Here is a 238,309-nt window from a genome sequence, read left to right as displayed (position 1 = left end):
GCCAAAACATCCACCATGCGGCTTCTGTGTATCGAGCCTTTGCGATAGTTAGATTTACCATTACGAGACTGCTGATATTCATAAAGGTTCAATCCCAACGTGCACCTGTCAGTTGGCAGCTCTATATTGGTATGTTAGTCTGTATATTGTCTTGCTTTCATTTCAGATTATTTATTATCTGTATAAATGTCAGTAAAAGAATTGTTCCTGTCTACAATGGTGAAAACGCCACACATGAATCCGCCATCATGATGCATGTCATCCAAAGATTTGATTATCTTGATGCCACTATGTGGAGCATTTACAGCTGAAGTTCACCTCACTATGACAGATGGAAGAAGAAAAACTAGCCTGCAATTAAAATGTCCTCTTCATATCATCATGCATATGAAAAGATTGTTTGGCCTTCCCAACTTGGGATTGGCTCGCTCCGTAAACTGCACCACAGCTGCAGCTTTACTCTTCTTTTGCATACTCACTCGATGGTTAATGGAAATGTTCTGTGTGTGCATGTCTGAAGAGTGCAGTCGTCTTTATCGTCACAGTGACTGAAGCATGGTGAGCCACTTCCTCAGGATGTTTTGGGTCGCTGTTGACTTCCTTAACTCTCTTATAATTACAATTTTCTTTTTGAAGAACGCAGCAGATAAATAAAAGGAGATAATTATTTAATACACAATGAAAGGTCTGTCAGCTGAAGTCAAATCCAATGGGTTCTTGGAAGTTTGAAGCACACTTTGATGATTGCTGTCAAGCTATAATCATTTGGCTTTTTAGACTCAATAAGCTAAACGCTCCATGACATTCAAATGAAAATCTATGAAATGAAAATGATCAAACAGCTCAATAAATTAAACTTCTAATTTCTAAAATAGCTAAAAGTGCAAAAAAAAAAAGAGAGGGGTGACTGTGTGAAGAAAAGAGTCAAAATTATCAAAATTGGTAAAAACTCTAAAATGTTTTTAAAAATAGGCAAAACTGCTAAAAAAAATAAATAAAATGGATACAAATGTAAAAAAATCTTAACGATTCCAAATTGTGCCAATGAAACTTACAACAGCTGATATGACAACGCTTTAAGACTTTAGGTGCTGTAGTCTTTTTTTTTTTTTTTTTTTTTTTTGAATAACCACGTTTTGCAGGTCCAGACAAAGAAGTAAAGGGTTTTTAACAATATTATGTATATATGTTTCTTTCGATACATGTTGAAAAGCGGAATAGAAAACCCACTAAAAGACGTGGTTCCCCCTTCGCCCCGTGCCCAGCGCCCCCCGCCATGTCTCCGCCCCTGCAGGCCCCGCCCACTCAGCCCGCCGGGCTGGAGTCTCTCTCTCTCTCTCTCTCTCTCTCTCTCTCTCTCTCTCTCTCTCTCTCTCTCTCTCTCTCTCTCTCTCTCTCTCTCTCTCTCTCTCTCTCTCTCTCTCTCTCTCTCACTCTCTCTCTCTCTCTCACTCTCTCACTCACTCACCGGAGGTAAACAAGCCACTCTCCACTCCTCTTCCGCTCCGGGCAGCACCTGAACCGCAGCAGCCGGAGGCTTCGAGGAGGTAGACCGGCGGTAATGCGAGCCGTCACGCAGGTTTCCAGGGTTATGGAGGAGCTCTGCGGGGAGGATTCGGACTGTGTCGGAGCGGAGCGCGGCTGCAGCCTTTAAAGAAAAAAAAAAAACAACCGCAGCCCGACGGCGGAAGCGTCTCCACCGAAGACACCCGGGCAGCGTCCACCCATTCCCATCAGCCTGCACATCAGCCTGCAACGTGGAGCGAGAGGAAGACACCGCCGAGGAGTGTGTGGCTCTTCAGCGAACCGGTGAGAAACGAGTTTATTCAAAGAAACAAGTTGGAGAGAAGCGGCGGAGGGGAGTTAGCTCGGTTAGCTTAGCAACACGCTTTCTCCCCCCCGATACATTGAGTTTTTATTGTTTACATGAATTACTCTCACTTCTTCACGAGAGAGGACCTAACGAGTCTCTTAAAATATATATATATATATATATTTTTTTTTTATCCGTGACTGTAACTAAAATAACTGCAGCATCAAGGGCGTGATAGCTTTCGTTAGCTCAACTTGGTAAACGGATCCTGCTAACTTACTCTAAATATACATGCAGCTTTTAAAGGTGCACTAATGTTACAGATCATCTAACCTCAACATGCTTTTTACTCTTAAACCCGACTCGGGTCATTTTGTTTGTTTGAGTGAAAGCGACGTGTGAGAAAGTTGGGAGACGTTACAAGTGATATTTGAACGTTTCCTGTGTGTTAACCTGTATTTATAATAGCAATTTGTCACAAAATACCCGATTTAATGATTAACCTTTAGTGCTTTTTTCACCATTTGAACGAAAAGCATTTTAAAACTACTTACGAAGGACTTTTTATAACTTAACCCATCATTCATCTAATGTTTCATTTTAATCTGAAATGTAATAAATAGCTGTTGTTTTCTGATATAGGTGTAATGTATATAGTATTTGTTAAGACATGAACACCACATTGTGTGGCTTCTTTACTTTGGCAAACTTTTCCCAGTTTGTGCACCAAACTGATGCATTTAACTTAAAGAAATATGAGGAAAACATTGTTTGCACAAAAGCTATTGCGAGTGACAATACCTGTTTTTGGATCTACTGTTTAGGCCGCGGGGGTAAACAATTCATAGGCATTCACTTCAGAATTGTGTGTCATTTTAGTGATTTTTACACAATCCTTTCAAGATATTTGATGGTATTATGGGCATTAAGCTTTAAAGCCTTAATAGAAATGTCCTTCAATGACACCAGATTGTTAAAGTATTCAGTTATGACAAGTCAAAATAATGTGTTTCATTCATTTAATCCTCATCATAAAAGTCCAAATAATTATTGTGGATATGAATATATGCACTGCTTTATAATGTTGAATTAAGTAAACTATGCATTAGGAGGGTGAGATATGTTCCAAGTTGATCCTTATCGAGGTCAGTGTTTGTGGAGACAAATCATTTTGTCAAAGTTATTTATGATGGTTAAACTTGGACCTTTTAACTCTCCTGTCAAACTCCAGATCAAATTACTGGTTTGAAAGTTTGCTGACTGGTATGCCGAGTGAATTAGTAGACGTTTCACAAAGTTAGAACTAAGCTCTGCCTCTTGCTTGTTTTGGGTTTGCGATTTTTAACCGAAGAGAAATATTTTAAGGATTTAGTTTAAAAACAGGATATGTGATGAGAGAAAGTAATACCTTGGTTTCTTGGGTTTTCCATAACTGTATTTCGCAGAGTATGTGACGGATCAAACCAATACATGTATTTTGGCTTTACGCGGTGTTTTCATGATAGTTACTCAGTAAACTATCAAAAAGGATTTAATGATGACCGAAAAGTTGACTGGATTAAAATAGTTTAATATTTGAGGTGAACCATGGCACCGGCCGTCCTTGAGCGTGTCTCACTCTGCGACGTAGAACCGCCGATTTCCAGCCGAGACCAAAGATATCGCCGCGATTGTCATGTTTCATCCGGGACGGCCGGAAATCGCACCGTGCGTAGTCGGCATAAGGCCGACGGTAGCTAACCGAATGAACTTCGTTTAACATTTCCACTCCAAACCTCATGCTCGGTAGGAATAAGTCCTGCAGCAAAGACAAATGTAGTGTTAAGCTGTTTCACCGGGTTAGTTCGCAGTTCTCCGATCGCTGGAAGGTGCACTTGTACAGACTGTGATCCAGCACAATGGCGCAACAAGTTTTTGTTCACAGCCTGAAACTAAGACTGCATTGAAAAGGTTACCGACTGTATGTAATGGTGGAGCTCTGAATTAGTCGCTACCTATACTCAGATTAAAACGTCTCAAGCAAAACAGAACATTTTTGCCTTTGCAGCATGTTCTTGTTTTTGTTCAACATTAGACTGAGCCCCCCCCTTTTTTTTTTTTTTTTTTTTTTTTACTATCTCAGATGCTCAAATGCACGTGTCGGGGGGGGGGTTGTTTTCAGCCACGTCATCTCTCTTCGCCGTGGTTACTTTGGAAGGTAAAATACCTATTTGCACAAACTAGGAGGACGAGTGTTGTGTTTGCACAGTCAGAGGCCGAAGGAGCCCAGACAAAATGTCAGAACACCACAGGAATGAAACGTCAGTGTTTCTTCTACATTCATTTAGGAGTAGCGGGCCGCCATTCCTAAATCCCCCACCGCCACTCCTTTAAATTGCTCTCTCTCTTTTTTTTTTTTTCTTTGTTTGATGCAAATACACCACCGACGCAAGTCTCCACCTTCACAGCAGAGTCCTGCGCCGGTCCAGGTTCTCGTGAGCTCGTCCTCCAATAGCGGGGGTCGGGGTGCTCGGTGGGACAGTATTTCGGCTGCTTAAGCCAGTTTAAGTAGCGGCAGATCCATTTCAGCGCCACAGTTTAACTGACCGTCCATCATGTGGCCGTGCACTGAGAGATTTTAACTGTTAACACGCTAATGAGCAGACAGCCTCTCCCTCAGCACGGTGCTGCAGCGAAGTTTACTTCACTCAAACCTAAGGCCCGTGGGCCAAAACCGGGCGCCAACGGCTCCAGTCCGGCCCCACAAACCACCAAGCAAGTGGTTATATAGGATTTATAGGAGGAGGCTTTTTAAATTTTTTTATTTTTTTTTTAACATTTCTCTGTATATTGCAACAGAATGTTTCATTAAAATTGACTTTATGTTACTTTATGAGATTGTAGTTATTTTTCAGTATCAATTGTTTGATCTTGCAAAAGTATAGACAATTTCCTTCACGTACACGGTGACGTGTAAATTCAAAGGTTATTATCACAATATTTTATCAGTTTAGCCCGCTCAAGATAAAAGTGGACTGTATGTGGCCCCAGAAGGTAATTATAATTTAGTATTTATTTTGTATACACCTACTGTATATATATCTATATCTTTAAATAGGTTCAGTTATGCCATTTTACAATAAGTATGTTTCTTCCATAACATATTTGATGTTTGGTTCCTTCAATATAAACTGGTCCTACAATTTATCACATGTGCATTAGAATGTATCATTTAAGGTCAATTTTCTTTCTATTGACCAGCACTGGTTGCTGCCCAAAGATACAGATAACTTTTTGCGTTCTTCCCTTTAATTAAAATGTTCTTGAAGTTACTATGCCGCCTTTTGATATTATTATGTCTGTGGTATTCTGATGTATGGGCGTAAATCTCCTGTCGAAGAGTTAGTGATTTATATGAGGGTAGTGCTACTTTGTGAATGTGATTCATTATGAATAATGGACTGGAGAGCTGTTTATGAGACCACTGTTAAAGCCATGTGCTCTGGAGAAGGCCGCAGAGCAATCCACGCACAATAAAAGGTTCATAATGTCTCCGACGGGAGAGCAGAAGTTTTTTTTTTAAGTGTGATGTTTTTAACACGACATCTAAAAGCATTGTCGGATACTCTGCATTGGCTCGTCCACATTCTCGCTACTTAAACTGTCAATTTCATGAAGTTTAACTACGTTCCAAATGCACGAGGCTGCATGGGCGAATGCTTCAGGTGTCTGAGTGTTTTCACAGTCCAATGTCTGAGTTATTGTGTTTACATTACCGCTCCATAAAAATGTTTAATGTCTTGTAGCAGACGTTGGGAGTTTTCATGCACGAGCAGTGTTCGGAGGAAAGTGTAACGTCGCAAGCTTCGACACTAACCTGTCCTATTATTACTATTATCAGATTATTAATGCAGATACAACTATTTTGTTGTACTCACTACTCACTACTTTGTGTGCTGGCTTTTTTATCACATCTGCAGAGCTGCTGGGTTCTTCTAAATTCTTGTTTATTGGAAGAGGAGCTCCTCATTTGTCCCGAACACTCCTTGAACAATCCTTTTCATCTGTCCATCTTCAATAATTCTTTATCCAATAGGGTTGCACAATGTTTTCTCGTTTAAAAAAAATAAAAAAAAGCAACACCATTGGGAGTTACTGGACAGGGAACTTTTTTGTTGTTTTTTTTTTAAACATTTTTGCTCCTCTCTCTATTTCTGTGTAAACAAAGGAAACACAACTGAAACAGAACTGCACATTGAGATCTTGGCAAACACACCTTCTGTACATGTAGTAAAAGACACCGGAGGACTCCTGAGTGTTTGCGCTGCTCACTAGTTTCAGTTAAAGTGTGTTTCTCCAACAGACAAACAAAAGCTTTCTTTTAAGAGGCGGTCGCGTTCACATTTCAGAGCATCTTCCTCCGACACACCAATGTAACTTAAGAGGAATTCGACCGAGGAGAACTGTGCTGATAATGCACTGCAATGCTGATGATAACGCAGTAATAATACAGTGTAAAACAGTGTGCCCTTTATTTATAACAGCCCAAATTGAGAGAATAAAAGTTTTTTAAGTAGTATTTTCACAAAAATTTAATTTCTTATCTAAGATACTAACGATCTGATTCATAGTGTTCTTCAGCAGCCCTCCATAGGACGCACCGCCCATGCTTAAAAAGCCTTTCTTTTCTTCCCGTGTTCTATTTCTACATGTCTAAATGCTCTCTACCTTCCAGCAGGCCTCATCACACGTCCCATGTGAATGTCCTATAATTGTAAACATGCTGAAACAGAAAGCAGTCATGCTGTTGACATTCTTGAAGTTCCTCATATTCATGTGTTAATTTCCCTCTTCCTTCCTCTCACAACTGTCTTCAGCTCCTCTGGCCTTCTGCCAGCGGCATGTTGAAGCAAAAACATTCCTGTGACGGACAGGCTTCATTCCCTCTCCCCTCCCAAAAGGAGTTCACTGTGGGTTGTGGGAATGTTTGTCCGCAGTGGCCGTTTGAAAGGAAGTTGAAGTCGCTGCGATTGCCCAGTCGAGGGAGCGCTGTTATTTTCATTGTGTTTATCTGGTGATAATCGGCATTAGTAATCGGAGGGATCAGTCATGAATCATAGCTCGTCAGATGCTGTTTGTTATTCTGTGGTCTGTTCTCATTGTATTGTGTTTATGTAAATCAAAGCCCATATTAGGAGCAGACAGGAGACTGTGGCATATTCATTTGAATAAATGTCAGTTTTGTCTCCTTATGGCGGAGAGCTACGGCACTCGGCTGCATCAGACTCGCTCAATAATTGTCTTTAAAAGGCCTTCTTTTTACCACCAGGTGCCATGAGCAGCGAGCTCAACGTCCCCATGGGCTCCCCGGCCCCCGGCGTCTCCGAGCGAGCCCCGGACGGCAGCGGGATGGACTACAGGGACTGGGTGCGACGCAGTTACCTGGAGCTGGTGAGCTCCAACCACCACTCGGCGCAGGCGCTGTCCTGGCGGAAGCTCTACCTGAGTCGAGCTAAGCTGAAGGCCTCCAGCAGGACCTCAGCGCTGCTCTCCGGCTTTGCAATGGTGAGTTGTGGTTTTTCTCTCCCCCCAGGAAATTGATGGTTTCTGTTCATTTTAGTGACAGCACACGCTCACGGCGATATGCAGGTCGGTTGAGGCAGGAAATGATTAGAAAGTTCCTGTTGATTCGTTTCACTTGTCCTTGTCCTTGTACTCTACAGCAGTAACGATTACAAGACAATCGATCAAACACAAATTCCTTTGTTGAAAACAAAATGTGTTTTCCCAATAAATTCTATATCATGATTGCTTTAAACCTGTGTTGTTGAGTTGCAGTGATGGAAGGAAAAGAAGAAAAAAAAAGGTTCGAAATTCCTCGATCAGTCGAGAGTATTTTCATCCTCGCACAGTCTGCGGAAAGTCACAGACTACCTCCTCTTTGTTTACAACTAGTAAATCAATTTAAACAAGAACGTTGGCACATCAGAGCTCCGTTTTGAGAAATCAGGTTTATTAAACTCCGCCTGACCAGGAAGACTTCATCAAGTTTGATCTCTGAGCTTAGTGAAGCCGTCGCACTGTAAACCCGTGCGGCCCTAACCCTAACCCTAACCCTAACCCTAACCCTAACCCTAACCCTAACCCTAACCCTAACCCTAACCCTAACCCTAACCCTAACCCTAACCCTAACCCTAACCCTAACCCTAACCCTTACCCTTCTAAATCTTTCTGTCCCAGGTTGCCATGGTGGAGGTGCAGCTGGAGGTGAAGTTCAATTACCCCCCCGTGCTCCTCATCGCCTTCAGCGTGTGCACCACGGTGCTGGTGGCCGTGCACCTCTTCGCCCTGCTGATCAGCACCTGCATCCTGCCCAACGTGGAGGCCGTCAGCAACATCCACAACCTCAACTCGGTCAGCGAGTCCCCCCACGAGCGCATGCACTACTACATCGAGCTGGCCTGGGGCTTCTCCACGGCCCTGGGCATCCTGCTCTTCCTGGCGGAGGTGGTGCTCCTCTGCTGGATGAAGTTCCTGCCCGTGGACGCTGGCAGGGTCGCCGCCACCACGGTCCCCACCACCACCGTGCCGCAGAACATTGGCTTTCAGGCGGCGCTGGCCTCGACCATCATCATGGTCCCGGTGGGGGTGATCTTTGTGCTCTTCACCATTCACTTCTATCGCTCTCTGGTGCGCCACAAGACGGAGCGCCACCACGAGGAGATCGAAGAGCTGCACAAGATAAAGGTGCAGCTGGACGGCCATGAGAGAGGCCTCCAGATTGTGTAACAGCCCAACGGCAGCTTTAACAAACAAGACAAAAAGAACTTTCTTCGCCACATATTTATCAAACCCTCTTGCTTTGACATTCGCTGTAGATATTAGTCGACGGCGCGCCCTGTGGAGCAGCGAGCTTTCGGTTTAAAGCTCGTCTCTTCACAGTTCAAACAACCAACATGACAGACTGCTAATTTATTCAAACAGCTGTGCTATTTGTGCCGTGGCTCTGTCCCAAGTTTTCAATCTTTAATCTGTGTTGGTCAAGGATACTGTTAAAAGTTTACAGAATTAAAAAAAAAAAAAAGGGCTATTTTATTTTTTTTTGTACAGTTTTTTGATTTGTCTGCGTTTTCACGGTCAGTTTGGGTGCTCACAGTGATTCCTCTTTCAATACAGGGCCAGGATGGCAAAAATCAACACATTGACTGAAGTTAATTTAGGAACTGTTTCATGTTCCCTCGTTTGTGACTGGCAGGCAAATTTTGTACGATTTCTTGTTCGATTGGTGGGTAGAGCGTGTTTATTCTCAAAATACAGTAACATGATCTCTGTAAGCCGGTGAGGTACACCCGGAACACAACAACAGAAAATACATACTCTCAGCTAATTTACTGTCAGCGATTCACCGCAAAAGCATGATTTATGCCCGCGTGAGAAAGTTAAAGTATCGAGGATTCCCACAGAGTTCGTCCACAGAAAGGAAACCAGTTTGAAATGTAATGGGGGGGCGCCTCGCTTCTTTCGCGTTTTGGGAACAAAAGGTGCCAAAGTACATATTATTCCACATGCTGCACTCGACTGAAGCGTCTGTCAGCCAAAAAAAACACACAAAAAAACAACGATCCACTGCAGTAGGATTTTCAGACGATTAAACCAAAGGATGTTTTTTTTTTTTTTTTTTTTTTTTTTTTTCTCTTTTCTTACATCTTACATTCTGATTGGATGAAACGCCTCTGAACCCTGTTCCTCGTGCACGAATTAACCAGCACAGGTTTCACTGTTGACACTCAACCTGCCCTCCTGTCGGGGCTTCTCCATGTTTTACTTGAGGAGAGTCGAGAATTTGCGTCGGCGGCTCGACGTGGTGCCCTTCGTCCGGTGTTTCCCCGCTTGTGTCGCGCAGCAGTTAAAAAGGCTTCAGCAAAGAAAATGTCGCATCCGATGGTTAAAAAAAAAACGACACTGAGTTTGACATTGTTGTTGTTTTTTGCATCTTCAAAAAAGAAAAAAAAAAGAAAAAGACACACAAAAGCCTCAAATGTTTTTACATTTCCCGGGTCACTTTTTTTAATACAAAGAACCATGAAGCCTGTGTGAGAGGTGTCAAAGCAGTCCACTCTGCAAATCACTGCTGCTCAAATATACCCGTGTCAACTATTGTCCAAATGTTCTGCCTTTGGTCAACTGTTACTTTTTTTGCAAGACGTCATAAAATATGAAACGTGTTTTGCTTCGGCGCGACAAACCGGTCGAGTGGTCTGATGGAGAAAAAGCCGGTAATGAACCTCTGTGCTAATGTTGGTCGCGCAGAGGTGGCATGTGTTTGGAATGGGGGGGGGGGGGGGGGGGGGGGGACGTGTTTTAGAAGTGTGTTTATGGGTGAAATATACCGACATGTTATCACATTCCAAAAGAGGTGACTGACCAAAGTGTTCAGATATTTCCTGTTATTTTCTTTTCTTTTGCAGAAACAAAAAAAAAATTAAAAATTTTAAGACAAAAGTGCTCTTTTGTTGTGCAGCGAGTGAGCGACTGCTGGGTTGTTGTCCGAAAATGTCTTTTCTGTGTTTCCTGTGTGGGAATGAATGATTCTGAGGAATCTCAAAGCCCAGATAAGGAGTGGAGTGGTCACTCCAATGTTATTTGTGTTGGTTAAAGATGGGGGGGGGGGGAAAGGACACATTAAGTTGAATAAATGTCATTTTATTCACTTCTGGCTGACTTTTCTTTTCTTCTTTCTTTATTTTTTTCTTTATTTATTTTTTTCCAAAACAAAAATGTGAGGAATAAAACTAAAAATGACTTAAATATTTCACTTTCTTCCCAATAAACATGTCATTGTTTCAATAGGTTTGGGTGTTTCCATTTAGTGTCTTATATTGCGATGAAGACACAAAAGCCTCGCTTGGTTGGATTTTATAGAATTACAGCTCGACTTAATAAACAAATTTGACCACAACACTAACTCATTTCAAAACAAAAGGAACGGATGGTTGACTGTCGCTTCATTTCGGTCGAGCCCAAAAACTAACCACAGACTGCACTCAGAAGCAGGTAAGACAAACAGGAAGTTTACGTTTCGAGAAGTTTTTGGCTTTATCCAACATAGCGGACTTTTCAACGGTGTTTTCAGTTCAAGTCCTCCGCAGATGCTGTCCTACACATAAAAGTCGTGTTGGCGAAGATCCCATTTACATATTTAGGCAATTTTTTGACTCCTTTCCAGCTTAGAAGTATATAAACTGATGCCAACAGATTCCTCGTCTGAGAGTTAAAGAAATAAAAGTGAAACATAGTTTCATCATCACATGTTAACATAACTTAATGATATAATTATTTACAGTTGTTTGTGAGAATGATAGGGGCAGCTAAATATACATAATGCTGCTGAGAGAAGTAAGGTTTATTCATACTGTATTATTCAAACTTATAAAAGAGTGCTAAAGGCATCCCAGGGTTTGGTAGATAAAGCTTTTTTGATTTAAAAAAAAAAGAAGAAAGAAAGAAAACCGTCATGAAGCCATTTAAAAAAAAAAGCGTATTAAACCAGCTATATGATATAACACAAATGCATTATGAAGTGTATTATCTAGCTTTTCCAAAAGTGTTCAGCGTTGCCCCCTGGTGGTCAGAGGACGTATGATAGGTACAGTTGTTAGTACTTCTCCATCCATTTGGTTTTCTAGGCTATTTCGCTTCGATATAAAAGTATAGACCGTGCGTTGAGAGTGATGAGAGTCGTGCAGCACAATGTGCTGGGGCCATAACCCAGAGTTCCATGGTTTGAAATGATTCTCTGATAGGATTTTTAACCTTTCACATAGTAGCATTCCTCTTTTCACAAAGCAGACAGCATCAATGCAGAATTCTCTCTGCTCATAATTCAGATTCAATTCAGATTCAAATCTGAATTATGAATTATGTCTTCATCATCCTCTCTTTTGTTTTTCAGAAATTGGCCACTGCAGATGTGCTTACCGGGAACAGCATCAATTTTCCCTCCTATTGAAACTGTTGTGCGGCGCTGACCCTTGACAACAGCAGGGAAGCTTTTCAGTGAAGGACCACATGTCAGATCCAGATAAACCCCCAATGAGAAAACTCTGGAACAGGCACCTCAGGTTTTTGTCTAGACGACCCAAGACTACTAATTAACAAGGGATTGTGGGTTCGTGTCCTGTGTGCAGTGTTTGGGTTTACCCACAAAACGACATTACTGTTGCTTTATAAAACACAGTTCAGTATCTGAGAATAATAACATGGATAATGTCGGCCAGATTAATTCTCATAATCCAGTTTCATGATGGTTCATGATGAAAGTCTCAGTCTGCCTGCCTTGACACATTTCACATAATGCGCTTGTTCCATATTATCCTCATGACTTTTCTCAGGAAGTTCTTGATCATTCTCTCTTCCACAATAAAAGACTGTGGAAATCACCAATACTTTATTTAAATTCTACAACTGTAAAGCATCATTGTTAGGATTTGGGAGATAATCTCCATTGGCCTGATGGTGAAAGGCCAGTGGTTTTACTTGTTAAAATCACAATTCAGTTTCTGAGGGGAATTGAGGTGCTGTTTACTATTCTGGATAAAGGGAAGTAGCCAGAGGATACGGGTACATTCTTTAACTATACCTCTGCCTTTCTTTTGTTTTCCCGTATTCAGTATTTGTATGGCTGTGCTGTTTATATACGTCTTTATATTTTCATTATATGTTGTGAGGGACACAGCAGAGTGGCGCAGCGGAAGCGTGCTGGGCCCATAACCCAGAGGTCGATGGATCGAAACCATCCTCTGCTAGAAAACTTTTGATTCATAACTTCAACATCGTGGCTTTCCCGCTTCAATTAAAAGGACTGTACTAATTCAGCGATCACAGTTGTTTACGTGACTTAACATGTGATTTATTGGGCAAAAGCATACTCTACTAAGTTATTATCTTGTAATAGAGCTGATGTTATACCCACCCTGACTCAGGCTCAATCAAAGGAGCAAAAACATCTGGCGGAAACACTTAAAGCTCATGGCGACCTCTGGTAGACTTTTTGAAAAACAACAGCACACTACAATTTGCTATATGTCACAGACTTCGTGGAAGTGGATGAAAAATATTCGTTGATTTCACATTTTCAGGCCCCAGTGGCCTAATGGATAAGGCACTGGCCTCCTAAGCCAGGGATTGTGGGTTCAAGTCCCATCTGGGGTGTAATTTCTTTAGTAATATACATGCCCTAATCTTCACCAATCTGACAAAAAAAATATTCAGTTACTTAGCAGTTAATGAATTTTATGCTGTATGCTGTCTAAACACTCCCTCCTCCATGGATGTGAGCATTAGAGACCTGTTCAGCCACTCATTGTCATTTTATTTTTGCTATTTTTGAGTTTGGATGTTCTCCCTGACATGAGCTTCATTGAAGTGGATGAAAAATGTTCATCAATTTCACATTTTCAGGCCCCAGTGGCCTAATGGATAAGGCACTGGCCTCCTAAGCCAGGGATTGTGGGTTCAAGTCCCATCTGGGGTGTAATTCCTTTAGATGCCTGCTTCAATCTTCAGGAGTCTTAGAAAATCAGAAATCAGTCACTGAGAGAATCAAGATCAATGATGTCAGTAATATTCCCATTTGCAATTCTGCAGCATCTTTCAGATGAATGACTGGCAGGAAGAATTCCATTGGACACAATCATCAAAACATTTCCACATGGAACAGTTTGATCAGTGCAGCATTTACACTTTTACCCTGATTGAGCAGTCGTGCGATATTTACCTTTAATGGGCTTAACAAAGAGTTTGAACAGGCTCTACAACCACATATACAGGACTGGTTAGTGTGAATAAATCCTATCAAATTGGCTGTACATGCAATTATCAATCATCACTGACCATTGCTTCCAAATCTTTGTGACCCTGAATGTGATAAAGTGCCATGTCTGGTTTCAAGATGAACTTGGTATTTCTTGAATATGTGAGCCTCCTCTCTTTCAGTCTGTATGCAAATGGCATTAGAATTTGCTATATATCACAGACTTTTAACATGCGCTGCTTCAAAAATGCATCTCAAAATGATTTTGTTTCCTAGAAATATTGGTGGTCATGATCCAGGAAGTCTTTCCTTCGAGAAAAGTAGTAGTAGTTCGAGGTCAGGGCCTTTCTTAGTGGAGTTTGGATGTTCTCCCTGACATGAGCTTTATTGAAATGGATGAAATTGTTTCATCAATTTCTTATTTTCAAGCCCCAGTGGCCTAATGGATAAGGCACTGGCCTCCTAAGCCAGGGATTGTGGGTTCAACTCCCATCTGGGGTATAATTCCTTTAGTAATATAATCCTAGTAATAAAAGTCCTAATCTTCACCAATCTGACAAAAACTATATTCAGTTACTGAGCAGTTAAAGATCAGTGATTTCATCAATATTTACAGATATACAGAAATTGCACACATACAATAAAACAATACTTCGGTCACTGCTATTTCAGCCTCATAGAGGACAATCAAGCACAAGAGCAAAAACATCTGGAGGAAGAACTTAAAGCTTGTGGCTACCTCTGCTGGATTTTTAGGAAAACGACAGCACACTCCAGATGGGATAACAACACAGTGGGTGAAGAGGAAAGGCAAGACGAATGTAATAATACCAATGCAATTCCATATAGGTCACAAACATTTACTATGCACTGCTTCAAAAATGCTTCTCAGTTAAACATTTTGATGCTTGATGGATGTACTCAAAAAATTTTATTTCTGAAGAGATTTGTGGGAAAAAAATGACAAAACTTTAGGTCTATAATAAAGACAGATTTAGCTTTTTCTCATGTCAGTAACCTAACCACACCAAGCCCCAGTGGCCTAATGGATAAGGCACTGACCTCCTAAGCCAGGGATTGTGGGTTCCACTCCCATCTGGGGTGTAATACTGTTACCTCTTCACCAATCTGACAAAAACTGTATTCAGTTACTGAGCACTTAAAGATCATCAAAATGCACACAACCAATAAAACAATGCTTCTGTCACTGCTATTTCAACCTCATGGAGGACAATCTTATGTGCACAGAGTTTAAAATTTGCCACTGATTGAGCAGTCATGGGATATTCTGTTCGAGCAGGTATAACAGGTTCTCCAACAGGGGTGAGAATTCCTGTTCTTGGCCCTGGTCTTATGAACAGTCCTGGTATTGGACTGTTCATAAGACCAGGGCCAAGAACAGGAATTCATATCCCTTTTTATGAATGCTGTCTAAACACTCCCTCCTCCATGGATGTGAGCAATATAGACCTGTTCGGCCAGTCATTCCTATTTTATTTCTGACTTGACACAGCAGAGTGGCGCAGCGGAAGCGTGCTGGGCCCATAACCCAGAGGTCGATGGATCGAAACCATCCTCTGCTAGAAAGCTTTTAATTCATAACTTCAACATCGTGGCTTTCTCGCTTCTATAAAAAGGACTGTACTAATGCAGTGATCACAGTTGTTTACATGACTTAACATGTGATCATCAATTTCATATTTTCAAGCCCCAGTGGCCTAATGGATAAGGCACTGGCCTCCTAAGCCAGGGATTGTGGGTTCAAGTCCCATCTGGGGTGTAATTCCTTTAGATGCCTGCTTCAATCTTCAGGAGTCATAGAAAATCTGAAATCAGTCACTGAGAGAATCAAGATCAATGATGTCAGTAATATTCACAGTTGCAATTCAGTAGCATCTTTCAGATAAATGACTGGCAGGAAGAATTCCATTGGACACAATCATCTAAACATTTCTACATGGAACAGTTTGATCAGTGCAGCATTTACACTTTTACCCTGATTCAGCAGTCGTGGGATATTTACTTTTAATGGGCTTAACAAAGAGTTTGAACAGGCTCTACAACCACATATACAGGACTGGTTAGTGTGAATAAATCCTATCAAATTGGCTGTACATGCAATTATCAATCATCACTGACCATAGCTTCCAAATCTTTGTGACCCTGAATTTGATAAAGTGCCATGTCTGGTTTCAAGATGAACTTGGTATTTCTTGAATATGTGAGCCTCCTCTCTTTCAGTCTGTATGCAAATGGCATTAGAATTTGCTATATATCACAGACTTTTAACATGCGCTCCTTCAAAAATGCATCTCAAAATGATTTTGTTTCCCAGAAATATTGGTGGTCATGATCCAGGAAGTCTTTCCTTCGAGAAAAGTAGTAGTAGTTCGAGGTCAGGGCCTTTCTTAGTGGAGTTTGGATGTTCTCCCTGACATGAGCTTTATTGAAATGGATGAAAATGTTTCATCAATTTCTTATTTTCAAGCCCCAGTGGCCTAATGGATAAGGCACTGGCCTCCATCTGGGGTGCAATTCCTTTAGTAATATAATCCTAGTAATAAAAGTCCTAATCGTCACCATTCTGACAAAAACTATATACAGAAATTGCACACATACAATAAAACAATGCTTCTGTCACTGCTATTTCAGCCTCATAGAGGACAATCTTATGTGCACAGGGTTTAAAACTTGCCACTGATTGAGCAGTCATGGGACATTCTGTTCGAGCAGGTATAACAGGTTCTCCAACAGGGGTGGGAATTCCTGTTCTTGGCCCTGGTCTTATGAACAGTCCTGGTCTTGGACTGTTCATATCCCTTATTATGTATGCTGTCTAAACACTCCCTCCTCCAAGGATATGACCAATAGAGTACAAGTAGTAGCCAGTGGCCACAGCAGAGTGGCGCAGCGGAAGCGTGCTGGGCCCATAACCCAGAGGTCGATGGATCGAAACCATCCTCTGCTAGAAAGCTTTTGATTCATAACTTCAACATAGTGGCTTTCCCGCTTCTATTAAAAGGACTGTACTAATTCAGCGATCACAGTTGTTTTACGTGACTTAACATGTGATTGATTGGGCAAAAGCAGACTCTCTGCAAGTTATTATCTTGTAACAGAGCTGATGTTATACCCACCCTGACTCAGGCTCAATCAAAGGAGCAAAAACATCTGGAGGAAGCACTTAAAGCTTATGGCGACCTCTGGTAGACTTTTAGAAAAACAACAGAAACTCTCCATTGTACACATACAAAACGATGCAACAAAACAACACTTAATGTTAATTGTTCTGAATGACACCAGCATGTGATGTTTACTGAAGGGCTGTGTGTTTCTGGGCTGTGCTGTTGTTTTCCTAAAAACCACAAGATCCACTGAGAGCATGTTTTTGCCCAATCAATTACGTCAAGTCATATTTACTAGAAGTGGGAAAACCACATTGTTGAAATTATATAGCTAAAGTTTATAGCAAATTTTAAACTCTGTCCTCTATGAGGCTGAAATAACAGTGGCAGAAGTGTTGTTTTATTGTATGTGTGTAATTTCTGTATATCTGTATATCTGTAAATATTGATGAAATCACTGATCTTTAACTGCTGAGTAACTGAATATAGTTTTTGTCAGATTGGAGTCATATTACTAAAGGAATTACACCCCAGATGGGACTTGAACCCACAATCCCTGGCTTAGGAGGCCAGTGCCTTATCCATTAGGCCACTGGGGCTTGAAAACCCAAAATTGATGAAAGTGTTTCATCCACTTCAACAAAGCTCATGTCAGGTAGAACATCCAAACTCCACTAAGAAAGGCGCTGACCTCGAACTACAACTACTTTTCTGTACGAAAAGACTTCCTGGATCATGACCACCAATATTTCCAGGAAACAAAATCATTTTGAGATGCATTTTTGAAGCAGCGCATGTTAAGAGTCTGTGACATATAGCAAATTCTAATGTTGTCACGCCAGTTTTCTCTTTCCTCCTCACAAACTGTGCTGGAGTGTGCTGTTGTTTTTCTAAAAGTCTACCAGAGGTCGCCATGAGCTTTAAGTGTTTCCTCCAGGTGTTTTTGTTCCTTTGATTGAGCCTGAGTCAGGGTAGGTAAAACATCAGCTCTATTACAAGTTATAACTTAGTAGAGTATGCTTTTGCACAGTCAATCACATGTTAAGTCATGTAAACAACTGTGATCACTGCATTAGTACAGTCCTTTTAATTGAAGCGGGAAAGCCACGATGTTGAAGTTATGAATCAAAAGCTTTCTAGCAGAGGATGGTTTCGATCCATCGACCTCTGGGTTATGGGCCCAGCACGCTTCCGCTGCGCCACTCTGCTGTGTCTAGTCAAACATAAAATAGGAATGACTGGCCAAACAGGTCTATATTGCTCACATCCATGGAGGAGGGAGTGTTTAGACAGCATTCATAAAAAGGGATATGAACAGTCCAATACCTGGTATTGGACTGTTCATAAGACCAGGGCCAAGAACAGGAATTCCCACCCATGTTGGAGAACCTGTTATATCCTGTTATCTCGAACAGAATATCCCATGACTGCTCAATCAGTGGCAAATTTTAAACTCTGTGCACATAAGATTGCTCTCTATGAGGCTGAAATAGTAGTGACAGAAGCATTGTTTTGTTGGTTGTGTGCATATTGATGAAATCACTGATCTTTAAGTGCTCAGTAACTGAATCAGATTGGTGAAGAGGTCAAGGTATTACACCCCAGATGGGAGTCGAACCCACAATCCCTGGCTTAGGAGGCCAGTGCCTTATCCATTAGGCCACTGGGGCTTGCCTTTCCTCTTCACCCACTGTGTTGTTATCCCATCTGGAGTGTGCTGTCGTTTTCCTAAAAATCCAGCAGAGGTAGCCACAAGCTTTAAGTTCTTCCTCCAGATGTTTTTGCTCTTGTGCTTGAGACTGAGTAGGGGGTGAAAGTAATCACAGTTGTGTTAAAAGCTTGTTTCTAAAGATAATAATGCTTAGAAAGTATGCTTCTGACTGATCAGTTTCATGGTAAGTCATATAAACGACTGTGATTGCTACATGAGTACAATCCTTTTTAGTGGGAATGTCACTATGTTGAAGTTATCAAGTAAAAGCTGCAAGCAGAGGATGATTTCAATCTATCATCCTCTGGGTTATGGGCCCAGCACGCTTCCACTGCACCACTACAGTTTTAACTGACAGTCACTGCTTTATCAGGCCAGATCTTTATCCCTTTGTATCCATGGTGGAGGGAGTGTTCATACTGTACATACAAAGGGACATGAACAGCACAGACATGGGAATGCTGAACAGGGTAGAGCGGTATAGAGGATGGATGGACCGACGGATGGACTGCATAGGTATAAAGGTGACTTTGTTTGACTGGCTGTCTCTCTGTGTTTACCTTGTGATGGAGTGATGAGCCCTCCAGAGTGTACACTGCCTTCTCTCATTGTTAACTGTGATCAGCTCCAGATCTTTGTGACCCTGAATTTGACAGTGCTGCTTAAACCAGGCCTTTAGCTCAAAGGCTCCACGCTCTGTTGAACTGTGTGAAATGGCTTTGTTAGTATTACTTTGACATGTCCCATAGGCCTTATGGATAAGACACTGGCGTCCAAGCTGGGGAACACTCGTCCTTCAAAGGGGATGAAGGGGGAAAAATAAAAATTGACAAAAGAGGAAAAAAATAAGCATGAGATGGGGTCCTTGGTGGTATTCGAACCCCTGGATCTTTAAGAATATTTGAAATCTAATCAAATCAAATTGTATTTCTATAGCACTTTTCATACAGTTTTTGTAGCACAAAGTGCTTCACATACTTTAAAAAGAGAAATAACACACACACGCACACACACGCACACACACTTTCATCTGTTTATTGTGAATTAACTTTTGTTAAAACCAAGACTGGTTTATGGACCACACAGTATTGATCATTTCAAAGGTTTTATTGAAATTTAGAAACATGGCAAGAGTGAATTATTTACAAAGACGGTGTGTGCAACAGAAAGATTGAAGTTTTCCATGATGGGTGGGGGAGGCATTCAGCTGTACTATATCCAAAGTGTAGGTTTTAATGAGCAGTCCAGCTCCACGAGAAAAATGTTAACAGACATCTGAGCATTAAACACATCTGTGTGCGTGTTTGTTTATGTTAGGGTTCATGCTTGGGGTTTTCCGTCCCTTCTGTCGGGAGGCGTTGTGGGGAGTATCCAGCGATAGCAGTTTGAAAAGCTGAGGCTCTTGTCCACCGCACAGCTGGTACAGTAAACAATGCCCAGAGCCAACATCACTACAAGGAAGACGCAGAGAGGAACAAGCAGGGCCACGAGTAGCCAGCTCTTGTCGTGCTTCTTTTTGCCTGCAGTCGATCCATCTCCTTCCCCTGGCGTCTCCTCCGTACTGTCCAACTTGCTCTCCCCTGCCTCCCTTGCCCCAGAATGTGACCCATGAGAGCTCTTTCCCCCAACCCCACCACTAGCTTCTCTACCACCAGACTTAGCTTCAGCCTCATTATCAATTTCATTGCCTGTGCTGTGCTTTTGTGTTGGGGATGGGGTCGTGTGATATCGTCTTGGCGATAAGACATCCCACTGGTTAAGATCATTGTCTGACCTGTGAGACATCTCAGGGGAAATTCCTTCAGGGGCGACGGTCAGCCAATCAACGTCAAAGTTAGTGTCGGCCTCAAAGTTTGGATCAGGGGTGAAAGACGAAGACCAAGGAACATCGTTGTTTGGGTCAAAGTCAGGTATATATGCAGAGTCGCTGGTGTAAGGAGTCAAAGTGGAGTATTCTTCATCATCAGGAGAAGGCTGGCAGGTGAGTCCGTCGGACTGCAGGTCGAAGCCGTTGTCACAGTAACATTGGTACCCTCCCATATAGTTGAGACACTGCTGCTGGCAGGGCGACTCCCCCACACACTCGTCCACATCCACGCACTGTCCTCCGCTCCCCAGCTCATAGCCGGTGCTGCACAGGCATGTGAAAGATCCCACCGTGTTCTCACAAGTGCCTTCACAGCTGCCTTCATCCAAGCACTCATCAATGTCCACGCACTCGCCCTCATCATCTGGCTGGTACCCTGAGTGGCAGGTGCAGTGGAAGGTTCCAGGGATGTTGGTGCAAAGTTGTGGACATGGTTGCTGTCGACATTCATCCACATCGGAGCATTTACGGCCATCTGGGCCCATTTGGTAGCCCGGGGGGCATGTGCAGCGGATGCCCCGAGTTGTCTCCATGCAATTGTACTCACAGCCCATCTCCACACAGACCTCCTTGATCTGTGGTTCCTCAGTGGGACTGGCAGCATCGGAGGATAGCGGTTGATCGGTCTGGCTTAAGGGATCGGGCTTACAGCTGTACCCATCCTCATCTATCATGAAGCCCTCAGAGCAGTAACAGTAGTAATCAGTGTCTGTGTTCTGGCAGAACTGCTCACATCCATGATCCCCATTACACCAGTCCTGGTTCTGTGTTGCAGAACTGGATGAACAGAGAGGGGCATCCCTGGACCAGCCCACCGTATTGTCATCTCTCTCCATGCACAGAACCGTCTGCTCAGTGGAAGTTTCTGGGTCTGAAGTGTCTGTGGAACATGGCATAGTAGCAACAGACCCGTAGGGCACATGAGTCAGCTGGGTGCTGACGAGGTGAAATGGGGTACTGTAAACAGCCGGGCCGTTCCCCTCATCCCCCAGAGGCGAACACATTCCTTTGTAGTTGTACTGGCAAACATATCCATCCAAAGGCACAGCACACGAGCCGTCAACCCACCGGAAATTGTCTTTGCTCTCACGACCACTCTCGGAAGTGTGGACTGTCATGGCCACGCAGCGGGGAGCGGCACATGTTCCTGGGGTCTCTTCGCGGAGCCAGTTAGTGAACTGACCATCCTGGTCGCCTGTTAAGCAAACAAAACAATAAGTGAAGGCACACATTTATTTTCTTAGTTCAATTTTCTTAAAGAATTCTTTTTGAAGCTGAGATAACACAGCTACATTGTCAATGTGGTATACTCTTTCTAACGTTATTCTAATGGATATATGATTGATGGGGTTTACTGGTGCTGCTGTTGGTTGAGATTACCACTAGGAGTCACTAAAGTCAGAAATATCTGAAACCAATACACATGAGCTGTAAAATGCCAATTGTTTTTTTGTGGCAGCTCCACCAGGTGTCCTGTCTCTAGTCTCCATTGATGGGGTGAGGTTCATCTCCCTCACAAAATGTAGCAACTACTTCACAAATGGTCTCCAGCTGTAGATCTGCATGAAATGTGTTTACGGTCTCTTAAAAATGCTACAGCTGTACTTACTCCTATATATACGCACAGGAAAAAAGAAACCTTTTTTTTCTTGTGCTGCATCATTTGGGTTGATGTGTATAAGCTGTGTGAATGAGCATAAACTACCTTCAATTAGTTCTGCAGTAAGTTCACTGTATTTCCTGCTGGGATTATCCAACGAATCCAAAGAATTTTTTGAGTTTATTCTTTCTGAAATAATAAATACAGGTAACTTAGACGCCCACTTACATCCACACTTTCTACAGTGGAAGACGAATCATCACTTAGAAAAATATGAAACAATTATGTCTGTATGGCTATTCAGCATTATGGATAAGAGAGGCTAACTAACAACAGGAAGTTAGTAAGACTAATATTTTCAATGATATTGGAGAAGATCCAATAAGCACTATCCATCTGGTGGAGTGTGAGTGACATATGTATAGCAACCAAATCAGAATTAGGGGTAGCAATATGGTCGAAATGGAATTGAACTTTCCATGCAGCAATGCCACTGTAAAACAAAGTTTATGTGATGACCATCAAGCTCTGAAGCTGGACACCACAGTGAGAGAAGTCAGGGTGTAGGATTACAGTTTAACACCATAATCTGATAATGTAGTGTGATGTCTTTTTGGAGAGTGTCGACTATTACTATAACTTCATACAATTTTGCTGGTGACTTATTAGAAGTGGATATGAATTGTGTCTGTAAGGATTATGGTCAATCACAAAAAAAACAAAAAAACATGAAAGAGGTGAGACCTGTGACCCAGACGAATCCTCTGAGGGGCCTGGTGGATGAACACTGCCGTGGAGGTCTGTGCAGTCCGATCCACAGTCGAAGCCTGAACCTGGACCCCTGTGCCTCAGTGGCCCACAGCAGCTCGTGGACCACACCCGCTGCTTCCAGGGTGTGCATTGTTGCCAGGGTCCCACCTCGCTCCCGGCAGCTCCGCCCCGCTTCCCTGAAGCTTCTCTTCTGGAGGAAAACGGCGTAGCATCCGTCCTGGTGGCAGATCGCGTCTTTCTCCTCCAGCTGAGCTCTGCCTGCCTCCTGGTCTCCGTCTGTCTCCCTCAGCCTCTGGCCTCGGCTTCCAGGAGCCAGACAGACAGCCAGCAGCCAGAGGATGCACAAGAGACTCATACTGCTGCTGCAGCTGTTGCTACTGCTCCTGTTTTCAACTTTTTCATCCTCCACTTAAACTGCAGCTTGCGACTCGGCCAACATTCAAATGAGTATCCAAACCTAGTGGTCAAAATAAATTACCTAATAACAGATCAATGTTTCTTTTACTAAACCTGTTTCAAATTGAGAATATTCTATTGTTTCAAATGATGTTTTTAAATAAATAACTTTGTCTCAATTATCTCTCCCTCAATTTGAGCTAAGCTGAATTCAGAACTGACATCTGTGTACTTCACTTTACCTCTAATTAGCCAAAGTCCTCAGACAAAAAGCCCTGCTGTGCAGAGTAGATCAAACTCCATTCAAACTGTCAGTCCTGCTGCCACAGTAAAGCCGATTTTAACAGAGCCTACCCTATATAAAACTGAAGCCAGTGAAGTCTCCCCGGAGAGTCCTGTACAGTCCAAAATACAGTCCAGTGAGGTACCAATAGAGTCCGGATCCAAAAAGGGTCTACGCTTCAATTGAAGTCCAGAAAAGTGGAATAAAGTCCATTAATGCATTTGAAAAAAACAAACAAAAAAAAATAGATCAGGGGCAGAATCCCTGCATTGTTTCTAATCCTGCTGTGGATTTCTTGCCTCTGCAAAGTTGGCTTTCTGACTGAATCTCAGAATGAGAGAAAGATGGGGGAGGGTGAAAAGGGGGGAGTCTACGTAGAGGAAAAAGAATTGTGTGTTTTTGGGAGAGGGGGCTGGTGAAGTGTGTGAGTGTATAAGGGAAGGCTGGAGGGGTTGACGGGCTGGGGGGTTTGAGGGGGGGGGGGGGGGGGGGTTAGGAGAATTGAAAACCCTAAGAGAGTTATGAAAACCATACGGCACCATTCTGTCCCCCATCTCGCCCATGGCTTTAGACACACAAATGCACTTCCATGCACACGCACACACACACACACACACACACACACACACACACACACACACACACACACACACACACACACACACACACACACACACACACACACACACACACACACACACACACACACACACACACACACACACACTCATGCACACGCAACCTTTACAGTAAGTCGTGCATGCTGCATAGCATCCACAGGAGTGGAAAGTGTTTGTCAGCTTTGCGAGATGCAGAGATTGTCTCCCCCTTCTTTTCTTCTCCCTTTTCTTCTCCGTCTCCTCCACATCTGCCTTTCTAATGATCTCTCCAAATCTATCCGCCTTTCGTTGCTTTTCTTTCTCTTAATCTGTTTCTTTGTCGTCTTTTTTAGCTCTATCCTAGTTCCTCTTTTTCTCCACCAGTCATATTATTTTTTGTCGCTTGTCGGTTCTTCTACCAAGGCCGTGCAGCTGGACGTTTTTACAGTCCAATGGAAAGGTCTTGAGTATGGAATACCTGTTGGCCCGTTGCACATTCTGTGTGTATGTCTGCGTTAAGTTTGCTCTCACGCTGTTATTAAATAGCTTCTTATGGACACAGATGTTTAAGTGTAGGAGTAAGTGGTCTGCAGTGTGTGTGTGTGTGAGTGTGTGTGTGTGTGTGTGTGTGTGTGTGTGTGTGTGTGTGTGTGTGTGTGTGTGTGTGTGTGTGTGTGTGTGTGTGTGGCTACCACTCGAGGGCATCTGGAGAAGAGGAAACAGGAAATGCCAGATGTGCATCAGCCTGACCTTTCGGTAACTGGGGAGCGGCAGTAACTGGGGGGGTACCTCCACTGCCGCCACACGATCCTCCACATCCACACGTGTGGCGCAAAGTCAAAAGCTGAGTTCGATTTTTCCAAAGAAAATTTTTTTTTTTTTATTTATTATCCATATGTTTATGCAGCGAGCAAAACCCAATGAAAATCAAATAAAACCAATGGCTTGTGATTTTGAAGAATGGAATCCTGAATGGAAAGCTGTCGATTTAAATGTGCTTTTGAGGACAAATGACTGATTCCGGCAGCAAAAATAGCCTGCCACGCACAAATAACTGCCGCACAATTTAACCTCACATAAAAGTCGATCTCATTTTAGTCAGCGTGATCTGCCACAACACAACTGTGCAAGCTTTATGTCATCATTATGGTCTGCAGTGTTCCTCCAAGTCTGGTGTGGAAGGGCTGTTTAATGCAAATTCAAAAATGACAGAATGATTTCACCCGCTGTAGCTTTTTTAACAAAGGATGATGACATGGAAAAGTCGCGCTGTTCCCATGTGCAGCTGTATCAGTTATTAGCCAGTCGCTGTGCGTCTGGGCCGGCGTGCTCTCTCCACAGCGGATGAGTCGCCTGCCTGTGGTGTGTTGGTCTTGGCAGAAAACATATATACAATCTCACTGTTCAGCAGTCTTTTACAGTTATGTAACAATAATTGAAACGAGACTGGAGCAAACATCAAACCTCAGCATCCTAGAGAACCTAAAGAGCCTTTTGGTCTTGCCCCCTCCCCTCCTCCTGCTTTTTCTTTCTTCCTTCTCCTCCTCCTCCTCCACATCCCTCATCCCATCTTTCTCTGCTTTTCTTGGATTACCCCATTCTCAGCTCTTTCCCTTCCCCTATTATTCTTTCGTCCCCTTGTCCCTCCTCTCCTTTCTCACGTCCTCCCGTTCTCCACCCTTACCTGATCTTCTTCTCACTACTTCTGTCCCACTCTTTCCTTTAAGCTTCATGTGTTTTTTTTTTTTTTGTTTGTTTTTTTTACTTTCAAATCAGCAATCTTTTCCCCAGAACCCCCTTCTTTTTTAACCCAATCCTCCCACTCTTGGTCTGTTTATTCTATCCTTTGGCCCGGCTGGCTCCTCCTCCCGCTCAGACTGCCACGCCCCAAGAGACACATTCCTGAAGTGTAATTGATAAAACAGACAAAACCAATTCTTTCCATTCTCCTGCACCCCAATTCCCCCCGTTCACATGAATCTACATACAATACATCCAGACTGCTGCATCTCTCAGCCCTAAGACCTCTAATGGGACTCGCAGACCTCTTCACTGCAGCCTCCTCGGTCACGGCCTACTTTCTCCTTCCTCGACTCCTAGCCCCTTGCCACATGTCCTTTCTGGCTGCGATACATTCTCTTCTTGCTTCCAAGCAGCTGAACTCTACCTTCCACTTCAGCCTCTAAGTCTGTTTTTAGCAACCCAATAGCTTGTTCTTGATTCGATGTTCTCTGGTGACTATTTAACTCTTAACACAGCACTCACGGAAACACTTGGAAATCGAGAATGTCAAACTCAGCTGTGATTGAAACAGAATGTATGGCTTTTATGTGATTAAACACACTCATGATCCATGCACATAGAATAGCATATCTCGAAAAGAATTAAACTGGCTGAAATGACATCAAATCCTAATTTTCAGGAATCAAAATTCCCTACATTGAATATATTACAGACTATATGGCTGAGTAAAAGATTGACTAAAGACTACTGAGTTCTACTGTTTCAACACATGACATGTCAATGGGCCAAACCAACCTAAATAAGAAGACTTACACTTGCTCCAGTCAAGTTTTCCATGGGTGTCATATAGCTATAATTATTAGTTTGGCAGAAACAGGAGAAATCCAGAAGTTATCTAATATGGTCACTTGCCCCAAAAAACATAAAATCTGAACAAATTATGCTTTATTTACCTTTTTTTTTTTTTATTGAGGAAACATGTGATATGAATTACTTTTTTTTACCAGACAGGGAGTCTGTCAAACATTACTTTTGTTTGTATTCAGTCTTCCTCACAAAATAAAGGAGGATCAGATGGAAAAGTTATTAAAATTCATACTGTGGTGAAAATGAATGTCTGCGCCGAATCATACTGCTAACCACCCGAGCATTGTTTTCATTCAACATCAAAAAATGTGAACTTTTAGACGGCGTTGACATAAAAGTGTAACTTCAGCCAAACTCAGTATGTGACACACACAGCAGAACCTCAGCCAATCTATTCAGGAGTTAAGGAGGTATTTCGATGAGTAAGTGAAAATATGCAGGGGGATAACCATGGAGAGAGAGAACAGCAACTTCAGGGCTTTTTCTTTTTTTTTTTATCATCTAAGGTACAAAAAAGTCTTAACAAAAACCCACACTTCGAGCAACGAAGGGTCATTACAAGTATTTTCTCATACGATAGCGAATACAAAGCGTTTTAATGAAATTAACCGACAATAACCAATGCTTACTGACGTTCTTAAACAAATATTACAAGCTGCACTGTTGGCACTAATGCAAAACTGTTGGCAAAAAATGTGCAACTGGTTCAAATAATGAAAGTAATAAAGCTGTTAGTACTGACGTCTCTGTGAGTTTGATGTTCGGCTGAAGGAATCACGTGTTTAGAGAAGCATCCGGATTTTGCCATCAAAGTCTGCAGAGAGACATTATTGCATTATCTTTCTGATGAGTTCAAGAGAAAAAAAAAACAGTCGATGCATTTTTAGTTGCAAAGAAACCAAACAAAAACAGCTGCAAATTAGAGGCCTTTTGGTTTTTTTTTTAACACGTTACACCAGGAAACCCTTGACATGTTGGCATTTTACTTGTCTTTGTGCATTTAACATTTTTTAGGTTTAGTGTAAAAACCATTCAATGAAATTTCCTTTAGTTGCATGTTGTTGCTATAAAACAAAAGGGGAAACATGTATAGATTATTGTGCCATCATTTCACAGGGTGGACACGTAGTATTTGGCCCCTGAAGAGAAATAAGTTTGACACCCGTGCTGTAGATTGAGTCACACGGTGCTGACAGCCTGACGGCTCAGCTAACGTGTTAAAGCAGCAACTATGTGGTCACACTAAAAACGACAGCCGAACTAAGAGAGAATATCAAAAGCAACACACAACTTAGTTCTCATTTAGTTTTTTTGCTATAGTAAATTGTAAAGTAACGCCACTACATTTTTAAGTGGAACAAAGTAAACATTACTGATTACTGACTGCTATTTTCCAGTTAAGGGAGCTAAAGTGAGTTCATTGCCTGCTTATGTGCAGGAAGGGGGAAAGTGACCGTGGAGCTAATGGGCAGCTGTAATACTGCTCATCCTCTAAATAAAGCAAAAAAAAAAATATCATCTTGGCACTTTTACTCAAAAATAATCTGTATGGACAGGCTTGACAGAGACTCCAACTGGAATATGAAACTAGATGAGCTCATCCGATGACACAGACTTAGGGTTTTACACTTACTTTGGTAAAAACTGAAGATGTGTTTTCTTTTGTTTTTTGTTTTTTTTAAAATAGAAAATATTTTCCCGATTGTCCAAATCCACTTTATTCCAGGAGCATGTTGTTTTAAGTTGTTTTTAACTCTATAGTGGATGACTCTGACCTCTGCTGTCACTACCACTACTACATTAACCCCAGCCGCTCCACTGGCCAGCAGAGCAGCATGTGGTTGTATATGACTGTGTGCGTTTCTTTCAGGCGTGACAGAAAAAGAGAGCGGCTCTATGAATGAAAGGTATGCGTGGACATATTTTGACATTGAAGCATTGCATGGTGCACCATGCTGTTATTGTGTAGATGTTATTACATGCAGCATATTGGCAATCATCGTGTTGATTACTTTTTTAATGTTATGTTACTATGCAACATGGAAAGTATATAGAAAATAAGAAGTGACCCCTCTGGTATAGTGATTTATAGCTAAAACTCAAGCATAGGTCAACCCTTCCTGTAATTGCCTGTAAAACAAATAGAGGGAATTTAAAGTCCGTGGATTAAGACTGAACTTGTCAACTGAGGGGAAACTGCGTTATTATTGTTATTTCCTCTCGCATTGTGTCAGGCCGGAGCAGACTCAAACCATCCAGGCTTACTGAAGCGTTTGCATCCTATCGGAGACAGCGGGACACGTCAGCTGTTCCTTTTTCCCAACCGTCGGTGTCCTCGGTCTCACACACGCACGGACGCACACACTGAAGCAATTAGCAGAAGCCTTGTGGTTGAAGAATGGACGGTCGGCATTCCTGGTGATTTCTTTGGAGGAAAAAGATGATACTTTTATCCATTTCTCCCTGAAAAGCCCCATGTGTTTCATCTTTCCCGGCAGACACCGATGCCGTCCTTCCACACCCAAACCGTCAACAAATCTCGACCACAAACATCTGAGCAAGCCGGGGTCGCAATCCAGTTGTTAAATCCAGAGGGCATAAACGCTTGCCAGACGAAGTCTTCAGTTACTGACCCCATCAGCGAAAAATGTTAGGAGGGTTTTAGTGGTGGCTGTAAAATAGTTGGGCGCGCTCCATCACAGCTCCGTGTCAAGATAGCCGATTGCTTGGTGGCATTAGTTGAGCTCTATTAAACAAGACAACGGGTTACTAAGCCGAGTCTTTTCAGCCATGTCCGGCTTCCTTTATGCTCAGTTTGACTTGTGTTCACACCTGGGAAAAGCCCAGTACAAACACAGACCACTACCATTACCCAGTGGAAAGAGATCTTTGGATAAGCACGAGTATAGTTTGGAAAATCTAATAAGTTCTTTCATTTACTTACCCCAAAACTAGATAGTGCACTCGTTTGTCTGTCTGAAAAACGCAGTCTGGTTTAGAGAGACAGCAATGAAAGTAACGGGACAACCAGGCTCAGGTGACAGTGATGCATGTGTTATCAAGTAGCACATAAAGAATCACACATGTATAAACAAACCTTAGACCAACACAGTCGAGGTTTAAAAACTGCTGAGAAGCAGGAAGAGCGAGTGGAGAAAAGTGGGAGAGGATAATTCCCGACAGATTATTCCTTTGCCAGAGGTTAGGCTCAGCTTTTCCGCAGACACAGCCATGTATGTGCACACACAGACATGCACTGACACGTTACTCTTCTTTTTGTAGTTTCTTTTAAGTTGCAGTCATCTTTCTCTGAAGATAGACCCGTTTATGTGTGTGTGTGTGTGTGTGTATCTGTTCGTAATGGTAAAGGCATTAACAGTGAGCAGAAGGGATGACGACGCCTCACACAAGGGGGACAGTCACAGGACACAAAGGTTCAACACAGCGACAGAGACAGGCCGGCGTCTGATGTGTCAGACCTTTAAGATAAACCAACTGGCCTGATTTATTTTAGTAGCATCTTCTCATCTCTGCTTTGTAACACATTCTTACATCCCTCATGTGACCTGGACTCAGGTTTCACTGCATGCCCGAAAGCACAAAAAAAAAAACATTTCTGAAAATAAAAGCAGTTAAACTATAAACTGTCTGACTCAGCATCTGCAAAAGAAGGTGAATTGCTCCCAAAAGGTAAAGCTAAATCTTTCTCCAGACTTGTTGTGGGTGAAAAAGTCCAAACACAACTCCCCCCCCCCGCCCTCACTTTTATTCGCCGGTCTTCCAGTCAAACTCCCAGCAGTGAAGTATTGGGCTCCAACACACTGTCTCATTAGGCAGTGACTAAAGGTTGCCAAAACTTGTTACATTCTAGCACTTCTCCAGAAAAACAACACATTAGTAGCACATCCAGTCGCGCCTTGCCTAAACTGCTGTCAACCCTGATCCTGCGCAGTGATGTCACTGGAAAGATCCCAAGTGTGACTGAGTTGAGATGTATGATAGTAGAGTGGAGCTGGAGCACGATGACAAATCAGCAGTTGAGCCTTAAATAAATAAAGATGAGGAAAAATAGCCTCTTTAATCCTGTTAAAAGTAACCTTTTCCAGAATATAACAGTGCTCAGCAGAAGATAGATTCTTGTTTGACATCAGCGATGACTTGGTATGGTAAATACAGCGGGTATTATATTGTTACGCACGAGCATTTCAGTTATAGAAATCAGATGTAGTCAGTGAGTCAAAGCAGATATTATTTCATTGAGATGGAACATCACAGGGATATGCCTCCATTATAAGCTATTTGCTCTTCAATAAACAGTAAACAGACAATTAGCGGATGGATGCCAGGAAGAGCTTCATTGATTAAAATCACATTTTGCTTTGTTTGAGATAAAATAGAGCTGAGAGGATTGCAACGTTCTGGACTTAGATTCGCCATATTAACAACTTTATATAACTGATGATGAGGCGGACTGACGTTTTGATATTCGCCTTTAACCCGTTAAATGTACTATGCACTCATAATCTGTTCACTCTACATTATAATGAGTGATCGCACATTCAGAGCAATCAGGTTTTGCCCCTCAAACATGAGGTTTTTCTTGTATTTACTTCAATGTGTGCGAACACAAACTGGCAAATTCCACCTTTGGGAAGTGAGTTCTTCACCTGGGGTTTTAAACAGGAACAGGAAGTACATTAATACGTTTATTGTACTTTCCTGTTCCTGTTCAAAGCTGATGATTTCACTTAGAGGACATTTCTGAATGTTTTTTTCAGTTAAACACTAAAAATAAATATTACAAATACACGAAAACAAACACATTAACTGAACTAAACAAGACTTTTATGTATGCATAGAATCTACATATTAAAGAGTGATTTCAGTGGTTTGCTTGATTTAAAAAAAAAAAACAAAAAAAAAAAAAAACATTTTTCTATATATAAATAGAGGGAGTGAGGGTTGAATTTATTGAAATTCTTAAAAAAAATATGATAAGATTCTAGTTTTAGTCCTGACTTGACTGTAACTGAGGTGAATTTGCTTTACCTTCACTACTTTGAGGGCGTAAACACGGTTTTTGTCAGTAACTCATTGGGCTGTCCCATAAATCTTAATTGTCCGACATGACCTTTCACCTCTCAACCATTTCCATGCACCCTAAATAACCTCCTCTCCTCTCCCTCTGCTCTGCTATTCCACATTTTCAATTTCCCAGGGGGGGGACGCAAACCTTTTCCTCATGCTCTCCTTCTACCTTCCCTTTTTATTCTTTTATTTTTTTCCCCCCTCTTCTTTCCTGTTGGCATTGCTCTTGGTTGTTGCTTCAGCTTTCAGAATATCCTTTCCCCTGCCTCTCTCCTCTCTGGTTTCTTTTGTATATGTTTTGGCAATGATGTGTGTCTCTCCTTCGGGGTAAATGTCCTTTTCTATGGCTCTGTCTCCTCCATTGCCATTCACTTTCACTCATTCATTCCAACAGGTCATCAGCTTTTCTCAGTTGCAGACACACACACACACACACACACACACACACACACACACACACACACACACACACACACACACACACACACACACACACACACACACACACACACACACACACACACACACACACACACACACACACACACACACACACACCTCTTTCTCCGTCTCAGCCAGGGAAAGTGGTACTGGTGTTAAGTTTCAATACAGTAGGAAATATTTTCGACCCTGCAGGAAATGTCTAAACTGCCAGAACCATTCGCTTCTCACGCTCACCAACCCACACACAGCTATGCATTCACAGACACTATGAAGATGTATATATTTTTTAAGATTTAAAAGTGTCAAAGTATAATCCAGGCTTTGCAAGACTTAAACGTGAGGGTGTGAGTGTATTTTATTTCATTTAATTTAACATACAGATGCTGGGGGAAGAGCAAGGCTGCAGATGGGACTGGCACCATAAAAGAAGGGGTCCGTCAGCGGGAAGAGCAGCACCAGGAACATCAGAGCGCCCAGCAAATACAAAGGAAGCAGAAGTGAATGTTGGGGGTGTTGCAGGGCAGCGCTGATGTCAGGTAGGCCCTGACTATTACAAAAGGAATGGCACAACACCGGACCCACCACGTGACCTTCAGCGGAACAAATCACAGATTTCATGAGGCGTGTAAAGAGGCGAGTATGTTGGAAAGTGCAGACCGAGTGCTTCGCTCATCTCACCTGTTCGCATGAATATGAAGGAAGCAAAAGCACCAAACACCGTTGTGTAAAGGAACTGCATTCCTGAAATTAAAGCAGCAACAAAAACAAATGAAATCTGGTGCAAATGTGTGAGTGAATGAATAAAATCACAGCTGTGTGTTTTTTTTGTTGTTGTTTTTTTTACCAAGCCCGGTCAGGAAAACATACAAGAATCAAGCTTTACAATCAGGATATGATTTGCATTGAATACACATTCTTATTCATTGAGACTTGTTCTTCTCAACACCAATGCTCCTTCTCTTGCCCTTTATTGACCGCACTGATTGGCCAAATATGTTGGACAAAAGACTGGACACAGGCTTTACAGGTCGCATGTCACTCAAAGGGTGAATACAGAAAGACAAGCATCGAGAAACCAAATCCAACCAAACCTGCTGTGAACTGATTCATGGATCATTTCACTCTGTGGCCTCATTCAGCTTTTTTTTTTCTACACCAATATAGTTAAACAGACTTTAAAGAAACTGACCTGATACCAGGAGGATGATGTGCATGCTATCCTTGCCAAGGCGCCGCTGCTCTATGATATGGTGAAAATGAGCTGGAAAAACAAAGGAAAGCAGCATTGAACTGCAAGGAAATACCAGAAAACCACCAAAGATCACTGTTAAACAATAATGCAGCTTTAATGTTGACCGTGAAACCGTTGTAAACACAGCTGCTTGCAGGTTCCAGTTATCTTCTGGTGAGGAATTGTTGCAGCCATACCTACACCAAACAGCAGTGGAGCTGTAAAGATGGCAGCTGTGGGTCCAGTGCAGGGCACCAGCATGGGCAGCATGGCTCCTCTGAACACCAGCTCCTCTGTCAGTGGCGCCACCACCTGGTTTCTGAGCCACACTGCATCTCTCACACATAACCTCCACGACCCAACATCTGGGAAAATACACCTCATGACAACATTATACGGAGGCACACATGACACACACATGTGAAACTGTCGTACCGCGTTTCATTCAGCGTAACATTGAAGTGATGAAGAGAGAAACACACCCAGCGCTGACTTCAGCTCTCCAGTGACGCCATCAGGATTGTCCATGGCCGAGTGAACCAGGGGTCCAAAATAAAAAACCTGATGCATGGAATAAAATTAGTTGTTTAAAACACCCAGTGGAAGTAAATAAAAAAAAAAGCAACAACATTGAATTTAAAAACCTGGAACCTCTATGGCGATTACTTTGTGTGTGGTGGATCCCACTGCTGAATTGAATGGAAACTGGAAAGCCTCACTGTGGCGAAGTGAGAATTGAAATTGAATCTCAGAAAAGTCAGACCTGACTTGAAGCAGCACTTTGAAGATGCTGTAAGAGGGAAATGGGACCTACAGCGTGGTCCTTCCTGGAGCTCCTGAAAAGCTGCTTGGTTCTGATTATTTTCATTTCTGCCCACATTAATACAAATAAATGATTCCTGGGTGTTCATGTGACTGGATTAATAAAAATTTTTCCTTTCCTTCAGAGCCATGTGTGTCCTCAGCTAAGTACTGTGAAATCATCCATAGAATAAGATTGCTTTTTTTTTCTTGTGGTTGTCTGCCCTTTAATTTCATGTTATCAGACATCTCGGGCTAATGTAATGATGCAAAGAAACATTACTTAATCAACTTCATTTCAAGGATAATTTTGAGTTGCCTGACTTACCACTGTTAGCAACAACGGCAGTATGAGTGCAGGAATCAAACCTTTCACACGAACGCCCATCAACTCCAACACAGACACATCAACCTGGAAATAATGTGTTTGTATACTTAGAAATGAGTGTGACCGTAGAAATGTCCTTTCACTTGTAAGGTCAGAGGTCATATTTTGAGTGAGACATTGACTGCAATCTTATCTTGATATGTGACAACATATGAGTCGTACTACTACCGACAAATGATAAGAATACAAATACAAATAAGAATAGACTTTTGCACGCTTTCTGCAATAACATCTCCTCACCTTGATTTCAGCCCAGTGTGTCCACATCTTTACCACTGCAGGTGACAGAGCAGCGACCAACAGCACACTGACACAGCGGCGCTTTATCACACTGGGATGGTCCCTACACACACACACACACACACACACACACACACACACAGGTCTACATGGCAGCCTTGCAGCACTGCCTGGAGAATGCAGAACGATTGTATACCTTGGTAAGTTTCCGTTCCAGATGTACAAACTTCCGACATAGAAACAAGCCAGCAGAAAACAGCTCAGCACACACACCCAACACCTTGCGTGGGTGTGCTCTCCCTGCATTGTAATGCCACGCAGAGATGAGGGTTTGCAAGTAACGGCGAAAGACTCAGGAGGTTGCTCAGGTGAGAGAGAGCTGTAAAAGCTGCACAGGTTCATGCATTGGACTGCCTCGACACTGCCTGTCAGTTGAGATTAGCAGATCTCAGAGGAGTGAAGATCTGTGCTGCAGGAGAAAGCTGATTAGCACTAATACTCTACTACAAGCCAGCCTGAATGGTCACTTTTATACACAGCACACCGTTAGCGTATACATCTGATGCATGTTTGTCATCTGAACTAGTTATGCAGAGCATAATGTTTTCTAATTTCTAAAGTATATTGGTTTGTTGTAAACTTTGGAAGCGTGATCTATAAGTAGTGACATTTGAATTTCAGTGTGTTTGTGTTTTAATACTATAGTTGAAAAGACGTGAATAACAGTTGAAGAGATAAATCGGAGAGTTGTTTGGGAAATTAAACAAAAGACGTTCCCTGACCGGGAATCGAACCCGGGCCGCGGCGGTGAGAGCGCCGAATCCTAACCACTAGACCACCAGGGACATGTACGATTGTGTACGTGGCGCAACTAAATGACGTCACAATTTCAATGTTCAGACAAGTAGTGCACTCGAAATCATTTTCATCTTAATGGACAAAATATTTGTCTGGAAATGTATTTCATTATAATTAACCATAATAATTTATATCAAATTAATGTAGTTAAAGTGTGTTGAGAATCTTGCAACGATATATTTGTTATTTTAATTTTAAGTCTTAAAGGTCCATTCATTTAAACTGATAGAAAGGCATTAAAGACAATTACATTTTCAATTTGTGAAAAGACGTTCCCTGACCGGGAATCGAACCCGGGCCGCGGCGGTGAGAGCGCCGAATCCTAACCACTAGACCACCAGGGAGAGATAACATGTGAAAAGGAACACTACACTCTGACGTCACCCTTCCATTCAAATTCTACACACACATACACACATACACACATACACATACACTTATTGTATCAAAACAATTACATCTTCATACAAGCAAACGTTTCATGGCGCCATAATGTTTTCCTTGTTGTACTTTAACAGAGAAGTAGGCCCAGAAAAACCCAGAGGACAGTGAGAATCATTTGCTCCCTATAACATCGATCATAGATACTATATGCAATTCTTAATTAACAGCCTGGTAGCCAGGTAGTTTTGAAAATGGCAGTATTGGTCTTCTTCCTCCATGCCTGTAAGGAAGCGGGTATGTGCATAGGTAAAAGGATGCAAAAAGAATCAGCTTTTTCTTGACACTGGCTCAAGTTGAGCAGGTAGGATATGTGCGGCAACAATTCCAACCAACAATTCCTCTTATGTGACGGGTCCCTGCATCTTTCCAGGCAAGGAAACACTATTTCCACTGGTGGATTTACAGAAACCTTGTCTGTGTTAACAACGCAACAAAAAGCCAGTCAGTCGTGTATTTGTTGACAACTGCATCCGTCATGTCATTGAAGAAGACTCATGTTTCAGTTTATTTGGAGACGAGCGCGTGTGTGCAAACTTCTGCAGACTAAGCAAAACGAGTGAGTGGAAATGGAGCCACTAGAAAATAAGGACATGCACACACAACCACATAGGCACATGAATTTCTCTCAGAGTTAAAGATTTTGATCAGAGAAGACGGACGGTATTGTGACTTTGTGATAGTGGAAATGGCAATGCTTTTCTACGTTTGCAGTTTGTGACCTGGTGGAAAGCATTCACAATGATCAAATCATAATATAACACAACTTAGAATAGAACTGAGGTGAAAAATTCCACTTTGAATTTGTCTCAGTGGCACATTCTTTGTGTTCATGAGTGGAATGAGTTTAACAATGGTCTGTAAACAGAAAAGAAAAGCAAAGCACATAAAAGGTGTAATTAGGTCTCTAAAAAGCTTCACCAAGTGGGACAGGTCTTTACTGGTAACGTCTGTAGAGACTGTGTGCATTTCTTCTTTGGTGTCAGACCGAGGTTTACCGTAAAGTATGTGCACATACTCCAACACATTAGAGTATATACAACATGCTGTTCACTGAGGAAGAGCAGATGTTCCCTGACTGGGAATTGAACCCGGGCCGCAGAGGGAAAGTTGGACATCTTCGAGGACAGAGGTCAAACTTGCTCCAACATTTCAACCAATTGTGACGCTCCGTCCAACATTTCCAACATTTAACCAATCAGGAAGCGGCAATGTTGGCGCTGAGCAGGTGGGCGTGGTCTAACTTTTTTTTTCATGAATCTGGATGAATAAAGTTCTATCCAATCTAATTTTATATTTTTGAAAAAAAAAATAATAATAACAAGAGGAAATTGAACTTTGGCCAGGGAAGTGAAAGTGTGGAGTCGTCGCCACTGGACCAAGAAGATCAAATTCATCATTTGAAAACAAATGTTATTCTGTCTGGATACACGTGATATTTCTTTTCTCAAAAACATGCGGAGTCCAGTCCTTGACGAACGTAAGCAACCAATGTTTATTCGTCTTCCTCACATTCATCAAGATCACCTCATAAATACAGGCAGCCACCTCAGGTAGACAGTGTGTGACAGTTCCACCGCAGGGATGCGAGGCAGAGTACCGCGAGAGCGTCAAAAAACAGAAATGAGAAAACGTTTACGTCTCTGTGACTCTGGGGCATGACCGTCAACATCCACACAGACCGTGGCACGTTCAAGTCATCAGGGTTTAACTTTCAATCAACACTTGAGTAAGTTCGAGGATGCTTTTAGGGCCTCATTGAAATGTGTGGCTGTTTTCTTTTTTTTAACACAAAACCTGCTCTAACGGCACAGAGGGGTTTGAGTCCAGCTCATGGCATTGTATTCCTATATCTGATATGTCTTGACTTGTTAATAATAAATCTTTTTTCAGGGTGCAAACAATTCCAATAATAAACCACCATGACCTATTCACTATAAAAAAAGTTAGAAGGCACGCTTTGGCTTTAACTGTGAGAGACTCACATCGTGATACTGGAGCTTTATCTACCTCCCACTGCAGAAAAACAAAAAGAGGACTAAAACCAGTGTTTGAATACTGAATAATCTCCCATAAGGCACAAACACACAAAATACTAAATGTGCAATAGGTATACAACAAACCTGACACGTTCAAATAAATAATAACAATAATAATAAGGCAACACAATTAAAATATTACTAATATATTAAGACAGACTGAAAATAATAACAACACACCTTGCAGCCATACTCAGTGCTCTCTGGAAAAACAAAGGCTCTTAAAAAAAATTGAGGTCCTGAAAGCTTTTTTTTTTTTTTTTTTTTTTTTTTTTTAAATAATATTTTCACTGCAGCACGCATTTGTCTTTATTGCTGTATTTCCTTCTCCTCATCTCCAGACCTCGCTCCAGACGCTCGTCCTCCTCCAGCGCACTGAAAACACACATACACATTATGACAAAACAGCCCAGAACCATCAGATGTGTAACAATTCATTGCAAACGAATAAGGAAAGTGAAAGCGACTGTTTGGTAACTTAATTTCACCTGATTTCAATAAATCTAAAAGACATATAATATGAATTATTGAGGACTTGAAGATTGATAAAATCATAACTTAGTCAGTCTAATATCTTATAAAGCCACTATCAAGTTGAAAATGAAGTGTTTTAAGTGCATTTTTATGGTTAAATCAACCGAACACGCCCGCGCACACTCACACTCTCTCCTTGGCGTCGATGTCTCTGATGATCTCGTCCCTCTGGTTGACCAGAGACACCAGCTCTTGGAGGAGCAGCTGCTCCCTCTGCTGCTGAGTGGACGACTTCTGCCAGTCTACAGGAAAAACAACACAACTTTTATTAAGGCTGAACAACTGGGTTCATTTAGAGGCATTCATAAAGTTTGTGATCCATTTGGGCTCATTGGTGGGAAGCTGATTTTCTCAGTGGGTCACATGACAAACTCACAATGCGAGATGAGCCATGAAGTGACTTCAGCTCTGATCGGTTTAATTATACCACTTCATAAATGCAAGTCTCATGTTTTACTTCAAGTACTTGAGTAATTGAGCAGTATAATCTACATTCATCTTCTCATCTTTCCTATAAACCAACAGGATTCAGCTTTATTATTATGAGCTTAAGCACTGCACGCATCATGGACAGTGACTTTTATGTGATTCATTATTCCTCATTGACCTCCTGCGGGTCAGTCAGAGGTCACTATAGGGAGACATGTGGCACATGTAAAAAATACCCTGTTCTGCCTTAGCTCCACTTTTACCAGGTAAAATATCAATAAGCACTTTTATTTTGGCATTTCAGTCTTTGCGTCATCAAATTCTAACTTCAAACTATAACTTCACTTACCTTCTATCGCCATCATGACTCGTAGTTCTCTGGTCAGAAGGTCAAATCTCCTCTCCAGATCTTGCTCCTCTTGTCTGTGGACACAGAGAATAATCAGGTAACCCCCCCCCAACCAAAGTGTGAAGTGCAGTGTGGGTTTTGTGTTCAGGAGTGGGAGAGTTTACAGGAGCTCCAGGTTGTCCTGTCTGCGAATCAGAGCGTTCTTCTTGTTCACCAGGGTGAACCACTCCTGTATCAGCCGTTCCTCTTCATCCCGGTCACTCCCTGGGTGAACAGGAGGACAAGACAGTCTGCGCACAGCTCAAAATAAAATAATAAAAACAACATATATTGCACAGATTATGGTCGCGACCCTGAACAGGATAAGCGGTATAAGATATGGATGTTTGAGTGTGGAAGCAGCTGACACACAGTAATCTCAGTTGTTGATCCACGCTAAAAGGAATTGGAGATATCCTATGACTACACAAGTAACGGCCATTTAAAATGAAGCGACTTTAGTTTTATGGTTTTCAGATGGAATGTATGAAAGAAGAGTCACGCGCCCATCTGAGTACTCCATTGTGCCAGTGCCCATATTTGAGTCTTTTCTCTTGTTGGGATAGAATACGAACCAATAAAAACCAAATGACGATTACAAAACACATCGTTTTTCTGAAAATAACACATTCTTGGCAGCACACTATTACCCAGCACTGTTTAGGATGTGAAAGGCAAACCGTGAAGACATCCAGTGAAGACTTCTAAAACATTTTTTTGAGATTATTTTTGACATGTAAATTTTAAAACATTATGCAATTTGTGCTAAGATGATAAAAAAGATTTTTTTTGTATTTATACCGACATTAAAATGTTCTAAAATCAAAAAACTTAAGTCCCGAAATAGCTTTTAACAACACCCAAAGGTAAACAGACTTAATTTTAAAGTATTTTAATGAGCGCCTCATAAAAGTTTCACTTTGTTTAGTTGAAATTCTGCACGGCGGCACGCACAATCACAAACCTGCGTGCTGTGCATGACTCACCTGTTTCCATGAGGCTCCGCAGTCGTCGCTCTACCACCGCGGCTCTGCTGTCGATGTGTTTCTGCTCCGTCTCCAGAGCTGCCAGCTCACTCAGCACGTACTGGCTGGTGTCCTGCAGACACTGACCACAGCCCCCATCGCACGGACACATAAATCCAAACACATCCAACCACCATGCATGAGCATACACAATAACAGGCATCCACACAGTGAGGAGGAGGAGGAGGAGGAGGAGGAAGGAGGAAGGAAGGGGGAAGGAGATCAAAAGAAAAGAGTCGGACAGCAATGAGGGAAGGGGAAACAAGAAGACAAGCAGAGGAAGAAGGTCAAAAGATTAGAGAAATGCCAAAAAGAACGAGATAGTATTTGATCTCTTGGAAAGAATTGGTAATATTGATTGACATGTATATCATTTATTGCGAGAGTTGAAGTGGCAGAGAAAAGAAGCGGCGATGAGAGACTCGGACACCGACCATCGTTTCCTCGTCCAGTTTAGGTTGAACATCAGCGACAGTCTGTGACTCTGCAAACAATGAACACACGGGACAAATCAAGCCAGAGAAGTGACAAAGAGGGCGAATTAAGACGAGTTACAAATATCCGACATGTAATTCTTAAGGAGCTTTTCCGTATCTACCTCTTTTGTTTTCTGTCATAGTAGAAGTCATTGCGTCTTCATCCTAGGAAAGATTGACATAGCTCTTGTAAAGGACTCGCTGAAGGTTAAGCAAAGGTGAGTGCAGGAAGTGTTTCTCTTGAAAGTAATTTATAGATTATTGTGTTAACACTGTTTGTGCAGCTGCAGCAAAGAAGAAGAACTCTTTTTTTTTTTTACCTGAGCAGAACCAGATTTGACCGTCTTGGTAGCCGACCTTGGAGGCGGGACTGGAGTTATAGACTCATCAACTAAAACCAGATGAGGAGTATTATTATAAAAAAATACAACAACAACAACTAAGTTTTAAAGGAGAGAAAATGAGTCATTGTGGGTGAGAAAAAGAGCAAACGATTATCTAAGATCGTCACAATTAGTCTTACTTTCACAGAGAGTTCTATAGTCATGTTAAGATTTTCTCACCCATGTAAGGAAGCTGAGGGGGGTTTTCAGAGGATTTGTATTGGAATGAAACACATTAAGGCTGCATAAGGTGAGAAATATTTACATTCTTTTGAAAATCACATTACCCGTGCACTGAGACCATGTTATTGGTCTATCAGCATCAGATATGAGTCGGGCCGTGCAAAATCGTTTTCGGCGCACACATCTGGTATCTTTAGACGCTCTGGGGGAATCTACTAAATCCGTACCTGAGGTGTCGTGAACTTGGCTTTATGGCGTGTTTATCTGTGCTTAGAGCTGAAATTCTGCTACTTCAGATTCCCGATTGCCCCCGAGGCCCATTAAAGTTTAACTTCCCCTTTTCAATTCTCCTGACTTTACTCTGTTTTGTTGTTATTTAACATTTCTCTCTGCTTCAGTTTGTCTGTTTGTTTTTTTCAGGTGAATGTAGTTAATTACCAAATGGGATTTGTAACTTTTATAGGCACGAGTTTGTTATCATGAGGAGATTAAAATGTGCAAAACCCTAAATTAAATCAGCATCATTCTTTAATAGACAGACAAAGTAAAACCCATTGGCATTGAATAAATAGAATAAAAGTGGGTGGAAAGTTAATCTGGACGAAGAAATAGGGACTATACCTTTAACTGGTCGCTTGGTTCTCGGTGGCGGTACGACTAAAGTGCTGCTTCCTCCTTCTTCCAGACTCACTCCTTCGTTCAGCCGGGCAATGCAGAAAGCCGCAGCATCAGCGTCGTTGGGAGCGGGGCCGGAGAGAGCCAGGCCGTAACTGGACTGACTGCTGTTGTGCTCTATCTGCAGCACGCTCAGCTCCTGGTTGGTGAAGTGCGAGTGGATCTGGCTGAGGTAGGTCATGACTATGAGCCGGTCAGGGACAGACAGCAGGACCATGTCGGAGGGCTCCAACAGGCGAGAGATTCCCAGGGCCTCAAAACCGTCGAATGCCTTGAAGAAAACAGAAAATAAACAGTAAATGGAGAAAAAAAAAAAAAAAAAAAAAGCATCTTGATTTCTTGTGTGCCATTTCATAAATGTGTTATAATGTACAAAATGCAATATTTCCAGATTCTTCTGCTCATAACATTACCTAAAGAATAAACTCACACTTAACATTTGCTTCAGACCACATAGTAAAATCTTGTTGAATGATGGATATGGACTATTTTACATTTTATTGTATCTGCACAACACCTATTAGATTCATTTTCTAGAGAAGTTTAAAGTTTTGTATTTTTTATGAAATTGGTATTTTATCCTCCTTCTGTTTATTTTATCTGATTTCCTTTCTTTCCATAATGTTGTAAAACAAAAGACTGCTTCTCCACTGCACCTTTTTATTGTTGAGCTTGATGTCGTGAGGCTCCAGCTTGTCAAACGCGCTGGAGAACACAAAAAAGAGAGAAAAATACAGAACTTGCCTTGTAATTTACACTAAAACTGAATAGCGTACATACTAAGCTGATATCATCTTAACGTGCAACATACATCTAAAATATTCTCACACGTTATCAAGGAAAACAGATCAAGTACATTTTTTCTGGATGGAAATGGTGCAGGATGGCACAGAAAGCCAGGCCGTTCCTCCAGGAGGTGCTGAAGTTTGTGACCCTCACTCCTCTGTACTTGTTGGTAATGGCCTGGCACCACTGGAGCAGCGACTGGCTGGAGTTCACCAGATCCTGAGCGAGGAGGAGAGAGGAAAGTGTGTTTGCATTAATTATTGGCTGAGTTATTTAAAAAAAAAAAAAAAAAAAAAAAAAGCGTGTGGAAGTTCATGTCCGTTTCTGTATCTTTACCTCCCTTGTGCTGTCCTTCCCGTCAGCCTCCTCCCGGACCGCGTGAAGGGCAGCTGGAGTTTCTTCTTCGGTTAGGGTAGGGAGTCGAGATGACTTTGTCTCACACTGATAAGGAGACATGGATGTGTTTTCAGGCTCACTTGATGGTGTCTTCTTTCCGTCGTCGGAGACCGATGTCGGCTGGCGTTTTTGCCTGAGAGAAGACGAGAATAAAGACGGAAACACAAGTTGGCAAAACGAGCTTATAAAGCGACCTGCTATCAACAAAAAAAATGCGAGCTGTGTTCCAAGCAAGCGGCATGCAGGCTTTGTTACATGACAGCGGTGAGCAGGCACATCTCGCCGAAGGGTTGACGTTAGAGGGCACGAGAGAAAAAAAAACATACAGCTTTGAGTCACACGGCGTGAACTGCTCCAAACACAGGTCTACGCTGTTTGGCTGAGTCCTGCAACAAACGGTGCTCAGACACTCGCATCTACAGGGCAGCACCCCTGCAGCCACTCATGTGGCAGCGCACTCACACAGACAAATACCAGAGCTGCTTTGTTTGGAGGGAGTTCAACACAAGCCTCGTGTCGGCCAAGGAAAGTCAAAGTTAAATCTCAAACATGAGACAGTGTTTGAACACTGGGCTTTCCAAGCCAGCAGGACGAACACTGAAACATTCCAGCTGTGGAGAGAAACAAGGCCTTTCTGTTGCCTTCGTGCACGCTTGATCTTTTTCTCGTGGAGAGAAAACTCGGGATTTGGCTGCGTTTTATCCGACTCTCCCAGTCCTACTAAAGCTTCATACGCTAAAACAGGCAATATTAGAACGTCATATCCTTTTGATCATAATAGGAAATTGAGTAAATATTGCCGAAATCATTCAAATGGAAGCAATGTCATGCTGAAGAGGCTAAGATGTCGCTTTGGTTCCTGATTTAAAAGTCTCTCAACAGCTTTGAGTTGTGACCAGCAAACACTCTGACTGAGCGTGTCTCCTGATGACGTCGAGAGAAAAATACAATTCCACTCAAATGCCATACACCAAGTTTATAGAATAAACTCACACATTTGAGAGAAACTGAAAACTTGGCGCATGTTGAAAGTCCGCGAAATATCCCTTTAATATGCGCATAAGTTTTGAGTTTTACATCTGCGGCTCTGCATTTCACACTCCCAAACAAATGCAAGGAATCAGTTGCGTATCATCACAGAGAGCAGCTCCGGGGGCTCGGCCTACGCTGACTTACACATCCTCCACTCTCCGAGTCTCCTCCGTCTCACTGAGCGATATTTCCTGGAAGGCATCGAAGGAGGCAACAACAGAGTGCTTATCATGATCAGTAGGATCAGGTGGGACGTCTGATTGCCTGCGTGACTCTGCGACATCACTGTCGATGTCACCAGGGACTGGAACCAGCCGCCTCATGCCACGGGGAGCAGAGTCAGGGGATGCATCGCCTGACATCCCTCGGATTTTAGCCAACAGGAACCGTTCTTCTTCTTCAAGCTTCTTGTCCTTGGAGAGACTTTTCGTGTCTTTTCCAGCCTGCGTTTCGAGACTTGCTTCTGAATGCGTGGCTGTTTGGTTCTCATCGTGTACTTTAGTGTCTGTGTGTGTCTTGGTGTGTTCTGAGTCCGACTCCATGCTGCTGCTGTTTGTGTTCGTAGGAAGAGGCCAAGGCACCACCGACGACTCGGCTGCTACCTCCAGGCTGCAGCCAGCCACTGCGTCGTCTCTTTGTCCTTCCTTTGACTGTTTTTGTGGCTCATTGTGTTGGAGTGCAGATTCCGTCTGCATTGTGTGACTAAATGCTTCCTTCGGCTGAGAAACCATGGGAGGTTTATGATGTGGACTGTCTGTCTGATTGGTTAAGGCTTGGGGACGTTCAGGTTTGATGGTCTGAATAACAGCCGTGCTCTGGGATGGAGTTTGCTCACTGAAAGGGGGTAAATGGGGCTTCTGGGCTACAGCAGGGGACAGATCACCTGGGCTGAACACAGAAAAGGAAGATTCAGGACTAAATGTACAAACCAATGAGTTTTGACAAAAGTGATTCACTCCATGCCGTGTATTCCTCAGTCGTCATACGTTCATTCATCTCAAGCAGCCAGAGCTCCATTTTATTAAGGTCACACAGGGCAGAGGAACAATTAAGCTCAAATGTTGTGTCGTAATCAGCGTGGTGCAAGAGTCTGGCTTCAAATGCTCAGCTAATTTCACAGCTGCGTTGCTGCCGTGACATCTGAGTTGATCGGACACTATTTCTCCCATGACACCCCGAGTGAATCTGGAACAGAGGTCTGGCGATGTGAGACTGCACTACAAACTACAGAGACGAGCCGCAAGAAACACATTGTTCAAAAAAATCTAATAAAATGCTGACTTAAGTAATGCACAAATGTCAGATACCAAACCTATCTATTCATTAATAAGCCTTGGCATGCGACTTTGCGACAACGACAGCTAAATGTGCATGCCAACATTGCGTACATATTTTCCGTGCAGGACGACCGCGATAACTTCGAAGAAAGTGATCCACTGTTTTTATTTCCACTTCTACCATGTCTAGGAGTTAAACACACATTGAGTAAAGCACTTTACGTTGTTAATTTATCATTGTGCTACATGCAAAATCATTTTGAGACTGAAAAAGCCATTTTCAAGAAGACTTTAGTTGGAAATACCATAACTTTAACTTTATTATTGATGTTCATTTTGGTAATGGTAATTGAATTGTGTAAGTGTGAATCTACATATGAAAGGAAAGTTACAAACAATTTAACGTGACCAGGTAACACCACAGGGGGTGTACTGAAAGGGCTATCAGATTAAATAGTAATACATGTCAAGGATTATATTCATTTGATCAAAACAGAAAGGTTTCAACTTCACGTATGAAAAAAGAAATTCCAGTTTACTTCTTTATGAGTTAACATGCATGTCTCACATGCACCACTCACAGGCGAGGCAAAGGGTGATTCTTGCAAGACAAGTCCAAATGCTCAGCAAGTCAACAGTAAAACGATTTAGAAAATTATTTTCTCTTGCAGATTTGAGTTGAAGTCTTGGTCACTGAGGCAAACGGGCTCAGCCCTTTAATCCACAGCAAGCCACCAGTGCGGCCCTCTCATATAGCCAACTGTCTCCTGGTTACTCACCTCATTCCCTGTTATTATATCTCACTCCCTCACTCTTTACTCACCCTGCTTCCCCTTCCATGTACAGCTCAGCCAGCCAGACGGAGCCCAGATCTTCATGCCCTTTCTCGTACTCTATTTCCTCATCCTCCTCTTCTCTCATCCACACTGGGATTGCACCAGATTTAAGATTGGAAGTCCCTTTTTTGAGAGGCTTTTGGTTGTCTGGGGCTTTCTTAGGAGTAACAGACTTCCCAGGTTTGTTACTTGTTGAGACAAAGTCGGATGGTGTCGCTGACACTAAACAGGCTTCGGCATTGTGTTTTTGATCAGATTCAGATTCTGATTGCTCGTCATCGTCTGGTAGATTTTCATCGTATGCAATATCGTCCAGGTCGGCCTCCCTCAGAGGAGGCCAGTTCTTTCTTTGGCTATCAGTGTCTTTCTGCTTGCTTTGCTTTGATGTAGAGCCAGGAAGAGTCTCATTTTTCCCCTTTTCTCCTCTTTCCTCATTCACCCTCTCAGCCTTTTCTCCCTGATGTTTTTTCTCCCGTTTTGCTCTCTCTTTATCCACTCTCTCCCTCTCTTTCCTCTCCATCTCCGTTTTCAGCTTTTCCCCTATCTTTCTCGACTCTTCCTTTTCCTTCTCAAGCATTTCTTTCCCTATCCTCTTCACCTCTTCTTTTTCTCTCTCCAATCTCTCTTTCTCTTTCGTTTTCCTCTCTGCCATTTCTCTCTCCATCCTTTCCATCTCCACTCTCATCTCTTCCAACTGCTTTCTCTCTTCCTCTTTTTCCCTCTCCAGTCTTTCCTTATGTCTCCTCTCTGTCTCTTCTCTCTCCCTCCTCTCGTGTTCCAGCTTTTCTTTCTCTCTTCTAACCCTTTCCTCTTCTCTCTCTTTCTCCTGCTCGCTGGCTGCTTGTCTCAGGCTTGCCACCAGACTCAGTCCTTGCGCCTCGCTTGAGGACGTTTTCATTAATTTTGCCTTTTCGTCAGTGATTGTCTGGCTTGGTGGGTCAGAGAAGGCCGTGGGCGGTGAAATATCAACGCGAAGAGAAATCAGGGGTTCCTCCTCCGATTCAGGGAAAGAAAGGGCCTCTGCCTTGACCCCATCTAGGCATGACTCATTTTCATTCTTTTCAAGTTGGAAATGTTGGTCTGCGGAGCCGTGCTGAGGATCTGCCTCGGCTGATCCACTTGTGTGCAGGATGGAGGTCACCGTCTCAAAGCTATGGGGGCAGACATGAGGGACAGAGAAACTGTGAGACCGGGCTCACCCTGGAATGACCCACAACATGACCACAGCAGGCGCTGAACACTGCGACCGAAAGCTCGACAACATGCTCGATCAAAATAAGACTCTTCACAGACTTTGTTTTGGTGCTCGTCCAAAGGGTCATGTGAAATCACACAAATGAAATACCATGTGGCCGCTACGTCAACAACCAAGCTACATCTCAATGGAATATCTATCACCTCTGCCATGATTAAGAGCAAAGAAACATCTCCTGATGCCATGCAGCTGAAAGTTCAGATAACCTATTAGAAAGAGAAACAATCTAAGGGAGATATATTTCTTTAAACCATAATTAATTTCACCCAATAAAACTAGACCGATGCCAGATCAACAAGTGCACATCAACAGGACGGTGCATTTTTGATAAGGCCTAAATAAGGCTGTGCAGTTTTAAACCGTTTTTATCTACAGTTTATAAACTTTTCCCAACATTAGCCAATAAAACCATTAAGAGATAAAATCGAAACATAATATAGAAAATGTAATGCAATGTCCCCCTAAAGGAACGCCACACAAAAAGGAATGTGCAAAATAGATTTGCGTTTGGTAGATGTTTGGTAATAAATCTCATACCACTGGAAATCCTTATTAGTTCCGTCCTAAATAGGAAAATGCATCTGTGGGACGAGCACACATGAAATATTTGCTTGGTTGCTGTTGACTCTTCGTCAAGATGAGATTTTGCGTGGAATGACTTGAAACCAGTCCTGAACCGCGTGCGGCTCACGCCGGAGTGACCAGCACATCACAAAAAGTGCCAGTCGGGGTTCAGGATGTCCTCCTACAGCAGTGGGTGAGCAGGCTAACTACCAAGAGGAGGTTTATGGTTCTTCGACTCACTACCGAGGCGCCTGGTTGTTAAATAAATATAATATCTCTTCAGAGCGCAATCATCCAATCCACCAAATAAGAGTCAACAGAAAAGAAAATCTGTTTGGTATCTGCAGAGAAGGTTTAGCCCAAGATAATTGTACCACAGTTGTTCTTTGCGAAACATGTGGGACCATTTAAAAAGATTTTTTTTGTTGACTTTTCAATGGTACAAGATTTAGTGCCAACTCAACGACATCTTTTCACCTAACAAAGTTCCAAAAAAATGCAAATAATAAATAATTAATAACTCTTGTGCCTCGCTATTTTGTGTTTACTACAGGGAACATTTAGAGAGACATTTGGTGGAAAGTTAATAAATTATTCCTGTAATTTCATCGAAACTTGAGCCGACTGAGCTGACGTTCAATCCACTGAACACCTCGATCACTCTGCAAGATACCATAAAGAAAACTTGAACCACGCAGGCGGGCGGGAGACACTCACCCTCTGTACAACACCCCAACTACGGCTGACATGAAGCCAGCAGGCGCCTCCTCCTGCTGCTCTGCAACACACACGTGTGCACGTGTGTGCACACTAGCACAACGCAAACGCACAGACACACAAACACACCGTCATATAAAAGCTCTCATCGTGTCCTCTCCATGAAAAACAAAAAAAAGCCAACAGCATAGAAAATAAAACAGCACAGACAGAGGTTGAGATGAAGAGAACAGCATCAAATGAGGTTAATTGCAGCAAATGAGAAGGCACCGGTGTTCAGGTTTGTGTTTAAATGTGGTGTCTCGCCATGCAGCAAGGACAACAAGGAACCATCACTGACTCACCCCCCTATTACACCCTCCTTCTCATCCTCCGTCTCGTCTTTCTGCTTCTCCCCCTTCTCTTCAGTGCTCGCGCTACTTTCCATCCCTCGTTCCGCGCCAGTCTCTGCGGTGGTCTCCTCCACAGCAGCCCACAGCTGCTTCTCTGCCTCGCACACGGGTTCCTTGTTGTTGATGCAACTCTCCTGACCACCGGCCACAACATTGGCTGGGTTCTCCTCATCTGCTCTCTCTTGTTGTGGCTTCGCTGATGGCTGGGGCTCTTGTTCCTGCCGCAGTCCTGGTTCTGGTTTTGAGGGCAGCAGAGGCTCCAGTGCCAAAGTGGGGAACTTGCCGGCTGGTTTGGGGGAAACATCATGTGAGGTTGCCGGTTCCACAGTGGGTCCCTTTGGCTCTTTAGGCTCCTCTTTGACTGGTGGTGCGCTGGGCTGAGCAGTAGGTGGGACATTTGGCTGTGCCTCTGAATCGTTCAAGTCTTTTTCTGGCTGCCGCTCAGGCTTCACAAGGGTGTCCGTCTCTGCAGCCTCGTCTCTGTAAGAGGCAGATGAAAAGATACGTTATGGATGTGGACTCACTCGTTCTTTTATCTGAAGACAAAGAAACTTACAAAGAGGCAGACGGACATGAGCACAGACAGAGAAGCAGACAGACAGTGGTTCCCCTCATCCATCCTTACCCTCTGCACAAAGGTGTTATACCCTCCTTGGCAGAGATTGTTTCAGGTGTTTCCTTCCCACTTTTTGCTTCTAGGGCTTTCCACAGAGGGTTCTCAGCATCGGACAGCCTCTGTGGAGGTGGCGCCAGCTTCAAGACGTCTAAAGTGAAAAGTTTACCCCGAGCAGACGGCTGAATAGTGAGGCCTGAATGCCTTTCAGGTGTGGTACATGGAGCGGATTTATTTTCAGGGGCAACACTGTTTGATGGGGAACTTTCCTTTACGGGAGATGGTTGCCCCTGACTAGAATGAGGAGGGGGGAAAGAGAGGAAAATAAGAAGAGTGAAGAGAAAGAGAGACGTAAAAGAGTTCAGCTGAAATAAGAAAACGAGAAAAGTCATAATGAAACTGAAAGGGTGAACATTTATGCAAATGAGCATCAACTTTGAGATCCTTTACACCAATACAAACTAAAAGACCTCTAATGTTATAATCAGTTAATGGATATGGAAAAGCAAACCCACCCTCAAATCTTCAGATATCAGCTAAATTACCAAAGAACAACGAGGTTTTCATTTTTGACTTTTCTCAGTTTATCGTATTCACACAAAAAACACAGCACACAGGCAGCCACACCAACAATAAATAATCTGTTAAAAAGCATCATTTCATCACAAGATTGAATGTCTGATCATTCAATTCACAGAAATAATCAGTGAAGCCTCTGGCAAGCCAATGACGACATAAAATCACCAGGAAATCAAAGAAAGTCTCCAGGAAAACAAATCAACTCACGTTGAATTGTTGAATGATATAGACCAGCAATGTCAAACTCATTTCATTCAGGGGCCACATTCACTCTGATCTTGATCGGACTGGACCAGAAATAAGTTGCATAACAACAATTAAGTAAAAATGTTGTGCCGCTATGAATTTTCACCTTGTTTGATTGCAAATGGGTATGAGTAGGCCGGATACATACTGTATATGAACATTTTAAAGAAAATAACTAATCATGAAATCAACAGTGCGACGTGCAATTTAGAAGGAAGTGTCCAAAAACCGTGCAGCATTTTGCAGGCTTCAGCATGTCTGTTTTCACAGTAAGCATGGCTTCGATGGGAGTGCAACTTAACTGCAATTTTTGTGTTTCTCTGCAATTTTGGTCCCTGCGAAATATGTTTGACACCCCTGATTGATGCCAATATCAACCAGAGTTGAAACGCATTGGACAACATTGAACCAAACACGAAATACAATAAAAGTGATTTATTTTTTTTTTTGGTTTAAAAAGATTTTAAGGCTGATTGATTTTATTTGGCGAAAAAAGCAGACAAAAACACACACAGAAGGAAACAAACACCCACTGAGAGATCATTAAGGCCTTACTTGAGCGCAGCAAACTCACCGCTCATCGGAGTTTATGGAGTTTGATTTGTGAGCTGGAGGAGCAGGGTGGGGGTCAGTGAGGGTTGGCGGTGTAACGCCGGGTTTGAGCAGAGGGGGGAGGTGTGGAGCAGGAGGCTGAGTGACTGAGGAGTGGTGAGGAGGTGTGAGAGGAGCAGAGGGCAGAGAAACTGAAGCGCTTCTCATCTTCTGCTTGTCCTCGTCTGACCTGTTGGCCTGAGCCGCTCGTTCCTCGTCCCTCCTCCTCCCGTCCTCCTCCTCCTTTTTTCTGGCCATCTCCTCCTTCTCTCGCAGGAGTCTCTCTCTTCTTTCTTCTTCTTTTTTCCTCGCCTCTTCCTCTTTCAGTTTCCTTTCGGCTTTCTCTTTCTCCTCCTCCTCTCTCTTTTTCCTCTCCTCCTTTTCCTTCCGCTCCTTCAGGAGTCTCTCTTTCTTCTCTTCCTCCTCACGTCTTTTCTCTTCCGCTTTTTTCTGCTTTTCTTCTTTTTCCAATGTCTCCTTCCTTTCTTTCTCTTCTTCTAACAGTCTTTCTTTCCTCCTCTCCTCCTCCTCATGCCTAGTCTCCTCTTTTTTCCGCTTTTCTTCCTCATCTTTCTTCATCCTCTCAATCCTTTCTTTTTCTTTCCTCAGGAGTCGCTCCTTTATCCTATCCTCCTCCTCTTTTATTTGCTTTTCTTCCTCTTCCTTTTTCCTCTTCTCCATTTTTTCTTTTCCCTCCTTTAAAAGCCTCTCCTTCTCTTTCTCCTCTTTGAGCAGTCTTTCCTTCTCTTCCACTTCTCTTTTTCTCCTCTCTGCTTCTTTGGCTCTTTTTTCCTCCTGCTCCTTTTTCCTGTTCTCCTCATCTGCCACCCGCTTTCTCTCTTCCTCTTTTCTCTTTTCTTCCTCCTCCTCCCTCTTTTTTCTCATATCTGCCTCCTTTTTCAATCTTTCCACTTCCTGGAGACGTCTCTTCTCCTCCTCCTCTTCCTTCTTCCTTCTGTCTTCCTCATCTTTCAGGCGTCTCTCCTCCATCCTCCTCTTCCTCTCATCCTCCTCCAGGAGCCGCTTTTTCTCCTCCTCCCTCCTCTTTCTCTGCTCCTCCATCACTCTCCTCTCCTCCGTCCTTTTCTCCTCCTCTTCTTTCATCTTCTTCATGAATCTTTCCCTCTCAAGTTTTCTCTCCTCCTCCCTCCGGAATTTCTCTTTTTCCTCCTCCAACTGCAGGAGCCTCTTCTGCTCTTTCTTTTTCTTTTCCTCTTCATCCCGCTTCCTCCTGTCGTCCTCCTCCTTCATCTTCTCTTGTCTCTCCTTTTCTTTCAAAAGTCTCTCCTCCTCACGTTTCCTCTTTTCCTTCTCCTTCTTGGCCTCCTGCTCCTCTTGTAATAGTTTCTTCTTCTCCTCCTCCAAAAGCCTCTTCTTCTCTTCCTCATGTTTTCTTTTCTCCTCCTGCTTTAGGAGCTTTGCTTTTTGCTCTTCCTCCTTCCTCCTCTTTTCCTCCTCTTGGCACTGTTGAATTTGAGCCTCCTTCTCTTTCTCTCGCTCCGTCACCTTTACCGCTCCCTCTAACTGTTGTGGCTTTTCCCCAAGCGTCTTTTCATTGGTTTTCTGTTCAAGACTGCACAACAGATAAACAATTATATCCTTAAATCCAGGGATCTATACGTGTACCGTTAACATCAGCATTATAATGTCACACTCTGCAGTTTATTCGGTTGGTAATTTCTCTATCTGGGTTGTATCTGTTAAAGTAAATACTCACCCTGGGGGGCACCGTTTTATCGTATCGCTCTTAGAGTCATCCTCCTCCAGAAACAAGCCCCCTGATTGTTGTGTCTGGTGATGTGACTCAGGACTGAGGTAGTCAAAGTCAAGCTCAGGCATTGCCAGGGGCACCTTTTCACTTTTAAAGGGGTTGAAATTGGCCTCACTGGTTGGCGTCTTAGAATCGACTTGCCCCTGATTGCTGGGCTGTTTGGGAGTGATAAATGCCGCCATGACACTGGTGGAGGGCTGCTCAGCGGCGGCGAGCTCACAGCAGGAGAAGGGCCAGGGAGGGGGCGGGGCTATGATCAGCTCTGAGCGGGATTGGGCAGGACTAGAGACAGAAACGGTGGAGGTCAGGCTGGAGGGAGCGACTGGTGAGATTTCACCGCCTCAGCGTGCAAAGCAAATTACACCTCTGGTAGTTACGGAGCTGTTTTCCACGCGGCGGTCAGTGCAACAGGAAGCGCGGGGGGGGTAAAAATCACTCTGCAGCTGTTAGGTCATGTTAGCATCGGGGGAAGCAGAAACACCAAATATAAAGAAACCGTGAGGTCTTGGAAAATGTACTTTCTCAAGCCACGCAATTTGAACACATATGAGCGAGCTGAGGTATTGAGCTGGTCAGAGGTTCAAATATATTGATTTGCAAACAGCAACAATGCCTATGAGCAGTTGAAAGAAATATTTTAGGGAAGCATACTTTATTTTCAGTATTAGACAGGGATGTGAATCCACTATTGTATGAACCCAGATTATGTAATTATATGGCACATTTTCACCATTTCCTGCAATCTCAGCACACTTTACAATGATCGTTCACATTCACCCCCACACTTCCAAACAATTGATTCCAGCTGCCATGCAAGGTGAACACACACGATTGCGAGCAAGTTTGAATTTCTCCTCAAGGGTACTTCAAGACATGGATAGGGATAGGGATCAGCCAACCACTCATCCACTGAACATGAAAAACAAACTTTGCCAAGCAAATTATTGCATTTGTTGAGCACAAAGACTAGAAATCGTCTGGAAAGGGTGGAATCAATCGATCTGCATCTGCAAGGTCCTCATAAAGATTGTGTATCTGTTTGTTTAAGTTATGTGTGGTACTCTAGATTTACCACAAAGCCCAGGACATTTTATCGAATGGACACGTTGTGGTGCAGAAATGCTGCTGGCTGCAGTTTCATATTTATAGTATCAGCACAAATGTGCTTGAGCTTCCCAGCACCCATCTATGTCTGCAAGAAAGCTGAGAGTTATTTCCAAAAGGGTTCAAATATTCATTTGATACACTTTGCAGCAGTGAGCGTCCAGCCCTCCCCAAGACTCAAAAGATGGGATCCAAGATTATTGCCTTTTTGCCTTTTGTTTTTCAAGTTCATTTTAGGTTCAGTTTAAACCTCATATTTGCATGTTTTTTTCTCCCCAAAAAACACAAATCCTCGACAACTCCAAATCTGTGGTCTTTTCACAGATTTGATGCTGACACAGTAGATGATGCAAAATGCATCACTACAGAGCCAAAAACATGCAGTGGAACTGTGTCTGCTCACACTGTGACTTCATCTGGTGACCTCACCTGATCCTTCCCGGTGCCGCTTTGTTTTCTGTGGCTGCTCCGACTGACTGGTTGGACTTTCTGCCGTTTGCTGCTGCCTGGTCATTTAGCGGGGAGTCTTTTCCTTGACTTGGAGTGCTTTGGGTTGTCTCTTTGGCTGTTTCAGGTGTTTCCTCAATGATGGGGTACGTGTAACCTAAGACAGATGATATTAGTGTCAAACCATTGATCACATAGTGACTCATCTTCACAAGCAAGAAAAGAAAGTCGATCTTTGCTTCATATTTTATTGGCATTGCTGCAAACTCTTAAGCATTGTGAATGCAAATTTGACTCTAAAGCTGACAGCGCATATGTCTTTTCTGCCAAGCCACAGATTTAGGTTCACGGCTCAACTTCCTGTATTTAAAATATAAAATGAGAGTTCAATTACTAAGTCTTTCCATATTGATATCCTAAAGCTTTCATAAAAACAACCCTCATTGTTTTACATCTTAGACATTTGCTTAGCATTGCACATGATCTCACGACATCACTTTCACTTCAATACTTAAAGCGTGTCTCATTAAACATTAACATTTGCTCCACCCCTCAATTAAAACCTCTTTATCTTTAGAAATTAAATGAAATAGTAGACTGTTATCCAGATAGTAATAAATCACTGTGTGTGTTAGAGATGCATGATATATCACAAATGTGTCGTCATTGCGATATCAACATCCACAATATACACATTGCGAAATTGAATGACATATTTTACATGTTTCCATAAGCTGTGCATTAATTGTCTGCTTATCAACATGATTGGTCCATCAGACGCTCTACTCTCTAGATTGTGTTGACAATGGATCATATTTCACTGCATTATCTCAACTTTATTTCCAAAAAGGTGGTAAACGGGTCAAAAAAACAGACATACAAAAAAAACCAAACAAACAAATGCAGCATTGTTGAGTTTTGTTAAACTGGGGGGAAAGCGCAGTTATTTGGAAGTACAAATACAGTGGTCGTATCGTCCTCTGCTGGTGTACCTGAGTGAGTGGAGCGGATGCGAAGAGGAGGACCAGAGGGGTGAGTGACAGTGACAGTGGAGGAGAGAGAGGCGGAGTGGGAGCGGGAGGAGCAGGGGATGGAGGCGGGACCCTCTGGATCACAGAGAGCATCCAAATCAGGACTGCTCAACAGAGGGACTGGGGAGATGTCTCCCCCTGCTGGAGCAGAGGCAGACGTCAACCACGCTGAACCAGCGCCTGACGGAAAAAGGGAAAGGATGGACAGGAAAGAAGAGGAGAATAGCTGAGGCAAAGATAAAGGCAATGCTGAAATACAGGAAGAGCAATGTGCAGGTGGTGTGGGGACTGTGGAGGGACTGAAACACAAAGACTACCTGACGATGAACACAGAGATTTGGGAGGAGGCGGTGTTGACACAAGAGGAGCAGCAGCAGAGAACGGAGAGGGGGAGGTGGGACGAGGGATTGACTTGACAACCTGAGGTTTGAAAATGTGGGAACGACCTGACAGAGGAGGGGAGGTGACAGACAGGAAGCTTTTGAAAATGTGAAGAAAAACGAGGCGTATGAGCGTCACAGGACAGTCAGAGCAGAGACAAACCAGAGAGCGAGGCAGCAGGGTCACCTGCAGGTTGAACCTCTGGGAGGCGCCGCTGGTGTGAAGAAGGAGCTGTAAGGAGTGATGGAATAGAGAGGTGAAAAGAGAAAGCATTACAGAGTCAGAGAAGAGTGAATAGCTAATTTTACATCATGCACCTTATTAAAAAAAAAAAAAAAAAAAAAAAAATGTTTCTTGGTATGATTTTAGAATTTGTGAATTTGACCAATAAACTTTAATTGAATTCAACACTGCTGAAAATACAAATGCAAAATACTGAACCCTTTATAGGACAACCAACTTAATTTTTTATATATTTATTTTTTTCAATTTTGATTAATCAACATGTTCAAAGAACAACTAAATGTATCTAACGTGAATAAAATCTGTTGGGTGGTACAGAACTGAGAGAAATTACACATATTTCACAATTCAGAGAATTTAAATGTTTATAAATGGTTAAAAAAAAATCTTGTATCTCCATTCTATGACACTACTGGTTGTAACTGGACAATATATGATGCTATTTTCAGGTAAAAGCGTCAATTTAGTGTAAATCAGATGTGTTGTGCATTGTCACCACTGAGTTAACAAATCCTGCACAAGCAGCAAAGTTAAAACGTTTTCCGAGACTGTGACTAACATACAATAGTTAATTCAATGAAAATTTACAATATATAAAGGAGCGAGTTGTTTTCATGCCTCCCATTTTTAGTTTTATACGAGAGGAGTTATTATTAAAGACTGTTAGATATATTTGGACTACAAAGGTTATTCATTAAGTGTTTCAAGTCTTGTAAATAATGTTAAATAAAATACAAGCATTTGATTTTATGTTTAGTACTACCTGCTTTGCCGACACAGTCAAACCCCCTGTCCATTAGATATAAAACATTGCATTTGCTGAGCACAAAGACTACAAATATATAAAAACATAATATATACAAATATATAATCTGCATGTGTAGGGCTCGCTCATTAGGAAGTTGTATCAATTACTTTAGGTTATGTGTGGATTCACCATCAACCCCAGGGCACCATATTGAATGGTAGGAATAGAAAACACATGGAATATGGTTCAGATATGCAATTTTTGTGACGTTAAAGAACAAAAATGCTGTGATTGACTCTTAAAATCATTATTTCCTTTAGGATTATTTTATGAGACCTGGATTAAATCAAATTATTTTAAATAGTAGTGATGAAAGTGAGAATAAAATAAAACAAATAAAAACAGAGAAATGCAATTTGTAAAAGAATTAACACAATTTAGTTTTTTAAAAATATTTTCTAAGTTTTTATCTTTCCAGGCAGTAGTGTAGGACTGATCATCCAGATATTTGTTTCGATGTACTGATACTGTCATAATGTGATTACACATACATCACACACATTTTACTTGGTGTAAGAAGTAAAGTACATCCTGTCTATGAGTTTTCAAGATGTCACTTGCATGCAACTGAAATGTGTGAAGAACAAGGTTAGGCCAGCGCATCGAACAGGAGGAATCGGTTAGTGGGAAGCATGCAGCACGCCAGCCAGCCGGTTGACTTGGAGATACCTTTAGTGGAGTCAGACTGGAAGATTCTGGGCAGAGACGGAGGCTGAGAGACGGCCGAGGTTGGAGGGGCAATAACAGACGGAGGCTCAGAGGACGGGGCAGGTTTTTGTGGGGGAGAAGAGGATTTGGGGGGAAGAGACTGGGAGGTAGCAGAGATGGAGGCTGGTGTCAAAGTAGTATCGGAAGAGGAAAAGGGAGGTTTGGGAGTGGAGGAAGCGATGCTTGTTGCAGATGCAATGGGAGAGTTGTAGGAGAGTGTAGAGGGTGCTGAAGACTCCACTGGAGAAGAAGCTATGGTTGGCATTGATTCTGAGGTTTTAGGAGGCGTAGGGGACGAATCAGAGAGCGGAAGGACAGAGGAGACGCTCTGATCCGAGGGGGAGGCAGCATTCACCTGAGAGATTGGAGCATCGGGTAGGGAGCTGGTGGGAGGAGGGTTGGCTAATTTCTTATGCTTGGACCTGGGCGAGGGCTGAGGGGAGGGGCCAGGGGAAGGTTGGGGCTCTGATTGCATGGGGGCGGTGGAGAAGAGATGTCGGGAGCGGCGGGGCGAGGGGCGGGGGGTAATCGGTAGAGGAGGGCGAGAGAGAAGAGCGGGACTGGGGGAACCCCCATCACGTCCACCGGCTGGATTAATAAATGGAACAATGCAGGGTGGGATGGTGGGATGGAGGGATGGAGGGATGGAGGGATGGAGGAATCAGCAAAACAGACATTTGCAGAAATGAAAAAGAGAGAAAGAAAATGTCACGATTTTCAGATGGAAAATGAAATGAGCTGAACATCAACATATCACAAAAAGCAAGGAAACTCAAAGGTGGAAGATTAAATCTTTGTGTAGCCTCACTTCTTGGTAATAATCTTGTTCTGTCGGAAACCCAGTTTTGTACCCTTTTAAAATATGCTACGTTTAGGAGGAACGTGCATTTGTGGGATGAGCAGCAGAGCTGATTAAGTGGATTTTGCCAATTTAAAAAAAACGCCAAATCTTCTCTTCTAATAAAAGAAAAAGCATTTCACAGCAAAAAACTGACTACGGCTGAATACAAGCGTTAATCAGCGTTAAAAGTCTGATATTGTGCAGATTATCAAGATGACATTAATCTGTTTGATGATTATCCCAAATGGTGTGTTCCAATCAGCCAGTGGGTTCAATGATTGCAGGTGTAATTTCAAATAACATTCAGTTTGTAAATGTCTTGCGCTACATCTGTAATCAAATATTCGCTGAGGATCCAAACCTTGTGAGAAAACTTTTTATTGTGACTTGCACCTACATGTGATATGCGTTTAATCCTGCTTCTTTCTCCACAACAAAGAAATAATCCACCAAACTTCTAAAGTGCCTTACTTTTTCCTGCCATGTTTACATTACTTTAAGGATGTCACAATGCCAGCTTCTGCCATGATCATCCTTTGGTAATCGCATGACGCTTTTGCTTGATGAATAACACAAACAAACTTTGCAACCAATGAACTGCGATGGAAGCTGAATTTAATATTCACATGTCACACCCTGCAGATCATTTTACTCAATATGAAGACGGTCGAAACGGGCAAACACCTCAATCTGCGATCTGGGAGCTCAAACATCACCGAATTGAATTGAAATGAAAGAATTGCACCGTGCACTGCTTCACAACCAAGTAGTGCATTTGAGTTTCTGCAACATACTTAACATCTGATGTGGTCCTGCACTATATTTTGTCTGCCTACATCACAACCTTGATTACAATACATTTTTACAATGACAGGAAGTTAAAACAAAGTTATAAAGCTTTGTGTTTTAATGAAGCTTGCATCATTTTACTAACTTTTACTTTGCAGCTTTACTAACATCCAAAACGATGAGTTGTTACTTTACATATATTTGACAATCAATACTGAAATGCTTCTGGTATCTTAATTCAGCGTTATGTTTTTGTGTTCCGACCTGCACACAGCCACTATTGCTGTTGAACCGTGTTCATCCAACATCAACACTGATTACTTTGCCCAGTTTGTGTACGAATTTGCTGCTTGGCCACCAACACCATGAGCCAAACAGTGTGCACATTGTTTGCTTCTATCGCCAACTTTGACAGTTAAAATGTTTTAGTGTAGTACTATAATCAGCTGGAGAACAGATGTCACGAACATCTAATTTTATATCTTTTCTTCAAAAGAAAATCCAGGACAAACAGTCTGGCGTCACAGTCATGGTCATTCATGCTGCAGTTACATTTAGTTTCATCCTTATAAATGCTTTTGAGACGTGCCTCGCTGGACATAAAGACCTCTTTGTGCCATTTGCAGCTGCGGCTTTTCATGCTTCTTAACAAACGTCCGTACACTGGTGGCTTTAGTTTATCATCACATGATTCTCAATAGCATCTAAGGTCTACATGAGAAGTATGTGGCATGCAAACAAATGTCCAGTCATGGAAAAGGCCGCTGAAGAAATGACACAAGTGTGTGAAATACTGCAGCATAAACTGAGCCGCCCAATGACACACTAGTGAAGAGAGAAACAGACCCTGTAATTAAGTTGTTTTTTTTCTTCACACTTCATGAGAGCAATAAAGAGCAAGGGGGGGGGGGGGGGGGGGGGGGGGGGCTACCTGTGGCTGGAAGTGAGGCTCCAGTAGAGTTTCGCTTGTCAGGTGGAGGGGGAGCGGGGCGATTTGGGCGAGTTAGAGTGTGTGGAACAACTGCGCCAGCAGCCATGAAGGAGGAAAAAGAGTGGAGGAAAAAGAAAAGAATAAGAGAGGGAATGGAAAGTGGAGAATATTGTCAGAGCCGACACGAGGAGAGGTAAAAACCGGAGATGGTTTGACTACCTGAAGCCGTCACGGACTTCTTGTCCTCATCCTCGTCGCTCTCGTTGAAGTCGTCCAAGTTGCCGATATCGGTTGGTTTGACGCTCATCAGACTGGCAAGACTCTGCATGTCTTCATCACTGCCAAACAAAGAATATCTTACCATCATCACCAAGTGACCTTCAGTCAAAGTCAAATTTATTATCCATACTACAATATGTACAGGACATACAGAGTTTTGAAATGCCATTTCTCTCTGGCCCATGGTATATAATAAGAATAAGAAAAGAATATAATACTACATAATACTCGTTTAAATTAAAAACAAATTATAACAATTCAAATTTAAAAAACTGTAAAATACAATGCAATGTCACAATAATAATGAACTGAAATAATAATAATAATAATAATAATAATAATAATAATAATACTAATAATAATAATAATAATAATAATAATAAGTCAAGTACAAGTATCATTTGTCTTCTAAGAAACCCCATCTTGTGTTATTTTGTCTGTTATTGACCTTTTGAATCCAGGCTCTTAGTTTTTTTTTTTTTAAATCCCTTTTCTATCCCTCCTTCAGTCACTCATGGACCAAAACCCCGGTGCCACACACTGTGCTTTCATTGCATTCCTCGTGTAGTGCGTTTGGGTCACAATCAGTCAGTGACGCCTGGTGAGGTTGAAAACTATTTCTAAGAGTGCAGAAAAAAAAATACTTGTTTCATTCATCTAAGATCAATTTCATGAATCCTCTATGACTACATCAGCCATCTGCATGTTGCCTTTCACTTCTTCCAACACCAAGAAAAAGAGTAAAAATGGCTCACGTGGCTTTTCCCTCGCGGACAAACACACATGACAGCGACAGCTTGAGCGAGGCCTCGACCACTTTGACTGACAGCGGCTTCAGCTGCAGGGTCAGGTCGGTCTGGGTGGGCGTGGGACTGGCGAAGCGCTTCAAGTTGATGTCAGCTGATGCCAGCACTTTACGGTGACCCTTGTTCTCCTGTGCACGGAAAGAAGCCATCCACGTTTGCAACACTTTTCATTTCTATGCGACTATTACCTGACTGAAACTGGTCCCTGCGACGTATCTACACTTTGGATTAATTCAATTACTTGTGATGCTCATAGAAATAACAGCGATACTCACACCCTCGATGACAAAGGTCCACTCTTTGTCTTCAAACTCATCTGCATTGGCCTCCTGTGAGATTAAAGGTATATACGAGTTGTACTTCAGCCATTTGGCTGTAAAGCCGAATAGATGGACAGGCAGATGGATGATTGATAGACGGACTGTTACCTTGAAGAGAGTAACAGAGATGTCGATGTTTTCAGGGACGGGCCACACCACCGTGCCTCGGTACGGGTTCTTGATTCCAGGCTGCCAACTGTGGAGCTGTGCAACAAAACGCACATTAACGACAGGACAGGACAGGACAGGACATCTGTGTGTGCGTGTTTTAATGTTTTCACCTTGGAACACATGCGTCTGTTCCTCCTGGTCCACACCACCCTCAGCTTGTCTGGTTGCCTACAGAAAGCCCCAAACAAATCAGAAGAGAATGACACTTCGTCTCACTGCACGGTGATTGAGGTTATCAGGCACTCTGCACAGATGCAGAAAGGGGAAGATGTTGGAAAGGCTGTGACTATACTTTTTTTTTTTTTTTCCAGGGCATCTCAGTGTATCCGGGGATATGCGGAGGTGGTTTATAAACTCATGACAATGTAAAGGTTTTCTTGTTTTTCAACAGGCAATTAAGCATGAATTTGAATTAACTGGTGTAAAGTCTAATTCGCAAGTGAAGTTTAAAGAACTAATAAATACACGGAGCAGTTATCAGGGCAGTATACTGATCCAGTAACAGATAGTTTCTAACACAGAAGGATAATTCACAACATTATTTTATATTTTCCAATGTATTCAGAAAGGTTTTTTTAAAGAAAGATCTTACTTTGTTGTTATATTTTAATTCTCTAAACGGAAATTATTTCATTCCAGAGATTATGAAGGTATTGATTGTGAGAAAGAGATTCATTTAGACATAATGAAGATATAGAATAACCTATGAGACACCTTTGGGCCTTATATATATAACGGAATGTATATCAATATTAAAACATTACAAATATATGGCAGTTGTTAGTAAACTTTGAGCTTCATTTTAGTATTTCAACGATGGTCCTCTTTTTTGAAAATCACAATTTTGTCATTTTAACTTCTTTCAGCACTGTCGGCAAACAAAGTGAAATTTGACACCCCCCCCAAAAAAAAAAGAAAGTCTCATGACTGTCACCACAAACACTTTCTGCCTTTGAGTCAAAAACCCAGGCCACCATGTTTGTTGGTAAATATTCCTAAGTTTGGTTTGTTGATTTGAATGCATCAACATGGCTATTAGACAGTGTGTGTGTGTGTTCTGGCAGCTGTTTCTCTGTCCTTGAGCCTCATACTGTTCATATAATAGGTTTGTTTATGTGGTCCTATTGTACTTTGTCAGTCCTCCGAGGCGCGGGAAGTGAAACGGGAAGTCACAGAATCACGTGGTCAGAGGCTGCCTGAATGTAAGGTGTGCCTCTTTACAGAAAGGAGGAAGCCTATTAAAGCTGGACGTCTTTATAAGTATTTCAGTTCACGTGTCGATCAGTATATTAGCAGGAACCGTGTATAGACGCCACACGAAGTCTCAGGTTTCAGTGGGTCAGTGTTCAAGTATAGCTGAGTCGGGCTTTGTGTGCACATGTGTTTAGGTGGTATGTGTGTTTGGGGGTCGGGAGTGGCATCAGAAATAGCCTGGCGGGCCTAATGCCCCGGTGAACAGAAAGAGAAGAATACAGCACAAACTGGACACCTAAAACACAAACATGTTCTAATGAGTGACGAGGGGAAGTGAATGAGGGTAGTAACAATAGTGGTGCAACACTGTTTGGCAACATGTGATTACCGTACCTCAACGCTCAGCTGGTAATTGTTTTTTTTTGTTTTTTTTTATCCACACAGTTGACAGGATGTGATAAACTTGAATCTCCTCTATGTTGGGGAACAGCAATGAGTATTTAGTGATGGGTGCGCTAGTCAAACAGCTGACATTTATCAACTTCCATGCAGCTGCTTTCCTGCAACCTCTCTTATTCATTAGCTCGTCTCATGGTTTTGTCACATGAAGCATCGATGGTGCCACGTATAAATAGTCTCGTTGCTGAGTCTTTAATTATGTGTCTGTCAACGTTGCTTCATCATATTCTCTTTGTTGCCTACAGTAACTCCTTATATTTGGCCACGCGCTTTCAACAAAAGCCTTGTCTGACGTGCAGGAAATATTGATTATTTGCATATATACCGACCAACACAATCGCTCATTTCAAAATGAGAATAAGTCTTGCGTTTATGCGATTGTGGCCATGTTGCCACTACATGTCACCCTGCTCACTTCCTCCTGAAACTGTTAACAACAGACCATCTCCGTGTAATCCCCAATTACATCAATGAAGCTTCTCTGAGGTCTTCCTCTTCTCTCTCAGTTTGGCTGCTCCATCTCCAGCATCATTCGTTTGACATACTGTATATCCTTATCTCTCCTCTGCACATGCCCAAATCTCACCGGCTTCATCTTTAAACTGCTCAGCCTTCGCTCGACAAAGGTGCACAAGCATAATGTTCAACTGACTCCTATAATGCAGACACTTGTACACTGTTAATTAACAGATAAGTCTCCATGTAACGTGTTATTCATTTTCAAGAAGCCTCAGAGTTCATGTCAGTGAGCTTTGGCCCCTCAACCATTCTGGTTAAATCTTGGCAAATCTGGATTTCATCATACTTTAAGTGGGAGTTGTGCCTCTTACTAAAACTTCCCTTCCTTTCCACAAGCTCTTCAGCTGTGGAACGAAGTTGTGAAGCTTTACGGTCAAGATTTCAGCTTCTTATCGCGTCGCTTACATAATGATCCTATCCCTGTGACGGGAGGCCAGCAGATTAGAAGCTCCAACATTGGCCAAAGTGACATGTGCACAAAGGCTTGAAGATAGTGGAGAAACTTTACTGTGAAGCAACAGTGGAGGAGTGTACATGAGGTGAAGGATGCATAAATCCACTGCCTTAATGCAAAAACATAGTGACAACACATGCATCATAAAGATCAGAAAAACAGCAAAGGTAGTGCGCTTAAACTTTGCTGAAGATTCTTCAAGCTTGTTACAGCTTTTGTCAAAAAGTGCTTTGTGGTTCATGATTCAACTAGAAAAAGTATCCGTTTATAGTTAATAGAAAAGGTCAAAGGTAATTTAAAAAAAAAGCATTGCTTTGCTAATAAATAGGTGGATTTGTACAAGTGAAAGTCTGAATGACATTCAGAATGTAATTTAATGTGAAATTGCCCACAAACCTCTAAATCACAGTGATTATAGTTTGCAGAATTATTGTCATAAGACACAATGACGTGAGCATTTTCTTTTTTATTATTTTGTTAGGAAATTGTCAGATTTCTTATTGTCAACAAATTTTATTGCCTGATTTTGTGGTTGGTCTATGAATATTAATGGAATTGCTTAATGAGCACCTGTCATGATCAAAATGCAACCTATAGGGCTTTAACATGAAAAAGAAAAAAACGAATTAAAAGTATCAACAGGGTCAGACAATTAAAACGGCAATAAATATTTTGAAAATAAAACATGAAAAAAACAAACATTTAAAATAAAGACAAAAACTTAGCATTAACCCTTTAAATGAGGATACATGGTATCTTCAGCATTTGTTGTTGTTTCTTTAAAACAAAGAGTTTCTTCCCAAAGTCCTAAAGCGTGGTTGTATATGTGAGTGTCTGCAGTGTGATTGACTGGTGACCTGTTCAGGGTGTTCAGTGGATGGTTCGCGCTCTGGCTTTGGTCAGGCGGGGGCTTTCTGTGTCGCGTTTCCATGTTCAGAACATGCGTTTTAAGTTAACCAGTCACTTTAAGCTCCCCTTTGGTAAGCATGCAATCAGGTTTGTCACTCCAGTTGTGTCCCTTGATAGACTGGCGACCTGTCCATGGTGTATCCTCTCTTCATTCAGAGTCAGCTGGGTCGGCCCCTGACCCCTGCGACCTGAAGTTGGTTGAAGATGGTTTAAAATTCACAAATTATTAAAGCTTCCACAATCATATTGTCTCATTATATAAATTACTCAGTGCTATCCATTCATCTGCTATTCTGCTTTTTTCAACTTGGGCTCACCGGATATGATCCCAGCTGACTATATGGCCGAAGGCAGGGTACACCCTGCACAGATCACCATCCAACACAGAGCCAGCACAGAGGGACAGTCAAAAGTGAATAAGCATTACGTCTCCAAAACGTCCGGCCCCAACCTGGACTCGAACCAGGGACATTGACACTATGAAGACAGAGTATTTCTATTTCTCACCTATATGTCATGAACTGTTTCCAGCAGTTTCTATAATAGGTGAATGGTAATCCTTAGTGTACATAGGGTTTATGACAGAATGTTAATTAAAATTGAGTGAGAGTGCGTGTGTCCCAATCGGGACTCGAACCAGCGCCCTCATGTAGTGAGCGACTCCCTCATCTTCCTCCGTGTAGCGGAAAGACCAACAACATGAGAATGAACATGGCCACAAAGGAGTGCTGTTATAGTTCACAACAAACCGGGCACCGGGAGGCTATTTGTACTCTAAATATCATAAAAACAGCGCCGACATTTCAAGAAAGAAAACCACATCGAGATGTCACTCACCATTTCTTTGTACACTCCAAAACTATTTCCTGGTAAGAAGCGACGAACTGAAACTTTGAAGCCTTTTTACCAACTCGCTGAAGCCTCTTCCACACCGAGGTCATGGTGTCTGCCTTGTTGGGAAATAAAACCCCAACAAACGATGTCGGGGGGGGCGTCAGAAATCCCTCGACGCTCGATAACAATCTCGACTTTAAACGGTTTTCTTCTTCCTCCTCCGCTGCTGAAGATGAAGATGATGAGGATGATGAAGCTCACGCAAGCTGCGACCTGCGCTCATCGGTGACAATGCGTTGAATCACGCACATGTAAGAAAAAAATTAAAAGGGAGTAAAAAAAAAAAATTCAATAAAATAAATTCGCAGTTAAGACAGCAACAAGAGATTCACGGGCTGTAAAAGCCTGAGAGGCGGCGAAAGTTTCTAGCAAACAACTGCAGCACTTCTCATTGACAACTCGGGACGGTGGGGGCGGGGGGGGGGGGGTCTTCTCCTCCGGTTGCATTAAAACAGCATGTGGGAAAACCCGGTTTACTCAAGCCTGGGTTTGTTGTAATACGTCTGCTTCGTCTCACTTCACCCTCCCCTCGATCCCTGTGGAACAGTGACGGTCACAGCGCGAGACAGGATATGCAAATAGAGTCCACATGGTGATGCAGCAGTATGCAAAGCCCTTTATTATCTGCCTGCCAATACAGTGTGTGTGTGTGTGTGTGTGTGTGTGTGTGTGTGTGTGTGTGTGTGTGTGTGTGTGTGTGTGTGTGTGTGTGTGTGTGTGTGTGTGTGTGTGTGTGTGTGTGTGTACTGCACCGAGGTAACAGTCCCTACCTGCAGACTTTGATCTGGTTATTATGTCACAGGAGCTATCTTATCTGGCAGTCACCATTCCCCCTCCATCAGCTTTTTACATATGCAGATCTTCTGCAAGACATCCCAGTATGAGGAGAGCGAATGGAATAAACGCAACAACAATTTGAGTCACTTCCCGAGTCTGGGCCATATAAGTCATCCACAGTTCTGCCCAGAAAAAAAAAAAAGTGTGTTTCATCCAGTTAACTAAAGAGGAATAGTTTCCACTTGAGTCAGCCAGGGAGAGACTCAAATGTGTGTGAGTGTGAGCGAGCCGGGTCAAGGCTCCGGGATTTTCCTTGGTGAGAGCAGGAGTGTATTTTTAGGTGAGGGAACAGGGATGGATGGATGGACAGAGGCAGCTGGGGTGGAGGAGTGAGGAGTGTGCGGCAGCAGCAGGGGCAATGACTCCCTCATGACTCAGTAGAGTTGCTCTAATGTTACACTGTGGCACCAGTACAGACGTATAATTACACTCCTATTATACGTTACTATTGACCCCCAAAGTTTCCAAACTCACTATCTAAAAGTGTTCAGTGAAAAATTAGGTTTGTGATTATCTTTAGGTGTTGGGATAAAATACGATCATCAATATAATAATGTAAAATTCTGCAACTTTCATGACCAGTGACAATTATTCGGGGGGGGGGGGGGGGGGGGGGGGTGTTTGTGCATGGGGAATTGTTCCTCTTGATGAGTTCTGAATCAGAAATATTGTATGTAAAAATAAAAACCATCCGGCTTCTTCAAACCCAAAATGAAATTGTAACTACGATCTGTCGTGTCACAAAAATATCTAGACGCCTTCTGGCTGATTTCCATCACTAAGTGAGGAGCACGTTGGAGCATGTAAAGAAGAGAAGAATCCTCTGATCTCACTTGTCTGTCGTGATTCCGTCTCTCCCCGTTGACCTCATTTCTGTGACAGGAGATGGAAAATAGACAAGAGTTATATAATGTCATTTTCTATCCGAAGCAGGGAACCATTCAGCCACATAAACGTTTGAACCTGATTTGCAGTCAGGTGAAAGCAGAGAAGCAATCTGTTCCACTTCGTTTTGATTCTAGATTCTCTGTAAGCTGGAAACTCTCGATCTTGAAAGGATCTCCTCCAGGAGAGGCTCCTTTAACTTCAGAGATCAAGAACAGTTTGGGATCGATGGATTAATTCTTCCTGCTCACAAGCACGTTGTGAACAAATCGGATGCAATTCAGGATGAGCGATGTGGAAGTCACTAACTTTGGAGTGGATCAGAAGCATTTCAGGAGCTTCACTAACTTAGAAGGACTTATAGAGAAATCCAGGGGGTGAATGATGAACGATTAAAAAAAGAGACTTTTCTTCCATATCTGTCGGTGTAACCTCATTTATCTCCACGCTGAAAGATTCAAATTCGTATTATCTTATGAATCGCTCTAAGAAATCCAAAATATGGAGGAGAAACAGTATATTTAGCCATTTGGCTCTAGAATAACAAGAGCTGTTGCTTTTCCATCAGTCCATCAATCTTCTATCTCTCTTTATCTAACGAGAAGGTTGTGGTGGTCCAGCTCACTGTTTGAGAAGGATTTACAGCAAAGTCGCAAAAGTGTTCAATTTAAAGCATGGCTGTCTCTTTGGCGACCTCTTGTGGAGGTAAAGAAGAAGACCGGTACAGAGTTTCTGCAAAACGTTTATTACCGTTGTCTGTTCTACTTGGAAGAGTCATCTATAGATGAACAAGCCTGGATGTTTTTCCATTCAGGAACGAATAGTTTGACTCCTGGATAGTTCAGCCTCATCTGATCACTGAATCACACACACCGTGCAAGCGAATACATCTGGCGTGAGCAGAACGATCCAATGTCCTTAACAACAAGCCAACATAGCATTTATTTTCTAATAGCATAAACAGTCCAACAGCCTACTAACATGTTGCGCACATGTTATCTACTAACACAGACTTTTCTTGTGCAAACATGTGTACTGGAATTCAAGCTTTCATTCAAATTTGACTGGTAAAGCAGGATAATTTCTAAGATGCCCCACACACACACGTGGTATCATATTCCCAGCTGAAAACAAAGAAGCCATTTTGGATTAAGCAGAGCAAGTTACCACTGGACACGTATTCGTCGTTATGTTGTTTTTTTTGCGTGGCACGTGACGCCTCATTTAAATACCTTAAACGGTCAGGTAGTTTCAAATCGACACAGACGGATAATACAATTTGACAAATGTCGAGTTCGTGGGAGCAATATCTTATTTACAAACTGACAGAACAGCCAAAGTCTTGTACATTTTTGACTTCTTAAATCCTATTTCAAGTGCATTTTCTGACCAATTTTGAGTTCGGTTCATAGCAAAGACTCGGCCAAAGAGAGACGCCGATCCAGAGTCAGCGTCTCAAGACAGAGGCAAGTAGAAACAGTGTTGGAATCACTGCATGCTTTCGGTCAGTCTGCTGTGGTTACTGGCTGAGCTCCTTGAGGCTGCGCAGCGAGTTGGCGCAGCTGGTGATGAGGCTGCACAGCTGGATACTCGACTCCAGCGAGGCGGAGCTCTGTAACTGAGTAGTGGCCCAGCGGAGTTTAGTGATGACAGCTTCCTCGGCTTCGTGCAGCAGAGGTCGCATGGCCGGGTTCGGCGGAGAAGCCGCGGGCCGGGCGGGAGCCAGAGCCGGGGGCACCGCAGGAACGACGGGCGCAGGAGGGGGAGCAACGGCCGGCGGAGGCAGGAGGGCTCGTCCCCCTGCAGCCGCCCCCTCGCAATGCTCCGGTCTGGGCTGAGGAACCGACACGCTCGCCTGGGTGTTGCTGGGGCCGCCATTAAGTTCGAGGTCCTGGGACGGAGTGGGGGGCTGGGCTGCAAGCTGCCTTTCTCTCACCTGGGACAAGGCAGCCTGTGCATTCAGAGCTGAAAGGTGCAGAGAAGGAGATTTAAAAAAAAAAAGAAGAAAAAAAACCATCAAGACTTGTGTGAGGATATTTGCTCATAAATGCTTCAGAACCATTTTTAAATGTTCCGATTGACTCAAGTTTATCATTTCCGTTGCTATGACTGTTGATAAAAGACCAATCGCTCCAAGTGTGGCTGTTTTTTCTGAAATACAGATATGGAGACTAAAAGCAGTATACATGCACTAAAAGCTTTTTGGAATGTAGTTTAGACTCATTCAACTTTTTTTTTTAAAATTAGAATTCTTATTTGAGGTCCCCTCAGTTTTCACTTTTTAGGTATGAGCTATGACATGTCCATGCACAAGGTGCGGCACCTCACACTACCATGTTTTTTTTTTTTTGTTTTTTTTTATCAATTTGCAAATACTTCTTTTACCCAAGATAGCCCTTTTGTTTTAGCTTTCTAGTTGTAATTTCTCAACCTGTACTGTTGTGGGGGGGGGTTCTCTATGTTAAAAGCACCAAGAAATGACTGTTGTAAGTGGTGCTATATAATTAAAGTTGAATTAAATTGGGTGTTATGTCTGTCCATTTTCTACCTTGAGTGAATGTGGAATTCAATTTCCTTGCATAGCTGAACCTGCTTAAAAAGGGTCAACAAAGTTTTATCTTGTCAGGTTTGGAAGTTATCAAAACAAACTGGTGCACATATTGGTATCTGGGGGCAAAGTGAGGAAGTGATCAGCACTGTCATCCATGTTCTCCCCGCCAGGTAAACAAAATCCAAGTACATATGTGTTAGGTTATTAATGAATGTCCTCCACTGGTCGTTTCTGATTTATGCTGTGCAAAACTGTCATGGACTCAATCAATTCATTTAGTAAAAGTAAAACTTTTGGGGGGAAAAAAAACTACAAGAAAATGTGAGTTGTGCATACCAGGGTTGTCCTTGTCAACATCAGAGTCCAGCTCCTGACAGGAGACACAGTAGTTTTTCTGTGATCTGTCTTGAAGAAGAATCGTCTAAAAATACAAAAAACCAACACACCCACATTACGCCACTTGACCCGCAGTGCTCGGTCCATGCGTGACCACTCACACACAACACTTACCCCACAAATATCGCAACACTCCCCCAGCATCTTGTATCCTTTCAGCAGGTAGTCTCCCATCAGCTTGCTGATTTTGTCCTGTCGTTCCCTGCGAGCCTGGATCACCTTCATCTCCGACTCTGTCGGAGGTTCCCACTCGAAGTCTTCTTCATCTGCGGATCAGTTCAACACTTTTATTTATTTCCTCTCTGGGATCAATAAAGTAATTCTAGTGCACACAGACTGGCTACTTAACAACAACCATCGACTTTGCCGCAACACGTGCTGTAGCCTCAGTTTCCTAACACCGCCCGTTACGTTCAATAATACGTTTTTTCTCGTATTAGAAGAGGATTTGTAGAATTCAGCGTTTTGTTTATTAAACATAACAGCCGCGGTGACAGGCCAGTTAGCACATTAACTTAAGCAAGCTAACACCGGCTAGCGAGATGTACACTGTGGCGGCTAAAAACCAACAACAACGAAACAACACTAAATATTTACTCCATAAACATGCACCACGTTTGTTTTTGAATAACAGCACAGGCGAGCGGGAGAAAGGCCCCCGTTATCTCGCTGATAACAAGTTTACAAACCTCCATTCAGAGCCATGTTGCTCCCCACTGCTACACGATGTGCGTGATGGCGTCACTGGCGTGCACGCAAACTTCTTCTTCGTTTATTGTCGTAAATTGTTTGTGCTGCCCCCTGCCGACGGAAAATACCCACTACACACGCATTCACAAAGTACCAAAAAAGGAAATATCACATTTAAAAAAAACAAAACAAAACAAAAAAACACCTTCCAACTTGAAGAAATAATTCAATAAAAATAAACAATTGAAACAAATATCAGTTGCAAAGAGGGAAACTGACTTGTGTGGATGAGATCCCAACCATGGAGTTCCACACTAGAGGAGCCTGACCTGCAACGTGTTGATCACTTCATTGATCACTATTGGTATTTTGTGTTTTCTTTTCTTTTTTCACTTTTTTAGAGGCAAGGTAAAGGAAATTTCACATATATAGCACCATTCATACACAAGGCACTTCACAGTGCTTTACAATGGAATGAAGAAAATTCATTAAAATAAGGCAATTAATAATCTCACGGTGGTGCTGTGGTTAGTGCTCTCACCTCACAGTGTTCAAATCCAGTTTGCATGTTCTCCCCGTGTGTGTGTGTAAGTGGGTTTCTGCCGGTAACTCCCACAGTTCCAGGAACATGCATTGTCCCTGAGCAAGACCCTTGGTCATTTGGTCAAAATTGCCCAAAGGGATTATTAAAAGTGATTAAAAATAAATGAAATTAGGGCATTAAGAATCTCAATCTTAAGTGATTAAGAACAAATTTGATTAATCCACAATGAACAGAGAAAAAAAATATACAAAGATAAAGGTGATGAAATAAGTAAAATCTATTGGTTATTGGAAAGCCGGAGCAAATAATAGTGTTTTAAGATCTGATTCAACAGAAGTGAGTGTGTCAGCAGTCCTTATGTGTTCAGGATGTGTGTTCCATAGGTGAATGTAGGAACTAAAAGCTGCCTCACTTTGTTTTCTTCTGACTCTGGCAACACTTAGCAAACCTCTTCCTGAGGACGTGCGTGGTTCAGGTGTTTGATATTCTACAAGTAAACCCGAGATGTATTCAGGGCCAAGACAATTGGAAGCTTCATAGACAAGAAGCACGATTTGAAGTCAATCCTTTGACACACAGACAGCCAGTGCAGAGAGGTGAGGAGTCTGGCTGCAGCATTCTGGATGAGCTGCAGCTGTCTAATAGATTTTGTTTTACTGAGACCTGTAAACACACCCTCACAATAATCCAGCTGCTGAGAAAAATGCATGAACAAACTTTTCTGACTCTTTTCTGACTAATATTGTTCAGATGGTCACAAGCGGATTTCGTTATTGTCTCAGTGTGGCTGTTGAATTTCAAGTCTGAGTCCATAATTACACACATATCTCTGGCTTGAGTTGATGTGTTGAGTGGCATGGAGTCAAGATGAGTGCAGACCTTTAACCTTTCTTCTTTTCTTTATTTATAAAAAAAGAAATATATGCACAATAAAACTATTGCTAATTTAATTATATAATAATGAATTGCCAATTTTTCATTTAAGGGTGAAAATATTGTTCACACCCATTGAGGAGGGAATTAAATCCTCCAAAACGGGAGAATCCCCGGCAATAGAACAAGTGTTTCATTCTGTCTACACAACAAGATTAACACAAAAGGAAGAACACAGTAACAAAACTTTGGGAAAAAAATGTTTGTAAAGTTTTTCTTTATTGTTTTTTTGGGGTTATTTGACATTTCCAGTCACAATCATCCCATACATACATTCCACAGAAAGAAACACTCAAAATAATACATAGGTGTTTCACAGTAGTAAGAAGCACGGTGGCTTTTGGGTTGTTGTTTTTTTACACTTGATTTTACACTAATTTATATTCTCATTTTCAAACATTATTATGGGTTTGTTTCTACCAAAGTGTTTACTGAATAACGGACACTAAGTTGTGGTTGAAACATTCCTTTTACAGCTAAATGGTATTAACTTTACAACAAGAACAACAAAATCTGTGAGGGGACTGATGTTACTTCTCGTGTCCATAGTGTGTTCAAAAGGTATTTATTGTTTTTCCTATTGTCTTCCTGGACACCAGTCACGTCTTCGTTCTTCTGTCTTTTCCATCATTTCCCTTGGATGTCTTTCCGCCTTTCTGTGTGTGTCTTCTCAGCCTTCAGGGTAACATCGTCTCTGAAATTAAAAGAACACAAAGCGAAGTTACAAAACAACATCGTTTGTTGAACTAAAAACACCCACTCCTTTTAATCGTTTATTATTCTTTTTTTTTTTTTTTATCCATATTTAATTTATTATGTGTGTGCACAAGCTGTATGATGCATTGGTATAAGATCTATATATGTATTATGGACTTTTTCTCAGTTCTTTATCTAAATGTAATAAACGTTTCGTCGTCTCTTTTATCTTAATTAAAACTTTAAGTTGAGAGCTGATCTGCGTTTAGGTCTTCAGTCCACTCTTCCTGTCAGTAACAGTAAAATGAATAATACAATCCTAATGTAAAATGAGTCCAGTATCTAATAGAGTAGAGGGTGAGAAGGATGACATTTGATCACATTTATCACTTTACTGTTCTTCATTTTGATAAATCCATCAATATTCTACACATTTTGCATTCGTATTTTGTATGTTAAAAGACGGATTTAATAGCTATGACTGCAACTACTCTGACTAAACAGTAAATGATCCGTCTTATAGGTGTGACTCAAAATATAATACTTAAAAATATAAGAGAATATACAGTGTTTGCCTCTGAAATGTCGTTGACATGAAGCATGTGGTGGCACATATCCCTTTAAAATGCCCGCATATTTGATATTTTATCACAAAAAAAAATCCACGTACCTTGACTATGGGGATCCTTTCTTTCAAGACACTGTGAAAAAGAAACATTTCACAACAAAGTGAATAAAATATACACCATAATCTATCACCAAATGACAGAAAACTAAACAAGAATTGTCAAAAAAACAGATTGCTTTTGCATTATTTATCTAGTATGTCTTATGTATCATCATGTACTTACACTGATGTGTCGTCTTTACTCTTTTGTTTGGAAGGTTGATAAGAAATGGAAGAAATTGAGACGGTGAGATGGTTAAATTCTGAGTACTGACAAAGAGATACGTCCAGGAAGTTGTAACACAGTAAAAGAGGTACACGGTTTGTGAAATACCTGTTGGTTTGGGGTGCATGAGCATCAACGGCAGCTCCACTGTGACATCGCTGCAGAGAGAAAAAAAACAAATCAGCCAATCAAAACAGGCAAACGAAAGCAACGACGACTGTCAGGGATCTTTTTTGGACCGCCTGATTAGTCATAAAGACTTTAATTCACCTGGAAGTGAGGCCGCCCAGCAGGCTGCATGAAGAGAGAAGGCAGAATATTAAAAAAGCTTGTAGGAATCCTATCGATCTCCGTCAGACCAATTGGAGTTTTCCTGGTAGCACAATGAAAGCAGACTCACCCTCCGCCGGCCACCATGAGGTTGATCTTAATCTTGTAGGAAACCAGGATTCCCAGCACCTCTTTCTCCACTCCCTGTCGCAGCCTGTGAAAGAGGAATTACAGGGATCGGATGGATTAGATTATTTCAATTTAGTTAAGTGTGCCGCTGTAAGAGGGTGACTGTGATCCGGAGATACTTAGAGGTGTTTTCCGAGAGACACTAGAACCCGTCAAAGAAATATATAGCAGGAAGTGACTTTATCTACTTATGAAGGTGACAACTCCAGCTGGAGTGATTCTGCACCAGCATTCTGACAGACTTTGTCCAGTGTATTTGTGTACTTACATGGTGGTAGAGGCCAAGTTTGTGTCCTCGTCCTTCAGCCGTCCATCCAGTGCTAGACCTCTCTTCTCCTTGTTGTCGGACAGCAGCGGCGTGACAGTCAGAGTGTTATCAAAAGTGCCATTGGGGTCAACGGTTTCCCTGTAGAGGAGACACAAATACATATACTTGATCACCGCCTCTGATATTTCAGGCTTGGCAGTTGGAGTACCTTCAGTTTTAATGTGCACTTACCCAAACTCCTGGCTGAGAACAGTCTTGGTGTATTTGTCTGCAGAGTAGAGGACGATGTCCGTGGTTTGGTCCACTGTTAAGAGGAGGGAAACGCAGACGTATAAATGTTTTGTGCTCCTTGATTAGTTTTTTTTTTTATCCAGTTCATAAGCAGGTTCAAATATCAGAGGTACCCACCGGTGATTTTGATTTTCTTGACTGTCTTGTTGCTCTCGTTTTTGATTTTGATTTTAATTGGGATGGCTTCTCCGTGAAGGTAGAGCTGCGGCGAAAGCAGGAAACAACTCAGTCAAACAACGGCCGTGGTTTGAAATGGAGAAAAATGCAGTTCTTAGAAAAGCACTGTACATCTTTTTCCATCGAAGCTTCTACGTGAACGGGCTTGTCAGACATCATGAAGCTTTTGCAGAGCTCAGCCTTGGGCCCAGCGCCCACCTGAGTGGGGGCAAACTGGATTTTACGGATGACAAGGCGGGCAGTGTCCCTGTCAGGGAGGAAAAGAAAGAAAACGATAGAGGAACGGTTTCCATGGGGTTAGAGCATGAACGTAGACCACTCAAAGCTAAATGCATTCAAAGTGAGGGCCACGTGAGGAATGTTTTCTCACTTCTTCTCAATTTTCTCATCGGGGTTGCACTTCTCCTTGGCAAGGTAGGTTTTCACCTCAAAGTCAACGCCGCAGGCCTGTTCATCAAAAATAGAATTGTTAGAGTTGGAACAATAAACCGCCTCACATGGTTTCCTATTTAACGGGACGCAGTCTTTATCATGTGGACGTCTGACTGATGTCTGCAGACTTACCTTCCCCTTGTCATCAGGTCCAGGCTGCAATGACACTGAGCAGGGGAGATTGTTGGGGATCTGGAAGAACACCCCAAAGAAGCACAAGAGTTGTTTTTATTCATTTAATTGATGAACAGATGAATGGAATGACAATTGAAGAAGAAGAAAAAAAAAAAAAGACAGGACTTGGGGAACACTTTTGCTCCCAACTAAATCCAATTCTAGATATCTGCCTTGAGTTCTTCAGTGAACAGAGTAAAATACCTCAAAAGAGAAAGGGTATGCGTTGTCTCCGGCCTTCTTCAGCAGGGTGTCATGCATGGGGGTCAGGGTGGGCTTGACGGGATCAGGGTGGATCTGTACGTGTGTGATCCAGATGTCCTTCCTGAAGCACAGGCCCATCACATCCAGATCATCACTGCCATATCGGAAGGCACAGGCCATCTGCACGAACACTGTCAAGACAGAATATGAAATTTGTCATTTCGTCAAAAATCGCTGAGTCCTTCAAACAGCTCAGCAAAGACGTTTCCTTGGAGATGTTACCTTTCCTGTCCCCAAAATCTGCTGGATCCAGCTTCACGACACCATCTGTGAAGGTGACATTATTACAAACACCATTATTTCTCATCCTGGCCATGCATCTGCTCACATGATTAAATATAATACAACTTACTACTTTCTCTGAAATCTAACTCTCACCTCAGTCCTTTCATAACCATAGCCTCCCCCAGAACACACACGCACACGCACACACACGCACACACGCGCTGGAGAAGGAACGTACCAACTTGTTCCACTTTGGAGACGTCATCCAAATAATCTCTCTTTCCCAGGTAGAGGGTGAGCTGCATTGAGAAAGGCCGATCAGATCAGTATTTGTCACGAAAAAACTAAATGGCAGCTGAACAGTTTGTGAAAACAATAAAAGAAGACTTACTCCTCCATTTCCACTCGTCTTCTTGAAAACCCTGGGAAAAAAAATTATCAAAATTGAAATTTAACCAATCTAAACTAATGCATTAAATGTGAGTTTGAACTTATATAAAAAACATGTTTTTATTTTATCTCCACTGGTTTTGCTTTCTAAACTTATGAGGTCCCTTCAATGCCTCCATTGTTGTTTTCTCTTTCTGCATCCCTTCAGGAGGGATCACAACCAGAGATGAACAAACATGAATGTAAAGGGTGTAACATTGCCGAATCGGTGCCTTTAAAGACAAGCGCCACGGGTTTACTGCCAGGATTAAACAGATAAAATATTGAGCAGGTTTAGTTTCTTAAAGTAAAGTAAGTTTCTTGGCGAGCAGCAGAAGGGCCAGTAATCCCTTATTTGACTTTATCCATTTAGGAATAGCTATGTGTGGAGCAGCTTTACCTCATCTCACCTGGATTGAGAGGCTGGCTCAGGTGAGGCTGCTCCACATGATGTGACAGCGTTCCCAAACCGATTATTTGCAGTGTGATGAAAAAAGCTCATTACCTGTGCTACTGTCTGCCACCACATTGCAACCGGCGCCTGGATTCACTAAGCCTGTACAAACCTTAAATAAATACTTTTAAACTGCTTGTCACTTTTAGACGTTGGCTGACCTTTTCGCCAGAGTCTGAACCTCCAAGGTGTTCAGTTTTGGATGAGGTTACAGTTTTTCCTGCCAGCTTTAATGCTCAATTTAATTTGTATTTGGAGAAAAGGACCAGTGCTAATTATGATACTACATTAGGATTGTTTTAAACGAGGACGTGGAGGTACAGTTTAAACAAAGATAGACCTTCTGAATGTTTTTTTTTTTTTCTTCTTTTGAGGACACAAACACAACACCACTTACTTTGCCATGTCTGGATGATGTTTGGATGAGTTGCTGTTGGAAAAGAAAAGAAACATGTGTTCAGGTTATCGGGAGGTCACATTATCTGTCAGAAATTGTGGTTAAGACATTGATCCTTTCACCAACTGTCAGCCTTCTGGCAGCTGCAGTGATGTTTTGTTTTGGGGCCGCGGCAGGTTAATCCTTTGCGATAAGATTACGCCATCAGCGCGAGTGTCCTGAGCCAAAGCTGTTATCCACATTCGCTAACTGCCCCCCTCCTCCCCATCCACCAGACCAAGACTTTTCAAACAAACACCAAAGATTTAAGTTGCACATGCGATTATGTCACTGTGCGTTCCCCCTGAGGCCACACTTCTGTCATTCGACTATTCGCGGTCACCTAAATGGATAAAACCGGATCAGTACCAGCGTTTCTGAGCTGAATGGATACAGAGCCCCAACCACAACCCTCTGTGTTTCTGAAATATAGATGAATGCCTGGAGGTTATCATGTTTTATTCAACAGCTGCTCATTTCATGTTTGGAGTCATAGTTTACTTTCAAGCTTCCTGTGTAATCCTGACACTCTTTAGTCACATTTATTAGCAGTTTATGTCGAATGAAGTTGCCCAGAAGAAGATATTTTCATGAGAAATTAAATTGATTTGTTTCTACTATGTCACTGCCTCAATTCAACCTAATGAACATTTGTTACACATTAAAATGAGATAATCACATACAACAAAACCTGTGTGCACCGTCAGGAATTTAAATACCAAAGTGTCTCATCGCTGAAACAGGAAGTTGAAATCATGCAGGATAATTACTTCAAGCAGCATTGAGCTTCTCTTTTGGTTTTTAATACATGAGTGGATTTTCTTCTTTCTGCTTTTATTTTGAAAGATACAACATGTGAAGACGTCTGAATGCAAAGAGCTTAGGAAAAGGATGTCTTTTTAAACTCAGAGGAATTTGATTGTACTACCATGGAGGGTGACACCACAGACACAATACTCTCTTCTGATTGTCTGTTTGCAGGGATTTTTCCCCATCAATGCAGGGATGTCACAGCTTCAACGGGTATGAACTATGATGTTACTTTGTCAGGTTTTTGCTGCCTTTTTAGTCTTTGAAGTATTTATTGTGCAATCACTTCATTTTTGTTTCCATCTTTTATATGCATTGGTTACTAGGAATATATGAATATGATATATGAATTAAAGTTTGGTTATTGGTAATACAAAGATTAGCACTGAACAATGTAAGGATAAAGAAAGACTTTTCTTTTGTTTGCATGGATTTACAGAATAATAGAAGACTTGCACACTCACTGGATCTGTTAAGAATTAGTCACCAAGCTGTTTCATGCAGAAACAACCAGTCTGTGATTGAACCATTAAATCTCACAGTCATGATTAATAAACTCAAGTAGGTACAACATTTCTTCGTCAAAAACATATTTACATGTTGTAACTATTTCTATTATGACACCGACTTCCTGTCTTTTCTCTGCACAGTGGCAGTCATAAACACAAAAAACATTCAAACACGAGCCTCCAGTAGTTCCTCCACAGTACACTTTCTTCATTCAGTGAAAATCCCACTAAATTCATAGAATTTCTACAATAGTTCAACCAACACATTCATCCTGTCATCCTGTCATCCATCCACCCGGCTGTAAAGCCGGAGAAGTCTTACCTCCTCTCAGTCGTCTGGGCCCTTGGCAGAGTGTGTCTGGGTAAGTCGAGAATGGTGTCTAACAACTGTTGATCTCCCCTTTTATACTTGCCACGTCCATCTGTGCATCATTCAGGCTTAACAGGTTCATTATTGCCGTCGTTGGTTGAGTCTTAATCCAGTTAAGCAATCAGTGGATTGCTTTTTTGGAGTACAAAGGGTTTAAAAATACCGGCCAGCTAAATCACAGGGACCAAAATACAGCAACCCAGTCGCCACATGGCTGTAGTAGTAGTCTGAAGATCCCTACCTGCACCTCCCTAAATAAACACTTCCCCCAATTCAGAAAGCATGACAGATCAGGCATCGCACAACTTGACGACTCTGAAAAGTTTATTTCTCAGATGGAGATTTTGTGATGGTCGCTCAAAAAGTCTGCATGAGCTTCTCCATAAACACTGGATTTAATAATCGCCACGTAAGCTGCTAATATTAGGTTGATCTTTGACATGAACTCATTAAACTCATTGATCTCAAGTTATTCATTAGAATCCGACATTCTACCTGCTTTCATTTCATTGTTTACTATCTTTCAGATTTGTTTGTAACATAATTTCTAATGAGGACGTAGGAGCCAAATAAATCACCCTAAACCACCACATATTTGGTGAGGAAACCTAAAAAGGTGATGAACAGGTTTACGCGTGTTTTGGAAATTTACAAGTTAAAAGTGAAGGAGCTGTGTGGAGATTCTCAGTATTCCACTGTGTCTGATCTCAACAGATTAGCACCAACAGGAGAGTGTTGACGGCGACGTCAGTATAAGCTGCCTTATTCAACGACCTCTCAGCAATGGGCCAGAATCACTTGTTTGTCCTTTGACCTTTTGGGACACCAGAAATCCTCTAACAGGTCCATTTTAACAAGCTCACGTTGGCAGAGGACAAAAGGACAAAAATGTAAACGTCAAGGGAATTATAAGTTTGTGGACGGATTGGATTTTAATACCCGAAGTTAGAAAAGCCCGCTTAAATGGGAGATGCTGTTTCAAGGTCTTGTACATGATGATCATATGATGTCCTGCAGTAACCCTGGATGGGAATAGTTAAAATGTGCCCTCTCTCTTTCATATTAGTAGGTAGTGCACCTTGTACTCACATCATCTTCATTGGGTTATTTTTCTCGCAGCCTCCGTCTTCCTTTTTCCTGAAAAAAAGCAGTTGTTTCGACAAATATCTAAATGTACGGACAGTGTTTACTGAGACAGAGTTCGTGACATCGGAGGTGGAGTGCAGCCAAGGCCAGGAGAGACAACTCAAAGCCACCACGATGCCCCACAAGGCAAGGGTTACTGTGCTGTACAACCCATGACTTAATTTAGACCTCAGCGAGCTGAAATCAAACCTCAGAGGCCGAGCAAGTGAAACATTATGTGAAAGGCTTAATCAGCTTTGTGTTGGCCCGGGTTGTTTTAATTTGTCTGATGCAATTGGAAAATCGAGCTCGGAGTAGGAGAACTTCAGGAGAACCCCGGTTGTATAAATTCTCTGGCACTGGGAAGATTGTGCTTCATCACACCTATTCGTGATACGGGCAAGTTAAAATGCAGCAGGAATAGTAGGATCAGGTTTTATTTGAGCCGGTCACATTGCCTCCATACTTACCACTGATTTGTCTGTCGTGCTTCCAGGAAACACAGCGTCTGGCCTTCAGCCTTCTCAACATCAACCTAAACGCAACGTGACAGTGTGAGGAAGAGCTCACTGTCCACCAGCTGACCGAGGAGAAACCTCGCTCTCTCTCTCCTGAAGGAACTCAGAAGGCAGGACAAATGAATCTCTTATATGGTGAATTACACACATTAACCAAGATGAAAATATTAGTAAAGCGTGTCATTTGGTTGGATTGAATGTCATGAAAAAGGTGAAGGACAAAGATGAAGACAAACCTCACAAGGAAAAGAAACTGAACGTATGAGGACACCGAATGCAACATGGGAATAGAAATAGGAAAAAGAGGACTGTTCGGCACAACACTTAATGCACTTTATCGTTCAGCTCTTAAAAGAATAGTGAAACGTTGTGGTTCGTCCAAGAGAAAAGTCATATTATATATATTGAAAAAAACGTTTGTATTTTGTCTTGACTGACTTTGACTGACTGGAGATGTGTCCAGGGTTTATGCTGCCCATGCTAACTAAATGATTCAAACTGATTTTAAGAGCACTGTTTTGTGTTGTTATATATAAATAGCACCAGACGAATATGTGGACAGGAAAAAAGAGGAAGATCTGTATTGAGCGTGAAACAAATCTTGTTTTAGCTGCTGGTCATTAAAGTCCTGGATGGCATTGTTCCCAGGAGGGTTTATTTAGGACCAGCTCAGTGAAGGCACCTAGGCAGGGCAAAGGGCACAATCAGATAAATCATTTAATCAAGGACTGAATGCTGCAAGGCCAGATGAGGCACTCCAACAAAACAAAAATGTCTATGACATAATGAAAGGGAACTACGAATAAACATAACAATACATAAGCTGAGATGCAATGTCGTAACATTATGTTAATCCCTGTGTCACTTTATAAGTGACAGGCACCAATAATCACTCTTGATACTGTATAAGAAATGAGGCTACAAACAAGGATATGAATGTACAAAAAGCATATTGTTTTGTTTTTTATGCAAGTTACAAATGTGTCCAAATCTCAGATGAATGTCAGTTTGTGTATAAATATATATCGAAATATTTGCTCTGGTTTCCTCCCACAATCATAGATAGTGAGAATTGCCTTTAGTCAGCTAGGATCAGGTACACTCTCACGCATCCTTTGGTTGGATAAAGTTATATAGTCTTGATATTTGGAAGGACACACTTTCCTTCAATTGTCAGTAAGCATGAATTTGTGATTGACTTGTCCAGGATGTACACTGGTTTTGCACAGTCAGCTAGTATCAGGTCCAGCCAAACCAAAATTGTACAAAGCATGAAGGGAAGATGGATGCATTACAATTAGAGGAATTTAATGCAAGATGTGAACATGTATATATAATTGAATAGTTCAGATATATGTGTTAAAATACAGTAAATGTCATTCACCATATCTACACCAACTTCAGTACAATATCCAAGTAATTGATCGTAGTTATTTCTTAATGCAAATTCAAATCACACCATATCAAACTATGTTTGCTCTTTTAATAAGGTGACTCAGAGGTGACTTGACATCTTCTGAGATTCAAGCGCCATCTAGTGGGTTAACGACTTCAATTCGACTCCTTCTTTTCGTTTCCATCAATGCTTTAAAAGTCATGTTTCTCTGTACTCTAGTTTAAGAAAAACATTTTTAAAAAGTCACCCTTCTAAATAGAAAAGATTGTCTGTTCAAATATGTCAGGCTTTCTTTTATAGAATATTTGTCCTATTAAATATATCATTAAGATGTCGTTTTAATGATTCCAATGCGAACATGGACATTTTGTGCAGTACAGTTGGAAAGCGCTCGCTTTTTAAGGTCTTTGACGTCAGATAGGTGAGACAGTGAGACACAGCCCGTCATCCTGGTCCGGAGCTCCAGTGCGTCTGAGCCGAGGTGCGCGCTCAAGCTCCACTCCGCGCTGCGCTCGCGCTCGGCCCGCCCGGACACTGCAGAGAGAGGAGGGCTCCGGTCCGTGCCATCGCTGCGGCCGCTCGCTCCACACACCCCACCTGTCCCAGTTCTGGCGGAACCGGGAAGAGCCGAGAAGCCATGGCCGAGTCCAACCCGTTTCGGGGGTTCCCCCGCCTGCGCCGGGCCGCGGTAAGCTCCGTCGGGAGGGAGGGAGGGTGGGAGGGAGGGAGGGAGGCTTGTAACGGGGCGGCGAGGATACTGCAGCAGAGAGAGGGGAGCAGCTGTACTCAAGTGTACTGCGACACACAGAGAGGCTGGGACGTGTTCTCAGTGCAGGGCAAACTGCACCACTAATCTGACATGCCTCCCCGTGAGGAGAGTCACAATCACACGGCAGTGCGTGATGAACCGGGACAGGACAGGCCAATGACAAATGTGGGCTTGTTTGGTCTGCAGGTGCACAACAGCATGCGGCTCCATCACATTTGGCACTGCAGACTGCGAAGTGTGCTCAAGTTGTGCATCTTTATGTAACTGTTTTAACATCTATGTCCGCAATACTTGATGCACATGAGCCTAAACGCGGCTGATGTATACAGATGTGCTGACACCTCTGCAGCTATTAATTACAGTCGTCATGACTGCGTCGATGCCAAGGTTAGTGGCGAGTGCCTGGATGAATTATTCACTTTATTTCTTTTTGTACAAAAGCTGTGGACGGCTACGCTGGAGAGGAATCTGATCTCAAGTCAGCAGTGTGTGTTTAAATGGTGGTGAGTTCAGCTCTCACCATCACAGAAAGTTTCTTGCAGTACTGCAAAGGCTGAAGAGTCTTGTTACTCGGCGAAATGACGGATAGAATAAAAAAGTATTATGAGAATTTCTTTTTAGATTCATCATTGCGACACACTACATCACCAACTCTACAAAATGCAAGAGGATTTATGTTTGATAGACGATTCTTTGTTGTTGTAACAATAGTTCTTGGCAATAAATATCACAATTGGAAGATCCATATACAGCCTTTCACAATATCCTCCCAGTAGCCGCCAGCTTGCTGCTGATTCTCCTGTTTATCAAATGAATAAATTGCCAATATATACATTTTATTTCTTCATACTTGAATCATGTGCAATCCACTGAACAATAATCAGCAACAAGGAAAAGCAGTAGCAGAGGATATTTTCTTTGATTGGTGCAACTCTCAGCTGCATCCTGGAATGCATGGTAAACTAGATAAACTAGACTAGTAGTGTGAGAAGAGACACCGTCAGATCACATTTCCCTGCTCTGCTCATCAGCTGACATGAAGTAAAACTGTTTGAGCACGAGTTGTAAAAAATTAGTGATTGGACAATTATTATACCGAGGGCTTAGAAAAGGGAGTTTGAATTGTAAGGAATTATTCATTGCATGAATTAATATTAAGGTTACACGTGCGTGCAGTGGTTTGCACCCGCACAGCATAGGGACCTGGGTTGGATTCTGGGCCAGAGCCACTTTGTGTAGAGTTTGCATAATCTCCCTGTGCATGTGTGTTGCAAAAGTACCTTCAGAGTCACAAAGATGCATAAAAATTCCATAAAAAAATAAATAAAAAATACAGATAAGCAGCATAAGACACATGGTAAAATGATGATACTGATTTGACATACTTGAAATGAACCTGTAATATCTGGAGATAACAAAATACAGTGAGAAAATGTAAAGTGTGTGAAGTCTTGCAGAGCTTATGTCAGCTGATATTGACCGGTAGAAGACAGGAGGAGCTGACTGTGAGGCCACGGGGCTTCCATTGATTGACACTGAGGGGCGTTGATGCTGTGTTGAGCATTCGGCTGTCAGCGACGCTGACTGGATGTCTGACTGCTCTCATCCCCTCATTTTGTCTGTCACACTAATTAAATGCACAATCTCCATTCATCTCATAGACAGACTGGCGCAAAAATATACTCAAGTCATTATCAGCCTCCCTATGATGCATGAAGTCATAGATTCAAAGATAATAGGTGTTTTGTATACTATCTACCAGAGTACCACCTCATTTCTATTCCCACCATCCAGACATCTTGCATTTGAGGTTAACTGATCACTCCGAATTGTCTTTGGTGTGAATGCGCTTGTGTGTTTTTGCCCTGTGATGGACTGCTGACCTGTCCATGGTGTCTCTTGCCTTCACACACACTCGGTTGACTGCAGCCCCCATGCCCATTCAATGTTGGATGAAGACTGCATTGAAGATGAATGAATGGACGTATAGACTTACTTTATATTGCTGTCATAAGATAACAGAGTCGAGTTGGTTTAGATTGCTGGAAAAAGATTGAATTTATCATCCTTTGGGTAAAAGCAAGTAAAAACTGCTTGTTGATCAGCGATAACGTTGATGCAAACTATGTCTGAAAACAGTTCTTATGTTTTGACATAGAAGAGAAGATGTTATGGTATAGCTTCTGAGTAAACCTCTCTCCTTGTTCAGACCTCTTTTCCAGGGAATCTACATTTGGTGTTGGTGCTCCGTCCCAGCAGCTTGTTAAGCTCGGCCCCCAGCCCGTCTTCAAGCACCGACCTGGGCTTTCGCTTCAGCCAAGATGACTTCCTGTTAAAGATGCCGGTGAGGGGATGACAGATTCAAAGTTCACTTACCACTTTTTGCTGATCAATGCAGCACAAACCTGGAATCCTGCACACCTCACTGCTGACGTGCTGCATGTTTTCCAGACAACTTTTCCACTTGACAACATGTCAAACACAGTGCAAAGCTACGATCCCTTGAAACTCTACGTTTTCAGGTGGTGATGCTGCGATCTGTTGGTGACCTGCTGCGCTACATCGATGAAAACCACCTGACTTCGGATTTCACTGCAAAAGTGGAGTATTGCCATAGTGACTGGCTCGTCCTCCGCACGGTATGCACTTCCAATGCATCATAATCCACTGCAGAAGGTTACCTGGAGCTTGACGCTTTGTTAAAGCAGCACCAGCAAAATAACGGAGTGACACAAGGAATTATTGTGATCTCTGAAAAACTAATAATGATGGATTCCACATTAGTGGTTCATGCATTGTGTTGGTGTGCAGTCCATCGAGACATTTGCAGTGACGGTGAAGGAGATCGCCCAGCTGCTGCAGAGCTTTGGATCCGAGCTGTCTGAGATCGAACTCCCAGATGAAGCCAGCGCCATCGAGTTCCTGCTGCACTCTCACACGCACAGATACCGACAGATGAAGGTTGTTGTTACTCTCCATCGCTCCCTCATTCTCCACATCTGCCTCTCACTGTTTCTGGGCTTCAGCTGTCATGATTTCATTGCTTTTTCTTTTTTCTTTTAATTGTTATTTTGTCAGGACGATATCCGGAGCGTGCTGAAGGAAGGACGCCTGCTGCTGTCCAACCTGGAAACTGTCAAGGCCTCCAAGAGAGAGTTGGAGGAGGAGAGAGAAATACAAGCGGACATGGACACTGTTCAAAGGTACAGTATCGACAAATGAGGGGGAAACACAGCTTGAGTTCACACTCACCTTTGGTCGAGAAATTAATTGGAAACGAGACGTAGGATGACATATTTTTAGTTTGATACTTTTAGATGACCTCAGCAGCTTGTTTTGAAGTCTGTGTGTCCTGTGGCCATGTGTTCTCCAGGCTGCTGGCTCAGCTGAGAGACATGGAAGAGGCGTTTGATGGCTTCTTTGAAAAGCACCACTTGAAGCTGCAGCAGTACCTCCAGCTGTTGCACTATGAATTAAGCTTCCAGCAGGTGCGGTGATTGATGTCTGGCTGCATCTGTCCGCGAGTGTTGTGGCGTCGACGCGGCGATGCTCTGTTGTGATGAGTAACCGTGGACATGTTGGTGCTTGTGTAGATGGAGGAGGTGCTGGAGCGGCTGTCTGCCCAGGAAAAAGGGATCGCCTCTTTGGGAAACACCGTGGTTCAGACGGAGCAGCTGCTGAGAGACCTGGAGATGCTGGACCAACAAGCTGAGGTCACTGACATATACGAAAAGTGTTTTAAAGATTACATATATACACTCACTGACCACTTATATCACATTTATTACTTCTCGTTTACCATCGAAGGTAATCAGCCAATCACGTGGCAGCAACTCCATGTTTCGGGCACGTAGACAAAGAGACCGGTTCAAACCAAGCATGAGGTGAATTTGAGATGAGATGAACTGAATTCCATCCATCTTTGTGCACATGTTTACCTTTACAGCCCATGCATGAACAGGGAGAACATGCAAACTCCACAAGGAAAGGCTTTCGACTGGACAGGAAGTGGGGATATTCTCCCTGTGACGCCAACTTAACTATAACACCAGCAGATCTCAGTGATCAAAGGTCACAATGATCTCAACCTCATGTTTGTGCAATTTTTCTTATCAATATTAAACTTATAAAAGACTACACTTCAGTCCTTTACAGTATTCTTTATTACAACATGGAAACGTCTTTTCAAGAGAGTCTGGCCAGACGCCAACTTCAGTTGCAACTTTCCTGACTTGGTGGAAGCATACTTTCCACTCTATTCAAGTACCTCGTTGTTATGAGAACAGACATTTTATTTGTGGTCCATGGATTGACTGGCCAGCTGGTTGGTGGTGTAGTGGTCAACTTTCTTCCCTTACAGCAGGAAAACCTCTGGTTCTCCTCTGAGTCCTGTTTTCTCTGTGTGGGGGGAAAAGATTTACTCACGGGTACTCCTGCTTCGACCCAAAACCGAGGTGCCGAGTGGTGGTCTGACTGTTGCTTTCTAACATTACCTATCTATTAAATGGCATTGAATGTTTTTGTGTGAAGACTGATTTTTCAGATCTTCTTATCAAGGAGGAATTAGCTGTACCAATGAAGCCCCAATTGTGTTCTTCATTAATGAATATATTGGATTTATTCTCTAAAGTAGAAGCATTTCCTCGAATCAGGACACAAACGTGACAAGATCAGTTGATTCAACTTCAAATGACTTTAGTGAGATAAGATGTTCACTGAAATGTTGCAACACACATGTCTGAACCAAAATATTCCTGTGTCGGTGTGATTCAGGAGGAGATGGCTCGTGCCCAGGTGGTGATCTTACACGGGCACCAGTTGGCTGCGAGCCATCACTACGCGCTGGCTCTCATCGTGCAGCGCTGCAACGAGCTGCGGCATCTCTGCGACGTTATCACCACTTCCATACGCACAAAGCGGGCCTCGCTCACTCGAACCCGAGATCTGCTTCTCCGCCTGGAAGAGGTAAAAAAAACAAACCAAAAAATCAACAACAAACTCAAGATGTTTTTCATAATGCAGAAGCACAGAATCAAAGATGGCCGCAAGCAACCTTCTGGTAGGATTTGGGATGTGTAGATGTTATGAGTGTAACTCCCAGACAGTTTTTGACAGGCATGTATAACGAGTCGTCTGAAGGGCCACGAGACCCCATCCCCAACCTTTTTTTTTTTTTTAAATCTGGTACACCAATCTTTAGGAGTTAATAGATTTTTGGCTTTACAGGTGTGTAGAAGCAAAAAAAAAGCCTTTCCAAACACATTTGCTTGAGATTCATTGTAGCTACCCTGCAAGTATTGAATAACAAACTTTAAAATCCATATAGGGTAATTCAATGAACACAATTTAGATATATTTAATTATTTTCATTAACGTACTTGCTGTGATTCTCATTATTGCTTACGGTAGAAATGGAGTACAATTTGCTTCTCTGCCAGTAAGGATGAGGTTGTTGTGGTCGTCTCGATGATCAGAGTTGCTCATCTCTGGCTTATGATATCTGCAAAAAGAAAATAATTTTTAACTATCCATGACAGATCTGACTCGTCCTTACAGTTTCTGTGTAAAACTGTCCTATCCCAGATAATATTTAGGAGTGTCACACATTTCTAAACTTTCATTACCACATACAGTACCTGCTAATAACATATCTTGAAAATAAGGCAGAAACTCTTATTCATTGCACAATTATTGATAATTGTACAGCCAGAAAATCTGAATGAATTCAGTTAATTTCGTAGTAAAAAAGTATAAAAACGACAAGATTGACATTTCCTTAGCGATTGGTGCCTTTTCTTTTACAGTCAAAGCCGGTTATTGACTATAGCAAATCTTTTACGCGTGAGAGGGAATGAATGTCTCAGTTCATGTGTTTCGTATTGTTGTGTTGCGTGTTTTTGTGTGAGCAGGCCCTGCAGTGGTGTGACGAGGGCGCTTATCTGCTGGCAAGTCAGATGGTGGACAAGTTCCAAACCAGAGAGGGGGCCCAGGAGGCTCTGCAGTACCTGAGCTGTCACCAGGAGAGGGCGCCATCTGCCCTGAAGAGCAGCCAGGACATTCTGAGCCTGGAGTTTGAAGCCATACTCACCCCACAGCTGCAGGTAAAGCTGGGAGCAGAAATATAACGGAGGATAAGAGTGATGCCCCGCCTCCATCCACACTGTGTTTCCTTCCAGTCGCAGGTTTCCGTGGTGACGGAGAAACTGATCTCCATGCAGTCCATGATCAGGAACAGAGAGCAGTGCTTGAAGAAGCTGGCGGACATTCAGGTCCGACCCATACAGCTGGTGGCCCCCCGGCCAGAACCGGACCAGACCTCAATACGCTGCAAGTCACCCCTCTTCTCCCCCAAACATGGTACACCACCACTTATTTGACTGATCTTTTATCCCAGCTGCAGGCGCACTGTTCGGATCAGCCTCATTATAACACTTAAACTCATCCTCGTTCCTCTTTGTCTCTCATCAATGAAGAGATCGAGAGCATGAAGAATAACAGCTGCTTCTCATTGACTCACACTTAACTCAGCTGGTGTCAGGAGGGTTCAGTTTCCTTAAAAATGTATTTTTAAACACACTTGAACTCGTAACTAAACATGTCTAAAGCTTGAGCTCACACGGTCTGATATTGAGACAAAATGATTCAAAGACAATACTCAACTATGAATTTTATGTTTTGTCGATTTAAGAGTTGTGCACTGCTCTGATAAGGTTAAATATTTTTAACTTGATTTCCCGTCTGACAAATTCAGTTCAGCAACATGTGCACTTAATTCATATATTTATTCAAATGCCACTAAGATGTTATTCTAAAAGAATTTTAAAGTTCCATTACTGTGCTATATAGGAAGAGGGGTTTGTCATTATAACAACATTTTAAACTTTAATGTAATACTGGTATAAAAACTACATCATTTAATCATTCCATTACTAGATTGTCTGGATTACCTTCTCCTCCTCCAAATGCTGACTTTCAAGAGCTATGAATTACCCAAGTTTACAGATTTTTTTTTCCATTAGTGAGACTTTCATGTTTCAAATGTTTGACTTGACCTTTATTCTAGTTTAGGATTGCATGGTTGGACTGCGGCCAATGACCAGTAGGATGGAAAGTTGTATTTCTCCCCCTTTCTGGCAATTTGAAATTATTCTTATTAATCATAACTTGTCGAGAAGACGTATATGAGACGCATTTTCACCAAATCCTTTCAGTGGTGATGTGAGTTTACTATTATACAACATCAAAGTGTTTCTCAGTCAAAATCAGACTTGCATAGTTGATACAAAAAGTTTCTATTTATGATTCTTTCGATTTATTTTTGCAGCCTTGGTTTAATAATCAAATTGCGAGTGAGTTTGTTTTCATAGCTGGGTTATTTTTAATTCTATTGACTGTTTAAATAACATAATGCAGGGTCGAGGATAAGAGCATTTTTTTCTTTCTTTCTGGGAAATAAACCTTCGGCACGATGCGTCTCTCATAAACTTTTTTTACACAAAATCAGCAGCTGTTTAATCACCAGAGAACAAAAATATCCTTCTGCCTTTATTGCTGGCGTCGGTTTCCAGCAGCGATAATGTTTCTACACATTCATTTTATTGGTGAAGATCATTTTATATCTGTAAAATCTCTATTTTTACATTTTACACCTTTAAGGCTGTGATACTACAATCATTAAAAAAGACTGCGAGCGCTGAGTAGATTGAGTATCCTGCCTGCCTCCAGAGAATACTTTACTCTCTCATTATATCCCTTTACTACCTTTCTGCATGACTGTGAGACATTAATACAAATGGAGGACCTCCCTGAATATCGCCCTTCCTTCACTACAGCCGCTGAGCTTTCTTCACACACGTTTTCTTCCTTGTGATGATGTTTAACAGTTCGCTCTGCTTGCTCTTGTGAATGTCTCTCTGCAGTTGTAGACTTTAACGTCTTGAACTCCAAGTTCTCCTTTGACCTGCTTCCCGGGAAGAGAGCCGCCCGGAAGAATAACAGCCAGCGCAAGGTGGGTTCAAGTGTTTGTGCTCCAACAATTCTCACCCCGGTGAAAAATCTTTTTTCTTACAACTTGAGGATTTCTCCCCCAAAAGACATATACTGTACTATTATTTCACTCTTTATATCCTTCATAAAACATCTGCTGCTCGCAACGCGTCCAAGCTGACTGGTGTGTTTTATGTGTGTTTTGTCAGATCGAGGTGATGCATGACTACCAAGGCAACCGCAGCTGTTTTTATGGCAGCAACCCTGAAACTGACTCTGAGGCGGAGGACAATCCCGAGCAGGTCACACGGTATACAGTCTTGGACCTGTCAGAGCTGATCCCTGACCTCAAGCTTCACCTGAAATTTCAATTCTATATTCAATGTTGTTTTTTTGTTTATAATGTTTTGTGGATTAACATAAATACTTCTTTTTTGTAGTCACGTTATGAAGGAACTGATTGCTACAGAGAGGATCTATGTGGACGAACTGCTCTCTGTCCTTCTGGTGAATACATCTGATGTTGCTCGGCTCTACGCCATTCTTCGTACGAGCAGCAGTGAAGAGATGCTCCAACGGGCGTTCCTTGATCTTTCTCATGCTCCCCTTGTCTCACCTCCTCTCCGCCCTGTCTCAGGGCTACAGGGCGGAGATGGAAGACCCCGCCATATCCAATCTTCTCCCTCCAGCTCTGTGCAGCCAGAAGGACGTTCTGTTCGGCAACATGCCAGAGATCTACCAGTTTCACAGCAGGTGAGCCACAGACACATTCTGCCACACTGAGCTCACAAGCTGTCGCTGAGTTTTTCCTGTCATTCTCGTTTTCCTCGTCAGTTCGAAACCCTCAAACTCTCCTGTGTGATTCTCCAAATAGGATCTTTCTACAAGATCTGCAGAGTTGCCTGGAAACACCGGAGAGGGTGGGAGCTTGCTTCCTGCAACGGGTGAGGAAACATAATGAGGAACATGTGAATATCGTGGAACATTATATAATCTCTACACTCGCGTAATTTTTTGTGTGAACAGAAAGAGAAGTTCCAGGTGTACGAGCGCTACTGCCAGAACAAACCTCGCTCTGAGTTACTGTGGCGGCAGTGCTCCGATTCGCCCTTTTTTCAGGTTGCTATATGACACTCTGAATATATTATTGTCATAACTGTATTTTTTAGTTTGTATTCAGAATCGGTTATCACTTTATATGTCAGCAAAAGAGGATGTTGATTTAACCACCCCCGTCTTTCATTTGCAGGAGTGTCAGAAGAAACTGGACCACAAGTTGGGTCTAGACTCTTACCTGCTGAAGCCAGTCCAACGCCTCACCAAGTACCAGCTGCTACTCAAGGTTTGTACATCGTCCACAGAGATGACAAAGTCTTTGTACTTTTGCGACTGTGCTTACTTTGCTTTTTCAATTATATGAAATTTATTTCACTTAAATAGTTCCCAGATGTTTCCCACGCTGGAACACAGACACCTGTACTGTTGGCTCCTTAACATATGTAGAATTCACTCTTGATGATGATGATGATGATGATGGTGATGATTCAATGTTAGAATGTGGCCACTTCCCACTTTCATTTGATTTCATACTATTTAAAATGGGGTCAACCCAAGTTATCTATTTTTTTAATTTACAATATGACATCTTTTCCAACTCAAAACTAAAATACAATTTGAGTCAACTTGAATTTGACAAAATATATAACGATGTATCCACATGGACAAATATAGAATTACAGTAACATAAGTTCCATGCATCCCATCATGTCTTGACTTAACAATAGACAAATTAATTATTTACTTGTGAGACGCACAAACTTAGCACACAACTCCGGACTCAGAGAAGAGCTTATTGCTCAGTTTTTGGTATGAGAGAAGAAACCAACAATCCAAAACAATAAAAACAATAAATAACTTTGTGACAAATAAATAATAAAACCACTGGTAGATTCATTAAAAAAAAAACAGGTGAGTGACAAACATAAAATGCCCTTGGTAAATGACAAAATCAGAACAGAAAGCAACAGTACAAAATGTGCACAGATCCTGTTAAATTATAAATGAGTGATGCAGAGGTTTACACCTGGTGGTGATGCTCAGTCGCACCACTGAAACACAGAGGCTGGGAGTGGCAATTTAAGATAAAACTAGCCATCCTCTGCAACCGTGCGTTGTAACCTCAAGTATCAAAATGTGTCTCACTGTGCCAGCATTCCGTGGCCTAACCTCAGATGGTGTTTTTATGGGCTTCCATTGCTCGCTCTACGGTGCTTAATAATAGCAAAAATAAGTCACGTTGACAAGCCAGTCTGCACAGTAATAGGTTCTGTTGGACAAAAAAAAAAAAAAGAAGACATTTAGATTTATGAATGAGACAATGATACGCTGAGATACAGACACATATAAAGAAAGGGACAGTCCCTTTGTGCCGTAGAGACAACAGGTATACATAATTTATTCAATTTAGCTGACTGGCAGACAGTCTGGCGCTAATTTGAATTTACACACAGACATTAATGTGGACAGACGTCGGTGGAGATGAGATTAGATCAGCTGCGAGCCGCGGACATGTCATGCTGTGTGTCTGTTCTCGTTCAGGAGCTTTTGAAGCACTGTGCGGAGCAGCGATATCGCTGCGAGCTCCAGGAGGCTCTGGACTCCATGCTGGAGCTGCTGAAGTCTGTCAACGACTCCATGCATCAGATAGCCATCACTGGATATCAGGTACCTGCCAGTCCAAACAGGGGGTCTCATCTCCCCACACGTCTCTTATTATAGTGAATCAGAGGCCATTTCCTGCTCACTCTGTTCAATAAAATTAATTTTTGATTTCTTAAATTGCTTCTTTTATTAACTTGTCACTGCGACGTGATGAACTTTTCCAGTCCACAGTTTCCGAGGACCTGCTGTTCTGTCTCTCTGTCTCAGGGTGACCTCAGCCAGCTGGGCCGGGTGGTCATGCAGGGCGGCTTCAGCGTGTGGATCAGTCATAAGAGCGCAGCGGTGCGAATGAAGGAGCTGGCCAGATTCAAGCCCATGCAGAGGCATCTCTTCCTCTACGAGCACGCCTTGCTCTTCTGCAAGCGCAGAGACGAGGAGCACCACGACAGGACGCCTTTCTACAGCTTCAAATCCTGCCTCAGGGTAACAAAATTGTGACGCATTCACATCAACTCCTCCTGTCTGTCAGTCAGATGAAGGATTTACATGTGGCGGTTAATTTGAAGGTTCTGGACGCACGTAGTCTTGTGGTTAGCACTTTGTATGCAGTTTGTATGTCCTGCCTGACTATACATCCAAGTTAAAAAAAATCGATGGCTGAATTACTCATTATTAAAAAGTATAGTGACAATTATTTTCTTCTTTTCCTTTAGATGAGTGCAGTGGGAATCACTGAAAATGTGAAAGGCGATGTGAAGAAATTTGAAATCTGGTACAGTGGCAGAGAGGTGGTGTACATCGTTCAGGTCTGTCACCCTTGTGTTTTCTATTTCTTCACAGACTTCCATCCTTTTATAACCCGTGTGTTACAACTCCTGTGTTTTTCAGGCTCCCACGCTGGAGGTTAAAGTCGTCTGGCTCACAGAGATTCGAAAAATTCTCACAAACCAGCAAAAACTACATCAAGGTTTTTTGTCACTGCCGTGTTTCAGTTGTGACTTTTACTCCTGTTACGTGAAGACATAGAAGTTGACCTGTTTTCTAGCGGAGAAGCAGCTTTGGGTAGAGTACAACTCGTTCTGTGTAATTTTCCTCTGTGTCATCTCCTTTTCTCAGATGAGGCGACGTCGCTTCCACTTTCAGACAACCCTCTCTCTGACAGGTGACTCTTTTTTGCATGGCCTCACTATCACCTTTGAATTGGCTCTAAATGTGTCTCACACGAGAACTGTCGCCCTGCAGATTGTCTGCAAACACCAACTCAGGCTGTCTTGTCGTACTCTATAATAGAGCTTTGCTGCCTCTGAGAAGCTGATTTTGGCCTCTTGACATGTAGCGAGAACCTACTTTTGGTCTCTCGGTTGAGGAACTACTCAAATCTTCCACACATGCCATTTTATCTTTGTATATTTTTTGTTACAACCTATTGTAGTGAGATGCTGGATGAGTGTGCATGTGTGCAGCCTCTGCTCATCTGCATCAATTACCCTGGAGAAGTGGCGTTCATCATTGAACTGCCAAATCCCGCAGATGGCACGACGCTGTCCTTGGCTCTGAAATTTCAAGCTGCTGAATTTCAGCACCATCCAGAGTGTTGCATGCGGAATTTATATATAAACTGTTAACCGTTTTTCAGTATTTTATAAATGCTGCTGATTATTGAAGCCACTCGTTTCTATTGATTGATGCTATTGATTATGATCGAGAACCTCCCCCGTGTTAATACTCAAACTGCTTAATGGGAATTAATTCTCCTGTGAGCAAGTGAGTGAAATAAATGTACACATTAGATATTAATTAAGAGATGACAGTGAGTTAATGAAGTTATTATGATCACTATTAAATGTTAAATGGTTCTCCAGGATTGTGTGGTTAACAGAGCTTTTCTCAGTGTTGACGGGCGTTTGTACAAAACGACAGTGCTCTATTTACTGTAGCATGCCAGCATGTGATACAGTTTTATGATCGTCTTTCTTTTGTAAGTGTTCAACTTGTGTTTTGATTCATATTACAGGAAATGTATGCATTTGAAAACAATGTTTTTCAGTTTGTCAACAGGCTCCATGACAAAGTCAAAACCAACAATTAATTAATGCATTTTTTTTTGATAATGTGGAGGGGCTCCAGATAGCTTCAGCTTCAATTGAGTTGGTTTTGGTTTTATCTCTGGATTTGTTGACCATTACTAACCTTTAAGTAAATGAATTAACTTGGAGTTGCTCTGTTTTCACATTATCTGAACATGGAATAACATGATGACTGTCACTGTTTGAATGATTCATGCACACAATATTGGTGGAGATTGTGTACTGTATTTTTTATTTTTTTAACATAATCAAAGTGTCTCTGCTTTATGTGGCAGATGGGTTGGATTTAATGCATTCAAACAAAAGTACATCTGTTTATTAGACAAAGTGTGGCAAAACCCACCTATCTGCTACTTAATTCAGGTTAAACCACATTGTTATCATTTAAGAAATATTGTTTACTCAAGCTGTGTTACATGTGTGTAAAATATGAAATGATATTTCCATATATTGCAGCGATTTGTGACCTGATTTAAAGCCAGACGCTGAAAATATATGTGAACAAACTGGAATGCAATATTAATTTACTGAATGTGGATGAGGTATGAGCTTGTTTTGTGACACAGTGAATGTTGTTGTTTGTTTGTTTGTTTTGTTTGCTGTGGTCGTGTCTTGTTCCCACTGTGATGCGGTTTAGTGCATCAGAGGTGTGTGTGTCGTGGGCCGTGGCGCCGGTGGGAGGCTGCTCAGCGTGTCTCCCTGTTCCTCACAGCTCCTCTGCGACAAGCCACGCCCACATGAGCAGAGGGGAGGAGTCCATACACACCAGCCCCGCCCACTCCGACCCAGTGGTTCATTCGCCTCGACGTAGTGAGTTACTTCAGCGTTGGCTTCATCAGTATTGATTATGATTTCTCCTGTTGGACTGATTAGTTGTAATCTTTTTCTACGTTCTATAGTGGGAGGATCTATATATATATATATATATACGTCTACATATGTAATTGTAACGCTTACTTTAATTAAGTTATAAGGTTAAAGCTCAGTCGTGCAATGGACCCAGATTCGTTTATAGGAGCTTGAAAAGGTGAATGAAAAGCAGAGACACAGAAATAAGGTTTTGTAGGTGAATTATATTGAAAACAAAATAGTTAAACACATTGAACATATAAATATAAATTAACGTTTTAAAGTGTACATGACAATAACAAACAACAATGACAACAATAACTACACAAATACGGTTAACAAAAACCCGTATGACCTTTAGTCAGCGTTTCTTTTAGTGTTTCTGTCAAAAGAAAAGCAGAATCTTGTTTCCAAAAAAACAGAGTTCAGAGTTCATCAGATTCTTTTTCCAAAAACAAAGTTCATTGATCAAAAAGAGAATGGAAAAGAATCATAATCCAACAAAAATGGTATCCGGTGGATGCAACAAAAAAAAAAGGAATAAAGGGGGTCCTACCGGATCGGCTTGACACCTCTCACAGAGGAATACTGGGGCAGGAGGGGGGGGGAGAAAAAAACCTGATCTGAAAACAAGGTCATGAGAAAATCTTATAAGTTTCACAAAATTAACAGTTCATGTTCATGAATAAAAAATAATTTCTTTCCGGAATCAATCATCAAAACAGTTGCGCAAGACAATCAAAAACAATCTGAAATATATACACTTTAAATAGTGATATCTGCGATCGCGGCTCCCGCTAACCCGAAAGTCGCGATTTTCCCACAAAATAACTTTTTTTCTCACTGCGATCAGATATCTAACGTACTGGTTCAGTGGAGACTGGGCTTCGACCACTCACCGTCAAATCTTGTGAACTGTCGTGATGTGGTTTCAAAGTTATGGTAACTTTCTGAAGGTTTGTTTGTAGCTTGAGTCAGTACGTGGTCGCAGCGGAAGCAGTGACTTGCCGACCGGAAGTGACGGCTGTCGGCCATTTTTATGCGAGTGCCACTTGTGGCTGAGGGCTGGAGTGCATCAGCCGTCTGTAGCAGACATGGGTTACTTAATGTACAATGCACATTCGATTTTAAGACCTGCACAAGCGTCCCTAAATATATGTGCTAATTCTACAACCCAGGCCTTTCATATGAAAATGGCTTCCATCATGTTGTGAATGCAAAAAAAAAAAACCTTTAAAAATTGTCAGAAAGAGTTTTGCCCTAATCCTAATTTCTACGCATGCTCCACAAACGATTCCCCTGCAGTTATTTCATCTCTCTGTGCCTTGCAGGCTGGCCGGTCCCACACTCGGTGGCGATCTGCGAGGGCCTGGAGGACTGGGGCGCTACCGATCTCTCCAACATATCGGACTCTGAGGAGGAGGACCAGCCTTCCCCACTGGTAAGAGTTTGGTCAAAGTCACAAAATAGATAGAATGAATACATTCTGGGAAAAATTGTAAACATAATATTAACACTCATTTGCAATCCAGCTTTATGCTGTGCAGTTTTGTGCTGTATCACTGATACATAGGCTACATTTACATTGATGTCTACCTGGTGCTTTGGGCGTGGGGAACATAAGTAGAAATCCAGGTTGTAGCTGGATAAGAATACGGTGTAAAAGTTTGCTGTTTATGGCACATGGATCTCAAAATCTTCAGCATTATTGGAGACGTGCTCAGGTCACACACGGCTCTTAGGATAGACGTATGCAAACATTTGCTGTTAAACTATTAAAACAAACTTTTAGCTGAACTTGTATATTTATCTTTCGATGGATATTTTGGGATGTTGTGTGCTTGTAAAATACACAGTATCTCTGATCTGTTGTCTTTTCCAGGTGGCGGGCAGGTACAGAGTCATGGTAGAGAGCAGCATGGCGAGCACTGATGACATTATCTTTAATTGTGGTGACGTTATCCAACTACTTCATGAGGAGTCGTCGGGAATGTGGTAACAAAGTTTTTCAGCAATACTGATCATAGACTATTTAACATTCAGCTGTAAATCACTACAAACAACAGGAAATGAAACCATTGTTTTCTAGAAGTGGCGGGTTTCGTTTATTCTGGTTGACTTTTCAGGGTGGTGAGAAACGTAAGTCGTGGGGAAGAAGGTCGTGTTCTGCCTGAGGATCTGCACAGGATTCTGGGAGAAACCTGCTAGGAGCCAACTCTGAGAAGATGTATATATATATATATATATATTATTTTTTTTTTTTCTCTCCATTTTTTGTTTCCATTTTGGTCCATTTTTTTGACATGCAACTATCAACACTTACACACAGACTCACATATTCCATTCACTTTCTGACCAAAACTGGACTCTGCTATTTCTCGGACCGAAGCACAACATGAGCCACCTATTTACTCTCCAAACTACTGTGACAGATTCACCTCAGAGCCTCAGACGGTTGTAAAATGAAATGGTCAAACCTCAGACGATAGTGGGACATATGGACGGAAAGCACACACAGGCAATGGGTTCATTTGGCTTCTTCTGCAGGAATACAGTTGATGAATTGGACTTCACATGTTGAACAGAGACTTTAATTCATACACACAGCGTGGACGTTTAAGACTTCAAGTTGTATTATTTCTATTTTCTTACGTGATGTCACAGGAATCATCGGTATGCCAACATATCATTACTGTTTGTGTGCCAACCAACTAAGCAAGTCATTGCTGCTGCTTCTTGAAAAATAGCTTTATTGTACAATGTCATTATTTTGAATGGATTTTTTTGCGGGGGGGCTGGGGGACAGCCAGCTATTGCCAAAAGGATAGGCACTGAATGTATAAAGAAACCACCCCAGGAAATCTGCCTCCTAGTGGCAAAAGTGAGCAATCGTTGTCTTCCAGTTGCTGATATGACATAAAAGAGAGGGGGAAAAAATAGTTAATATTTCAGGTTTTACAGCTCTCCACCGTCATGAAAGCTGTAGTGAGTTAGCTTTGTCACTCAGTGGCGTTAATGAGGTATTATGGACATGTCATAGCAGGAAATGCACAGGTGAAATAATCATAAAGATAGCCTGTGACATGTGGCTTTCCTATTCAAATTGTTTTTATAAGATGTATGCTGCTGCACTTATTAGTCATTTCTGTAGTTCTGGAGCATAATGGGTCCCAACCATGTTTTTTCAATGAAATGCCTCTTAAGAATGCCACTGGCATAAATTCAGCCTTCTCAAAGGTAATGAAGCTCAGTTTCACTTGGGGTCATCAGCGAAGCTTTAAGTGATTCTGACCTGAACTGCCATGTATTGATAGACGCCCTCTTATTTTGGAAACCTTGTCAATATAAGTGGATGTGAACAACGTGCCAACTAATCAAGTGAGGAGGTTTGAATGGATTTTTTTATTTTTTTAAATGGCGTAAAATCAAGGAAATAATTCGTCATGTTTAAAGCGTCGATCCCAACAAATTTATCGGAGCCCTTTTTCTTACCACAACCTGTTTGTAAAACGGAGCCGTCATTGGGTGTTGAGCCATCGTTTTCCTGCTTTGACATGTCAGGAAATGCTTTATGTAAAAGTCCAGGTTTGTGCTGCAGTGTTCACTTCGAAAGAAACGTTATGTGGGTTTTTGAGAAACCGACACTGGCTGTGGTTGTCCACGCTCAGATGTCATGTCATTTCAACAGTGAAAAGATTCCTGCCTTCATTTTCTGCACTTGCTGCTGATTATGGTGATCATGTATTATAAGTTGTAAGTATTGACTGATAAGTCTGTAATTTGCTCATCAAACAAAGTTTTGTTGCCCTGATATGAAGGTTTGTATTTGTTTGCCGCTCTGCATGGACAAATCACTCTCTGCAAGTTTAGTGCTTTAAAAAAAAAAAAAAAAGAATCTGCTATCTCACCACGACAAGGTGTTCGGTGTTGGGTTACAGTGTAACGTAGGGTTGTTACTCACAACAGATCAGTTGCAGTTACATTGTGAATTATGGTGGTTTTTTGGGGAAAATCTATGAGAGCTAAATGTCTGTTAGTTTAAAACTGCCTTATTTTAAAAACTGCCCTGATAGATTGTGGTCATTGGAAAAGATGGAAACTTAGTGTGAAAAGTGGTCCAGAAAACACTGCCACTTCACCATCAAATGAGCATCATGTTAATCTGTGAAGGGCAGAAGCTGTTGTTACTTAAGTTTTAAAAAAAAAACTCCAGGAAAATGTGAATATGTAAATTTAAAAAAATCTAAATTTTAGAAATAGTCTGTAGTCATCTAAAGGGTTCAACTTTAACAGACAGTCAGACATTACTACTCAGCTATCAAGTGACAATAATAAATTGTTCTGTCTCTAGACTGTAAATCGAACTCAGCCGGTAACACTAAATCCAAGAATAACGCAGACTAAAGATTCATTTCACAGCATTTATCACCCTCAGTGAGAACATTAGAGTCAGTTCATAGGCAGAGCTGGACTGCTTAAATAAATTATGTCCTGCCTTCACTTAAACAAGTGATATTTCATTGTGTTAAATTGATTTAGAATCCACCAACACTGGCTCCACTGCAACATCCCGACCCGTTCGGTCAGGCTTCAGTGTCTTTTTCCACTGTACCTTAACTTGGTGTTTGCTGCTTTTGCTCATTTTGCACTGTTTTGATATTTTGAGTCTTAGTGAAAAGCTTGTACTATAATGCATAATGGATATGAATTTTTTCCCCAAATATAAGCACATGACTTTGTTTGGAATTAACTTGGCTTGTGTGGTTATTTCATTTTGTGAGAAGGGTTTTGGAAATTCATGAAGTTGTGTTGTTGGGGTTTTTTTTTTGTAGTTTTTAACATGATTGTCAAATAAAATTTTAAAACTAAATTTAACTAAGTACAAATAGGTACTGGTTTATTTAGTGATTGATATGGCAATTCACCCTATTACACCCTATTAGTCTCTGCCTCAGCTGATTATTACAAAACAAAGTGTTCCTTATGAAAGAGAAGCCTTACTAGCACGACTGTAAATAAATGGAAGAATCAATGTATTTGAAAAAACAATATATAATTGGTTTATCATCTTGAATGTTGGCTTAAAAGATTGATGCATCGTCAGTGAAGGCACACATAAAGTAGGTGCAACGATGCAATAAAAGTGTCATTTGTTGCATATCATCTAAATGTTGGATAAAGAACCATGTGACATTTCCAGACGCAGATATTTATTCATGCTTTATTAGAGAATTGATTTGAACACAAATGACTAAGAAAATCCACACTGGGCTGTGCCATGCCTCCATTTTTATGTGTTTGTTCGGATTCCTGTTGTCTTATTGATCCACGCGTAGTATCGAGACACTCGGGTGTAGATACCGTACTTCCCGTCCTTGGCGCACTCCTCCCCCCAGCTGACGATGCCCGTGAGGAACCAAGTGCCTTTGTAGTTGGTGACATGCGGCCCACCGCTGTCCCCCTGACACGCGTCCTTCTGTATATTTCGATAGCCGGCGCAGAACATGAAGCGCGTGACGTGGTCCCGGCTGCTCTGTTTGCAGGTGGTGCGGTCCACGTAGGGGACCTGCAGCTTCTGCAGCTTGTCGGCTTCGCGGCCCTGAAACTTCAGTCGTCCCCAGCCGGTCACAAGTGAGCCGCTGGACTCCATCAGGAGGTTTTCAGTAAACTCTTTGGGGCCGAGGCAGATTGGACGCCTCTGATTGGACAGTTCCACTGGAGTGGAAAGCTTGAGCAGTGCGATATCGTGGTTATACTGAGACTTGTTATAATCATACAAAGGGTGGAGGTGCACCTCGGCCACTTCATGGTCTCGCTCTGGACCCTCAACCAAGCTCACATCATGTTCTCCTGCAAGCACAATGTAGGCATATTAAAACTGTTTAATCATGAAATATAATCAAACTTATTATCTAATGTGGTTTGGCGAGATCCCAACAGTACATATTGTGGTGTGATTTCTGCATCAGTTTTCCATTTGCTGCCTTCTGTTGAAATGTTCACGTGGAACCATTTTCTGTCACAGTCGTCCCATGGCGTGTATCCCAAGGTACACGCACAACTGCAATTACTCTGTTCCTGGCATTTGCCAGAGGGTGAGTGAGGAAAAACAGCAATGTCAGCGAAACGTCTTGGTCTCGATGAGGTCACTGGAGAATTTGACGGGGAAATGTGGTGGCAGGTTAGAAACTAACACTATATGATTCAGGGAATAATCACACTCACTCTGAACACTTGAAGGAGGATTTCAAATTTTTCCATCTCCCTTCATCCACACGGTCAAAGAGGGCTTTTCCCACTTAACTATGCTCATTGTCACATCACCAATTCACCTCCCATCAGATGAGGCTGGATTACTATATTTTGGACGTGTGATAATTACTTTTAGTGTGTATCTTTCTATGAGTTTTTGATGATCTACTGGGAAGACTTTAACTCTCTTAGCGGTGGACAGAGCAGTGTATTTCCATTACTCTCGTATTTAGGCAAAACATCATAAACTCTATAAACAATGTTTGCCTAACCTTCCATCATAACTGTAATATTATAAAATGGACTTATCTTTATATTCTATAGTTTGTTGGTAATGATAGCATTGTGGTAGCTGTACTATGACAACCTGATGTCAAATGTGCTCTATTGAACTGGGTACCTTCACAATGCTTCGAGTCTGGGCTTAGAGAGGTTTCTCTTTTTCGACTTTTCATGTAGGTTTTCTGTGTAGAAGGGTATCCCTGCTTTTCACCCAATACTAGACATGTTTATGACGGAGTTGCGTTAGGATGCGGAATCAGGTGCAGTGAGTGTTGTTTCTCCTACCCGCTCTGATGAAGAACTGCCGGTGACCAATTCGGGCCTGCACCAGGCAATGTGCTGCTGTGATGACCCACGACTCACTGAGCAGAGACCCTCCACAGAAAGGCTGTGCCCTCTTGAGGACATCCGAGTGAGACATCAAGCTCACCTGCAAACACAAAAACCTGGAGTGAGCACAACAAGATTGGAGCAGCAGCACAGCTTCCCCAGTGCAATGGGCAAGAACCCGGGTTCTTTGTTCTGCATCCCACACCTGCCAAGGAAACTCTCCAGGCTTGGCTTCGTCACCTCCGACAATCCTCTGGTCAGTGTTTTGTTCTTGTGAGATGGTCGGGAGTGTGGGGAAAGCCCACGAGAACATCTCTTTGGTTTCTATTGGTGTTTCAGTAGCACTTCTTGCCTTCCTGCTCCCTAAAACTGCTTCACTTTGATTGCCGGTGGGACTGAAATCTGACGTCATTGAATCTGTTTCAACTGGAGAGGCCGGGGGAGTGTCGAACTGCTCCGAATCATTCATAGAGGAGTACATATAATCATACAACTCTGATATGTCGTCTTCATAGTCCTCCTGTAAGGTGTCATTTGAGTTGTCTCTTGTTGTGTTTAATGACCGAGGGCTGAAAATGGATCTGGTGTTGGGGCTGGAGGAGGTGTTCACACGGCCACAGCTGAATTCCACTAAGAGGAAAAAAAAAAAAACACAACAAAAATCATCATAAATGTTATAAAATTGCTTTTTTTGTGGAGGAAATGTCTATCCATGTCAGAAGCCTATATGTGTATTTGAAGCAGAAAAGTGTACAAAGCAGGGAAAAATGAACAAACTAACCAAAAAGCTTGTGGATAGCAGGAAGTATCTCTTCTTATCAACAGCTAAACTTTTGTTTTATTACAGATTTCTTTTGGTTTGAAGGTCATCGGCATCTTCAATTCTGTTTTAAAAATGTCAATTTGTGTATTTATAGTTACAAGCTGTCATTTTGTGCTCTACAAATGTTTCTTCAAATATGAGAGAAAAAAAACCCCTCAATATCTACATGGTGTATATGGCTGTTTCAGTTCATTTTACCCATTGGTTCACAGATCCTCTTATTTGGCCCCAGTCTGTAACCGACAGCACATCGGCACACAACTCGGTCCGTCTGCATCAGACAGAAATGGGAACATCCTCCATTGTTGATCGTACACTGCTTGGTCACATCTGGAGGGAAAACAAGGAAAGCAGAAATATTGTGTTGTTTTAAGTTATTCTGATATACAACATTGAGAAAGCAAGTGAAAGTTGAGCTGTTTACGATGTGCCACGCTCACCAATTTCACAGTTCTTGCCATCAAAGTTGGGCTGGCACCAGCATGCATAAGAGCTGAGTCTGTCTTCACATGTGCCATCGTTCTGGCAGGGGTTTGAGTCACACTGGTCTCCATCTACACACAAGTATCAGACATGCAGTCAGGGCAGGTTCAGACGGTGGGGGGGACGGTGTGCTGTGAGAGCTTGTCTTCCCCGTGTCTTACCGATGTACCCGGCCCAGAACTCCATCTGAAACAAAAACACTGAAATCAAAAGCAAACCTGAGAACGCTGCATTGTGCGTCATTGTGGCTGCATATGGTTTTTTCACACGCTACAGAGGAATTCTTAAGTTATTCAAGTGTTAAATTGTCTTTCATTTAAGCATCCCCCCCCTCAAAAAAAAAAAAGAATGAATAAGACTGAGAAGGATGATAAGTTGTTTGTCGGCAGAGAAGATTTAGCAATATTTTTATGAGTATAGCCTCGAAACTCATCTCTGCTGCTCATCCCACAAATTTAATTATTAATTAAATATTAATCATTGCCAAGAAGCATTGGAACAAGGAAGAACAATTCCTACAAAGCAGAAATGTTGTCCTTTTTTGATTAGTTGTGAGTACGAGTGCCACCTACGGTTTTCTCGTCGTTTTCAAACACCTCCCTGGCCTCCTCCATCGAGCAGACTTCCTCTCTACACTCCCGCTCCAGGTTGTCCTTGTGAGTAAGTTCTTCAAAAGCCTGGTTGTACCTTCGCTGGCGACGCAGCACCGTGTGCGCTGTGTGCTGTGGCACAAACACTGCTCCTGAAAAAAAAAAAAAAATCCCTTTAATTCCATATCTACATGCATATATACCGGTACACATCACAAAATACAATTTAAAACCTGAAAACCTCAGCGTTTTTCCTTATCTTGTTGTGGCATCATAAATCTACTGAGCCCTCTGACAGATGACACCATCTCCTGCTCTGACCTAACTTACATTTAATCTGCTTTAAAATTCTGCTCTCACTCTGGCAAAGAGCTCGGCAGACACACAGCTTTATCTCGACAGCTATCTACTCGGACTGAGCAAACGCTGCCGACTCTTCTCGCTGGATTTAATAGGCAGTTTCAATCTGAAAGCTTGAGGTCTCACTCGGTGGTCTGGCCATTAACGCTGCATATTTAACCCTGAACTTCTCACATAGAGCCACTACTTACATAAGAAGCTTTTACATGCTGCTCTTTGAGCCGATGTGTCTGATAGACATCAGACTGTTGGCAGACTTCATACATTGCCCACTTACCTGTACAGAATATATAAATAAGGATCATAGACATGACTGATAGCGAGACACAATTTAAACCCGTGGATATTTTAATGTTTTATGTTAAAAGAAAGAACGACAGAACATAAAAAGGATATTTGTTTCAGTATGGGTATGTCCACCTTGAACAGACTTCTATTTTAAGGGAGTCCAGGTCTAGTTTGACCAATTTTTCACAATATTCCTTCTCATATGTGTCCTAACATTTAAGTACAAACACTCAAAGAATAAAAACAATATGACTTTGAGGTGAAAGCCCTCAGGCGCCTCGCCACCGGCCTCTTGCTATAATTATTATCTCTGAACTTTGCTCGCGTCCAGCCACTTTTGCTCTTGTTTACCTGTGTTTTCTTCTGTGGTCTCAGCAGCTAGTCCGTACAAGTCCAACAGCAAAGAAGTAACAAGAACCAGCAAGTGAACTCCGGCCATCTTGTTGTCGTCAGCCTGAATTTGACTTTACAGAAAAAGCAGCAGAGAAAAAATAAGTAATCTGCTGCTCCAAAGTACAGCAACACTCTGTTTACTCACCTGTGTGGCTGAAATGTTTGCTTGCATTCATGAATGCATGTATGCAAGAGGAAGAATTGAGCTGAAATATACTGAAACGGTGAACCGGACCAAGTAAATGGATGCATACAAGAAAAGAGGAAGGTATGAAGTGACACATTTCACATTTTCCGAAGCGGATTTTACTCGGTAAGGTCAGATTGAGGCTGAGCCACACCAAATATTGACTTTTGATGAGACATGGCCAGTGTGTGTGTGTGTGTGTGTGTGTGTGTGTGTGTGTGTGTGTGTGTGTGTGTGTGTGTGTGTGTGTGTGCGTGTGTGTTGACGTTCCCAGCTGTTAATCATGTTGTTTACCGTGATGAGTCTTGTCCGATAAGCAGCTTTTGGAACATGGCTTACGTGCCGGTTTCAAATGAAGTAAATGCAGAGACACATCCAGAAAACATAAGCAGGCAAAAGTTTTGGACGTCTACATTTGTGAGGAACACCAGATTCCAAGATTCCAAGACAAGCGTCACAACTAACTTAGAAACTTTTTTGCAATCCATTTAAAGTCAGGAAGTAGTCCACAAATGCAGCATGAGTGCTCATAAAATGCAGATTGCGGATTGATTTTTCAACTCTTGTGTTGGTTTGAAAAGCATTTCATACCTGTCTGATTGTTTGTCTGAAAAAACTGTACTGTCAGGTCCTCTAGAAGTCCTCTGCTCAACTTACCAAAGACGAGACTTAAAGCACATGATGCAGCTGCATTTTGTATATATGCTCCTGTAGTTTCTTCCTTAGAGTGTTTAAATAAATCTCAAGATTTATTAATGCTTTGTTTTTAAGTTGATGTTGTCTTCTGCCTGTTCTTTGTTCTGCATTTTGATGTTGATCTCTTAGGGAGTTTGTATCATTCATTTCAGTTTTCACCATTATCTTCTGTCTTCAGCTTGACGTTTACCGCTTGTGTTTTATTGATACCTTTACATCACATATTTTAATCATTTTGTGTTTTTCAACATCTTGTCCTCTGTTATCACTTATGGGTTATTCTCTTATATTTTATCTGAAGCACTACAAGTTAAACCATTTACAGGGCACGGACAGTCACTTAAATATAGTTCGCAACTTTAGTGATGTTTGAAATACAAATAAACAACTTCATGTGTTATTCAAACACGCAAACATTAGTTTCATTGCATAAAACTGATGGAAATCCCACATATTTCACCATATCTAGCCAAAAAAAAGGAGTGGAGGTCTGCAAAAAGTTGGCGTTCACACCAAGAGTCCCACTATAAACATGATATACTATTTACAATCAAATGAGCCTAAATATGTCTTAGATGCATGGAATTGTTGCAATAGACAGACCTCCCTCACTAAGGGTTTAGAAAGGCAAATTAGGACACTGCCTGTGAGAGCTTTGAATTTAAAAATCTTGTTTAATCAGCAGTAACTAATCAGTGCGAGTGCACCTGTGTTTCTGTTACACTCCTGGTTCACTGTGGTGTTTTCACATCCTGCCCTGTACGTACCAGGACGTCTCCTTGCTGTAACAAACCTGCTTCTAACAACGGATCATGATCCCGCTCTTGCAGAACTCGTTGACAACTGCTTCTTTGAAACACAGACACATCTAAAGCGTGCAGGACAGTGAATCCCCAGGGGCGGGGTTTGGAAGCTCATCTTCAGTACAAGATGCTTTGATTTTCACTTGTGGAAACGGGAGCAGCAACTCAGCAACATTTACTCCCCCCCCCCAAAAAAAAATCGCTTTAACTTCCCCAAAAACCGAGTCTTCAGTAGTGAGAAATACTCTGCTCTCCTTTTACCAAAATGTGCGCTGGTATAAGTTTCCTAAAAACCACAGCGACAGCACACAAACGAACAGAGGACTAATACGTCCAGATTAGAAACTGCATCACCATTTGAGTGGACCAAATGTTTCAGTAAATCCAAGCGGGCAGATCGGCTTAAATCCACTCGGATACAGCAGGGGAAGATGAAAACTTTGCCGCTAACTAACCCTAACCCCGACGTAGAGAGGAGCTGCTGAATGTTGAGTATTGGAGGCGGTTTGATTAGAGTGAGTTACACAGGGTGCGGCTGCTAACAAATCACTGTGAGTGACAGCCACTCCAGCTGGCCTCCAGCCAGCAGCTTCTTAACAGTCGCAGTCTTGTGGGGATTTTATTGGCTGAGAATGGATTCAATCAGGAGTGAAGGAGGGGCACATTCCTTTTTTTTTTTTTTGGCTATGGAAAGTTACAACAGTCTTTGTTTCTGCAAACTATGGAATAAAAAAGAAAATGACAATTGGCTCCTCCACTGCCCCTTTGGTAAGAGTTAGGATTAGATCACTCTCCCTGCTGATTAGTGTCCTTGGAACAGATCTTTAATTGATGGGAGCAGCAGCTCAGCGGTACAGGAAGAGACCACTGGTGTCAAAGCTTCTCCAACGTTAATTAACAGAGAGAGGAAAGAAAAAGTAGGTTAAAACAAAGAGAATCATACAGTTTGGAAATGCTGCAATCAGTGTTCATTGGGCTCGACCGGTGGAATGACCTTCAGGAACAACTTCAAACACTTTGCTTTGTTCAAGTGTAAAAAGTATGATTACAACCTGAAATAGTCTGCATTTAATTGAAACTGACGTAACAGAAATTGTGTATAAAAATAATGATAATAATGTACTCCTGGACTAAGGTTCCACCGCTCCCTGCTATCAAAAGGACAAACAGAAACAGATTTAATCTGTTAGATTTTAGCTGCATGGCAGACTTTAGAATGGTTGTTGTTGTTTTTTTCTTTTCTTTTAACCTCATCAGACATGTTACAGAGTCAGCAAGAAAAGAGAAAAGCCTTATTTCCCTCTTGGTTGTGTGTGCTGAGTCGCAGCAGCTGTCAGCATGTAAGAATTCAACAAAACGACATGAGCCTGCTGACATACAGCGAGCCTTTATTTCATTTGGGCTTTTTTGTGCTGCAAGTCGGATGTGATTGTGTTGAAATTGAAAATTGAAGAATAATTATATTACTCGCAAAAGTTTCCTGGGACTGTGAAGAAGTCTCTCCTCACTGTTTTTCATATTAAAGACTGAATTGGACTGTTGGTTGAGTGAATCTTTTTTAAATTAATTTATATAGATTTTGATTTGTTGTTATGAATCTAATCGTAATTCTAATCTGTTGTATTATTTATGTTTGCTTGTGCAATACCTGCTTTAAAACTAATAAAAAATTTGATTAAAATGAACTTTTGCTCTTTGTCAATGAACAATTTTCGAATTCAAAATCAGTCGCACTCTATATATGGAGCACTTTTCACAGGGGTTTTTAAGAAGTAGGACATGGTAAAAAGGACAAATCAAGAAAAAACAATAAACAGTAAACAAGTGGAAAGATAAGCTTTTAAAAGTATAACAATTATCTTAATCAGTGAATTCAAAATAGATTGATAGGATAGATAAACAAAATCAAATACTGAAATACTGAAAGGAGATTGGTAGTGATGACCAGCTGGCCCCACACAATGAATGAATTCTTCCATTCAATTTGACAACCCAAAGAAAAACTTAACATTATTGCATTTTTAAAGGCAGAATTTATATCACATATGTTGTATGGAGGCACATAAGTGAACCTGATGAGGAGGAAGATATATTAAAACACTAGTTTTCTGCGCCAAAACAGAACAAAGATCCAGATGATAATAACTGAAATGGAAAAAATGTGTCAAAATGGACATTTTAGGAACCAGACAGAAATCGTTCAGGCCTTTTTTAAACCGTAGCTTTTTTTTTTTTATGCGTGCTTATCGGGGACTTTTTACACGCATCTTTTATTTCGTCTTTCTTCTAAAATGCCTTGTTTATCCTCCCCACAGTCAAGTTTTCTGAATATTCACCTCCATTTTAGCCTCAGTTGAAACCAGTAAACACTTTATTGGCACACAATTCACGTTGTTAATTAATAGTACGGTTGAATTTAAATACAAGATTGTTACCTTTTAGTTTACATGAATTCTGCTTTTTAGGGAGACTCTTTTTCCGTCAAAGTGAGTTGTGGTGACGAGAACTAGAGCAGACTCTGTGGCACTTTTTGTTCTAATAGAGCAGCTGGTCACAGATCAGTAATCCTCCAGGGGAAGCTCTGGCAGAGGCCCAGCCGTGCTTTGGTCTGCCGGCTCATTCACTTTCTAGAGTCAAAAAGCCATGGCGGACCCGTTATACAAGAGACAGACAAACTCACCAAATGAGACCACGCATAGGACGCCGTGGGACTCGCTAATAGGGCGGGCATGCAGCACTAAGGGGTCACTCAGGGAGCACAAATCCTGCAACAAAACACAGCAGAGCATGAGTTCACCTATTGTAGGACATTCTATTGAAGAAATGAAGAAAATCTACTCGGGATGTTCAAGGGAAGGGAATTCAATGCAGACTCAACCTCAGAAAGTAAACGTTTGAGAAGATACAAACATAAATCAGAGTCACGAGACTTGAAGACGTGGATTAGTCATGAGTCTCATTCCATTGATTTTTGTCATATAGTTTAATTGCATTGTATTTCTCTCATGTCTTCTTTTAAATTTCTCTTTATTTGATTGTCAATTGTTGATTTATTCATCTACTACACCTTATCCAGATTGGAATAGAACCGACCTGCGTTTAAGCAAAGTACTTTAAATTACTCGTTAACACTTGCAGCCAATCTAATGTCGTCCATGATTTTTTTTGTCATGGTCGGAATGTGATAAGTGAACATTTTGACCCAATAGCTGATGTGTTATAATGCAGGAAAAACAAGCCTTCAAGCTCACCTTTGGCTTCACTGAAATCGTGTTTAAATATTTATTACTGCTTAAAGACTCATCCTAAACTGGATCTCCTGCAATCAATTCTTGACACTCTCAGGCAGTTGCAAACAAAACTGGGGCTCCTTCCAGCCGGCAGGTCCAGTTCAGCCAGTCAGCAGATGTAGGTTAAGAAAAAAAAATAAAACAACTCAGTTTATCTTTGACCCAACTTCTTCACGCTAACAAACTGAAGACTTTGGTGCAGCTCGGACTAACGGACGTAAACTGAATAGGGTTCCTTTTTTTTTTTTTTTCAGAGGTGGAATTGAGATCCTGATTGTTGCTCCTATTTTATTAACAACAATAAAACATCAACAGTCAAAAAACAGAGTTAAGTTTGGACATTTTGCAACACAAGGACACTCTCTTTTGTTCTGCTGACTGTCACGGGATGTACCAGTAAGTGTATTCTATATGTGCCTTGGTTAAAAAAAAAAAAAAGAGCCATTTTCTTGCACAAATGGATTAAATGATCAATAAACTGATTCATTTGCATGGTGTCAGACTGCTGAGTTTGCAGATGGATCAGCGTTTATTGGATGCAAGACAACCTTGTAAATATGGTGACCTTCTGTAAGCCAGTAAAGGCTTCAACATGCACATTACAGCCCTCCATACATGTGGCAGCACATGGAGTTATAATGATGGTTTCCCTTTTCATCTAGTTCCCATGTCGAGGCTTTATAACTGTAAGTCATGACATCACAAATGCTTGAGCAATTACTGTTTGACATCCACCTCTTGTGAGATACTATTAAAGAAATCTTTCTCTTTAATTCACTTATTGTCTCTCGAATTGCATTCGAAAAACTTTTTTCTTTAATCTTGGGGTCACAAATCCCTTATAATATTTACATTCCTTAAATTGTAACAAGCATGACTGATGAAAGAGGTTGATGGTCGACCTTTCACAGCCTCTGCAGCTCTCACTGCACATGGCTTCCTGAGTATATGATGCTTGTAAATTGCTCTTAATCAGATAGTCTTCAAATAAAGTTTGCAACTCATCAGTTACACTAATGGTTTTGCACTGAAGATGCTTTTTGTTTTGTTTTTTAAATTCACCCTCTTTTTTTTTTAAATTTACACTAAAATGAGCTACATTTATAGTGGTACACCCTGTAGTTGAAAAAAAAAAAGAGTGAGCCGCTGATCATCCATCTTTCATATAGCGTTTTATCCAAATGAAGACTGTGAGGTGCTGGAGTCAATCCGTGCTGACTATGGGTGGATGCTGCTACACTGACTGACTGCCAGTCCATCGCAAGGCAAACAGAGAAACAAGTAAGGGGGGGGGGGGGGGGGAGTAAAATTCGTCTTCCCGTCCACTTTGGGTTTTTGTTTATTGCAAAAAAAGAAATTAAAAGGAAAACAGATCATGCAGAGGAAAGGCATCCCTTGACCCCCATGTGTCACCAATTGGCCCTCCCCAGGAATCCCCACCCCTCACTGTCATAACAAACAGTCTCAATAAGAACAGCGATGGAAAAAAAATAAAAAAATTAAAACATTACTAAGAATTAATCAGCTTTGCAAATACACTTCTTGTTGCCTTGCGTATGCACATCTCTCTTTTTTTCCATTTGTCATTTTTCTTTGTCTCTCTTTCTCTCTCTGTGTGCGCGCGAGCGTGTGCCATTTGTGCGCGTGCTCGTGGGCGAGCGCTCCTGCGGGTGAGCGGCGACATCTCATACACACAGAGTGGGACCGAGCGGAGGAGCGCAGAGATAAAGAAAGACTGGAGGAGAAGGGACGGGAGAACCGAGAAGAGGAGAGAGAGAGAGAGAGAGAGAGAGAGAGAGAGAGAGAGAGAGAGAGAGAGAGAGTGAGAGAGTGAGAGAGAGAGAGTGAGTGAGAGAGAGAGAGAAGGGGGGAAGAAAAAGAAGAAAAAGAAGAAGAAGAAGAAGAAGAACAGAAATCTGCCGGAGAATGAAAAAGTAGAGCTGCCATCCTCCATCCGTCACCTGAAGTTTGAGTCAACAACCAGCAGAAGAACTCCATGAGCGGAAAAACGAAAGGCAAAGAGGATAAAGACCATGCCGCCAAAGGTGAGTGAGATCAGGAGAACAATGCAGACTGATTGTGCGCGTTTAGTCCCGATTGCAAAGAGAAAAGAGGAAATACTCGCTCTGTGAATAATATGCTGAGATCAGCACGCTGGCTACTTTATTCCCATTGTTCCCTCGGTCCAGGAGGCAGAGCGGCGCATTATCTTCCAATGTGGTTTAATAAACCTGGAAAATCAACATGACAGAAATGTGCATCTAGTCAATATGCACATGCAAACACGCTTTTCTATTTCTTACATGTTTTCTCTACGAGTTTATTACATTGAGCTCGAGATGAAATACTATCCAATATGTGTCCATCCTTGTAAAATCAGTGAAAGACGTTATTACTTCCCCAGTAGAGAGCTTTCCGGGTCTCAGATGTAATTTCACCAGCGCGCGCACATATTCATTCATTCCTCCCCTCCAGACGGTAATAAAATCGACACGGGATACACCGCAATGGAAACTGGGAAACTATCATTGCCATGGAGACAAAAAAAAAAAAGGGAGTTGCCCGCAAGATGAGCGCGAGCATGCATAAAAAAAACGTGTGTGAAGCTTGTGTTCATTCATAAAACTGTGAACTCCATATGAGACAAAGAACACAAATTCCAGATAAAATGCAGAAAAGTTGTTCACATACCATGAACACTCTTCCATAAATTGTTCCCTGAAACCTGAATCGAGCTTTCTTTTGATTTAACTTTAAATGATAAATTTTTTTTCTGAATAGTAAAATTATGGCGCGAGTTTATTTCAATTTACTCAAGTGCTTCGTCTTTGGGTTCTTTGAATTTCACAAGTAACTAATAGTAATTGTAATAGCTCACACCAAATGATCACAGCGAATCATCTCCCTTCATCTGACCCTTCCACTGCCTCCGACACCGCCACACCAACCAATTTAAAAGCACTAAATGGACCATATGTTATGATGGGGAAACCAGTAGGACACTGAGTGGTAAAAACATCCACATGATGGAGACACAAAACATTACATTTGTTTAGTTTGCGGTCGTTTATCCTGTTTTTTCATGGCCTTCTTTGGTTTGATGCTGCAGGTGGATTATGTAGGGCAGACATCGTTTTCGAGGGCAGTGGCATCCACGAAGTTAAAGCTGTGAGTCTGTAAATCGAAGGTCGGACTTATCCTGATGCTGGATGAAGTCGTATAGAAGATATAGTTGGATGAAGATACTGAACTAACCAGGAGTTAATTCCATAAGTAACAGGACCATTTAATTGGGATGCAGATTGTTGCTGCTCTACATTTGATTAAGCCTTCAGAAGAGTAATTGAGGTATAAATAAAGAGTATGTGTGTCAGTACTGCCACCGATATGACACATGGCTTTACTGTAATAGCATTTTATCTGAACGTCAGCAGATAATGAACTGTAGCATTAGGGGCTGGTTGAGAAGGAAGAAAAAAAAAAAAACCCCATGGGTGACAGTACCGTAGTAAACCTAATTTACGGGAACCCTCCCTCATAAAGCTCCAGTAAAAGATGCAAAGCAAACACATCGGTACAGAGACAAGGCAGAAAGAAAACTGTCCAATAAACAGGAGGGGATGATTTATAGGACGATACGTCCTCCAAGAGACTGTAACAACGTCTGTACAGTGCAATGAACCTCCAATACAGTAGATTTCTTTTTTTGGTTTCTCTGAGTCAGCTGTGTTCACATCAACGCAGTGTTTACATTGCAACCATCTCATAAACAAGCTCAGTGAACAAATTTGATGTTTAATATAGTCTGTATATTATAACCCACTGTATGAGCCTGATGTTTGGCAGGCTTGAAGTGAGCTGGCATTTATTGCAACAGCCGAGAAGGACTAAACTCCCAGATCTTGAATGAGCTTCAATGGCGAAAAACAACAAGAATGATCACATTCATGGAAAATGAATATAAAGAAATAGATGTGGATCAAAAAATTCTACTGCGGAATTTTAATTTACAGCCTGGGCCACACACGCATTGATCAATTCACCACAAAGACAACTCTAAAAGTAGGAGTGTCCTTGAAATTCATCAAGGCAAGTTTGACTAAGGCCTCCTCAGAGTGTACTCCTCTCTTTATTTCGGTTGGACGACGGGGTCATATGTCATCTTATTCTGTTCTGTATACTGTAAAACAATGGAGGATTAAGTTTAGGTTCAACATGAACTCATTAACATCCTGTTCCTTAAAAGAGATTAGACTTAGAAATTGGAAATTACATTTTTTGGGCAGACGTCCACAATCCCAGGACGTTACACACACACACACACACACACACACACACACACACACACACACACACACACACACACACACACACACACACACACACACACACACACACACACACACACACACACACACACACACACAGTCTTCTTGAACCTGCTTTCGCCATCATGGTATCTGATAATATGGCGCCATCTAGTGGTTTCCCTTGCAGAGGACACGCAGCGAATGGCAACAGACATTGAAAATTCTGAGGAGCCTTGTAAGAGCCACAAAAGGTTTTTTAATAGGTTTCGAATTGAACCCTGGCTACCGGCCCAGGCTTATGGCCTCTGACACTTTGCCAAAACCTGCTGGCATATTTGTGGTTTGCTATTTCAAGCCAAGGCCAAAGAGCTTTTTGGGAAATAGTGTCTTTGTTCAAAACTAAAATTGTACTTATGTTCAGCTCAAATTAATTGATGGATAAAGGAAGACGGAGAAAAGATTTTCATTATTGATCTACTCAATACCAGTGTGTATCGTTATCACAGGAATCTTTGGCTTACTGATACAACTATCAGGACCTATAGCGAGTCTCTGGAAATTGTAGATATGATGTAATATTTCTCCTCCTGGTAGCTTTTCTTTTCAATGTGCTGAGTTTGCATGTTTTCCTGGAACATCCTTCACTGTCTTCAGTAATTTTTATGATCTCCTGTAGTGCAGGGTATGCAGCAGCAGCAGACACTCTGCATTGTGTTTTGTAACATTACAGCGATATGGATGTGTTTTTAACTGGCTGCTTCACAGGAAGTATCACAGAACAACAAAGTAATGGGCTGATAATATCCAGTTAAGGATGGCTGCGTGGACTCAGTGCATAACACTGAACTTGGCAGTGCTTACTCTGTACTGTGCGATGATGCTGCAGACTAACTGTGAGTGTTTTTGTGTTTGTGTGTGTCCAAATGGCTTATCATTAGAGGGATTTAAAAGGATTCATTTGTATTTGTTTATCTTAAAATACACTTGTGATCCTGAAGGTTTTCTTCAATATTATCTTGCTCCAATATAAGACTTGCCTCTTGCCATTTCGCACATAGTCAACTTTTATGGTCAATAATATAGAATTTAAAACATATTGGTGAGTGTGAGTATATTGTTTTGGGAGCAGTGGACTGAACCCGATATTAAGACATCAGTTGGATCCCATCTGGGACTGATGACTGTTATGGATTGTTGTGGTTTTTGAAGTAATTTCCTATTCTGATGAGCCAGTAACCTGATATACAGTCTTGAGGGCCACTTCATTAGGTCCATTTGTACAATCTTAATATGATTCAGTACAACGGCACTGCCATAAATTTTGCATTTACAAAAGTAATAATATTCAGTTTTACTGAGAGTTGTTTCTATTATGCTTCAGCTTTCACGTTAACTTGATCGGCAAAATACTAAAGACACCTGTCATTACATGGAAGTCCAGCTCAATTTCACGGCAAACTACAATCCCATGTTTGTTTGTTTTTTTAAGTGCATGTTATCTTAGTTTATGCAGTGAGTTTCAACTGGAGCAGTGATAAGTCTGCTTCCAGATAGAGGGGAACATAATTACTATGTCATGGCCTCGGGGGCCCAAGAAACCAACATGGGTTTTAGCCAATTTTACAGACTAATTATTCAAGAGTCTTCATTGTATTCATGTTTCGCTGACGATGAAAGCAAACAGTGGTTAGAGTGCGAAAATGAATTTTCAATGGCAACGAAAGGCAATTAACATAGTATTGTAACACTGACAAGAGAGTCTCAAGAGCCTCTTGTAACTGAGAGGGAACTGATTTTTTGTGTGTGGTGTGGGTAAACATAGTGTAAGTTTGGAGGTGATTGGGAGGTCGTTACAGTGTGCTTACCGCTGCAGTAAATGGGTGTCTGCTTGGCGCAGGGGGGCCTCGGTTTTCACTCTGATCTCACTCAGAAATACTATGAGAGAACCTACACAGTTTCCTCGATAGATCCTTGTGTTTGAGAGAGGCCTACTGGCTCCCTCGCGCACTTATTGTGCCAGATCAGCGGGCCTCGAGATGAATCATTAATGACCGGTTCCAACGGCTTAATGGCCTCTAATGTTCTGTAATGATCTCCCGTCAACGCCATGTGCGCGGCCTTAATGGATCCAATGCCGTGGAGGATTCTCCGGCTTGAACTTCAGTAATTCGTCCGCTTTTGGTGGAGCAGGAAGTAGAAAACGCCGTGCGCACACGGCTCCGGAGCTCCACGGGCGCAGCATGAGTTTCCCTCTCCGTCGATCGACTTCAGGTAGGGCCGGACTCCAAGAGAGGCACTCAACTCTAATATCACCCATACTGTGCGCAAAAGACCGGCTGCGGTCATGTTTGCGCACTTTTGTTGTGCTTTTGGGCACTTCTTGTTTCAAAATCCAAAAGAAGAGCCAATAAATCCAAGCTGCAGGTTGGATAACATTGGGAAACATGCCTTCAAAGTCTTTAAAGTAGCCTCTGAAATGCTATTTTCCTGTTGCGGATTAGTCTCAAAGCTATTTAATCAGTTTGAATTTGGTGTAAATTGTCGACCTTTCAATTACTTTAAGATGTTTCAAAAGAATACTTGCATGAAATGTGTGTTTGTAACTCGTATGACACTTGAAGCTCTGTCCGTGGTGCTGAAAACAGCGCAGGACGCGCCCTGTTGGAGAGGACAGCTCCACTCGAAACACAGCTCCTTTACCAACAAGCTGGTCTCCTTTTAACTCACAACATTTATTATACACCACCTTGCGGTGTAGGCTTTGCAACTTTAAGAATAAATTCATATTTACATCGATGCGTGGTTTCAGGGATGAAGAACATTTTACAACCTCAACTTGGAATAACCAAATAGAAGTAATACAAAAAAAAAAAAAAATCAACAACCTGGTGTTATTTTGTAAGCCATAGATGTGAGGTTTCATTGGGCCAACATAACACAAACCTCTTCAGACACCCTGAATCAGAGTCTCAGCACTGTGCGCTCAGATTAATCCTTTTACTACCAAACTCCATGTCGACCTGCACAGCTTGCTCCAAAACTAAATTAACCAAAATGCACAGAAATTTGTTATGTCAACCAAAACATTTTGAAATACAATTCAAATACAAGCGTGGTAGTTTTTTCTTATTTAAAAAAAAAAAAAAAAAAAAATATATATATATATATATATATATATATATATATATATATATATATATATATATATATATATATATATATATATATATATATATATATATATATGCATAAAGTGGAGGCTTAAGTTTTTCGCTCTGCTTTGTGATGGCATGCTGAAGGCCTCAGTGGTGCAGCTGCATGCTGTTAACTTTCCTTGTAAAATGCTGTTTATTCTTTAGTGTTTGGTTGGACTGGTAATCGCACCCATATTTCTCTATGCTCTATTGAGACAGTCTATTAGGTTGCTCCCTTTTAGAGGAGTAGTCTCAAAAAAATCATTGCTTCTTGCACTGGACGTCCATTCATAGAAGTAAGAGACAAATGTCCCCCTTCGATACATCATATCGAGAAACTATACGATAATAAAACCAAGTGGTGTCAATCACATAAACCGACTGATGATTGTATTCCTCTAAGATTTTATAGATCAAGCCAAAACCTCTCCATTGCAATGCTGTATGTCTGTTCTTGACTGTACTGTTGTAATATCTGAGCTATCTCTCCTTTTCTTTCCATATTTCAACGTTTAAAACTGCCTGCTGGGGGTGCTGCTAAGTTCCAAAACTTAACATGTTTATCTTGGAAGACACTGGTGCTGCCACTTAAGTCTATTATCCAACATTTTTACAAATTTTTCTCCTCCCATAGCACGTATCATAATAGCTTGATGACATTCATTTAAGCCATACAGTCTAATTTTATAACTAAGATATAGCATATTTGATGCAATCCTATTGCGTCTATTTAAAAGGAGATGTGTTCTAATATTAGAAACAAATTCGTTACTAACCCCCCCAACCCCCATGTTATTTGGCCGCTGGTTTGATTGATTGCTTTCCTATTTAGTAACTTATTGATTTGCTTGCTTCCTCGGACATTTAAATCTGCTCTTGTGGCAGCTCCAGGGAGAATTGTTGAATTATTGTTCCCCAGCATCACCTTTGCATCTGATTTGTGCTCTCAGCTTGTGTGGCAGCTGCTTTTAAAGGCACGTGTAAGGAGTGAGTTTGAGGCAGGAATGTGAATCATGAAATAAAGATGAAGGGCTCGACTTCACTCTCGGTCGTTTGCTTGCTTGTGCTGTACCCACATGTTTGCTTTTCTATTTTGACGTTAAAGGTGACACTACAGGTTGGTTATGAAATCCTTGATGGCTATAATGCGTAGTCTCAGGGAATGTGGGTTTGAACAGCACACTCACATCTAGAGCTATATGTTCATTTGTCCATGTACAAGGGTCTTACCTAACCAGAAGGCCACTGGTGTAACTTCAATTCCCTCATGACTCCGCTTCAATGACCAGGTCCTGACCTCAGTTTGTGTCCACAGTCCTTCACTTTCTCCTCCCACTGTCTTATTCTCACAGTGGGCTGCAGCTTTCCTGAGTTTGCCTCCTCCTCAGTCATGTAACTGCTCACCACATCCTCTTGTTCTCCAGGCATCGATTTTCACTATCTTTTCCACCGGAGAACAGCATGCTCAGACTCTGCCCGCTGTTCGGCGCCAGGTGCCACATGCTGGTCGACCTCCGCTGCGAGTGTGTCCGCTGCCTCCTCATCCTCTTCTCCTTCTTCCTCTTCTTCTTCTGTACCAGTTGGAGTTGCAGTTGCCATGCGCCATTGCAGCTGTATCTGGCTCTGACAGCTGTGCATCTGTTTTCCTGGGGGGTGGGGTGGGGTGGGGGGTGGGGGGGGTGGGGGGGTGGGGGTCTGTATCCAGCCCACATACATGGAGTGGATGATTGCTTGCCATGTGTGCCTCTGCTCCTGCGCAAATGCAAAAGGAACATCTAGAAAAGGACACGGCTCACCTACAGAAGCTCTGTTGTTCACCTCCTTCGTACACGCTGCAGCCTTTCGGCAGTGGTGAACCTCTGCACCAAAATAAGATGAGAGCCCCTCCTTTCTCCTTCTTTCTCTCTCTCTCTCTCTCTCTCTCTCTATCTCTCTCTCTCACACACACACACTCATCAGGTCCCCCTCTCTTCTAATCCTTTCCCCTTGCCTCATTGATTTCCATATGTATCTGTCATATTTTACTAATGTTTCCTTGCATGTTTTCCTTTAGTCTCAGTCTTCATTCTTCAGCCTTTCCTCTCTCACTCACACACCGACACACTATCTCTCTCTTGCCGGTTTTCCTCTTTGAAAATGTGTCCCTCTCCTTCATTCATCATTCTCTTTTCCAATCCATTTCCCACAAGCGTTTCTTCTCCCTGCTCTCTATCTTCCCCTCTCTCACTCTCTCTTGCACACACTCTCACAGACGCACTCAATATCTAATTTTCCTCTTCTCCGCCCCCCTCCTTTCATTATTCCTCCTCCCATTCACTCACCTGTCTGTTCCATCTCCCCCCTCTTATTATACTGTTTATTTTCTCTCACTCCTCCTCTTATATTACATATATTACACCCCCACCCCCATCCTCTCTTTCTCTCTCTCTCAGTCTGCCTTCTTATCATCATCACATCAGCATTCAGTGTAACATGTAAATATCATGCCACGTGGGGTGCAGGGGCTACAGGTGCCTCCCTCAACCCCCCCAGAAACTTCATCCCACCACCCTCCACACACACGCACACACACACACGCACGCACGCACGCACGCACGCACGCACACACACACACACACACACACACACACACACACACACACACACACACACACACACACACACACACACACACACATTGCCCCCCCCCCCCCCCCCCCCCCCCCATTGCTGCTCTTCCTCGGGGCGGGCAGGGCTGCAGCAGTTTTATGAACGGCACGGCTGCACTTTCCCACTGAACGAGCGGCGAGCTGTTTCATTGACAAACATCCCGGTTGCTGCATTTCTGTCACGGACGGCGTCGAGGAGCGGAGCATCGCCGGGGGATCGGCGCAGAGCAGCAGCAGCAGCAGCAGAGGAGGAAGAAGCAGCAGCAGCTGCAGTCATCATCAACAAGCCCCGCTGCCGCGCGCACCGGTTCAGGAGCTGTTGATTGGTCACTTGGACCCGGACCGACTCCTCGCGCACCCGTGCTCCTCATCCACGCACTCTCGGGACAGTCAGGAGAACCAGTTGAAGGAGGAGGAGGAGGAGGAGGAAGAGGAGGAGGAGGAGGAGGTGGGATTAGACAGTTTTTGCCACTCAGACCCCTTTTTTGCAGGGAGGGGAGGGGGAGGGAGGGGGGGGTGGGGGGGTGGCTGGGCTCTGAGGTGGCGTCGTTACAGGCTCGGTCCTCTGACACGCTGGATTTCTTTTAACGACTTGCATGAAGCGGCCGGACGCACCGATGGAGGAGGATGCTGGGCGCGTGTTAAAATCACGGATATCTGCGAGACTGCAGCGGCCGGTGCGCGATGAGAACTGAGCCGTGGGTGGTGTAGACCCCCTCCCCGCACTCCCCACACGCACACACACCCCTCCACACCGCCTTGTCCGCGAACAGCCCCGCTCTCCGACCGGGACGCACAGGCTCTTTCCGCTCGGCCGGCTGGGAATATGTCCCGGGCAGCGGCGATCGCCAGCTCCCTGATCCGCCAGAAGCGGCAGGCGAGGGAGCGCGAGAAGGCGAACGCATGTCGCGGCAGCGGCAGTCCGAGCAACAGCAAAGGCACCAACGAGAAGCCGAGCAAGCTCAACGTGTTCTCGCGTGTTAAATTGTTTGGATCGAGGAAGAAACGGAAGAGAAGGCGACCGCCAGGTCTGAGAGCTTTTAGGAAAGCACCATCATCTCAAACCCATCTTCACCTTCCAAATACCATTTCCCCACCACCACCACCACCACCATCACTGGGCCGGCTCCTCACTTCATCTGTCACCCCCGTGGACAGCCTGCTCTCCTCCTCCTGGCTCGGGCTCTCACATCAATCCTGTTGCATGACACCACAAACGCCTCATGTAAATAACTTGATGTCATCCCAAAGTGTGTCATCAGCATGTATGTGATCACTAAACTCAGGAGAAAAATATGTAGAGGATCCTGAATAAAGGAGAGCTATATTCTATTTTGGTACATGTCAGTCATTATTTGGTGTTAATGTGTGCCACAGTGTTAAGGGGTCAGAGATCTAAAACGGGCCCTCAAGCCCCAGTGACTGTAAATGTATAAACAGCCTCTCCTTCTTAGACACTTCCGGCTTCCTGGAGACTTTCTGGGTTTTGATGCATGCGATCACATGACGGCAATGAGGAGTGAATGCAGTTAAAAATGTCTTTTCTGCTCTGCTCTCCCCACAGAGCCCCAGTTAAAGGGCATTGTGACCAGGCTATCCAGTCGTCAGGGCTTCCAGCTGCAGATGCAGCCTGATGGCACCATCGACGGAACCAAGGACGAAGACAGCACATACGGTGAGTCTGACTCTCGTCTGTGGGGATCCATAAAAAGCATTTGAGGAGCTCAATTTTTCAATATTTGATTTGATTTTTGCTTCCTCCAAAAAGAAAACTTTGCAGCGGCAACTGATCTTTTTCATCACTGATTAAACTGCCAGTTGTTTTCTTCAGTCATTGATCAAGAAAACAGTGAAAAAATGATGACCTGCAGCACTTCAACAAGTCGAAGCAACGTAGCATCCCCATCACAGCTTTAACCCTGTATAGGACACTCTTGGAAAGACTTTCAGATTGAAAATGCCAGGCACAGAGTGATTTGAGGAAGTTTAAAGTGCAAAAACTCCCCGATGTGCCATTTATACACCATCGTAAAAACAATCTTAAAATAGAATCAATAGATTGCCTATACACTATTGAGTACCACTGTCCCACCATAAAAGTATTATTTGATATAACTCAAGCACAAAGTGTGTGTTTTTTTTATTATTGGTTTAGAAAAAAAAGGAAGAAATGCAAAAGTTACAAAATATTATTTCTTGCTTGATAAAAGGTTAAAGGAATATAAAACATATGTACTACAGTGTTTTCCTGCTTTGTCACAGATCATATTTTAACCACTTGATGCTACAATAGAACAAGGCAACATACTGAAGCTTTAATGTTTAACAAGGGGTGATTTCATTCAATTCCCACGTTTCCACTTTGCAGTTAACGTCCAAACTTGCTTAAATCTAATTTAATGATAAACGTCTCTCCAGTGGAAATCTGTCTGATGTGGGAATTGTAATTCAATCTGTCTCTTCGCAACATGTCAAGTGTTGATTTAATTAGTAAGACGTACAGGCTTTCCCTCCAAATGTCATCTGACAACATGGCAATCTATCTCATTTAAATCTTCCCTTGTTAAAGAAATTGATTAAATACAGCATAAGACACTCGGCAATCTTCGGATCCCAGAGAAAAAGAAAGAGAAATACATTGGGTTGAACCTGTGAATAGATCCTTCTTCGCCTCCTCTATCTCGTTCTCGCGCTTCCTCACACGCAGCCTCCAACGTGTGATTGATACAGCTAATTCAGTTGTGTTGTCGAGGTCCAGACGCCAATCCCTCGCCTTCATGTGCAGAGTCGGCGTCTCATATCAGTCTCTGCTACTTCGGAGGCCACCAGTGTACAGGGAGAAGGACAGGACTACAAAGACAGACTGTTCTTTAATTAGTCGATTACACGATGTATACGCGATGTTAACGCCTACCCACACAAAATCAGTCACGCGTGACTTGAGCTTGGACGGCGAATCCATGTAATCCACGTCTTCATATAACCACAGTCATTATTGAGAACATGGTTGGTTAAATGATTATAATTAAACAGGGTCTGGGCTCATCAAACTGCCAGGAATAATTATGTCCCCGAATACTGTAGAAACATATAAATAATGCTTCTGTCATTTATATGTTTGGAGGAGGAAAAAAAAAACCAAAAACATAAGCGATTATATTTGAGTCATTCAGTCTTTAAATTCCTGCTTATTTATTTTTTACCACAGTAGATTGTATGTTCATTTAACACCTCAGAATATTTGCATTTGAACAATATTGGCATTGCGACATGGGAACCGCAAAGGAATAAATCATATTGGAAAAATAGTCAGACGCACTTGAAGCTTTGCAGTCTGGCAATGCTCAGTTTACTCTGCATGCTGGAATAACTTTGTCGTTGAGGTTTTCAATGAATGATGAATTTATCAATTCAGCTTCTGTTTCAGTTAAGTTTCAGTGAACTATGATTCAAATGATGAATTCAAATATTTGACGGCAATCAGTCGAATTTTTAAATGATCTAGTAGGGAAGCACCTTTAAATTAGTTTCCTGGAATCTGATTATCTGTTCGCGTTTTCAATTGATTTGGACATAAACTGAGCAGGCAAATTAATCAGTGTGAGAATGAAGACGTTCTTCTCGTTACAGTCTGTAAACCGTTCTGATCTATGTGCCTGTAAAGTGAACATTTATGAGTTTTGAGCTATTATTAAAAGAAAATTAAAAAAAAAAACAACACCAGAAGGGATCATTTACTGTGCGTTAAATTGTAATGGGCACTTTCTCACTACCTTCTGACATTTCACAGGCAAAGTGATCGAGCAGGAAAAATAGCTGACATTTTAGTTGATATTGAAATTGCTCATTAATTGCAACTTCAATGGGAACATCTTCATTTGTATCATCGTGGAAGAAGCAGTAAACCCCGTTGAATGTTTTCCTGTTGAAATGTGTCCTTGCTCTACAACCAAATGTTTACCAAACCTTGCTTTTGATAATTCTTGCCCTTTTCATCCCACGCTTAATACTGGGAGCTAAATTGGTGTAATTCAGCATCCTCAGCGCCTGACTGACCTTCTGAAATAGCTACTCTGTGGCAAAATGGAGGTGTCATCATGTCATTGATATTGATGAGGATTTTTCTCTGTTTCCCTTCTCTCCCTAACTGTGTGAATGCTCGTCTGTTTGCTCGGTGCACTAATGTGTTTATTGTGCGTGGCTCTGTGTGTGTGTGTGTGTGTGTGTGTGTGTGTGTGTGTGTGTGTGTGTGTGTGTGTGTGTGTGTGTGTGTGTGTGTGTGTGTGTGTGTGTGTGTGTGTGTGTGTGTGTGTGTGTGTGTGTGTGTGTGTGTGTGTGTGTGTGCGCGCGCGCGCACGTACCTAGCTGTGTTCAACCTGATCCCAGTGGGGCTTCGTGTGGTGGCCATCCAGGGCGTGCAGACCAAACTCTACCTGGCAATGAACAACGAAGGCTTCCTCTACACCTCTGTAGGTCGCCGCCGGCAACAAGCCATAATCACAACCATCATCATCATCATCACTCGAGGCTAAACTCTCTACTTTAGGTCAGGTTGAGTAATGAAGCAGAAGTTTTGAGTGTGAGCGTTCCTATTACCATCGTGTCATCCCATCGATACTTTAACTATAGCGTTGCCTTGCGAGTCAGCAGCCACAGGCGGTTATATTCCAGCGTCTGAGCCGCTCTCATCACTCTCCTGATAGTGGAACTTCTCAGGATGGATTTCAGATCATCTCCCAGCCTCCATTTGTTCATCTCCTTTCAATCGCCCTTTGATTGTAAGATTAGTTGATGTCCACTAATAATACGCAGCTCCTGGATTGTGTTTTTTTCATGCCTTTTCAAGGAGATGCACACGTATATCTCGACTACTGTGCATACAGTTTATCAGACAGGTCACGAGGTAGTGTTGGCTGCGGCGTAGTGCATAAAGTGCCTCACTTTAGCTCTTGAGCATCGACGGTGGGTGGTGTAGAAGCAATAACAAAAAAAAAAAAAAAAGAATCAACAAAAATACCACGCAATCTAAACAAAGCTGTGAGACGAGAACTAACACAGAGGAAATGGAAAAAATGCTGCACACTTTGATGTAATAACAGCCATGCTGCTACGCCTGTGCAGGCACGTATACCACAACAATATCTGGTACATCGTGCCCAGGCCTGAATGCCTGGTGTTGTTATTCTGAGGTGGCTGGCCTCAGTCATAACGCTGATATCACCAGTTCCATCTTCTCGCTTGATATTAGATACACAATATAATCAAAGTACACATAAACACACACATATTAAAGCTCTCTGCTCGGTGTTTCTTCACTTCATCGATGCAACCATCGTTGTGTCCACAAACTTAATCAAAACCCATGCACAATTTGCGAGCGACGGAGAGAAAAAGAGCATCTTCTCTGTATCTTTCCGTCTCCCCCGGCAACCTGGGCACCATCTTTCTCTCAGTGGGCTGGTTGGTATTCAAGGGAGTAGCCGGTTGCCATGGAGATCCAGGAATAAGGAAATGCAAATGTCAGCTGTCCTAAGTTGGTGCAGTTTGTTCTGCGTGAGTACAGCCAGGCCGAGATAATGAATCACAGAGCCGACCAAACTGATGGGCAAACACTCTGACACGGTGGAATGACGGAGTACTAGTTAACCGAGTTGCCATTGCGATCTCAAACCTTCGGTGACTCCGCTCCTGCAGCTCACGCCTCAACCACTCCATCTCCACTCAATCACCTCGCCGTCAGCTTTCTTGTGTAATTTGTTTGAAGATTGGTCTCCCCTCTCCTTCAGGAACATTTCACCCCGGAGTGTAAATTCAAGGAGTCGGTGTTTGAGAACTACTACGTCACCTACTCCTCCATGCTGTACCGGCAGCAGGCTTCAGGCCGGGCCTGGTACCTGGGACTCAACAAGGAGGGGGGGATCATGAAGGGGAACCACGTCAAGAAGAACAAGGCCGCCGCACACTTCATACCGAAACCACTCAAAGGTAGGAGCGCTCCAGGCTGCGACAGAGATGGACTTAAGAGTCGTCTGAATAGTGTATTCCGTTTGAAATGCCTACTTAAAAAATGTAAACGGGAAATCATAGCAGTCCAGTATTATTTATGTAACCTTGAGCCCTCCCTAAGTTGACTATTTAGTATCAATGAACGTCTCTGCCAGCTGCTTTTGATTTTTTCCCTGCCGCTCTGAGTTATTACTTTCACAGAAAAAAAAAAACTAAAGAAAGCTCAAAACTCTAGTGATGTACAGGCTGATTCCTGGGACTGTCAGGCATCCAGAGGAGCTTAAGCCAGCCTGTAATAACAAATCCACACAAAGGCCGGTAACGCAGTCTGAAAGCGCAGAACAAACAAGAACCATGAAAGCACTTTTCGATCTGGACGGTGTGGGTGAACGGACCGAGGCACAGAGGCCTCGACTGTCACACACACTGATGACCGTGTGGAGACGTTTTCTAACGTCGCAATTAATTCAATGTGGGATTTCACGCCACGAGACAAAGAAAGACACGATGTACTGCAGAGGCCTGAACATGCCGCATGAAATGATGCTGTCGAGTGTGTGCGATCGCGATATTTTCCATAAACACAAACACTTATGTGCACAGTGTTAATGTCTTTGTGCTTTGAGATTTTTTTCTGAAAAATAACAGTGCTCTTTCTCTTGACCTTGATTTACACCAGCTGTGACTGGACTCTTTTTTTTTCTTTTCATCACATGCTTGTCTGCGGTTCCCACCAGCAGCTTTTTAGAAACAATCTAAATGTTTTTTTACTCTGTTTTGTCATTTTACATCGGTCATCTTTGTGCTTTTTTGTTCTGACTTCTGTCCTGTAGCCACCAGGTATGAAATAATTAGACCCAATAATTGGTTCATTTATTAAAAATGAGTTAATTCCACACTTTTCGTGAACTGATTGCAATTAAAAAAGGTATTTTCTTTCATATTTGAAATTCTTTCACTTTGAATTTGCAGCTAATGAAGGCACAGTGCACGGTAACATAATTTTATACAGTGCAGCTTGTCTTTTGCAATATATCGTGTACTCCTAGTAGTACTGACCCATTTGAAGTCTGTCGTGCATCCTACTTTAGTAAAATCACAGTTGACTCCAAATTCCTGATCTTCTGTCATCTAGAGAATTTTAGCAACGATTTCCTGTTTTCTATTTTTAGACACAGTGACCGCAGCTCAACGTTTGGGTTAGTTGTGCATTTACATATATAACTATATATATATATCATAGCTGTTGGCAATAAATAAAGATTGACAGAGTATAAAGCTTTCACATTGTGCATAATCAGTAATCAACAGTTTGTCTTTGGGACTCTTAATTAGTCAAATCCTTTTTGAAGCACAGGAAATTCAGCATTAAATTAAAAACTGCAACTTGACAATATAACAGACACTGTTGTATTGTGTATTGTTACCATCTTGTCTTCGGTGTGTGAGAGTTGGCAGCCCTGTGCGAAATCCTTCACTTGCTCTTATCCATTATAGACCTATACGTCAACCTGCTGAGCCAAACCCATAAATACCCCAATCAATTGTATAGTATTGGCCATATATATATTAAAGTACATTGTAAAATAAACATTCTCTAGTGGCCCACTAGAGAATAGGACTTCAGGGATTCTTGTATCTGCTTCATCGTTGCCTTTAAACCGAACGAGGAAGTAACAAGAAAAACAAGAGGGGAGTAATCGAGATATCAAAATTCAGAATGGATTAAATGACATCATGTATTGGAAAGCCGTAATGGGGGCAATAAATCCACCAAAGATTTATCACCTGATTTTATTGTGGCTTTTCAGGGCAGCTTAACATCTGTCAGCTTGTCGCTTTTCTGTTTTTTTCTTTTTTCAAACCTGCAGCTCGATTATTTGGTTTGACCGAAAGGTGAATTCCTGTGGTTTCCATGTTTCCCTCACTTGAACATGACTGATTATAATGAGTGGCTCGTTATCGGGCTTTCTGCATGATGACACATTCATTATATTCAAACGTGGTGAAGCAGGAAAATATCGCAGACATTCCAGGACCAGACTTGCACACCTCCGGGTTTGACTCTGACCACTTCATGATGCAAAAAGGGGATTGATTTTCAATAAAAGAGCTCTAAAAATCCCACCACACACCAGCCGGCCGGCTGGAAACGGAAGGCAAAATGGGCTAAAGAGTCAGATATTTCCCTAAGGCATTGGCGAAGAGCACAACAAAGCTGGGAGTGGGATGAATATTCGACTAAAATTCGTCAGATGGTCACAAATAAATGCTGAAGTTGCTCCATTATGTGCTCAGTGTGGAGTCGGGCAACTTGCAACTGCAACAGTCGACTTTCGTTGCCAGTTGTGGGTGTAAAGACAGAAACGCAAAAATAAATGGACACCTTAATGAAATCATCTTATCTTTGTTCATTCCAGTGAAGAGATAACTGTTTACTTTGCTGTGTGAATTCCTTCCTGATGATGATGAGGAAATCAGGGCTTAGAAATAATGAGGCTCTTGACAAAACCGAGCATCCAGATTAGAGTGATGTGCTCGCTCCAGCAGTGACTCTTGACTTAATGATTCATGTGATGTGTTTTTCAGTGGCCATGTACAGGGAGCCTTCACTCCACGACTTGACAGAACTCTCACGTTCAGGCAGCGGCACGCCGACCAAGAGTCGCAGCGCTTCGGCGATACTCAACGGTGGAGGGAAGTCACCCAGCAACAATGACTTATCCTAGCCCCCCCGACCCCTCACACACTCACACACACACACACACACACACACACACACACACACACACACACACACACACACACACACACACACACACACACACACACACACACACACACACACAGACACTGCGCACACACACACACACACACACACACACCCACCCACACTCACAGATCTCAGGCCCACATGCCCACACTTCAGGCTGGTGAGGGGTTTGGAACGAGGCGAGGACGAAACGAAGGAAGACGGGGAATGTGTTCTTCCACTTAACGGAGCCCACTGTGACTGACTGTGTATGTAAATAAATCAAGGACAATCAATCTGTCTGGCTCTGCTGCTCGGGTCTGCAGAGGGACAGGACCTGTGATTCCCTTCCCTTTGACTACTCTTCCTGCTGTATCGTAACCAGACAGAACGAGCGAGGAGAAGAGAGCGAGAGAGAGAGAGAGAGAGGTGGGAATCAGGCAGTCAGTCACGCAGTCAGATTTACAGACTGTTAAAGAGAACCAAAGAGTCCAAGTGTTAAGTAATTAGGTTATTGCTATGAAGCAGGCGAGTGGCAGGAAGTGACAGAGGGTTACAAAGGACGGGAGCAAGTCTTTATCTACTCTACGATACGCTATGTTTACACAGAGCTCATGGGGTTAAGTCATATTTTTAACAATGACGAACGTAACTCCTTGTACACTTAAGAGGACCGATCATTTGTTTGCATGCAAGTGTGCGTGTGTGTGAGCAAGATTGAGTACATGCGCGTGTGTGTGTGTGTGTGTGTGTGTGTGTGTGTGTGTGTGTGTGTGTGTGTGTGTGTGTGTGTGTGTGTGTGTGCACGCGCACGCATGTGCACGCGCACGCGCACGCATGTGTCTGGGGGGGATTTTACCTTTTTAAGATCTGTTGTATATCAGACAAACCTCCTGAGGGCTTTAGCAGGTTAGTATAAGGTTTACTGTATATGCTTCCATGCTTACTTCTTACAAGCAATGCCGTTGTTTATCTTTCTGTTTGTTGTTGTTGTCCCCTTGCTGTTTGTTTGTTTGTTTGTTGTTGCATGGAAGCTTGATGACCTCTGCTCAGTAGCAGCATGCCGAAGGTCCTTTTTTTTTTTAACCCCCGCCCCCCCCCCGGTCTTACGTGTTCCTGACCTAAAGAGAACACTAGTGAGCCAATAGTGTCATACCAGAACACTAGTGAACCAACGTGAGGGTGTTTGAACACTACTGGACCAATAGTATTGCACCAGAACATGAGTGGACCAATGGTGTTGGGCCAGAACTTTGGTGAACCAATGGGAGCACAGATTAACTTCATATTTTGGTTCCTGCAGTGGACAAAACTAGAAATGCACTAAATAAACTATTTATAAAGAAGCTAACTGACTGGTTTGTCTTTTTTTTTTTTTTTTAAACTTCACCATGCAAACACTGTTCAAATTCCCATATTTTAAGCTTTTAAGTTAACTATAATTTACCAAGGCAAACCAGGGTAAACACACATTCAGACTGAGCAATTTAAAGTCACCAATTATCTTCAAGCACATGCTTTTTTTGGGACTCTGGGTGGAAACAGCAGAAAACAGATTTCCCGATGTATCACGAGTAAAAACTATATTTGATGTTGTTCGTAAGACTGCAGTGAGATACAGATTTCTGATTTAATAGTTTTTTTAATGGGATCAGTTTTTTTTGCCTTTTTACTGCTTTTTCTTTTCTCTCTCTCTCTCTCTCTCTCTTGAACAAAACTCATATTTAAGAAATATCGCACCCAAATTAAGTCATATTTATATATTTAGTGCTTTTTTAAGTTTGAGGGTTTATCCTGAGTAATAAAGACAAGCAATTGATGTTTTATTTGTGTTTTGACTGGGCAGGTATCTCAAAGAAATCCACCACTAACACTTTGATCTGTTGTCAGCTTTGCTGTAGTCCTGCTTGAATGTTTCACATTTCATTTTAATGTTTAGTCCAACCAGATGGATGATTTGTATCATATCGGAGTGCTTGAACAAAAGAAGGTGGTTTTCTGTATATGCATCCTTTCCACACATGACATATGCTGCTGATGAGCGAGGTGGAGGAGCTATTGCAAAAGAACCGCTCCAGAAATAAATTCAGAAATCCTAATAACAGCTAATAAATGAAAGTAGAAGAAACGAATATTTGTTTGATGTTACTCATTGTTCGGGATTTTCAAACAAGTGCCATATTTGAATTTGAACACTAGATGGCGCTTGATCTTCAGAGCACTGATTCATCTTGTGTGAAGAAGCTTGAGCCAGAACAGAAGATGCAATAATGTAGTGGGATTGAAAAGTACAAACACTTTATCAAACAATCCAGTACACAGAGTTCTTAACAATCATTTACTTAAATGTGTGTGTGTGTGTTTGTTAAAACACAGTCAATTCTCGACAGATGATTCTTCTAAGAAGGGTATTAAAGTTAGTTTACGGGACATTTCCGTAATAATAAAAATACAACAAGATAAAGTGCAAAAGTCAGATATGAAAAAAAAATAAAAATACCCATATGATGGTTAAAACCAATTGTTTCACATTGCAACAATAAACATTTACTCGTTGGTTTTAGGTACAGTGTTCATACTTAATATGCGTTCCTTAACGTTTAAATACACATGATACAAAACAGGTTCCTCACTCACTTGTGATAATTTAGCATTATAATAAGGATTTCATTTCTTTACTTTCTCATTTTTCATTTCCAAGTATTGCGTAAAAAAAAAGCGATAAACCCAGTGGGTGTAGGTAGGATGTCTTTTCTGTAACTCTGAGCTCACCGTGCAGAAGCTGAACCACGCTCTCCCTTTGCTGTGGACTTGGATGAGACAATCACATTTTCACTTCCTGCAGCCCGGTGCGAATGTAAACAACCACGCAAACTCACTAAGAACACGTTACACGTTCATAGTGAGGCACAATAACACTGTGCCGATGCGAGTCCACGCTGTCATATTTACAGTGGTTTTGGCAGCATCCTGCGCTTGCAAAAAAAAAAAAAATTTTTGAAGAGGGGAGAATGTGTCAGTGTCCTCCTCCTCCTCCTCCTCTTCTTCTTTTCCTCAGTGCCTTTTACTCTGCTCTTCTTACATTCTTCTTTTACACATCCTTCAGTCCCAGCTCGGGTTTTTTTTTATTTTATTTTCCCTCTTCATGAATCCATCTGTCATTCTTTTCATGTTCAGTCTAGGTCCCCTTCTTTGACTCCCACTCCTGTGAACCCAGAGATAGCACAAAGTGAGAGAAATAAATAAATAACATTCCTCTATACGTGTGTGCAAACACACACCCGGCAGCAGGTGAGAACCACACACTTTTCTTTTTTTCAAGCGTCTCAAAATGCACGCAAACACACTTTACCTTTGCCTTCTGCATGACGTTCCCCTTGGAGGAGGCGTAAAGCGGCGGAGGACGTTTACGGAGCTCGGCTGCCGCGTTTACAGGCACCGTCTCGTTGTACACCTTTTCAACCTTGCTGCCTTGTGCCTATATCGTCGCAAACACACAAAGAAAAGATGCAAACACGGAGCAGAGCAGTCAGATTTTTGCTTGTTTTGAAGAAATATTTGCTTCGCTGGATAATTTCCTGGACAGCAGCGAAGACTTCCTGAAGCAGCTGCAGTGAAGCTGCCTGACAAACCAGATCTGACTCCTGGAGGTCATGTGACATATTATATGTGCATATATGAGATCAGTTTTATTAGTGGGTCACCGCCTCTATCAATGTAGTGTCACTTCATTATATGACCTATAGTGGTGTAAAAGACAATTTATTTATTTTCTGTAACAAAAATATCTAAGGTCACTTTCTATCTAGTATATTACAATACAATACTAAGAGTAAAACTGAACTTTGCAGTCTAGCTCAAGATCATAGAAACTTCCAAAATTACTATTGTCACAACCTCTTGCTGTTTTCGGTCAAAAGTTTCCTGTTAAACTTAATAATAGACACAAACAGGTAACATGTAAGATTGCAGTAAACCCTGGGGACCTTTTCTATAAGACCTTTTTTCAGGTTAAAAAAACAAACGAAATACTGAATAGTTGATTAAGATACACAAGATTTTTTGGGGAAAAAGCAATAAAATTCCCTTGTGATTTAGACTAATTACCCTAAATATTTATAGATTTGTTCAGATTCTCAGTGATTGTCCTGAAGTGATCAAAACAGAATACAACTGATATTTCGTCGTATAGGGAGGAGCGTCAGTGTGAGCTGCATGGCAGACTTCTGTCTTTGTGGTGGAAGCCCACCTTGACACTGATCTTGGTGTCAGTGGGAGGACCCAGTGCTCCTCTAGCCAGCGACTTCTTCAGGTTTTCCTTCACTTCTGTCAGTTTGAGCTCCAGCTCCACTCTCTCCTCCTCCTTCTGTTTACAGAGCGACTCCAGCTCGGCTAACCGCCTTTCCACCCCATGACCTGCGCACACACACACACACAATTAGAAGAGTCACACAACATAATTCAATCCAGCGGTGTGTGTGTGTGTGTGTGTGTGTGTGTGTGTGTGTGTGTGTGTGTGTGTGTGTGTGTGTGTATGTGTGTGATATGACTCTGACCTGCACTACTCTTCACCCCATCCTTCACCTCCTTCTTCTCCCTGCGGAGGGATATCAGCTCATTCCTGAGTTCCTCCTTTTGCTTCTCCAGCTCCTCTTTCTGCCTCAGGTACCTCCTGGCGTCCTCCTCTGCGCGCGTCTTCCCATAGCGTCCGTACTGATTCACATCTAAAAGGAGACGCGCCACAAAACAACCAGTTGAAACAACTGTGGTTCGACTTCATCAGTTATTCTGTCCACCTCAAATCGCAATCACGGAGGAGTCAGTCAGCTGTGGGTAAAAATCCTCCCATGTAATTATTGTGTAGCCAAGTGGGATGAAATTCAGAATGAAAGGAAACTTACTGGAGGCGTGTCTCTTGACAGCAGCCTGTTGCTCGGTTTTTTCAGAGTCCCTGCTGGAGAAGGAGGCGTGTCGCCTCACCTGTCCCGCCGGTCTGCTCTCGAGTTCACCGTCCTGCAGCCAAGAAGCATTTCAATTAATTACACTTTTCTACTTTTGTGCAATTGGAAGATTATTAGTCACCTCTCACATACAAGCTAGATCAGAAAAAAAACAGTCTTACGTCAGATTTAACTTTTACATGCTGTATTGTGATATTGGAAATAGGACTAATAGTGAGAAAGTTGTGGGTTTGAAATCCGCACTGTGTGTGTTTGCATGTTCTCCTTGTTTCCTCCCACACTCCAAAAGCATGCATGTAAGATTAACTGCCCATAAGTGCGGATGTATGTATGTGTGTGTTTGTGCTTGTCTGTCTCTGTGTTTGCCCAGTGATGGACTGGTGACCTGTCCAGGATGTATCCTGCCTTTGACCTTAGTCAGCTGGGATCAGCTTCAGCTTCCTGCAACCCTGAAGCTGACAAAGTGGTTTAGAAGATGGATGTTTGAAATCTATAAATTCAGTCGAAAGCGCCACTGTTGGGTGTTTAATTTTAGTCATGAGCCACAAACACGCCTATATGCAAGTATTCCACGTATGTGTTTTATTAACCAAACCCAAAGGAAAAAAGCCTATGATGTTACATAGAGAAAACTATGAGAGCCAATAGGTGAACATTTGGGCCTTTTTAAAATCTAATTTGAATCCATTGAATGTTACAGGGGAGAAGAGAAGGGAGGAGAAAAAGAAAACTATACATTCACAGACTTGAAATTCCCTCACCTCAATACTTTCATAGACTTCATCATACATCCTGGAGTCTATTGAGGCACTACTGGAGGACGCAGCAGAGGTAGTGGCCCATCTGAGAGGAACCCAGAGGCAGATACACACAAAGGAGGGTTATGTATATTTTAGGCCTGAAAGTTGGAAAAAGAGATGAGTACATGTGCATAAGGGCACCATGGGAAATGACTCACATGAAGGAGTGTCTGGCGGCGTGCCGTATGTCAGTGAGTGTGTCCACATCGATGTAGTCGTAGTGCAGCTCTTCTGGGAGAGTGGCGCTGCCGGTCTCTGCAAACAAAACACCCAGCCAGCGGCCAAGATCCTCAGAGCAGCTGGCCTGATCCACACACACACACACACACACACACACACAAACAAACAAACAAACACACACACATTTTAGCTCGATTTGGGAAAAAAAGTGGTGTGACCTCACTGTGCATAGAGTCGTGACAAAAAATGAGTGACTGAATGAATGAATGCCGTGCTGCACCTCTAAGGCTGCGAGTTCGTTGCTTCCCTGCAGGATGCGGAAGGAGAAAGGATGTTTAGGTCCGAGGCCTCCCGGCATCACCTCCGCCCCTTTGAGCGGCACCACAATGACTGGAGGACGCTGGTCCCCGGGGTCCTTCCGCAAATACAGGCTTCCGCCTCGAACCACACACCAGCGCTCCTTCCACGAGCCGCTCAGACGCACGCTGAGGTATCCTGTGGAGAGGGTGTGGAAGGCAGGCATGTTGGGTGTCTTAATACAGAGCCAGAAACAACCCCGATACTTCATACTAATCGTCGGCTTCAATACAGATGTGGATTGTAAGTCTGCGTGATCATATTTATATCAACATAGTGTGAGGTAGCACTCATGGTGAGAAAACCACAATTCAATTCTATTCTCTGATCTCCGGTGTGTGGAGTTCGCATGTTTCTCATGCAAGCACTTCCTCTCGCTTCTTTCCTAATCTGCCAAAATATATGAAATCCTGTCTCCCACATTACTTCTCTTCAAACACAGTGACAAACCTGTGGATTCTCAGGTGTTTATCCACTGACTTCAGCATTTAGGTTTACAACATTTCACAGTTTGGCTTAGAAGTTCATGCTACTCTGATAGCGATTAAGTTGCGAGCTGTCTGCTATGGCTGAAACTTTTGCATCGCCTGCACACGGTCTGGGGGTGTTTAAAGACAAAGACCAAAAAAAACAATGGCGTCCTCACCACAGCGGGGGTTGTCATGGTGGCCCGATGACGAGGGCAGCTCTCCTGGTAAAGGGGGTTTCCGTTTGGAAAAGGTAATGATTCGATTGATTTTCTTCCCTGCCGCTCGACTCATGGACCCCGTCAGCTCTGAGAAAGCGCCGCGCTTCCCTCGGTCTGCAAGAAAACACACACCACAGTGAATCCTCAAAACCCAAAAAAAAGAGATATTGATACTTTATCAGGAAAGCGGCACAACCAATAACCTACATTTATATATAAATGTATAAATAAAACAGATTTTAGAATTTCAGAGTCATTTATGTAAAATAAAACAAGAACCTTCATGTAATTACCCTCCACTTAATTTTAGAGATGTTTCTTCACATTTTCAGTCAAAACTGGTTCAGTCTGAATGTACCAGGTCCTGCAGGTCCTGTTCCCATCCCTCTTCCTGTGATGTCAGTGGGAAACAATCGCAGGAAGACGATAGGACGGATGTCATATCTGCTTGTGCCTCACTTCCTGTCTTTCCCTCTCTCTCATGTCTCTTTAGGTTTAGAGCCGCTCGGTGAGTAAACAGGTAGTTACAACATGCGGATGACATGACTGTGTTTGACCTATTTTTTCACCTCTCATCATGGATCCCTGAGCTTTTCTTTCCTGATTTTGTAGATAGAAAAACACAAATAGAGTGTGTGTGTGTGTGTGTGTGTGTGTGTGTGTGTGTGTGTGTGTGTGTGTGTGTGTGTGTGTGTGTGTGTGTGTGTGTGTGTGTGTGTGTGTGTGTGTGTGTGTGTGTGTGTGTGTGTGTGTGTGTGTGTGTGTGTGTGTGTGTGTGTGTGTGTGTGTGTGTGTGTGTGTGTGTTGCTCTATAAGCATTATGGAGTCTTCCCTTAAAATCAGGATGTTTTTGGAAAGTGAGATCTTTACAACAAGGTTTCACTTCCCTCTGAGCACAATTTGAAGGATAAGACTCAGTTTCCACATTTCCACACAGTTCTTCTATTTTTTGTTGGATTTCATGGAATTGTTTTCACATAACTATGTTTGGTGTTATGGATTAGAGTCCTATAAGTGTGTGTGGATTTAAGACTATGACGCTGCCTGACAATTATTGTTTTTATACTGTTTTTATTAAACACACATGATTAATTAATATTCTCCAGACATTAACTGTTACTAGTTTTAAAAAGCAGCATAAACATTTTATCAGGATTAGCATTTTTCTTTTTTTCCTCGTTTGTCGGATTCTCTCTATTAACTTTATTCCGTTTTAAATTATCCTCCTAATTGAATTCCATTTCTTAATTGTTTTTTTTAAACAGCTTCTGCATGGTAGCTCTTGTTTGGTTAAGTAGTTTTAATCTACTTTACTGTTTTTTATTATTGAAGTTTTTCTTTTTTACTTTTTTTTTTTGATGATTTAGTGCAGAGACGGGTAACTTTGATCACTGCGACATCTGCAAAACTTCATCCTCGCTACCAGAGGGCCAAGTGATGATCCGGAACCTCAAAGACAAGGATTTATGAGTATTATAAAAGCTCATTTATTCAAAAAGATTACTTCGATGTTTCTGGTATGCCTCTGATAATTTAACTGTTATTCGGTAAAGTGAAGTGACTTCATGATCTGGCCTGAGTTACCCAGCCCGAATTGCCCTTACCATGTGAACAGATGACAGAATACTGAATGTGTGTCACTACAGTTTTTCAGATCCACGGTGGCAATAATGAAGTTAATTCAACCCTCTAACAACTAACAACAGGGGAGAGGTAGGTGATCAGAGCTGCAGCTTTGTCTCCCTGCAAGACTTCACATTTCAGTTTGAAAAGTTCTAAACTTCCCCCAAAAGTCAATTTTTCTCTGAAGCGCAAGACAGAAAATATCTACATGATTTTTCTCCCATCATACTGTGAGCAGGACCACATTTTAAAAGGCTTTATCATACAGCAGTGCCCCATGCTGTTGCTATTATGGCCAAATCTGACGTAACAGCTCAGAGTGTCCATGGAAGCAACCTGCACTTGTGGTGCTTCTCTTTGAATGGAACATGTGAGCGTTGCGAGCTGTGTCTCTCAGCACGCTCCAACAAAGCAACCGCAATGAGGAAAAGTCAATTATTACAACTTAATCAATATCTGCTTTTAAGGTTACACCTACTGAGTGTGTCTGTGGCGTCTCGCCCTGCTCCGTGCGCAGTGGGCTGACTCTCTGCCGTCGGCCCGCTGTCTGAGTCTGACGCCTGTCTGTCGGACTGCAGCACCTGGAAAACATAACGTCCAGGATTGGAGCGAAGTGAAGAGACACAAATCAACGCAAAAGGTCTATCCAGCTTTTTCAAATAAGCTCACTTGGCGAAAATATCCCAAAATCTCAGGGAATACTTTTTGGCCTGTGTTGGTAAAACTATGAAGCCACAAGAGGGTGTAGCTGCCATGTCATCATGCATTCAATGCGCCCGGGACACGGAGTTCTTTGAAAATGAGCCAGCTCAGCAACCACGATAATGTCACCTCAGTCGCTGCTTGTAAACTAGCAGCAAAAGGAATACTTGTGTCATGCGTGGGCTGAAAGAGGTGATGTCAGCACCAATGAAATGCGAAAAAAAAAGTAGTGTATAGATTGAGAAAGATATAAATTCAACAAGTCCGTTTCAGTAAACGTGAACTCAGGCGTAACTCGAGCAAAACTGCAGTGGCAGTTCAGAGGGAAGAGTCAAGAACTGCATGTGTAGTTTTAACGACGTCCGCGGGCGGACGTTCAAAGACGTGCGGAGACCGTTACACACCTTGTCGAGCTCCAGCTTCCTCTGTATAATGGGAGAAGTGGATCCCTCCAGCAATTCACTGTTGCTGCACTGGCTGCCAACATCGTGGACCACCTTGACCCAGAAAAGAAGAAAGACACCTTTCATTTCAGACACACCCTTGTTGCCATATGGTTTCCCCACGTTTTCCTGCCTCGCCACCAGAATTCTGACACGGTGAGTGAAAGTACCTTGAGCCAGCGCTGGGCCTGTTCTTTACTCTGAACTGCCAGGACGAGAGCTTCGCCTCCAGGCAGCGAGAAGCGCAGCTCGTGCCTCTTTTTGCGGCCTTCCTTCGGGACGTAGATGACGTTGCAGAGATTCAGCGGCAGCTCTGTGTGGGGAGAACTCTCTTTGATGCTCTTATAACACTATAAACGAAGACGGAGGGAGTGAGAAACACAATGAGAAGGACGGTATAAAGTGACTCACTTCAAATCACCAATAAAATGCTGCATCTACTGACCTGCAGTTTATTGTCACGGACCACTACGAGTTGTTTAGCCCACTGGCCGAAGCGTTTCTTTCTGAGCAGGAAGGCGCAGATGCGGCAGTCTCTGACCGGTCCGTCGGCGCTCTCCTCTGCCGTCCACCTCTGAGGGGGATCGCGCCCCTTGGCCTCGTCATCCTCCTCTTCGTATGATTCGTACGAGCTGCTCAGAGCGTCTGAGTCATTATCTGAGTCAAAACAAAAGACACCGAATGAAGAATTCACAAAACATTTTGTGGAAAAATGTCTGATTCACAAGCAAAACAAGTTTCCGTTTGCAGTCATGCAATCAAGTCAAAAGCAATGGGAGGAATTCAACACTGACTCACAGGAGTTTTTGGGAGGTCCATTGAGTCTGGTGGTTGGGTAGTTATCGTCAGCGTCCTCGTAGTAGGCATCCTCCTCAGAGTTCCGAGAAGCTACGGAAGTTAGCCAAGAAACAGCAAGGTTGAATATTTGTGAAACCTGATGCCCAGGAGCCACATGCAGATCTTTTCTCTAGTTTGTCCTGTAGCTTTTACAAAATGATTAGTGATTGTAGTTCACTTATATAGAAGGTTCAAAGCATTTTGATATGATTTGCCCGAATGTTTGGGTCTTCCAGACACAACCTCAGACCTGCTCAGGGACACACATTGGTGACTCGTCCACAGTGGGAATCAACTTCAGGTCACAAGCTGCTTTCCCTCACCTGTAGGCCACTGCAGTTTGACACAGTGCGACATGACAAATGTGGCTTTTGGGAATTAAAAAAAAATATCTTATCAAGTCAAATAAGCATCACATTCAACTAAATCAGCTGGCTTTCAACGTAGGCCATAGAAGTGGATTTTTGAAACCTGGCCCTTCGTTAACTAACCAAGGATAATCTTTAAGCTTAAAGGCTGTATATATTTTGAGGAGAGCTGCTAATTGTTTGTGTTGTTTATTCCCTCGGTACAGCTTGCAGTGCTCCTGGAGGACTTGATTTGCCTTGTGGTTAATTGTCTTAAAACTAACTCCAAACTAGTATCAGTAAACCAATAAATGATATCATATTGTATTATAATCTGCATGCTTGTGCTGTTTTTATTCATTATTTTCTGAATAGCAATTTAACTGGCTGTAACACATGTCAAAGCATCCTTGAGCAAGACTCTGAACCCCATTGGAGTGTGAACGGGTGATGTGATTAACAGTGTAAATCACTATATATGTGAAATCCATTCACCATTAACCATTACTGAGTGCATGTATTACTGACTGGTGGTGAAGTACTGCGTCGTAGATCCAGGATCGAGAGGAACGGCCTCTTCGTAGTAGTCATCAGGAAGCGGGGTGGTAGGCAGAGGCGGGGGGGTGTCAGTCGGTGTCTGGAGAAACAAGGGTGGAGAAAAAGATGAGCACTGTTGTTTCACGAGATTAAAATATACTTGCAGGGAGATGATGCCGCCTCGGACTCACAGACTTATTGCGCTGAGTCTTCTCCTCTTCATCTATGTGCTCTTTCTGGTCCAACGGAGATGCACTGAGCATGTGCAAATCACAGTCTGTTTGATAAACAGAGTATTAACAATATAATACACAATCGCAGTCAACTGCACGGGCTGAACTGGTTTTAGGATGTTTGTAAGGCCCACTAACCAAAATCCTCAAACAGGGACTCTACAAAACTGGTGCCGTTGCCATAGAGACAGCTGTTCATGTAGACGTCTGATCCGTTGACTGTGAATAAACAAACAAGTTAGTGGTCACAAGTAGGATCAGAGTCAGGGTTAAGATTCTGACCCGCACTAAACTCGGATTAACGGTGGAGTACAGAGACACGACAGACAGATACAGTAGGTGAGGTACCATTAAGTAACTCGTCTGAATTATCTGCACTTCAATATAACACGTGTTAATACACAACAGCGATGACGTGCACATTGGGGTTAAATCATAAACATGAGACATTAGAAACCTTCTAAGTAATTTTTTAGATCAAATATGTTTAAAAATATATTTCTTGCATGGAATTTGACGATGAATAATTTGGGAACAGTGAGTGCGGACAAATCAGTCTTGCTCGATTCTAACGCTCACCTTTCTCTGACCTTGCCTCATTATCCTCTTTACACTTTACTTTTCATGATCCTCTTACATTAATCCTTTCATCCTCAACGACTTCCTGTATTCTTTCAGATAAACAAAGATCCACTGTAAAGACCGCGGTAGGATTTGATGTCACACAGGCTGCAGTTTGTTGTTTCCCTCATATTTTGCACCATCTCAGCCACAGTCTGGCTGTCTGATGATGAAGCGTCCCTGTTGCAAATAGATAAGAAAGAAAGGAATCCCCGGTGATATTGTCTTTGGCTGAATCTCTGCAGGTGTCAAACTGAATCAACATGAAGCAGATTAAAGCTGAAAAACTGCCGGCATGCTCAGGTACTTTCCTCTCCACAGAGCTCATAGTTGCATAGTTGCATTTTTTCTTTTGCTCTGATGTACACTTCCTTGAATACATTTGGATTTTTAAACTCATTTTCCTCCTCTTTGTGGATATGATAGCCCTTTGAGGTGGAAATCTTACAGTGTAGGTTCATGTAAAGCCGGATTAACATTCAGAGAAACAGTAAAGAAACTGTTTGACTTTGTTATGTCAGCTGTAAAAACACCGTCAGCAGGAGAGCAATTATGCATCATGATCAGCGATTATTGTGTTTGCACCTCAGGGGACTAATATGATTGACTTATGTGCACTGCATGTCTTTATCTGGGACTTTCTGCTTTACCTGACAGTGACTCCAGGATGTTACGTATGGAGGCCATTTTTTCAGCAGTGGCAGGACTGACGGTCTCATGGTCCAACAGCTTGAGCAGAGAGCTCAGCTCCGTCACCAGTCGCTCCATCACAACTGGAAAACACACCGAAAAATAGATTGTGTTATTTGGTATAATGCTGAAAAGGCTCAGACTTCTGATGAATCTACCCCAGCTGATCATATACATAATGCTTGTTACACTCTGGATGGGTCATCAGTCTATCACACAGACAGAAACTTACACACATTCACTCCGACGGGTAATTCAGAGTCAACCATTAACCTCGCGTACATGCCTTTGGAATGTGGGAAGGGTATGTGAATGAAATCCCTGCACCCATAGAAGCAGAATACGTAAACACACAGAAACGTCCCAACCCAGAGTCTGTCTTCTTATTGCCAAACTACCATATCTTACTGCTAAAGACTTCTACCACTGCATAAATGTGTATGCGTGTCCAACGATCTAACACATGCACGCACAGTCAGTGCAAACGTGAGTGTCAACCACCCGAGCAACAGCTGACACCAAAGAGATGTTTAACATACGCTCATATGACTCCATTCATTTTGTTGACCTCAGAGTCGCCGGCCTGTTTAGTGCTTCAAGTCTTCTGTCTAAAGCCAACACACCATCTCATACTGTATTCAGTCTGACTTTCCTCACAGACATTTTCTGCTTTCTTTTTAAACATTTAACTGTTTTCATGTTCAACTCTGACATCCTGTGTGAGTCTCAGTCTGTGCGCGCGCGTGTGTGTGTACGTGCGCGTGAGCTTTGTTGCCCTTGACATTGTTCCAAATGCCCTGACACACTCTCACACATCCTGTCTGCTCAGCGCCGACAAAGAGGGGAGGCAGGGGGGAGAGGGGGGCGAGAGCTGGAGAGAAAAGGAGGTGAGGAGAAGAGGGCAGGAAGCTTGTTTCCCAAAAGGAAATGAAAAGAATCTAAAGTTTCACTAGAGATAGGACGGTATGTGGTTACCAAACTGTATCCAGCACTCATTTGGTTTATTTTATGGTTTGTTCCGTTTTGATGCAGACAGCCCTTCCAATGGGGACCACGCCTAACAAAATGTTAGGAGTTCTCAACTATTATTTACTTATTAAAGTATTTCTCACAGCATTAAGCAGGTGGTAAATATCCCGTGGAGTTCTAAAGTAGCAAGTTCTGCAACTCGGTTTCATTGAAAGGTTTTATTGTCTCATAATGACCCGCGTGTTTGTTTATGTGGCTTTTTCATCTCTGCCAATTTAATACTTTGGGGAAACATGGAATTGTTTTTGGCATCAAAATCAACAAATGTACAACGGAATTCCACCCAAATGGTAAAAAAAGAAAGTTTAAGGACACTTCAGGGGCTATGCTGGAAAACAAACATCGGCTATGAAGAAATCTTCTCCAGGAACAAATTTACTTTTTTCCAGGCTCTAAGCACTGTAACAGCTTGTTTTTATCCTATTATCATATTAGGAAAAATTACTCCAATGTGCCATGGTTAGGAAATGTGACTTCCTTGATGATGAAGTTCAAGTGGTAAGTTTGCAAAATTGTGAATGAACATCAGCAGCAGCTGAAATGTAGAAATAACTCAAAATTTAAAAACTCAAAACAAGATCAAAACAGCCTCGTTTTCAGAGTCAAGACTGAGAGCGAGCGAGAGAAAAGACCTCTCTCTCCTCCACAAGTCTCTTCCGCACCCCCCCCTCCACCCGGACAATACTCTATTGTCTCTGCAAAGGCCAAAATTAGATGACCACAATGCTCCGCAAGACCAGAGCAAACAATCGCATTGTCAGAGGTAGAAACCCCAACAAAAAAACAAAACAGGGACACACACACACACACACACACACACACACACACACACACACACACACACACACACACACACACACACACACACACACACACACACACACACACACACACACACACACACACACACACACACACACACACACACACACACACACACACACACACACACACACACACACACACACACACACACACACAGTATGTGAGGGGTGTGGTGCAACACAGCTGCATCGTCTTGATCCGTGGGCATTCAGAGTGGAAGGATATATCTCAAGCAGCTTGTGTGTGTGTGTGTGTGTGTGTGTGTGTGTGTGTGTGTGTGTGTGTGTGTGTGTGTGTTGCAGCTGCGGTTTCCTGTCTTTGCTGTCGACAGAAGCGATCTCCACTCTCTCCTCCATCCTTTGTGTCTCCGGCCTCTCTTCCTACACCCCCACCCCCCCCTACCCCACCCCAATTCCTCAACATCCCACTTCTATCACTGCAAACTCTCCTTCAATGTCATGCTCACATACTTGTTTTTGAATTTCTTTGGCTTTAAGATCTGCTTGTCAGTGGATGGGAACTCAAATTACAGCTCCCTTGTACTTTACTGGTGGCAACTCAGACTAAAAAACAAACAACAAAGACTCTTTGCAGTCACAGTGTAAATAAAGGCAATAGTGGAGTCGATGGGAATTTCAGACACGGCCTTTGGTCTATTTTCTGATTCCTGAAGTCTAACTTTACAGTGGAGCCCATCAATGCATTTGCTGTCTCTGTCTCTCGCACCACTTTGGAGCTCTCTTCGGGGACCGGAGGGTTCAGAGGCTGAGGATCAGCTGTTCTGGCGGCTTGTGGTCGGTCTCACCCACAGAGGGATCTTTGTAACCCCTCATTCCACACACGCACACACACACACACACACGCACACACACACACACACACACAAGCACACACACACACACAGATAGTCATACCTCAGAGGACTTTACACATATACATTATGGGTACTGGATTTTTTTATCTCCTGATTTCAGACAAAACCTCATCATTTCAAAGTGTTAACAAATTTAACATGCGGGCACACTTACATACACACGTGTTCATGCCTTTTGGGGACATTGCATTGACTTAATAATATGTCCTGCAAATTGATTCAAACATAATTACGACTCGCCCAAAAACAGCTTTCACCTTCACATTTGTCACGGTTTTAAACACGTCGAGTAAAAACAATTCATCCATGTCGTATCACATCAGTACTTGATAAAAATGCACAAACACATATAAGAAGAGTCACTAAACTCATGGGGAGCCCACACTCTCGCAGTAAACTTGTCTCTATAGAGACCTATCTGATAAACACTAGAAAGAATGTGTTGTGTGTGTGTGCGTGCGTGCTCAGACATACATTTTTGTGTTTCTGTGGTCAGCCGTCATGATGAGAATCAGTCATGAGACGCGGGCCATGCGACTCCTATTTGAACTGGTTCAGCATGTTTGGTTGCAACGCAGAAGAAAACAACCGCTGCTCCTCACTGTTCATCGCCCGACACATAAAAAAACCTTTTGTGGCGAGTTGGAGTGAAAGAGGAGAGATACTTTTAACCTCCTGATCCAAAGCATTCAAACACCATCCATCATAACCCATCGATCAACACAAGGCTCAGACAAACCTCACACTCAACTTGCCCTTCCAGTCCAAACAATTGTAAAAGTCTTTATTACCAAACAGCAGGAAGGATTAGAAATAATTATTTTCTGTTTTAAAGAGATTACTCTCTTTAGCTTCATAAACTTAAAACAGTAAGGAAAATGTCTGAAGAGAGTATAAGTTTCAATCTTCCAATGTCTGCAAAGATGTTTTATTTCCTCTAAAACAGGCATCCTGCCTTCCCCGCTCTCACAAAGTCTGAGGTCTATCCAGTTCTTTCTTTCTCCCCGCGCCTCAACCCTCTCACATCCTCTCCTTTTTAACCCCTTTCCCTCACCCGTCGGCTTCGGTGGCTTCTCCACACACCCTCTCTCTTCAGACAGGGGTCAGAGTTCAAGTCTCTGCGGCTTCAGCAGCTCCCACTGAGACAAAAGTCTTCTTCAGAGACCCAGCATCCACTAATTCATATTTTGCTCATGACAACAGTGGACTGTGTCACTGTTCGCCCGGGGTAAGAGTTCAGTCAAACGCTCGAGAAAAAAAAAAAAAAAAAGTACAGAGCCAAGCTGGCAAGATGCTTAAAAAGAAACAGCTGGGCGAAAACAGTCCAAGAATTCTCTTTTCCACATTCTTGTAGTATCTTATCACTTTCCACTGATAGTCAATGATGAGAAGACACACAACGCAAGAACGGTGCGACACCGGCCCAGACGTTGTGGCGCAGCGGGGAGTTTGACGTCAAACCCAGATTGCGGCAGCGTTTCTCTCAGGTATGCAGCCACAGGTAAGAGGAAACCACCATGTGGAGGCCACATGCCCTCTTGATGTAACTTCACAAGGAACCGCCGATGCAAAACAATCCCGTTGCAGCTCAACATTTTGGGGAGTACGACCGGCCACGTGCTACCCAAACTCCTAATGAGGAGGGGAGTGAAGCTGGAGTTGCTTAGCCGGAGTGTAAAATCATTTTTAGTGTGCATAAAGCGATGCTTGGCGGTTTCAAGGGTCTACGGGTCTGAAAAGAATTAGGGTGATATCCCCCGCCCCACTCACAGTCACCCAGAGGTGACTGCAGCTTTTCCCAGGGACTGATGCATTGGTGACGAGGTCAAGACATGATCCGAGGCCCTTCCTGTTGGGTTTAGGGGACTGGTGTCGCCAACATCTGCTTCGTCTCCACCTCCCAGTGAAGTTCAAAAAAAACCCAACCCACTTCTTTACTGGATTACTGTTGCAGTAAGTTGTAAATCCAGTAGATTCGCCCATTCTCACTTTTAACTGCGGAAATGCTTTTGTTGATGAAAGTGGTGATTTCGTTGTGTGAACTGTTGCTTGAAATTAAATAGTGAGAAAGTTGGGCTCTTTCTGACCGTGCACGATAATGGAAAGAGGTGGTTTGTGGACTGATGGTTGGGATAAATAGTAGAAGAGAAGAGAACGGGAACGGGGAAGGGAAATGTAAAGGGACCAAGGCTGAGGTCAAGGCGAGTTAATTATCCAACAGAGAGAGTTGGTATACCAGTGTGAGCCTACAAAAGCAATTAATTATTACAACTTTCCCAAACTGGGTTTCATTCAACTCGAAACTAAATCAGTTTCCTCTGAAAATAAGTTAGTTTTTTGTTTTTTTTAAAAACACTTGATTACATGAAAACGTTTTGTTGTCTACAGTTCTCACTGGAGCGGCTGGAAAACTGCCAAAACCTCAACTTAATTAACGTATGACCTACTTTGTGTCAACGCGTTTGTCTCCGGTTACAATCGGACATATTCTGACATGTCATGATTGCAAAAAAGCTCCCGGTAAATAATACAACTCATGAAAGCGGCACCACTTTCAGGGGTGTGGTGGCAGATTAACAAGGTGGACCTCAGAGCAGGAAGGTACATGTCTGAATGGAGGCCGCAGCCTTTCTGTGTGGATTCATCAAGTTGTTACCGTGTCTGCTTGAGCTCCCCACACAATCCAAAGACATGCGTGCGGTCGTAGGTAATTAGTGACTATAAATTGGATGAAAGTGTGGGCAGGTTCAGGTTTCATAAGACACAGAGAGAGAAAAAAATGTATGGGGCGTGTTCCACCACAACCGTGTAAAATGTTGGCGATAAAAAAGTGTTTAACCAAATGTATTCACACACTATATATTATTTTTTTCAGGCATGTGACATTTAATACATTTTGTGCAATCACATACATATCAAACATTCCTATACACACACACATTCCCTCCCAAAAAATATATATACACCATTTGATGATAATAAATAAATAAATTATATCTTATGAAAATAGTTATACAAAAAATATCTAATCTATGTTTAATTAGACCCACACATACTTATCCACACACACACACACACCTCATTATCATGCCTAAAGAGGGGTAGAAAAAAGTAAACTTATTAAATCCTACCGCTTCTTCAATATTTAATAGTTACATATTATAATTATCTTTCTGTGTTAAAAGTAGTATTATATATGTAAATATAACAGTAAGAATGTTATCTAATGCATATATACACATATACATATTTATCACATATATCCACACACTCACATATATGAACACAAAATGAGAGTGATAGCTCGGTGGTGAGTAATATGATCCCGCAAAAGGTACACTCAAGGTGTAGTGATTTGGAAGAACACACTTCCTAAAAATCACAATTATAACTAATAATATTAGGAATTTGCTGTATTTCCTAAGGAAAGTCCAGTGGTGGTTTAAAGATAGAAGAGGTGGAAGTGTGAAAGATTAGAGTGGCGTTGTTTTTGTGTGTACAGGGTTACACCAACATCCTCACTTGTTAAAAACAATGTCTCTCAAAGTAAAATCTACCGTTTGAATTAATCCTGAGTGAAATGATTGTCCCAGAGATGTATGTAATTTAATGCAACATAGATTAGACGAGTCGGGGACTGCACGCTCACACAGTTTGATTCTGTCTAAAGGGGGGGGGGGGGGGGTTTGTGCAGAGTTTGCATGTTCTACATCTGAATGCATGGCTTCTATCCAGGTACCCCTGTTTCCTCCCACGCGCCAAAACAATCAAATTTAATTGGTGAATCGAAAAATGCCCATATAGGAGTAACATCTGTGCCGTAGCTTCAAAATTAGTCATTTTTAAGAATTAAATCTCTCTCCCTCTTTCTTTGTGCTGCTCATTGATGAACCTCAGATAAGCGCATGTGATCCTGGTTTGGCTCACTTCTCCATCACCTGGTGCGCCATAACGCAGCTTCCTGCGTCCCGCAGGCTCTCAGACAGACTGTCCACTGTCCGTCCGGCTGCTGCCGCTGCCGCTGCTGCTGCGGCTGCGGCTGCTTCTCTCCCTCCAGCAGCGCAGCTTCCAACAGGGCGCTTCTGTGTTGGCATCGGGTTGCGTCAGATGACGTCACGCTACCTGAGGACACCTCCATCCACCCAAGAGCCGGGGCGACATCACGTTACGCGGGGAACGCGCGAGGCGCTTTATTTACTCCAAACGGAAGTATTGACTAAACAAAATCCACTATTTCACAACAAATTGTATTTGTTATTTTGTTTGTTTGTTTTTTGCTTCAAGTGCAACAAATGTCACGTTGCTGTCGACACGCTCGAGGTGTCACGGTGATGTTTGGACACTTTTAATTGGGTTTTGGATTTGTTCGCTTGATTTCTCCACGTGTTGTTGTTTTCTTTCTATTCACACTCACGCTGAAGTCTTTTATCCCCACTTTTAAATTCTCACTCGGTTACTGTTACTCCAGACGTTTGTCACGAAAGAGGCTGTAACTCACCACTCTGCCGTTTAGAGTCCATGCCGTCTGGACGCTTTCACTTCTCCACCAGACTCGTTGTTTCCAGCTTTAATCCTCCCGCTTTGTCCTGTGTAGAAGTTGTGAACATGAGAGTTTGTTCTCCACAGACTCAGCGGGGCCGTGACTCTCCCTCCGAGCGGCCAAGTGAGTCAGAGTGCCCGCTCCGGTCCCCGGTGAGAGCCGGCGGGTTGGTCATCCTCCGGCGCTCCGCCGAGGTCCTAGTGCGAGTCTCGTTCTGATCCAAAGAATCTCGTGAAAAAGGTCGCAAAGGTCCTGCTGAGGAAGATGTCATGCATGGAAACCTGTAGTTTATTGGTGGTATATAAAAACCAGAAGCGGAATCTATGAAGTACATTTCCATTGATTTGTTTTTTTAAATTGTTATTCCAACTTACACTGTGGATTTGGTTAATTTTCCACACTGGATGACCTTAATGCTGTTGAAAGGATTTGAACTTGGCCCCTTGTTTTATCATTTTGTCTTCTTTTACTGCTGTATCTCACATCGTATTGATAAGTGTCCCTCAATAATACTACAACCTTCTGAAAAACTATAATTTTTACTCAGATTTAGAATAACTTCATTTTTGATTGTCATGACTTCTAAGGCACATTTAAAGACGTTCTTGAAATAACCCAGTATTAAATGTTGAATGTATGAAGTATTAAAATTTTAATTGAGCTAATGGGAAAATGGCTTTTTTTGTTTTACAAGAGCAGTACAATGTCATTCAGCCAACTTTTCTACTTTTTTCCTTGAATGAAAAAAGAAAACACCTCACCATATGACAATTCGGAAGTCATGTATTTCATGGCATGTAAAATAAGATTATGAGGAACAAAACACTATCTAAGTCGATGTGTACTCACTCCAAGACATAATGAATTTTCACAGTTTGAATTAACATTTTGGAAAAATATTATTTTTCTGCTATATTCTAGTTTTAAAATATATTCTTTCCATTTGTAATATTTTATGTATTTATTTTTGCTGGAATAGGGGCCTTCAGGTACAAAATAACCTGCAAATACAGTATTTCAGAAAGAGGAACATTTAAAAAAAAAAAGAACCATTAAACACAATGTTAATTGCCAATTCTGAAACAGTGTCATGCTTTCAAGATACGCACGTGTGAAAGAAGCTTTTACTCAAACTCTAATAGTGTTGCATATAGTCCCAAACAGCTTTTATGATAAATGTAAGGTTGTGCTCATATTCCCCATTGGAGATCAAGTGTGGCGTGTGTAGACCTGCAGCCAGTTGCGTGAAAGGAATGATGATTCCCTGGTCAAAACAACTATGAGATGAAAAGTATGTTTGTATTTTAGCTAAAAAAAAAAACAGTTAGGAAAATCCAACATTTCACAGTACTATCCACTACTTCTTATTACACAGGCAGCAAAAAGTTCAGGTCTGGAACTGATGAGCCTCTAATTTACACGTAGATATGTAAAAAACACTGATGCAACAAGTATAGAGCAGTGAGTCGTTTATTCACAAAGTTGCAGTGACACTGCAACAAATAGATGTTAACTTAAAGAAACCAAAATAAGTTAGTTGGTCGTTTCAAATGCATTAAATGTGATTTATTAGTGCAACCTGGTAACACACACACACACACACACACACACACACACACACACACACACACACACACACACACACACACACACACACACACACACACACACACACACACACACACACACACACACACACACACACACACACACACACACACACACACACACACACACACACACACCATTACAACATGAACTTTGCATGGTTTCAGTCCCAAAATAAAAACATTATTACACCTTTTACATTCAGTTACAAATCCTGTAATGTAACATCTCATTCACCGCTATATTCTCTCTGAACGTTCCCATTGTGACGCCCGTCAGCTGTTTGTTTTTGTTTTGTTTTTCTTTTCACATTTGTTTATCCCTTCACACATTTCTTCATTATTATGACCCAACTTCCAATGGGAATCCTGTTTTAGTCAAATGCTGAAATTTTGTACACACAAACACACCCACACACACCCACACACGTGAAAATCTGTGATGTTCCTTAAGTGCCGCTCCAAGTATGAACAGACAAGAACTTACTTTTCTCCGAGCGCAGTCACAGCACTCTTCATTCGCATCATATTTCCAAACACACCGCACTGGACTGCACATGTTCCTTTCGTCATAACAAAAGAAGAGTTAACACTGATATGGCTTTAAAAAAAAAATCTTACATTAAAACAATACATTTTTTTTTTTAAAAAACAAAGCTTGAAAAGAGCAAAAGAAAACCTTTGGCTTTCACTGTTTGCACAATTTCAAATCACTGTGTGTATCTCTGATGCTGCGAGTCACACAGTGTTTAGTCGCCTGCCATGTCAGGTCGCTGAGAAACAGTGTGGGATTAAAACGGGTGTTTCCTGCGCTCTTGGCAAAAATTCTCAGTTATTCTAACTATGGGTTCACTGATTTTGGTACAATTACTACAAGGGTTGATCATGATAGTACTGCCATCTGCTGTTCACAGAGAGAGACGCAGCCAACTCTCACATGTCACCTGTAGTGTCTCTTGGAGCCTCAGGTCAGCTCTCCGCTCCTCTTCTTTCCCCCCACCTGACTGAGTTTGCATGTATTGCTTAAGAGCAGCGGCAGGCCAACTGTTCTGTGCTGCCACCGTAAAGGAAGAATAACTTCTGCTTTATTCAGCTACTTCGCCACAAACCAGCAGCGCCAACCTGGAGTCAGTAAACCTAAGTGGAAGTTTGCAGTTCAGTGCACCCCGCTGCTGATAGTGTTGGTGGTGGTGGTGGACCCGGTCTGGAACCGACCGTTCAGGAGGCTTTTCCTCAGAAGAGTCGGACCTGCTTCTTCAGCTCGTTCTTCTTCCACTGAGCGAGCCGGTCGAAGGCCGACATGGCCATGCCGAAGACTCTGTAAAACTCCTCAGGCGAGAGGTGACGCTGTGAGGGAGGCGAGAAGGGAGGCGCAGTGTGAAAAACATGTTTCAGTGGAATTCCGAATTGCAATAAAGTTATTCTGTTCTTATTGTAAGCTATCTGATGAGCTTACCTCCAGTCTGGCTCGGTCCACGTCGCCGGGGAGACGCTGCTGCCCTCTGACTGACACCACTAAAGCTTCATAGGGGTAAATCTAGCAGAGACAATTCCAGCCTCGTAAATCACACTGAAATACACCAATAACACTGGCAGCAGCAGCAGCAGCAGGTGATTAACGTAAATATTGTGAATTTCAGAGCAGAAAAAGTACCACCAGCTGAAATCTAAGAAGCTGAAGTGCATCAGATAATTTGATAAAAATCATGAATCTGATGAGAGAATGTGAGAAAACATTTAGGGGGGTGGTTGTCTACCATGAACATACTTTTAAAGGTGTCGGTTTAATTCTCTTTTCCTGTTAAAAAAAAGTGAGTCACAGTGTTATAAAGTGTGTTTCTGAGTCTGCCTTGTGGATCTACCGTTCAGTCCAAAAACAGGCAACACCTCATTCTCATCTGCTAGTCATCGATCCAGACCTTCACTCCTGGCTAAGAAACAAAGCTCTTTAGTTTTGCCAGCCATGTCTTACCTTGTATTCTGAAACACAAAAGAGAGAGAGAGAAAAAAAATATGCCGCATTATTAAATGTTTGCAGGCTTTCACTGATACTCTTGTTTCATTAATTTAGACACACTGAATAACAGAGAGAGGCGAGGAAAGCAAACAAGGGAAAAGAAGGAAGTGTTGAGTAAGCAGATTTGTAAATAGGCTTACCTCTGATCTGCCAATTAACTGCATTACTGCTGTCATACTGGTAATAATCTGCACCTGCACTCCCGGGCTGCTGGAAAACAACAAGACCACTTCAGAAAAAACATAGACAACAAAGATCCATTTCGTCTTCCTTAAGGAAAGTCAACAGAAATCCTAAATCAGTGAAGTGTGTTGTCCAACAATTCATCCCACTGATATATTGACAGGGTCCTGCTTCTTTCTTTTTTTTACTCCGTCATATTGGGAAAACAGATACAGATGGTTTTCAGGCTCATTGGCAGATGAAGGACTTGGTCATATGTTACAGTTTAGTGAATGGCTGCATCCATCTCATCCGGGGTCCGGGGTTCTGGCGCTACTCGCTTCAGTTTTCATCACTTCAGAGGATATTATACATGCATTTCTGGGAGATTTATTAGAACTATACATTTCGTTTGCTGATATGTTCTCATGAGGTTTATTCTCATTCATTCAAGAAGTAAATAATCTGGCTTTAGTGTAAAATTTAATGGCACTGGTACAACTAATAATTGATCGATTAAACACAAATCTAGTATATATAATAGTTTGCAGCTTGTAAACCTTGTCCGGGTAAATCCTTACTGTACCTTTTGAAGCAGATTGGTCTTATATAACGCAGGATGTAGTGTCTCTGTCGCACAATGTGATAAGTGGCGTTATAGACACTCGAAGGTTTGTCCCACAAACATGAAAGAAACGGTGACTGCTTACCCGCTTTATTCCATTTTTGCCGTAACCTGGCAGTGAGGAAGATTTGGCAATGTAGGAGTCTGGAAGAGCAAACACGACAACACAATACCATAAACAAACAAGCAGAGCAAAACTTTGGCCGACACATTTAAAACTATGAGAAGAAGCAAAGAGTCTTTCTTTATTAACATGGGGTGTTGTGCTTACGTTCTGTTCATATGTTCACTTTACAACATCAAAATGATGAACGTATTTATATTCATTAAAACAAGATATAAAATCGCCAATAAATTTCATTTAAATCTAATTTCAAATTAGAATTTGTGTCTCGACAGAGGAAAGAGTTTGGTCTTTTTGGTGGGAAAAACAGGATAGGATGCCTTCATATCAATTTTATTGAGCACAGCTTCATTAAATTTGTTCAATAAAAACTTTCTATATTTCGCAATGCCTATATCTTATGTATATAATCTATATTTTAAAATGTAATCCCATAACAGCTCAAACTGCTTCGGACCTTGATGCAGCCCAGTTGGTGTACGAGTCTCACTAATGCTGCTTGATATATGGTCCTCATATATGCCATTTATTGTACTGGAAACACCTACATTTATATAAGTCTGATGTATGTGCTATATGTAATGTTTTTGCTATATATTATTAATCAATAATCTGTATTTGATTTGAATTAACTCACTTTTTTAAATTTAATTGTATATAAATTGTGACAGTGAGGCGTTGAATTACTCTCCAAGGACGTTTAAGGACTGATCACCCCCCCCAAAAAAAAATTCCATCATTTAAGTTTTGGCACATTTATTAGAACTCATCATGGGAACTGTTCAGGAACCAATCAGAGTCACATTGTATATGATAATTAAATGTACATTCCATACACACTGACAGCATCTCATTGATACGTTTCTGTGAAATAGGGAGGGACAGGAAAGCATCAAATCCGCCTCTGTCTTACAATTTCTTAAACATATTACAACGAGGAAGCAGTTTCTATCGTTCAGTACAAAAACTCAAAGCAGGAGCGCTCATTGCCATTTGTCTCTTTCTGCATGTTGAATTTCAAGACCATTTCATCAGAATACTGACGGATTTGTTATTTGGTCAAAGTAATATACTGAAGATATCTGAACTTGTTCCTAATAACCATTTTGAATGGTTATGATCAATTGTTTTCTAATGTTTTACTTCTTTCTTGTCACGAATATATTCAAACTATTTGTGGTGTGCATTGCTGCAGAGAAAGCAGCAGAGAGCAGCAGAGTAACACTGATGGAATCCAGCTGTCTACTTTCACTCGCTGCCTCTTTGCTGTATTTCTCTCTTGTTCCTCCTCCTCCTCTTCCTCCTCATTGATTCTTCCTCAGCAATTTGCTCTCTCCTCTTTTCATCAACCATCTGCACTCCCTCCTTTTCTCCCTCTCTCTCTCTTTCTCTTTCTTTCCGTTGTTCACTCTGGTGTTGAGAGGCGTTAAATTACACAGCGACGTCAAGGATCCGGTGAGAAACACCATGATGCAGCAGAAAACTGGCTGGTGTGTCGAGCAGCCCGTACAACGTGTGTGTGAGAGACGCTGGACTATAATGAGTTTGTCATCTACTACTCCCTCAGGAAATGAGAGACAGTCTCAATGATGAGTTAAAGTGTTGGTCAGAGAATAACGCCTTGTTTCATTAGACTGTGCCAGACAATGTGAAAACTACTGACATAAGCAACTCACTTAATTTCACTGCACAAGTGCTTCCCTATAATCACTGCTGTGTTCTTAATCCCTATAGATAGGATCTTTGTAGAAGGCCCACAGCTTTCAGCCACTACTTCAGCCTTAATGGCAAACAATTCAATTAGAAATGAATCTAACAGGGATATTAGGATATTATGTGGATAAAATCCAAACAAGAGTGTTTAAGAAAAAAAAGGGTAGTAAAGTTGAGAGAATAACACATTAGGACGATGACCTCAAATATAACAAATTCCTAAATCTTTAGTAGTGTGTAGAAACAGGTTATGAAACAGATCCCTGAAGAGTTTTAGATCAGTGACCCTGGATCAGTGCTGCTTCTGAAATAAGAGAAACAAATAAACACAGGCTTAAGCTACAGAACCATTCATCCTCCCACTTGTAACCTAAAAGAAAAACCTCTGTGTGTGTGTGTGTGTGTGTGTGTGTGTGTGTGTGTGTGTGTGTGTGTGTGTGTGTGTGTGTGTGTGTGTGTGTGTGTGTGTGTGTGTGTGTGTGTGTGTGGTTGTGTGTGTCTGTGTTAAATCCTGGCTGCTGTCACAACAGAGCCGACAGGATGAAGGAGATAACGGGGGAGCCGGCCCGCTGTGTCGCCGCCCCCTTGGGATGAACCCGGGGATCAGAAGGCAGAGAAGAAACACTCACCGCTGTCGGCGCTGCAGAGAGACCGGGGGGCTGCGGACAGACGGAAAGACAAGATGCTACTTAACACTTCGTTACGCTCGTGACCAGATTTGGATAACTTTTGCATGAAGTCCTGTTTTTTTGGCTTTGTTAGAACCAGACTTTCTCAATGCACCTGATTTTTGCTTTTAACATGAAAGTGAGACGAAAAACAATCAGTGCACATCATAAACATACATACATACAAACAATATTAAGGTGCTGCTAGAAACCGGTAGTATCGTAAACCAGAAAGTGTCATTGTGGTGTTGAGGTTACCAGAATCTACAGAGAAATGTTGTAAAGTTGATCAGTTTTAGACTTTATTACTGGTCTCTTTTATGCACACATCATTTAACAGGGTGGATTAGTGGTTAGTACTCGCGCTTCACAAGGAGACTCCAGGATTGAGGGGGCTTTCTGTGAGGCACTCGCCATGTGGGTGGGTGGCATTTCTCTGACTACTCCAATTTCCTCTTGTACTCTAAAAACATCAGTTTGAGGTTAAGTGGTGAGTGTAAATTACCCGTCGGTGTGAATGTGAGTGTTTTCCTGTCCAGACTGGACTCAGGCCACATTTATACTACGCAGGTTTTTACAAAAACTGATATTTTCCCCTCCGCGTTTACAAAAATATTCTTAATTTACTCTGAACCGCATAAACACCTGGTTCAGAGCCACTATGAGCATGCCAAACCTGTAGGGGGCAGTGTAACGTGACGCATGATGCCATGATAGCCAATCAGAATCCTGGAAAAAACACACTGTCGCTAATTGTGACGTATATGTCCGCCTAGATGCAAACGGAGACACAGAGTTTTTCAAAATCTCCACTGCGTTTTCAGAAATCATCGTTTGTGGTGAGTCGTCGCAGCGTTTATGTATAAATGCGAGGCCCAAACGCAGAGAAATATTACCATTTTGTAAATACCAGGGTACGTGTAAACCTTCATACACACTCAGCTGGCGATGGGCTCCAGCAAACCTAAGTATGATAAATCAGTATGGATGGATGGAAATCACAAAACTGAAGTCTTGAAATTGTAATAAACAACAATGTAGAGTTGACATTTTCCATTTCTGAGTGTGTCGGCAGTGTCCCATAAAAGGTTAATCAGTTTCTCCCACTAAAAACACAAAATCTCTTACTTCAGTCGTCACTTCTCACGGGCCCAGAAACTGTTCTTGTTCTAATAACTCAAAACTTGTTTTCCCAAGTTAACCACAGTAGAACTGAGTACTAATAATCATCGATCCATCTACCACTGGCGGCTAAATAAATCCACCGACGACAAATTTCATCCAACACTTGTATCACTTTAAGAGGTCAGGTTTTCAGTTTCAAATCGGTGAAATGCCATCTTAAACATTTTAAAAACATTAGCAGTCAATATTAAAAGAGTAGACTGTAGATGAGTTTCATTCTGGAGGAGAAACAGCTAACACAAAGGTGTGCATTCAAGCATATGAGATCATAAAAATCATTTAATAAAAACATTTCATGATGGGTTTTTTTTCTACACTATTTCATTACATTGAACCAAAATGTTACTTTAACAATGCTGCTGTCTTTGTTAGGAGGAGCTCTACTTTCTTTGTTTTTAAATCATCTAATGATTTGCTGGTTTTCTGATCCACTTTTATATGTGCATATGGATCCATTAGCATCTATCACTACAGACGCTGTGTTACGCCCGGTCAATAAATCTACGCCGTAGTAAAAGTATGAGTTTTCAGAGGAAGGGCAATAAAAAAGCCAGCTGGTGTGGGACATCTATAAAACATTAGGTGTGCGAGGATACGTCCCCAGCAGCATCAACATGCAAGCATACATAATCACCGTCAAGACCTACACATCATATAAAATATGGAGCACCATGGGTGCAGCCACGCATCATTCAGGTTCCTACTTATGCCACGCCTGTTTAAAAATGCATATGTTTATGGCACACCCATTGCACCTTGTAATTTTAATGGCCTGCTCTGCACGCCGAGATGTGCATGGTTATTTTTAGTCGAACACTGTCATTAAATTAGGAGCGACAATGTGAAGGTAAGATAGAAATGAACAGAGCTTGTGGTTTTTATATTGGGTTGGTTGCATTCACACAACAAAACACTGCCATCTTCTGTACTGCTTATCTAATTTATAGCCACAAATCAAACACACATGCATAGGAAATTAAGATTCACCAGCTGAACCTAAGGAGCATGTCTTTGTATTGTGTGTGTGTGTGTGTGTGTGTGTGTGTGTGTGTGTGGGGGGGGGGGGGGGGGGGGGGGGGGGGGGGGCTCATAAAGTTCATAAAGAACTCAGTAAAAACAGCATCAACAGCAGCACTTTCATCATCGTAGTTTAGCAACGCTAAATAAGGAGCCACAACAAAAGAAAAAAAGCGCAGCTGAGACAAATGTAGATAAACTCATTCTTAATCTGCAATGTGCACAAATCGATTGGAAATAGACGCAGATCAGCGGCAGTTCAGAATCATTCTGTTGTCATTAAGAAGTAAAAAAGACCGTCCGAATCGGATTATTCCACTTAATCTACAGTAAGTCATGAGCACTGAGCTGGTTTTGTGGATCTGATGCTGGTTTAGTTGGTGAATGAGCATGTCAAAGCTGGGTCGGTCACATGCTCTCCTATGAAAGCTGCTCAATGCATTTCTATGAACAGCTGGTGGGGGAAAATACAATCGGTATTTACCAGTAAAACACAACCTTTGCATGAATAACCAGCAATGCATTCTGCTTGTTACGCTGCTTGTTAAACCTGAAAAGGCCGCTGAGACCATTAGCATGCAAGAGGGTGCATGAATGGGTGAATGTTGCCGATAGTGTCACGTGCTTTAAGGCTGCCGTATCATTAAAAATGCACCATGCGGTCTTTTCTATTTAGCCGATTGGAGTAGCGCTACAGAGAATTTAGGATTGTATAAATAGGAAAAGGATTTTCTTCCTTTTTGTCCCAGTGTCTGTTTAGGTCAAAACTTCCTGAAGTCTCATGTCAGCTTCTCCAGGCTCAGCGACGCGCTTCACAGCACATCATTATAACGCTCCTTTATGAACAGGTGACTCTGAACATTGTAGCCTGTCAGATGGTGAAAGACAACTCTCTCAACAATTAATATCATAATATTGAGACCACAACACCAATCAGCCATAGCACTGTGACCACTCACAGGTCACGGTCACTACTCGCGTATGATGACTAAAACACAACTCACGAGCTGAACTGAAAACTTAGTTGAAAGTCACAGAATCTCAAAAACAAGATGATTCAACTATGGCTTTTTGTAAATCACAGGGGTTAAACTCATCAGTTCACATTTAAAAATTCAAAAAAAAAAAAAAAGTAACATGGAGATTCCCCTCAGACTTGGTAAAAGCCTGTTGCTTCTCAAGCTGCACAATGTTTGAATCTTTCAGGATGTTTTCTCATATTCATCCTCACTAATATGTAATGGACTTGAGCAAGAGAAAAGTTTGCTTGTTTCCACTTCAGCATTTTGTTGCATGTTAATAAAACAGTGAGACTCCAACTTGACAAATTAGGAACAGCAGTTTTTTTTGGTTTTGTTTAGTTTTTTTAATTGAAAAGTACACATAATGTCTTCTTTGTAACTTTTAGACTTTGTAATGTCACTCTGACCCCCATATGACTCTCTCATGGGCTTTTTTGGCTCGTGAGCCATACTCTAGACACTCCTGCTTTAACTGATGGCCACACCAGAGCACACTGCCAGCACAGGTATATAAAAAAAAAAGAAAAAAAAAAAGAAGAAGCTCATCAACTTAGTGAAATGAAGTCTCCAAGTGTCAATCATCGCGTATAAGTTCATGCCATGAATTGGAAATGCTCCCATTTTGGAACTAACCTCTTCTGAAGAGCTGATGAGCATATGCCTGTCAGGACGATCCTAATCAGTATGATCGGAGCAGACACCATGAGCTCTCAGCGAACACACAGCACACCACACACACACACACACACACACACACACATTATCTCCGCCTGACCTCCCCGTGCACAGAGCTCATTTCCCTCTCTCTCTATGGCTCCCTGACCCTGATTTACCTCCAGGCTTCATGTCGTACATCTTCCCCGAACAGCTCCAAATTGCTTTTGCTTCGAACTCGCTCTCCCTTCCTTATGTCTAATTCACTTTCTATCGCGTTCACTCTCGCCGTCTCTTCTGTTAGAACACCCTTTCTTTTATTCCCGTCCGACCTAGACCTATACACACGCTCTCTTTGACTCTCACCGTCTTTGTCTCGCCTTTACACACACTGAATGCAATGAGGGTACGGGATCAATGGAAACGTTAATACATGAGTGGGAGAACTAAGCCCAGTGAGGATTGGTCGGCATCGCAACGAAACCAAGGTTCATTCTGTGATGAAAGGAAATATCGTAATTTCTCTACAACTAAACTTCAGTCACAGCAGTCCAATCATCATACATATACCATGATTTCATATTGGAACTCACACAATTGTTTGTAAGTGGTCGTTTTGATTCCATATATGTAGTCTACATTACTGCTCCAGTTTCCTATCACAGTCCAAAGACATTCATATTAGGTAATAGGCAACCCTAAAGTGCCTGTAAGTGGTGGACCGACGGCCGGTCCAAGGTGTAAACTGCCTCCTGCCCAATGTCAGCTGAGCTTGGCTCCAGCCCCGGTGACACTGACTTTGATAAAGTGGATATAAAAGCCAAAGTTTAATGTGATTCCTGCATAAAATACAGTAAAGTATCTGAAAACGACTAAGGCAGTCGCAAATGCAAGCTCGGTACAGTGATTTTCCTGCCCCTGCATATTTTAGACGTTTCCCTCCTCCAGCATTCATGACTCAAATAAACACCTTCTTATCAACCTCTGCAGAAGACTGAATGAGAAATTGATTTTGACTCCGATGTGAGGGAGCTGGGAGGCACTTAAACACTACACTGTTGAATCCAGGACTGAGAAACGTCACTACACGTTAAATACTAGGCGGTACTCCGATGTGTGCATCATCTGGGAACCACGTATGTCTCTGGATGAGAGAATAAGATGTTGATATGGAGACATTGAACTTAAAAAGTTGACTGGATACTGCTACAGTTCGAGACAGAGGATCAGCAGATTCATCCTCTGGAGACCTTGAATATTAATGATATTTCAGACTGATCTGAGTTATATAACAGCCAACAGACTGACTGACGTATCGACAGCTACTAGTGCCATGCTGATAGATTTGCCATAAAAACAGTCTGAGGCCCTTTAAAAGCCATAATGTGCTTTGAAGAGAACTACTTCAAAATACAAGCAGGAAAAATCTGGTGTAAGTTCAAGTGTGCAACCTTTGACGGAAATATCAAAGCAGGGCAAACCTGTGCCAAGCTTACGGATTGAACAAGTTCAATAGCAATATACTGACAGATATTATACACACCATTTAACACAGAGTAATACAGACCACACTGTCAAACCAAACTGAAAAAAATAAACATTCAAGAGACTCACAGCCATTAAGGGAACCATATCCGAGATTGTTGAGCGCCTCCTTGCTGCTACAGCGAGAGCTGCGCCGGCTCCCCCACTGGTCATTGTCATGACAGGCGGACCGTGCCTTCATCTCCTCCTTCAGGATCAGCCGGCCTATTCCCTGCATGGAGGGGAGTGACGGGGAAAAGACAACAGGATGAAAAAGGGCACGTTTCGACTCATTTTACATGATCAGTCCCAATCACCCACTCACTCACACTTTCCATGTGATCAAAGTCCATTGGGAGCAACTTGGGGTCGAGTGTCTTGCCCAAGGATACTTCAACATGGACAGGGTGAGAGTGAACCACCAACCTGCTTTACCAGCTGAGCACAACATTGGCCCACGTGGAGCAATAAAAAAAACGTTTTTCGAGAAAGCGGTGTATCATTTGATAGGCAGTGATGGATTGACACAGGATCAGCCAGGAAAGGATCAGAGCAGTTGCTTGGATGGTTAGAAGAAGAAATATGACAGGAAACCGGGAGCATCACTTGGCATCATGTCCAGTGAGTGAGAGTGGAAAGTTGCATTTAATTAACAGGCTCATTAAATATTAAGGAGCATGCCTTCTATTTTTCTTACCCTATTTATATTTTGATTCCAGCCGTCTTCCTCTCCTCCCGATGAAAACCTCCTCACCCTGGAGACTGGTTAGAGAGACAGAGAAAAAGAGAACACTTTAAATTTCACTTAAGGAACAAGCCAAGCAACCTCTCTTGGTGATCTTCATACTGTGAGTATAAATAGCTTTTGAAAAAAAGGGTGTAAAACAGGCAGTTAAGCTACTCTGAGCTGTACCTTTAGGGGAGCCCGTGTATGGATAGTAGTTGGACTCCGGGTGATAGATGCTGTTACAGTTTGAAGTGGAAAGGTGGCTGGAATTGACCAGGTTCTCGTTGGTCTTGCTCTTAATAGCTGTCGGAGAGGCAGACATGTCTGATGGAAAGACGCATAGAAAACAAAGGGAATGCATTTTAAGTGAAGACACTTCTTTAATGTTTTGGATATGGTGGCAGTGCATTTTTTTTTTTCTCCCAAGGACTTTCAAGATGATTTCTTGAAAAAAACCACATGAGAGAAAATAAGAATGTACTGCTGACACAGTCTCTTTTAATGGAATGAACTTGCTTTTTCCTCTACAACCACAATGAGAGCGATTCATTTTGTTTGTGTTTGCGTGTGTGCAGGGTAAACGAGACGGACAGAGTCATGCACATACTCACAGAGAGGGGAGAGCACAGCGGGGAAGGAGAGGAAGGGAGGAGAAGAGAGGAGGTGCATCAAAACGAAGGGAAAAAGAGAAGGGAAAGGAGGTCAGAGGAAATGTGTTGGGCTGTGATGCAAAGCGTGCAAGCAACGTTGTGGATATGTTACAATGCTGACGGCGGAGGAAAGTGAAATGAGTAAAAACACTTCAAAGCGTAAACAAAATGTGATCCGACTTGTGTGCTAACAGTGAAATGTCAGCCGGACGAGAAAATACGATAATGTTAAATGTTTTTTTCCGCCTTTTAGCAGACTGAGAAAAGAGTGATTGCAGATGCTGGCGTCACATTGGAAAGGTCATCTGCAAACTGATGCTTAGACTGGACACAAATTCAAGAAATCGGTGCCTGATTTGTCCCATTTCTTTAAGATCAAAGTGATTGTTAGAGAAATTTGTCAGATTGCCTTTTTTTTTTTTTTTTATTTACTGTGCGGATAAAATGCCAAACAGACAAAATCGGTCAAAATCATTAAAGACCACTTGAAATATATGAATTTTAAATAAACTCTTAATGAGAAAGGCAGGGGTTTTACGCATTCTTTATGTGTCGGTGAAGAAAATGACAAAGTCCACTCTTTTTTAGTTCCATAATAGAAGTTCCAAAAATGTTGAAAGATAAACTGCCGTGAAAAGCTTCATTATTTTTCCAGCTTCTTCTCCTCATAAATCCTCAATAACCAACTCTGTTTTGTGCTTCTTCTTTTTTTTTTAAACCACCTTTTGTAACCTTTTTTTTAATATTGTGAATTTGAGTCAAGTTCTGGCATATCTACTTGTGGTTGATGTCTGTGCAATTTCTTTAAATGACCATTTTCCCGTGAGGACCGTGAATCTCTCTTTGATTTGACTTTGATAAAAGCTGTTTGAAAAATCATTAAAAGTGATGAGCGGCTGCATCAAGGCGTACTATCTTTGTTGAGACTCTTTTTTCTGCTGAACCTATACTGTCCTTTTTGATTGCTTCAAACTAAAGATAAATCCAACACGGAGTTGGAGGAGGAGACATTCAGCATGACAGTTAGCAGTTATGCTTCCGAGCATGAATGAAAATCTTCATTCAACCAGAACTGTTGAAATATGGCAAAACAATTCATCTGAACTCGATCTGCTGTGCCAACACTTATGGTCTCTCTGTTGCCTCCGGTATTGCAACTGAACAGCTCCATACGGACACATAAAAAGCCTGTTTTCAAGTTGCAGCCAAGCTTGGCGATAACATACATTATACTGTACTAATATACACATGATTATGAGTTTTAGCCTCAACGTGAAAACTGCTCCATGCATGATTCATGCTACAAATTTGAATTTAAATCCCACACCGCGGTTTGCCTGCTCAGACCGAAGAGAGAGGTTTGTCAGCACTTTGTGGAGCGGTGTAAATCATGCAAAGGTCTTTTCTGAGGAACTGTAACTCTGAGGGGTCTGCAGTCTGAGGGCCCTGATGGATCACCTACACGCTCAGTATTTGTCACAGCTTGCCTCAGTTTTACTTCACCTCTTGAATCATCTGCTGAATTTGTAATCTAATTTTTGACGCGGCGATCAAAGCCCATACCCATCTCAACTGGATATAACTCTTTAGGTTGTGGAGCCAAGTTACCTTATAGTAACTTTATTAAAGTGTCATAGAGTGACTGATGCTGTGATGATTAGGATACATCAATCCACGCTGGTCTCTCCTGATCAAATCTTGGCTCGGGGCAGCTTCAAACACTGACTGTGATACAAAAACTTCACTTTTATATTAAAAATCTCATAACAATTTAATAATAATAATTATCAAAGCCATCAGTCTGTTTTGGCTTGCAGTACACTGAGATACGGTGTACTGCAAGCCACATTTTTGCTATAATCTGTATTTAAAGGATTAGCATTAATGTTAATAAGAACGTGGCAAATTGTACTACAGTTATTCAATCATAAAACTGTAACAAAGAAAATTTGATTAATCTCTCTCGATTAATTTATCATTTCATTCCATCACATGTGAAGAACTCTTTGCTGATAGCATTGTAAATGTTAACATTTGAATCCACAACCTTCCGCGAGTGCACTCACCACTGTGCAAGTGGCGACATCAAGAGTTTCCATGTCATATAAAATGAAAGATTTTACAGGTTCCTAACCGTTTGTCTGTAGTCCACAAAACTAGGACAGGAATCCCAATAAGAATGGGCTTCAGTGTAGTCTGAATCAAACGACAGCCGAACAAAGGCTCCGGAAAAACAAACGATTGGAGGAATCTACCAACCTTGCCTCTTGTAGATGGGAGGTTTCCTGTACATGTTGGTTTCCTCAGTAGCTGAAAACAGACAAATAGAGATTTAGTGGCAGCAAGCAGACGCCACTTTCAGAGAATACTTGGGGGGAAACAAATGATCTGGATCTCCACATTCATCCCATCCCACCAAATTAGATGTCTACAATGACCATCTTATCAACCATAAAGTGAGCGGCACAGGTAAATAAGCCAGCATAAAGGAGGAGGTGTTGTGCTGTCAGACGACCTGACTGACATGCAGAGAGGCTGATTAATACAGATTCACGGGCTTAAAACAGGAAAGAGAAGCAGATGGCCAAAGAATAAAGACGAGGGCGGAGGACACTTGAAGGGAGGAGAGAGGGAGCAGCAAAGGAAAACATAAATGGGGGTAACTTAGAGAGCGTTTAGTCGCCCTCATTTGGTGAAGATTTCAGAGTCATTCAGCTTCGAGTGCTGAAAAAGCAGCACAACACACCACATCAGATTAAAAATAGTTTGAGAAACAATCTGCAACAAAATAAAAAAAAAATATATCTTTCTTTTTAGCGAATAGAGTGAGCTACCATTCCTAACAAGTCGGAGGTTTGACTCCCAATGGGCCAGCCGGTCTAAATTTGTATGCACTTCTGATACTGTGATGCACTTTGGATAAAAGCATCCACCAAATACATTTTGCTCAGTCTTGAAAAGGATAGAGCGGGAGAGCTGCTGTCGGGGCTGGCAAGGAGAACAGGCTCCAAAAAAAAAAAAAAAAAAAAAAAGATGGCGTGAGGATACAAGCAGAGAGAAATGGACCGAGGGCAGGCGGAGGGAAGTGGTGGAGGGAAATCAAATGCACAGCTTGCAGTGACGAAAGGAGGTCTTTTAAAGTGAAGGCAACAGAGACAGAGTGAAACATTCAGGACGCCGAGAGAAGAGGCATTAAACTGATGAAATGAAGCGCTGATGGACTGTTTAAATAAAACCAACTGATGGATGAAAGTGCGCAAATGTCAAACAAGAGCTTGCGGATCAGTGTAATAGATCAGTCAGAGTTTTCACTGGCTGAGGCTAAAGAGAGAAGAACTACTCTTTTATGGTGGTTAATATATCAATAAATTAGGTACGAAGAGAAAAAAACGAGAAGATATTGCAATACGGAGTCCAGGGTAGTTAATGCTTCCACTGTGTGAGGAACTTTTAAAAATCATTGTGGTTTTTTACTGGCACATTTCTGGAATCATTTGCAGAATATAATTGACGAGCTAAACTAGAAAAAAAAATCCTACAGGGCAAAAAAAAAAAAAAAAAAAGTATATATGTACATATTCATAATATACATTCTTTTAATCTTTAGAGGTTTTGAATGATTAAAAGACACGAGTAGAAGTTGTAGCTAGTAAGTATTCCATTAACATGTATTAGAACTGAATCTAATAGTTTTGTCTTTAAAAAAAAAAAAGCACAAAAACAATAGATTATGGAGACTTAAGTGATACAGCACAGGAAAGGTTCTGCTTTTAATGGCCTAGTCATGTCTGAAGTGAGAGTTTCTTGGGCTTGGGGGGGCGCAGGGAGGGGGGTGATGTGCTTGATGATGTGCCACACCGCTGGCTTCATAATACATGTGAAGATGTTAAAGTCTGTGTGAAGCAACTTTCTTATTCTACATACATCATTTCATTGTTTTTTTTTGTTGTTGTTGTTGTTGTTTTTCTTTCAAATGTGAAACATGCAGCTTTCTCTTTCCCTTTTACGAAAGACCATCAGCTAAACCCGGCATGGCAGTAATCTCTTTATACCAGGAAGTTGTAAAAATGTAAACATTTGTTGATCTGCTGTTGCTGCCGATAAGAGCCGGCTCTCAATCTCCAGCCTCAATCCTAACATAATAACATCTCGCTCCGTTGTCAGCAGAGCTTCCAGTTGCTGTGCATGTTAGAATTGCAGTTGTTCGCCTTGGTGAGCTGGTTCGTCTACATTTCTGCATTTTTTCCCCTTTTTCTTAAAATTCTCTTTACTGCTGCTACTTTTCCCCCAATTATCTCTCTATCCACATTTTCTGCTCTGAGCTCATCTGAGATCACAGTAAAATAGTTATAAGCTCTGATGTGTAGAAACTCCCGCCCAATCTGCAAATCTCTGCTCGGTAAATTGACGAGGCTTTGATGAAATTCTTTTTGATGATTCAAATTTGTTTTTGTTGATTGATAAGACACATTTCTTTTCTCATTGCTTTCCACAGACCTTCATGGTTGATGGCTGGACGGGGACTATCAAAATCTACACTGGTGATCTACAAAGAAGCAGAAATGTTTTAATTGTGGGTCAGTTTTGGACTACGGTCGGGCACGACTGGGTTAGTAAACCGGTCAGGGGTCTTGGCTGCGGCCTACCTGGCACATGGAAATGCTTGGGGACTTGAATGAAGGTGGTGGTGGGTGTAGCGCACCGCTCTGGCTGACTGTAATAGGGTGAACTCCTGCCACTCTCACTGCCTGCAGTCCAGCCCAGCCAATCACAGTGAGAAAAACCGAAGCGTGAATGGCCCACGCCATCAAACAGAAAGACAGACAATCCGAAGAACGACAGACCAAGTAAAAACCCAACGTGCGTGTGTGTGTGTGTGTGTGTGTGTGTGTGTGTGTGTGTGTGTGTGGGAATTTATGTTTCAGTGAGGGGAGTTCTGCTGGGAACTGTGGAGCTCCAAACAGGATGCAACACCTTGTTGAAACCACTCAGGAACAGTCTTTCCAGTTAGAGGCATCATGTTTTATCTGTGTATCCGAATATACTGTACGTGTGTGTATGTGTGTGTGTGTGTGTGTGTGTAGCTTGAGTGGGCGCATTACCAGGGAGATAATAGTGCAGTGGGGAGCCACCGTGGCGACTGTGTGCAGGGGAGTCAGTGAAGGCAGAGCTGGAGGAACGCCTCGTTCTCAACTCCATGCCATCCAACAAATCCTGAAAGAAGAAGTGAGAGAGAGAGAGAGAGAGAGAAAGGTAGTTTGAGGCCGATATGCTTAAGTGCAGGCTTTAAATTACTCCACAAGGTCCATCCAAAACACATTTTAATCATGTTAACAGCGGTTTAATATCCAACAATGCAGCTGTGCGGTCCTCCAAGCAGCCCTGCTGCACTGTGGTGCAGAGACACAGTATGTATTCACTTCTTCTGGTCACTCATGAACATTTAATCAACAGTAACTTGGCAGTTCCTTCACCTAGAAAAGAGGCACACTTGCCTTGCTCGTTAAACTCATATCAGACTAGACACAGTTCAGATAATAACTGAATATTGTGCAAACAACAAGCTTGACATCCTCAGAAGCTGAGCGGGGCAACGTTCAGCCCAACCGGTGTCTCTTGATGCTGGACGCTATCTAAAGTGTAAAATCAACAAATTATGAAGAGCAAGTCTTTAAAATGTAATCGTTAGATTTCCCAGGCTCACTTTATTGGTTATCCATTTATAGGAACATCCATTTCAAGAGATTTACACTTTGCTGCAGATTAGAAACGAGACTTTTTTTTTCCTGACTTGATGCAGATTTCAATAAATCAGCCCGGCGTGATAGAACTCATGTGACACCATCAATTTAGAGTTTGGACAAACTCACCGAATCCATCAAACTTGCCGATCTAATTCACTCAACTTTACAGTTCCTGCCAGAAAAATGTCAAGTTTCAACATCGAATGTCCTTCACTTGTTCTGTGACGAGACATCGCCAGTAAACTTTTCATACTTCAGTAGTTGACTTTGTTTTGCATCTCTAAAACACAATTCCTCATAAACAATGAGCTAAATGAAGGAGGTACTTACCTGGGAGTACGGTGACAAGGAGCCCAACGACTAGAAAAGAAGGAGATTTAAAGGTATTTCAAAGCAGAGTTTTTTTCATTTTGTATGTGCGAGTGTGTGTGTGCGTGTGCGTGTGTGTGTGTGTGTGTGTGTGTGTGTACCTGTCCACAGTTGTATCTCTCCAGCATGTCATCGGAGAGGTGTGTGTGTGCGTGGTCGGCCTGATAAGGGATGATGTCGGGCCGCTGAATTTCGTATATGGCTTTAACCCTGGGCAGAGCCGCCAGCTGCTTATAGTCCAGGACGTCAGTGTCAGCCTTCGACTGGAGGAGACAGACAGGTGGGCAGAGACGGAGGCCGTCAGACATTAAACTGAGACATCGATACAACTCATATTCTAATTGTCATTTCAAGTCCAAGACACAGGATCAACGGTGAAATACTGAGGCGGCAAGCTGAACAACAAAGTAGTACTAATCAACCACGAGCAGAAAAAAGTACCCATGATTGGAGTTTGATCTTGTTGCCCACCATTAGGACTATGTATATATGTTTCATTATTAACTTTTTCCTAATCAAAATGTGCATCACTAACTTTTCAAAACAGCATTACACATCTGTCACACAGACTAGACTTATATTCGATGTGACACAAAAAACATAGATTGGAAAACAGTAAACAGATCAATTTTAAGTACTCAGACTATATTTGCCCTCTACTCTATGAGAAAAGCTAATAACTTCAAACTGCGGTGTTATGCAGTACTTGTGTTAATACAGTTCTTATTATAACATGTTAATAACCTGAGGTAATGGACACTCAGTCCAACAGTGGTACAGAGGGACAGAGAGACAAATCACAGACATCACAGTTTGAACTTTTGGTCGTTGTGTTTAACTCTGGTGTCGGCGTAACCGTGGCGACGGTTACTCACACAGATGAGCCGGTGAGGAGAGCCGAGGAGCGGCGAGGAGCCGGGAGGAGATATGGACGCCGTCTCAGAGGTACGTCTGAGCTGGTGGGACAAACGCACAGTAATGTCAAATACAGCCACAGAAAAACTAAATGACATGGATATAAATTTGATTCGGCAGTTGCTGTAAGTGACATTTATATACTTCATTACCTGTCAGTACAAGGAGGGCAGGGTGAAAATCTGCATACACACTGCTGAGCAGCAGCTACTTATTCACAAAGCGAATAAACTGCAAACACTCACATTACTTCAATTAAGAATGGCAGGATTTTTGAGTGCTGGTACTTTGTGAGTAACCATATTTGGATTAATATAGATTTTTCTAGCTAATGTTCTTTCCGTCTACATTTGTTTACAAACTAACTGCCTCAGTGTAATTTTTATATACTCAATTAATTATCTGCATTATTTTGTATAGGCAAAGATAGTTATACCAGTACATTGCAGTGTGTACACAAAAACATGTTAATTCAAATTTGTCTTTATCAGATTCTTAACATGAGGTTGACCTTTTTTTTCGAGATTGATTGAAAAACATTTTATTTTTACTAAAAGAGTTGAGTTTGAGCAGATTTGACGGAGTTACTGTGTGATAGAGGAAAACAGACTCTCGCTTCAAAGTCACAGATGAGACGTTTCATACACTGTGAGAAAAATACAGAGCGCAGAGAAGAGAAACGGTACGAAGGGCAGGAGGGGGCAGAACAGGTATTTTTGAGTATCGCTCACCCTCAGTTTCCTCTCCAGTCGAGCTGCTTCTTTACACATGGGGTGCCAAACCTCTGAACCTACACACACACACACGCACACACACACACACACACACACAATTTTATCTCAGTTTGCTTTGTTTACTGTGTGTGGGCAGAAGCCATACAGTTTTATGGGTGCTCATGAAGCGTAGATCAGCCTTTCTCAAGTGAATAAACATCCATCAACAACACAAAACACACACAGCAGAGGCAGTTCGTCTGGGTGGTGAACAGAAGATGTAGCTCTCCTGGTTCCTCCACACAGATCAACAAAGCGAGGGACAAAAAGGGGGATTTTTAGCCGTGTTGCCAGCGTGGCTCCAAGGATGATAAAGTCAGCTCGTCCACTACGGTGTCTCAACTCACATATCTAAACAGCCAGAACGTGAACTGCCATGCAATTTAGAGATATTCATGATTTAATACATAAACCAACCACTCAGGCCAATCAGCCACATGTTAGCATATAGCATGCAGGTCCTAAAATGTGGACCCCTATACATATATGGATGGATGGATCTCGCCCTGCACAGTACATAAGCAATATAGAAGATGGATGTATGGATATTTCATTGAATATGTTTCTTCAGTTTACAGAGAAACATTATCTTGATATACAGTATACGGTAACTGAATTGTGTCGATGTACAGAGAAGGCACTCTAAATACTACTGAAGAGGCCCGTGTATTTTTTTTGGGGGGGGGGGGGAATCCAAATATGGTCATTCCAGACACAATTGTGTCTCACTGTAATAAAGAAATTTATTTTAAAAAAAATTTTGAGAAAAATTAAATACCACGAAATGCCTCGACCTGAAAGATTACAACATATACAATGAAAGAAAGAAATACAGGAAAAGGTAGAAGGAAGTAAAAAATGGTGGATTGTGAAACCAGAGAGCACAGAGGGAACAAAAGAGGGCTATTAGATCTTATTCATAACGATAAACCTCTAATGTCAGGATGTTTTACGTATGAGGATCTGATAGTGATAATGACGGGAATACATCCACCTCCTACACACCCACGTGCACTAATACACACACGTGTACACACACACGCTGACGCCGTATCATTTTCTCCGGCCTTGGGGCAACGCAGGGCAGCAGAATGGACTCAGTTAGCTGATCATGACTGTAATATACAACCACTATCAACACCATAAATCTGACCAGTGCACACACACACACACACGCACACGCACACACACACACACGGACCTAGACCCAACAACTAGACACACAAAATCAATACTCTAGACAGAACCCATGCGTGGTGATTCAGTGCGCCCCCGTCCCACCCACGCTCCTCAACTCTGCCATCAAACAGATGCACGGCCTCCTGAAGTTGTGCAGAGAAAACAAATTCAGTCCCAAAAGGCAGCGCAATGAATCAGTTCTGAAGAAATTAGCCTCAACAACAAAAAAAACTGAACATCGTTGTATTTTTCTTTAATGTTATTTGGAACTGAAGCCTTTACTGCCTTTCCCAACAAAAAAACTAAAAAAGTTTTAAATTCTAAATACTTTATAGGTACATATGGCACTAATCTTACACCATACATTAGGCCCTAAACCAAACCTCATAAAAATGAAATCTTAAATATCTTTACCCATGTACATGTAAACCGGTGTGAAGCCCGATATAGATCGGACCCTCCTTTGTAGTTTGGCTCCAGTTTAGGGAAAATACACACGCATGCACGCGCACTACTTCTTATTCTAGACAGGTATCATGTGATTGATTGCTGGCGTGTGTGAATGTGTTGTGTTCGTGTGTGTGTGTGTATACGTTGGCGTGCGCGTGCGTCCTAATTGAGTGCGTCTCATGAGGGTGATTGCTCAGCCCTCCTACATGTCTGAAGTCATCAAAAGGAGCGAATGTAACCTTGGGGCAACTCACTGGAGCTCAACGCACGCACGCACGCACGCACACACGCGCGCACACACACACACACACTCAAATGCAGTCACGCAAAAGCACAAACATACATTCAAGCAGATACACAGTAATTGACGTATGCATTTACAGGCACAGATGAAAACGCGCGCACACACTCACTCACACATACATCCAGTCTTTCAAGTGCTATATGCAAATGCTTAGTTTTACTGGCCTCTCTGAGCGGGAGAGCAGCAGAATGTCAATGAGGTGAAACAGGAGGCATCAACCTGTGTGGCGGTTCCAACACGGTGCGTGTCAACCTCATGTTACCGTAGAGCAGCTCCACTTCCAATCGACACTTAATTCTCTTCAGTCAACTTATCTCAAATATACACAACATTCATTCACTTTCAAAAGTGCCCTGCTCTACTTTATATGTAGTGGTATTTATTATTTATTCCATTTATTTAATATCATTTATAGTTTATAATATAATACTCATTGTATCTCCCACAGTGGGTAATGGTCCGTTATTTACGTATTTTCAAATAAAATATCTCTTTCTCTCAAAATTAGTATTTTATGCAAGTTCAGCTATTTCTATAATAGAATGAACATATTTAAACACAACATACAGAGCAGGACGACATATTTCTTAAAACCCCAAAACACGACTTAACATTCAAGAATGTAAAAACAGTCAGAGATAGTCAAGAAATCATATTCATACAGTATTCAAAGTGTTTGATAATGTCTTGCCACAAATTGGGGTTTTTTAACAGTAAAACAAACTAATAAATAAATAACTGGAGTGTTGCACATTTAAATAATTAATTATGCATGAATGTCATTGTGGCTGCTTTGGCTTGAATTAGTATCAGACTGATACGACATGACCAAAGTCAATGCGGATGCACAATGTGTGACTATTAAATCACTCATAAACAGGTGTTAAGTTTTATTGTTTAATGCGGTTTTACAGCTTCTACAACTTGTACTGCAAGCCAAAACAGACTGATTGCAGTAGAGACACCACAACACAATAAAAAAACCTAAAGATGACATCAGTCATTGTTTTTGTCTGCTGAGAATTCAACGTTACATTGACTAACATTAAACTAAAATATAACATATTGGAACAAAATGAACATAAATATACAAATTTCACGTGGCCCAAGCGACCTGGAGTGGCCTCGAAATATAATATCTGACATCCACGGCTAAGCTTATTGAGTTGAACTATTGGAATCTGATTTGGGAAACTGAAGCTCCCGGCTGATTGAATTTGAACCTCGTCTTTATTAGAAATAATTCTGTCAACGACAGAGCAGAATAAAAAGCCACCAGAGAGGCCGTGAAGGGCCGAGAGGTAATTGACTCCCAGCCTTTGAGTGTGGCAGGTGGGGGGAAGGTGTGTGTCTTTACCGCTGAGTCTAGTAACGAGTGGGAGATCAATAACCTATATAACAGTGCTTTGTTAAAAGCAGCCTTTTAACCAGAGCGCTCTCTGTCTTGCCCAACAACACACACACACAGGCAAACACAACCTTACAAATGCCTTCCGTCCACCGTTCTTCAAACACCTAATTTGAGGTCTTAACCCTGTCGCAACCCTTCGACGGGTTTCAGAAGAAGCTGTAAAATGTCCCCCCGCCGCCATTCCTCAGCTGTCCCCTCCTCCCCTAAGGTCTACAACTCAAATTGGTGTGCACAAACAGACGTACAAGTACACACAAACACAGCCGTATGACATCCAGGGACATCGCATTGACTTGTGCAGCACAACTGCTGCTTGCCTGCATCCAAACCTAACCGTGTACCGCCTCTATCCTGCAGTTTGAGGATTCATATTTGAAGTCTTGCAGAAGAGCAGATAGCTACTGGGTATGGGAGTGCAAACAGATCCGTGTCCCCACAACAATATCAAGACGAGCTCATACACACACCTTTTCCACAGATGCAGCATCACACACGAGCCATCTGGACCCTTGCAGGAACTAATTCAATAAATGCTACCAGTCTATTTTTATGTCTGTACGCACACAGAAGCACCTCAGCAGTTCTGCAAACACACATCAAGACCAAAATATATTTCCTGGAAACATTTTATTCACAATTCAATAACATATATTGCTTTGTTTGTATTAACACTAAGTGTTTAGTGCTCTATAAAGCAAACCTCTCCTACTTTTCCTCACCTGTAAGGTACATTTCCTCTCCTTCCAGGAACATCATGTGACAGCGGGCACACCGGGCACAGCTGGGGTGGTAGTGCTTCCCTCCAGCCTGCAGGAAAGGAAAGGAAAGGAAAGGAAAGGAAAGGAAAGGAAAGGAAAGGAAAAAAGATAAAGAAAGGAGAATGGGAATTGGAAGGAAGGAAGTAAAAGGAAAGCCAAGAAATAACGTGAGACTCGCTCAGTTCACGCAAAGGAGAAAATGGGAACAAAGGGGTGATAAGAAAGAGAAAAACAATGCAGAGTGAATAATGGGGAGCGACACGATAAGAAATAGAAAAAAGGGAATGAACGGGGAGGAGGAGATGGCACAGTGTCGCTTTGTCGGGTTTCCAGAGCCGCTCCGTCACCAGTCCACACTTCAGTCATCTAAAGAGGGACAGCTGCAGCTTTTCTCCACACTTTTTTTTTTTTTTGACGCCCAAGAAAAAAATCTTGCACATCACAATTGTGCTCCCCATCTGTCTGAAGCTTCTAAACATATTCATACGAACACAAGAGTCACACACACACACACACACACACACACACACACACACACACACACACACACACACACACACACACACACACACACACACACACACACACACACACACACACACACACACACACACACACACACACACACACACACACACACACACACACACACACACACACACACACACACACACACACACACACACTCACCTCCAGTACTCTGCCGCTGATGTACCTGCTACAGCTCTCGCACCTGATGCCAAACTGAGTGTGGTAGTCGGCCTCGCAGTAAGGTATCCCATCTCTGCCAAGGACACAAACAAAACAATGTCATCTCATCTCTCAGCTTTGTGCTCGTGTATGAATATTCATCCCGTAACACCCTGCTTTTAATGTCTGGGTGTCTTCAATTGAGACACAAAAAACAGCTGCGTACGACTTAACAACAGCAAGTAGTTTGTCGTCATCGGCAGGTTTATTTGTTGACAGTGTGAACAGAGTTGCAGTCGCTTTTGAGCACTGCGAGTCAAAAGCCACGTACTTGCTGATGTACTCTCCGGTGAGCGCCCGGCCACATGTTCGGCATTTAAAACAACTGACGTGCCACTGTCTCTCCAGAGCCAGCAGAGACTGACCCTGTTTGATCTCCTCTCCACAGCCGGCACAGTCTGGAGGGGAGGAGGAGAGAGAAGGAGGGAAGTGCACAGGGGCAGTCAGGAACATTTTCAGCGTTTATATATTTATCATCCTCCCTTTGTGTCCTTTGGCTCTCTGCTCTGCCAACCTCTTATCACTTCTCTCTGCTCTTCTCTTCTTGTCCCCGTCCCTCGCTCCTGTGGTGACAGTCGCACTGTTTCTGCCAGATGGAGCCACGAGGAACCAGGCGTCAGTAGCACCTGAAGCAGTGAGCCACCTTCTGGGGTGAGTGTGTGTCTGGAGTGTGTGGCGCTGCGGGGAATCCGCCTGCTTCTGCAGCCTTCAGCAGGTGGACAGTAAGATTTTTAATCTGTACGAGCACTGAAGTTCATTTAACAAGGCTCATAAATCTGTGAGTAATTCTAAATAGCGTCATTTGAGTAGATAAAATCTTAAATAACAATACATTAAAAAGGGTATAATAGAGTAGATCCACTGTGGGGTATTGATTACTCTTGAAACTGGTTCTGTGTGGAGTTTACATGGTCTCATTGTGCGCACGAGAGTTTTCTCTGTATAGATTTCCATGGACAACCTAAAAGACATGAGTTGGGGGGGGGGGGGGGGGGTGGTTTTCGCACCCGTGACTCTAAATTATGATATTTGTGAATGTGTGTGTGAGTCCTATGACAGACTCGTATGTTTCTCTTAAAGGTACGAGCCTGTCTGTTCGCTCAATGTGTGCAAGAACAGGCCCGAGGTCCACCTGACTCCGGCTTGGATAAAGTAGGTATCGATGATGAATGGGAACTGTCGGAGCAGCAGTAGCTCGCTTTAGGGTCCAGGCTTATCGCCATTGAGTTTGCATGTTCTTTCTGCGTCTGTATGGATGGCTTCATCTCACAATCCAGAGTGGCCTGGTGACTAGAACTTGCCTGTAGGCGTCTGTGAGCACCGGTCTCACCGCTAAGATCGATTTGGGAATAGAAGATGCGTAATACAAGCGTTTCCAACTCCAACACTTTAATACATTGCATTACTAGAGTGAGCATTATTCTGTTTTCTTAATGTGAATTATTGTACGTAGTACAATGAAGTATTGCATGCGGAGCTGAAGCCTTATATGTTTTATTTATCTGTGCCTAAAAGCTCTGAAAAAGTAATAAAGAACGACAACGATCGCCCTCCGGTACATGCTCTCACTGCAAGGCACTCACTGCAAATGTGTGTTAACCTGCTGATGACAATAGTTTGGTGCAAATGTACTATGTACTTTGGATTCAGTCGTGATTGATGAAACCCATGTTGAGCTTTTGTTAAAAACAAATTTGCATTTAGATTAGATTTCACACCATCACTTGGTATGATTGGATAAGACCAAGAACAATAAAAAAGGAGGGACGTCAGAAAGTTAAGAAAAAACAAAGAGTAGTTTACATGGCTCTACTTGGTAGTTTTTGTGGGATTTATTGACTTGAATTAATACATCCAGATGGAAACCAGACTTTAAAAGCTCCTTATTACACTTGCCCTTGACATGAGATGAAGTAAGGTAAAAAGAAACCTTAGCGGGTTTAGTTTGGTTGATAAAGGCCTTTACAAGAAGCTGAGGCAGGTACGTGTCTCCTGATTGCAAATTGAAGGTTCAAACAATCGAAAAGCTTTGACGAGAAGAGAGACGAGGCTTTCACACAGTGAAGCAGATGAAAAAGAAACTTACACAGATATGAAACGCAGGGACAGGGAGAGAGAAATTAAAAGTGGGTGTTGGACAAGCGAACGACGAGTAAAGATGGCAGAAGCAGGTGAAACATGCTACATACAACACAAATCAACAAGACGTGAATAAAGAGAAATGACAGAAAGTAATCCAGCCGGTAGTTTTCATTCATGCATCGTTTTTTTGGGGAGAACAAACATCACAGTCGGTTGTGGATTATCACACCAAAAAGCCTGGCGTGGCATGCGTGTGTGTGCATACTGTATATTGGCGTGTGTTTGTTTCTTACAGCTCGGTCCGTGGACCTTGACGGGCTTGTCGCTGTTCAGAGAGTGTGAGCACTGCTGACACACACACTTTTTCCCACAGAAGGTCACCCTGTCTCCAATTGGGAACGGACTCCTGAGAAACACATGATGCAAAGGAAAAAAATAAAATAAAATGTCAGTTATGCCATACAGATAGAGCAGAAACTCTCGCTTTACTCAAATCAACAGAAATAACAGGAATTTCTCCTTCAGTCAAACCTTCAAGTGAGACCGTTTTTATCTGTCTGGAAAGGTTAACGCGCTGCGATCTTAGCTGAAGAAATCCTTTCAACGCATACCTGAGGGATTCATTGAGAACAGCGTTTGTATTTTTTCTATTTTTTAACGGCACATGAATTCAATAAACTGGACTCACCAACAAAAAAAAATACCATCAAGTGATCAAATTTCCCTTTATTAATATTAAATTATGGATATAAAATAACAGGGGTGTGTTCCAGATGGTGTAAAACACTGGGTTGTATTGCTAACTTTCAGAGAAGACTCCAAAGATTATAAGTTTTGTCTTAAAAATTATATACCATTATATTCCCTATCTTTGCTTTTGTCTGCTGTATAGTTTGTGTGGCAGAGCGCTAGTGTCCGAAATGTCACGAGTGTGACGAAAGGACACTACATAGACGTTGGTATTCGGCATGTTGTTGGTGTTGGAGCATGTCAAAATAAATTTTAGATTACTTATTACTGTAACAGATGTATTTTGTACATGTGCTATCAAAAGATGAATTCATCTTTTTACAGTATTTTGCACAAACATAAATATTTTGTTCCCCCCCCCCCCCCCCCCCCCATTCTTTCACTTCCAAGTTCCAGTGAAAAATGTAACCAATTCAGAAAACCTGAGACTCTTCCGGCCACATCATGTTTAATGAGATGAATTTAATTAGTAACCCAGGAGGTTTGGTTTGACTGCAGCAGTCAAAGCTGTTTTTTGTTTTGTTTTCGTTTTAGGCAATGATTTGTACTGGAAAGCAGGAACGTCAACAGGAAGTTACTGGCCTGCTGCACACATACATCACATTTCAAATTGTAATTGGCCACCTGTGGTGTGTGAAAAGACTTGTAAAGTCAATGGAAGGGAGAATGTGGTGCTCTGCGAGAGTCTCATTTGTTGGTTTTTATAGTGACAAGTTACAGATGAAGCAGTGCCAGGAGGCTGGCGCACAGAGCCGTGAACAAAGAGACCAGAGATCTATTTATTTAACTATTAACATTATCCAAACACATTTGGTTCATTGCATTGGGATATTTTCACTCGTCTCTTACTTGCAGATGCTGCAGACGAAACAGTGCGGGTGGTACGTCCTTCCCAGCGCGGACACAACCTCTCCAGTGATGTACTGGTCGCAGCTGTCACACTGGGTCCCGTAGAGCCGCTGGTAGTCCTCTGTGCAGATGTACTCGCCGGAGTGGTGGAAGAAACCCGAGTGCACCAAGTCACACCCGCACACTGACGAGACAGAGGAACAACCTAACTTTAACACTTGACTTCTCTAAAACAAGGGAAACTCCGCACAATTGGCTTCGAGGTGAACTTTCTATATATTTCACTTATTCATTTTTATTTAGTCTTTGATCACAATATAGTGAATAACTACTGTATTTAAGGAGACCGCATTCTGTTCTCTATTAATGGCCTTTAACACAATTCACACTGTCATGACTAGTAAAATACATCATCCATCAAATATCTTCTGTAATGCTTCTATTCAGGTTCACGGGTCAATGGAGACGATCATAAATGACTCGAGGTGACAGGTCAAACAGGGAGAGAAAGACATTCACACATATGAGCAATTCAGTCAACTGAGACCAAGTTGTGTTTCTGGACTTTGGGAGAGAAAACATAGTACCCAAAGAAAACACACACACACAAGCAAATCATACAAAAAAATACACACAGAAAGGCCTCCAAGGCAAACCGTCCTGTTATGAGGCAAGACTGCGACCCACTACTCCGCTGTGACGCCAACAATATAGTATAAAGGCTCGTTAAATGAGGAGTGCGATAGCCAATTTCAGACCTGTAATATATGATCTGTATGATATTCCACAAGCTGCTGCTGTAATTAAAAACCTTTAATCATCAGCCTGCAATGACTGAAACACCAATGTTAATCCACTTGAAGGTTTCACCCTCTGGTTTGAGAGCAACTGCAGTAACATGAACCAATGCACTCACGGTATAGAGACAAAAAGCGACCACAAATAACAGAGATCATTAAATTTCTTTGTGAATATGCATTTCATAGATGAATTAGCATTAATCTGATAGTGTGCAGTAAGGTTTAGGTTGAGGCAAGTCGTAGTAATGGTTGAAGTTGGAGCAATTAAAGGCAAAGTCCCCCAAAGTGACACGATTGGGTGGGTGTATTCAGGATTTGCAGAGTGCAACCTGTTATCCTTTCTGACCTCCAAGGGGTTAATACTCTAATCTGGTTTTGTGGATTAGACTTATAATCTTAATTTATACAGCATGTTTGGGTCACCAGGCCATATGCTGAATTCATGTGGTTGAGGTTTTAATCATTTAGGACATTTAGACTCTCTTTCATTGTGCGATGCCGTCGGGGACTCATCTGATGAGCTTAAACAAACCAAAACAAACAGGCAGATTCATACAAAACCGTTTTCAGCTACAAGAAGAACAAGAGTGGACAAACAGATGATCCGACCCCCGCCAAGCCCTGATCTCCACAGTCAGTGTGAGATTACTTGAAGCAGCGAGACCTAAAATCCACCAACTGCAAGGTGGAGAGTTCAGCCTTCGCACGCCTGCCAATGACCTAAAAAACTAAACAAAGATGGAATCGAGTGATTCGCTGCATTTCAAACTTCTCACAAGAAATGTGGTTCATTCATCTTCTCGAGAAGATACGGCACACCTTAATTTCACTGAACGTGTTTCTACAACTAATGCGATACAAAGAACTCCAGTAATTGACTGGTTATCTCAGTTTCCCAGGTGAAACCACAGGAAGTAAAGACGGGCTCATTGTTAGGGGTCCCAAAAGCTTCGACGATGGCAATCCTCCACAACCAGGATGAACGTGAACATTGTGAACACGTGAAGTGTGACAATGGGAAGAGAGGAGCATCAGACTAATACGACTATTTTGTTTACTGAGCTCTGATTTCCTGGACTGAACTTCATGATCACAATGCAATCAATCCCTCGTGTCTCGAACAGGTTTTCTAAACCGCAGCTTCATACAGGAGGAGCCAGGAGCAGCCGATTTACTGCTGATTGCTGCAGAGGCGACCCCCCCCCCCCCCCACCCCACCCCCCCACCCCTTCTCTCTCTCTCTGGCACTGATCACTCACCTGCCTTTGTATCCTTGAGGCCCAAATGTGCTCGATGCTAAACGTGCAGACGAATATGGACGGAGCCTGCATTACATGCGTAATGTGGTACATTTTTAGAGTGCTTGAGGAGCAAATGAAGTACCACTGATGACCTGTGGGAGCAGTGTTGTGCAGTATAGCACATGTTGCATAGCAGTTTACAGTTCACAGTTGAATACTGTTCAAATTTAACATAAAATGTGGAATAAACTGTGATTTTTAGTGCTTGTGTCTGCTTTATTAATTCGCCTTTCTGTGTTTTCAGGCCCGTTGCTGTGCGAGAATAGAAACACACGAGTGCACGCGGTCACACACGCTGCGTCTTCTACACGCGCTGACAGCATGATGTATGGATTTTATTTAGCAAATGCAAAGTCCTTCAGCCAGATGATAACTCCTGGTCCAGCTGTGCAGAAGGTGAGGGGGGAATCGGATCAGCAGGTTTTCGTTCGGCACTTTAAAAGGCGCTCCACCATGATGTGCTCCAGTTGGCAGAGAGCCGGGCCCCTCAGCTCCCATCAGCTGTGTCTTATAGTATTTACAGCACGTGGCAATTACAGCACTATACCGAGCAGAATCTTTTTATGCTCGCACCAATCACTGGTTTTCTTCAGCACACACACACACAACCTGTCACTGCGGCACAGTCTGAAAGCGTCCGGCCCAGTCGACGGAGAAATCCACTGCAGTACACCGAGTGGCACCATAACACAACCCCGGACGTACTGTAGGTTAGACGTCTGAAAGGCAGCCAACGGATCAGGATATCTGACAGTGAATTGAATGTCTGGTATCTAATTAAGCTAATGGCTGTAAACCCAGCAGAGTGAATGGATCCGATCTGATCCCAACCGGTGTGTTAAGTGGCTCAGAACAAAGACAGAGAGAGCGCGTGAGAGAAAAAGACTTTCAAGTAAATCTGGAGAGGACATGAAGACAAAGTAAACTGTGCTCATCGAGAAGGAATTTTTTTGTCTTTTTTGACGGGATCCTGGGACCAAACCCAAAGACCATTCATTCACATCACAATAACTTTGAGTTCTCCTCTAAGTTTTCGCCTTATAATGTTGTGTTCGTCACCTCATTGCCCGCGGTTAAAGTATATCCAATGAGTTCTGACTATAAAAAGGCAAACAATGCAAAAATGATCACTTCTAATTTACACATTTATCATAAACTAACATTTCATACAGAGTTCATTGCAAATTTTTACAACAATGTTACTTTAAATTATAAATATTTCTGTTGCATCTACTTATTTATCATTAATTTGCAGGCATTTTCACGCTATCATTAAAAATCACACCCTCATTATCAAACCTATTTCAATAAATTATTTGTTTGATTAAAATGTTAAAATTTGATTAAAAGTTGATTGACAAAAAAAAAACACATTTCAACAACAAAAAAAAGACTTTTACCACTTATATAAGAGTGTAAAAGAACACTAAAAATCTCTGTTTGTGTGTGTATTCCTCATTGGCTGAGCTTTGGCATCAGGAGGTTTTCAGCTGTTTGACAGAGGCCGGAAAACAAGCGATCGCTCCAAGCGAGATGAACTGCCCTTTTGGCAGCAAGACAAATCCTCCTGAAGGCAGAGGTTCATGTTCAGAGAAGAGATGTCAAGAGTCTGCTGTGTTTTGTTTTTTTGTTGCTCGTTTCAGGACAGCCTGTTTATACAGACTCACATTCCAGTTATTTTCATCGCTGTCCAGATTTGCAAGTCTGCAAAGCGTTAATCGTGCTCTGCCAGATCACTCAGGACAACGCCAGAAAGATTCTTGCTTCTTCTTTCTTTCCTTGTGTCTTTTAAATTATCCAACATCAACCCCTAAAATAGTTAGGACACTATAAAATGTAAAGAAAAATAAGACGCAATGATGTGCAATTTGCAACAAAGCACAAATACATTCACGCAAACAGTTGCTGAAAGTGGCACTTTTGAATCTCAAGTTCGCTCATCCTGGTGAAGATCTTGGCGATAAACGTCTCATTCTTGTCTGACGGAGGATTGTAGCTCCGACAGTCCTGGTGCTGTGAGACACAATCTTCTGATTCTCCAAATGTTTTCTGCTGGTGAGAGGTCTCCTGCTGTTTACTATGTGATAAACTGATGACCGGTAATATAAACTCACGTCTATCTTTTGTCCGTGATTGAAAATGTGCCGGTTGTTTTTTTTTTTTTTGCTTTTTTAATAAGTGTTACTTACATTTCCTGCCATTTTTTTTGTTCCTGTGAACCTTTCAGGAATGTACTGCTGCGATCAAACACAAAACAGACCTGGTGGTGTTTTTGTTTCCCTTTCAACATCGAACATCACTGAACAAGACGTGACGGCAGAGGGTCGTCACCGACAGCGGTGTGAGTAGAAGACTGAAAACTGTTGTTTAACAAATGTGATATTTCTCACAAGAAAATCTTTCTCCCATCCACTGTCTAGAGCACTTCGTCCAACTAAGACCCTGGCCAGGTCGCACCGACATTCACACAGAAAGACATTTTTAAGTCAAATGCATGTTTGGGAATATTTTCTCACTAGTTCCCACCTGAATAGTCATGTTCTTCATGCAGGAAATAAACATCTCTCCAACATGATAATAGAGTGGGGTTTTTTTCTTTGTTTCTCTCTGTCAGCGCGACCTTTATCAGCCTGCTAAAGACGAACGCTGGACATAGTAAAGGAGCTCCAGCTTCAATGACGCACAGTCACAAATAAATTACGCTCAGGTGCAGCACGACAACGGATGGACACGCGTCAAAACGTACACTGCGAATGAAACATTCATTAACACGTCCCAGGAGTCAACCTTCATTGCTTTTTCATTATTCAGTGGACTTCTACGGACACGTGCACCACATCTACGATGCATGCACTCTTCTTTTCGGTCTCTGTGTTCAGCGGACAGACTCAAACAGAGCTGAGGAGTGAGGCTCGTCTCGTCGTTTCCCACCCTGCCGACAGGATCCACACATTCATCTCTGTCTAAATGAAAAGCTATTAAAATGTGTCGGGGGGGGGGGGGGGGGGGGGGGGCTGCCCAGACTTGCCCTCCCTGGAGGTCTCTGGTATATTTGGATTCCAGGTCACTTTCCAAAAACTGTTCATTAAAGATCAAAGTATAATTACACTTCCTTTAATGTCTCAAGAAGGACTTCTGAATTGGCATTTATTATACTTAAGTACTTTATAGTGATTTTCGGACACTTTTCCAATCTGTTATGAGTCTGATTCCAGTCAGGGAAGTCTCTGATCGTTTCGGTTCAGACTGAAATATCTCAGCAAGCGTCAGTGCTGCATAGGTTTAATCGGCCAAAGACAAAGCATATCATTTATCTATTCCTCCATCTTCTATATCGGCTTCATCCATGTTAGAGTGGGTTGATGTTTGAAGACATCCAATGACATTTGTAGTCCATTTTAATATTTTATTTAAAAGATAAGTTGAAACATATAATGGCATTGTGGTCAGTTAACATCTTCATTTTAACAAACTGTATGTAAATAACACTGAGTTGCGTTTTTAAGACAGACACAAAAGGCACAGACATATAAAAGTACGTCTTGGAATGTTTTTTTTAACAACATCCAAATGTTGACATTCTCATTTTCCAAATATTTCAACAAGTGCTTTAAAGAGGGTTAATCCGACTAATCAAACCTGTCAGACATGGATTTAGTGACTAACTATGATGGTTTGAAGCACCAGAGCCGATTAGGTTGATATCCGTTCTAATAGCAGTTGTTAAAGATTGAAAAAACTCCAAATTACTGTTTCAGTTTATTTTGAGGCAAAAGTTATAAAGGGCCAGCTTATTGATTAAAAGTATTGACATGCAATTAGTTCCTTCTCATTAAATCAGCTGCCATAATAGAAGTGCTCATTCACAATCAGTCCCGCTGGTATTTGGGATGAAACACTTCTATACGTTTATTTACTGAGCAGTTCATTGCACAAAAAATTCAGCATGGTTGTCTGTTCTGAAATTGATTATTAACCGTTATGCTCTGAAGCAATTATTTATCTTGTCCTTGCACGACTGTCAAGTGTAGAATAATTGAATCTCTTAAAGGAAATGGGAGCAATTCTTTTTCCTTGCTGGTTTTCTCTTCTCTTGAGCTGGGCTTTAACCATCTGATTTTTTTTTTTTTTCACTTTTTTTTTTATCACTCATAATGAGAGCATTTGATCAAATCTCGCTCCATAAGGAAAATTGATTAATTTAAAAAAAAAAGAATCTGCAAAAGGCCCGTCCATATCACGTACTTTGTAGTAGAGGAGGCTGTGCCCGAGCATAAATAACGCCATTAAACAAAAAAATTTCATCTGACACATTTACAGTGTAATTATAATAGAGAAGAAAATGTCACAACATCCATCTCCCGGAATATAAATGAGCATGTGGCTGCCTGCCGCCATCCATTACTCTCCCTCTATCACATGACATTTCATTCTTTCATGGACAGTCCGGACAAATCTCCCTGCTGCGACGTGAACTTGCTGACTGAAGCTCAATGTTCAAATAGGTCAAAGACTTGTCAGATGCTTCCTCGCCCGACCTGTCAGGCGCATCTCCAGGACCATGCCACCGCTCCCTGACCTTCCTCAACCTCACCTGTTGTCCACAAACTGGAGATTTTCCTCATTTAGCCGCCACGCTGAATCCACACAAACCTGCTCCTCCGGGAGCTAAATTAAACCTGGCAGATGCTGTAGACTCCTGTGTGCAGAGGTTCTAAGACTATTATGCATAGAAATGTTGATCATTAAAGTATGTTTTGCTTTCTTGGATGTTTCTATGAAAGTTCAAACAAGTTTTAAAGCATATTTTCTATAAATCCATTTCTGCCATTTAGGATTATAGTTAAATAATCTACTACTTGTAATTCTTTCTTATCCCGAGAGGAGAAAGCAGCAGAGTCAGACTACCTCCAACCATCTGGACGGTCATTCAGACCCTCAGTCTCTTACCGCAGCATCATTGACCCCACAAATCCCAGGACCAGTCTGCACAGGAACAAGCAGGGATTTAATCCAGGTATCACACCGGCAAGGTTTCTTTCTACGTCTTCTTCTTTCTTTTTTATAAACAAATGGATGAAAATGTCTGCATGAAATGCATACAAGGTCTTTCCTTTTCAATAATCAGGGACTATTATGCAAGGAAAAGCAAATGGGGGAAAATGTCAATGTAATCTGTTAATTTATAGAAATTTGTTGACGTTAATCCACAAAATAAAGAGTCAAAAAAAAAGTTTGGAGTATAAATTGAGCTCGTCAGTTTAGGAATAAAAGGCCAAAAAATATATCCTGTCCAAATACTGCCATTAAAAGTTTTTTTAATGCGGAAATAAACTTCTTTTAAAAGGTTGTATATAAATATTAATCAAAATATATTAACTGTTGCGGATCCGTTTCACAACTTCTCAAACTGTGCCTGTTTTTTGCTGCTCGTGTGTCAATCTTCAACAGCTGCAAAGCCCGTAAAAGATCTAGGAGTTGGATTAATAATAAAGAAATGGCAGGATGTGATGCAGGAAACCTAAAGGTCGAGGGCAGGATGATATATTTACTAAACAAACTGTATATATAAATGTATAAAATGGGCCATGTTTTTTGGGGGTTTTTTTGCAGGTGATGCTTATCCAGTAAATGTTTCAGAGACACTTTCCCCTTTTCTTTTCTGCGTGGAGCTTTTTTATCCTTTCAGACACGGTTCTGAATGGAAACACTCCGGAGACACGGGGTGAGGACATCATCCAGATGGAGTGTTTCTCATCGTCTTGAGCTGCCAGAGACTCTATACAACAGCCTCCACCATGACTCAGTGATACTATAAGTAATAGATTCCAAAATGGGCTGCCCTGCACTTTTTTAAAGACCTATTGTATCGATAGGAGATGAAGGTGTTGAGGTTTGGGTGGGTGCGAAGGGTTTTGTGCTTCAGTAAACAGTGACGATACAATATGTGAAGTCAGCTTTTTCTACATTTCTCGTTCATTTCTGCGTCACACTTTGATTTGGAGCCGGTGCATTTTTCTTTACATCATTTTGATAATATTAGATTTCGACTAATTGAAAACCTAAATGTTGAATGGCATCCAAAAAGTGGGCTTCTGAGTCAGTTTGTGTGACTGCCTGTGTTTGCCCTGTAGATTTTAAAATTGCTTTGTTTTCAGGAACTTGAGCAGCAGATTTTAAAAACGCACAGACTGGAGGATAACACTCCCTTTCTAGCTCCCATATTTCCACAAAAATACAATTTTGGTTCTCTTCTTGTTGACCTGAAGAAACCTTTTACGTTAAACAGAAGAGGGCCCAGGATGGAGCCTTGAGGAACACTCAATGTGATATTTTTTTTAAATCCAGACTTGAAATTACCTGTTAATTTGAAGTTCTTATGCACTAGATAGGATTTCAACCAATTAAGGTCTACATCAGCCAGCAGATATGAACTTTGTTACTGTGAAACAACAGTGCTTACCAACATCATGCCGACCTCACTCATTATATTAACATTTCATCTCTGGCAGAATCTGTTTAAGCAGTACAGATGTGGAGGCTTATGTCTATCCTTTTTGAGGCTAACACAAAAACAGCTTATTATGTTCTTAGTATTAAATTAATTAATGAAATTTTCATCACTTTGTTCCAGAGATTCATTTCAGTGACGAAATGAACGAGACCAAAAATAAAGGGGAGAAAATGAACTTTTTGAAAAAGCAAAGGAACTAAAAATGGTTTAGGGGAGCGAAATAAATACAAACTGATAAATAAAAGAATGCTCCCTTTTTCCCCAAACTCTATTTCCTCTCAGTCTCTGCTCCATTAGTTTTATTCCTCCTTCCCCCGCCTCCTACTTATGCTTTGTGCTCGTCGGGGGGTCGGTTCAACCGCAGTTCGTCAGAGGCACTGAGGTATTTAAATACTTCTACATCTGTTATCAGAGATTTGCAGCCCATGAGATTGAAGTGTTTTAAATGTGCGCACAGATATGTACGAATTCAGAGTATTGGTGGCAGATAATGATTTCTTTGTTTACTGCCAGAAGCAAAGGGTCAAGGCAAAAGGGAAAATAGACTGAGGAACAATAGATTTGATGATACACATGTTGACCGTCTCATGTCTGCATATTTTAGCTTTGCAGTAACACATAAACACGGTGCAAGCATTGATGGAGACAAACACCGGCGCTCTGACCCACTGTTCACATACGAGGACACACACAGTAGAAAGTTGCCGTTCGGGGCCGATACAGCGGTGAGTGCTCCACCGTTTGTCCTTGAAGTCTCTTCTGGAGAAAGAGTGAGGCCATCCGTGACTGTCTCCAAGGCAGAGTGAACACTAATTCTGATAAAATACGCAGACATTACCCCCCCGCCCCCCTACGATATCTCATAGCCGAGACAAAAACTCCTCTCATCCAAAAGTGGGTCACATTTGACTGGAAACACAGGTGTGTTTTACATTATTTTTAAGTAGGTGAGGCACCTGCAGATGTACCATCCATCCAAAATAAACGAGTGGGACTCCAGTTCCTCTTTAAGAAGCAAATTGCCCCCCTGAAAATTTTTTTCAGGTAATGACTGAAAACATTCTTAACAGAAGAGATGCTGTCAGGTCAGACCTGCGCGTGCGTTAATATTCCAGCAGACAAGAAAAAGAGAGCAGACGAGAAGAGACGAGGGGATTCTCTCAGACTGCCGGCTGAGAGGAGACATGGAGAGAAGTGAAGAAGGCAAGAGAGGAGCCGAGGGAGAGATTAGAGGAAGCAGATTCGGGAAAGAGCATCACATGTGAGGAGAAAGAGAAACAGACAGCAAAGTGGAAGGGAATTGAGGATGGGGAGGATGAGACACCGGGTGGGGGGGGTCCCAGGGGAGGTATCAATGAGGCTATCGATCTGTCCATCCAGCACACATCTGCCGTCCTGTCACCGTCTTCCTTCATCTGTTTGCATCTTCAACACGGCAGGGATCTGCGTGCTGGAGGTCATTTGCGTTTGCGTGAGCTTTGCGGTGAGGACGGATCAAAGTGAAGGTAATGGGCAGAAAGAAGAAAAGAGGAGAGCTCGTCAGTCTACGATCCGACTTGAGGGGGGGTGTCGGCGCGAAGAGCACGCCGGCAAAATATGTGCGTATAAGAGATCAAAGTTGTGGGATGTGGGTCCAGCACATCTCAGCGAAAAGAAATTCAGGAGAATTCAATTCAGGATCTGCAGATTCGCTTTTCATTCAAAACCGATTTCAAACCGACGCAGGATTACAACTGGAGATCTACAGAGTTAGTGGAGTTTTAACTGCTGTGATTCATAAATATCTGCAAACTTCATGAAAGTCTATTAAGTCAGGAGATTTCTATTTTATCATAATAAAAGGAACTGTTTAATAAGAGTTTCATCCTTCTGAGAAATGTCATTGAGTCCATCACAGAGCAAAAGACAGACACACACGCCCACATTCAAGCCTATTCAGTCGCCAATAAACATGTTTTTGTGTCGCGGGTGGAAATCAGACTAAAAGAGGAGAAAATGCAAACTACAAGGCCTTCAAACCCAGAGATATTCTCACTGCCAGGTGAAAGTTCAAACCCTTGCATTGCCGTCCCACACTTCAGCATGTTTGACCAAAATTAAGAGGAAAAAAAAAAAAATCATTCCATTTCTAAAGCTGCAAAACAAACTAACATGTTATTCAGAAACATGTCTGAGAGACGTGACATCTGTCTAAAGCCATTTCATCCTCAGTAAATGATCTTTTATCTTAGTCATAAAGAAAACATCTGATGTGACATATATATATATATATATATATATATTGTTTCAGTTAAAAAACAAACACATCATGACATTATTAATTATTAAAATTGAAATCTGAGCAACTTAGTCACTCTGCTCTATTTATTGGGGGAGAAAAATCCTCTCTTCGGGGCACAAACAGTCCCACTAACAGACGAATGCGCTGTTGTTTACCAAACAAAGACGCATTGTGGCTCTCTGACATTCACAGCTACAAAACAACGTGAGACAAGCGGGCGACAGTGAGAGTGGGAGGAAAGAAGAAGAGCAGATAATGACATGATAATGAAAAAAAAACAAAAAAAAAACAACAACCCACAGACATCTGTGTACTAAAAACTGACAATCCGATTCCTGTTGACTTCATCAGCTGAAGTCTGCACTCAGTCGTTGGTCCATTAGCCAACAGTCATTAAGCTGAGTCTGCGAGATCAACTCTGCAAAATACTTTGAAACCAAACATTCAGTGATGAATCACAAAGAAATAAGCATCGGCAGAGCAAACAATCAGCGGGTTAGACGGCCAACAGTCAAAACGAGCTGCTTCAGCTCAGGTTGTTTTCTAAATCTGCAATGTTGCATGAGGTGAAATATTCCCGAAGAAATCGACGCTGCTGCTTTGTGGCCGAGTGCACCGAGGCAGTGCTGCGGGCGGATCAAACAGAGAGGATGTGTCGTCTCGCAGCGTGACCATCCCGGCCCGCGAGAGGAAGTTCGCTCGTTGGAGTCAAGACGACGAGCTGAAATCCTGCTGACTGCACTGCGAGGCGGGCTGCTGACTCTTCAGGCCTCGGTTCGTGTCGGTCCCACCTGCTCACCGGCGGAGCTCAACCATGCAAAAAGACGCAAACGCAGCAAAGACCGAAGGCTCCTGCACGGTATATGTGCACACACAACCAAGCGCTCACACGACATGTGGACAGCAGGAACAGAGAAGAGTGACTGAAAATGTTTTTTTTTTGGTTTTTTTTATACATTTAGGATCTTAAGATTATGTGTGTTTTGTATTTCTATCTGTTTTAAAAGCTTCTTTAATGGGTTTTTAAGCATCGGATAAGGCCGACAGAGAATCCCCGGTTCGAGTCCCGGTTGGGCTCCTATACAGAGCTTGCATGTCCTCTCTCTCCCTGAGAGCCTCGGTTAGAGATGAAGCTTTTTACCAAATGGATGCATGGATATTCTGATATCAACATACCAAATACCCAACATGACTTAGTTTGGCTGAAACAGTACCGTCACTGTGACACACTGTGGTTTCATGGGGAGTCGTTACTGTACTGGGGCTGGTTCATGACTGAGCGAACAACTTCCTGGAGTGTTGTCAGCAACTTGGCAACCAACGGATACTTGATAATTGCAATTTATTTAATGAGGGAGAGCCAAAATGAATGCATCCTCAAAACCTAAAGGTCCATTGACGTCAGTAATATATCACTCTCAGGTGAACTTAAGCAACAAGCTCGCTGTTATTACTTAATGTGGATAGCTACACTACACCCGCATACTTTCCACAATGAGTCGATGGTTTCAACACTTCAACATTGAAAACAGCCTAATGTGTGGTTATACAGTGAACGACTGGATTCTCACATCCTGGCTTCGCTATTGTCCAGTCCTGCTTCTTTTTTCAGTGAGAAAAAAAAAATCTATCAGTGATTCAGCTTTGCTGGTTCCTTGTTGTCTGGATACTAGTTAATTATTAAATATTTAATTATGCAAATTGACGTGGGTGAGAAACGGCATGTAGACCAGGACATAACACTGAAAGACATCAACCAACATGAAGCATGAGAGAATACAATCAAAGCCAATGTGTGTGTGTGTGTGTGTGTGTGTGTGTGTGTGTGTGTGTGTGTGTGTGTGTGTGTGTGTGTGTGTGTGTGTGTGTGTGTGTGTGTGTGTGTGTGTGTGTGTGTGTGTGTGTGTGTGTGTGTGTGTGTGTGTGCATTGGAGAAAATGTTATTTACTGATCGCTTGACAGCATGTCTGTGTGTCTCAGCGTAAGAGTGTGTGTGTGTGTGTGTGTGTGTGTGTGTGTGTGTGTGTGTGTGTGTGTGTGTGTGTGTGTGTGTGTGTGTGTGTGTGTGTGTGTGTGTGTGTGTGTGTGTGTGTGTGTGTGTGTGTGTGTGTGTTTCTTTAAATTTACCTTGGCACGTGAAGCAGTTTACATGAAAGTGGGTTTTTTTAACGCGCACCACCTCCCCGCGACACACCTCCCCGCAGCGCTCACACACAATGGGCGAACTTCCACGGCTGGAGAGCGGAGAGCTGCTGCTGCTGTTGTTGTTTCCTCCGTAAAGACCCGCCTGGTACTGAACTGTGGGGAGAGGAGAGCGTCAAAAAACATGTCAACTGGTTGTCATCCTCGGTGTGTCTCTTTCATCTTCCATCAAACTGATTTGCAGCATCACATCAAAGTGTGTTAAAGAAAGAAAGAAAGAAAAAAAAAAAAAAAACGAGATTTTCCTTTCAGGGAAATGTCTTGTTACATGTGGCAGCTTATGCTGAAGTTAAACATTGGATTTCAGCTAAAAAGCAGCTAATGAGCATTAAAGGGAATACTTCTGTGTTTGTGAGTCTGTGAAGCGTCATTTTGAACTTTCACAAACTGGAACAGTTTTAACTGGATGAATTGGATGAAAAGTTGAATATTTGTCTTGATTCGGGTCCAAAGCTCGATGGTGACGACGGGCCCTTGCAGACAGAACATTTCAGAACTGAATTACCAACCGAAACACGGAACAAAATCTGCAAACCATAAATGAAATACATCAAATTTTAATTCCACGATCTGCTGTGCACCTCCCTCCTCTGACCGGCTCCGCCCCCTGGCTGTCCTTCATCAGAACCTCACATGACTGCAGGCAGCAGCTCAGACAGAGGGAGAGGCAGCGACCAGCAAACCATCATCCAATCAAATCGATCCTTTTCCTTTCCAAATTGTCGCAGACCAAGAACAAACAGAAATTGTGACTATATCCAATCATTTCATCTTCAATCTATTAATTACATTTTGCCCCCAGCGTGTCGCTCTAATACTCTAGGTTCACATGATTTGTTGGTCGTCTTCAGATTTTTTATGTCCGTCAGAATACAAACGTATGAGTGACTTAAAATGACCTGTCCTGTACATATGAGCAGTGACAAGTCATTTTTTTAATGTGGCGCACTCTATATATCTACTAATCCGTCCATTTATCCAGTTCAGTCGGAGAGCCAACCCAGCCGACTACCGCTTGTCTTTTAAGCTTTTGTTGAAGTCAAGAAGGACAAACAAAGAAATGACATGTTATACACATTCCCATGAAGCTCTGCCTTTATTTGTATCTCGACTTGTACCTAAAGAACTAAATGACACAGACAGCGGGGGTCTCAATGGGATTACACCTCTTTCATCCTCACTTATGAAACTGGTCAAATCCCTCTTACCGAGTCTTTTCTTCATGCCGTTGGAACACGTGCAACGCACACGCTGCTCTAAGTCACTGCAGGACAGCAGAAGAGCAGTGGACAGAACGGCCCTCACTGACTCACCGGTGTACCGTCAGATTTTGATTTCCAAGTACTGTCAGATGTCCCCGGCACACAGTGCGCCAGGCTGAGCAGCAATCCTACTGTACCCCGCTGAAATCAATTACATTACAGTTAATGCTGCTGCATCCTCCAGCATTATGCAATCGCAGCAAACACAACAAGCTGGCAGGTTAAGCTGATGACAGCAGGGGGAGAGATGCAGAGAGTTGTGGATCTATAAATGTTTTCAAAAGAAAAAAATGGAAGAACTGGGACAGAAATGTTTCCCAACAAATTGTATCATCGTGTGTGTGTGTGTGTGTGTGTGTGTGTGTGTGTGTGTGTGTGTGTGTGTGTGTGTGTGTGTGTGTGTGTGTGTGTGTGTGTGTGTGTGTGTGTGTGTGTGTGTGTGTGTGTGTGTGTGTGTGAGAGAGTGTGTGTGTGCGTCGCAGGAGCTGGCACTGGCTCTGTAGCCAGATGGCGGCACAAGTACTGGGACAACAGACATGAAGATCTGAACCACCTGTGTGTGGATGGTACACTGAACGTGTGTGTGTGTGTGTGTGTGTGTGTGTGTGTGTGTGTGTGTGTGTGTGTGTGTGTGTGTGTGTGTGTGTGTGTGTGTGTGTGTGTGTGTGTGTGTGTGTGTGTGTGTGTGTGTGTTATTAGTAGGCGAAGTAAATCACATGGTTACTATAAATAATTGACCAGTACAGTTGATATGGCGGTACTTTTAAGATTCCTGAAGTATGCAGATATTGGATTTAAAGTGGGTCATATTATGCAGAATTCTCTTTCTAATGGTTTTCCAACAGTAATATGTGTCCCTCCCCATACCTGGAATGATGCCCTAGAAGTAAAGAAAGACTCTCATCTCTCTAACTGGCTTGTTTCGATTTTTTAAAAGTTTGTGCTCCAAAGACCGAATCAGAAATCAAACCCTATCTAGTGTCATCAGGGGGTTTAGCCAATCCCAATCAAGGTAGGCCCTCCCTTTCACCCTCCCATAAATAGGCAGCTCTGCTCTGGCACATGGCACCACGAGACGAAGTACTTCCTCCTCTTCCCAAGATGGGCATGTGTGGGCGGAGACAGTCCAGCTCACACAGACACAGCAGATTCTGAATGCAGCTGCTATGATCCAATATTCAAATGGAGGGGAACAGTGGTACTTTTTTTTTTTAGTATCCTGTAATAGTAACTCATAGGTAAAATCGATGGGCACAAACATCTATTTTGTGAATTTTAAATATTTCTTTGTGACCCACAGAAATCTGATGTTTCACTGAATCTGTGGATGCGATGTCACACGTTGTGCTTCTTCTTATGGTTTGGCATTGTTTTCACAGAACCTGGAGGAACACCACCTGTCTGCTTCTGCCTGTACGGTTCTGCTCTCACTTTCAAACTTTTACTCTTTATGACCTTATTCAGTGGGAAGGACGACATCAAACCATCTTGCTGGATTTCAGCATCTCGTCCCATTTCCCGACAACTCTCCCTTAAATGGCTTCAAAGTCCGATAAGCCATTTATTCTGCTCTGCCTGACAGCATTTTGACATCTTTTGACTCCAACCTCTGACCTCGCGGGTTGACAGCTTGGATAAGAAACCAGTAAGCCTCCGTAGTGAGAACCAAACCCATCAGTGCAAAGGTAATCCTTGTCTGTTCTGTGTGATCATTTCTTCTTTTTTTTTTTGAAGTGGGGTTGCAGTTGCTCAGCCAGGACTCCTCTGATGCACTGACAAGGTTGTAATTGTATCAGTGTAGCCCCATCAGAGCCTTATAAGCTTAAATACCTCCCCGAGGCAGAAGGTAGGATATAAAACTGAAAGGCAGAAGCTTGATGTTTTGTACTGGAGGTCATGTTGTCATGTCTGTAGAGCCACTTTGCTTTAGATTTTTTGGGGGAAATAGATTTGGGGAATTGGTGGTTTCATATTAATAAACTAAAACCCTCTGTGTGGTTCTATGTTTGGACCCGAAGACATTCTATTATGTGTGTGCCTCGGTGCAGGGTCGACCAAAGCTCTGCTCTTTTTGTCCTCCGACCATCAAGGATTAACAAGCTTCTCTTCCAATATATCTGACTCGTCTTCAGAGACTCTCAATCCATCTTCTCTCGCACGATCAAAGCTCACAATGAGAGAGGGCAGATTAATCAAAGGACAAACACGCAGTCACACCCACATACGCCCAGGGAGAACATGCAGAAAGGTACCAAACCATTACATCACTGCGCTGTCCATCTCAGCAGTCACAAACACACTGGATCCTCTGAAAAGTTGTTGTTGTTTTGTTTTTACAAATAAAAGTATTTCTTGATCATACAAGGAATCAATATGTTTACTCAAAACCACAAACATATGTGACTTCAGTACAATCATAACTATGATGATTTTGAAACATACTGATGAAAGTTGACAGGTATCGATACCAGCCTCTTTTTTTGCTTCCTTCTTTGGTAAAAATCGAGTTGGCAGGATGAGAAGTGGAGTCAATAAGTGAGTTAGTGATCAATAAACTGGTGGATGGGCTGTTTATGTCTACTTCACGTTAAACCCTCCCAGGACGCTCTGGTATTGATTAGGCTGCACGCGCACACGTGCACACGCGCACACGCAGATCCACACGTTGCTTACCTTTGGTCGGTCCGCTCATGATGCCAGGAGGAATTCCTGCAGCCTGAATGAAAGTCTCTTCTCAGTCAGTTCATTTCAGCCTCCGGCAGCAAGAAGAACGCCTCGAATCAAACTCCCCCAGTGTCGGCACGACCTAAAAGTCTGTGTCAGACTGGAAAGGGCTTTCCCTGCTCCGCCCGGCGAGAGGATTACTGTCAGGCGGCAGACTGCCGTACCTCTCCGCCCTGCGTAAAGGCGGCAATTAAATGGAATCTGGCGCTTTAATGCTGTTCCTCCTCACACCCTGCGCTCCTTCATCTCCCTCCTGGAAACCTCCAACGCGTCTCTGGTCCGGTGCAGCCCTGTCCATCCATCCCGCCCTGTCCTGTCCTGTCCTGTCCGCTCTGTGTGCGTGGCTGTGCGGTGTGCGCTCCGGTGCGCGCTCCGCTCCGGTGTGTTGAGGCTCCGGGTGTGCTGCTGAGGAGGGTTCACGCTCTGGAGCCGGAGAACACGGAGCAAGAGCGCCCAACAGCGTCTGATTTAGAGACTGCAGGGGAGATGAGCGATGAAAGATGTTAAGCGTTTCTATCGTGATTGTTTAGTAAAATTAAACATCGATTGTGTTGAAGTGGGGACTCTTCATAGAGATCCTTATACCCTACAATACCTCAGATATGCTCCACTTCCCATTAATTGATCGATGGATAATATGCTGACTATGGTCTATAAAACTTCACTGAAATTTTAATCCAGTCCAGGTTATTTTGTACCAATAAAGAGCCCAACTCTTCTGGAAGAGGAACAGATGTTTAGTGCAGCTGTGGCAGTGCAACTTTTTACATTTGAGTTCGATAACCAAAGCCGGTCACAGGCACATTAAAGGTCTCATATGATCCACAATTCACTTTATGATGGTTTTCTAACAGTAATGTGTCCTCATTGCGTGTGAACGAGGCCCAAGAAGTGAAGAAAGTCTGTCACAGCCCTCACTTTTCTTGCTCCACCTTTTAGCGAATGTTCTTTTGGAAATACACTCTGAATAAAATGTTGCTGGACCTCTGACAACTATTGGAAGTTGTTGAAAAACTTTATAATATGAGACCTTTAAAGTCCAGATGTAGATATACCATAGTGTTTTAAAATAAAGAAACATAAATTGCTTCATACAGAATAGAGTAGAATAGAAGTTGTTTTTTTTAACTCATAGTGAAATGTTATGAGTTTTGCTCCACACAGAGTAGTAATGATTGACATAGATTAGAATTAAATACTAATAAAATATTAAATAAGTAAATATAATACAGTGTTACAGGAGTAAGTATCAGTATATATGTACATGTTAAAGCTTGACAGTCAATAGATACAATATTTACGCTGAGAAGGACTAAAATATTTCTTTAGCAGGATTTTATAAGATGTCACCATATGAAGTCTACATGAATATAGGCTAATTTCTCCTAGGAATCGAAGTATTACGACTAACAAATTGTGTAGTTTCTAATCTAATGTTGCATATGTTTAAGTTTGTTTTGAATATAAGTCATGCAGCAGTGAGTTATAGCATGAAATATGTATTTCATTGCCACACAGCTGACTTTTATCATCACTTATTACTGGTATTTGGTGTTACACTTCTAGTTCCTGGATCCATCACAGGCAAACGCTACCTCAGGGGCTGTTCAGTTGAATCGTGTTAATCTCCTCTGCCTGCCTCTGTGGTCCTTTATCTGGCTGAGGTGTATGAAACTAAACATTTATGGCTCTGGCCATAGCTCTGAAAAATCTGTAGCCTGGAGGGGTTGTGTATTGATCAATTAGATGGCCCTGAAATATGCTCCCATTGGGGGAACGCGCATGTAAAGCAACAAATCGCCGAATTGATTGAACAGTGGCTCTCAAACTGTCTTCAATAATGCATGAATTCTTTAAATCTAAGTGTAAACAACTTGCATTCACACTTTATTTTTGTGTTTTTATTTTGACGGTCTTTTTAAAATTTTGGTCTTTGATGATGATTTCTTTCTGCATTCTTTTTGTCTGTCTTGTAAATAAATAGTAAATACTTTTTGTCTCCTTTTAAGGCTTCCCATCTCTTACCATTGAACGGACATTAATAATTAATTTTTTAATTATTTATTTATATTTATTTATTTCTCCTTATTAAATTGTGAATCACGTTCAGCCGCTTTCTTTGTGTGACAGGCGCTATTTCTTATGCGGTCAAATGAAATCTGTGACTGCAGTAACTCACCAGTAGAGGGCAGTGTATGTTTGGACAACGGTTTCCCAATATGAAACTCTGAAAACTTCAAAAATAAATAGATAGATAGATAGATAGATAGATAGATAGATAGATAGATAGATAGATAGATAGATAGATAGATAGATAGATAGATAGATAGATAGATAGATAGATAGATAAACAAAATCTAGTATATGCATTACTTTGAAAGCTAATGCAAATATTTTAATAACAATAACAGCTTTTTCTTCTACTAGTATAACTGTGTTCTCTTCTTTTGCTGACTTTTTGTTGCTTATTGTTGCCTTTTTTATATATAGATTTTTATTTATATTGCTCAACGAACGAATCATTATTTTAAATATAGGCAGGAATTACTATACTATTCTGCATTATCCTTCAGTAAAATTGGAAAATGACCCAAAAACTGTGAATAAATAGAAAAAAGACACACATTGTAATGTCTATTAAGATCGTATGAGATATACTGGACTCCTGAAACCAAACTGGTTTAACCAAATTCATAAATTTAATATTGGAACATTCTGGCACTGCAAGTCATGTAACAAGTTCTCAATTGTTTTGTTTGTAAAATAAAAAAAAGAGCATGTATATGTCACATTTTCTTCTGCTACCGTTAATGTTATTGCTGCTTTCCATCTACAACAACACAAGCTGTTTATACGATTAACGGTTTGACCGTCGTGGCTCATTTCCCTATGACTGAAAAACAATGTGCAGGATACTTCCTGCTTTGGCCGGCACTGCGTCCAGTGTCACTTCCGAACACCTCCGGCGAATGTTTCTGCACGAGAAAGAAAAACACAGCAAATCGCTTCTCATTCAAGCCATGAAAACATAAATGCAGAAAGCATTTAAACACGTGTTGAATTCTGTTGTGGCATGACTCAGGTTTCTTTCTCATCTGCAGCCAGGGGTTTGAGTCTGTTGTGTAGATCCCTACTGTATGTCGGAGGCCTTCCTGCTTCTGATTGCTGCCTTCAGGACTCACCGGGTCAAACCTTTGAGTCTGGACTGATATCTTCAATCGGAGGTCCCCAACTGTGACCTGAAAAACAATATGTCAGCTGGTGTGTAACATTCGCTTTGTGAGTCTGTGGGGACGTTCAGGTGTGATTAATGGCCCGTTGTCAGGCCTGCCTGCCTTTTAAAATATACTTTCCAAGAAAAAAAACAACCGTACTGTGTGCTATGAAAACTGTGTTTGTGTTGTGATGTAAGGCACTAACCTGCGTTAACCTTAATTTAAAAAAAAAAAAAAAATGTCATGTTATCTTATTGCAGCCGAGTACATCTGTTGTCTGCGGAAGATATGAATAGAACAAGAAGTGAAAGTGACTGAGAGGATGCTAAAACAAGCATGCTATTTAGAATAAACTAAAAACACATAACTCACATAGCGCAGATGGTAAAAGACAAAGATGTAAATAAAAATCCACTCAAGTTGTCAATACACAATCAGCGGCCACTTCATATACCTGCTCAAACACTCAGTACTCAACCAATCAGCTGAACATCCTTGGCAGGAACTCAATGTATTTGGACAGATGTTGAATGTAGCATGGTTGTTTGTGCCAGACGGGCTGGTCTGAGCATTTCAGAAACTACGGATCTCATGGGATTTTCCACACACTGCAGGGTTCCCTTAAAAAACTGTCTGAAAAAGAGGAATTCTCCAGTGAGCTGCAAGATGTTTTTCATTGCCAGAGATGCCTTGTTGATGCCAGAGGGCAAAGGCGACTGGCTTGAGATGACAGAAAAGCAACATTAACCCAAATAAACAGGCTTCGCAACCGAGGTGGACAGAAAGCCGTCTCTGTCCGCACAATGTCAACGTCAAACCTTGAAGCTGACGGACGGCATCAGCAGAAGACCACACACGTCCCATCACAGAGGTGAACAGGAGGCTGAAGCTGCACGCTCACCGAGACACGATGATAGAAAATTACAACGTTTCCCGATCTTGATATCTGCTGCCTCGTTCAGATGTTGGAGTCGGGATTTGGCGTAAACAACACGGAAGCCTGGATCCGTCGTGCCTTATATGACCAGCGCAGGCTGCAGTCTGATGTGTGTGTGGGGAGTTTTCTTGGCACACTTAGTATCAACTGAGCGTTATTTAAACACTACAGTGAGTATTGTTGCTAACCATGTCTATCGCTGTACCATCTTCTAATGGCCACATGCAGTAAGATAACACAGCATGAGGGGTATTTTCAGCACTTTGTTGGATCTCTGTTACCAATAATCCCAGACGGGTTGAAATTTGGTCCATCCTGCAACTAGCAACATGTGCCTAATGTTTGTGGTGGTCGTCTCTTTATGACAGTAGGCAGACGCCACACTTAACCAGCAGGACAGTTTTATGACAATAGGTTTAGAAGGACCCCACTGTTTCAGGTCAAACCGTTGACCCATTGTTTAAGCACTCGTGCAAAAGTATTAGACACGGAAGCAAATAACGTCAAAAAAATACAAGAGATGAAGCAAACACAGACGGTGTCGTGCCAGCGTAACAAGTAAACACATCCTCTTGGAAAGGAAGTGAGAGATTCTATCAGAAGCGTGGCACAGCAGCAGCCTATAAATACCACAGTAATGAGCCTGCCACCGCTCTTAGGGTGTATTTACATTATGTACAGTAGCTATTCAAGGTGTTTGGCCTGGCATCCATTGTTCACCCCCTCCGAACAAAGTTTTCTTTGAGAACAAAGAACACATGTGCTCACCCCGGAGAAAAAAAAACAGTAGGGGGACCCACCGACTCCGTCCACCATAAGGAGCGGAACGAACCGTTTGGACTACTTCTTCTCTTTTCCTTTTCCTTTTTCTTTTGGTTCCTCGGGACGCGAGCCAGCGTCTCGACCCTTCAGCTGCACTGCCCCACTCCTGGGGTCGGGACGCTGAACCCAGACCCACAAACAGATACATGAAAAACACACGCACACACACACACACACACACACACACACACACACACACACACACACACACACACACACACACACACACACACACACACACACACACACACACACACACACACACACACACTGGAGCTCAACCCAGCACCCTGTAACCCTGTAAAGTATGGGTGAAGGCAGGATACAACCTGGACACTTTGCCAGTCCATCACCGGACGAACACAAGCAGCCTGACAGTTCCTCACGTTCACACATCTGGGCAATTAAGAGCCACAAATGAACCTGAAATGTATGTTTTTGGATTGTACCCAGAGCAATACAAGTTCTACTGGTAGATCTCCAAACTCCACACAATAAGGTTGGGCCCAGACTCAAACGTGTGATATTTCCTTCACGAGGCAACCGTGCTGAACACTTGCACGGTGCAGAAACGTTTCGATGCAGAAATTGTTTCCTCAACAGATTGAGAGTTGTTTATTCGGACAGAAATTCTTTTGAATAGAGATTTGTGTCCATACTAAAGCTTTTGCTCTTCTTTACATAAGGGGAAAATACAGTGAAGACATGATCATTTCATTCCTTTTTTTTAATGTAGGTGTGTTATTCTTCCTGAACACACCAAGCCATAGGGGCCCAGGAACATGTATAACATCCTTCATAATCACAGGACTATTTAAAAAAGAAAATTGGCTCCATTCACTGTGATTTGTATAGCACTACTGCTTCGAAAATAATTCCTAACACAGAGAGAAAGAATAAAATCGTGTTATTAATAGTTTAAATAGTGTAATCTACGTACATTCGCTGCCATGCAAGGTCCCTGTCCTCCTCCATCAGGATCAAGGAGGGGGTCAGACAGGTGGAGTCGGCCATCAAACTGCCTCAAGTCATATCGTGAGTAATAGATAATTAAACGGACAAATGGATCTAGAGCTATAAAAATGTCTGAAAGTCATTTTGCCTGTACATTCAAGATAATTCAACGTATTGTAAATTTTAATGTCTTCTTAGAATAAGGCCGGGTGTTCAATTTAAAAAAATATTTATAGGATTAGGGAGACACCAGTCATTACATGCTGTCACATTGTGAGGAATCCTTTCCCATTTAAAGACAAAAATATGGGTCAAGAAAAAAGTCTTGGTACGTGTGTGTGTGTGTGTGTGTGTGTGTCTGTGAGTATTGTCAGTCAGGAAATGAGATAAGTTGAAGGTAGGGTTACGGCCATTGTGTATTGGTGTGTTTGTGTGTCTCTAAGTAATAATAACTGATCTAGCCCACTTCCTATGGTTAAAGGGTCATGAGTGGGCTCTCGGTGACGGGATCTTGTTCTCCACAGACAGATTTATTATTAAGAAATCACAATCCAGAGCTCAGAGGTTGCAGTGCACACCCCTTCTTTCTTTTTTTTTTTTTTAGATCTATGAGCGATTAAGGTATGGCAGATAAATCAAAATGTATTCTTCTTTGCTTTAATAAAAGACAAACCGCACCTTATGTCTACTGAACGTCAGATAAGCACTGAGCAATACATTCACACACACACATACCCCCCCCCCCCCCCCCCCCCCCCCACTGGTCAAAACTGTATCAAAAGATATTTGATGTTTTGTCATTTTCTCTCTGGGCTTTTTTTTTTTTTTTTTTTTTGTTTATTATTATTATTGGACCTTTTCCACCATATCAGATGATGACTGTCCTGACCATCTTTGAGCCGGGGCATCTGCCGCTGTCTGTTATTCCGCTCCATCGATGGGGTCATTTTTCACACAGGAGACTGAGTCTGTGATTTCTTACTGTGATAACAATGTGGAGATTACAGGCTGACATTTATCTTCAAAGCCAGCGGAGACAAACAATTCGGTGGTGAATGGTTTGAAGCTCACAACATGCAGTAGAAACACACACACACACACACACACACACACACACACACACACACACACACACACACACACACAGCATAAGTCTGAACATCACCCTTGGCTGTGCGCCGTTTCCCTGTCTCTCAAATGGTAGAAATCTGGGTGCGGAGGCAATTTTTTCTTTTTCTTTTCTTTTTTTTTTACAGCGTTGGTTCTCTTCCAGAGGAGTTGAAGCAGCTGTGTTTAGACAGACAGGAATTCTGAGTCTGTTCTGTGTAAAAAAAGAAATGGCAGGTAGCACCGGCAATGACGTGTCCTCACAGAGAGGAGGAACAAGCCAACGCTCAAAGACAATTAGTGAAATAATAACTGAAAAATGCTTTCATTGACATAAAGCTAAGATTAAGCTGCAAAAGCAGAAATGGAATATAATGCTCTGAGGATAAACTTTCTACTTTTTTTTTTTACATCATAAATATTATGGAATTATTGTTTATGGTTGTATATGATACATTTAATAATATGTTCTGGCTTTTAACTGTTCGTGCAACAAAAAACGGCAACTTGAGACCATTTCTCACCATATTTATCAAAACAATTTATCAACTCTAAAAGAAACAACCGGCAACAGGCACGGTCGTCATATTAATCCAAGTGTTGGATGCTTTCTCCAGAGTCTAAACTATCTGGAGCAAATGTTTTGACTTCAGCTCTGACTTTAAGAGCAAATATCTTAAAATTGAGGAGGCGACTCATAACGGTTTGTATGAGAAAAGATAATAAAGTTAAAAAACGTTGTCTGTATATCAGTGAAATTGTCAAACAATGACAAATACTGCAGAAATTACCCTGTCAAACCTCACATACCTTTGGATTATTTTGATTTGATTTGGACGCAGGTTCAAATCCTGGTTGACCTAGGAAAGGACAACTAGCCTTGAAGTGGTGACCCCTGTTGAAGGAAGAAGCCAAACAGACTCTAGTGCTGTGAGTAGTAACCAGACAGGAAGATCCCGTTAAAAGACGGAGCTGCTTTATGAGGAATTAAAGGGTCTAGTCTTGTCAAAGCTCGACTCATTTCAAAGACTTACAGGTCTCAGTCGGCTTCACATCAGACATTTCTATTGGGATCTGCTCCCAGGTCAATAGAACTAGTGATATTATGAGATCTTCTTTCAGTAAATACATATGAGAAATGAAGAGTATCCATCTGTCTTCTACACTGCTGAATGTGAGTTATGGTCAGTTGGAGCTGGAGCTGCTTTGAACTGATCATGAGGCGAAGGCCACTTGGACTGTCCATCACACACTCATACACGCACGAGCAATTTAGGATCACTAACCTCAAATGAAACCTGAAAACCCACAGACTCACAGAGAAATCATGCAAACTCTGCGCAGGAGGCCCAGAAACGAGATACGTGTGTAGTAAACACAACTACACCATGCAGCCTGAATGAAGGGTGACATTGTCATTTTTGTGGCTCCAACAACAGTCGCTTGAGTTATCATTAGAAAATATTCTGAAAATTCATTGATCTTTGTGTTGAAGCAGCCACTTGTAAAAGCTTGATGGTGTTAGTCAAGGACACTTGATGCATTTGGGGGGTTGTGGGGGGTTGGAGGGGTGGGGGGGTGGGGGGGCTGACAACTGATTACCAATAGTACTTGAGATGACAAATGGAACAAGTGAGATGAAGGGAGGAGGGTAAAAAATGAGGACGAGGATGAACAGCACAAAGTACAAAAGTTCGGCGAGGGGGGGGAGAGCAGTTATGAATGACGGGAGGGAGGATATGAAAGTAGCGAGCTATGATAGAAAGCAGGCAGAGAGACAGAGGGGAGGAAAAATGAGAGAGCGTGAGTGATGGAAGAGCGAGAACAACAGCAACAATGATGGTAGGATGGAAGAGGGAAGGAAAAGGAAAGTGCTGTCTGGCAGGAAGCCTGTTTATGTTTCTGCTCATGTGCCTCATTCCTGATCAGTGAAGAAGAAGAAGCGCTTTCATTTCGCCCCTACACACCTGTCAGCACACACATAAATACCCACATATTTGAACTTTGGCAGCGGTGGCATGAAGCCTCCGTTTGTACGACGGGTAAAAAAAAGAGCGGTTCATTTTCTCAATCAGATGGATTCAGAGTTTGTGACCCTGCATTCCTCTCTTCACCTCAGCTGACCTCTCGGATCACCACATCTGTCGTCACGGCTTTCCTGCCGGGCAGCTGCGACGAGGATGTAAAAACACAAACGGCGATAAAATGAAAAGAGATGCACTCATCTATGAATTAATCCATTTTATGTATTGATGAACAGTTACCATTTATCATGTCCATTAGCATTTTTTCTCATTTAAATATCTCTATTTTGAGAGCGTCAGCACAGATATAACCTACTGATGGGCAACAGTGACAATATATGTGTGTACATATATTACCTGCCATGACATATAATCTCAAAATTATTTAAACGTGAGATAAAAAATTTAATAGAATCCTAAGAGAAGAAATATTTCTTAAGGACCTGCTATAAAGGAAATAGATTTGTTATGTAAAGAACCTATCTTGTCTTTGAAATGCATGTGAAATGTGTATGAATTGTTGAAATAATAGAATAGAATAGAATAGAATAGAATAGAATAGAATAGAATAGTGAAATGCTCTCTAGGAGGTGTTTCTATTCTATTCTACTCTGTTCTATATTTTTTCTATATTTATCTTATTATTTTCTATATATTTGTCCATGTCAGGGAGGAGTGAGCTCCTGTATAAACGTGTGCAAGGCAACCAAAAGCAGTAAAACAACACTAAAGGTTTAGATGGATGGATGGATGGATGGATGGATGGATGGATGGATGGATGGATGGATGGATGGATGGAAAGGCTGCTATCACTGTTAACTCACCACAATAATTATTTGTGTTTAAAATGTAGGAATCATTTTACAGTTAAACTGCTTGAGGTTAAGCTATTTTATGCCAATCTACATGCAACCTTCAATCAATCAATCAATCAATCAATCAATCAATCAATCAATCAATCAATCAATCAATCAATCAATCAATCAATCAATCAATCAATCAATCAATCAATCAACCAATCAATCAATCAATCAATCAATCAATCAATCAATCAATCAATCAATCAATCATGCAGGCAATTGAATAAATAGGTACTCAAACCAAAACAATTAAATGGCAAAATCTGATAATAATATAAAAAGAGAAACCTGTAATAATTTAAAATAAATATCCCAATGATAAAATATCACAATCAATACAATAATAATAAGATTTTATTTTTTAAAAAATTTACTTTTTGTGTCCAATACTGCATTTTATGGAGTAAAATACAACATTTTACTTAAAGTGGAGGAGGTCTGTGAAGGAGCTCAAGTGGAGGAATGTGACTTAATGGTTGAGCGATTATTCATGAAATAATTATACAGACAGTCAGTTCATTTATTGTAAAACTTAATCTTCTATAAGACCGTTTTTTAATAGGGTGTGTGTGGAATTGCTTAATTCGAAAGATGCTGACTTCAGCATTCAAACAACTGTAGTCGAGAAAAATCATCTCAGGTTCGCAGGTTCGGCTTTGATATGACATCACAGTGTGATAGTTCATGTGTTTCTCTTCAGGATTGTGTCTGTGATTTCCGTTGCAAAAATTGTTTCAAGTTGCCTATAAGCAATAAACTCAGACTGAAAATGTTTTTTTGGAGTTTCATATATCCCCAGTGTCTCCAACCCTCCACACGTCTCATAAACTTCCTGCTCCTAAGCATCAGAATGCAATATTTAATTGCTGACGATGTATTTATTTAATTATCCAGGTGATTCTTTAGATTGTTCCCTCGGTTCTGTCCATAACACTATAATCACTGTTTCTATTATCAAGTTACAAGTTATCAAAAAGCCGACTGGTGGATGTAACAACAGGAAACTGTACATTATGGTTTCAATGGCGGCGCTGCACATTATACACAGGATATACTGTGCACGGTGCCAGACATCCAGCTGAACTATACAATACACTACAATGGGAGTTTATTATGTTTTATAAATTCAGTCATGCACAGAATATGCAAAATGAAACGGCAATTGTTGCACAGGACAAAACAAATTTTGCTTTATGGGCAAGTAATAATTTATTTCAATAAAATCGTCTCACCTGCTGTGGAAAATACATCCTATAAAGAAATAAACCAATAAAGTACGTGACTCAGCCTGTGACTGTATATTGATTTCAAAGAGGAAAAACTGGAACAGAACCGGCAAGTTTCAACAACAAAAAAAAAAGCCTTAAATCAAACAACATTTCTTATTTTCTATTTTTTTTTTATTTTTTTTTTAGAATGTTATCTCTGTGTATTCGAACAGCTGGTGATCAAAGGCTAATCTAGCATCCTGGTTTGTCCATGTAGTTGTGAGGACGTCATATAAGTAATTAAAGTTCAAGGGAGGCTCTACTCCTGACTGACATAAAAAAAATAAATAAAAAAAAATCATTTCTGTAAATGCCAAAACATGATGAATAAAAATGTCAGCCCTGTGAGCAAATATTGAGAAGGTTTCACAAGAACTGACATTTTAGAGGGAGCCAGTGGAGGATGACTGCTCTGAAATGTTCAATATCAGCACTTTACTATCAGAGATCCATAAGGGAATTAATACAGAATGATAAAATAAAAAAATTGATATATATTTATATATTAGAAAAAACATTTCATTGTTATGTTGATGAGAGCTTGTAATTATATTTCTATGAAATAAATTCGCTTTTGCCTCACAAAAAAACAAATCTGAGAACATGCTGTTAAACCACCTTGTAAAATGGGTCAAATGAATTTACTTTCTTTTCCATCATTTTGTCATACATTTTGGTATCTTCAATTATTTTGAGATTCTGGCTCCTTGACGTCTTCTCCTCGTGACTTATTTCTGTTTCCTGCCCTGATGTGTTTCAACTGTGATTGTCTTCACCTGGTGACTTTGGGGCATGTCGGCCGTCTTCTGTAAGGGTTTGCTCAGAGACACAAGACGCCGCAGTCGGTGGAACAGGAGCTCGTTTTGGACAGCTGAGGCTCAGGTGGTAGAGCGGGTTGTCTCTTGGAAGGATTCCCCATCGGTCCACGTGTTGAAGTGTCCTCGAGCAAGACGCTGAGCCCCAAACTGCTCCCAGTGGATGGTTCGAGTGCCTTGCATGGATAACCATTTTATTCCAGCATGAAAAACCCCAAATCCAAAACAACTAAAGTCCTCGAGATCACAGGAGATAACGATGAGACACTGGAAAGCCCAAACGCACTGAACACAGACAAGTTGCCCTACATGTACCAAAGACACCGGGTGAAGACAATCACACTCATTAAATGCATTTTCTTAATTTTTTTTTTCCAGTTTTCGGACTGTTTTTTTTTTTTTTTTCTCCTGGTCACTCTAGTTTTCTCTGCCAGTCCCAAAAACATATGATTAAGATTAATTGGTGACTTTAATTTACTCGTGCATGTGAATGTGTGTGTGTGAGTGTGTGACTGTCTGTCCCTCTGTATTTACAGACTCAGCACAGTTTGGCTCCAGCGCCCCTCGACTCTGTGACGGATAAGCTGGATGAAGGACAGATGGATGTTTTAAGCACCTTCCTGCAGGAATATCTGACAGAAAAATTCAAGTCTGTGTTTCTTTAAATAATCAAGTCTGCCGTGTGCGAATGAACGGGTGACGTCGCCTTGTTTGTTGCTCTCTGGCCCTTACTTTCTGCCTTAGCCCCAGAGTGAACCGAAAAACACTTTTCATTGCATCAGCTTTGAAATATTCTGGTAAATCAAAAATTTTCTTTTTAAATTTTCCAAAATATTTCACTCCTTCCTGAACCATCACAAAAAGCTGATGTAGTAATGATGCCAGATCAAAGAGAGACAGTGGATGGGGAGTTTACTGTTTATTTACAATAGACATATGAGAGATTAAAGGTTTTATTGAGGAGGAGGAGCTCTGATAAGAAGGGATGGATACTTCAGGATTTGAAGGTGTGGCAGGGAGCGGAGGATGTGGACACATAGAGGAAGGGATGGGTCATAGACAGGAAGAGGCACAGAAAGGAATGTTTGGACTGGACGGATTGGAGGAAATTAATATTCTCACGGCCTTGTGTCTCTTCTCCCAAAGGATGACACAATATTGTGTGAACAAGACAAACAACAGACACAGTGGAATCTTGGCTGTTAACAGTCATGCCAGCGCTGCTTTTTGCCCCTTGTGGTTTCCTCTGCAGGCGTGAAAACCTTCAGATGAACTTACTGCAGCCTCTGCCGGATGACGGCAGCTTGCATTTGCACTTTTGGCCGTCAGAAGAGAGACTGCAGGGCGCTGGATGGTGGAAACGTAATTGATTCAGGCACTGAACACAAACTGTGATGTTCTATCGGTCACTCAGTGTGTTATCAGTAATCGGTCCTTATGCCCACATGGACCTCGCTGAGTGTTTTTCCTCCCCCCAAATATAACATGAAATAGAAAAGCACTGATGAAAGGAGGACAAGAAGAAGAATTGGAGAAAAACTGCGGGGGGAAAAAAAACCCCAGTGTGAGTGGTGCCAGAAATCTTTGAAGAGCGTGACCAGAAAAAGACTTGGACCAAGATTAAGGCGGGCAGTTTGACTTTGTGATCTGTTGATGTCGTGGATATCAAACTGTGGTTGTAAATATGTGTTCATCTGGGAGAAACATGTATAATAAATAGCCAATCTAGAATCTGGAGGGTTTTTGTGCAAGATTGTGGTTGTGAATGCACAACAAATGTTCGTCATCTCACCATGTTCTATTCTCAAATTGTTCCCACTGGACATCTGCTCACTCGTATGGCAGCCATCAGTGAAATACTTGCTCATAAAACATCTGGCTCTATCATTAATAATACCCAGTCACCCGAGCCCTGGGTATAATATAACAAGATACAATATATTTCCAAGAAAATCTGTTATCTATCCATCCTTTACTCACTTCACCATGTAGGGTTATAGCTGATTGCACCGCATTCTTGGTGAGATTGGGTGAAGGGCATGAGAGGCAGCTCCCCAGTCTGTTGTAGGGTTAACACAGAGAGACACACAACCAGCCCTCAGCATATAGAGCAGAGTCACCGACTGAGCTGACAAGCCTATTTATGTGTTGCAAGTCATACTTCCTCTGTGTGTTTTGCACCTTTAGCTGGTTCTGTGGTAGCACCTTTACTCCCCATGTTCCTGTTCTTCCACTTCTAAGTGCTCATCTGAACTCTTACCAGCAGGAACAGTATCTTTGCTGATTGCATCTCACTTATATGGCTCGTTTTCACCACTTCAGCAGTCTCACAGCCCTTCACACTGTCAGTCCCATTTACCCACACACGCACACACACACACACACACACACACACACACACACACACACACACACACACACACACACACACACACACACACACACACACACACACACACACACACACACACACGCACACGCACACGCACACGCACACGCACACGCACACACACACACGCACACACACACACACGGATGTCCAATGGCTGCCATGTAAGGTCCTTCAACCTCCACTGGGAGCAATTTGGAGCTTCTGTGCCTTGCACATGGACACTTCAACGCATGGACAGAGACAATCTTAAGATTTAGAAGAGAACCTGCTCTACCAATTGAAACCGCATTTGTTATAGTTTACCACCCGAGCTTGTTCACAACACGTGAAGCCAATTCCATTAAAGAATGATAGAACCTCTTGGAAATATCTCATCAGGTCCAAGGACTGGTACACCTCTGACATCAAAATGAAAAAGAAAAACTCGTTCTTTCATAGTAAGAATTGATGAAACAGCTTCTTTGAAATGATCATGATCCAAATTGCTTTCTTTTCAGTGAGCTTGTAATGAGGCAAAAAATAAAATACAATAAAATGATGTGACAATCCTGAGCAATTACGATCAGTCAGCATTATTCACATGCGTTTTCTGCTTGCATGCTGAGCACTGACGCGTCACCACATGTGGCTTCTGTGCGGAAAGCCTTTGCCGCATTCATGTGGTTTTCCGTCAGCACAAATGCACAGCACAAGATGTTCGATTGTTTTTCGGAAACACTGAGATGAGTTTACCTGACAACTTGACCTAGTACATTCTGCAGTGTGTGTGTGTGTGTGTGTGTGTGTGTGTGTGTGTGTGGAGACCCGTGACTGCTTTTTTTTGTGTGTGAGACTTCTGCAGGTTGTTTAGATGTAATGCTGCCTGCCCACAAAGACCTTGGTGTGCCGTTATCTCAATATATTGAGCAACTTTGATGATTCTGTGTATTATCTCGTGTGAAGAGATCACGTAGTGGTACACAGGAAGGACAGTGAATCACCTTGTGAAGCATTTTGCCACTTAGTTGCAAAATTGGCTTTGACTGAAAAAAACAATGTACAGAGTTGTCCCAGTGACGCAATCTCCTATTGTCCAGCGGTTGCCAGTGGTGAGCAGGCTTTGATGTAACATTAACATCTATACTAATGGTTGTCAAGGGCAGCGAAACCAGTCCAGGTGCTGGGAGACCCCTGACCTGCTCGTCTTAGATGCCTCTCAGACTCACCAACCTGCGGAAGCCTGATAACCACCCGCTCATCTGAAACAGTCCGGATGATGTGCACATCTTCTCACAGGACTCACAAAAGCAGTCTGCCTTTACAGTACATTCTATGTCATCAAAAGTCATCCTGAAATACTGGAAGTGATTAAAAATAAAAGACAAATATTAAGAAAATGCTTTATATGTATATATACATATACACACAGACACACATATGTAAAAACAGAAAATTAACTAAAGTGAAACACGACAGAAGTACATATCTCAGTGTTTACGAGCCAATATAATCACAGTAGCGCTCATTGTAAAATGGGAAAGTTTAAGCTGTTTAAGCTGTCAAGTGTTGGAGCCTAAATCAGAAGTTTGTGGTTTGTACTTGGCAGCTCCCACGTGTGAATGTGAAGTAGGGTGGATGTGGAAAGAAACACAAACAAGCCACTATGAATAAATAATACGAATGAATGAATAAAAAAAAAGGTGAAAATCGAAGGTTTCCTAGAGGGGACAGGCTGATGTGGAACTGTCTGGACACTGCAGATACATGATACTCACTAAAAGCCCCTTTCCTGTCCTCTGATTGGCTACTGTCCGGCTGTGATGTCATCAGGGCTGGCTTATAAAAAGGCTCACGAGCTCAGCTGCTTCAAAGGGGCAAGTGTGGTGGAGGGCTTAGAGTGTGTTCATACATGTGTGAGAAAGGAAAGAGTGTGTGTTACACACACATTTTCGCCGCATTGAATTCTAGGGAGGCTGCAGAAACACTCAATATAATGATTCTTTGTTTGGATTTTAAAACTCCTGAGGTATGAAATCACTGGACTGAGGCAAAGAAGAAAGACTGGAGGTAAGAAAACGAATTGCAATACTAAAGTTGGTTTGCACCCACACACACACACACACACACACACACACACACGCGCACACACGCGCACACACACGCACACTTACAAATTTAGAGTCAGATTAGAACAAGTGAAAGCTTTTTATCAGCAGCTATTCGTTAAATTAATCCACTGAAAAGTATAAAACGTTTCTATCATGTACAACTTCACATTAATATTTATTTTTTTGAAATATGCCTTTCAGATATTTTTCAGCGTTCACTCGGATTATTTTCGTTTTATTTTACAGCTGGTAAAGCAAAAATAAAAAAATAAAAAAAACAAATACTCTCATCAAGTACATATATTAACAGATTTAGACTTCTAACTGTCAATTGTACTTTTTGTAAATCAATCTGTCTGGTTTATTTTATGAGCGCAACAACATTTTCAGGTGTCACACTAATGGCGTGTTTGTCAACAGTTTGACTTTACTGACCTCAGTTTACTGAACTAAGCACTATTAAAGCTGTAGAAGCTGGGCGTTGTCTGTGCTTGTCCCTCCCACCAGTGATTACCAGCACTCACCCTAAATATTGGGATTTTTTTTTTTGTGTCTCGGTTAATCTTGTGTGTTTGATCGCGGCAGGTCGTGTTTTTTCTGTGAGTAACTCTTTGAACTGCTTCAGGCACGGAGACCATCAGGGGCTGTTTGTCGAGCTTGACTTTGTGTTAATAACCGATAACCAACAAGATTATTGATCTGATCGGTGGGGGTGGTGGACAGCAACAGCCCCCATGACAAGGGTCATCAGTGCGAAATCTGAGAGGCCTCGTGGAAGAAGCCTCTGATAGCCACTGTAAACTCTGAATGTTGAACAAGTAGAAGAAACCTTTTGGTGACATGGAGCAAAATCAATGTATGATGATCTACAAACGTTTCATAATTACACTTTATTCATCCCTTTGAGGGAAATTCCTTTTTTTCCAAACCTATTTCTCGGAAGTGGAGGTGTGGTCACATTAAGGCGCTCCAGGGAGCTGATGGGGGGATTAAAGAGTCTTGCTCAGGGAGCCACAGTGATGACACCTCAGCTGTGGGATTCAAACCTGCACACTCCTGATCCCAAGTATCAATTTATACCGAAATTGAATCTCCTAATATCGTTCCTGGAGATGAATTCTCTTCTCAATGTGTCACCTTTACACTATATTCTATATTTAAGGTGGGAAATTTTCCAAACGATGACATGTTTTCAGTGAACCGCTGACAGAATGATAGACAGCTCACTGACGCTCAGACTTATTGTGTGCCGGTCCGCAGCACTGTAATGTGATGGCACTGTGAGCTTTTCTTGTACTCGGAACTGCAATTTATTCCAAATTTCTATGAAAAAAAAAAAGAAAAAAATCCTGTTTAGTCTGGCGTTTTAAAATGCTTCTCAAAATTCGATAATTTGCGCACTGACCGCAGAAAAGCTAAATAAACACTTGAATAAAAGCACCTCTCTGCAGCTGGCTATAATATATGTTGTGACAGTGATGGAGGAAAGCCAAGTCTAAGAGCAAACGCATGCAGGTGATGCAGTTAACCAAACAAGCATTTGATGCGTGTCAAAAAAAAAAACGCGAGCCAGCATAATAATTATTTTTTACCTTTTTCATGTAAAAGCTTTGCCAAAATAAATACACTGCCACCTGTGAAGCCAACAGGTAGAGGAAGGCCGGACCAGAACTTACTGCAGAATGTCTGTTTTGCCTCTAACCTTTGCTTATTTAACAGTGTGTACCGCCTCGCAAGTGTCAACACGGACAGTTAGAATGACAAACAAGGATCAGCATGTGTCTGCTGTCAGTTCGGTCGCTGCAGCAGAGGAGCCTTTGTGCTCAGCCTACCCTGCGTGGATAAAGTGCATGTCCGTTTTGTTGCGTGAAACTGAGCAATAAATACATTCCAAATCAAAAAGTCACACAAAACTAGATGATTGATCTTGTCCTGACAGCAATATGCCGTATGTCCAATGTGTCCGCAGCCATGAGGCAGTGTAATTAACTTGTGTGTCCTTGTTCTGTCAATGCTGCTCCGCTCCTCTGCTGTAATCAACACTGCATATTTTCATGTAGCATTTCTGCAGCACTTTCAGCAAGTGTAAACCTCTTACACTCTTACTAATGAGGTCACAGACTGAAGGAGTGTTTAATTCTTATTTACCGGGATTGGTGGTTCAGACAAAGAGATTTCATTTCTAAAAATGGGTTAGAGACAGAGAACATGAAGACACATGCAATGGGATGTCAACACATCTGGACATTGAAATGGCGATGGAGGACATAAATGTGAGACATCACTGCAGAAGGAAATCCCAGAGGTATACCTTACCCGATAACGCGATGGAGGACTGAGCTTCCTATGTGAAATTGCACATATGTTCACAGCAGGCAGGCAACTTCTCACCCACTACTTAACCTACAGAGGTGGGAAAACACACACATTCCTTCACTCCTGTACAAGTACAGATACTCGTGTGAAAAGAAAACTATTTTAAGCAGAAATGATGATTCACTCTGGAATTTTTCATGTCGTTACTTATCTATTACATGAAATGCTCAGTTGGATAGTCAAAGGGATTTTGTCTGTGTGTTGATGTTTCGTTCATTTAGAAAAGAATCAGTCTTCATTTTGTGAAGTGTGAAGTCATGCAGGAAAATAAATAAATATTTATGCTGATAATTGCAAGTAATTATAAAATAAATGCACAGCCACTTGAGGACTGTGCTCAATACCAGTGAGACGTAAAATGTTAAATTCACCGTCTATAATCCTGCAAAAACCACATCTTAATGCAATGTCGCTCCAGTTTAGATGACTTTCTTTTCGTTTGCAAAAAAATAATCCCTGGAAATACAATCAGTGCGTTTCCATGTGCAGCAATCTATATCAGCAACACATTAGGGTCATGCTCATCTATCATCACATGCGTATATAGGCACAAACACCGGAGCCCTCTTTGTATTTGCAGGAACAGTGTTTTCTTTTATGTAGTTTGTTGTAATCAAGAGTCCCTGCTCAGTATATTGTCAGTATTTGGTTGTGAGCAAGCATATGGAAATGGCAATCACGAAATGCCGTTCCGACCAAAAAGCCAGAAGTTGACATATATTGTTTATATCAAACATTCTTTTCATTGATAACGTGACGCGATGCTCCACCAGAATCCTGAAGACATCCTCATCATCATCAAGGGAGTAAAGCAAGACGCAAAGCTTGAGCAGGACCGTGCTCCATCAGACTATGTGTAAACGTGGTACAGCCTGTCCTGAAAACTACAAATCCCATAAGCAGCACATCGCTGGATGGATAAACAAAACAAACAAAGACGCAAACAAAAGCTGCAATACAAGCCGCCCATTCTACAGACAGAGCAGCTCTCAACTGTATAAACATTGCTCAAGCTGTTTCTTTATTACGTTTTCTCATTTAACAGTAAATTCCTAATAAATGTATACTAGATTAAATGATTATACAGGCTTTGTGAGTCAGTTGAGACATTCTCTGTACACCAGACCTTTACAGGGAAGGACTGACTGTTTTAAATGATAATTTCCACTCTTTATGGTTGAATATCCAGTTCAAAGCCGGAGCCAGTTTAAAGGCTCTGATGGTATGGGGGTTGGCAGCGCGCACACTTGGAAAGACCTCATCAATGCTTAAAAGTATAAAAAAGGCTTTAGAACAGCAAACACTCCTCTCCAGGAGACCTGTCTTTCTGGGAAGTCCATACATATTTCAGCAGGACAATGCTAAACCATACACTGAATCCATCACAACAGCAGAGCTTCACAGGGTGCGACACTGGGTGTTGAACCGGTGTGCAATCCCGACATTTAACAAAAACAAAACCGATCGTAAAACACTGAGCGAAGAGCCAGGACTGTTTAACGGCTAGAATCCTAACACAAGAACGAGACCTCGTCATTTTTGTCTCTATGCTTTTTTTTTTCATTATGTTATCCATCTAAATGTAGGGAAAAGAACCAACAAATATCTTACTTTAAGACAAACATCATGTTGTTTATGTTATACTGTGAATATAAAAATCGATTGCTGTTTGTTTCCATTCACACTTAACTCATGGATAATCGTTTTGGTACTGGGTTTGTAAGTTGCACGCCTTTTTTAAATGATTGTTTCTGGATGTTTTTGCTCTCAAAATAAACAATGTTTAACAACTTGGGTTCCCTCTCTTTTCCAGCATTAGGACTCTACCTGTGGGACAGAGGAAGTGTCCTCACGTAACCCTATTCCAGTGTTCCCTGAACTCATGCTATTGTTATTATATCTGTCTTTCCCAATCATAACCAGACCTCTGTGGTTGTGTTTGCTTTGCCTGTAGATCATGGAAGGTGTGAGTGCTGTGCCAGGACAGACCAACGAGTCTCAGCACAGCAACTTCAACCTGGTTCGATCTTCAGACTACAGTGATGCGGAATTGGTGTTGCTTGGGGTTGCGATGGCCATTCTGGTTCTGGCCATAGTTTTTGGTGAGTTATAAAAAAAAACGGTTCGCTCAGTCGATGGTGGGATGATAAAAATTGAAACGCACCGTTAAGAGACGACTGAGATATGAATTCTCGTGTGCAGGTAACGTGATGGTGATCACAGCCATTCTGAGGTTCCAGCGGCTCCAGACAGTCACCAACCTCTTCATCGCCTCGCTGGCTGTCGCCGACCTCATCATGGGAGTGGTGGTGGTGCCCTTCGGCTCCTCTTACATCCTGCTGGGAGTCTGGCGGTTTGGAAACTTCATGTGTGACTTCTGGACAGCCACTGACGTGCTGTGTGTGACGGCCAGCATAGAAACGCTGTGTGTGATTGCTTTGGACCGCTACCTCGCCATTACGTCCCCGCTCCGCTACCCGACACTGCTGACCAGGTATGACACCAGATTTACTTTGAAGCGGTATAAATATTTTAGTTAAGCGTTGGAAAAGAATAAACTTTAATTGACTCCGGCATGTCGAGCTGCGGCCCAATGACTAAACCAGTGTCAAAGGCAATTTGCTGTGACGCCGCTTATCGGTGCGTCGCCAGACATTCATTATCCTAGTAAAGGTGAACCCTTTAAGTGGTGCGATGGTAATGATTAACTCTGTTTAGCTTAGCATGAATATATTCCTTCACATGCAGACCCGTGTCATAAAAGCGTTCCCTCTGAATTTGTTTATTTTCCTTTTAAGCTCACTCAGACAAGGTGACCCCTGTGTTTGACCCCTGCAGCATCTGCTATAAAAACACTAAAAGCCCTGTATATCAAAGGTTGATTGCTTCATACTCACTGAGGAGGCTGCCGAGTAGCACCATGTTGTGAATAACCTTTTAAAAGGTACAGAATTGCAAAAATTCCACTATGTTAGTAACATATTAGAACTATGATAATTCTAACTATGATCTGCTTGAACTACAAACACATAACATATTACATAATAAATTATGCATTTTGATCACGTTCATAACACAGACTTTGCAGCACAATTGGATTGTGCTGGAGGCAGTGATATCAGTGTCGCAAGATATATTCACTCTCATTAAAAGTTTCGATCAGCTGACTGGGAAAAATGCCGCTCATCTTTTTACGACACCCCGGTGTCGTTTTAAAGAGACTCATCTCACCTCAAGATTCTTCCAGTGGTCTCGTCTCCTCAGAGGTCACCATTGTTCAACATGACCTCACATTTGTGGGGTCGTTACTGAATGGATTTAGGGCTGTTTTTGCAGCTGGAAACGACACCCTCTGGAATCTTGTCAGGACCTCGTTCTTGGCTGTTGAGGAAACGGCTCTGCTTGTTCACATCAAAGTCAGTTTACGAGTCTTCAGAGCAACTGACAAAGTTGTGTATGATGCGTTTTGTGGCTGGCTGTTGGGGGCGACGACTTGTTTAGGTATCAAAATGGATCTAGAATTATAGATTCTCACCTTCAAATTTAGGATTGAACTGAGTTATACAGTTGATGTCGGGTTCAGCCTTCGACTTAAAAGGATAAGGTGATAAGAAATAAAACAAAATAAAAAAAGGCAATATCTGTGGGTGGGCTGAAATGATTTATGAGCACAAATATAAAAATGTTATGTGAGTCTGATGCAAACGCTGAGGAGCACTAAAATTTAATTTATGTGGCACTCAAAGCAAAAGAGCAGCAAACTGCACTGTCTGTGGCTTTTTAGAGCATCAAAGTTAATATCAACGCCACCCAGTATTTCTGACTTATCCCTCAGCAGGACTAATCGCCCGTGTGCTCTCTCTTGTCTGCTTGCTTCCGAACAGGGGCCGAGGCTTCGCTGTGGTGCTCACGGTTTGGGCTGTGGCCTCCCTCATCTCATTCCTGCCCATCTATCTGAAGGTGTGGGTGTCTGAGGATGACAAAGCTCACCAGTGCCTGGCGGCTGAGGACTGCTGCGAATTCAACACCAACGTGGCGTACGCCGTGTCGTCCTCGATTGTTTCCTTCTACCTGCCGCTGGTGGTGATGATTTTCCTCTACGCCCGCGTATTCCAGGAGGCTCAGAAACAGCTGGAGAAAATCAGAGGGAGGGAAAGGCACTTGTATAACTTACATTACACCGCACAGATGACTTATCCTGATGATAGCCCTGCAATGAATAATCTCAGGGCGGGAGCAGAGGCGGGAGAACAAGGGGAAGACCGACTGAGCATGCAGAAAACAGAAGGCGATGAGGAAAACGGGAAGGAGAGCAGAGTGAGGACAGGAAGAGGTGAGGGAAAACACTCTGCCGCAAAGCGTCTTAAGTTCTGCCTGAAAGAGCAGAAGGCAGTCAGAACTCTGGGGATCATCATGGGGACTTTCACCCTCTGCTGGCTCCCTTTCTTCATCCTCAACATCCTCATAACCTTCCTGGATCTGGGCGACATTACGGTACCCTTCAGGCTCCTCAACTGGCTCGGATACTCAAACTCCGCATTTAACCCGCTCATCTACTGCCGCAGCCCAGACTTCAGACACGCCTTCCAGGAAATACTGTGCTGCAGGAGCAATGGAGGCGGCTGCGGAGGAAGAAGAGGCTGGGGATGGTGCAGAGAGAAAGATCGATGCGTTAAAAACCGCCGTAGGCCAAATGGGGACTCCGACCTGAACGGTGTTGGAAGCCAGCCGACGCCACGGTGGAAAGGCAGCGTGGAGAGCTCGATTCAGGACAGCTCAATGACTCTGGCTCCGCCTCCGTCTGGCTCCGAGCAGGTTTTAAACGTGGCTCCGGGTTCCCTCACTAACTGGCAGGCTAGCAGTTCCGCTACCTGGGACAGTAAGGGAAACCTCGCCTCGATAGCATGACCAAGTAGGATAATAGGTTTTATTTTGTGTGTGTATGTCTGTGCAGTAAACACTGATCTCTTGAATGTAAAACGGCGTTTGCATTTGGTTCAGGTAGAGAGATATTCTGTTCGACTTTACTTGTGCTCACTGGCTCGCTTTGCTGCCGGAGCTTTTCTTCTGTCAACAGAGTAAATCACAAAGGCAGCTACACAAGTAAACACAGTTTTACAAGAGGCTTAATTCACAACTTAAAGAAATATTTGACAGTTATACATGTTTCCCAGATCCAAACTGCCTCTTGAAAAAGCATTAGGTTCACTAAATTTGAACTTTTGAGGCTCTGTAATAGGAACGTAATAATACTAATGATACACGTTAAATCTTTTATTGAGAATCCTGAGGGATATTAGTGAAGGTAAATGGTTTATATCAAGTTAACAGGATTCAGTAAAAGCTGTGTACAAGGGAAAGACACTGTTTGGATGCTTCTGTCTTTTTATAAATTCAAAGATAGAGAACAATTACAATAGGGAGTTTTAATTTCCTTTTAAATTTGCAACAACCCCTTCTTTGAAAGCATCTTGAGTATACAAAACAATATGAATAAAAGTACGAAGATTTAGATTTTAATGGTATAATATATCTTATAAGACATAATACTAAGATGTATGACATAATTCATAGCTTTATTTATGAGAAAATTCATCCTATGAAATGAGAAAATCTATATTCTAGTCTTTAAATGTCTATTGACTCCTCACAGCAAGAAAATCTCCCGTTCAAATTCCGGTTGGGCTTGGGGAGGGGGAGAAGGTCTTTCTGTGTGGAGTTTGAATCTTCTCCCCATACAGGTTCTCCGAGTATTCCAGCTTACTCCCACGGTCCAAAAACATGCATATACTGGTAATATGGTGGCTTTAAATTTGCCTGTAGGTATGACTGTGAGTGTTGTCCCAGTGTGTTTGCCATGTGATGGACCAATAACCAGTCCAGGACAGACGAACTCTGTCTTCACTCACAGGCAGCGTCGTCCGCTGGGATCAGTTCGACTTCAGAACACTTGTAAATTCTCTATTTCTGAAAGCATTATCTCATTTACTAAAGATAATCAAATATGAAAAGAGCAGTTGCCCCCAAATTTTGAAAAATGGGTCAAGTTGACAAGTAGGCTGCTTTTTCATATTTATGTGCACGAAGAGGGAAATCTTGATGATTGCAGTTCAAGCATCATCACGTTGAAGGGTTTTATGTAACTTGAGCATCCCGTCAAACCACTGAGAAGAGCAAAGGGATAATGCACACACAGATTCATTTTTCATTTAAAACATTAAAAGATACTCTAACTTTGAGAGAGTGTTTTTTCAGTCTAATCTCTCAATATTAATTTAGAGGGGGAATTGTGTTTCCCTGGCTTTAGAGCTGATTTTCAATGGATATGTATCCTTTTAAGATCTCGGATCAAGGCCACCCATGGTCTCATTAAAACATTAATGAGGCTGTGTAAGTCAAAACATGGTCTTTTACACAAACTCACAAGACAGGGAGCCATTTAGCACCTGATCTGCATTGCTAATACCTTTTTCCATGAACCGCCACACAAACATCCGCAACCTCCAGAAAGCAGAAATAAGTCCGTTGTTTTTGCCCTGAGGCTCAAAGTCTTTTTATTAGCGCATAAAAAAAAAAAAAAAAACAATCATTCCAATTCCATATAATCCTCGCAACCACTCCAGAGCCATTAAACTGCCGTGGAGTTGTGTATGAAATGAACACCTCAGAGCCAAAGTCGATTATCATATGTGTTGCTTCTCTCATCATCGTGCGTCTGCGAAATAGTTTCTCTCCACTTTCTGCTTTCCTTCCACCCTGTTAGAGAAAATTCAGTTATCTGAGCTTAGTGGGGATCATTTTCATGTGGTGCCACTGAATCGCATAATGTCTCATTTTCAAAAAGATTGGCTCAAGGGAAGACTTCATAAGATTTCAAGTGCTAAACAAGGTGGACATACAGTCCCTTTTTTTTTTTTTTTTAAAGATCCGCTCAATGTGTGCATTTATAAAGTTCCTTTTGAAACGTTACACCTCAAAAAGTGTTTATGGGTCAATGACTGTAAATATAATGTACCTGTGTCTGTTTTAGTACGAGTTTGTTTAATGTGCAGGGGATTCATCGTGACTGTGCAATTTCAATCTTGAGACGTGCCACTGAATATTTCTAATTTACTGTTATTTGTATGATTCTTGGATTACTGTAGTTTAACGGTGTGTTTTATTGGCCAATGATCACCACATTGGGTGTAAAAGGTATTTCCTAATCAGTCCCTCCAACTTCTTGTCTATGAGTGCCAAGTTTTTAAAATTAAGAAAAATCCAGTGCTTTGAAAAACAACTAAACACTGGATCTCCATTATTAGTATTATTCTCGAGGGACTGATTAACTGAGATCAACTCTTCTTGACAACCTGTACATTAAACATATATAATTCTAAAAAAAAATAAATAAATAAATAAATTGTTATATATTTAAACAATAAATTAAGCTGCGATCGCACACAAGTCTATGTTTAAAAAGAAAGGAAGAAGAAAATAGTGTGAGTAAGAAAGATATTTTTAGCTTTATGTTACGTGTGTGGCCATCTTGGTTTCTTAGCTGACAGAAACAAACCTGAAGCTCGCTTTGCGGCAACTAAAATTAGTTTACGGGATTGTAACGTTCAACCAGAGGAAAGTGTTTGATTTTTCTCGCTTCAGTGTCATCTCATTGCTGTAAATATTTATTCCTGTGCTGCTCCAGATGTTTGTGAGTAAATGAATGAAGTTTTAAAATAAGTTGTACTGTTTAAATCTGTTGTTTGTACGTGCGTGTGTGCACCAGTGTTAGAATTAGATTAGATAGTGTTTACCTTTTGTCTAACAAATAGCTGAGGGATTAGTTGGCCCGAAACAGCATTGTAATTCATTTGTTCAGAGAAAATTAACAACATTTGCATTGTTTACCAGTGTTTTTGAAAGTTTTGTGAGTAAATTGTTCTCCAGTTTTAAATTCACCATTGAATCCAAGCATTTTGTGATCACCTACAAACATCCTTGATAAAAAAAAAAAGAAAAGAAGAAGTGTAGTTGTTTTTGGGGCGATTGCCAAATCACTCATTCCTTTCATAGTGCCACTGCTGCAAAGTTTTTATCTTGGCACTGACATTGGTTGAACATCCATTATAGAAACACTGATTTGTAAAGTAGCCAACCAAGGTGAATTAAAATAAAAGGTTGGCTGGACTTGCTGTTGTCTAAACAGCTCTGAAAAGAAAGTCAGCGCACGCCATGGACACAGTTTCCGTATCCTCGGTAGAAATCTGGAGAAACTTTACCTGAATTGACCTCGTTGGCAACAACTGGAATGCCACTGGGAAATGTGATTCTGACGACACTGCACCTTTAACCTTTCAAGTGAAGCCCGTGGGACAGAGGCTTTTTGTGCTTATTCAGTCATCCAGGTTATTCACAAAGACTCCGCTTGCACGTTTCAAGTTAGAGTGTGCGTGTGGTGTGTGAGTCCTGACACACAGTGACAGGTGCAGGCAGTCACAGCGGCTACAGTATCAGCTGCTGCAGAGGAAATACAATCAGCTATACCGCTTCAATACACACTCATGCGCAACACACAAGCACAGTTTCACTTGGACGGGGAAACGCACAGCATGCGTGTGCGCGCGTGTCTCAAGTGTGACCTGTTTCCATGGAACATGTTTCCAATTTAGGTATGTTAAGGTTAAAGTGCTTTGCATGCATGCCCCGACACTGATCGTCCTGGATGTGAGCTGCATCCAGGGTTGTCACTGTGTTTGTGCTTCTTTCTGTTAATATTAAACTGCGGCGTAAGATTGTGCTCTGAATGTGTGACAGTCTTGGGAAGCATATTTCTTGCTTTACTTTTGACTCGTGTTCGGATTGATTTATATGCAGTTTGCAGGTCAGCAAGGTGCAGACATCGAGTGAGAAATTGCTTTCACAAATAAATATCTGAAATACTTGTAGACTGAGTTGCGAAGCACAAAAACGAATTTATTTTTTTATACATGACTACACCTTTATGAGACTAATGTGGTGAACTGGCTACTTTCTTCTTTTCAGCACTCCATAACTTGATCTCAACTTTGAATATAACTGCATTCTGTTCTACATAATCAACTAAGAGGAAGCACAATTTAGATGTTTTACATCCTGTCCCCTCCCTTTTCCACATGTGAGTTTCTGCTCTCACTTCCCTGTCAAACGTTTGTCTGGGCGTGACATTGTTTCATCCTGTTATGAGGTGTTAACTGGCATTAGGGATCTGACAATGGGCAATCACACATATCCTGTGATCACTCACCCGCTAACATACAAACATTTGCAGGCATGGATACAGAAACACACCTGCATGCATGCGAGTGCACGCCTCTGTTGATGGACATACAGTATGCAGCCTAATCTGTGTAGAGCGCAACCCCCGAGCTGTACCTCGGGCTTTTGTACACATTAGACAGTTTAAGGTATGCCCTGAAGGTAAATACTCATGCGTAAACACAGTCTGTATTCTGAAAATAAAGGATAAACCTATGAGAAGTGCATACAAATACGTATGTATGCATACACAACATCCCATCTTGCTTATTAATGACAATTTGCTGAATATGCAGACTTGACAGAGAGAGAGAGAGAGAGAGAGAGAGAGAGAGAGAGAGAGAGAGAGAGAGAGATGTGCCAAGCGTATCTTATGATCACAGAGAGTTTATAGATGATGAGCTGCTTGCACTCATGCCAACCCAACACCTAATGCCAAAAAGCATGGAAGACTGCAAACAGTCGGCCAGGCTGTGTCTGTCTGTCTGTTGGTGTCACATATGTACAAACTTTTGCTATTAATGACGTGAATCCGTTGTTATATCCAAGCGGTTGGTCCTTCATGTGGAGCTTTGCAAGACCTGAACAGTGTGAACTTTCCCCTGAAATGTCAACAACCTGCACACTCTCTGCGATTGCAGAGGCCCTGGATGTGCGTCTGTGCAGGGTCTGGTTTCTTAAAATATAAAATATGTACCCATGTGCTCATGGAGCAGCAGTAGAGTTTCATTGCGCCTAAAAAAAAAAATCAATGCACAAACATCATGAATTGACTTTACCTGGTTCAATAAAAATAAATATCTCCCTGGAGAAGTGATCCATCAGCCCTTTACAGAGCAAGGTCAGGGCTTTGCATCCCTCCATTTCAAGGAATGTATGCATGCATGCATTTCTTTAAAAGGAGACATGTAAAGTCGTGACCTCACTCTGTGAAGCGGCTGATAGATCGCCGTGTGTGTATGTACGGCTCATGTGATTGCTCCTGCTTGCCGAGCTGATGTTAGCGCAGAGACATCGCATAATGTCGGTCTGTCCTTGTGTGTTCGGGCGGAGGCATCTCATAGCCACTTGAAACAAGTGCCCTCTTTGAACCAAGGCAACAAAGTGACAGAGAAGAAGAGGAGTGAGGATGTGACAGAGTATCACCGGGAGCCACCGGATCAGCCATATGGTTAAAAAAATTAATAAAAAAGACCTAATGAAACAAAAAACAATTATCTGGATTTGTAGCGTCTGATATTATAAACAGTTTACATAATATATTTTGCATGTTAAAAATAGCTCACTCCACTTGAAAAGGGCAACAGGGTTTTTCCACGGAATGAAACCTGCACAGCTCGTCTGATCTGTCTACCATTTGAGTGGCCAGTATAATGTTAAGTAACCAATAAACTTGTATGGACAACTGACACCAGCTGCAGTCCAGGTGCTAATACGGGGTATGACCAGTGTAACTCTGCCGGCCCGGAGAGCGGCAGGCTAAACAGCAGTAATGTAACTGAGAGTGGAAATGAAGAAAGTCCCTTCCACCCATCCATCTCTGGTGGCTGTTCTTACAAGACCATATCACTGCACAAAACGTCAACCAATACAGTAAATTGGAGTGTTGGGTAAATCATGCGGACACTTTCAGTGCAATGGTGGCCACAGACTTGATATCTTCATGTAGTCATTAAATCTTTCCACCAAAACTTCACCGCGCACCTCTGGCTTGAGGTGACATCAAGCTTTTTAAGAACCCTGTGACTCAGAGAGACGAACAACGACATAATCCCTCACTTGTTGCTGTAGGCAGATTCATGACTACTACATCCTAAAATAAAAAAAAATAAGAAATTAATGCTGTCAAACAGTGTCGGAAAAACATCATTTTCAGTAAGTCATTACGTTGTATATTATATATTCTCACGGGGGGAAAAATCCTCAAAGAAAACTTTCCTTTCATATGATACACCACTACTAATTTTCAACTCATTATCCTGAAATGTTAGTTAAAAGAACAAACTGTCCAACAGCTAAAGTGCATGTTGACATTGCACACATTGGTTTTGATGACTTCACATCCTTTCTTTTTGCAGTGACACACAATGAACCTGTTGTTAACAACCAAAAATCTGATGACTGGGATTAATCAGATATCCCATCAAAATAAGAGGATACCCCTCCTAACTTGTGGGAGGCATTCGGTCCTTGAGGGTATTTTGGGATTTTGAACGTCATAAAGTCCTCTGCTCCGTCAGCTTCCTATAGCCTGTGTATAGATTTACATGGCGGACACCCACGTCCTCAGATAAGCGGGCAACTCCTGCCAGCGAGGAAAGCTCACTGAGGAGAAAATCAAACAACTTATAACACCAGAGTTGTAATTCTTTACGTTTTAGATTCGTTTTTCAGTGGTTTGTGCCACTGTAAATCTATTAATGTCTATTGAACAAAGAGCAGGCTGTACAACTCAAAAGCACGCGTGTGTGTGTGTGTGTGTGTGTGTGTGTGTGTGTGTGTGTGTGTGTGTGTGTGTGTGTGTGTGTGTGTGTGTGTGTGTGTGTGTGTGTGTGTGTGTGTGTGTGTGTGTGTGTGTGTGTGTGTGTGTGTGTGTGTGTGTGTATGTATGGGATTTCCTGAGAGTGTTTGTAGCCTCGATCAGGCTTTGCTTTGCACCGACTGAACACAAATGGTGCCAACACCGCAACATATGGTGTCACACCAGCTGATTAGCCAACCTTGGCGCACTTGGCCGAACGCGTGTCTGTGTCAGCGCGCGTATGTGTTTCCGTATTCATGTGTGCATGCAGTCGTTCCCTGCATGTGTTTTTTCTGCTCCCAGCGACTCAACGCGAGAGTCCATGGTACAGTTCCAGGGAAACAGGGGAAGTTAAATATTCCTGATTGTCCCGCTGTCCGTCTCCCTGCCATATGGCAAGCACTGTGTACCCAGAGTGTGTCATCCGCTCATTTCTAATGAAATAATAACCCGTCACACCGTTGAAACCACTTCTGAAGGAAGACTCATTTTGCCCTTAAAATGAGCGCTATGAAATTATAAGTACCATCATTTGATTTTCCGTTTTTCAACAGCCAACAGAATGTACCCAAGCTGTTACCTTGACAATACAATGCACTTGTTCTACGGCGAAATGTCACCGTTGCGTTAAACTCAAAATCCGCCTTTCACCTCTCGAGCAAATCCAATCACCGCGCGTTAATGGATTATATCACATTACATCGAGTCCGATTAGGTCTAATTAGATTATCTCTCAGACACCTTCTTAGGCTGTCCGACGGAAGGCCGTGTCTACGAAGAAAAGAGCAGCCACTTTAATCCATGCCAGCCAGTTGAGGCTGTCATTGCTCCTCTTGCTTTATCGTGGGTTTAATCATTCAATCATGCCAGGACACATTAGCGGAGAACTCTGATATGAAAACCTAATTTGACTTGTGCTGCAACCGAATGATCCAAACGAGACATGGAGGTGTCCCTGGTCCACTTTGTGATCCCATTTCTGTGATTCCTGGAGGTAATCCAGCTATGTCACACTCTCCAGCGTGTAAACACACACGGAAATGGAAATAATACAGAGGCATGATTGCATGACATGCGGGTACACGGAAGCTGTGTCATAGTGGTTCATGCGTCATAGCCACTCGACTGAGAGAACAAGACATTTTTACAGGGTTTCTGCGAAACTACCAGTTGGCAAGGCACCTTTTTAATCCTCCCCTTGTCAAACAGAAGACTCCTCTGGTTTATTTCATGATGTTGAAAATTGCCCTTTTAGCTCTGCCAAAGTCTCCTGGGTTTTTCCACAGCCAAGGAGACGTGCTGGTTGCGGCAGACGCGTGTGGATTCAGAGAAATAAACAAGCCTTGCTGGAAGAATTCGATGTTCTCAGGTAGGAAATATACAAAACGTCAAATGTATTTGGCAAAAAAGAAATCATCTGCATTCACGTTGGCTTCCAAACGGTTTTCTGCATTCTGCTGTTTTTATAAATACACTGAATGCTACTGCATCTCCAAACTTGAGCAAGGTATTACAAATGACTGGTGGAATCACTTAAAGGTCATCAATGTATTCAGCATTATTATCATTAGAGTTATGTTCACTTCAATACTATTTTAAATAACACTTGTGGCAGTGAATTGATTTATATATATATCCAAAAAATTACAAACGTGTCACGTTTAGTGTGAAAAAAAAAACTTGTTGAGGAGAAGAAAGAAATTATAATAGAAATAGCTGCATTATTGACATTAAACAAAAATTCAAAATGGCTTATTTGATCTGCTAAAACCCAACAAAACACAGCATGGGGGGAAATAAATTCCAAATAGCACAAACAAAAATATATACTTGGAAATTTGACAGATATTTTATCTTAATGGTTTACTAAAAACATATTTACACACTTATTGTATGTGATTAAAAAATCAGAATTTATTGCTGCCAAAACTTTGTAAATGGGAGAAATGTCTCGCTGGATTCAAAAGGTTATACAATCCTGTTGCCACTCTGCATGAATGTCCTTCAATATAATATGTAATATACAAAACAATTTGTAGTTATTTGCAGTAGTTTTATGTGCAGAATGCACTTGATCAAATACGGTGTCACAACGTTTCATATTTCCATATTAAATGTATAAATGTGGAGAGATAATGGGAGTTTGAGATGCTTGGAGCAAAATAAGAATTCAGAAGGCATCAGAGCGCAAAAGTATACATTCTTTAGTTGTAGGAAAATAAACTATTGCAAATCACATTTTACCAAAAGACAATTATGTTAATGTTTTGCACATGTATAACTTAAGTCACTACCAACCACGACAATGACATTTATTCAGCACACCCACATATTATCTAGTGCAGAAATGTTATGACCCTGAGCCATAGGCCCCCAGTAGACTCAGCCCAGGAGGCACCTCTTCCAGGGCCACCTGAGCGCAACATCCTGGAATCAACCAAAGATGACATTCGAGTTGGCATCCACGCACAAGCCGTTCTCTATGAAGCTTGGAAAATTGACCAAAAAACCTTGGAGAAGTGTTGATTTTTTTTGAAAACGCAGCACAAGTTTACCCAATGTTGTTATTGCACTCTGTATGGCAGTAATTGATTTAAAAAAAAATAAAAATAAAAAACTATTAATTTAGTAAGAGTGTCCAGTTAGAACACCCTATTCACAAATACAGAAAGTTTTGAGGAGGATTGTGGACTGTGTGTGCGCACATGCTGTGCCTGCCTAAAGCTGCGCTCCTCGTGATCCACTCTCTGCTGGTCATGTGGGTAACTACTGCAGAAGCCAGTCAATTATACACAAACCAACCTAAGAAAATACTGTGAAAAGATCATCACAGCTGTGGCCTTGTCAAAACCTGACTTACCAACAAGAACATTTCAGTCGCCGCTGGAAGGACCGGCGTTTATACTGCTGCTGCAGCTGAGGTTTATCACAGATTAACTTTGCCTCGGGACAAACTCAATGAACATCAGAATGATCCCAATCAACCTCAAGTGGAGGACAAACAGTGGATCAAAATACAGCAGTACCCCTCGTCTGGACTAAGTTTTCTTTTCTTTTTAAAAACTTTTACCCCCCCCAAAAAAACTATCTAAGAAATAACAATAACTCGTAACTTTTCCTTGTATGCATGAGTGAGAAGAAGAAGAGATGTGGGTATGCTTCCTCTCAAACACATGGACGCTGTTACCAGTTTGAGGACATTCAGTCTTTGTAGTTGTTAAACAATTTCAGTCGGGACCAAATTAATGACACGGAAACCATCAGTGGCATGCCCACATCAACCACAAGCAAAAACAGATTGTTTCCTAATATAGCTGTGACCCCATAAATTTAATTGAAATATTGTCTGTGTGTCTGAATGAGATCAGATGTTTGGGTCCTATTTTATTTTTTTTTTTCAACCACAAATCATTAGCATGATAACAAGACAGTGATTTGTTGCCTCTTAAATCAGTGATTTTCCAGCGGGGAATACTCCCACTTCTTAATTCACAAGCCAGACAAGAGATGTCACGTAACAACGTTCATCTCGAATATCAATGAGATGCCGGCCACGAGCTTACACTTTCAGCTCTGCAATGTGTTTATGGAGCAGGAGGAGAATGTACAGGGTGAGAGAAACTGAAAACATGTGCCGAAGACAGACAAACCTCAATACGACTGACTTTACCATAACAAGTCAGGTCTGTGTTTGGGCTTTGCGTTGTCTGTGGCGCGTGCGTACACACACACACACACACGCAAACAAAAGCGAGCACGAGTATGGTATGACTATGGAATGATAAGATATACGAGGCCACCAGCACCGCCGCCGTAATGCCCAAAATTAGTAAGAAGAGATCCTCCCAACAATCCCCCACCCACCCACCTCTGCTCTTTTCTCTCCAAACTGAGTCAGTCTTTCAACCATAATTACAGCGATTTAAAGTTTAATTATGGTTGTGTTGATATATCAACACCGAGGACGTCGGAGGTAGACCTCTTTCATGGTCTTGTGACTGAGAACTCCTGCCCCTGTTGATATTAACACTGATGACATGTCGCACAGGAGCCGAACAAAGCGTCTATCACATTACGGCCCCGGCAAAACTGGATATAGTAAATCCTTGAGCTCCAACAGCAAATTTGTACAAAAGGTGGAATTACCGCTTTGTAGTTTGGTGCCCTCACTAACTCATAAAGTTACGCATGACATTGGTACGAGCGCAATTCAATTTCAATGAGACTGAATTGGGTTCGGAATGAGAATATGCGTAGATGTGGTGACGATTGTTAAGAAAAAGTGATGAGGAGCGTTTCACTGCTTCAGCTCTATCAAGGTGCCTCACATGATAAAGGTACATTTCCTCGTCTGGGTGATGGCTGCCTCGTAAGATGCCCACACAACAGTGGGACCAACTTTGACATTTGACGTCTTGCACCAAGACACTTTTCACATTGACAGATTAAGATGGGGATTTATGATACTTCTGTGATAATTCTTTTTGGTGTGTGGGCATAGACATTTTCCTAGATTCTCCAAAACGTTTCAGGAGCCCCGAAGTAGGACCCACACATCTTGTTCATCAAACAGTCAAAACAAGTGTTGAAATAGTTGCATGCTGAGGTCATTGGCCCAGTAAAACATACATTTTTACAGGAGAGAAAAGGTCTTTGACTCCTGATTTGCAGTTGCTGACTTCACCAGCTTGACCCTATAGATTACAGTGTTTGCTTCTAGGAAGGTTTCCACTTGTTTTTGTTTTTCCCCCGATGAAAAGTGAGTTTAAATTTCACATAGTTGCGGGAATTATTGTCAGGTAAATAATAAATGCATTTCGCATTAAAACTGCAGTCTCAAAGTGTTCTACAAGATCAGCCACATTCATCCATTCGCACCTAATCCAGCGGCGATGGACCACAGAGTGCAGCCGGGGCTTCATTTTGTTCCACATGATCACTTTAACACATGGACGAGTGGAAATGGGGATTACACCACAGTCGGGACTGGAGGATAAGGTTTCTCCACCACCCAAGTCACAGTTCATGTTGTTAGGTGTTGCACAGTATTATTTGTAGGCTTTAGTTCTTCGTTGACGCCTCACGTGTCTTCAAGGTGGGTCATACATTTTAAATTGATTCTTCTGGTAGACATCATCATAGGTGTCAATTTCCTTTTAAATTGTATTTATTCAATTTTTTTTTTTTTAATAATGCAAATGTGACCTTCAACTTGTGTGTGAGAAGAAACAAACATCAAGACAAGTCAAGTCCTTTATTCGTCACACACAACAATTATACATAGTATAATGTGCAGTGGAATGTTTTTAAGTACATGTTACGCATTGAAACAACGGTTTTTATAGGATGGAAAGACAAAAATAAAACTCCAGAACACACAATAATGATGACAACATTAATAATAATGAAGAAAATGAAGGCACACGAAAAATAAAATAAATAAATAGATAAATCAATACAAAATGTAATGGACAAAGAAAAACAGAACAGTGACCAGGAAACCAAAAACAAAGAACCCCAGTGAATTAGATAAGACAGCCAAGCCCGACACGGTATTGTTTTGCACGTCTGTCTTAATGTGGAGCACAAGCATTGCTCACGGGCTTAAAGGGGAGCCACCAACTGAGGGACACATCTATGTACTGATACTTTCCACTATAATAAGAGCGTGATGGTGGTTCTTGCATATCGGCGTTCATGACCAAGACAAGCAAGGAAAGAATCACCATCAGTCAGAACTCCAATCCACGCATATCAACCGGGAGGGTAGAATAGCTCAACCCTGCCCACTCAGCAAGGCCAGACCCCCGGGGCAAAAGGCATCAAAGGGCATCAAACAATCCCCAGATCCCACTATCTCCCCCAAACCTTTAGAAGAAAATCACGGAGAAAGCTGATGAGGTGAAGAGGCCGCCTTGTGAATAATACTGGTAGCAAAGGTGAATTTAATTCAATAATGTGCAGAGATTGGGTGAAAGTTATTCTGTCTTTCAATCAAAAAAGTTTTCTCACACAATCCTGTTACTATAGGGCATACTCAATGTCTCAATTTTCCATTTCTCAAATCCCATCTTATTAATTGTCTATCCATCGACACGTTTTCACACTGCAGTCATTCAACTAGAACTTTGTGAGATTCTTGTTATTCTGTTTTTTCGGCTAAAGCCATCAATTGGTTCTTGCCCTAACCGCAGTTAACTCCTGATATTTCCATATTTTTTTTAATCTTCTAATGCCATCTGTGCTCCCAGCAGTTCAAAATGATATTTCCCAAGAAGAGAATGTGTGCCAGAAAATAAAATGAAGGACTTAATGGATCCGTGCAGAGAATTAGATAAATGGGTTCAATGCAGAAAAGATGATTGGAGCTTCCTCTCTGCTGTTTTAGTGTCCCTGGGCCCAGACAAATAGGATTGGGTGCTGCTTTCATGTTGACCTCCTTCACACTTCAGTACATTATTAAATAAATGTATTTTGTACATGAGACCATTGATACAACATATGCTTACTTGTCAAGTTGAGAACCTTTTCCCAAAAGGGAGCATGTAAATCCATTCCTCTCCTATACCACTTTATCCCATTTAGGGTCTTGACATCCATCCATCCATTTATATTATAGACTGTGGGGGGGGGGGGGGTTCTCAATTCAGGGTTATGGAGTGCTGGAGCTGACCTCAGCTCACTATGGGTGAAGACAGGATATACCCTAGACAGGTCTCCAGTCTATAACAGAGAGATAAAAAAACAACAACAACACATACAGACACCCATGCTTATCACAGGGAGAACATCAAATCTTCTCCAAGGAAGGATATCAAGTCTGATCAGGTATAAGATAATAAATATACAATAAGTGGCTGCAGGGTTTTATGATTGAGGAGCATATCCCCACAATGCAGCTGTAGGCTATATGGAGGTGGGGGGGGGGGGGGGGGGATTCCATATATATAGTATGGACAGTCTGTTTTGTTGAGGTGAAGGGTAACATGATGTTTTGTTTACTATTTGATTGTCGGCTCAACTTTTAAAGTACTACATTTGGGGTTCCGTTACAGCAAGGATAATGCCATTTGATTTCAGAAAAGTACGGTTGCGCTGAGAAATGATGAATAAATAAACAGCCAAGAGCTCTCTACAGGTTCACCTTGAGCATTTTATGCTGATCGCCTTTTTTCTCCTCAGGGTCAACTTGACCTGGACCTCTCACAGACCGACAGTCTATTTACCTGCTCGGCTATTGTTCCTTCTGCTTACCTTTTCATCTTTTTAGTCCCTATGCTGCTTCATCCTGTCTCCGTCTCTCTCTCTCTCTCTCTCTTTTTTCTTTTTTTTTTTTTTCTTTAAGAGACGTGTGACACTGCCGTGCTTCAGCGGCAGCAGGGCGGCTGCAGTTGGTTCGGACAAAGCAGGTAATCGTAAATCAATGCAGGGACAATCAACCGTGCGCTGCCTGCCAGCCTTCTTCACACTCAGGTGGATCGGAATGAGTTTAAAAGCTCCAAGCATCCCTGTCTGTCCCGTCGTCATCAAATACACTGTGGCCAGGTCTGGGATGCAGAGGGGGGTGATGGGGTTGATGAATAACAGTAAATCAATGAGTCCTCTAGCAGAGTGATGCAGGACACCGATGGGCCAGTAGAACATATTTGAATGGGCAGACAATTGAAAAAGCAGCATCGGAGAGTTAATAGGGCATGTGCATGACACTTTGAGCAGTGAAAGAGCTGAGCAGTTCAGAACAAACCAATCAATCAGTGACAAGGCTATTAAACACTGCGTAAGCTCTCCTGCTCCTGAAGGAGAGGAGAAGGCGAATGAAGAGACACTCCCGAAGAAAATCAAGTCTGGAGAAAAGGTCTCGGGTGATGAAAGAAGTGTCAGTGATAAAGCTTACGGAGACCTCTGCAGTTTTTCCAATTAGAAGGTTTTTTTTTTAAACTGGGCAATTGCATATTTTAGCCATAGCAGACACAATGAAAGAATTAAAAAAAAAGAAAAACAAATAGGAGGTGGATATGCCCAAAGTCTTCCTTACTTAAAAAAGAAAAGAAAATCTTCTCTGTCTAATGTGACCGTAAGTCTTTCATTAAACAAAATCTTTAAAATCGTTGAGACCGATCTGAGCACTCTTCCTTTAAAGAGAGATGTTCCACAGGGAGCGTCTCTACAACAAAAAGGAAGCTGTTTCACCACCACACACGGCTCCCAGGCTGCTTCAGAAAGATATCCAGCCTGGATTGAATTACCCTGTCCAGCCCCCCCCACCCCCCCCCACCCCCCCCCCCCCCACCCCCCCCCCCCCCCACACCCCCCCTCCCCGCATCAAAACTCCACTGACACTGTGATAACATGCTGACAGCACCCCCCGCCAACCCCTCCACCACCCACACACACACATATATATACTCTTAACACAGAACCTTCACATAAACCCCCATCCCCACTGCCACGGACCCAGGAAACATGCTCTTTTTCCATTCAGCTCCCGTTTCCCCATAATCTCTATCCCCTCCTCCACACACAGCCCATCCATTGAACTCGCTTGCCTGCCCTTCACCCCCAATTCCTGACTTCCCCACATAGCTTCCACCAAATCCCCCGTCTAATGAGAAACCTCCGGCATAAAGGCAGCAATATGCTCATTGTAAATGTTACAATAGCAGGGCCTACGTTTTGGATCCTTCTTATTATGTGAATCTTATATATATATATATATTTTTATCTCTTGCAGTCTTTGGATACATTCTGGGCTGCCCTCAGAAATCTTTCCCATTATGTGAATGCCCTTGTACACCCTTGTGTGTCAGCAAATGGAAAATAAAGTCCCCCAATCCCTTGAGAACCCTGGAAGCTCCTGACCCAGCAACCTTCACCATGCACTGAAACACTAAAACAAAAACCATGTCTCACACACACACACACACA

The 238,309-nt window shown here is 42.0% G+C and overlaps 12 protein-coding genes across 20 annotated transcripts; 4 read left to right on the top strand and 8 right to left on the bottom strand.

Annotated features, from left to right (window-relative positions):
• The first annotated feature begins 1,496 nt into the window (after positions 1-1,496).
• Positions 1,497-9,789, top strand: orai2 (ORAI calcium release-activated calcium modulator 2). The gene is made up of 3 exons (XM_080483742.1): positions 1,497-1,809; positions 7,122-7,357; positions 8,033-9,789. The coding sequence occupies exons 2-3, from the start codon at positions 7,127-7,129 to the stop codon at positions 8,579-8,581; spliced, it is 780 nt and encodes a 259-aa protein (XP_080339868.1). The 5' UTR covers positions 1,497-1,809; positions 7,122-7,126; the 3' UTR covers positions 8,582-9,789.
• A 9,668-nt stretch (positions 9,790-19,457) lies between these two features.
• On the bottom strand, positions 19,458-23,689 carry LOC308121776 (uncharacterized protein). Its single transcript, XM_080483243.1, has 2 exons — positions 22,652-23,689; positions 19,458-21,502 (listed from the first exon to the last, which is right to left on the bottom strand). The coding sequence occupies exons 1-2, from the start codon at positions 23,031-23,033 to the stop codon at positions 19,761-19,763; spliced, it is 2,124 nt and encodes a 707-aa protein (XP_080339369.1). The 5' UTR covers positions 23,034-23,689; the 3' UTR covers positions 19,458-19,760.
• Positions 23,690-31,170: 7,481 nt separating this feature from the next.
• Positions 31,171-151,770, bottom strand: LOC308121312 (actin filament-associated protein 1-like 1). 2 transcript variants are annotated; one of them, XR_013936090.1, is made up of 20 exons: positions 151,579-151,770; positions 144,313-144,435; positions 143,180-143,260; positions 143,000-143,085; positions 142,800-142,908; positions 141,886-141,975; positions 141,533-141,744; positions 141,258-141,437; positions 141,049-141,141; positions 140,421-140,523; positions 138,278-138,433; positions 137,555-137,769; positions 137,253-137,398; positions 137,056-137,137; positions 136,235-136,346; positions 135,890-136,057; positions 135,583-135,749; positions 134,686-134,811; positions 133,682-134,538; positions 31,171-31,182 (listed from the first exon to the last, which is right to left on the bottom strand). XR_013936090.1 is itself a non-coding variant. In XM_080482492.1 (19 exons), exons 1-19 carry the CDS (start codon positions 151,598-151,600, stop codon positions 134,512-134,514), a joined length of 2,298 nt encoding a protein of 765 aa, XP_080338618.1. In that variant the 5' UTR covers positions 151,601-151,770; the 3' UTR covers positions 133,592-134,511. The 2 variants fall into 2 exon arrangements, 1 of the variants encoding a protein (XP_080338618.1); XM_080482492.1 differs by lacking the exon at positions 31,171-31,182 and having other exon boundaries at positions 133,592-134,538.
• On the bottom strand, positions 32,437-35,172 carry LOC308121433 (CAAX prenyl protease 2-like). Its single transcript, XM_080482664.1, has 8 exons — positions 34,955-35,172; positions 34,759-34,861; positions 34,459-34,542; positions 33,812-33,890; positions 33,527-33,694; positions 33,288-33,359; positions 32,777-32,839; positions 32,437-32,688 (listed from the first exon to the last, which is right to left on the bottom strand). Exons 1-8 carry the CDS (start codon positions 35,158-35,160, stop codon positions 32,468-32,470), a joined length of 996 nt encoding a protein of 331 aa, XP_080338790.1. The 5' UTR covers positions 35,161-35,172; the 3' UTR covers positions 32,437-32,467.
• LOC308121559 (EH domain-binding protein 1-like) lies at positions 37,531-66,980 on the bottom strand. 4 transcript variants are annotated; one of them, XM_080482843.1, is made up of 23 exons: positions 66,476-66,938; positions 62,214-62,271; positions 62,041-62,136; positions 61,888-61,941; positions 61,562-61,740; positions 60,747-60,865; positions 54,778-54,952; positions 53,191-53,526; positions 51,457-53,046; positions 50,070-50,351; positions 49,397-49,924; positions 43,312-43,504; positions 43,046-43,194; positions 42,846-42,894; positions 42,136-42,460; positions 41,269-41,339; positions 41,071-41,113; positions 40,907-40,956; positions 40,434-40,554; positions 39,573-39,672; positions 39,409-39,482; positions 38,758-38,872; positions 37,531-38,471 (listed from the first exon to the last, which is right to left on the bottom strand). In XM_080482843.1, the coding sequence occupies exons 1-23, from the start codon at positions 66,577-66,579 to the stop codon at positions 38,384-38,386; spliced, it is 4,899 nt and encodes a 1,632-aa protein (XP_080338969.1). In that variant the 5' UTR covers positions 66,580-66,938; the 3' UTR covers positions 37,531-38,383. The 4 variants fall into 4 exon arrangements, with proteins under 4 accessions (XP_080338969.1, XP_080338970.1, XP_080338971.1 ...); XM_080482844.1 differs by lacking the exon at positions 50,070-50,351; XM_080482845.1 differs by lacking the exon at positions 50,070-50,351 and having other exon boundaries at positions 40,434-40,545.
• znrd2 (zinc ribbon domain containing 2) lies at positions 68,979-71,981 on the bottom strand. 2 transcript variants are annotated; one of them, XM_080484071.1, is made up of 4 exons: positions 71,891-71,981; positions 71,316-71,467; positions 71,142-71,226; positions 68,979-70,219 (listed from the first exon to the last, which is right to left on the bottom strand). In XM_080484071.1, the coding sequence occupies exons 1-4, from the start codon at positions 71,904-71,906 to the stop codon at positions 69,774-69,776; spliced, it is 699 nt and encodes a 232-aa protein (XP_080340197.1). In that variant the 5' UTR covers positions 71,907-71,981; the 3' UTR covers positions 68,979-69,773. The 2 variants fall into 2 exon arrangements, with proteins under 2 accessions (XP_080340197.1, XP_080340198.1); XM_080484072.1 differs by having other exon boundaries at positions 71,142-71,175; positions 71,891-71,950.
• Positions 73,559-80,484, bottom strand: arr3a (arrestin 3a, retinal (X-arrestin)). Of its 2 annotated transcripts, XM_080484034.1 has the most exons (18): positions 80,208-80,257; positions 78,528-78,560; positions 77,639-77,669; positions 77,486-77,546; positions 77,245-77,289; positions 76,963-77,153; positions 76,717-76,776; positions 76,523-76,599; positions 76,264-76,399; positions 76,093-76,177; positions 75,916-75,988; positions 75,685-75,822; positions 75,358-75,441; positions 75,228-75,251; positions 75,066-75,115; positions 74,916-74,935; positions 74,735-74,765; positions 73,953-74,062 (listed from the first exon to the last, which is right to left on the bottom strand). In XM_080484034.1, exons 2-16 carry the CDS (start codon positions 78,533-78,535, stop codon positions 74,931-74,933), a joined length of 1,068 nt encoding a protein of 355 aa, XP_080340160.1. In that variant the 5' UTR covers positions 78,536-78,560; positions 80,208-80,257; the 3' UTR covers positions 73,953-74,062; positions 74,735-74,765; positions 74,916-74,930. The 2 variants fall into 2 exon arrangements, with proteins under 2 accessions (XP_080340159.1, XP_080340160.1); XM_080484033.1 differs by lacking the exon at positions 74,916-74,935 and having other exon boundaries at positions 73,559-74,062; positions 75,050-75,115; positions 80,208-80,484.
• mcf2b (MCF.2 cell line derived transforming sequence b) lies at positions 83,932-99,854 on the top strand (the record flags this gene model as incomplete). The annotated part of the gene is made up of 26 exons (XM_080483685.1): positions 83,932-83,982; positions 86,273-86,407; positions 86,586-86,702; positions 86,875-87,024; positions 87,142-87,266; positions 87,437-87,551; positions 87,657-87,776; positions 88,837-89,028; positions 89,973-90,164; positions 90,240-90,420; positions 91,983-92,071; positions 92,259-92,359; positions 92,490-92,556; positions 92,687-92,802; positions 92,924-92,993; positions 93,076-93,168; positions 93,299-93,391; positions 94,648-94,773; positions 94,978-95,193; positions 95,424-95,516; positions 95,599-95,677; positions 95,827-95,872; positions 97,435-97,607; positions 98,978-99,087; positions 99,529-99,641; positions 99,773-99,854. 26 exons carry the CDS (start codon positions 83,932-83,934, stop codon positions 99,852-99,854), a joined length of 3,045 nt encoding a protein of 1,014 aa, XP_080339811.1.
• On the bottom strand, positions 102,843-107,719 carry f9b (coagulation factor IXb). 2 transcript variants are annotated; one of them, XM_080483878.1, is made up of 9 exons: positions 107,593-107,719; positions 107,406-107,518; positions 106,389-106,558; positions 105,978-106,002; positions 105,774-105,887; positions 105,532-105,663; positions 104,716-105,140; positions 104,466-104,610; positions 102,843-103,496 (listed from the first exon to the last, which is right to left on the bottom strand). In XM_080483878.1, the coding sequence occupies exons 1-9, from the start codon at positions 107,697-107,699 to the stop codon at positions 102,937-102,939; spliced, it is 1,791 nt and encodes a 596-aa protein (XP_080340004.1). In that variant the 5' UTR covers positions 107,700-107,719; the 3' UTR covers positions 102,843-102,936. The 2 variants fall into 2 exon arrangements, with proteins under 2 accessions (XP_080340004.1, XP_080340005.1); XM_080483879.1 differs by lacking the exon at positions 107,593-107,719 and having other exon boundaries at positions 107,406-107,582.
• fgf13b (fibroblast growth factor 13b) lies at positions 123,402-131,762 on the top strand (the record flags this gene model as incomplete). Its single annotated transcript, XM_080483851.1, has 5 exons — positions 123,402-123,603; positions 124,140-124,250; positions 126,941-127,044; positions 128,362-128,560; positions 131,171-131,762. 5 exons carry the CDS (start codon positions 123,402-123,404, stop codon positions 131,308-131,310), a joined length of 756 nt encoding a protein of 251 aa, XP_080339977.1. The 3' UTR covers positions 131,311-131,762.
• A 1,303-nt stretch (positions 151,771-153,073) lies between the features above and the next one.
• On the bottom strand, positions 153,074-199,134 carry LOC308121409 (actin-binding LIM protein 3-like; the record flags this gene model as incomplete). 2 transcript variants are annotated; one of them, XM_080482629.1, is made up of 22 exons in its annotated part: positions 198,683-199,117; positions 194,673-194,843; positions 181,650-181,833; positions 180,344-180,456; positions 178,240-178,366; positions 177,909-178,002; positions 177,180-177,267; positions 173,075-173,133; positions 172,304-172,384; positions 171,530-171,691; positions 171,390-171,419; positions 170,418-170,529; positions 167,575-167,625; positions 164,852-164,989; positions 164,636-164,700; positions 164,029-164,170; positions 158,498-158,527; positions 156,117-156,175; positions 155,385-155,454; positions 155,200-155,207; positions 154,684-154,764; positions 154,461-154,574 (listed from the first exon to the last, which is right to left on the bottom strand). In XM_080482629.1, the coding sequence occupies exons 1-22, from the start codon at positions 198,699-198,701 to the stop codon at positions 154,461-154,463; spliced, it is 1,998 nt and encodes a 665-aa protein (XP_080338755.1). In that variant the 5' UTR covers positions 198,702-199,117. The 2 variants fall into 2 exon arrangements, 1 of the variants encoding a protein (XP_080338755.1); XR_013936098.1 differs by lacking the exon at positions 155,200-155,207 and having other exon boundaries at positions 153,074-154,574; positions 198,683-199,134.
• A 15,840-nt stretch (positions 199,135-214,974) lies between these two features.
• adrb2b (adrenoceptor beta 2, surface b) lies at positions 214,975-224,156 on the top strand. The gene is made up of 4 exons (XM_080483730.1): positions 214,975-215,173; positions 219,545-219,692; positions 219,793-220,084; positions 221,475-224,156. The coding sequence occupies exons 2-4, from the start codon at positions 219,548-219,550 to the stop codon at positions 222,496-222,498; spliced, it is 1,461 nt and encodes a 486-aa protein (XP_080339856.1). The 5' UTR covers positions 214,975-215,173; positions 219,545-219,547; the 3' UTR covers positions 222,499-224,156.
• Positions 224,157-238,309: the final 14,153 nt, after the last annotated feature.

The sequence above is a fragment of the Lipophrys pholis genome (assembly GCF_963383615.2).
Source record: "Lipophrys pholis genome assembly, chromosome: 16".
NCBI lineage: Eukaryota > Metazoa > Chordata > Actinopteri > Blenniiformes > Blenniidae > Lipophrys > Lipophrys pholis.
This window is presented reverse-complemented; position numbering and strand designations above follow the sequence as displayed.

Bases quoted from the DNA above. Each gene is read 5' to 3' on its own strand.
- LOC308121312 (XM_080482492.1), bottom strand. From the start codon at position 151,600: ATGGACTCTAAACGGCAGAGTG. The intron at 143,261-144,312 runs GTAAAGCAGAAA...GTTTATTCACAG, and splicing joins CATCCTGGAGTCACTGTCAG to TCAACGGATCAGACGTCTAC. The intron at 134,539-134,685 runs GTAAAGTGTGTT...CTGGGTTCACAG, and splicing joins ACGTCATGCAGAAGGCAAAG to GAGTGGGAGTCAAAGAAGGG.
- LOC308121559 (XM_080482843.1), bottom strand. From the start codon at position 66,579: ATGACCTCGGTGTGGAAGAGGCTTCAGCGAGTTGGTAAAAAGGCTTCA. The intron at 60,866-61,561 runs GTGAGCCATTTT...TTTGTTTGGCAG, and splicing joins GTCCGCGAGGGAAAAGCCAC to TGATGAAGACATGCAGAGTC. The intron at 53,527-54,777 runs GTGAGGTCACCA...TTCTGTCTCTAG, and splicing joins GCGGCACCGGGAAGGATCAG to TCCTGCCCAATCCCGCTCAG.
- LOC308121776 (XM_080483243.1), bottom strand. From the start codon at position 23,033: ATGAGTCTCTTGTGCATCCTCTGGCTGCTGGCTGTCTGTCTGGCTCCT. The intron at 21,503-22,651 runs GTCTCACCTCTT...TTTGCTTAACAG, and splicing joins AGGATTCGTCTGGGTCACAG to GCGACCAGGATGGTCAGTTC.
- LOC308121433 (XM_080482664.1), bottom strand. From the start codon at position 35,160: ATGAACCTGTGCAGCTTTTACAGCTCTCTCTCACCTGAGCAACCTCCT. The intron at 33,695-33,811 runs GTGTGTTTCTCT...GTATTTTCCCAG, and splicing joins AGAGCTGAAGTCAGCGCTGG to ATGTTGGGTCGTGGAGGTTA. The intron at 32,689-32,776 runs GTGAGATGAGCG...GTTCCGCTGAAG, and splicing joins CTTCATATTCATGCGAACAG to GTCACGTGGTGGGTCCGGTG.
- adrb2b (XM_080483730.1), top strand. From the start codon at position 219,548: ATGGAAGGTGTGAGTGCTGTGCCAGGACAGACCAACGAGTCTCAGCAC. The intron at 219,693-219,792 runs GTGAGTTATAAA...TCTCGTGTGCAG, and splicing joins GGTTCTGGCCATAGTTTTTG to GTAACGTGATGGTGATCACA. The intron at 220,085-221,474 runs GTATGACACCAG...GCTTCCGAACAG, and splicing joins TACCCGACACTGCTGACCAG to GGGCCGAGGCTTCGCTGTGG.
- znrd2 (XM_080484071.1), bottom strand. The intron at 71,227-71,315 runs GTAAGTGTTGTG...TTGTATTTTTAG, and splicing joins AGTGTTGCGATATTTGTGGG to ACGATTCTTCTTCAAGACAG. The intron at 70,220-71,141 runs GTATGCACAACT...TGCACCTTTCAG, and splicing joins TGTTGACAAGGACAACCCTG to CTCTGAATGCACAGGCTGCC.
- arr3a (XM_080484033.1), bottom strand. The intron at 77,547-77,638 runs GTAAGTCTTCTT...TTCTCAATGCAG, and splicing joins AGACGAGTGGAAATGGAGGA to CTCACCCTCTACCTGGGAAA. The intron at 77,154-77,244 runs GTAACATCTCCA...CTGTCTTGACAG, and splicing joins AGATTTTGGGGACAGGAAAG to TGTTCGTGCAGATGGCCTGT.
- f9b (XM_080483878.1), bottom strand. From the start codon at position 107,699: ATGCATCCATTTACTTGGTCCGGTTCACCGTTTCAGTATATTTCAGCT. The intron at 107,519-107,592 runs GTGAGTAAACAG...TTTTCTGTAAAG, and splicing joins CAAACATTTCAGCCACACAG to TCAAATTCAGGCTGACGACA. The intron at 105,141-105,531 runs GTAAAATGAACT...TTTTCCTCTTAG, and splicing joins GAGGATCTGTGAACCAATGG to TGGAATTCAGCTGTGGCCGT.
- orai2 (XM_080483742.1), top strand. From the start codon at position 7,127: ATGAGCAGCGAGCTCAACGTCCCCATGGGCTCCCCGGCCCCCGGCGTC. The intron at 7,358-8,032 runs GTGAGTTGTGGT...TTTCTGTCCCAG, and splicing joins TGCTCTCCGGCTTTGCAATG to GTTGCCATGGTGGAGGTGCA.